At 38.9% G+C, this 262,708-nt stretch overlaps 2 protein-coding genes and 1 long non-coding RNA gene across 6 annotated transcripts; 2 read left to right on the forward strand and 1 right to left on the reverse strand.

Annotated features, from left to right (window-relative positions):
* Nucleotides 1–34,764: 34,764 nt before the first annotated feature.
* Nucleotides 34,765–205,527, reverse strand: HIVEP2 (HIVEP zinc finger 2). Of its 4 annotated transcripts, XM_045572783.1 has the most exons (12): nucleotides 205,159–205,527; nucleotides 111,615–111,725; nucleotides 74,803–74,881; nucleotides 69,755–69,848; nucleotides 63,547–63,638; nucleotides 59,483–59,527; nucleotides 53,206–58,801; nucleotides 51,854–52,008; nucleotides 48,261–48,436; nucleotides 44,427–44,528; nucleotides 42,726–43,621; nucleotides 34,765–37,270 (listed from the first exon to the last, which is right to left on the reverse strand). In XM_045572783.1, exons 7-12 carry the CDS (start codon nucleotides 58,423–58,425, stop codon nucleotides 36,446–36,448), a joined length of 7,374 nt encoding a protein of 2,457 aa, XP_045428739.1. In that variant the 5' UTR covers nucleotides 58,426–58,801; nucleotides 59,483–59,527; nucleotides 63,547–63,638; nucleotides 69,755–69,848; nucleotides 74,803–74,881; nucleotides 111,615–111,725; nucleotides 205,159–205,527; the 3' UTR covers nucleotides 34,765–36,445. The 4 variants fall into 4 exon arrangements, with proteins under 4 accessions (XP_045428739.1, XP_045428740.1, XP_036270922.1 ...); XM_045572784.1 differs by lacking the exon at nucleotides 69,755–69,848; XM_036415029.2 differs by lacking the exons at nucleotides 69,755–69,848; nucleotides 74,803–74,881.
* On the forward strand, nucleotides 186,333–190,454 carry LOC123651342. The gene is made up of 2 exons (XR_006739982.1): nucleotides 186,333–186,927; nucleotides 189,693–190,454. It is a non-coding gene; the product is annotated as an uncharacterized LOC123651342 (long non-coding RNA).
* LOC123651355 (serine/arginine repetitive matrix protein 3-like) lies at nucleotides 205,268–231,380 on the forward strand. The gene is made up of 4 exons (XM_045572884.1): nucleotides 205,268–205,790; nucleotides 207,459–207,607; nucleotides 207,747–207,886; nucleotides 231,200–231,380. Exons 1-3 carry the CDS (start codon nucleotides 205,268–205,270, stop codon nucleotides 207,804–207,806), a joined length of 732 nt encoding a protein of 243 aa, XP_045428840.1. The 3' UTR covers nucleotides 207,807–207,886; nucleotides 231,200–231,380.
* Nucleotides 231,381–262,708: the final 31,328 nt, after the last annotated feature.

Here is a 262,708-nt window from a genome sequence, read left to right on the forward strand (position 1 = left end):
CTTCAGAAAACCCATCACCCTTGCAACTTCCCCTTTGCTCACTCTCAGCTCTCTCTGCCGTTAGCTTCCTCATTGGCAGCACATGAAGGTGTGCCAGGAAATGAACACAAAACAAATCCTGGGTATCACTCAACATTTTATTTTTTTGTGAAGAAAATTGTCATCTCTGAGCTCAGAAGCTCACGGTTGGCCTCTCAGGCTCTGTGGAGAAGGGCCTGTTATGTCAGCCTCCCTGAGACAGATCCCAGCCACCCTGGCTCCACCACACATGGCCACCCTGCCTCCGAGTGTGTTTCTGTCTCTGGAGCTTCTACAGCTTCCCACAATCCTTTAATCCAATTAGAGCTACATTGTCCTGCTTTCTGTTAACATCATGCTCAGATTGCCAGACATAAGATATTTATTTGTATTGGCTGTCTCCATAGAGATCATCTCTCGAGGCTGTCTAACCTTCCTTACCTGCCCAGATTGTCTAATGACTTTCTCAGGTAAAACTCCACTCTCCAGATCTTTTCCAGATCTTTTCTCTCACTTTCTCCAGGATTCTGGGAGCAACTTAGTATCCTTAGCAATGTCTTGAGTGTGAGGGAGAACCCACTTCCTGTCAGGTAAGAGAAGGGCATGGCACAGGAAGGTTGTGCTCTCTGCACACAGCATTCAATGAAGGAACTACTGTCATGTTCTCTTTCACAAGCCACCTGCAAGCTCTACCCTAGTGGAAAACTGATCCACCTGGGTGCGAGCTGCAGACAAGACTTAGAAGTTCCCTATACAGTTTTTGTTAAAGTTATAATTCATTGCTTCTTCTAAGATAGGCAGGGGAATAGAGATGAGACATTGCTGGCTTTGAGGCTAGAGAAAGGGGCCTCTAGATAAGGGATACAGAAAACTTTGTCCCAAAGCCTCGAGACAGAACCCAGCTCTGCAGACACCGATTTTACCCCCAGTGTTGGACTTCTGAGCTTTGGAACTATAACATAACAAATCTGTGTTGTTTTAGGCCACTAAGTTTGTGGTCATTTGTCATAGCATCAATAGAAAATTAATACAGGTGAAAAAGAAAAAAAAAGAGAGAGTTTAAAGCCCTTGTCTTTTCAGAATCCCATTAAAATAGACTTTATCAAATGACTCCCTCTGAATGAGAAACTGTTATAATTATGAAAAAGATCATGTCACTGTGTTGCAAATTAGACAGAAGAAAATTTGAGAAAGATATTAAAAAAAAAAAAAAGTAAAAGGGCAACATTTCCAGTCTACCTGGGAATATATATTGCTATCTATGGGGAAAGACATGGACTGCTATGCATTAACTCCTGAGACGATGTTCAAGGCCAACTGTTAACCTTTAGCATGAATGTTCTTTTTTACTACAAAGCAAGAGTACATTACAGTTCTGCATTTCATCTGCGGAGTCAGAAAGACATAAAGAAGTACTGAAGAAGCTTTGAGGTCATTTGGAGTCAGGGCATCTTAGATAATCTCAACTCACTATTGAGCCTGAAACACTTGCCCAAAGATCTTGGAGCTCTCAAAACATGGCAGTTGGCAACTGTGCAAAATCTAATTACCAGACCCTTCAAGGAAAGAGCGCTTGGCTCAGTGCTAGTCTAGTATGAAATGAAGCTTCACCAAATTTGGTCAAAGCATTCAAATTAAGTGTCAGAGTAACTGATACTTTTTCTTATCATTAGCATTTCATTTCATATCCTTTTCAAATATAAAAAGGTGAATTACCTTTCTTTCTCCCTGCTATACTTGAATATAGTCTTGAAAAATAGTTTTATATTCCCTTTTATTAATTAGTTTTGTTTGAAATTGTAAAAATGAGTTAATAAAAATTCCTACCATTTACTTAAGCAACTTCTATGTACCAGGCACCTCTATTCACTTTCTCGTTGAATCCTTTAATTAAGGATTATTATTTCTGCTTATTAGAGGATAAAACCAAGGCTCAGAAAGTTCAGATAACTTGCCCAAACTCACAAAAGGTGAGGTGTGGCAAAAGCCAGAGCAACTGCCCTCTTTAGTCAGGGGTCGTTTGGTTTTGCTCACTATTGTCTGTGTTTCTTGAGTATATAATGAGTTAAACAAACAACAGCAAGAATCAACTGGACCAGTAACTGGTGGTTCCAGTGTTAGATCCTGAGTACATTTGCCCATCCCAGGTCTCAAATCCCCTAGAACCGTGATCAGCAAACTGGCTCGCGAGCCACATGCAGCTCTTTGGCCCCTTGAGTATGGCTCTTCCACAAAATACCATGACTTGAGCAAGTCTATTTTGAAGAAGTGGCATTAGAAAAAGTTTAAGTTTAAAAAATTTGGCTCTCAAAAAAAAACTTCAATCGTTGTGCTGTTGGTATTTGGCTCTGTTGACTAATGAGTTTGCCAACCACTGAACTAGCAGAATACATAGAGGGCCGCTGGCTTTCCTCTGTGGGACAGACAAATAGGGAACTAATGAACCTCTCCCTCGTGTTTTAAGATGGCTTCCATCCATCATTCATTAAATTCCTTTTCTGATGTGGCCTCTGAGAGCCCAGGAAATGTACCTATTAGTCCTGGAGGCACATGTCACAATAGAACTTTACAATTAACTCACCATTTCTGTCAGGTAAGAAAACAATGTTGTTGGGTAACTAAGTCAGCATCCTCTACTTTTTACTCTGCTGTTTTAAGTTTATTGCTCTCCACCGCCCACCCACCCCCAAAAAAAAAGCTTTTTTTCAAACAAATATTTAGTATCCTGGTGCCATGTGAATTGGTCTATTTGCTCTATCAAGGTAGTTATCCCTCGAGTATTCCCTCTCCTACAATTCACTATTCATTCTCCACTCTTTCCATCCAATCATTTCGTGGATGTTTTCTACAGCAATGATTTCTGGAGAATGATGCCCAAACTGATATCCTTTCTTTGCTTTCCTTTAGCTGCCTTACTTCTGCTCCTTCTTGAGATTTCAAAAACCAATTTCCCCAATGGGTTGTATGGTGGCCAGGATGCTCTAGTATCTTGTGAATCACATTACAATGTCTGGAGCTTCTTTCAGGTGGGTGGAGTACTCAAAGCAAAGAATTAGCAATAGAATGCCCAATAATAAAATGAATTATTTTCCATTCACCAATGAGCCAACTTTAGTTTGTTTGTCTAGTGATAAACACCTAGCACATTTTCCCACTTAACAAGTATATAAATAATATAATACTACTTTTCTTCATATGCTGTGGTAGTAGATAAAAGTAACACAAGAAGTGATGGGGGAAAGGAGGGTGTTTGAAGAGGTCATATTTATAGGCTCAAAAGAATCACAGAGATGGTGGGCAATATACCCATAGATGGGTCAAAATAAGTGTAACCGCTTGTGAGAAAGTAGGTCACTTCTTGTGGAAATAAAAGAGAAAGCAAGCTACTTGGGATCGGGCCTTTCAGTTTTCTGATTTAGAGTTCAGGCCTAAAGTAAGAAAACCTGCATTCTATTCCTGTATTCAGTCTTGACTCTCCCAGCGTTCCTCTGGGATCCAACAAATGAAACAGACAAGGGATTGCAAGCAAGAAGAAACAAACTTCTTTCTAAAATATTGGACAAAGTTGGAATGATCTATAGACTAACACAGAGGGAAGTTCAAGGAAAAAAAATGATACCAGCAAACAAAATAAAGCAAAAAAAGTGTGATGCCAATAAAACATCAGGAATATAGCCACCTATGATTTGCCTTAATAATGACTGGAGTGAAATGTAGGAATTACAATGAGTCATGAAAGGGAAATTACAGAATTTGCAGGTGCTGGTTTAAATGCAATCAGACCTCAAAACATCCAGATTCTTATTAAGTGTCTCAATGCAAAGTATTGCCCCAAGGGAAGCTGAGAAAAGCTTAATATATTAAAATAAGAATAAAAGTAACAAACATTACATATTATAAGGAGAACTGACACTTGCACTAATAACATATATAATCTTACTTGGATTATTATTTCCCCCAAATCTCAATGTTTCTAATGCTTATCTCAAGGTAAAGGTTTTCTTTCATTTCTAAACTTTATCAAACACTTTACAAATTTACTTGAATGGATTATAGCATGGGAAGTTTAAGGCAAGATGCTAATATTTTCTTCAACTAGAGACATGTTGAGAGCTATTTTAAAAATCACATGTTATACTTTTGCTTCTAGTGGAAATGAAATAGCTTGCACCAGAGCAATTATTCTGACAGGAACAAATGAAAAGTCAGCGACAACACAAAGAGAAGAAACAATAACAGCCCTCTGATTGAAGGCATTGGAATACAACGGAGGCAACCAGGATTGAGGGGTGAAAATCCAGGGGTGAAGATAAATGGGAAGGACAGGGAGCTGAGCTGATATTCTGCAAGCATTTTTTTTTTCTTTCCCTTCAGGGCAATTACTAGTTTTGGGCTTGGAACCCAAGGCTAAAACTCCACCTAGAAAGCTTGGCTGGTAAGCAGAGGAACAAATAGAATGTGTAGACATTTCACAAGGTTGCAGATACATATATATGGAGAGAAGGGGAGGGAGGTTGGCCAAAGCATCCAAGATTCGAAGGAGCAGAATCCTGGAGAGAAGGGAAGCACAGAGAAGTAAGTTAGATAACTCATTTTCTTCTACAGGCATATGCCAATTTTTTAAGCCACACAGGGCAAGATGCTAAGCAGGATTTCACCAAAAATCAAATCAGAGTTTTGACCTCCCAAAGCTGAAGAGACAGAAATAGGAGCTCAGAGCCTAACAAGTCACCACTCCAGGCTTTCAGTTGGACTCCTGGGAGCTACACCACCTATGAGGAGCAAATCAGAAGGAGATGTGACTTTTAAAACTTCAACCCAGCCTACAGTCAGCTTAGTGGCTAATTGAATCAAAATGATCTGCCCCCATTCTGACTACATACTATGAATGAGCATGGAATCAATCCAAGTTTGCTGTCTGCCCTGTCGGACACTCCCCTGTATCTTTTTCATCACCCCTCATCCACTCCACCCACCTGACTCACACCAACCCATTCAATACTCCATTGTTTCAGATGGAAGTCTCTTGCTATCAATATCCCAGTAGGAAGTCATTAATTAACCTCCTACCTTTGTAACTACCCAGACAGAGTTTACCAAAATAATGGTGCCCTCCCTGCCACTGCCAGGCAGCAGTGCCACTCAACTGTCAGGATGCAGACATTCTGGGCATAGCACACAAAGAAGTCATTGCTGTGGGAAGGTCAGAACCTTTCAGATTAATATGCCAATGACCACCTAGTTGCTTCCTGGTGGGCTAGCCTTTTCCTGACTTGGACTCAGTCATTCAGGTCCTAATAAGCCTGCAAGACTATTGTTGTTGGCTTAATGCCTGTTGATTTGTTTCATTGTTTGTTTCTATGGGTGTCAGGTACTGTGTTGGACACCAATGACTCATATCTCACTTATTTAAATTATACCAATTATCAGTGGTTTCACTAGGTGAATAGCACAGATCATCTACAGACTATAAAGCATGATTAATATGAAAGTTCTGAAGAAACCAGTCTTGAGGTGGTTACGGAAAATCTTTCTAGGTATGTTTAGTGACTCATGGCCTGCATTTTCACAGCATAAAGGGCACCATGAATCAGAAATAGCCCTTATAAGGTTTTCTATCAGGAACATCATGGTGGAAATGTACCTCATAGACTAGCAGAATTCGGTGTCTCTTTCACATTTGTTATTTTTTTGGAGTGCTCCTACTGTTGTGGAAAGGCTTATCAACAGGAGAACAACTGCCTTTTATCAAGAAAACTGGTGATGAAAGCTGCTGAAAACAATTGGAATGGTCTTTTGGACCAGAATCTCTTATATGTGTATGTACACGTGGCCCTGCAGAATCAGACTGTGTAGGCTTCTCCTGACTTAAATCTGCATTTTGTGCACAATCATGAATGTTATATTAGAATCATCTGAGGAGCCTGAAGCATACTGATGTGCAGGCTCAACTCCAGAAGAATTAACTAAAATGTCTGGGGGAAGTCTTGGACATGTTTCTAATGATTTCACTATGCCACCAAAGTCAAGAACCACTGAGTGAGTCAGAGGGTTCAAAAGAACTCGAAGGTGGAAGAATTGTTAGTGGCAGAACTAGAATATTAGGACAAGCTATTAGTTATAAGAAATATTAATGAGTATTAATCAAGCTCTGTTAATCATGATTGTTTTGTTCTAATTAAAGAAAGTATGTTCTAACCTGGCTGGGAATTGTAAGATCTGAGAGCTCACCTGGAAATGATGCCCATCTTCTTAATCTGGGAGCTGCCTATTATCATGGAAAGATTAACAACCTTGTTGAGGAAAAGAAGCAATGGAGCCCCTTCCCTTTGCAAACTCCCAGCCCACATTGCCCACATTGCCTGTAACCTATAACCATTATATTCATTCTTATTCCTTTTGCCCACTTCCCTATGCAATCTTTGTCCTTGTACCCCATATAAGCAGCTGACTTATGGTGGGGGTGGGTGGGTGCAGAACAGATTTTTGTGGATGATCTTCTGCTCTCTCATACTGCCAGAATTATTGGAATAAACACTCATATATAACTCAACTCTGCTTAATGGCTCAAGTAGTGACAGGTAGCCCAGACTCATTGGTGTCCGGTTTCAGCATGAGAAAGTTCCAACCAGCCAAAGTGCCTCACTGTCTAAGCAAACCTCTTCAGTGCTGAGTGACCTCTATCACATTCAGAACCCCAAGGAGTATATGACTGCCTTGTCACCACCGTGGACGCCTCCCTATCTCAGTGCATCTCTCGCAGGATGAACTTTCCTCTGGAACTCTGCCTAAAGTATAACCACCCAATTCTCAATAATGACTCCTGCTTCCACTTCTAGAAGTGCTACCTTTATCTCCCTTCTATCAGAAGCAATCAAGCTTATCACTGGGTATATGTGTCTATTTCCCCACCATCAGTGAACAAGAGAAAATTTAGAGATATTGCTGTAATTTTTATGAGGCCCTAACTAAATCCTTCCAGCTTCTTCTCACAGCCTCTGTGGACCTACACAGGGAAAGGAGATCCGTCTGGTAATGGATTGTCCTTAACTGAATCCATTTTTAATCCTTGCATTTTTTAAAGCTATGGCTGCTTAGAGCAGCTGCAATAGCCAAAGAATCTCCAACCATCTTTGCTTTCTCTAGTCCATGTTCAGATGCTGCTGCCCTTCTCTGCTAGAGGTCCCTACTCAGATCTGCTCACAACCTCCAAATCGCCCACCCTTTCATCAAGCAGGGAAACAGCCCCCTTGCTGCTTAAACTCTGTGCAGAGCCCAGCACTGTAAAAACAATACTGGAACAGAATATTTTTTGTTCTGGAAGCTTTATTCAGGCTGGGACTGCTTGGGCTTCTGATAGACCTTCCATACCCCACTTCCCAAAAAAGGTGCTCTGACAGCTGATGATTCTATTTCTGAAAGAGATGCTGGAGTTCTGAGAGAGAAGAACAAGAAATGGATCCAACCTCCCATGAATATTATTGCGTCCTCCATACTTAAATTTTCATTTAGTAAGAACTTACTGAAGGCTTACTTTGTGTTCTGTGCTGTGCATGTGTGCATACATGTGTGTCTCTATGCATATGAGGGTATGTGTGTTTGAGTGTGTGAGTGAGGTTGGTGTGTGTGTGTGGGTATGCATGTGAGGGTATGTGTGTTTGAGTGTGTGAATGAGGTTGGGGTGTGTGTGTGTGTGTGTGTGTGTATGCATGTGAGGGTATGTGTGTTTGAGTGTGTGAGTGAGGTTGGTGTGCATGTGTGTGTATGTGTTGTGTGTGTGAGAGTGTGGGGGAAATTGAAGCCCTCCTGAGGCAGATGGGCCAATGAAATGATAATGATTCCAGGAGTCAGGAATTATGAAGTCTGGTCCCAGCTTCATCACTAGCATACATGGGACTAAGCCCAAAGATCTATTTCCATATTCCTAAAGCAAAATGAACCCTAGGAAAAGCACACTTGGGGGGGGCGCACGGAGGGAGATTTGACATGTTTGCAGCTAGAAATCTGAATACAAAAGCAACTGGAGCATGAAGAAAATTATTTGAGAAATGTCCCAGGGCAACATATACAAAATTTAGAAGTACTCTCTTCAATGCTTAATGAATAAAGGAATAAATTATATGGCAGGAGTGGCATATGAAACAAGAATTAAGGGCACTAAAGAAACACATTCTGAATATTTGGATCACTCATTGTACATGTGTCCTCTGTTCTCCCTATGCTGCATCCACGCTCCATGCCACCACCTCTCATCAGAAGTGGTGGCATGGAGAAAAAAGCCTATTCAGAAAGCCTAAATCTTGGAGAACTGGGATGATTTCACATCGTCTAAGAACTTGGTTTGCAATGTGGATTTCCTGGGAAATAAATTTCTAAAGGGAGATTTCATCCAAATGAAGACCCCACAGTAAAAGCTTATAGGATGCCAATACCATCTCTCGCCGTTCAGATCTCCCCTCACCATGCCGAGAATGGCAGGCAACCATTAAGAGGAGAACAAGAGCCAAACGTGTTTCACAGATGCATCCATGCTGTGAATGTGCCAGTGAATGTCTGAAGATGTCCCTGACAGCTCAGGCTGCTCCATTGTGGACCCAAGGAAGCCCCATCACGTGAGAGAACAAAAACTGACCAGAGAGTAGGCTGACACTCACCCCAAGTGCCCCACTCTGTTCTGACAGGGAAACCCAATGTGTCCTCATCCAAAAGGTCGTTTTCTCTCAGGAGACCTGGGAACTGCAGGCTGGGCGCTTCCCAGGATGAACAGAAGGACGGGTCTGTGCATGTTCACACATCTCATCCCATTCATTCACACTTCCAAAGGCTCCAGATTCTGTTAAAATTTTAGCTCGCTCTTATTCTCAAATCAGTTTTTGAAGCTGGCAGCAGTATGCCTGAATTCCAGGTATAATATATATAGCTCCTCACTGCCTCCCACTTCCAAGGCTTGCTACCTCGGATGCCACTACATTTTCCTCCTTTCAACACAAACCTAAGGCTTTCCTTTTTTCCTTTTTTTGTTTTTCTCTTCTTTTTTTTTCTTTTTTTTTTTTTTTTGGCAAATGATGCATGGTAGCTGGGCTAAATAAGGAGACAGAGCTTGCAAACACATTTTGTTCCCATTAAATGTTCTACTTATTGTGTCATTGCCTTCTCTACTTCACATTAACTTCCTTCTTTGTCACTAAAAAGTAGGTGCCTATTATTAGAGCTCTGGAGTCAAGATCTAGATTCCATATTCTGGATCTATCTATCAGTAATTTCCCATTAGAATGGAGTACGTCACCTGCCATTTATGTGGTCTAAGATAAACTGTTCCTTGAAATTTGGGATACCTGTTGTTTTATAGTCAATTGATGAGATGAAGGGTGAATTGTGAAAATGGCACTTCTGGAAAAGCAATGTTTAAATTCTCCTCTAACTTTTAATATGCTAAATGTGGGGTCTTGTGGAAACCCATGAATACTGACAAAAATTTGAGCATCAGGCTTTTGAGATGAAAATAACCAGCAAGTCTCCTGTTCCTGCCTCTCTGGTCCTTGTGACATAGGGTCAGAGGACATATACTTGGAGAGCCTCAGTTTCCCAATCAAGGTTCCCATATTACATTTCAGTGTCATATCTCTTTAATCTCCTTTATTAGAGAACTCCCATATTTATTATGTTCATGCTCTCCTTTACCTCTTGCAATTTTAATGTCTTTGTGTGCCAATTCTAGCATGTCAGTCATTTTGGGGTAAAATTTTGTTGATTGAATTTTTTCATAGACATAGGTTATATTGCGTTACTTATTTGTATAACTAGTCATTTTTATTGGATTCTGGCCATTGTGATTTTAGGTTGTCCTCGTTGCATTTTGTCATATTCTTTTAACTATTATTGGAGCTTGTTCTGGTATGCAGTTGAGATACTTGGAATCAGTTTTATTCATTATGTTATTTGGAATAAGATTTTTTGGGGTGGATCAAGAGCAGCTTTTAGTCTAGGGTAGGGGTGTCGAACTCAATCAGAGAAGGGGCCAAAATCTAAAATCCAGCCTAAATCGCGGGCCGAATGGTTTATTGAACAGTCATAAACTGTCATTGTGATGGAAACGCAGCGGAGTGCAGTGATGACAGCGCGGTGCGGGCCACATTGCAAGGCCTGGTGGGACGGATTTGGCCCGCGGGCCTTGTGTTTGACACATGTGGTCTAGGGCAAACTTATCCCCCCTGCAAAGATGATATCCTTCTGAGAACTCTATCCAATGCGCTATGTGTTATGAGGTCTTTATCCCCAGCTGATGGAAATAAACTATTCTCAGATTTGTGTGAGTTCTAGGAATTCTTCAGCCTCCTGCTTTCCAGTAGTTCTTTCTTTGGCCTTGAATAGTTTCTTCTCAGGCATGCACAAAGCAGCTCTCTGCTAAAGCCTTGTGGTGACCCTCTGCAAATCCCCGGCACTCTCTCTATGCAGCTCCATCCTCTTCAATAGTCTGACATGACAATTCTGGTAGCTTTGAATTCTAATCTTTTTATCCTCAATTCAATGAGCTCTGTTGAGTTTCTCCTTTGTATACTTCAGTCTAGAAATTGCCTCTAAGCAGTGAGCTGGGTCAACTGAAAGGCTATTTGTTTCCTTTTATGATAAATCATAATCCTGTGATAGCTATTATTCATGTCTAAACACTATTATATATATATATATAATCTCCAAGTTTTCTAGTTATTTAAGACAGAAAGGTAAATTAAGTGCCTGTTACTCTATGACTGATGAAAAGAAAAGTCCTCATTGTCTTTTTGTTCAGTTCTTATCAGTATTGAATTATCTTTTTACTAACACAACCAGATATTTTAGGGTCTCTTGGATTTTCCAGTCCCATTCTCAGAATCAGCCATTCCTGCAAAGATATCTAAGTCCTTTAGTGGGCAATAGGATTTAGAAAATAAGATATGGGAGCTAGATTTGCTCATTTCTGCTGTGGTATCATTTGATCTGTAACTTTTTGAATTATTACCTCATACTGATATCATGAACTCAAATTCAACAACTTTCTCTTAGTCTTCCCTTAGGTCATATATCTATCTCTCTTTTACTATTTTGAGGATCCGAGTTTACAAAACATCACTATGTTTACAGATTTGCTCAATATTCACAAACACTAATTTCATAATTATTTCATAAACGTCACTACCATAACAAACCTAATAAGTAAAGTTTAGGATTTCTTGCATTCCTTCTTGTCTTTAAAATATTCCCCACATAAGATGTACAGCCAGAGTATTATTCAAAACTATTTGGATTGAATTTTGCATGTTATTTTATTATACATTTGATAAATAGTTAAGTTTATTTTTTGTTTTATTAAATTTTAGGGTTTCTATTATTTTACCAATTTTAATTTAATTTAATTTTTTTTGATAATGTGTAAAATTCACATGATGAATCAATGTTAACAGAGAGATCTCACTCCTACCTCAATTACCTCTACTTCATTTTCATCAATTCTTAGAGTTAACTATTTTAATTACTGGTTTATTTTTCATATGTTTCTTTTTACATGCATAATTCAAGAGAATGTATATATACACATATATTCTAATTTCACTTACTCTTTCCTTTTTTATATAAAAATTTAAAACCACTATATATGCTCTTTTTTTGTGCACTTAATAGTGGTGATGCTGTTGTAAGTTGTTTCCTAGGCATCCATTTGCAGACTTTAAATAGATAAATTGGACATATAGAGTTCAGATATTAGAACCTTAAAATTTCTTCCTATGTTTCTCTACCACTTATCAAATAATACTTACTCGGCCAATTATCAAGTAATACTCATTCTGGTTTTGTTAAAATCAAGTCCTTTGGAAATTTTCTGTGCACACTTTAAAACAATTACCCATGCCTGTAAAGCATAATTTTAAAAGACAGAAGTCTCTTCATTCTGACAAATTGTAGTGATGTTATTTTTTTACAATTGACCACATTTTTCAAAACACAATTCTAAGTATAACCTTTGAGAACTTTTCAAGTTAACCATAGCTTGCTTAATGTGAGGAAGCCAGTGAATAAAATTGCTTCAATTCATATTCAACTTCCTTGTTTTCTTCTAAACATCTCTAAAAGCCAGGGACATTTTAAATTCTGCATTTGCTCTACAAGCAAATTTCTATAGGAGGCAACCTAAAATTGAGGGCAAGGAAGAGACTCTGTCATTTGATCAATTAAAGTAATCTTAGTGAAAAACAAACAAAAGAACAAAAACTTTATTTGCTGAAGAACTAACATTGAAAATAATATTGTTGGCATGGCAGAGTATGAGTAGCTTAAATAAACATAACAGATTGTCTTAGAGCATTTAGTGCCATGACCTTTTTATTCTGTCAATAGTGGAAGGTCTAGGCTAGGAACTGAGCAGTTGTACAACGAAAATAAATCAGAGCTTTTGCACTCAAAGAGCTTGCTGACAGTTAAGGAATCAAGTCCATTCACAACTATTATTAAAGTAGCATGTTCCTTATCATGAGAAGAGGTAAGAGGTAATGAGGGTTCAGTGATGGGGACATTAATTCTAATGGTAGAATTTGATAACTTCTTAGAGGACATATGAGTGAGTCCCAATCTTTGAAGGCTAATATTTTGACTGCAATGAGTGCCGATTGGTTTTGCCTTCAGCTAAGGAGACCTATTGGAGGCTGTTGTAAGACACAAGACAGAAGACAGCTTTAAATAAGGAAATTTCAATGGGAATGGGGAGTACAGAGATTTCAAAGGTCAAAAGTTCAAAAATCAGGAAGATTTAGCAAAATGTTATTGATGGCTCCACAATGCACATTTAGAAAGAACCTAAAATGAAGGGTTAATACCATGATGATGCTGAGAAAATAGTGAGTTTTATGATAGTTTGTATTTTTACTTTCCACATAGAGTTGTCATGAATATTAACAAAAGTGAATATGGAAAATATTTTGCTTGTCTTGTGCTTTCCTTATTATTTTTATTACCAACAAGAGCAATAATAATATGTCTATTTAATTGTGTGTGTGTGTGTGTGTGTGTGTGTGTGTGTGTGTGTAAGTGAAGAGAAACTAAAGGCTGAAATGGGTTTTGCTATAGAAAGTTATTCTACCACTTAGTTCAAAGTACATTGTTTGTAGCTTTTGGGATTGAACATATTTGGCTTCTAAAATGGCAGAAAAAGGACCTCCAAACTCATGCTTAGCAGGAAGACTAGTTATTTTTTGGTTTTGTTTCTTCTTAACGAGAAGGGAATCTGTTGGAGATCCAAACAGTTCTGTTTTTCTAAGGAGTGCAGGTTGGGCAGTTGTAACCCAGAGTTTTCAGGAGTCGTTTTTTATTCCTAGGGAGACCAATGAAGACTAGTTGTGTCTCAAAGAGTCCAATTCCATGACCACCTCTGACCTCTTCTGTATTGTACAAGGCATGTGGCCTCAGAGGGAGAAACTCTGACTTGAATTTCCAAAACAATGTATTGTCATCACCATCATCATAGACTAAATGTTTGCATCCACCATCATATGTTGAAACCTAATCCTCAACATGATGGTATAAGGAGGCGGGGACTTTGGAAGGTGGCTGGGTCATTAGGGTGGAGCCTCATGAATGGGATTAGTACAATTACAGAGGAAACCCCAGAGAGCTCCCTTGTCCTTTCTGCTATGTTAGCACACAGCATGTAGTGGCCACCTGTGAACCAGCCTCCAAAACTGTGAGAAATAAGTGTTGCTCAAGCCACTCACACTATATGGCATTGTTGTTATAGCATCCTGAACAGACTGAGACAAGCATTTTAATAAATATCTGGTTTCATATGACAATGTGATAAGTGGTACAGATAACCACAGGCATAGATCCTAAAAATATGGGCTCACTGGCTATAGAGCAGTATATTTTTCTTATAAACAGAAAGTAATAATACCTAACATTTATTGAATGCATATGACACACTCAGGCACTTTATAACAGACTCTCATGTTTTGTCTCACTCATTTTGTACCATCAGATCACCCTTTGAGGTAAGTCTTAATCTTAACTTCATTCTACTAATGAGAAAACTGAACCAGAGAGTGATTAAATCACTTTCCAAAATTTCCAAAATTAAACTCAGGAAGGATGGCTTCAGATTTCACATTTTTAACCACTAAAGTTTATTTCCTCCAACAGTGTATATTAAGGATACAGAATAGGAAGGATTTATAACCAACTGGAGTCTAAGAACAGAAACAAGAAGTCCATGTGCAGATATGGGGGAAAGAAATAATGGCAGTTTCCTTGGTGAGAGATGAGAAAAGATTACAAATAAGAGACTGGTCTGGGTTTGAATTAGAGCCCTGCCACTTACTAACATTGTGACTAGGGAACTATTTAGCCTGGCTTTTGAAGTATGAACTCCAGGGCTGAACTTTGAAGTACGAGCTCCAGTTTCTATATGCCTTGAACCACTACAGCAAAGACTTAAAGTTAACTTTAAAGAGCTCATACATGCAAAGAGCCTATAAGTAGTAGTGGAACACATTATAATTATTATTGTCATTAATAACTATCTACACTAATAAAAGAGAAAAATGCAAATTTATTATACCTTCATGATACCCACCAGCTAATCAAGAGTGAGTATGCAAATTAACCCAACAAAAATCGCAGGTTAATTTGCATACATAGGCGCCCAGTGGCCTGGGGCGGGAGGCATTTTGCACCACCCTAGCCACTCCAGGCCTCTGAGCAGCATGAGAAGGCAGAAAGGCAGCTCTGGGCCAGAACAAAGGCTGTGCTGGCAGCCATGGTAAAGAAGGCCCATTCTGCATGAACCTTCGTGCATTGAGTGTCTACTTACAAATAGGAACTCAGCTACTAGGCAGCACCTCTGAAGGATAGATCTTTATATCCTTGTAATAGATTAGTTGTTCAGAGATGCCCTCCAATTTCCTCCTCAGGTAGGGGAAGACTTGAATAGAAGAGGAATGAGAGGAAAAGGTTTGAGGAATCAGACTCAAGCTCTTCACCAGGGGCTCCTCAGGTATGACCTTAAAGTGTACCTCTGAAGTGTGTCCTTCTTTCTTCCAGGACCCAGCCTGGCTTCTTCTCAGTCATCTCTGGTGGCAGCCACAGAGCAGCGCTGCTCTCACAGACTCCCAGGTGCCTCTCACAAGAACCTGCAGACACAGGCCCTGTTCTGAAGAGAAGCTCAACCTCTTAGAAAATGGAAATAAAGTAAGAGTACTAGGCCACAAGTGAGAGAGTTTATAACTTAGAACAGAAACGTTCTTAACTTGATCTAGTTCTGATTTCTCATGTGACAGATAAGGAAATTAAAAACTAGAGAACTGATTTGCTAAAGATCACTAGCCAGGGTTAGCAGACTTGGAAAGGCCAGAGTTTTGGACCCATGGTCAATTTTTTTCAAATTGAGCTTCTCTGATGTTCTTCAGAGACCTCAGGAAGAAGAAAGCAGGGAGGTTCCTAGACATTTCCCCAGTGAGTGTTCCCCAAGACGACATGGTCTATATACGGGGCTTCTGGCTAACACTGGTTTTGAAGTATGGGCTCCAGGGCTGAAGGAATGTTTAGAAACCAATTTCTTAGGCCTTGCTGTTTCCATCACTGAACAGTTTGTAGGAAGCAAACTAAAAAGTTCCCCCAATTAGAAAGTTATTTGTTAAATACCACAGGGCCATTGAGGCCATATAATTATACTACAGATAAATGTTCAAATAGATCTGAAGATCAAAGGTGACAGAAACCTCAATATGTGTTGTATGACTTACAAATATTTATGAACTTTATTGTTTTTCAAATTAATGGTAAAAAAAATTGTCTGAATATGACTGGTATTGATAGAATAATAAAAACAATCTCGTTAGCAAGCATTAAGTGCCTGCTATGTCTCAAGCTTGGCCTATTGACTGAATAAATTTATCACACAAATGTGCTACTATTTTTCAAATGTACATTGATTTTTACCATTGATAAAATCCAAATATACCTTAAAATGTTTGGGAATTTATCTTTCAGTTATTGTAATGTTTTCTCAGTCAACATTTCCCTCATTATAAAATTGATGTTTTTGGTGTTTTTTTTTTAATGTGAGAAATACATTTCCATGTGTGAAAATTTCAGAAACTCCGGTTGGACTGCAAGACTAAAATGAACCTCTGTAAATGCTGTGCCATTTACATTAGACAAAGGAAAGATTTCTGAGCATTTCTGGGTTACTTCAGGTCCTCACATGTTTTTGTGGGACTGGCCATTAAAACTCTTTTATTGTATTTGGCAATGTCTTCCAAACAGAAAGACATAAGCTAGCTTGCTTTATCTAGATATTAGTGAAAATAAAAATACTTTAAAAAGAGATGTAATATAACTTCTCTATTGCTCCCCAATACATGACTATGTAACTGTATAGAAGTGATGCATAAGGTTAAGTCCTATATAGAAAGGTTAGCACTTGCTTAAGATAGAAGTTAATCATCAAAGATGAACAAGCACAACAGAACACAAAACCTATCACTTGTCATAGTATTAGTGTGGAAGAGTGACAAGACTAGATGGCATTGAATGTGCCCACTCAATGTTTATGTGGTAACTGAGGAAAACCAGAGCTGGGCTCAGTTGTAATGAAAATCTAAAGCAACTAAGGTATCACCACACAACCACCTTTAGAATATTGAGTACTGGAGAAGTGGTTACCTTTTTGTGGTAGTTTTTGCTGTTCTTAAACTCCAACCACAGTCTGGGTGGTGACCATGAGGCCAGTCGAGCTTGGAGGGGCATCCTCTCAAGAGCAAAGAGGCAGCTACAGTGGAGTGAGAGGCAACATTATAGCCAGGAAGGCAGAGCCCATCCCTGAGGGTGAGTATCTGAGAGAATCTGAGGACACATAGTCACTAGGTCTAGAGATAGTTGAGCAGAAGTGAGAGCCAGAAGCCTCAGATGACTAAGATAAGACTTTCTTTCTCCTGCTTCTCCTCATCTGAAAATTGGGCCTCCCGAAGGCATCTCCTGGGCTGAGCTGCCCCCAATGTTTGAGTGACAAACACAGCTGGGGCAGCAGAAACTATCTTGTGCCCTTGAGCTTTGAATGACTACCCTGAATATCAGGAAACACCCAACACCTTCTCAGCCAAGAGCAACAACACAGGCTATTGATCTTAAACTTCTTGAAACCATAACTGCTTAGGGTGGTTACTTTCTGAAATGACACATATTCTCTTGTCAAGTTATTTTATCCAACCCTCAACAACCCTTCCAGGATTTACACTGTCTCATTGTACAGTGTACTGGTTGAATGTTTGAGTTTCTTCAAAGTCTATGCATGGAAGCACTAACCCCTCAATATAATAGCATTTATAGGTGGGGCCTTTGGGAGATAAATATTGAAGTCATGGGGGTGAGGCTCTCATGATGGGATTAGTGGCTTTATAAAAAGAGAAAATGGTTTCCTCTCTCTCTATCTCTTTCTCTCTCTCTCCCTCTCCTCCCCCCTCCCCCATGTAAAGACACAGTGGGAAGGCAGCCTTCTGAAAGCATGCAACAGGGCTCTAACCAGGAACAGGCAGAATGAACCAGCAAACTTGATCTTGGACTTCCCAGCCTCCAGAGGTGCAAGAATTTAAACTACCCAGTCTATGATATTTTGTTATTGTAACCCAAGCAGACTCATGCATACAGTTACGGGAGCAGGTCGGGTAACTCTTGTCAATAAGTTCGTATCTAATACATACTTTTTATACTCACAGACCCACTGAAAATTCTTTTTGAGAACAGATAGAACTATGTGAAGAGCTCTCACAAGATTCCTAAAACCCTTGGAAATCAACATTTCTAAGCATGATGGGGATTTGAGTGTGTAAACTCATGCTAGCTCATTTTTCTAGTTCAGAGAGTAGTATATAAAGGATCTTTAAGAACTAAACAGAAAAGATTTGCACCACGCTGGATTAACTAGGGTTCCTCAAGTGAGGGCAAGCCCAGAACACCTGCCAACAGTGAAAGATTGTGACCTACAGTCATTGTAACAAATCACATAAGCCTGGTTTGGCAGGATTCCAGGTAACACCTCTCTGAAAACTGCTACCAGGAAATTGCTAGTGAAATGCCAAGAAAAAGTGGGTATTGCTTCTAAGTGGGAACCCCATTTCTGCAGTGCCAGAATTTTATTTTGATTTCCAAATGTGTGTGAACCTTTGAATTTAGAGGTTCAAATTTTGCTTTGCTTACCAGCATCCCTTTAGACTAAAGGTTAAAACCTCTTGCCTCATAAAGTTTTAAACATATCATCTCCTGGGGAGGGGCAATACTGGGAGTATGCAGGAAGCAAAGCTGTAATGGGAAAGTAAGTATGAAATCACATTCCCAGAGGCTTTGCAGTTTAAACACAATTGGGTTTAAATTCTGTGCAGTTTCCCTTGCCTCAACTTCCTCCTCATTGCAGTAAACCCCTATGAGATTACTCAGTCAATCAAAGGTCAACATACCTACCTCACACCTAAAGAACCTTGCTTTACATTTTCTTGGCGAGCACATCATAGGTCTTAATGCTTCTCCCTAAACAGCCAGGCAGACTGTCTGGGGCTTTGGTGATGTATGAGGTATAGCATGAAACAGCTCATATAAATCATATTTTCTGTGTTTCCTATTCCTGTAATGCAGGAAGTGCTGGTTCCACAGGCCCTTGTGCTTTCAGAGATAAGAAAAGTTCTGCACCATTCAGAATTTTTAGATAGCCCATTGGAATTTTGTAGGAGATAAGGAGTTTGCAGTCCTGTACTCAATAGATAGGAAACTGTTCTTAAGGTGTCATCACCCACTGGAACCATACTAGGTGCTGGGAAATGTGGATAGCTGCAATTCCTGGCTTGGCTTGCTACAGACTATGGTGTATATGTACAGATAAACTTATATCTAAGTGTCTAGCCAGCCATTGCTGTGGAATTTGGTTTCATTCATGGTAACAATGTCCAGAATAAAAGAAGCAGATCAACTGTGTTTGGTAGGTTTGTATAAGAAAGCAGGTTTAGATTTGATAGCCCAGAGTCCGGTTAAAGGATCAAACGAATCAGTCAATTAATTATTAATCATTTTTTTATGGAAATTGAAACACATTCCTGCCCTGAAGCAAAGTAGGATAGAAGCCATGAGGTAAAGCATGATAATGAAATCTCTGATGTCTGCATTCTGGGAGCTTTATTTATTTAGAGGGTTATGGGGGGGATGAGTGGGAATAGGGGTACAATAGTGAATATGTTATGAGGACATGACATGAATAATCTCAAACAGGAGATTGTCAGAAACATTAAAATGCTCCTCTTATAATATTAATGAAATAAGATCAGTAAACAAAAGTGAAATGTCATAACGCATGCAATGGTGACTTTAGTACTTCAGTGCAGCAATTATATCTATTAACATTGCTGATGGAAAACATAAAGAAATGAAAGCATTTATATTCTTGATGGCCAGTGGGTCAGTCTTTTGTTCCCCAACGATTGTCTTACATATGACACACAACTGTTGTAACAGTGGACAATATAATAACTGGTTCTATAATGTTTTTTGCATTTTTTTGGTCTATACGTTGAATGTGTTCAATACCATATTGTACACTTAAATTTGTTGAGAGGATAGACCTCATATTAAGTCTTACCACAATAATATATATATATATTAGAGGTCCGATGCATGAAATTCATGCCCTGGCTTCAACCAGAAGGTCATCTGGAAGGTCATTCTGGTGTTCAGTCTAATTAGCATATTAGCTCTTTATTGTATTCTATACAATAAAGAGCTAGCCGAAACTGGTTTGGCTCAGTGGATAGAGCGGCTGCCTGTGTACTGAAAGGTCCGAGGTTTGATTCCGGTCAAGGGCATGTACCTTGGTTGCGGGCACATCCCTGGTAGGGGGTGCGCAAGAGGCAGCTGATCGATGATTCTCATTGATGTTTCTAGCTCTCTATCCCTCTCTCTTCCTTTCTGTAAAAAATCAATAAAATATATTAAAAAATAAATAAAGAGCTAATATTTTTTTTTATTGATTTCAGAGAGGAAGGGACAGAGAAAAAGAAACACCAATGTTGAGAGAGAATCATTGATCAGCTCCTTCCTGCACACCTCCTGCTGGGGATTGAGCCCACAACTCAGGCATGTGCTCTGAATCGAATTGTGACCTCCTTGTTCATAGGTTGTCGCTCCAACACTGAGTCACACTGGCAGGGCTATCTCTCTATATATTTTTAAAAATTAAAATAAAATTAAGGAATATCTAGGAAGCAGGCTGGTTTTCTTACTTTGCTCCCAGAACTTGTTCATATTAGAAATTATGACATATTTCCCTTGGCCATAGAGCCCCCCCCCCCCCCCGGCTCTAGAATTTCTGTATCCCAAATACTTCCTTAAAGTAAAGGAAATATTTAAATGTTGGACTTTTAAAATATTTTTCTAATGATAGAGTCTGGGTCTGTGGGAACTTCATTGGCTATTTTAAACATGTACTCTCTTCCACATCCTATAGGAATCAACTGCAGAACACCATTTTTCTGGTCATTAATAGTATCTAATCAATTACACTAAAAATGTTGCCAATTGAATCAGACTCGTTGCTAAGATTAAAACCCCAGGAGTAATATATGAGGTTTCTCCTTTTCTCCCACAGCATATCTTGCCCTTACAGTATTATCTACACCTTAAAAAGGAAGTCCTCATGACTTCCACCATTATCCCCCAGTCCCCATAGCCATCATTTCTCCCATCAACTGTTACAATGGTTCCAACTTGATCTCCCTGCTGCCACAGTTGCCCATCTAGAGGACATTTTCTATAGACTAGCAAGAAAGATCGTTCAGTATCCCATCACTATTCTGTTAAAGGAAAGAGAAAACTTTAAGAGAATGGGTGGAATGAGGGGTATTGGTATGGATTTATAATTTCTAAAATGTGTTCTTGAGTATATATAAGTAGCCATATGTACGTATACATAAAAATACATAAACACATACATTCCTTAGGTCTATCTGTTGAGTAAACCTTGGAGCAATTGACACTCCCAGTAATAAAATGATTTGGCATTTAGATCTTGACTTCTACACCATCTCCACTAAAAGGGATTCTCAGAGATATGATTGTTTTCCTGGCTAAGTTACAGTAAATGCAACATGGTAATGAAAATGGTAATGAAAAATTTCTTTAAGTGAAGATTCAGAAACAGACTTATAGATACAGAGAACAAACTGATGGTTGCCAGATGGGAGGGCGGATAGAGAGCATTGGCCTACAGACTCAAGGATCCCAGGTTTGATTCTGGTCAAGGGCATGTATCTTGGTTGTGGGCACATACCCAATAGGGAGTGTGCAGGAGGCAGCTGATCTATGTTTCTCTCTCATCGATGTTTCTAATTCTCTATTCTTCTCCCTTCCTCTCTATAAAAAAAAAAATCAATAAAATATATATATTTTTAAAAAGATGAAGGGATTAAAAAGTACAAATTGGTAGTTACAAAATAGTCATGGGATATAAAGTACAGCATAGGAAATATAATCAGTTATATTGTAATAACTATGTATGGTGCCAGAAGGTATTTGAAATATCAGGGGGATCACTTAATAAATTACATAAATGTCTATCCACTAAGATATCTATCCATCTGAAACTAATATAAAATAATACTTAATGCCAACTGCAATTAATTTTTTAAATTAAAAATAATAAAAGGAAAAAAGATTAAGGATATGTGCCCCAAACATGATTGGGACCTGTCACAAGGACAAAATGAACAGCTTGAAGGAGCTCCCACTGGAACAATTTGTGAAGTAAAGTAATTAAGAGCATTAATTAATCACAAATCATTTTTAAAAAGCCACACATGCATACTACTAATAAGTAATGAAATAAAAAATGGGGTGAACATTGAACTTGGAAAAGCATCATTTTGCCAACATTACAGTAAAGAGGAATTCAGGCAAAGATCAGAAAGAAATGTTACATTTGGGGAGTAAATTTTGGTAAGGATGGGCTCTCTGCCCAAGTGCTTATTATAATAGTACTAAGGAGAAGCTGAATAACACCTTGACTGGGTGATTAAAATTACTGTAATGAACAGATGGACACAGTGTACCTCCTGATGGGCTTTTCTTAGGAAAAACACAACTTCTATGTTGTTCTTGCCAAGAATGTATAACCTGATCATGAAGAAATCTTAGGCACACCCAAAATGGTGATTGAACTATAAAAAAGAGGTGGTAGGAGCAGGGATAGTGAGAGGGAAACAGCATGCTTCGAAACTGACCATAGTCGTAAAAGAAAAAATAAGGCTGAGGAACTGCTCCAGCTTAAAGGAATGAAAGAGACATAAAAACTAAATTCAATATGTCATCCTACACTGAATCTTGTTCTAGAAGAGAGGAAAAAATGCTATAAAGGGCATTATTGATTCAACTGACACAATTGGAATACAGATGGTAGTTTGGATAGAAGAACTATATTAATGATAAATTCCACTTAAGTTGATCAATATTCTGTAAGGAGTATTAGTCATAATCAGTAAGAGTAGATGGGAGATGATAGACAGATAGATAGATAGATAGATAGATAGATAGATAGATAGATAGATAGAATAAGAAATTGGAACACACAGTTGTTGAAGTTGGCAAGTTCCAAGATCTTCAGGATAAGACATCAAGCTAAAACCTAGGAGATCTGATGATGTAGTTGTAGGCTAAAGGCCAGCAAGGTTAATAAGACCCAGGAAGAGCCAGTGTTTCAGTTTGAATTTGAAAGCAGGAAAAAATAAATGTTCCAGTTCTAAGGACATCAAGGAAATAATTTTCTCTTATTCAGGCAAGAGAAATCAGCCTTTTGTTTTATACCTGCCGTCAGCTGATTAGATGAGGCCCACCCACATTACAGAGGGTAATCTGCTTTACTCAGTATATTAATTTAAATGTTAATCTCATCCAAAATACCCTCATGGAAATGCTCAGAGTAATGTTTGACCAAATATCTGGGCACCCCAATGATCCAGTCCAACTAACGCACACAACCTTTATACAAATGACTAACCTTTTAATCAGGAAATACACATTGGAGTGTTTAGAGTTTAAGAACCATGATGTATACAATTTAGTCTCAAATGGCTCAGATACAAAAGTTTTTTAAGAGACAAAGGAGATAGTTAATGATGAAGGAAATTGAACCAAACATTAGCAGTAAGTGAATCTGAGTAAAGGGTATTGAAATATTTTTTGTACTCTTTAATCTAAATTTTCTGTAAATCTGAAATTATTTCCAACGTTTTCTGAAAAGCCTCCAAATGTTCTGCTAAAAGTACTCCCGCATTTTCCCATGCATGAAAAATGAATCCAACTGTCCTCACTTGGCCTTCTGGCTGCAAAAGGCCCAGGGTCTGCTCACTTCTCACCTCAGCTAGTCTACTCACCTCCCTATAAACCCCCCAGTCAGTCTGCATGCTTTCCACTCATGGAATAGGCCAAGTTCATTCTGTAGAACATTGGCACTTGTGTTCTCCCCCCTGAAAGCTCTTTCCCAGGCTTCACATGGCCACTCCTTCTCATTTGTCAGCTGACACTTCCTCAGAGGGGCCTCTGCCTGAAGGAGCCATCTTCAGTTCTATTGCCTTATCTCACTTTATTCTCTGAACTATCATTTTTACTTCCTCCTTCACTTGTCTATTATGCTCACAGTGGTATGTTTTCAGAAGGGCAGTCTCCTCATCCATCCTGTCCGTTCCTATATCTTCGATACCTAAAACATGACTTGACATATGGTAACTTCTAAGGAAATATTTTTGAATCAATAAATAAATATTTAAGTGTCTATAGTGCGGAAAACTTTTGCAATTAAAATACTTAAATCTTTGAGTACTTGTCTTTCATTTATATATAAGCTTTTCTAGTTTATGACAAGAATTTAATTATTAATATTATGATGTTGCAGGTGAGTATCAGATATAAAGTGTTATTATAGAGAGTGTATAGGTAAGTATAAGTGGATGAATAGAAATATTTTAAAAGTAATTCGGATTATCTAAAACATTGAAGTTGGTAGACATAATGTAAAAAATATCACAGACATAGTAGTAATCTTTGTAGAAAATCTTTGGTAGCAGATTTGAATTCCAAATATCTAGCACAATACCCAGGAAATATAGAGTATTCATAAATGTTTAACAAATGCAAGAAACAGCCTATCAATAGTTCATAAGAAGGTTGATCCAAGGAAAGTAAAAGGAGACAGATGACTAGTTTGCACCTTTAACAAACATTAAAACAGATATAGTTTTTAGCTAGAAAAATAGTTCATGAGAATAAGATGTAAGGTTTCCCCAATGAAATAGAAACAGCATTAGAAATAACAGTCACAGCATCTGCCTCAGGGTGGTTAGCACCTTCCTCACATTTTTGTTTTGTTTTGTTATTTTGGCACATCTGGTTCAATTGATGACTCATACTTCCCAAGAAGCCATATGTTTCTACACTAAGTATTCACTCTCTGCATTCAGTAGGGATGAGAGCCAAGCAAATATCATAAATCTCCTTTTTATCCATCACAACTAAGAATGAAATTTCATCTACAGCAAGATTTAAATAGCAGACCATAAGTCATTTTAGTATTGAAAGCATGAACTCTGTAGTGATGGTGTGTTTTACACCTCCACACTCCATCCCAACGTCACCAAGTAAATGTGCTCTCATTGTTTTAAAAAAAAATCTAGGATTTTCCAAATTCTATGCATTTGGGTAAAACTATGGCCTCTCAGAGAGTCCTCTTTAGCTATGCCCTGCACTTCCACCTCCCCTGTTCCCCATTCTCCAACATACCGTACACTGCCTCTGAGGCAAGGCTTTTTACTTAAGAACAACTGAGCTGTTTTGTAATTAGTTTTAAAAGTTGATAGAGTTTTAGATTGTGGTTTTGAAAATTACTCTGACCTCTTCAGTAATGGAAAACCAATGTCATTATTAACATTTCCTAATCTTAAGAGAAAACAGAATTATCGACCCAATATTTTTCCCCCTGAAATTGAAGTGCAATTTGCAGAGGGTAGAAACCATCTTTTTAATGTACTATTATTGGTATGATGTTTTCCTTGTCCCCACCTGTCACTGGTGGAAGTGGGCTTTTTGAAGTGCTGTGGGAACAAGAATTTCCGGGGGCACCCACAGGAGGACGAGGTGTTGTGGAAAGCTTTGTTGATGAGGTCACATTAAGGGAGTTTCCCTCCAAAGTCCCATTTCCCTCAGTCTGGCCATGGAAGAGGTCCCATTTTGTCTTCAGCAGAGCTAGGATTAAAGCCACTGCCCAGACCCTTCCATCCATATTAAAGCACCACCCAGTCCAGCATCTGTCTAGCTCAGCTTGTGTTCCCAGTTGCAGTCCATTGCATGTGGAGTCTAAATGGCCATGAGCCATGCAGCTTATAGGGCCACATAACACGGGTGAGTGTGGTCACACAGAGCCAGGGAGAAACTGAGCTCAAGAGCAAGTGAGCGAGAGAATTCTTTGCCGGGGGATTTTACCCTTTCCAGATGTCACACCCTTGAAGTGGCTCTTCCCTCCCAGCCAATCCATGCCCCCTGGCTGGACTGACAGACAAATACCTTCCCTCTGTCTCCCTGACCTCACTGTGCATGTGCCCATCTTCCCTTTGGTTTGATCCCCTTCCCCCAGTGATTTGCAGGGAATAGACCCCTAGTTCCCTGGGGAATGTAAATTGGCAGCTTCCTAGTGAAGTTGCCCGGATGACCATGTTTACAATGTCTAGTCTCCCTTTTGCTTTCTTTCTATTTTTAATATTAATAACTAGTTATGATATTACCAATACAACTCCATGAGTTTTGACAAATGCATGCAGTTTTGTAACCACCCATACAATCAACATTTAGAACACTTCTATCACTTTCCAAAATTCCCTCATTACTCTTGGTAGTTAAACCTCTCCACTACCAACTCTCAGCAACCATTGATAAATAATACAATCTTTGTATATGAACATGTTCATCGTACCTTACTATTTTACCCTAATAATAGAAAGGCTTTATTAGAAGTTAGGGGTTAAAATGAAATTTCATCTGCAGGGAAAAGGCAATTTAATAATGATACCCTTGTATTTGCTTCTATCATATCTTATTTTTAACAATGTTCTCTTTATTATGTTACCAATATGTAGAATTCTTTGTTAATAAAAAAAGGATGATGTTATATATCATGGTAGGTAAGTAAAATAACCTTTTTTTGGTGAACAGGGTGAGCAAATGTCATTTCCATAGCACAATGTAAATTATTAATTAGCTTACATTGACCTTCTGAAATGACAGATAATTATTAACACACCATTCTTCTAATCAGAGATGTGACAATAGTCTAAGTTTGAATCCTGACTAATTGCTAGTAGCTGCCAAGAGTTCTGGGTGACAAAGAATTTTGAGACTTAATAGGAATAATTATATATAACATTTAAGTCTTAGAAATTATTAAATATTACATGGTCATTTTCCTATTTAAGCATAACAAAATGCCTAGAAGAATATTCCTACTGATATCCCTATCCTATGAGAGGGGAAACTGAATCTTAGGTTTAAAAAAATCTCATTCAAGGTCAAACAGGGGAGAAGTGATGAAGCTGACCCCTGTAGTCTGGTTGCTAAGGCTCAGCTCAATGACAATGCATGATGCTGACTTTGAGAAAGAGGACAAGTTTGATTATTGACATTTGTTGAGAGGTGGGAAGAGGCTGAGGAGGCTCATGCATTTACCATCCTAAAACTTCAGTTAGAAGAAAATGCAAAGAGGCAAGCAGTAGTAATTCTACTTTAAATAAATGAGTCTTGAAAACCCAGTGGATACCCAATTTTGATCAATGGGAATTGATAATTTAATAATTTCAAGAATAATGGCCTTCAAAGAGTAGAAGTAATATTTTGCATTTTATAATTACCCGCAAGTGCCATTTCTTCCAGCTCCAATTCTACCTGGCGCCTTCTCAGAATCTGGAAGCATAATGGCCTTCTTCTGGAGGAGTGGAGTGGAGAAATGTGTAAGGACTGGATCTTTCCATACTTCCCAAAAGTGGGATCATTCCATACTTCCCAAAGTCTACATCCCTTAGAAATGTGTGACACCGTATTTAAAGTGACTAAGTTATCTTAGCACAAACAATGTCCTTGTTTCTGGAACTTTATAGAAAGTACAAATGAAAGAAGGGAAATCTTGATCATGTCCACATCTCAAATACTGGATGATATATAGAGTACCTAAAGAACAAGCAGTTCTTAAATTTGGAAAGAAATAAATTTGCCTTCAAAAAAAAAAAAAAATACCTCTCCTGCTCATTCTTGCCATCTTTCCCCATCAGGCAGGATTTGTTTATACTGGTGTTTTTAGTTACGGGTTGGCCTCAAAATAGATATTTTAATTCTGAGATCTCACTCATGGATAAAGAATGTGAAAAGAAGGTTTCTGTGGTGATGTTTGAATTTTTAAATTAAGGGTGCAGTTAATTAATCTCTATCACCCATCTCAGGAAAAAGAGGATGATTAATATGAAAACAAAGGTTGTTAGAAGAGAAAACAGTTCATAACTACTCATTTTGGAATTTTCCTTAGACTCTGTTCTTGTTTTAGTTCGTGAAGGTAGAAGAGAGCAGTTATTTTTATTTATCCTGAACCCAAGGTTACAAAGACAAACAAATGAGGGTCTATATTTATATACTTTCCCTATTTGTGAATAACCCATTATTAGTTGTGGTGGTTTGGTTCTATCATGCTAAATTCTAGAAGTTCAATACATAGTGTATGTTCTCTTACTCAATGCAACAAGAACTAATAGTTGATTGGTTAATTTTAAGAAGCCAAATATTATAAAAACTTAATACATTCATCTTTAATTACTTTCTTATAACATAAAAGTTTAAAATGCCAATGAAGTTATCATCATTTTGTAAAGTGTAGCACACAATCTTTTTTTAAAAATATATATTTTATTGATTTTTTACAGAGAGGAAGGGAGAGAGATAAAGGGTTAGAAACATCGATGAGAGAGAAACATTGATCAGCTGCCTCCTGCACACCTCCAACTGGAGATGTACCCGAAACCAAGGTACATGCCCTCGACCAGAATCGAACCTGGGACTCCTCAGTCTGCAGGCTCACGCTGAATCCACTGAGCCAAACTGGTTTCGGCCATACCATCTTTTTTTTTTTTTTTTTAAGTATGAGTTTATGATTAGAGATTTAGTCAAATAGCTTAAATAAAACCAACTAAATTCCAATTTAACTTTATTAAAGAGGAGTGAGAATTTAAAGACATTCAAAAATCAATTAGAAGGCAGAGCCATTTATTTTATTTTTGAATTTTCTACAGTTGTATCACCCACACATAGTTCAATGGCCAATTTTAATGACTCATTTATTAAGTCTTTCTAAAGCATTTAACTTAGTAGTCATAAATATAAACTCTCTTTTAGCACTCATACTTCATAGACTTACAGGGTATTTAAATTATGTAGCTTAGACACAAAATTTAGCATTAAAGTCAGCTGCATATAGTTCAACTGGTGGCAGCAAAAATGCACAGATGTATGGAGAGTGGCTTTGAGCATTCAGCTCAGTTTGTAAAGAGAGGAAGAAATGCAGTTACTCTTATGAATCTATTAGTAGAGGTTGATTTGAAGATCTTTGAATGTGTATGTAAAGTGATGTTTGCATGTTCATAGGTTTTACAAATCTCCTGTTATTGTAATTTAATAAAATTGGTAATAATGAGACTAAATGAACTATAACAGTATAATACGAACAGTAATGATGTTGGTGTCTGACTTACTTGGATTTGAACTTGATCATCTTAGTAATAATGGCAACACAGTAGCAAAAAAGCAGTTATTACTATCACCAGTTTTAAATTCACTTAAAATAGCAATAATCTTCTTAACACACTCTGGGTTTACTTATGTTTCGACTACTCTACTCAGAATAAACTTCCAGAAACTGTCAAAGACTTTGAAATATTTTCTAAGACATAAAACCCAAAGTGTTTGATTTTATAATATTAAGGACCAGTGCATGAAATTCGTGCACAGATGTGCGTGTGTCCCTCAGCCCAGCCTGCACCTTCTCCAATCTGGGACCCCTCAAGAGATGTCTGACTGCCCGTTTAGGCCTAATCCCACCGGGCAGTCGGACATCCCTCTCACAATCCAGGACTGCTGGCTCCCAACTGCTCGCCTGCCTGCCTTCCGGATTGCCCCTAACTGTTTCTACCTGCCAGCCTGATCACCCCCTAACCACTCCCCTGACAGCCTGATTGATGCCTAACTGCTCCCCTGCCAGCCTATTTGCCCCCAATTCTCCTCCCCTGTAAGCCTGGTCACCCCTAACTACTCTCCCCTGCAGTCCTGGCCACCACTAACTGCCCTTTCCCTACAGGCCTGATGGCCCCCAACTGCCCTCCCTTGCAGGCCTGGTCCCTCCCAACTGCCCTCTTCTGCTGGCCATCTTGTGGTGGGCATCTTGTGTCCACATGGGGGCAACCATCTTTGACCACATGGGGACAGCCATCTTGTGTGTTGGAGTGTTGGTCAATCTGCATATTACTCTTTAATTAGATAGGATGAGCTTTTTAAGGTAAATACTTTTTTTGTCTGATGAATTTCTATTCATTTTTATCTTCTTCCCCCAGCTTCAAACAGACCAGAGGTTCTCATCTGTGGCAGTATATTTCCAGGGTATTTTAGAAATTTGTAAAGTTTTTGTGATTTATGCTATGATTATAGGAGGCCACTGACATTTATTGGATGGGGTTCTGGGGATGGGGTGCTGATACTGGAATCCCAGAAATGTGTAGGACAGTTTAGTTCAACTTTCTAATGACCCTTCAAACAAAACACCCATGAAAGTGAAAAATCTATTTAGATTTAAATGAACCTAGAACCAAACTCTGTTTTTATTATAAAGATAAATTTTTGATGGGGGTGGGGGGCGATGTAGAATTTTACTAAGTAATTTCTGCTTATAAGAAGACATGTGCTTTCCTAAAAATCTCTGTGCCATCAAAATCATGCAAGCAAAACTAGAGGGCTTATGATACTGAGAAATTGGGACATAATACTGAGAAATTTCATGGTGACACATAAAGATAGTATCCTAGTAACAGAAGTAGCACAGTGTTGAATGGTTAAGAAATACACAAGTACCACAATAAATAGAGCAATCAATGTGAAAAAGACCCAAAGTTTGCTAGTGGAAGTGGGTGACAGAGAGCAGGAATTAATGAGTCATTGGGAAGCAGTGGCAGGAGGGTGCTCTGAAATGGGCCAGAAAGTCAGATATCATGCAGTATGTGTGTGAACGTGGCTCATAACGCAGGTAGAGAAATTAGGTTGCTGGTAGGTGTTGGTGTGTGCACCTGTATATTCCTGCACACGTGTTCAGTTAAGTGTGGTTTTCTCAGTTCAAAAAAATGTTTCTCACTTAAAAAGTCATCCAATAGAAATGTGGTGTGAGCCACATATGCAACAGTCAATTTTCTTTACCGATATTTAGAAAACATGGGGAATCAATTGTAATAACATTGTATGTAACCTATTACCAATATATCCAAAATGTAATCATTTCAACATATTTTCAGTATGAAAATTACTAATGAGATAGTTGGCATTTCCTTGTGCTATGTCTTCAAAATCTGGCATATCCTTTGTATTTATAGCACATATAAACTTGAAGTAGCATTTAAAGTATAATTTGAAAGAATTTTATGCTGACCTGTGATACTAAATGTATAATATCTGGTAAACCAGATGTGACAATGTGGCTGGGCTTGAGTTGAGCGGGGAAGTATACTATGCTGCATCACTTCACCAATAGGATTCCATAATAATATGACTGGTCAGACACATGCCCTAACACAGTGATCGGCAAACTCATTAGCCAACAGAGCCAAATATCAACAGTACAGCGATTGAAATTTCTTTTGAGAGCCAAATTTTTTAAACTAAAACTTCTTCTAACGCCACTTTTCAAAATAGACTCACCCAGACCATGGTATTTTGTATTTTGTGGAAGAGCCACACTCAAGGGGCCAAAGAGCCGCATGTGGCTCGCTAGCCGCAGTTTGCAGACCATGGCCCTAAAACATCCACTGTGAGGATGGTACTAGTTATGGACTCTCCTTAGGAGATATGGGAAAATAGTTGAATCATCTTCTGATGAGCTTACTTCTTTCCAGAAATGGCTGTGATGTCCAATTATTTACCTAAGTTGCAGTTATTTTAGTTCTCTGTCCAGTTTGTTTCAGTTTAATAATACTTGATTTATAATCTCACTGATTTCAAGAGGATATCACAGAATGCGTTTTCACAGAATGTGTTTTAGGAGGAGCAGTGGGTCTGCAGTGACGGTAGGTTTTCTCCAAAAGGTGGAAGGTTGATTCCCAGTATGGTTGTCCTTGAGTGGCTAGTAAACCGATGGAAAATGTTTGAAAGAGAAGCCTTTTCTTCCAGGCTCCTCACTTAAGAGGAAGGAGCACTCTCCATTTCTTCCCAATCCCCACCCCTTTTATTATTGTGGAAGGAGAGCTGTCCTGTGAGTTCAAGACAACCCCCTTTTCCACCCTGCCAGCTAACTCCTTTCTTCTGCTTCCCTGGGGTTTACTAAGTGTGCTATTCAGAAATGCAAGGCAAGACTTCAGGAGCAGAGGGCAGACAGCTCTCTCCCACAGACCTCTGCTTCCTGTGCAGGAGCTGTAGGCTGTGGGCCGTTCCTGGACCCCAGTCCTCCCTCTCTCTTCACAGACCTGCTGGAGCCTCAGCATTTACACCTATGCAGGAAGGGGGAACCCGCATCCATCCTGAGAATGTGATGTAACCTTCACCCTAGCTTATACGAGAGACTTTCAGCAGGGGAGGAGGAGTTGCATCAAGGGCTTGTTTACCTCTTCGTAAAATCATGCTTTTGGTTGTTGTTATTCCTTGGGTGAGTTCCAAAGTCTGAAACTCAACAGGAAGAGGAGCAATTGGTAGGACTGCATTACCAAAATCCTTAACTGGATGTTTAATGATAAGCACTGAACACAAATTTTATCATGGCAGATGTTTTGTTTTTTGTTTTGTTTTTTTGTTCATTCCTTCTAGCAAGTACCCAGGGAGTCTGGCACATGATAGGAGTTCAATATTTGTCAAATGACTGAATGCATATGGAGATACGTGGTACAGCTTGTGTCAAAAGTAAGTGTACAACCTGTCAAGCTGTGCAGTCCAATTTATTATAGAAACCAGTGGCTAGGCTACATATGGCTACTAAATTACGTATGATTAAATAAAACTCAAAAATCCTGTCTCTCAATTATACTTGAACATCTCAGGTGCTCAGTAGCCACAAGTAGTTAGAGAGGATTGCACTGGAAAAGGCAGATACAGGACATTTCTACCATTGCAGGACATTCTATTGGATAGTGTGCTCTAGAACTCAACTGCCTGCTCTCTTCCACTTACTACTAGCTGTGTAAACACAAGCAAATTAATTCTTTCAGTTTTGTGACAATTGAATGGGCAAATAGGCTAAAGCACTGAAAACAGGGCTAGTGTCTAGTTCTTAATTGTTAGCTAAAAATGCTTTCATATTGGAATGCTGTCCCAATTCAAGGAACTGGGTCCCTAGACAAAATACAGTGTGTGTGTGTGTGTGTGTGTGTGTGTGTGTGTGTGTGTGTGTGTGTGTGTAGTTTTTCCTAAAGGGTATACTAATAAGGCGAGACTGACAGGAATAACCATTTTGAGTCTGCAAAGTCTAATGCCACCATTCCCCCTCAGATCATGACAAGGGGTAGTCATACAATTGAGGGTTGTCTTATAATCAGACCTGGCACCTCAAGACAAATTATTGCTAAGGATAGAGATGCTCACGACTAAAGGATTCACATTGTCTTTGCCCTCCTGCGCAGGGAACCTGGCTGTAAAGAGCAATGCCTGTGAGGATTTAGACGTCCAGGGGCTTCGATAGGTAAGCCACGTACTCAGGGTGAAGCGCCCCGCCCCCCTGCTGCCACCACGCTTCCTGTTTGGTCTACTTCAACAGCCACCACAATGACTGAGGTCATCCCACACCTTGCTCTCCTTGGAGAAGTCCTGTTGCACCTTTCTTAATTTTTCTCTTTTCATTATCCACAGAACTGCTTGAACTTTTCACTTTGCTTTGGGGATATGGCTTGATCACTGATATCATAAAAGACTCCTTAGGAATTTTGTAGTAGAAAAGCTATTATTTTATATTTCATCCATTAACATAATGTTCAATGAATTATTAAAATGCATTAAGCATTATTTTTTTTTGGCTAAAAATAAATTTTGTTCACATCAAACCATAATTGTTAAATGTATACTTTAAGAAGATAACAAAACTTGGCATCTCCTTGAAGTATAAAACATACCAGTGATCTGTAGTCGGATTTGAAATACATTTTAGGTATTCAGCAAACAGAGAGAGGACATCTGATGGTTTGGCGCATTTTGATGACCAACATACATTTCTGAATGCGATCTCAGTTGTTGCTAAGCAATGGATATGCACATATCCACAGAGTGATGATCCACAGAGTGTTCTGGAATATTGAAGATCGATACGTACATTGTGTTATTCCTTGGCACTTTTAAATGCCAAATAAAGTATTTTCTGACATTTTCCCTGTTCTTCAGTACATCTACTGCATGGCCAAACGTGGTTTATTACTGAATCTGGAGTATGGGTACACAGAGGTTTCTCTACACTCAAGAATCAAAGGAAACATTTTTAAGCTTTGATGTCAAACAGCTTGGCGGGGACTGGTGGGGGACAGTATATTGTGACAAAGTAGATGCGAACATACTTTGTAACATATTCTGAATGAATAATAACCTTGGTGGGCTTCCTATTAATTTGAGATCATTCAACCCTAGCATTTTTACTGTAAAACTGTCATTATTGTAATATGTAAATGAGAACAGCATACATAATCAGAAACTGTTCTTTAAGGAAATCTGGACGAGGAGATCTTGGTTTAGACTAAGACACACATTGCTCTAAGTAATTGAATGTTCAAGGATTCTTCTCCATGACAAACAGATATTAGGCTGGCTGGCTTTGTTGACCTTTAATTCACCTTTGCAAAACATAGTTTAAAAAGACAGTCTAGCTCATAAAAGAAAACAGTTGAGTTGTAAATCCACCAATTTAAGATTTTTATAATGGCAATACTGATAGATCTTGATCTTAAAAAACTTCTACTTATATTATTTAAAAGGTTCTACTCTTTTGAAATAAAAGAACTGTGATATGTGGATATTTTATGATATACTTATTTCAATTGTTTTTTTGCCTTCAGTCACTGACAAAATTTTGAAAAAGAGGTTTCCCCAGTGAAGTTTCAGACATGTAAGCATACTGAGAGGAGGAATAAGGGGAAATGATAATTTGTTTTACCCATGATTCTTTTCAGATACAATGTATTCTGCTAATGCCCAGGCCTACATTCCAATGAGTCCATTTGTAGAGCCCACACTGTGGTGACCACTATCTGTCTTAAGTGGAAAACGTATGGAAGCCAATGGCTGTCTTCTCACTTGTGAAAAGCATTCACATTAGCATACTGCACAATGGGCTGAGCCTGGCAATTGAAGGCACAAAGGGTATGTTGGTAGCACCAAAATTCCTTTAGAAACCAAAATGGGCAAACTTAAAATGTTAAACAACACATAAGAACTAGACACCTCAAGCATGTAATTGTATATTTATTTCTCTTTTTAAAGAACACTCCTTAATGTAATTCAATATACAAACTTGGTTTCACAGAATTATAATCCACTATATAGCACAAAGATAACCCAGAATGTGTGTGCATGTGTGTGTGTGTGTGTGTGTGTGTGTGTGCATGCACACACAGGGGTGTGTGTGCACATGTGGTACCCTCCCTTTCTGCCATTCCTCTGGACCTACAAAGGCTCTGCCCACCTATGACACTAACCAAAGCCCACTTTGAATGTCATACACAAAAAACATCCTGCTCCCACAAATTCTTTCCCCTGGAAAGCTTCTTCTCCCATTCCCCCTGAGATAGCCAGAAGTGTGACACTCTTCCCCTCTTCCGAAGGGCAAAGTGGCTTCTCCTAAAGCTGATGCCAACCCTGTCACCGTGTGGACTGGCTGACAGGAAGGGCCGTGAGCAGGTAGGTCTCCATGCCTCTTCCCCGCTTCCACACCCACTCCTCAGAGTCCAAGAGCAACCCCTCCGTAGTAGCCTTAGTTCAGTCACCATCACGTGCAGTAAGAACCAAGAAGATTTCTAAGCCCTGGTCTTCTCCATGGGCAGCGCCCAGCACTGCCTGCCAAGCCACCGGGCCGGCCGATAACCAAGCTCTACACAGTCCCATGTGCTTTGTCACTTTTAGTTTTTAAAGACACCCTAGCATAGGTCTGTGGCAACCTAGTGTCCAACTGAGTTACATAAAATTGTACCAGTGATGCACTTGTACATATTTACATGGGGCGGAATGTTTTCCCATATTTTTAGATGAGTATATAGATCAACATGTTCACATAAGACCAAATACTTTTAATATTATTTATAACTGATTTATAAAGCTTTGAAAAAACTCACAATAGCACATTGTTTACTTTAATGCTTTAAGGTACTATCAGTTTAAAATCACAATCAGCACTTAAGTTATAGTCAATCCAGCAAACAAGAGACAAAAAAATTTACAAGAGTTAAGAACTGACTGATACATCCTTTATCTTTTTTTTTTGTCACTAATGCATAAGTGCATAATAAGATACTCTAGTTTAAATATCTTGTTTACAATATACATTTTTGTTCTAGTTATGCAACAGTAAATCCCATGCTTCACATAGAAAAGCAATCCACAACATTTAAGAAAAAATGTACAATTTATGAAACAAGGTAAATAAATATTAGTATTACAGAATCAGAGCTGTACATAAAAGCTGTTCAGTTTTAATCATATAAAAATATGTTTTAGTGCAACCTCACATATATATTGATGCTGTTTTTGCTTTACATCATTTAGATCCAAGTGTCCAAAAAAGGAAAGAAATTACATTTATTACAAAGCAGATACACAAATTCTAAAATATGTACAAATTACTGCTAAAAAATGCTTATAAGAATATAAGCAAAGTAAAGAAAAGGCACAAACATCTGTACAGTTTTAAAAGTACCAGACCCAATAGGTTAATTTCAAATTTTGTTTTGGTCAGGCTCATGATGACTTGTTAATTTACCTATTCTTTTGCTATAACAAAAGTATGTATATATATATAATAGCAACCTACTGTAACTCAGGACAGGCATGCTATAAACTGGATTACCTCTATCTCTAGAAAAACAAAACCAAATAAGAAAATGTGGAAATGAAAGTCTCCATGCATCTGAGATCAATGTAGCTGACTCTTTTCCAACAAAGGTTCTTTGCCTTCCTCTGTGCTTGAAGGTAATTCTTTGCTACCGTGAAAGCCCGACTGTTTGTCATCCATGCAACTCTTGCTGTAAAATGTGGAGCGAGCTAATGCAGTCTGGGATGTACCAAAGTTGTCCTTTTCACCATCATGCAAGTCAGTGTGGGAAGCCGAGGAACAGGGCTGGCCCGACTCAGGCCCACTAAAGTGTCTAATGCTAACATGTGCGCTTTCCAAGGGTTTCTGGTGGGGCTCCTGCACCCGTGCTAGCTGGTCTGCCCCGAGCAGAGCGGCCTCTTCTGTGGCAATCCGGAGAGAGGCAATGGCTTTTGTGCAAGTCTGTATGTTCTCCTCCTGTTCCCTCTCTGTTGCATTTAAGCTGTCTTCCGAAGTGCTCTGTTTCATCAATAGCCGAGGAGAGGAGGGCATGCTGGGTGGACCAGACGACTGCAAAAGGTGAGGAGATGGCTTCTCGTGCTGCTTGGAAATAACATAGGGATCCTTGGCGAAGGATTCCCCGGAAGCTCCTTTCTTCTCCTCAGAGCCCTCCATTGGCAGAGGCAATGTGGGTGGAGGATGTAAACCAGAGAGGGCCGGCTGCAGGGAGTGAACCATTTGGATCCCACCAACGGGCACCATGGGGATAGGAGCTCGTACTTGCTGCTGAGAGTGGAGTGGAAGATGACTGAAGACGTAGTCATTAGGTCCCTCAGGGAAGAGGCTGGAGCCCGGATGTTCATAAGCACCTTCTTGGTCTCCATAGAGACTGAAGTAAGGAACCTGAGGTAATCCCCTTCTTAGATTCTGCATTGGGAACAGAGAGCACAACAGTTAGAACCCACTGTTCTTCATGCTTACATCAAGCTTTTTCATTCATTCATGCTTTCACTGGTTCATTCAAAACACTTTAAAACTACCTGATCCTTCGATTAATTTTTCATTTTCAATACAAAAGAGGTATCTCAGTTGTCTTTTAAAATCCTTGAGTGAAGCTGCCCTTCTTTGAAAAGTTACTTTATAAACAGCAATGTGATAAAATATGCCTGTGTTTTATATGAGGTAAAGAGACATTTTAACTCTGCTTTTTTCATAAAGAAGAATGAAAAGGAAATAATGGAAAATTACTAGAAAAAGTTTTCCAAGCAAAAAGACACTAATATATTTTTAAATTCAAAAGAAATTTAAAACATTACCATCCATTTATACTAAGTAGAATTTTACTATTTTTATGAAGTGTTAATAAGTATAATCAAAGTAACAAGCCTGAAAATTTCTATTAAAAAATGTTTACTGAATAGATGGCAAAATGGTGATACACAAACTGGTTGCTCCAAAGTGCAAGTTATTAGTCTAATAAAATAGATTCCTGCTCAAGAGACACCCCAGGTAGATGACCAGAGTCTTCACCAAATCAAAGGCAGGTTTTATAAGGAAACTATCAATCCATCAGATAAGCTGTTAACACTAAATACTTGGGTGGTAACAGCTCTTACAGGTGGGAACCAAAGACGACTGTGTCTTAAATCATCTGTTTATATTATTACTTCCATTTACATATCTTCTCATAAATTAATGAATTAAAGATACTTAAAATTTTTGGCCAGAATTCCAGATTTCATGATTTCCAGCCCAGAAAATGGAAAACTTACTTTCTATAAATGTTTCTGTAGCAAAACACAATTTAGACTGTGAGATTATTAGGTTTTAATGAGATTATGTGGTTTTAATGACTTAGATTCATTCTTTTAATGGATTATCATCAGTTTGTTGTTATTTTTTGAGAACTTAAAATCAACTCTAGATAAACATGTCAAGTATGGTAGTAATCCAGGAGACAGACAAAAAAAAAAAATGTTCTCATTCATTTCATGAATGTTTCAGTTCTAAAACTCAAGGTATGCTTTATACCATTAATGATTCATTCAGTTCTATTTAGATTGTGAGACTGGCTCAGGAATGATAAATTATGCATCATCTCTGCTACTCTGTGCCATACTTGGCCTTAACCCTGCTCCAGGCTCCAACTTATTCAAGCTAGAAACAAATTATTTGTCCTGGAATTGCAGGAGAAATCATGTAATCATCAACCCTGTAATCACAAGGGCCTAATAAGTTAGATAAGGAGAGAATTTTATGGTATGAGAGAGTCATTATATGCTATCAGGAAAATCCTACTGGTATTTGTTTTGGTTTCAAAAAAGGCACATTTAATTATTGAAAATAATCAAATGAATCTTCAAGTCACAGTTGTTACAGATTCAAAGTTTAAGATGAAATGTGGTTTGCTTATTTTTCCATTTTACTTTGGGTTGCTATTTTGCGATGGCCATTGCATACCCCTAATATGAATGGGGTCTGGGAGGGAGCCTGAGAGACAGAACTCCCATTGCAAGAGGTATCTCACTCAAGGCTCTTGAAGGGAATGAAGAAATTGTAAAACTAAAATTTATTAATTATATTCAAATTCCAACAAAGCTGTATTTGTGTTAAGAATAAAAGTGTCACATTTAGACCTTTACTGGTCAGAAAACCAATGATTACAACCACAGAAGTTAGCACACAAGCAGAATTTCTATCTGGTAACCACACATCCTCTCTCCATCTATTCATCCCTTCTTCATCCTCCTAATTAATTCTCAATAAGATGTATCTACTTCAGTTTTTACTTTATTTGCAACCCTATTGTGTTCTATAATTTATGCTTTATTGTTGTGATATGTGAACAAACTCACAACTTATTTAAATCTCAGTAAGAGAAATCTTGATGTGGAAATGCAAATAATGAATTCATATGTGGGTTGTGTTATATATAACTCCCATGTACCAGATATATTACCCCACTCATCTTTTAACAGTGTCAGTAGGCCCTCTGGAAGCAAAAGAAGGAAGGATTGCAAGAGGTTTTACCAGTTGGTGTGTGGAGGTGGGGGCAGGAGCAGAGGAGCCAATGCCTGGGAAGGTAATGGGGAAAGGAAGCAAGTGCTCAGCTCAGCTGTGACCCATCTGGGCTCAGGTAGTGGCTGAGGGTTGCAGAACAAAGCATGGCCTTGGCTTAAAAACTGAGGTGTACCCTGAACGAGCTAACAGCAGGAAGTTTTCAGCTGACTACATTCCTTACAGCTGAATGGCAAGTTCTTTTCAGGACCAAAATCTGCTTGGATCACCTCTCTGGCTACCACAATTAGGAAACTATGACTGAGAGGTTAAGTGATTTGCCCAAGATCACAGAGATAGCAAAGGAAAGAACTGAATGTGGACTCTTTCACAGGACACAGTGTTCATCTACACCAGTAGTTGGCAAACTGCGGCTCGCGAGCCACATATGGCTCTTTGGCCCCTTGAGTGTGGCTCTTCCACAAAATACCATGGCATGGGTGAGTCTATTTTGAAGAAGTTGTATTAAAAGTTTAATTTTTAAAAATTTGACTCTCAACAGAAATTTCAATCCTTATGTACTGCTGATATTTGGCCCTGCTGACTAATGAGTTTGGCGACCACTGACCTACACTATGTACTGAGGACCAAGACACTCTTTTGTCTCCTTGCTATTGATCTACCAAATCTCTAAGATGAAGACAGAAACCTCAAAAATTTCACCCAAATCCTTGCACTTCATATAGTAGACTTTTAAGAAATATTTACTAACTGGAAAAAAAGACCTTCTTATTCTATATATCTATGTATCTGTCTATCTGTCTATCTATCTGTTTATCTAGTCATCCATTCATCCTAAAATTGAAACTAACCAGGGGGCATTATGTCAGAAACACCAGGGTCCCCGTGATTGCATATCATCTCCTCCAAACCTTCTCCGTGACTCAGACTAATAATGAGTATAACATGCCGGGCTACAAGGTCCTTTCACTCCAGTCACTGTCTTGTGAGCCCTTGGTCAAGGTCAAGTAAGGAAACAAGGTATTGCTAATAGCATTTCCATAAAAACAAACAAACAAACAAAAAAACACCACTATTTCAGGGGTAATCCAATTAAATATTTTCAAACATTATTCAGAAGGATGAAGTACTTATAAAGTACAGCAATCAGGAGAAATACTTCTCACAGCATTGCCAATTTTATTTTGTCTGGCAACAAGAAGCTCATGTATATATCACATAAAGATGCAAATCTTCCTTTGCCCCTCAAAAACTATGTGAGAAAGCATAAAGTGTTTGGGATCAAATGCTTCTGCTTCAGGGAGGATTTCCAGATCTGTTCCATCATATCATGTGACCAAAGAAGCAGGCTATTAATTCTCTCAAGATAATTACACTGGGTAATAGACCGAAGGCTCAGCACTTGGGCTCCATAAATGGCAAAGTTTAATAATTCTATTAAATATCCAAGTGAATTGGGCATATATGCAAAAGTTAGGTGAACTCCCTTAGCTTACTTCTCCAATTCCTTTGCCTGAGTTGATTGTGAGTGTTATTATTTTTTTAATAACAATACTGTGTTGGCACTAATGGTTTATTTTGTTGTTGTTAATCCTCATTTGAGGATATTTTTATATTGACATTTTAGAGAGAGTGGAAGGGAGGGGGAGAGACACACAGAGAGAAAAACATCGATATGAGAGAGACACATCTATTGGTTGTGCCTCAACCAGGGCTGGGGATCAAGCCTACAATTGAGGTACGCGCCCTTGACCAGAATCAAACCTGAGACCCTTCAGTCCGAGGGCTTTACCCACTGAGCTAAACCCACATGAGCAAGGCTTATTTTTTGTGTGACTACAATTGACTGAATATACTTCAACATCTTACTAATACCACAGTCTCGGAACAGGAGAGCCACATCTCACACATACCATCAGCATCACTGGGTCTAAACAAGAGAAAGCATTTTACACCCAGATGCAGTGTCCTGGCACCTTAAGGCTTTATCACTCTTCATTTATGCTGCAATAGCATTAACTTCAGATTTCTCTTTTCTACTTAACATCACCAAGACACAAACACTAGTGCAAATGTACCTCTTTTTTTTTTCTTTTTTTTTCTTACTACCTACTTTATTAGCTTGGCAAATAAATCCCATCCTGTTTGCTATACAATAGTTACTGCTTGAAAATTAAGTTGATGGCAGGCCTGTGAAAACAGGATGCTGGTGGCAGGGGGCTAAAAAGCAACACCAAGGAGCTTTCCTAAAGTTGAAAAATTCAACAACCTAAGCTTATGATTCAGGTTGGTGAAAAGGTAGTAAGAGGGAGGCAGCTGGCCACCAGGGCAGTGAGAAGACAGGACTGGGAGCTAGCAAGGCTTCCTTTGGCTGTGAAGGGTAGGGTTGAGCCACATGACAGAATTCAGAGCAAAGAGAGAACAGCAAAGAATAGAGACCGCAAAACAACAACAACAAAACACATTTAAAGCAAATATATTCAAGAGGTCGCATTCATCTGTTTATGCTAAGTAGCTCCTTCATTCATTTTCAAAATCCTACACAAACTGAAAGCAACATCAAGGTCTTCCCTGCCATGGAATGAGGCAGGGTGAGTGCTTTTCAATTCATTTGCATTAAACCTCCTGCTTAAATTTAATTCATGATTGTACCATTGTTCTCTTAATTTACACCGAGGGCATATCATAGAAATCTCCTCTGATACTTTCTCTTACGCTCTCCCAAATTCCTACTCTCTTCGGGCCCCCATCTCACTAAGCAAGTGCCCTTGGTTAGCAGGAGATGGAAATAATGGTAAAACACACACATATGTGTTGATGCCTTTGACTTATAAAGGGATCATTCTCTTTTCTCCCTCATTAGTGTCACATGTTCACTCATTGTGAACAAGGTCATGCTCAAGGTATTGAGTTTATTTTTCAAAAAGTTACTGAAAGTCAAGACTAATACCCAAATCAGAATCCTCACATAGCAAAGAGTTATATAACTATGACAGCTAAATACCCCTGAGAGTGTCTGTCTAAGCATTCATGACACTCCAAAGACTTTATCTTTTCTATTCATGTCGAAGTTTCGGCTCATGTTTATAATTAGTTAAGCTTAGAAAGCATTCAGGAAGGCCTCACCTGTTACCAGCTGGAATGCACCACTGCTCTGATGCAATACTACTACACTTGGGGTAGTGCCACAGCCATGTAACTGACAATAGCTTGTGATAAAAATGTCTTCCTACTATTTTCAGTAACCGAGTTCACTCCTCCCCAGGAGAGAGACTCATGTGATAAATTCCACACTAGTGCGTTATCAAGAGGTTCTCATGCGCCATGACTTACATATTAAAAAGAGAAAGCTACTCATACTCACAGGAGGCCCCAATACGATTGGATCTGCTTGCAAATACTGCCCCATGGACAATGGTGGGTTGTGGTATAAAGCCCTTCTGGGAGATGGTGCTCTGATGGAGGTCATGTATCTTCTCTCTCTTCTGGGAGAGAGGTCTCTTCTTGCTGTGATATCTTTCCCAGGTGACAATGGCCTCCTTGGGGACAGATGCCTTCTTGGTGAAACATCTCTTTGTGACATCTCTCTTCTCAATGCAGCTTCCTTTCTTGGTGAAAGATGTCTCATGGGTGATAGATCTCTCCTAGGTGATAAGTGTCTTCTGGGTGATAAATCTCCTTTGGGTATCAGATACCTCTTTGGTGAATTATCTCGACAGGGTGAAGAATCATATCCTGGTGAGGAATGGTGGCTTGAGGGAGAGAAGTCCCTTGGAGAGGAGCTGGGCTCTGAAGACAGCATGCATTCTTCATCCATGCAACTGGGTATGTCTAACCTGTCTTTGTCTGGTTCCGAGTCTGTACTTTTGCTCTGGAATAACCTCTGGTATTCTGTCATCTGGGTATCTTCACATGAGTCGCTTGGTGTCACAAGCTGAGTAACCTGAATACTTGGCAAAGTAACCAAATAGCTGATCAATGAAGAATGTCCCAGGGAACTATCAGAGGGAACCCCATGGGGTATGGCGCCAACATTCACAGGCAAAGAGGAGAATCTAGGAGGCTGAGGACTGGTGCTTCTTGATCTGGTTTTTGGTGTCAAATCTCCCTGGTCATCGAAGTCATCATCATCTTCATCATCATCATCATTATCATCTGCATCCTCACCATCCGATTCTTCAGCATCGGAGAACTGATGATCAGTTGAAATGCTGGACATGCTATGCTTTTCAGCCACTTTGTGCAAATCTTCCATAGTTTCTGAAACAATTGAACAGAAGATAGTCGAGTTCCAGATCCAAACATCAAGATTAGGAGCTAACTTAGGCCCCATCTCTTCCCAAAAGCTTTCCTCAACCCTCCAGCCCCTACAGATAGTTTTCATCTCTGAACACCTGCCACTCACTGGATACATCTCTCTGTAAGCCTGCATTGGTCCTTATCTTTTATGTACCAGTCCTATTTCAACCCACCTTACAATAAAAACTCCAGAGTAAAACCTTGTATCTTAGATATCACACCACCCATAGAAAATCATCAACAAATATGTATGTAATGTTGTAAATGATAATGTTAGAAAAAATAAAAAGCAACAACCTGTCTCTATAGGTATAAGCTTGTGTGTAAGGAGAATATCTTAGGAAGTTTGGCTGAGCGTCAGGTTTTCTATTGAGGTTAATAATGTGTGTTGTTGTTTTTTTCTATTGCATTTCCTCTTAATAGGACAAATAAGATATTAAGATGCTTTTCAAATTTCCCAGAAAGTTTTATAAAATGTACATCCCTAACACAACAAAAGTGCAGCTGGATTTCCTTTATGGTTCTAGATAGAAATATTTTCTTGGTAAGACCTCTCTCCCTTCCTACTTATGAACTGAAATGCATTTGCTTCTTCTCAGTAGGTTTCAAGCAATTCAACATGATAGACTTCTTTTCTATATTTAATATTTAATAAAATAAAATGTGATTTTTTTTTTTTTAAAGAAAACATCTAAACTTATTTTACCACCGGCCACAAAGCTGAAGCATATGTAGTGAAACAGTCCACCAGCTAAATGATAGATACCTGTTTCCTCGGTTTCTGTATCATCCACTGAAGTCATCGAGACACCCAACTCCAGGCATTTTTTCATGTGCGCTTTAGATTTCATATGCTTTGTCAGGTTTCCTAGAAATCACAAATGATAAAATAATTAATCTGTTACCAAAATGTGATGATTGCTCCAAAAGTCACTTGAGATGATAGGAATTTGTTTCTACCCATGATCCCTTCCTTCAATCAGAAGAGGGACAATCTGGTTTGTGAAGATAGTAAGCCCTGAGGGCTGTGGCTCAATCTTAGGTTTTCTTCATTCTAGAAGACGTGTTGGCACCTAAAACCACATCTTTTCAAGGGTAGGCTCCAAGCAGGACTTGGAATCCCGCTTTCCTGACTGAGAAGGGATCTTATATCTTTGGCCCAAATGGGTCAGCCTCCTAATTCTATAAAATAAGGAGCTAATATGCAAATGGTCATCACCCCATTATACTATAATGACCAATCAGCAGGGACCTGAGGCTGTGTGGTGCCTGGCCAGGCTGGGGAACCTCAGTACATGCCCTGCACCCGGCAGAGCTTGAGGTGGGACCTCATGCCATGCCCTCTGCTTGGTGGGGCTTGATGGGGCCCCTCAGGCCATGTGCCCCTCCCTCCTGGTGCCAGTCCTTGGGACCTGAGGCTGCACCTCCTGCCCAGTGGGACTTAATGGGGGTGTGGCCAGCCAGGTCTGGGTCTCCTGCAATTTTAAGGTGCACACAGGGGGGCGGGGACTTGACTCTGGGTCATGCAGAGAACCCCAGGCTCTGACAGGAAGGAGGTTTTCATATACATTTTACTAATTTTCTTCAATCTCTGACACTTCTATTACAGAGAAAGGGCAAATAGCAATATTAAAATATTTCTTCTAATTAATTCCCTTTTAATGTGCACAAATTTCATGCACCAGGCCACTAGTACTCCATAAAAAGTCAAACTGTGTCACAATCTCAGAGTTAACTTCGCAATTAAATATTATCAACAAAGCCACTTCCTGGCACTGATCTAATATAGATTAGACTCACAGGATCTTAACTAGTCAGAAGAAAAAACAAATCCAAACTAACATTAGGGGCAAGCCTGTAATGAATTCAAAGAACAGGCATACTTTATGACAGCAGTTTCTTCTGGGGCAGTAATACTGCCTTTTTACTTATCTTGAAACTCCTATTATTCCATGAAAAAAGAAAAAAATTTATGTCACATACAGTATGTATGATGACATAGAGATACATAATTATATATATATATATATATATATATATATATATATATATACACACACACACACACACAAATGTGTATGTAAGTTTCTGTAGATTTATGTAATTTCTATATGTAATGTGAGAAATTATGAAAACACTGATCTAATCAATTTTGACTTAGGATCTATGGGAAAAAAAATATATATATACTGTTCCATGTCATATATAGCTTATCAAAAGAGATCCAGAAGTTAATTGTTGTAAAGGCCATAATATTGTCTAAGCCCTTTGATGCTGCCTTAGCAATGTACCAGTAAGTACCTTAATTTAAAGAATAGGCTCATTGAATCTAGGTAGAAACCTTCAGCCTGCTGAAATAGTTTGTTCCCCTTGTAAAGGGTGTTTAGTTTGCTATTAATGTAATATATGAGTCACAATTCTAAACTAGGACACTGTTGTTTATTATTTTACTTATATTATTACAGTTTCTTTAAAAAGCTCAAACATTTTTGTAGACAAATCATCGAGAACTTTAAAATCTGAAAATTGATTAAATATAAGTACAAATTAATAGAAACCATCTACTCCTGCAAGGGAGCTAGGAATCTTGTATGTGGATGGGTGTGGATGTTAAATGAGTCAAGATAATTTATTTTGATCTTAATATGTGTTTCTTCTTCTGTCTTTTTCTTTCCACTCGTTTCAAGCAGGTGGTGAAGCTTTGAGCTTTCGTTTTTAGGGAAGGTGTGTTGTTAGAAATCTGGCTCTACAACAACCCCACCCTGGCTTTAGTTTATGGGATTCTTGAACTTCTGAAGGGCTTAGAGCAAGAAGAGGGGAACTGAGCAGTAGGGTAGGGGGCAGGCACTGAAGGAGTGGCCCGGGCCTGAAGGAAATACTGGTCCTATGAGTGTGCTCCTGATCTGAGCTCAGGTGTCTGGGGTTTGGGTAACAGGATCTCAGCTGGAGGGGATTCCCAGAATTTTTTGCTCATTTTAAGATTCTGAGAAATTTTCACATTTCCAAAGAGGCATAGTAAAGTGAAATAATGACCAAGAATAAGTTATTTCCTTCTAAACTCCAAGACAATGGTTCAAAGTGAAATTTAAGTTGATTTAAAAAATATCTTTAAAACGTTTCTTCCCCGTATTGCACACAGCTCTACCTGCAGACAAATCATATGTCCAGTAAAGATATATTGGTTGTAATGACTGGCAGATTTGCAGTATATTTTAAAACTAAAGTTTATATTTTCTTATCTCCCAGGAAGTCTCTTAGTGAAATTCTATATGAAAGTCTTGATGGTGCAATGGTGAATGATATTTAAAGGACATTTTGTGTATTTCTTTTGAAAAGCAAATGAACATTCTCTTCCCCCTTCTCTGGCTTGCTAATAAAGAAAAAACAGGTATATTGAGAGGCTTCACATTTATATTTCTGACAAACCATTGAAACAATTCAGGATTTTAACTATAAAAGAAAATAAGTACACATTTCTCTAGCAAAGACTGAATTTTCTCTGATATTTACTTTTCTTGATGTGGACTAAAGTGGATCAACTGGAATAGAAATTTAAAGTTAAAACTTTGGAAAGTGATGTGAGGCTTCTGAAGGGTGAGAGGTGTCTAGAGGATCCATTAGTACTTCTAAAAAAACAGTAGAACACACTTCTACAAAAGTCAATCCACCTCTAGTTCACTATTGTTTGTATTCTGAGAACCCTGGGTTTATGAACACTTTAGAAACATAATCAAAGCAACCTTCTCCTGTAAAATACTTTCATATGAAACTACCTGTTTAAAAAAGATTTAGAGCTGAAGCCGGTTTGGCTCAGTGGATAGAGCATCAGCCTGTGGACTGAAAGATCTTGGGTTCGATTCTGGTCAAGGGAATGTACCTTGATTGCGGGCACATCCTCAGTGGGGGGTGTGCAGGAGGCAGCTGGTCGATGTTTCTCTCTCATCGGTGTTTCTAACTCTCTATCCTTCTCCCTTCCTTTCTGTAAAAAGTCAATAAAATATATATATATATTTAAAACATATTTAGAAAATACACAGAATATCTTTTCAAGGCAAGTCCTAGTTATGACCTAAGAATAGGAAATTGTCTCTGTGATGATAAATACAGATCCCAAGCTATAAAGTGTCTATGCATAATTAATGCTACTGTGGATGGAGGGGCCCACCTGGGAATCTGTGGATTTCTACATTATTTATAATCTTGAAACTGACCATGGGCACATGTTTTTCCCCCCAGCTGCTGCTTTGCTATCCTAATGCTACTGCATGATCTCCCTGTAGTATTTCAATACTGCTGCAAAGATTATTTAGATCACATAACATTCCAACATGAAGTAATAGCTATCCAGGCAATTCTGAGCCACTTCCTTCAGAGATAACTGGCCTGGGCCCAACTCTATATGGCTCTTAAGTCGTAAAAGGAGCCTCATTGTCTCATATACATCCTTTAATCACTTACATGAGGGAGGAAACACATTTCATGGGGTCATATTTTCACAAACAAAATCTATCATTTTGTCGATAAAATGGGATCTGGAATCCAAGGTAACCATAAAATAGTGATTCTCCTCTAAAAAAAAAAAAAAAAATCAGACCCATACCTTTCGTCTTGAAGGCGAAGTTACATAACTTGCACACATAAGGCCGGACATCAGTATGAGTGCGGATATGCTTTTTGAGCATGCTTGGTTTCTTGCAGCGAATCCCACATTCTTCACAGATGTACTTCCCACGTCCACGTCCTCTGACATATACATAATCTTCATTTGACTTATACCTGTTTAAAAAGGGGGAATCCAGCTAAAGTGTTTTCAAATACTTTAGCACGTGATATATATAATCAAACCCAAAGCTAATCATCTGCATGGCAAATTTTTGTGAGAGGCTTTTATAATTACTCAACCTTATTGCCAAGACCTATAAAATTTATGCAGTAAATGCCTGAAAGAGTTAGATAATATATTTGGTATTGTAAACAAAATGGACTTTCTTCTTACATTTAGTTCAACATGGAATTTGCTCTTTTCTATTAAGTATAACATATAGACTTGTTACAGACTATCAACTGGACTTATAAAGCCCCAAAGAGTTGCAGAGCTGTGCCTTACTACTGTTGGATTCTAGTAAAACTTCCAAACAAGAATCATCCAAAAAGTTCTACCAACATATTCAAATAATCATATATCATTTAGTAATATTACATCATCTAAGATGTGCATGCACCACACATATACCCCTCCAAATTTGCTAAAATTAATGTAACTGATAATAGACTTCTTCTTTGCAAGTTTCTACTCTATTTTTATAATCCTGGCACGAGAGTGCGTTGGAAATTTCTAGCTTACACAGGCTGAGCTGAGCTCACCAACTGTTGTCTACAGATTTCATCTGCTCTTCCCAAGGACTGAGAATCTGTATACAAATGGAGTCTAAATTTCAAGTGGCTTCTGGGAGATACTGTTACATAATGAAAACCAAAGATTCAACTTTTCAATCAAATTTGCATTGGTGTCCAGGAGGATTTAGTTGAGAGGTTTGAAAGAATGTCTAGTTAAATTAGTTAGATGAATAAAGTCTTAGGTATTTACTGTGATAATCTACAGAAGAAACCTACCCAGTGCTCAAACATCATACAAAGAAACATAATCTGCCATAGAGGAGAGTGACATTCTATTGAATAAATCAGTGATTATTATCTCCTTATCCTCTCATAAATCACAGTGAGGCTAGAATTATGGGTCTAAATGTCATTCTTGGAAAGATATTCCTTCTGAAGTGTATTATTTATAACTTCAAAAGGTAAATTGACATACAAAATGCCCTATTCATTGGGTATTAAATTAAAGGCGCTAGGTTTCTAATTTCCTACATTCCCAGAGCACTGTAAACTTCTCTATTTGTCCCAGCTAATCCATCATCAGGAATAATGATTCAACCTCATTCATCCAATGCACTGAAGAATTTTTAAGAAAGAAAAATCCACACACGTATTAAATACCAGATCTGCTATAGATACTGTTTAATCTTAACATGATCTACTTTTTGGTTAGTACCAATCCAGGTGAGATTTAAAAATGAATAGTTAATTTTGCATGCTTTCTGCTCCTTTAAATCTGTCCTCTTTTACAAAAAAAAAAAATAAAATAAAAAAAATTAAAAAAAAAAATCCAATATCAGTTTTAGGCTTTATCTTTTATCTAACATTGTATTTTGTCATAAAGTAGAAAAGAACCTAAAGATGCAAAATATCTTTCACCTATTAATTTCACTATTCTCTCCCACTAACTAGATGAAATTATCTAAGGAGTACAGAATAAAAGAATTTCATGGAAAGCTAATTTTCTTTGGAGAAGGATACTTTAAACTTATTGTAGCCCATCATCACAGTTTATTAGAATACATTTTTTATTCAAATAATATAATTTAATTTTTAATGTCTTAACTGATTAAGTTGATTCCAGAATGGAAATATGGTAAAGTTCTGTATAAACATAATTCTATATTAGAAAAATCTATACAAATGAAATATCTACCAACCTATCATTCTGCACACCCATGAATCTACTTGATGTGAGAAGAGATTTTTGAAAAAAATAAAGGATATGTTTAATTTAATTCTAAATCTATAAATTCGATTAAAAAAACCACACATACCCTTAAACAACTGGTCAGTAATATCTCTCTCTCTCTCTCTCTCTCTCTTTTTTTTTTTTTTTTTTTTTTTATGAGTTGGTACTACACTGCTTGGAATGAACCTGGTTACCTCCAGGCAGAAATTGGACCACAGATTAAGGAATGATTAGGACATAGCCTATAACATGGGACAATGAAAGGAGGAAGAAATGAAATACGGGCACAATCCTTTTGGGTCATCAAAACACAGCAATAAAATGTTCACATACGCTTTTTCATTCGTGTCCTTCGTTAGTGGAGATGGGCTCACCAAAGCACACAGTAACTGTGAAGGTCTCTCTAATCTAGAACAAGTGCACTGCTATGAAGACTGCTGAATGTAAGAGGGTTGATTCAGTCACAGGGACCTCTCAGTCTCTGAGGAAAGATAAAACCTATATTTCTCTCGTTTGTATCAAAAGATGAGGGATGTCAAAAAATAGTGAGACAAGCGTCATGACTAAATATGCAACTACGGTTTTAGTGAAAGTACTCGACATCCATCAAAAGAAGGCCAAACCTAAGAGGGAATCAATTTTAATCATCCATCTCCAAATTGGTAATCTATGTGAGAAATCAATATTTCATTTCACTAAACAGTCAACATTGTATAGTCAAACAGATAACATTAATTTGTCCTATAAATATTATTGGAATAAGTTGATGCACATGAAAATATGTAAGGTATAGATCTGTTGTACAGATAAGGTGCTGGTTACATCATAATCTCCTACATGTGGTTAACGTGCTTTTAATATTTTAAAAATTTTGAAAGCAAAAATCTGGGTTTTTTCCCATTGACTGGATCTAAGATACATTTCCATCGAAATCTAAAACTAGACATTACACATATGTGTACTTTTTCTTAACTATACAGATAACAAAGTCATTGGGCCTTATAACTCATGTTTCTGCCACTCAGAATGTAACATTTAAAAACAAATTCCTAAAGCAGAAAACTGTCACAGACCAGAGGAGTTTGGGGAAGCACAGCTCAATGCAGTGCGGTCCCCTGGCTTGGATCCTGGAGCAGAAAGAGGACATTGTGGAACTGGTGAAATCCCATTGAGGTTTAAAGTGTGGGTAATAAAAGCAATAAAACAAACAAGTAAGTTAACCAGTGCCTAGGATTATACGTGAGTGTGCACGACTGCATTTCTGTAAGCATAGAATAAAAATTTGTTCTCTAATAGCACAACAAATGCCCATAAAAAATAATATAGAAGAATACAACTTTGAAGATTCCACCAACTTGGTCGATTTCATACTAAATTAGAGGCATAAAGATTTAAAGCAGAGGTTCAAACCATATACAACAGGGACATGTTCATCAAAAGAAGTCATGAAAGCAAGGACATGAACTCATTATCTACTACCAGCCAGGCTTCAGAAATGTCAATAGAAAAGGAATTTGCTTTTCCCTTCCAACCCGCGTAGATACCACTTTTCCCATGCAGGCACTCAGGACCGTTTCCTCTGACTTAAACCTGAATCTTTTCCTTTTGCACTTATGTTTCCTTACCCTCCTTCAAAGATTTTAATTCGGATTGGCTCAGCTTGTTTGGATCCGATATCTTTATCTCCGTGAATATCTCCTTTCCCTCTTTCCTTTAAGATATTTCCCACTAGTTTCCTTTCTAGTTTGCTGCCAAATAAAAAGGACGCATCAGGCTTCATCTGTAGGACAAGAAGAGAGAATCATTTCATATGCTTTCTCTAAGACAAAGGGGAAGCCCACATTCTCTGCTCTTCTTCGATCTCCAAAAATTAGCCTCAATTCCACACTAAAAAGCCAAGGGCTGGTTACATAAAATAAGGGATAAAATCAGAAAAGAATGATACTGTCTTCTGAATAAATTTAACATTTTGTTTAAAAAGAATATGCCTTGCCTGGCCAGTGTTGCTCAATGGTTGAACATTGACCTATGAACCAGGAGGTCATGGTTCGATTCTTGGTCATGGGTCATGCCTAGGTTGTGGCTCGATCCCTAGTAGGGGGTGTGCAGGAGGCACTGGATCAATGATTCTGTCTCATCATTGATGTTTCTATCTCTCTCTTCTTCCTCTCTGAAATCAATAAAAATATAGTTTAAAAAAAAACTCCTATAGTACTTATACTGTGGAACACTAAGAAAAACTTTAAAAACAATTTTATATTCTGAAGTAGCAATTAAAGCTATCTTTATTAATTAAGGAAATATTTTCAAAACTTAATGAAGGGAAATGGTAACTGAAATAAGTAAAATAATTTAAACCCCTCATGTACTTCTTTAATAATTTAGCATTAAGTTCCCAAATGTCTCCTGCTAACATTTTTAAAAATAATTTCACATGTAATGCATTCATTGTTCATTTTTGGAACAAACCAGCTAGTCACTTGGGAAAATGAGATTTGAGAGACACACATAGAAAAGAAATTTTAGTAAAAAAATACTGTCAATGGGAACTAGCGCTCTGAAATTTGCAAAGTTCAATTCTGACACCCTGTCCATCTGCTGCTTGATCGTCCCTTCCACTCCCTGCTCTATGTCCCCATTTCACAATTTCCTGAATTCCTCGCATGAAAAGAAAAGTCAACCTGCTAGGTCATGAACACAGGTCAGGAGGGAGAAGAACCCAAAGGAATCAGTCTCAAAGGTAGAATTTCCTGGCACTTGGGTGGAGGGGATACTTGCGGTTTGGACTTTTCCGGGGACGCTTATAACAGAGCTCATGCCAATGGCTTCTCTTACCCAGGGGCAAGCCTAATGCTGTGCAGGCCTCCCCCAACTCAAACCTTCATCTTATTCGAAATTTTTAGATTGCCCTTCACTATGCATTCTGCCCAGCAATCAAATCCGCAACACAGAATGCTTTCAGAACAGCATCCATTACCTGAGCGAACTGCTTCCAAGCACTGGATGACGTGAGCTTGCCAGTTCCGGGCCTGTGCATAGCAGCCAGGGTATAAATTTCTGCGGTGATTTTTTGCTTGGACCTCAGAAGAGCCAGCGTGGTCTTGGTGTTCAATCCTGATGGGTTTGGGTTACAGGAACTAATGCACCATGAAGCATAAACCGAGGATTTGAAGGTGGCCTGTTGCACATAATTGGGTTTTGTATAATTCAAGAAGCACCAACTCACAGTCGTTGTTGTCCGCAGACTGGGGAACTGAAGAATCTGCTGGAAATCTGCCACATCGGTGAAGAGAAGTGTTGAGTTTGCTACTTTCCTGCTTGGGCCCGAGGCCATGTGGACTAGCATGCCAACGGGTAGCTTCTGGCCCGTTCCCTGCTCTTCCAGCTGACTGTCTCCCGGCGGCAATGTGGAGCTCTGTGGGCTCAAGCTCATATCGGAGGCTGTCTCATCAATATCTAATTCATCTGAGGACTCTTTGCTTTCGGAAGGCCCACTGGACTTCTGCGAGAGAGAGGGTGCCCTGGAGCTGGGAGGGAACGGCTCCCTCAGGGGCGCGCTGGCCGAGGGATGGTCTTGAGATGAGGAAGGGGACAGGGAGGAGAAAGAAGATGACCTTGACTGCAAGCCGTCCTTTGGCTCGGAAGCACAGCCTTGTCGGACCAGCTGGGGTTTCTGCGGGCGGGAGAGATCCTTTTTGATATCAGAGTTGGTGAGCTCCACAGCACTGAGCTCCTCCACAATCTGTCCGTACATCTTCTCTTCCTTGACCCTTTTCTGCTGCTTTGTTTCCATGAAGAGCTCTAGGCTGCTGGCTGGTGAGAGCATCCGCTTGCTACCTCCCAGGGAGGCGGCACTGTCCGAGGTGGAAGGTAAGCACAAGGGAATGGAGGATTCTAAGCCGAGGGGTAAGGTCTGAGGTACTTTCCAGATGGGGTATTTTTCCAAACCTGCATGCTGCCCCAACACCTGGGCGATGTTAAACCCTATCCCTTGCATGGCCGCATTGGTTACCAGTGTCCTTTGGGTCATGTTCTCGTCGACTTTGCATATGACAATCGCAGGGCTGTTCTGCCCGAGAATCTGAGAGATGCTTGTGTACATGACACTCCCGTAGGACGGAACGTGGGTCTGGATCCTCACTGGAACCACTGTTCCCGGTAAGGACTGCAAAGGCCCAGCAGTGGCCGAGGTGAAATCTTCTGGAAGAACCTGCTCAGAGGGAGTATCCATTGACTTGGCGCTATGGTCGGAAGGAAACTTTGGAAGAAGGCTCTTTGAGTGTAGGCCCGACGTTCCTGAATAACACGGGTAAGCTTGCTCTTTTGTGTGCGCATAATCTGCGGCTTTCTTTCCGGTGTGCTCTGCAGCGTACTCCAGGGGGTAGCTGGGATGGATTTCTGCCGGGAAAGGAGGCTTGCCATAGCCCTTCTGAGGGTGTGGCGCGAGCGGGGGTGGGAAATGGGACTGCCACCAAGGAGGCTGCTGAGCGGGCAAGTGGACCATGCAGACGGTTGGATACTGGAACTGAAACAAGGCGTTCTGGATGGGGGAAAAGTGGACCGTCTCTTGGTGTGGGAACAAGGGCGGCTGCTCGGACAAGTGCTTGCTCGCCAGATACGACGCAGGTTGCAGCAAGGGATTCCTCAGGGCTTCCTGGCTGTCCATGTGGAGGATCTGTGGCGCGGCCAGGTGCAGGGGCCCTGAGCTCAGCTGGGCACAAGGACCCACCAGCTGCTTCCCTGGGTCCTCTGCCTGGAGAGGGGGCAGCAAGGAGGAGGACGGGGCAAGGTGCCACGTGGATCTCAGGCCGGCGGCGGCTTGCAGGTGCTCCAGCTGCTCCTGCTTCACGCCTGGGTCCGAGCAGGCCTCGCCCTGGGCGATCTCGGGAGAGCCGCTGAAGGACGCCTGCCGCACCAGGAAGCACTTCTTCCTCTCCCTGGACGGGGAGGCCGTGGAGGCCGGCGCCCCTGCCCCCGGAGGAGCCGCGTGGGACAGGTTCCCGTAATCGAACGATTTGCTCCGAATTTCCGGGACTTCGGCCGGGTGCGGGCAGGGCATCTGCTCGGAGGAGCAGCGGCGCATCTCCTTCTGGGGGTGGTGGTGGCCGGGCACAGACAGCGAGTAGGAGCCCGTGGGGACCGTCAAAAACTCCGAATGCTTCCCAAACTCGTCCTGCTTGGCCCCTGGTGCGGGTGCGGGTGCGGCTAGCTTCCCGGTGGGGGTGGCTTCTTCCCTGTCGAAGGACATGGAGAAGCTGGAGCTGTGGGACAGGTTGCTCTCCTGGCTGGGGCTGCGGGAGAGGCCGGTGCCCGTGGACTCGAAGCTGGACTCCCCGGAGGAGTGCTCCATGTCGGCCAGGCGCAGCCGCTTCTTCTTGGGCGGCAGCTTCTCGGCGGGCAGCTGGGACAGGGTCTCGCTGCGCTGGGGCCACTGGAACTCCTCCACCACCACCACGGCCGGCTTCTCCGGGGGCTCTTTGCTCGGGGCCTCCTTCTCCTTGTCCGGCTTGTCGGGCTCCTCCGTGACGCGGATTTCGGGCACCTGGATGTTGTGCTGGCGCACCAGCCGGGGCTGCGCGTGGTAGGCGGGCTGCTGAGGGGCCTGCTGCCCGGGGGCCGGCTTCCCCCCGCCGCCCTCCGCGCTGTCCCCCGCGGGAGCCCATTCCGGGCTCACCGGGGCCTCCGACACCTCGCTGTCCCCGGCCTCCGACGGCGAAGAGGAGGCCGCCTTCTCCGGGGCGCTGGGCACCAGCTCGGAGGACTCGGACCTCTCGAAGGAGTTGGGCCGGCTCAGCGAGTTGGTGTGCTGGATCACGGAAATCACGTTCCCTGGAGGCTTCCTGCCCCCGAGGTCTGGCATCTTTTCCGAATCGGAAGGTAACTCCTCGGACCCTGACCCCAGAGAGGGACTTCCCGCGGCAGGCAGGTGGGGCCGAGCCGGGTCGAAGCGCTCCGCGTGGCCGTGGGGCGCGCTGCTCTCCGGCAGCCTGGGGGGCTGCTCGTACTCCGGGGGCATGATGCTGCTGCAGATCATGGGGGTGTCCTCCTCGTCCCCGACGCTCTTCTCCTTCCGGCGCTTCCTGTTCTCGCACGGGGTTCCGAACAGGGTGGCGGGCACCCCCGGCGAGGGCACTGCCGCCGAGGCGGAGGGGTCCACGAAGTACTCCCCGCCGCCGCCGTGCTTGAAGGAGCCCAAGCTGGGCAGGTCCCTGTAGCTCTGCTTCGGCGCATCGGAGTCGTCCCACTTCTTGTAGGGCTTCCTGCAGACCTCGTAGTCGTAGCCACCCCTGTCCCCGGGAACCAGCTTCTTCTCCTTCGAGGAGGAGGAGGAGCCCGAGATGCTCTTGAGCAGCAGCCGGCCGTGGTGGTGCTCGGCCTCCGCGTGCCCCTCCTGCACCGAGGGCAGCTCGAAGGCAGCCTGCCTCCGGAGCATCCTCTGCGGGGGGATGCCCACGGTCCCCGGGTAGAACACGTCGTCGGAGCCCGTCATCCTCTCGTCAAACGAGTGGCTTCCTCGCAGAGAAGGGGGCACGCTGAGATTCGTCGCTGAAGACGTCGGCATGGAGTTGCTTCGGATAAGGGGCGAGGAGTCCACGGGAGCCTCCAGGAGAGCCGGGCTGCTGCCTTGGAAGTTTGCAGGATAAGGTTTTCCCTCGCTCCGGATGGACGGCGGGATGGTCTGCGATGGCCTGGGCTCGCTATTGAATTTAGTGGACTTCAGCATGCTCGTCTGACCCGGATCCAGCTCCCCTTTGCCGGGGATCAGCTGGGAAGCAGGGTCTTCGAACATCTTGACGTCTAGCCTGGTGTTGGCGTGAGGCAGCGGCTCCATCACGCCCTTCCTCCCCATGGTGGCCCGCTCCTGACTGGTGTTGGTAACACTGAGTGTGTTTCTGGGACTGAGCCGGCAGTATTTCCCAAAGATGATTTCCTCATAAGACTTGGCATTTGTGTTTGGGGGGCTGATCTGCTGCTCTGCGCTTTCGGAGCGAGAGAAATAACCGGAGTCAGTGCTCCCCTTACTGTGCGGGCTCAGGAGGTTCAGGGATGGCTCAGAATCTTGTCCTTTCTTCTCGGACAGCCTTAGTGCAAGTTTCTGCTTCACCGTGTGAGAGTCATCGGCCTTCGTATGTAAAGACAGGCTGGGTGGCATCTCAGAGCCAATATACGGGGAGCTTTCATGAGGCAAAGGAAGTCCGCTCTTAGGAATAATCAGAATCGGCACCTTCATGGGACCTCCCAGCGATTCCTCCAAGGACCCTGGGTAGCCCCCTCTGCTGGCAATGTCCAAAGGGAGGGGTGGGCCAGGACTCATTTTGTCCGAAGCCTCCGCGAATAAAGAACTCTCCTCATCTGTGTCTGTGCTCTGCTCGCCGTCTGAATGTATTTCTGCTTCTACATCAATAAAACCGGCCTCGAGGTCCAGTTTAGAGACAGCTGACTCTGTGAAAGGGACCAAGCCCGCCTTAATGGCATGGGCATGCGACTTCCTGTGCTTGTACAGATTGCTCTTGGTCTTGAAGGAGAAGCCGCACGGTATGCAGGGGTACGGCCGCTCCCCGGTGTGGGACCGGATGTGCTTCTTCAGCACGCTGGGCTTGGCACACGCCCTGCTGCAGTACGGGCAGATGTACTTGCCCGGCTTCTTGGGTTTGTGCTCTTTCTTGTGAGCGTCTTCGGACTGTTCGATACTTTTCTGGGAGTATTGGCTAAAAGCAGGGCTCAAACTGGAAATCTTTTTTCTCGGGTAACCACCACCGTGGCCGTGGATCGGAAAAGGAAATAAGTCCTCGGAGGCAACAGATGGCAAAGGGCCGGGGAAAAGCCACGGAGGGCCTTCGAGGCTCTGGTGTGGCTTGTTGCTGTGCATGACCCCCTGTGGCACTGAGTGCTGCGGGAAGGAGAGTGAGTGTTGGCATGAGTAAGGACTCGGACGGTGCAGTGGGTATTGCTTCTCTGCGACGTGCTGGGCCACCTCGCCAGGGGAGGCCAGCTTCCCAGACCCGAAGAGCTGTGCCGATGCCGTGTTTCCGATCTGTTCCGGATCTATCTGCGGTGGCCGCTGTCCGTCTTGACTGCCGAAAGTGCTCATCTTAATAACAGCCGGTTGTCCCTGTCTCCATCTACCTGACGCTTTATCAGTTTCTCCAGGCCTTGAGGTAGCTTTTTGTCCTAGAGCTGTGTCCCCAGTGTCCATTTTTGTCACACAAGATCTTAAGTGCTAATTCTCGTGAAAGCCCTGCAGACTCATGGAGTGTCTCCGAAGTTGTGCGAATCACAGCGTGCTTGCTTCCATGTTCCAGGGTGTCTGCAAACGTGCCAACGGCTTCTTCTCTTCGGAGACTTTCACACTCCGAAGTCTATGGGCAATAAATGGCAACGTCCTTGGACCAGGGCTATAACACAGTTCTCTCCATGGTAGCCAAGTCCATCCAAAAGCTAATGTAAATCTCTAAAAGTTTCTTATGGCATTTGAATATTTTCAACTAGGATGAATGGTAAATAGTCTAGGAAAAATTTTGCCCATCAACTAGAGCAAAGTTCAATTGTCAGTTTCACTGAGATAAAATGATCTGTGGGAATAAGAAATACAAAGAGATTGTCAAAACAGTTATCAAGTAAAAAAAAAACCAAAAAACCAAAACCATTCCTAAATAACCAGGCTGAAATTGGATAAATTGAAAATTACTTTTGCTCTAATAAATTTTTTTATGGCTGCTACATAATTTCCACAATTAAAGGATATTAATAGCAAACTTAGCATTAAGTCATAAGCATAAATCTCTTCAATGCTTCAATTGTGGTCATTCTTTTTGGTTAGAAAAGAATTCATTTTGGTTAGAAAAAAATTTAAAGAAAAATTTTGATAAATATTACTTATGAAATCATAAAAATGTTTAAAGCCATCATTGATATAAATTTTAAGCTATTTCTAACCAAGTTCTATAACTTGTGTGCTGGTGTACATATTTCTCTATGTAGATGTATTTTATAGATAATATAAATGTATATTTATAAAGATTTAATATAATATACATATGTAAATATATAAATATAAATATAATATATACTATAAATATAGTTATAGCTTAAAAAGAGTGAATTAGTAGAGCTAGATGAAGTCTATAAGAATCAAAGATTGTCACAGAACTTTGGAAAAAGCAGGTTAGTCAAGACAAATAAATAACTATAAAATGTTCATAATGTGGGAGACAAAACATATTTTTGAAACTGTTTAAAAAGGTAATGATTACCTGAATGGTTTGGAGTTCTCATGGGCATGATTGTCTTGATGCTTCCTGAGTAGGAAAAAAAAATGCAGTTAGGAAAGACTGTCCCATTAAATCACAACACTGCTGCATACAAATATCAATTTAAAGTTCATTATCTCCAGAACTCACACTGCTATGTGGCTAAAGAATAAAAGCAAGTAACTTTTTAGAATACAGTGCATTCAAGCACTAAACCTTATATTGACATGGTGTCCAAAAATATTTCAAAGAGAAGTTATAAAAACTTCAGAGTAAACTTTTCTAAGATATAAGATTATATGAACAATTATTTCAGGTTTTTTTGACATAATTAGCCTGGTTTCAATCCGGCTTAGATAGTAAAAAGTTGAGAATAGTAGGGGTTTTTATGAACCTAGAGGCTTGAACATTTAAAAGAATACATTTCCTTTTTAGGAAATTTGCATCACAAAGCAAGCAAAGGAGTCCTCCAGATGACTGTGAGAACTGGACAACTTAGAAACCATTAGATTTTAAGTGATATTCAACTTTCATAAGCAAATGGTCAATGTAGTACCCAGAGGTTTCTGAGAACCTCCATGCTCAATTGTACTGGTTATGATGAAAGCTGAAAGATTTTTGGGGTGGGCAATGTGGCAGTGCTTACCAAAGTAAGAAAACATGCTGTTTTTTACTGTGTATCCAATAGAATTTATTATCCAGAATATTTTATTTTTATTTTTATCTTTTAAATATATTTTATTGATTTTTCACAGAGAGGAAGGGAGAGGGATAGAGAGCTAGAAACATCGATGAGAAAGCAACATTGACCAGCTGCCTCCTGCACACCCCACACTGGGGATGTATGTGTCTGCAACCAAGGTACATGCCCTTGACCGGAATCAAATCTGGGACCTTTCAGTCCACAGGCCGATGCTCTAGCCACTGAGCCAAACCGGTTTTGGCCAGAACATTTTTTTTTTTTAATTCAAAACTTTGATTCTAGTAAAAACCACCTTGACTCAATTATGCAAATAGCTTCTATCAGAAAAATCTCTTCCTTTTGAATTTCTAAGATTCCTACCTAATATGTCCTTCCATTTGATGATAAAATCAGATGATCCCCCCCAGCCATACTTCCTTCTCCTGGGCATTTAGGAAAAGCTCTGTGTGTGTCTGAGCTTGAGGTCCCAGCAGCTCTGGGGGTCCCTCTGGTCTACATGCATCTACGCTGCAGTGTCTAAATTTGCACTTCAGTAAAAGGCTTAAGAATATTACTCAGGACATGGAAAGTATTCCTATTTCACAGGAACCTTTTATATTAGATTTTAAACATATTTGAGGATATTCTCTCCCAACACCAACAAACTGTTATCCATAAAATCAGTTTTCTTCTTGGAGTTGCTCAGACATACAGAAAAAGGTTAAGTAGGAGAGAAAACGAGTAATGAATTCTTTGGGGAATTTACTGATCATATTCTTTCACCATAAAAAATGGAGATTTTTCCCCCCATTAATCTCTTGTCTACCATTGCTTTCTCTTGGAAACTGAAAAAGAAAATAATAATAACCCTCCGCCAGGTGTGTTGTGTTCACAGATGTATTACAGGGCATGACATGACTGTCTCTTCACCAAGCAGGAGCTGGGAGTGTTCAAAAGTCTCTTTACTGCTTTCCTCCACTTATGTTTAGGAAAGAAAATTCAACCTCAAAACCATAAGGCTTTCAAAGTTTAATCCAAGATTTGATAATGACATTTATCATTTTTGTGTGTGTGTGTGTGTGTGAGGTGAAACTTTTACTTAGTAATCTACCATTACCAACAATGGTATAAATCCTCAAGCTTGTATTTTATTACTTAAATGTATGAAGATGCTTTTAGACTGAGAAACTATTTCTCTGGACCTTATTTGGACCTTATTATTGTTATTATCACAAATCATCAAATATACCATTGTATAAACCTGCAGTTTTAGCTTAATTTCTCAATATGGAATTCCCTAGTACTGTAAAGACCTACAGTAAGTAAATTGGTTAGCTATAGCTACATAGATTCATTTCACTTTTCATCTCTAATTGCATGTTAAAAGTAAATTTCCAGTTTCCTCACTCATCTAATTAATACGTTTAAAAGAAAAGCATCATGAGAGCAATCCTCACATGAAAACAGCCAGCTATCATTTCGTTCTCTGTGATTTCTTTTTATGGTAACCAAACCCACGCGAAGTCATTTTTGGCACTCATCGCCAACAAAGAAGAGGTATTCCAAACATGGTTTCACATTCCCATTTAAAATTGTCCCTAATGTCTTTGAGTGCTACGGGAGGAGTAAGATGTTTTGCCAGAGGATAAGACTTTTGGGTTTTCTGTGGAAGGTGCTCCAGCCCATAGGAGTCCACCAGTCAGTAAAGACAGGAGGTATCTAGCAGGCTCAGCACATTTTTCAGAGAGGGGTAGTGATAAAAAGATACTACCCTCTGCATGGCTACTTCAGTGGTAATGGAATTAAAGGAACCGAGCAAAAGAAAAGAAAATGAGCCCAGCTGGCATGTTCCAGTGGTTGAGCATTGACCTATGAACCAGGAGGTCATGGTTCAATTCCTGGTCAGAGCACATGCCTGGGTTGCAGGCTTGATCCCCAAAGGGGGTTATGCAGGAGCAGCCAATTACTGATTCTTTCTCATCTTTGATGTTTCTATCTCTCTTTCTCCCTCTCCCTTCTTCTTTGAAATGAATAAAAGTATATTTTTTAAAAAAGAAAAGAAAATGATATACTTCATGGAAAGGTTGCCATTTTCCTAAAAGTGTGCCCTGTCCTTTGGCCCCTCTTCACAGTCCCACTCAAACATATTTGGCAAGCAGTTAAATCACTTCCTCAGACAGGCCTGAAAGGCAAGGCACAGAGCAGCCTCCTGCACAGACCCTGACAGAGGTCTCCTCAGGATAGCGGCTGGGTGGGATTGGCAGGAAGGCAGGCTCGCTCTGCACATGAATAAAGGCCCACAGTGTCCAGGCTTGTCAATCTGGGATCTTTTGCTTAGAAAAACACTATCTTAAAAAAAAAACAAAAAAAAACCCCAACTTCACCTCAGGAAATTAATCATTACTTGAGTGGAGGCAAAAGTCAAGAGAGCATTAAATAATAACATCCTAAATAATAATGGGTTAAAATGACTGGCCACAGACATCACTTCTCTCCTTCCAATATTTTAATACTGAAACATTTAAAAATAAAATAAAATGGTTATTTGGTCTTTTTTTTAATTGAGAATTTAGTGTTACCATTTTACTCGTATAAACAAACATAGGTCTTATGATAATGAGTGAACAAAATTTTAGAGGCCATTGCTGTACATTTGCTTTTCAAATACCAGAGATCAATCCCAAAATATTTTAAGAAATAGATGAGTATCTCAGAGCACCATGACACATATGAGAGGAAAAAGGTTCTACTAAAAACTGTGACCAGTGCCAGAGTCCAGCTGAATACAGACTTATTTCCACAGAAGGATTAAAAAGGGCACCTTCTTGAGAGCCAAAGTCATTACAAATGCTTCTTTTATTAGCAAAAATTCTCATAACAACCCCTGTTCTACCTAAAATGAGCAAGTCACCAATAAGAGGAAGATACTGTATATTTCATAAAAGCCTGCCAAGCAATTCAAATAACTTTTGGAGAAAAGAAAAAATATTATGATTTGACTGTGACTCGCGAATTTTCATATTTTGTCATGCATTTTTTGCAATATTTTTATATCTGCAATTTATTTTTCTAGTGAAATATTTTCCCATTATAAAGCAAAAGTAATTAGGGGTTACCACTAAGTTGAATTTGACATGAAAATAAACTTTGCCAGAAAGGAATTCTCCTACATGAGGCTATCTCATTCAAAAACTATAATTAAACTAGTCTCTCATGAAAAACAAAATTAAGTCAAACCAAATATTCATAACACTTTTCTCTCTAAATAGCATATACTTTGCTCCCCCAGATTTGATGACAAAGTATGTTTATAGATAGGTGCATCATAGCTTTTCAGGTTAAATGTAAAAACAATAGACTAAAAGAATAAATTTTAGTTATTAACCTGTTATTCTCATATCACCAAACTGCACCACAAATGTCTGCCTTCCACGGTGCCAACTCTCCCACAGCAACTCATGCACCACTTCTGGGAATCTAAAAGATGAACAAGAAGGTTTAAACAATGATGACACTGTAGTGAACTTAATAGGCATGCTTATTCTTTACTCACAGAAACTGCCTTCCCTGAAGAAGGGGGCAGGGGAGGGAATTGAACTGGATCTCTCAAGAAGACTCCCCCCCCCCCCCAAAGGAAAGCAAAAAACAAAAAAAACTCCTGTCTTTTAATATAGTTTAAATCTTTGGAATTAGAACTTATATTAAAAGAAAAGTTACAGTAACAGCAAAAGTGGAGGCTGTTAAGAAAATAAGGCTAGAGTTAAAAGTTTAACATAGAAATTATGCCACCGGAGTCCAGAATACAATTCTGCACTATAGCTGAGATTCTCACAAAACTAAACTCCATAGGATGAAGTCTCAGGACCTCGTAGCGAATTCTTTTCTATAGTTTACATCAGCAATGTTATGTTCTGTGCTGAAATTACTTTCTAAAATAGGAAGCCAAAACCAACCAAAGTAAAATCCTGACACTTAACAAACCCTGGTAAGTAGCAAAGAAAGGTACTTTCTTATCCTGAGAATCAATATTTATCCAAGTCTGATCCAAAGAGAGGCATGGAAGGTCACTGATACTATTTAATCCAAACGGATTCATCAGTTAAGCCTCTTAAAATGGTTTAGCACCAAGTATAAAAGGCCCATATAAAATGTTTTAAACTCCCCTAGATGGTTATTGTATATGTGCTCATTAAAAAAAAAAATAATTATATATATATTATTGATTTCAGAGAAGAAGGGAGATGGAGAGAGAGAGAAACATCAATGATGAGAGAGAATCTTTGATGTCTGCCTCTTGCACATCCTCACTGGGGATCAAGCCTACAACCTGGGCATATGCCCCAACCAGGAATGTTTGAATGGTGACCTCCTGGTTCATAGGTCAATGCTCAACCACTGAGCCATGCTGGCTGGGCTTTTCTCATATTTTTAAAAAATTGCTCTTTCTACCAGAAAAGCAATGGTCTCATAGGCAGGACTATAGTATCAATACATGACAACTAAGATAAGCCTTAATCTAGTACCAGTGCCTGAGAACATTCAAAGTGCTTAAAGGAAGAAGCTTGCTTAATTGTCCCCCTCCGCTCTGCTCATCACTGCAGTAGCACTTTGGGACACCCTGTGCACACTGAGACCTGAATCATTATAAGCAAGCAGGCCCACTCAGTTCCTCAAAAGACACAAAAGGTGCGAAAATAGCTTCTGCAATTGAGGCAAGAACCACATCAGCAACCAGATGAATGTGGGTGGTCAGATAAGATTGTGTTGCTGCAAAGGGCAAATTATTAAGCGAATGCTAGATTTATTTTCTTTCTTACACTTTGTTCTTCTTGCCTCAAATCAACCATTTGCTGGCACTTAAAATGACACTTGACAAGCTCTACTATTTGCAAAAGTGAAAGCTTCATCGAACCAAAGAGCACGTTTGATTAAACACCAAGGGAATGGTGGCAGTGTCCTAAAAAAAGAAAGGACATATATGTTCTATAAGATAATAAATAATTAACTATAGGTGCCGAGACCGGTTTGGCTCAATGGATAGAGCGTCGGCTTGGGGACTGAAGGGACCCGGGTTCGATTCCGGTCAAGGGCATTACCTTGGCTGCGGGCATATCCCCAGTAGGGGGTGTGCAAGAGGCAGCTGATCGATGACTCTCTCTCATAGATGTTTCTATCTCTCTATCTCTCTCCCTTCCTCTCTGTACAAAATCAATAAAATATATTTTAAAAAAATAATTAACTATAGGTATATTTTTAACAAACCAAATGGCACCCCTTTTTTGAAGAAAAAGAAATCAAGTTTTAATACTTAAAAAACACACACCACAATTACACCTCGGCAATATGACTCTAAGCTAAAGTAAAGCATGGCATCCTTCAGAAAACAAATAAATCACCAAGCTACTTTACATTCCGAGCAAAATTCACCAAGACAAAAATGGGCCAAGATTCTATAAATATTGCTCTATATTGGGAACCATAACTTGCACTATTGAGTCACTACCTATGATTGGCAATCCTACAGTCACTGAACTAAGAGGTAAGAAGGGAAAAGGAGAACATAATTCACAGGAAGCTAGCCCACAACTGGTAACTGTGGAGCAACTATAGACAGGCTCCCAACCATTCCCTAACCCAGAAATCATCATTCCTACTAACAACCTCCACAGGCAAAGCAGAGTAGGTGAGAGCCCCCAAGACAAGTGGTGACAGCGGGATGTTTCCAGTTCTGACTGCTTTTCGACCCCTACTTTCCAGGGCTCTGGTTATTGGCCACAGAAAACACTTGCCTCAAGACATGCATATGCATCTGGAATTTTATTTTATTTATTTTTTATATTTTTTTTATCCTCACCAGAAGATTTTTTTCCATTGATTTTTGATTTTAGAGAATGTGAAAGGGAGAGGGAGAGGGAGGAGAGAGAGAGAAAAAGAGGGAAGAAGGAGGGAGGGAGGGAGGGAGGGAGGGAGGGAGGGAGGGAGGGAGAGAGAGAGAGAGAGAGAGAGAGAGAGAGAGAGAGAGAGAGAGAGAGAGAGAGAGAGAAATGTAGATGTGAGAGAGACACATCAAGCGGTTGCTTCCAGAAAGCAGCCTGACTGGGGGCCAGAAACAAGTCCACAAACCAAGTACTTGCCCTTAAGGGGAATCAAACCCTCGACCCTTCCAGGTGCTGGCTGATGCTTTAACCACTGAGAAACACTGGCAAAGACTATTTCTGGAATTTTATATTACAAAAAATCCTTTTCACTCAAAAGAGGATCCAGAATCTGTTTCTGTCATATGACTTACAACTCATGACTTTGTCAATATCTAATTTGCCCTTAATGAACTTAAAAATCCGTGATAATGATGCACTTATATTTTACCTCACAGAAACTTCTAGGCAATTAGTGTGATTTTAAAGCAAAGATTTAGACAATATTAACATGAGAGATATGACACCAATTTCTGAGATTTTACACAAATCATTTTGTTGCAAATTGGAATCAGTAATGGCCTCTCCGAGGGGGATAATTATTGGTACTATTATAATAAAGACATGGTGATAACTATCTTAGAAAAGTAATTATGCATCAGTTTTAGATGAGTTTTTGTGCCTTAGTTTGTTCAACAAAATAAAAGAAAAATATTTTCCCCAATAGCTCCTGAGAATGTGGTATGACAACTCATGCTTCTGTTCCATGGAAAACAACAGTTCACACTGTACACTATTAAACAATGGAACAAAAGAAAGAGATTTTCATTACTTTAATTTTACTTCTAGCTTACTAGATTTAAAAAAATCACCATGCAATGAAGATTTAATATTCAATAAAACTAATAAGTTTTCAGAAAATAATGTTAACAAATCTTGTTAAATATCCCCAGTCATTTAAATTCCATTCCTCAGTGTGAGGTGAAAATTACCTTTTAATTTAATAACAATATACAGACTGAGTCTTATGTTACCTGTAGGTTTGTAGAAGAGTTCCTTAAAAATAGTTTCCAATCCTCTATTTTCTATTTATAACAAACACTTAAAAAGTTTGAGTATTATTGTTTCTTTCTCAGTAGCCTCTCAGCCTTTAGAGGCTAAATTCTTGGCATTAGATATTTATTCTTAGATGCTTACAGGTTATTATCACTAAATCACTAAGTTAAGCAAGGGTCAGAGGTCATATTGAGCTATGATTAGAAATAATAGATGGATAGATGATAGGCAGGCAGAGAGGGATTTTTAAACTATCCATTGTTGGCAGGATGCTTTATTATTTTAAGTCTTTATTATTTCAAATTATTTTAAAACAAGTTATGGCTTAATAATTTAATATGACTTTTTGATGAATCTTGCAAGATATTGAAGTCTCATTAGCAAACTTCTCATGCAAATATAAGTATCTTCCATCATTCTTGTTTTTTTCCTGAAGTTAAAAGAATACACATTAGATCGTAATTTTAATAGAAGAGCTGATAAGATAAGCCAGTTATACGTTAGATGAGAGTTGTCACAATTAAAAATAATTATTATTTGCATAACTCTATGAAAAATGGCATAGGATCTCGAAACAAGATGTGACCAACATGTTTCTTGGTTAAAAGGAGTGTTTAAGTATTGTATTACATATAAAGGAATGAATGCTACTCTTCATACATTAGAGAAGAACTATTTTTAGAATATAGTAAAAGAGATTTAAAAGTAGTAGGTAAAGGTAAGTCCTGAAAAATAAATAAATGCACAAGATACACTTTATTAATCCCACCAGAAAAAGAAAAAAGGTTCTAAACTGGCCCATTGATCCACTTTGCAGTGTCTGGAATGGTAAGGTAAGAGACACTTGGTAGGTGGCTCAACCTCTGAGCCACATCCGCCAGGCCTACTTCCTTTTATTTGAAGCTTAGTAACCTGGCCTTATTGTAGGCACTAATTGAGTAAAGAAATGAAAAATGAATAATAAATGATATTGAACTTAAGATAAGCAAGGCATTTATCATCCAATCTTTAAAGCTAATCGAAGAGAATAACAGTAGCTAAAACCTGTGCTCCATTGAACTATTTATCCACTTTTATAGAAAATAAAATGAAAATTTTAACAAAATTAAATTTTTAATTTTTCCAAAATGAATACATGGTAGCAAAATTAGCTGTCAAAGCAATCATTTTCTACAAGCAATAAATTATTTAGTATCCAAAACAAAACTAATTCATTCTCAACCATTTTTTTTAGCATAAGCTATTTTTCATTATCAAGCTTTTTTTTATGTTCAAATAATTAAAAACTTTTTAAAGTACATATTTTAAGTCAAGTCATGAGATCATGTCCAAAGCAAGGGCAGTTCTTTCATTGATAGTCAATACAAGCAAACACTTTGGATCATAATATCCAGAATTCACCATGGAGGTGAGCACCTAGTCACCCCATCTCCACACGCACTAGTTCTGCAGAATGATGTAAGCTGTCTTGTTTTTGCAAAAAGTCAAGGCCAATTAGATGTTTCAAATAATTAAAAATCTTTTTTTCTCTCATTTGTGACATATCTTTATTTTTACATTCCCATTTTTATTTTTCTTACCCTTCCTTTCTCTTCCCTCTGCTTTATCCCTTAATATTATGGCAGGTAAATAACTACTTCTTGCCAAGCTATCCTAAATATTTACTTGCTAACTAAATATTTGAAGAAGACAAAAGGAGCAATATTTGACCACTATTCTAATAAGAAATATGCCATAACTAAGTTCTGACTCCAAAGTATTGCTTTCTCATGTTTTATCTTTTAAGTGCTTATGTTTATATGTTTACTATTTTGGTTGCTCCGGGATATGTAAACAAGGTCATGATTCTTTTTCCAATTTTTTTTTTTTTACTCCTGGATATGCCAAATTAGCATAAAGAAAGGCAAAAGTTAACTTTGGATTATGTAAACAAAGAAAATAGAGAAATCAAATAATCAACTATTATTATATTCATAGGAATACACAAAGCAGGCTGACCTTGTCTGAAGAAAAATCCATCTCTTAGAAAAGAGCAGCCTCCCACATCCATGTAAATAATACAAAAAGCAATAAAAGCACAGCTGAAAACTTGGACTGCATTCCATACTTCATGCTACAAGTGATTCTCAGATGTGATGAAAAAGAACTGTCCTCAGTTTTCCTACAATAGGCCTACACACAATAAATATCCTTCAAAAAGAAATCAATGTGAGGCCAATGACAAATAATCTAACCAGATAGGCATAACCACCTGTAATAATTGAGCTTCTGAAATCATCAATTCTAACTCCTCTCTTAAAATTTTTGACAGTCAGGAAACTGACCAGTATGCCTGCCAGTGAAGAGGCATACAACATCAGTAAACCAAAAAGAAAATCTTGATTCAACACTGGCCCAGGACGGGTTCAGCACAAAGAATAAATGACAGGGTACTATCCCTCCAGACTTTAGAAATGGACCTAAAGTTAGCACACAGCAAATAACATGAACAACAGTTATTGTCAGAGTTCTAGAAAACCTATGACCAAGCAGGGCTTGAACAACCAGGAAAGAACCAATAGGTAGTTCAAATGGAAGCCATGCTTTACCCAAATGAAATAACCAGAAAAGCTGTATAATAACCTGTGCTTCCTGGTTATTCAGGGACTCCCCTGGCATACTGATAAATTCTGAATGACATTCATATTTTTAGACTCATCTTGGAATATATCATGGCCTATGAAGTTTAAGGATAGAAAAATACTCATTTCAAGCAGGTATTTATAAGGTTCCACTGGAAAAATACTCATTTCAAGCAGGTATTTATAAGGTCCCATGCGTCCATATTTGGGGAGACAAAGGGGATAAATGAGAGAGACCCTCTGCATTTGGTACTCATGCTTTGGAAACCAACTCCCCTGAGTCACCATATTAGTACATCTGCATATAAAGGGTTTTTCCTAAATCTTCTGAGTCCCTGATATATGTTTTCTGGTCACCTGATAAATTCTGCAACATAATAAAATATACAAATTTACCTCTGTTGTTTTTAAATAAAACTCTGAAGATAATGAACTATAAACCATTATAAACAGTACATTGAAGACAATTTAAAAAATCTTTATATCCAGTATAAAGGTTATTTGAAAGCACAGCTACAGAGCTTTCCTTTTTACTGTAAATATAAACAGTGAAGTACACTAATTTTAGAAATGTTACTTAGTCTTCAAAGATCAAACTCTTAGTTAATATCTAAAATATAGATTCCTTACCTTATTGAATTAATTACTTATATTCATCACATATGGACTATATTGAAAGTTAAAAAGCCAATTGAATGTCCTATAGGACATAAGACAATGGCTGGCAGAGTAGAAAGTCAACAAATATTTGTCAGCTGAGTGATTGAATGAATAACATAAATGTGAATAAATGAACTAATGAATGAATGTGATTATACCATGTGTATATGTCCAGCACCTGGGAAAACACCTTTTTGGCTTAATGACTGAAAAAGATCATCATATATCTTGGATCATAGTGCTTGGAAAGGATCTAGTCAAGTCCAACACCATATCCAACAGTCAAGGATCCTGAAACTCATAGGGTGTAAGTGACTCATGTAAGTGGACTTTGGGAAACTTGAGCAAACCTAATCAAAAAAGGATTCATTTAAAAATTTCTGGGACATTTTCAGCTACCAAACACAAAAGGAAACTTTTTTATATTTTTTTAATACTATACATTTATGTAGGGAAAAAGCCAGAACTGTGTATTTTTTGTAACCAAATATAGTACGTTTAAACATCCAACCACTTTACCCTTCATTAAGAACCTCAATTCAGCACAGTAATTAAATTAATTGATTAAGAGTTAGGCTTACATATCTTTACCCAAAATGTGAACAATAAGCTATTAATTTAACTTGGACTCTCCAATTTCTCACACTTTCTATCCTGTCTCCTTATTGATTGGAGTGGTCATTTTAATTGCTAAAGACCAGTGACGTGTGATACTGAGTCTCTGTGCTTTACTTATTCCAAACATAGAAATGTGAAGATAATGGAAAACCAGAGGAAATGAAAGATGACTTCTGGATTAGAACTTAAAGCATCAGGGCAATGCTTCAGCCACAAACTTCTGCCTCTGCTCTTAGCAATGGTGAAGACAAGTAGGACAATGGTGACATCAATGGCTCACAAGATATAAAAAGCCATCCCTTGGGTTTGCTCATGAATATTCCTACCTTTTGCAGTCTTAGAGCACATTTACCTCACTATCAAGATCTTGGCCTACTTGCTAACTTGAAGGGCAGAATGGGGTGGTATTTAAAGCACCTACGTTCAAATAAATCAAGAATCAAGCATTTACATGACCATGAACTCTCAGTATAAAGAAAGTAACAAAATCAAATATCATTCAATTGTGAGATTTCAATAAAACACATTAAATTTCAAAGAACCCAAAACACTTAGCCAAAAGTAACTGGTACATGGCAATTGTTCAAGTGTTATTGTGACTGTTATTATTATGAGTTATAACTGCCCTCAAAGACTTAGCCTGGGCCTTGGTCATTACAATTTCAGATAATACCAGGATATAGAGCCAACTTAGAGTCTAGTCTGAGGCAACTGTACAGGATGACAATAGCTCACTCAAGCCTGGCTTAGAACAAACTTAAGCCCTTGTATCTAGGTTGAGAGTCTCATGTATACTCCAGGCACCAGAACGAGGAAGGAGTGCCTGGTTGAATTCCTCTACCTGAAATTTTCTCACAATTGATATGGGTTGAATGTTTTTGTTCTTCCAAAATTCAGATATGATGCCCTAGCCCCCAATATGGCTATATTTGGATGGGGCTTCTAAGGAAGTAACTAAGGTTTAATGAAGTCACAAGGGTAGTGTCCTGATCGCACAGGTTTTTTATAAGTAGAGACCTCAGAGAGCTCTTGCTCATTTTCTCCCTCCACATAAACATGAGGAAGAGGCTGTGTGAGCACACAGTAAGGTGGTGGCTGCAGAAAAGCCAAGTTAGGTTTCAGAATGGGACTAAAAGAAATACTTTTCTGCTAAACCACCAAGTCTGAGGCTCCTTTTTTTTTTTTTATGGTAGGCTGTGAAGACTAATATAATAATTTAACGCAATTTTGCAAAGTACATAAAATTGTTAGAATGAGGGAGAAAAGAGATAAAGAAAAGAATATTGGATTTTGAGTCAGGAAATCCATACTCTTGTATTGGTTCTAATACCTTGTAGCTGTATAATCTTCGACAATTTATTTAATATTTTTTACCCTTTTTTCTTCACTCAGAAATCAAAACAGTAATTTCTCCCAATCATGGTCATCGTAACTAGGATTCCTGTCATAGTAGGTACTCAATAAACTGTTCTTTTTTTTCTTTTTTTCTTTTTAAAGATAATGAGATAAAGGGGGACTCCTGTGGGGAAGAGAATATAATAATTAAAGGTATTTTATCTCATAATTCTATATTACTACATAAAGGAAGACATTGTAATAGTTATGCTGTGCTAAATTCTATCAACACTTAAATATTATTTGATGGCCTGAATATTCATTTTTTATGGTGTCATTAGCGACCAAGGTGATTTTCCCCCCAGTGTTTTAGTGAGTAATTTATCAAAGGAAAATTATTCTATACCATGTTCACTCTACCCCACCCAATTCAATGGTTATTAAAATATGCATTGATTGCTACTATGGACAAAGTGATATATCAATTCTAATTTATTTAACATCAAAAAGGAGCTGTGTGGTATACAATTTTAATTGTCTATTTAAAATTAATTCCCACGGGAGAACTTTATCTGATGTGTCTATACAAGAATAATTTTATTCTAGCCCTAGCTGGTTTGGCTCAGTGGCTATAGAGCGTTGACCTGCAGACTGAAGGGTCCCATGTTCGATTCTGATCAAGAGCACATCCTGAATTGTGGGCTCGATCCCCAGTGTGGAGTGTGCAGGAGATAGCAGAGCAATGATTCTCTCTCATTATTGATGTTTCTATCTTTCTCTACCTCTCTGAAATCAATAAAAATATATTAAAAAGAGGAATAATTTTATTCTTACTGAAAACTGGCTTTACAGATCCTACATTTTAAGCCTATTAAGTGTCCCCATTTAGGTTAGCTGCTGGTAAGCTAAGGTCTTTATTTGGAAACAACTTCTAGGAAGTACCTAAGCCTTCTTGGCACATATTTTGATCACTAACATCATTTCTAGTTTCAAGTACTATTCCTACTTTTGGTTCCCATTTACTAATATGTATACATATATACTTCAAGAATGGGGACTGATACAAAAGAACACAATAAATGTAGCTGGAAACTGTTTAGAAAATTGAACATATATGTACATTTCAATAGTGTTTGGGCAGCACAACTGTAAAAACTAATTGGTTCCGGTATATAAAAGGAATGTGAAAACCCCCCAAATATTCATCTTTTCTTTCAGTCTTCAACTGTTTTGATTCCAAGGAAAGGGAAGATTTCATAAATATAACAGAAAAGGTACATATAATACAACTCAAGAGAAACTATTTTCCTTCTCTAAGGAATTGCATATGAATAATATGGAAATAATATGGTCAGATTATATTATCTTTGAGACACGGTCAAATTTTCAGTTACTGTCAAAGCTCAGCAGCACACATGGTAAATACGTCTGACATATTCTTGGACACAGATAACTTATACTGGCAGATCCTACACACAAACCCAGTACAGTGTACTGAAGGGTTTGGATGAATACTTTTTTATTTGTTGAGCATCCATAGGGTAAAAAATCAGATTTGGACACATGTACTTTAACAAGTTTATAATCCATGTCAAGACTTAAACCAACCTCTACTTTTTAAAAAATATATTTTATTGATTTTTTACAGAGAGGAAAGGAGAGAGAGAGAAAGAGAGAGAGAGAGAGAGAGAGAGAGAGAGAGAGAGAGAGAGAGAGAGAGAGAGAGAGAGTTAGAAACATCAATAAGAGAGAAACATTGATCAGCTGCCTCCTGCACACCCCCCACTGGGGATGTGCCTGCAACCAAGGCACGTGCCCTTGATTAGAATTAAACCCGGAACCCTTCAGTCCTCAGGCCAATGCTCTATCCACTGAGCCAAACAGGTTTCAGCCAAGATAGTTCACTTAATATGGGGGTAGGAGAGTCATTAATGCCCTTAAAAACCCTTAAATATTCACACTTGCTTGGTGATACCCAGTCCATAAAAACGAAAGCACTTTAACCTTAAAGACACATGACAGGTTCACTCTTAATGTTTTTCTACATTTATTTATTTATTTATTTATTTTAAATATATTTTATTGATTTTTTACAGAGAGGAAGGGAGAGAGATAGAGAGTTAGAAACATCGATGAGAGAGAGTCATCGATCAGCTGCCTCTTGCACACCCCCTACTGGGGATATGCCTGCAACCAAGGTACATGCCCTTGACCGGAATCGAACCCGGGACCCTTCAGTCCCCAAGCCAACGCTCTATCCATTGAGCCAAATCAGTTTTGGCTGTTTTTCTACATTTTAACCACAGCCCTTTGGACAATTACAGTCCCTTCTCATCGCAATTAACATTAAAATCCATATTTCAGAAACTGGAGATAAGTGCATAGGGGGAAAGAAACAGTATAATATATGAGCCTGTGGAAACCTTGCTTCCTTACCTGCTACCATGACTTGTTGATAAAACAGATCTTCCTTTCTTTTTTCTTTGTGGAGAAAAAGGAACAGAGGCTGGAGTTCCTTACAAAGGCAAGAGAAAGGAAACAATTTAGATATGGTCCTCAGAACCAAAAAATATAAGCACATCACAAGGAAACTATCAATGAAGGGTTTTCATATTGTCAGCTAATTTTCTCTGGCAGAAACATCTTAAAGAAAATGTTAAGTGACTATATTGCTATTTGGTTTCCTTTCTGTGATATAAAAAGAGTGTAAAATAGTAATACTTAAAAGTTCTGAGTTGTAATTTTTTATGTTTAGGAATTAATTAAATCATCTGCACAAATATACCCAAATTGATTTAAAATATTTAATTCTAAGTTGCTTCACAACCTACTTGAAATAAGGAAAATACTTGTCAATAGTAAGTAAATAAAATATTCTTTTCAAAGAATCAGTTTTTAGGATTTTAAGGTAAAATAGGCATAAATCATTCAGAAAGTAAATGGAGATGATGTCATTCAAAATTATAAACAAAGGTTGTTCTTGAATTACAGGTTTCCCATGTGTACATAAGTGCTTGGGGTGGCCAAACAATATGTACACATATATCTGGAAAATTTTTCCCTTTGCTTCTAATGTAGTGATTTTATGTAAAAAAAGATTATCCTATGTAATAAAAGACTAATATGCAAATCGACTGAATAGCAGAATAACTGGTTGCTATGATATGCACTGACCATCAGGGGGCAGATGCTCAAGACAGGTGCTGCTCCCTAGTAGTCAGTGCACTCCCACAGGGGGAGCACTGTTTATCCAGAAGCTGGGCTCATGGCTGGCAAGTGCAGCACCTGGGGAGCAGGCCTAAGCCATCAGTCAGTCATCCCCCACAGGGTCCCCGACTGTAAGAGGGTGCAGACCAGGCTGAGGGACCCCCTCCCCAGACTGCACAAATTTCATGCACCGGGCCTCTAGTTATCAATAATTGCAATGAGCTTCTTGGTAACAATAGGTAATGTCTGTCAACCATGAAGGAAGAGTGTCTTCCTCTGGAAGAGCCACAAAAGACTCTCTCTTCCTTTGCTTTGTGTGATGAGGAGAGGAAGACAGGAATCTTTTGTCACTACTACTACCATGAAAGGAGCCCGCTTAGTTACAAATCTGATACACAGAAGGGACAGAGCCAAAAGAATCCCCACAAAAACAAACAAACAAAAAACCCAACAGATCCTGAAGGCTTCTCAGTCTCTGGATCAAGCTGAGCCTAAAAGCAACTATCTCTGGACTGCGAGGAGCATGAGCCAATCATGTTTGCTTTTGCTTTAGAGAGCTGAGTTAGGTTCTCTGTTCCCCCTATCAGAGACATCATACAAATGCTATGGTTAAGTGGCATTGGTTGGTGTTTCTCACTTCTAAGATCTACTGACAAGCCCATGAAGAAGCAGGCAGTCAAGAAACAGGAAGGTTGAATAGTCTTTCACCTGGGTGGCAATTTTACACCTAACTCACTCTGTCCAAACAATAAGTAATTCTGCTCCTCAGTGCTCAGGGTCAAGGATGACCCCAGGAAGACAGGGGAAGTGCGTGTACTCTGAACTTAAGCTGGAACTGGATCTCAATTCTCAGAGCCTTGATCCAATTACTGATATTTTTAACATCTGTTTACTGATCACAAAATGTTCAAATTTGTTGTATCAAATGAAATGCCACGTGTAAACAGTTCAGAATAATATCTGGATCAAATAAATACAAAGTATTAGAATTCTTTTTAAAATACTAGCAGAGTTAAATAATTTCCAGCAGCTGTAAATAAAGGAAAACATTATATTTATAAAAGTAGGTAGGTACTTGACTTTTATTATTTGAGTTATAAGAATAACAGACATATCAAATGAAAATGGTTGTTTGATTTTGCACGTATTCCAAGACATGTGAATATGTGTGTGTATGTCTGTAGATTTTGTCTCAGTGCAGGTATCACTTAAAGCACAAAAATATTAAAAAGACAAACTTTTTTCATTGTATTTCATAACATAAAAATTATTAAATGTAATATAAATATCATAATTATTTCACATATTATAGATATTATATATGTAACATGTGCATTGCACACACACACACACACACACACACACACACACACACACACATAAACGCACAATGACAGAATGACACACCATGAAATGTAACTCCTTTCTCAGCTTATCAGCAGGAAAGCCATTCAGGCCTCCAGTGCAGCCCAGTGTCCCTAATAGACAGATGAGAATATGAATTTTGCCAACCTCAGGGAGCCATCCCCCTGTGAGGTGCTATAATACTAAGAAAGGGGGGAGAGGGACCATCAGGCATCATTGTGGGGAAGTTGGATATTCATACTGTAATTTGATCCTTCTGATCCTACAGAAGAATGATTACATATTAGTGAATTTCTGGTCCTTAGCTGGTAGCTTCAAGATCAACAAATTATTTGAAATATTAACATTTTCTAAAAGTGTTCCCCACCCCTAAACATTGTAAAACTTTCAAACATCAGAGTTCTGTCAACTAATTGCTATAATGCATCCTGAAACTGAAATTAAAGTTCAAGGTGGTAAAGTAGCAAATTAGTGACATCAGAAAGCAATGAAGCCTCTGGGCTGAGATCTAATTAGTGGGCGAAATGGCCCTTTGGCAAGCTAGCAAGGAGCTATACATCAATACCAACTCCTTTCCCGGCACCATTGACTAGCTTGAACTTTACCTTACTTCCTGGTTCACGAAAATCCAGACAGCACTTAATGCCAATGAGTAACAGATTCTCTTCAACTGCAGGTCACGTTACTAAAATCTGTCACCACTTGTCTTTATCCCCACCCTGTAGAATGTTAAAAACCTTATTGTTGCCCAAGAAGTTTCCCGGAAATTGGATTAAGTAAGAAGCAAATATTTTCCCATTATTTCAGATGAGTGTCTGGGCTACAGCACAGCTGGGTGGCATTAAAAAACTCTAAGTGGCTTAAGATCTGAGGCATTAAACCCAGGACACAGAGCATCACCACATTCAGCTGAAGTGTGACTCTATTGCTGCAATTTTTAGATACTCATCAACATTCAATTAACATCCATGTCTCTATTACTGCGATTTTTAGATACTCATCAACATTCAATTAGCATCCATGATATAATATTAGTCACTATTGACGCTTATTAACACCTCTGCCTCTGCTGTGCGAAGCGCAGAATTCAGGCTTAACAAGGTGGGACGCAAACTGCCAGGTGGCATCTTCACGTGATTTCTGTTTCCCTATTAGACATTTGACTCCTTTCCAAGTGAATCACCTCAAGTTTTTGAGTGTTTGTCCTTCATTTTTATAAAAGCCCAGTATGCTTAGAGACAAGAAAGAGCATACTAAATAAATGTATGTATGAAAATCGATAAAGGAACGCCTTTTCTACTTACAGGGTATCTATTAGATGAGAAAAGATTTAAAATTTGTTGAGATTAACTGTTTAAGCCAGATGATAGAATCTTATAAATCACTTTCTTTTAATATTCTGAGGGATGATAAGCGAAGCCAATGGAAAAATTTGGGAGATTTAGAAGGAGGAATTCCTCTCAAATGCTGGGAAAGTATTAATGTCTGTGGAAACAATTTAAAGAACAGGCTATCTTTAGTTTGGCTCAGTGGCTAGAGTGTCAGCCTGTGGACTGAAGTGTCCCGAGTTCGATTCCAGTCAAAGGCATGTACCTTGGTTGCGGGCACATCCCCAGTGGGGGGTGTACAAGAGGCAGCTGATGGATGACTCTCTCTCATTGATGTTTCTAACTCTCTTCTCTCTCCCTTCCTCACTGGGAAAAATCAATAAAATATATATTTTTTTTAAAAATAAAGAACAGGCTATCTTTCCCAAAGTTGGGAACAGTGTTCTGATATTGTTTCTTGCTGGACTTACTACAGGCACTTCAAATGGCCCAGGAATTGTGACCTGTATCAGACAACAGCTTAGAGGCATCATAAGTTGATCCTTCACTGCTTCTTGATGTTAAGGGGTATATAATGGCATTTCTTGACTAAACCCGACGCCATAATGGTCACTATGCATGGAGAACATCAAGCACTGAGTCTGTAGGGGGGTGAATGGCCACAGTGGCTCAGCTTCTGATGCTGCCTGCAGATTGGAAGGGAGAGTCTTCCCCAGCCTCACCATATAAGAGATTAAGCCAGTGGTCAATATAAAGAAAAGAAACGCCCTTGGGAACAAGGGCTCCAGAGAGGCACAGCTACAGGTTAGGGGTACTATGGCAACAGGAAAAGACTGCCAGAATCAAGCAAATGCCAGTGCACTTTAAAATACTTTATTTCACTGAATTCTCAAGAAAACAATGAAACATAATATTTTTTACAGTAGAGAAGGTTAGATAAGACCAAAAGTTACAATGATAATAAATGCCATGGACAGGATTCTATGCTAATTCTCTACCTAGAAACTCCAATATTTCCACTGTTTTATGACACTTTTCAATCAGCACAAGAATTTGGCCCTCCTGCTTTTGTATGGGTACACAAAATTACACTTACTAGAGGCCTGGTGCACAAAATTTGTGCATGGGTAGGGTCCCTAAGCCTGGCCAGCAATCAGGGCCTATTAGGACATCAGGCTGCTGTTGGGGGCCTTCCTTCATTCCATCCCGCCCCCTGGTGGTCAGCACACATCATAGGGAGTGATCAAACTTCCAGTCTCCCAGTCGAACTCCCAAGGGGGACACTTTGATATTAACCTTTTATGTATAGAAATATGTGTAATATGGTGTATATATATATATATATATATATATATATATATATTATGATATATTAAAATAAAAATCTCTACATTATTGGAAAATGAATGTTAAACCCAGGGCCCTTCTCAATTAACATTCTGGCTTCACCAAATCCAATGAGGATTCAAGGCCACGATGATTATCTGCCTCTAGCTGGCAAAAGGGGTGAAAATATAGAGCGTCACCCAAGGGAAGGTGTTATTAGTCAGGCACTAATATTGCACTAGCACTCCCACCCACATTACATTCACCAGAACTTAGCCACATGGCTCATCTAACTGCAGAGGCTGGAAATGAGTTCTGTGAGTCCTGGGAGGACAGGACACAGGTTTGGAGAACACCAGCTAGTTTCTGCCACACTCATATTAGAAATTGCAGAGATGCTTGCTGATCTATGGCCGGACAGACCAATTCGCCCAAGTCTTAGCCACACAGTAATAAAGGGGAAATATGCTATATATAAAGCATATATGATTTAGATCTAATTCACTTAAAATTCACTGACTCACTGATTGCCTTCCTTTTTCTAATATACCCCAACTCAGTATTAAGGATGAAAAACTATATTACTAAGACAAAAAAAGATAAGTATCATAAAGCAAAGCCCAAAGTTTCAAAGAAAGAATGACCTCATAATAAGTCAATATTACAGAGAGGAGAATCATAAATATGGACCAAGTTTCCTAGCAATACATAAAGAAAAGGTGAGAGAATAAGACAGAGTCTACTTTTGCAATTTATGTTAGAATTTCACATTTTTCAAATACTAAGAGGTAAAGCCCTGTCGTGTTTGTGCAACTAAACTAGACTTTAAATTATAGAACTCTGATACTGATGCTTTAATATCTAAGTAGCTTTAAAATCAGTTGAGATTAAAAATGTATCAAATAGCCAAAACCGGTTTGGCTCAGTGAATAGAACGTCAGCCTGCGGACTGAAGGGTCCCGGGTTCGATTCCGGTCAAGGGCATGTACCTTGGTTGCGAGCATATCCCCAGTAGGAGGTGCAGGAGGCAGCTGGTTGATGACTCTCATTGATGTTTCTAACTCTCTATCTCTCTCCCTTCCTCTCTGTAAAAAAATCAATAAAATATATTTTTTAAAAGTGTATTTTATTAAAATAAATAAATAAAAATGTATCGAAAGGATGAAAAAGATGCAAAATTTTTGTTTTAAGTAATGTCATTAAAAACACCAAGAATGAATGCATTGTCTTTTAAAGACATCATATAAAACTTTGTAGTATACAAAAGTATTTTGACAAATCTGCATTTGACTAAGTCAATATTGCCAGTATATTTAATCCTTATGAGAAGAAACCTATCAAGTATAAGTTTAAGTTCCGTTAGGAACTATGTTCATATGCCAGTATTTCATCACCACCAGAAATTTTAGGTGATGAAATGCTCCGGGTAATGTCCCAACCCAGAGGATCTCTACTGCAGTGGAAGTTACTTCAACACCCAAGCTCTCAAAATAGGTTTATTTCTGCTATTTTTCTGACTATATTTTAAAAGAGAAATGACATGAGTTCTGCAGATGCTGGTGAAATAATTACAGTTGCATAGGCGAGGCATATAATTAGCTGAAGAAAGGGGTAAAAAAAGACTTCACCTACACTACGTGGGCACAGAGTTAGGATTAGCCATGAAACCACTGCTGTCTGTATCTTGCAGAGCTGTAACCAACACTGAGGGGAAAAACAGAACTACACATACACGTGGACACACACAATACAGAGAGAAGCTACCCTTCCTAAATTCAAGACAGCACAAATGCTTATACTGAAAATAAACTCAGTAGTTAATTTTCCCTTATAGGTGTGTAGTAAATATCGGGACAGAGCAAAAACAGAAGGGGAACCAAGGAATTTTTCCTTGCCTGTCATCAAGGGCCACAGTACCAGTGCACTAGCCCAAGTCACAGAGAAAATGTGTGTGTGAAAATGCTGTTCCGTCATGTACCTAAGTCTTCAGGGATGGGAATTTGAAAGTGCTGGAAAGGAACCAAATTCTGTCATTTTCATGTAAACCTTTCTTGAACTCAAAAAGTTTCAACTGTAAAAAAATATATATTTTGATTGATTTTTAGAGACAGAGAAAGGGAGAAGGATAGAGAGATAGAAACATTGATTGGCTGCCTCCTGCATGCCCCCTCCTAGGATCCCCTAACCCAGGCACATGTCTTGACCAGGAATCAAATCGGTGACTTTTTGGTTCATAGGTCGATGCTCAATCACTGGCCTCACCAGCCAGGCTCAACTTTTAAGCTCTAGGAGCTCTTAAGTATGATAGCAGAAGCTATTTCTACCTGTTTTCACGATTTCCTTTAATTATTTTTATGACACTCACAGATAATTTGAAAGTGCTAACATTCCATAAACAGGGTGCCTATAAAATTTGCAAGTTTCTAATGATACAGTTCAGCAAACTTCAGCTCCAACTTTAATTGCACATGGAAACAAATAGTGGTTTATTTTTAACTAAGATGTATAAATTCTAATTGGAAGAATTTGCTCAAAGCTTAAACAATCACACTTTAGTGATAAAGAGCTCAACGGACTTGGAAATAATTATAACGGAAGACTACACATGGTTGTGGCTTGGCCAGCACCACTCAATTTCAGTAAAAGGACCCAAGAGGAATGTAAGAGAAACTCATGAAATACCAATCTGTAAGGCGCCAAGAACCTCACCATTCATTCAGTTGTTCAGCAAATATTTATTGAGAACATACATGTTTTAGGTGCAGTGCTTGGCTATAGCAGAGAAGCAAATAAACTTGCTCTATGCCCTGGTGTAATCCTGTCTAGTGGACATCCTTCCCATCAAAGGTTAGAATGACTATTCTCCATTTACATACACATCACTTAATATATCTGTACACGAATGCTTTCATTTAAAAAAGCAGCCTTTAAATCATGGTCAATATCAATACATCCTTAGCACCTACTGGTTCACTGCCCTATACATATGCCTGATCTCATTGTATTGTCAGTACTCCCAATACATTCAGTAGATTTTGAGGAAATAAGATATGAAATGGATTATGTTCTCCTATAGCTTACAATCTCCTTTAAGTGACAGCACATCTGCATGAAATGTAAATAACAATATAATTGGAAAAGTATAGCACAGATAATTTGAAAGTGCTAATATTCCATAAACAGGATCCCTATAAAATTTATCATCCAACCCACTGCAAATGGGTTGGATGATAAATTTTCAGAGAAAATGAGAACACTGGCAAAACTTAATATTGGGACTTGGCATGGTAAACCAGAACCTAAGATTACCTTTTCATAAATCCCTTTTTAGGGGTTGAATTTTGGAATTTAAGAATCATATTTAGTTCCTTCCTCAAATAAATATTTATGGAATTTTTGTTTTATTTGCTGAGCTATGATAGGTTTTATAGAGGCTTTGAGAAGAAGGTAAATAAGATATCTTACTTGACTTCACAACTTATTCCCAGAGAAGGAAAGCATAAAAATTGCCAATATGTTCTGAACACATCCCGTGTGACAACCCTTTGCTAAGCTTTCTGTGTACATTATTCTCATTTAATCAACATAATAATCCTATTAGGTGAGTGGTTTTACTTCCATTTTATGTGAGGTTTAGTGTTGTTAATAACTTGTCCAGGGTCACACAGGCTGTAAGTAATCAGCTGGCTTACTTACATCCCACTGCAATGCTTGGGCTCTCAGTATATGACAAGTACTACAAGAATAATCCAGAGAAGATCAAAATGTATGTGTGGTTGAAGTAATCATGGATGGCTGAATGAAGGCAAATGATATTACACTTGGACCTGGAAGAGTTAGAAGGTTTCTGAAGGCAGGCGTTAGAGGGAAAGACAATTCAGGTTGCTGGATCAATGAAGCAGCAGCCTAGAGATGGGAAAGGGTAAGTGAGCAGGGAGGAGTACTCTTGTTTAGGAGTTCCTAGTTTTGCATTGATGAATTGAGAACTGTAAGGCTGAAAGGTCAGCTGAGGCCAAAGATGCCTTCATGTTTAATTTAAGCAAATATGAAACTCAGTTTGCATGCCCTGAGTACACTATATGCTTAATTTGCATGGAAGTCAGATAAGAGATCTTATAAGTACAGTGCCTCATAAAGCTAGAATGAAAGGAAGCGGCTACAAGGAAGACAAGCAGACACGTGTATCATCCAAAGGCAGAAAGGATGCTAACTTGGGGCTGGACAAAGTCCTGGGAAATCCCTGTTGGTTAAAATAATGTAAATCAAATCTGTTTTTCCAAGAAATAATGTTATAATAAGAATGACATTTCAGCTGAAACCGGTTTGGCTCAGTGGATAGAGCGTCGGACTGCGGACTGAAGGGTCCCAGGTTCGATTCTGGTCAAGGGTATGTACATTGGTTCCGGGCACATCCCTGGTGGAAGCTGTGTAGGAGGCAGTTGATCGATGCTTCTCTCTCATCGATGTTTCTAGTTCTCTATCCCTCTCCCTTTCTCTCTGTAAAAAAATCAATAAAATATATTTTTTAAAAGAATGACATTTCAGCTGAAACCGGTTTGGCTCAGTGGTAGATTGTTGGTCTGTGGACTGGACCGAAAGGTCCCAGGTTCGATTCCGGTCAGGGGCATGTATGTTGGTTGCAGGCACATTCTCCGTAGGGGGTGTGCAAGAGGCAGCTGGTCGATGTTTCTCTCTCATAGATGTTTCTAGCTCTCTATCTTTCTCCCTTCCTCTCTGTAAAAAAATCAATAAAATATATTTAAAAAAAGAAGAAAAAAATGACATTTCATATCAATGTTGCAGTAAAAGCACCCCACATATTGTAACTAACAGTCCCATAACTTGTATTTGTTAAAGAATAATACCTTCAGTGTGTACATATGAATTAAGAGTGGTGGTTGCCCAGCAGACCTGGTTCAGTGGTTGAGCTTCAACCTATTGAACCAGGAGATCATGGTTCAATTCTCAGTCAGGGCATATGCCTGGGTTGTGGGCTCAATCCCCAGTGTGGGGCATGCAGGAGGCAGCCGATTAATGACTCACTCTCATCATTGATGTTTCTATCTCTCCCTTCCTCACTGAAATCAATAAAAATATTTTTAAAAAATAAATTAAGAGTGCTGACACAGCCATAATGTAAATGCACTGAAACTATCCCTAGAGGAAAAGTCTTTGAAGGTCTTGAAGAAACTGTGGGACTTGGGTCCAAAGTGACTCCCAAGGAGAGAGATTATGTACAAGGCCACAAAGCCTACCAGCTTGAAGCAAGTTGTCATCAAGAACAGGAGTGACCAGAAATTCAAAACCTGTGGAGTCCAGTCTTGAGCAAACTGACTGGGGTAATCAAGTAAAATTAATATATATAAATTTTTCATGCTTTTAAAAAATTAATGTTAAAAAGGTACTTTGAAAACTCATACAAACATAACCAACATCATTTGGGGCTATAAATTATTTTTCATGCTTCCAATAAAAATCTTGATCCAAAAAATATATATACTGGAACTGTATTGAGTTGACAGAAAAACATGCAAAAAGAAATGAACAAAAGACATGGCACAAGAGGTAAGGTAATAGAGTCTGCCTTCAATCTGATTTCTGCTCTATGGTTTGTCAAGGACAATTAAAAGAAAATTAGTGGAGAGGAGAGAGGATGTTTTCTAAACATTAAATATTTAAAGTAGATCAATAAGAGCACTTCATATCAGAATTCTTCATCAATCTCCATGCCTCCCAAACATTAAATATGTAAGCGGTACATATGTATGCCATATTGAGAAAAACCAATGTGGGAAATGTGTTTCTGACACAGTCTCCAAAGAAAAGAATCTAGTGTCTAGCTTCCTGTGTAAACAAATGTCATCACATTCAAAGAACAGTACATCAGGAAATTCTCTGGACGATGTCTGTGTGTGTGTGTGTGTGTGTGTGTGTGTGTGTGAGAGAGAGAGAGAGAGAGAGAGAGAGAGAGAGAGAGAGAGAGAGAGAGAGAATGAGAATCTGACAACATTCCACTAAAGAATAACCTCAGAAGCACTCTAAGACAAATCATTAAAAATGCAACACATGCAAACTGTCTTCCATTGTAGATGCAGAACGGTTAGTGAAAGCAAAATGATCTGGCTTCTTACAAATAGGAGTAAGTAGGTGGATTTGTCCAAACCACGCTATTTACATCTTCTAAACCCTATCATTTGGTGCAATGGCTAAAATTTCATGCATGTCACAAGTCTTTCCCCTCCTCTGCTGCCACACAATGTGGCTGCTTTTAAGCATGTCAGATTGGAAATAAGGCAAAGAAAGACCCATTATTTTGAAATCTTATAAATTCACAACTAGATTTAAACCACACCTAACTTTTAGTTCAGTATTTTAAAATGGATGGAAGGTTTCGGAAAGAAAGAGCCAACGATACTACTTTGCATTATGCTATGAAAACACTTCCTAACACATTTTCTCAGCACAGATTTCTCAGACCTAACTCCCTATGGTAGGTGTGTACATTAAGTTAAATACCTTTATTTAGCAATTATCTCATAGCATTCTAAATTCTTCAGGCTGAAATATATTATATAAATGAGGTAATGAACATTAAAATAGGCCTTAACTCAGCCTTATGTCAGCATGGAGTAGCAGGAAGCAGACAGATTCTCCTACCTGAAAAGCACTGTAAAGGTAGATAGCAAATGTGAAATAATGGCTCTCACGATAGGCAGCAAATGGCAGTGATCCCCGAGAAAAGGAAAACAAATGAGCTGAGACCTAAAACTGCTCCAGACTGCGACCTGGAGAAAATTTTCCTCCATGGTTGTGAAGGAGAAAGTCAGGAAGAGACAAGTGGTCTCCCAGAGTTGAAGACCAGGATATAGAAACAGAGGGAACCAAGAGTGGCTGGAGGCCACAGAGTATAGTGAGGACAGCACCACACAGAGAACTCTGAAGATCTGCAGAGAAACTATTGACTAGAACATATGAGAAAACTACCCATAGTCAGGAGAAACACCACTGAAACCCGGTGAGAACAATGCCCTGTATTCATCTGGGCCAAGGAGAGTGCCTGTTCCCAACAGCCAGGCTGGATAGTCTCATAATTTATGGGGCACAGGTCAGAATATCAAGAAAGGTGCTGCTTGCATAGTGGGGAAAGTTAACCTGAATGAATGCTACCCTGGTCCTGCCAACAAAGTTTAAAAGCAAGATCTGAAAGGATCAGACTATTTCCAAGTGTATCAACTGTGCCCAATAACAAAACTCAAGCATATTTCTAGGAATACAAAACTCTCTGTTACCCAACAAGGTAGAATTCTAGTTTCCAATAAAATATTACCACACATGTCAAAAAACAGAAAAATCTTGCCCATAAAGAAGAGAAAAATTAATGGAGCAAAACAGATCCAAACGTGACACAGGTGACAGAATTGGTAGAAAAGCCATTAAAAGTTGTTTTTATGTGTATTCGATATGTTCAAAAAACTACAGTATTTTCCGGCGTATAAGATGACCCCCTAATTTTACAGTTAATTTTACAGTTATATTTGCTGTATAAGACTACCCCCCACTTCTGAGGCAACATCAGTTCTTTTTTTTACTGTTTCTTCAGTAATATCATTCCAGGCTTTTATGACAAAGTTACCTAAAACATCCAATTGTGGCACACGCATGTTTCCTCCTTTTGTGAATATCCAGACGATTTTTGGGATCGAGTTGGAAAATTCGTTTTGCAGCATATTGAGACGTTTTTCAGGATATACTCGGCATATAAGACGACCCCCGATTTTCGGTTGACTTTTTTTTGTTTCAAAAGTCATCTTATACGCCGGAAAATACAGTAGAATAAAGAATAAATATGCTGTCCTAGCTGGTTTGACTCAGTGGATAAAGCACTGGCCTGCAGACTGAACAGTCCCAGGTTTGATTCTGGTCAAAGGCACAGGCCTGGGTTATGGACTTGATCCCCAGTAGGGGTCATGCAAGAGTCAGCTAATGGATGATTTTTTTCTCATCATTGATATTCCTTATTATTGATCTCTCTCTCCCTCTCCCTTCCTCTCTGAAATCAATAAAAATATATTTTAGAAAAAGAATAAATGTTGAAGACATAAAAGGCCCATATTGAACTTCCAGAGGGACAACCTGAAATCTAAAAGAAAAAAGACACTAGATGGCAGATTAGACCTTGCAGAAAAAAAGACTGCTGAACTTGAAGACAGCAACAAATTATGCAAAATGAAACAGACAGACAAAAATACTTGGCCATATTCAGTCTACAATTTCAAAAGTGAAATGAGGCCAGTTGCCCTGAGGCTGAGACAAAATTCACAATGTAGTTTAAGATCCATTTAACACAATGAAAAAAAAAATGTTTATTTTTTCTATTAATAAAAGTGGATGACTTTATAGACTTGTCTCACTTTTAAATCTTTCTAATAATAGTTCTACACACTATTTCTAAGACCTGTCACTGCTACAGAGCCTTAAATGAGGACCAACAAAACTTTTAAATAACTTCATAGTTTTAAAAAACTAGTTTGACTTTATCAGCCATATATGTTAATAGGTTAAAAAAATAATAAAAACCCATTAGGCCATTAGTTTTCAATAATTGTAGATAATCCTATGAATGCAATCAAACTTGTTAGAAGAGTTTATTTCACTTGAAGGATTAATGTTCTTTGTTATGGTGATCTAGTTTCTAATTAAACCATCTTTTGATTCATTTACATCTCCCAGTTTCTGTTATTGATCTTCTGGATTCTGAAAATACCATTCATACTCAAGATTGCACGACCCTATATATATATGGATGGACACACATATTTAATAATTTTCTTTAGTGTAGTAAGAAATATAGCATATTGTTAAATCACTTAAATTCCATCATTTATAAACCACAAGACATTTAAATCTAGATGCTTTATCATCAATTCCAATATAATATACATACACATACAAACACATACATACACTACACATACATACATATATACACACACACACACACACACACACACACACACACACACCAGTCAATGAGCTGGTAGATATGACACGCACTGACCACCAGGGGTAGAAGCTCAACACAGGAGCTGCCGAGGGATAGCAACTTTGCAGAGTGCCTTCTCACACTCCGGGACCCCTGGGGGGATATCGAACTGTGAGTGTAGGCCTGATCCCCCCAGGCCAGGATAAGAGATCCCACCTGCTGAGAGACCCTGCTCACTCCGCAGATGCCCTTGGAGCCCTGGCGCCACCCCAGGTGAGACCGGCTAAGGAGGAACCTCAGGAGATTAGCTCCAGGGTGTATCCAGCCCATCTCACCCAGTCCCACTCCACTGACCAACTTCTAATTAATTTCCTTTCAATGTGCATAAATCCATGCACTGGGCCTCTAGTGTTTTATAATAGAACATATATTCAGCTTCTTTTCACAATATGTCCTTTATAATTTTATTGAATGCCTAACAGGTCCATACTAGTCACTGGAAATATACAATAATAATGAATGAGACCCAACCCTTAAAGTGAAGAGAAATTTACACCATGTATGTGGTCAAGTATGGACAAAGGTCTACGGGGACAAAAGTGAAAAGGTGAGTAACTGCTGTGGTGAGGGATGAGGGAAAGGAGGAGTAAGAAAAACTTCACAGTGGAGGTGACCTTTATGTCTTGAAGTATCTGTGGAAATTCATGTAATGGAGAAATTGGAAATTATTTTAGAAACAGAATAAACAGCAACTGCAAATGCACAGAAGCATAAAGAAGCAAGATATATTCTTGGAATAAATAAATTTGGGTATTGCTAAAGATAAATTATGTGAGGAATAATAATAAGATGAGAGAAATGATGCAGGAATTAAAAAGTAGGTTGAGACAATAAAGTACCCAGTGTAATATGGTAAGGATTTTGAACTTTATCTGAAAGCAGAAGGAAGATTTTCTTTTTAGTAATATAGCTTTGGAAGCAATGTGGAGAGATCAACGTGGAGGTGGGTATAGCTTAAGGCAAGGACAGCACTCAGGAGACTATTGCAATAGTTCAAGGACCTACATTGAAAATCTGAAGGGGACAGAGGTAGAAGGCACTGATTAAAGAGACCCTTAGGAAGAAGAATGAACAGAATATGGGGATTGGTTGTGTGTGTCAGTGTGACATGAAAGAGAGGAAGGAATGAGGGGTAACTCCAGGATTCCAGCTTGAAATGACTACAGGGATGGTGGGCTTCTAATGAATAGAGAGAACGAGGATCAAATCTTGAGGAAGAAATAAAATTCTGGGCATGTTGAAATTGAAGTTTGTTTGGGCTACTGAAGAAGAGATATCCAGTATATAGGATGGGGCAAAAATTGGCTTACAGTTGTGAGTTTGCAAACAGAGTTTATTCATGTACTATTATTTATTAACTAGAGGCCCAGTGCACAAAATTCATGCATGGGGGTGGGGTTCCTCAGCCCAGTCTGCACCCTCTTGCAATCCAGGACCACTGGCTCCTAATCACTGGCCTGCCTGTCTGATCACCCCTAACTACCTCTGCCTCAGTCCCTGCTCCAGCAGCTTCATCAGTAAGGTCATTCAGTTGTTCGATCTAATTAGCATATTACACTTTTATTATTATAAACTAGAGGCCCAAGCATGAAATTTATGCAAGGGGCTCTGCCCTCAAAGCCCTGGCTGCCTCAGCCAGCCCTGACAGCTTCAGCCAGCCCTCGCAGCCCCTCACAGCATTGGCCGGCCCTTGCAGCCCCAGCTTCGTCTAGAAGATTGTCTGGACAGCTGAAACTGGTTTGGCTCAGTGGATTGAACATTGGCCTGTGGATTGAAAGGTCTCAGGTTCAATTCTGGACAAGGACATGTACCTTGGTTGTGGGCACATCCTCAGTAGGGAGTGTGCAGGAAGCAACTGATCAATGTTTCTCTCTCATAAATGTTTCTAGCTCTCTATCCCTCTTCCTTCCTCTCTGTAAAAAATCAATAAAATATTTTAAAAAAATGATTGTCCAGACAGTCATTCTGCTGTTTTGTCTAATTAGCATATTAGCTCTTTATTATATAGGATTATTGTATTATTTTCCATATGAACAACTGCAAAGTCACTTTTGCCCCATCCTCTATAGCTGGAAGCACAGAGTTGGAAACTAGAGCTTCTACTACAGATTAATAATTGAAGAAATAAAAAAGATAAAAACATTCAATCCTGTAAGCATGAAGAGTAAAAAGAAAGTGAGAAATCCTGTGACAGAACTCTCCACTGCAACAATTGGGCTGGTGGAGAGACAGAACCAATTATGGAAATATAGAGAAGGAATAATCAGAGAGGCAGTGGAGAACACAGGAGTCAGTAGCGTCAAGAAAACCAATGGAGAAGACTATGTCAAGGAGGAGAGAGTTCAAATGCAAAAGGCAAGTCATATTAAGTAATAAATAAGAAATGTCCACTAGAGCCGCCAATTACAAGATCACTGGAGCCTTTAACATGAATAATTGCAGTCGAGTTGAGGTGTTAAAGCCAGGTTCCTATTAAATAGGAGGTAAAGAACCTGACATTGTTAATAGAGATGAATCTTTAAGAATTTCAGTTATGGAGTAGTCAACAGATTATATTAATATTAATAATGAATATGATTCCAAAAATTATTATGGAATACTGTCAGATACTGGACTAAGTATTTTATATGGATTATCTTATTTAATTCTAGAAAAGTTAGATGACTCAAAAATAGTCTTTCTTTAATGCCAAATGTCCATTCAATTGCTAAACTTCTAAACAAAAGATCCAGCTTGGTCACTTAAACTATAAGAATAAGCACTGTATTATGCTTCCTTTCTTTTGTTCCATCCAGTTTAAGGGATATAGTAAAAACGTAATATTCTTTAAAGTTCTTAGAAAATATATGGAGTGATTGCTACATGCAATACTTTGTATTAGATGGTAGAATTTTTTTTTTTTTTTTTTTTTTACATCTAATTCTACAAAAGTTTGGAAGCTCATTGAAGAGATAAGCCATGCAGGTGAAAATTTAAATTGTAACTTTAAGCATCAATTAAGTGCCACTACATCTATAATAGCACTATATGGGCTCAGTAAAGGAGAGATTGCTATGAACTGGTGTTGTGCAAGAAATATTTATGCAGCTGGTTAAAGTTAAATAAGGGCTTGAAAATTCTGACAGGCATAGACAAGGCTTTCCAGGAGGTGGAAATGCCTGAGCAAAGGAATGGCTGTGCAACTCATGAGAGCCAAGAATTCAACGCCAACAATTTACTGAGCAAAATCATCAACCCTACTGTTCTTTGTCCCCAATTTAGCCCATTTCTGATGTGTATTTTTTTCCATCCCTATATCTCCTAAATGTATCTCTTTAACTATATTTCATAACCACACACTTATGTTCATATTGTGTTTCAACTATAACAACTCCCCACCTCATTAGCACCTCAGTGGGTCCGCGGTTTTGCTGTGGAAGCCCCTCCCATGGATCTGGTTTGCATATCACCTCAGCCAGTATTGTACTCATGATTTCCTTGTGCTCTCTATACTGGGACTAACAGCTTCTCTCTAGGTATCAAAACCTTCCACAGACACCAGACATCATCCTCTATGTCCCACATTTTTATTTTTCCACTCTTCACTCTCTTCGCTTTCTCCTTTCTAACACAATGATGTTTTTCCCACACTAATTTGCTCTAATGCCTCCGGCAGCACAACTATCCATTGCCCTCTTCTAAGCCTCTCTTGGCTCAAAGTCACTCTTTATGCTCAAGTCTCCAAATCATAACTTATGGGTTGGAAATCATTAATCATGTACAGAAAGAACAGAGCTGACTGCCACTGAGTTGTTCAAGTATGAAGACAATCTGGTTTCATGTACATCTTTGATTGAAGTTGCTTATAAAACATTTGTAAGAGCTGCAGGCCATATGTATATATACACAGGGTGGGGCAAAAATAGGTTTACAGTTGTGCATATGGAAAATAACGCAATAATAATGATACAAGAATAAACTGTTTCATGTACTCACAACTGTAAATATCGGTATCTATATCTGTATCTATATCTATATATATATATCTCTTTCTATATAGGCCCGGTGCATGACATTTGTGCACTACGAGAGGGGTCCTCTCAGCCCAGTCTGCGCCCTTTAGAGTCCAGGTGCCCTCAGGGGATGTCTGACTGATGGCTTATGGGGATATCCTTAGTGCTGCTGTGGAGGCAGGAGAGGCTCCTGCCACCACCATGGGGCTCGCCAGCTGTCAGCCCCATGGGATCGCACTGACCACCAGAGAGCAGCTCCTGTGTTGAGTGCCTGCCCCCTGGTGGTCAGTGCAAGTCATAGTGACTGGTCGTTCCACTGTTTGGTCAATCTGCATATAACTTGAGTCTAACATCATCAGCAAAAGAATGTGAGGACTTAATCCAAAGAGAAGAAGGTAAGTATTCCCTTCAATGTATCATTTGACTGAAGGTCCTAAAAAATAAAGAATGAATTAAGACTTTAAGAGTCCAAATTTTCTTCTGACACTCTGATAATATGTAGGTCTATACTTTTTAGGAATTTAATAGTGCCTTTTTAAATCACTTGGTAACTGACCTGACTGCAAACTCTAGCCAAAATTCTATGGCTCTAGTTTAGGATGCCTTCTAGTTGTACTCAAACCTAGGGAAGTCATACTTGCAGTTCCTGGCTCTGTTCCTTCACTAGATCCGACTTTGGCTGTACACTGATCGCTTAACCTCTCTTCTGAGATGAGTAGGAATCACATAAATACAATCCATAGATAATTAGAAGCCCAAATCCAAATCATTCAATTTCTAACAATTATTACAATATTACAAGCAATTTAACATACAGAAAATGCCTATAAGTCTTAAGCACTTTGCTGGACAGAGCATGCATAGAGATACATAAAACATAATTAATAAGATACAAGATTCCCAAAACTCACACTTTGAGATGTAACCAAGGAGACAACACAACCCTAAGAGTAAAGAAATTTACAAAGCAACAGAGGAACACTGGGTAGGGGATCTGCCTTGAGGAGACTCAAAAAGATGTGCAAAAAAAGTGACATTTAAGCTAGCTCTCAAAAGAAGAAGGAAAGAAAGAAGACAAGAGATGATTTTATATATATATATATATATATATATATATATATAGAGAGAGAGAGAGAGAGAGAGAGAGAGAGAGAGAGAGAGAGAGAGATAGAGAGAGAGAGAGAGAGAATGGATTATTTGCCAGATAAAAGTGACACATTACCTTTGTTGCCACCATTTTAAAGATGGTGAAATTGAGGCAGGAACACCTAAAACCACTTGCTAAAATATCACACAGCCAGCTTCAAACCCAAATTTTGTATATTATATTCAACATGCAAGCATTTTTGCAAGCAAAAAAGGGAAATTATTATTGCTAAAATTAAAATTTAGGAAGTGCCTCTTATAAAATCTTTACTCATAATGAGCTAAATTTTTTTGGCTGTAACTAATTTTCTATCTGTCCATGCTTTAAAAACCTAGTTTTATGAAAAATGCCTGGGGTCCAAGGTCACTTAAATGGTTTATGAAACTTTTTTATGTGTTTGCAAAATGTGATATATATGCATTTTTCTGGGAGAAGGGGCCAAGGTCTTTTTAACTGAGTCTTAAACAGGCCTAAGAACCCATCCCCCAAAAGGCTAAAAACCACTGGTCTATAGAGAATTTTGATAAGCTTTTTAATGATTTCAAAAAAGGAGAAAAACATATATGTAAAATTCAGTTTTACATATAAGGAAACACACTTCATATGTAATAGGCAGATTGTTAATATATTCTATTAGTAATGTAAAGACTTGATAATGAGTCACTGAAGTAACCCTTTCCCATATTTCTAATAACTACTCAGGATGTTAGCAGTGAAAGGATCATTTAGAAAGCTAATTTCCTTTTCATCATGCTTGTTAAGTGTTTACTTTAATTCACATCCTGTGTGACCCTATGGGAAAATTTTTAAGTAATACTGGGGAAAATCCCATAGGGTTACACAGGATGTGAACTGGGCCTGTACTTGAGCTACCTTTGGCTTGGAAAATAAAATTAGATAGGTGAGTTTCACTTTCTATTTGTCATACATTCCACTTTCTGGTTCCCGGCGTTTAAATTCATAGTGCAGCTGTGTTTCTGAAATGGCAGCTCAATAAAAATCCCCAAATTCTTCCTCTCTTTTTAAGGAATGATTCCCCAGTGTTGTACAGCAAAATGCTTTCTGCAGAAAACGCAGATCTGTAGTGCCAATCACAGGCAGCCTGGTGGCGCGCTCCTGGGGTGCTCCTCCGTACCTGTGCTCACACAGTTCAGCTGTCGTTTTCCATTTCCTGTGGAGAACACACATCATACCACTTCCCCTATAGAAAAAAGAAAGCAGCCCAGCTTAATTGCTGATGGAAACACTGTCATAGTTTCCACTGGCCAACCTTGAAACCATTACTGATCTAACCTTCATTAATTTTTCCACAACAATTTGCAGAAATGTCAGGAAGCAGCTGCATGAAACTGATTAATTATCGTTATCACCGCTACATCACCAGGCTATTACTAGCATATATATATTTTTTTCAGTTTAAAAATAAAATTTGGGATTTTTCTGTTTTGATTGGTACTGGCGGTGGTCTATCTTATTCTGAAAGAGCCATATCTACTTTTGACAACTTCCAAGGGCCCAAACATTTTCAAATCTGGAGGAGGTCCCACCGAGTTTGGGACAGCATCCATGAAGGAAAAGATTGCTTCCTGCCGATTACTCAGTTATATCTATTTAAAAAGATGTTAATGAATTCAAGTCTTAGAGCAACGCCGCATTTATTAGTCAATCACAGAAACTAAAATTCACTTCCGAAATGAAAATCAAGTGCCCCTTCCTATTTTTTTTTTCACTTTCTTTTCTCCCTCATCATTTTAGTTTGAGCTATACCATCTGTCTCAACCTTTCAAATAATGTACTGTGCATGGCTGGCAAAAACAAGTGGAACAGTACACCTCATAGCCCCAAGTACACAGCCAGTGAGCATCTATAAAAGTGGTACACAACAAAATCTGGCCATCTGTGGATAACTGGCTATAGCCAACTTCCCAGCCAGAATTCAGATTTGCAGACTTTTAACTAGTTGGCAAAATATCAACTAGTGTTCAAGAAGAGAAACACTAACAAACCTTTTTTTTTTTTTTTCAAAAACACAAAAATTCAGACAGAAACGTTCAAAGGTGTACCTGCCAATGTTACTGACGAGAAGGCTTCAAAAGCAGCGATCAAGGCACTGTCAACGTGCTTGAAGTGGAGACAAAGTCAACCCAAATGTACCATTTTGCAGTGCTACTACACTTTTGGGGGTTTGAACATGTTTTTCCTTCTCCATATTGCAATGAATACTTGCAACCAAGGGGTGAAAGCTGAACAGACTGAATCACATGATGAAGTAGCTCTGCGACCCTGGAAAGAGTTCCTCCTAGAGCTCAAAATATCCCAAGGTACTGTTCACCCCAGATATGTAGGTTCCTAGTCAGACTCCAAACCAAAGGAAAAGAGCAAATGGACATTGGTGCTGAAAGTCACTTATGTAATAACTGGGCATGTAGAAAAATGGCCCAGATCATGGACTCTGGAGCCAGAACATCTATTTCAAATCCTATCTCTGACACTTACTAGAAGTAGACATATTCATCAGTCAAGTCACCTAACCTTTCTGTGCCTTAATTTTCCCATCTATAAAGTACAGATAATATTCTTAGAATTGTGGGTTGTTTTTTTTTTAATTATATAGTGCTTAGAAATGGCACTAATAAGTGAAATGTGAATGCTAGTTATTAATTCTATATGTTTCTATTAATTTTTGAGGCAAACATGAGTCCAAAATGAGGAGAGAACAATGGGACAAGAGTTCCTAAATGAATTTAAGAAAGCCCATTGTGTTGGATGAAAGAGTCCCCCTGTACGTATGTACAGGGACCAATACCACCTGAAGTACCATTAACAATGGGTCAAGCTATCAGGGTTAAATTTTCAATTCTTCCTGTTGACCCATTCAGGTGTCTTAGGACAACATGCTTTGTGATGCTGTGGGGCCCAAGGGCAAGCATCACTGGAATTGACCACGCCTCACTAGCAGCAGCAGCAGCAGCAGGCCTGGCAAGGAGAGGAGGGAGGGAGAAAGGCCACCACAGGCCAGGGAAGTGAGAACAAAGAGGGACGCTGCCTGAGTCTTCATCATGGTCACTGGGGTTGCTGAACAAGACAAAGCGCTCATTCCCCTGCCACTGAGATCAGGGCTGAGGCACCGGGAGGCCACACAGGGCAGGAAGGGCACTGCTTTTCATCCCTCTTCCACCATGTGACCTTAAGGAATGCTACACTCTCCAAGGCCTTAAAGGTCTGCAGTAAAAGATGGTTTTTCATCTATATCGGAGCTTCTCAACTTTCTTGCTGCCATGAGCTTTTCTGGCAGTCTGATGAAGCCAGCGGGCCCCTTCTTAAAATATTTTAAACTATGTAAAATAAAATGTGTAGGATTATAAAGGACACCAGTTACAATGAAAAAGTTACCTAAAAAATTTTTTTTGAACAAACTTGTTGACAGTAAATATGTGATTCTTTATTAAAATGAGGAGATTAGCTAGATAAAATTATCTCTTTATTAAAATGAGATATTAGCCACAACAGTAATGTGATATAAAAATATCTGAGATTTCTACTGGTGGCAACGACACAAATAGGACTGAAGCCACTGTCATTATTGCCTACATTAATTATAAAGGAGGTGCTGAAGTTCAGTTACAGGTGAGTGAAAAGAGAGTTGAAATTTAGACCCTCCCTCTGAATTCTATCCCTTTGTGGTTCAGATCCCCAATCTAAGTAAATAAATAATTTCTTTCTAATTCCAGTGTCTAGGGTCAGTGATGACATTGAGTGCCTGGCTCCCTCCATAGAGAACATTCACAAAGGAAAATGGAACTATTCTCTCTTTTGCTAGCGTGGGAGAAAAACAGATTTACAAGCTAGAAGTGTCTTTCCCCATCAATACGCAAGTGAAGAAGGAGCACCTATTGACTTGGAAATGAGTTACCCAGACACACCCAACCTACAGGCATTACAGATGAAGGGCATCAACATCAGTTATCCACCACTCCTGTTCCAGCCCCACCTGCTCACACAGGACCTCCAGTCCACTTGGAAAGTCCCCACCAAGTATTTCTAGGATGCCAGCAAGGGAGATCCAACAACCAGTCACAACACCATCTGTTATTTCTTCCTTCCTGTGCCAGTTCCCCCTAGAGATGGTGCCCCTCCTGAGAATGCTAATGCCCACATGCTCTCACAGCTAGTGGAGCCCATACATAGAAATAAGAGGGGCTCTTGCCTTGGGCCCATGATTTAGAAGGCCCCAGTATTACAGCACACAAAAAAGAATAAATGGGCACCTCAGGGAAATGTTTCTCAATATGTCACTGGCATTCAGATGTCTTGTAGCCCTAATGTCCCAGCTCTTCACTACAGCTGTTTAGGCCTCAGGAAAATGTTTCTCAATATCCCCTGACCAATCACTTTGTTCCAATCAAAAAGTGACTGAGTTCAGATGCCTCAAAGGTTTGTGAGTGTGGTATTGCAGAGCATGGAGTTAGACACCATTTTAAAAGCAGAAAAGCTGTGGGCACCATTCATGCTTATGTTAAAGAGAAGACAGTTACCTAGGTATTTCTCTCACATGGCACCAATGCCACGCACACTATGGCCCAAGGTATAATAGGGCCAGTCATCCCTTTCCTTGCTTTTCTCATGCTCTGATCACTGTTCTAGAATAGTTAATGAATTAGTGTTGAATGTGGAAGAAGCACATGTGGCATGTGAGGAATATTTTGCAATGAAAAAATTCTTATTCTTACATTTGTGAATATGTAAACTGCATGAAGCATGATGCTAATTATTTGCATTAACAATTAAATGAACATTGAACACTAAACCCAGATATGAATTTGCTTTTATTACAATATCTTATAAAATAAAATTTCCAAAAAATACATTTACAAGCTTCAGCTTTGTTTGAATAATTATGGACTTAAAATGCTTTGTACAATCGTTATAATAGAGGTTTGACTTTTAATTTTAACTTGTAATTTTGAATATTTAATTAAAATACTTTTTCAAAAATACTTTTGTATTTTTACTTACTCTAATTTAGATTATTGTTGAAATATATTGATATTTTGTATACTTTGAATACCATTACATTTTATTTTTAACTCCTTCAGGTCACCCAAAATAAATAAAAGTAGAGATCTTGGTATATGTAGCTTCTTTTTTGTAATTCAGAAACTTAAAAAGCCAAGGGCAGGAGGGCAGGAAGGGGGGAGACAATAAAAAATCTAAAGTCAGTCCATCTGCTTAATTTTTAAAGCTAGAAACAATGAAAGTAAGCAGACTTTTGTCAAGCATGACCCATATAAAATTCACTAAGAGGACATTACAAATTCTTTCCTTAATGAAGATTAAATTACCATTCCAAACAACAAAAATGAGCCAGAAAATTATCCTCATCCAGAAATGCCTGCAACTGCATGTTCTTTACAAATAAAAAATTTATAACTGATCAAATTAAGAAGAATGTATGCGGGCCTCCATTTGAACTCTTGCCTTGGAGGCCCCATAAGCTTTGGCAGCAATAGCTAAATCCCCCAGTTGTGTATTCTTAAAGTCCAACCAGGCTTGGCTTCCAACCAATTCTCCTTCAAGACTGTCTTGAAAACAGTTCCACCAAGTTTTGGCCTCCACTCTTCTTAATTTCACCAAGTTTATTGCAAAGACATTGTCACTATGTTACATGATGGCTCAGATCCAGTGTAAGAAGCTTCATTGCCCATCTTGGGAATCCTCTGCCTCACCTCTGTTGCACCACCAGAGCTGGGGTGATATCACATACTAGAAACGAGAGAGGAGTTCTACAGTTTGAACCCAAGAGTTTGCATACATTTATAGACAGAGCCATGTCCTGAGTTTATCCCTCTTTCCTCTTTATTCTTCTTCTCCCTGCCTCCAAGGCTCTTTGGTGTGCCATCTGCTCCACCATCTCCATACTACATGTTCATCTTCCAATCAGACTAATTAAAATTAAGGTCTAGTAGGAGAAAACATGGCAGACAAGGCCAAAGAGAATGAGCAGGCCTCTCAAAGCCCCCTTTCACATTTTTGTTCATTATCTAGATCTTAAACTGGAAAGGTAAAACTTGGAGCAATTTTTTTTTTCAACAATTGACATGAGCACTATGAGTCTTTTTAATAGAGTTGTCCCTTTTCACTTGGAGGTTTAGAAGAATGATATTTCCTATACATCTGGATTAAGGAACTGACTCTTGTAATAATTCATACCAATTTTTATTTAAAGACTAGAGGCCCGTGCAGGAATTAGCATACTAGTGAGGTCCTTTATCCTGACCTGCAGGATTGGGCCGAAACTGGCTCTTCAACATCCCCCAAGGGGTTTCAGATTGTGAGAAGGTGCAGGCCAGGCCGAGGGACCCCACCAGTGCATAATCAGGGCCAGGGAGGGACATGGGAGGTTCGCCAGCTGGAGAAGTTACTGCAGGAGGGCTCCAGGGTGTGTCCAGCCTGTCTTGCTCAGTTGCATTTGGCCAGAGCCCAGCAGCAAGCTAACCTACAGGTTGGAGCATCTGCCCCCTGGTGGTGACTGCAAGTCACACTGAGCGGTTAAGCAGCCATAGCATATCATTAACATATTATGGTTTGATTGGTTGAATGGCTGACTGGACAACTGGATACTTAGAATATTAGGCTTTTATTATATAGTATGTGCATGAAGACTTGATTTTCATGTTTTAAACAGAGAAAGAATTTTAGGAGTTTTGCAGATATATACAGAAGTCTATATATGTATCCTCAAAATCAAGGGTTGAGAGTCTTGCCCAAGGTCTGTATATTCTGTAGCATCCAGGGCAAGGACCTCTGTGGTTCCCTGGCATTTCAACCAATGACCTTTCCAGTTAATCACTGTTCCATCCCCATCAGAATTAACTATCCTCACTAGGGTAGCTAACATTTTTCTCTCTAAAAAAAATTTTTTTAAATCCACATGAACATTTTATCTTTGTCAAATAAAATTTCCCAATTTGGGTTAAGGCATTCTTAAAATCTGCATTACAAACTTCCAAATTAACATACAGTTTAATTTGAATATTTTAACAACTCTACAAAACATGTTAATATGTTCATCAATTCCAAAAACTCACAATTTATATCTTGACATAATAAAATTATTGCCTTTATGCATATATCATACATATATATTTTTTTAATTTGCTTTGGAAACAAAAGAACTCAAGATTAATTCTATGGCAAAGGTCCCATAGGTTTATCAGTTCAATTTGAATTTTTGACTATTTAAAATAGAGGTAAACATAGTGGCATGTTACATCTGACCCTACTATATTCATGAGTGTGTGCTGCAAAGCAAATAAGTAGGAAAAAAGAAAAATGAAGGCCTTGCAGGTTCATAAGCATAACCAAGCTGAAATTAAAATAGACACAAACCTACTGGCCACATTTCCCAGTTGTGAGAAAATTTGAATTATTAAAATGAAGTAAGCAGAGATGATTTTAAAAAGAATAAAAATCGAAAGTATGGTCTATCACGGTGACATATTGCTACATTTTCAGATTTCCTTTGCCTTATCTGTCTCAATGGTCCTTCCCTCTTCTGAGCTTGATTGCTGGTTGAAAAGATCATAACAATGCTTTCCAAAGGTAGAAGATATCCCTACATTTGGGGAATTCCCTGAGAATATTTAACTGTGCACACAAATAAACATACTTGCCCTATTAATCCCTAGGCTTCCGATAAGACAGGGGGAAAGCAGCCTGATGAAACATCGTGTCCATTTGATTCTTAAGAAAAAAGAATACCAATTCTGTAATAGGGGAAATCTGACAAGAATATATGGCAATTTCTTTAGAAGCTCTGAGGAGTCCTACTATCATTAATCTAATATCTGGATTTCTGAATTCTAGCAGGTTGAACATGTTCTAGAGCACATGTGTCAAACACAAGGCCCAAGGGCCAAATCCGTCCCGCCAGGCCTTGCAATGTGGCCCGCACGGTGCTGTCATCACTGCACTCCGCTGCGTTTCCATCACAATGACAGTTTATGACTGTTCAGTAAACCATTCGGCCCACGATTTAGGCTGGATTTTAGATTTTGGCCCCTTCTCTGATTGAGTTCGACACCCCTATTCTAGAGTTAACAATGGTAGGGAGTAGCTTTGAGAGGTAAAAGCAGTAGTAAATGTACTTTCATCAACTCATCTACCTATAAAACAGGCAAACTTATTTATATTGGTCAGTTTCCTATAAGAAGAATGTATTTTATTTAAAATGTCATATATCCTTTTCTACCTAGCTATATTTCCCAGCCCCCAGCCTGGAATACAACAGGAAATCAGTAAATGTTTATTGAATGAGTGATCAAGTGAGTGGATGGATGGATGGATGGATGGATTAATGACAGAATACTCAAATATACCATGTTCAAGCACTATCAGGCATTTGTGGGGTTAAGGAGTAATTGCTTCTTCCTCCGACCCACTACTCTTTTTAATTGCTCTCCCTTTATCCCTTTTAAGTTATAGTGTGGTCTGTTTTAATTTTAAATTGCTCCGTAATAATATGGGTGTCCCGGCAAAAGTTTCTTTATTTGCTCAGTTTGCTGTAATAACCGATTTTTTGAAAAGCACAACAAAAATCAACTAAACATAACCATGATATAAATCTTATCCCTTTACATTCTATAATAATGTTATTCATCTTAACAAAGCAATTTAATTTTTTTTTTCTATTTTTCCCAAATGTTAAATTGTTAATAATATCCCTACGGCTTCCTATTAGATGACTGCATCTATTCTCTGTTTCCTCAGAGTGCATGTGACACGATGTGCTTAAGTATGACTATCTGTCTGGTTATTGGTACATAAATATCTTTGAGGACAGGAAAAGAACTGGTGACTGTGTGTGTGTATGTGTGTGTGTGTGTGTGTGTGTGTGTGTGTGTGTCTATGTGTACGTGCACTTCCTTGGATTGTTCTCCATGGAAATCTCCCTCCACATGGGAAAAGAGCCAAGGAGAGCCCGAGGACTTCCCTGACTCTGAGCCAAGGGTGTGGCAAATGCTAAACAGCTGGGTGCTTTAAAGAAAAGGCCTGGGAAGAAGGAAAGAGGAAGCAGGAAGGAAGAGGGAAGTTGGAATAAGTGTTGAAATTTTTTACTTGCAAGAAAATAATCGAGGAACCTAACAATTTTGAAGTAGATTGCAAAGACTTCTCAGGACTAACAAACGCAGTCCCAAGTGATACCTCTACAGCCAGACAAAGCACTAAGACCCATGGAGATTTATATAAACTTGACCCGTCGAGGAAAATTCCCTGAGGAAAGCTCCACCTTTTCTCTGGCTGATATGATTAATCATATTGTCAAGGTAAGTAATAAGCTTCAGAATGTTTCCACCCCTCACTTGCTGAAACCTCTTCAAAAGCCACCCTATAGTCCTTTCCTTGTGAAATACAGTGGCCCTTTTTTAGGTCCTAACATTGGTGACGACTTTGTAGCACTTGACACTGTTGCAGTTACATTCTTTAACCAAAGGGTGCCCTGCTCTGGACCTGACACCTAGTAGACATTAAGTAAGAGCTCTTCTCTCCATAAAGTTCCTCTCCTCTCAGCACTACTACTTGCCCCTCTTGATTTTTCAGGGACATCTGAAAGCTATCCTACTTTGGAGTTCTCTAAGGGATCTTCAAGGTTGAAGGGTCATCGCATCCATAGGCTACCCTACTTTTCCAGAGTCAGAATGAAAGTCTCTCTCCTTGTGTTCATAACGCTTTGATGTACCCCTGTTATTTCATTGATCATAATCTGCTTTAAATACTAGTTGAGCCCTAACCGGTTTGGCTCAGTGGATAGAGTATCAGCCTTCCAACTCAAGGGCCTCAGGTTCGATTCCAGTCAAGGGTATGTACTTGGCTGTAGGCACATCCCCAGTAGGGAGTGTGCAGGAGGCAGCTGATCTATGTTTCTCTCTCATTGCTGTTTCTAACTCTCTATCCTTCTCCCTTCCTCTCTGTAAAAAATCAATAAAATATACATTTTAAAAAAATGTTAGTTGAGTACATGTTTTATATCCACAACTACATTTTCAATTACTTGGGAACAGGCCATTCTCATTTTTCTCTAGCACCAAGCACAGTGCCTTTCACATGGCTGGATTTCCATAAACGTTGATTGGATTCAAAAGTTTACTAAGATGATTGACTGAGATTTTAAACTCCTCCTGTTTCCCACCTCTCATGTAGCCAATCACATGCCACAACCTGTAGACAATCAAGGACAATGTCTCTCCCATATGTCCCCTCTTTGGTAATCTCATTACAGTCAACCTAGTTCAGAACCTTATTCGCTCTCATGGTGACTATGACTGTCCCAATAGCTTCCTATCTTGTCTGCCTCCAAGTTTTTTCACTTCTTATTGGTGAGGTGAGGTCAGATCTATTTCAAAAATATAATCCAATCATGTTACTCCTGAGCTAAAAAAAAAAAATGGGTTAAATCTCTCAAATATCTTACTGGTGTATTAATCACACATTCAAAGTCCTCTATCCTTTATAGATCTCTTTGCATGTTTCTTCTCTCTTCTGTAATGTCTTATCTTCACTTACCAAAGCTTGTTCCCATCCTGTTACTTTTAATTCCATGATAACACCCCTATTACCCATCCCATCTCTTTGCTTATGTTGTAATTCTCTCCACCTGTCAAAACCTTGCCCATGTGTAAAGGCTTCCTCAGGAAACACTTCCTGATCTCCATGCCCTTTCCCCCACCTTATACCACAAGAAAGTGCATGATGCCTTTCTCCTCTGGATTCGCAACACATTGTACTTGATACATTTCTGAGGGTGCTACTTAGGCTCCTTACATCCAAGTTTGGTGTACAGTAGTATTATCTCTCTTTTAGGTTTATAAGCAGCTTAAAGGCTAAAATGCAGACTTGCTGATCATTGTATTTCTCCAATCACCAGAACACTAAAATTCCTATGTCAGAAATGCCATAAATATTCACTGAATTTAACTGAACGAAAGCTTTTACAAATAGCCAAAAAAAGTTCAGGTTCCATGTAAGAGGGATGAGGGCTCTGGCCAACTGACTGTTGGCATCTGTGATGATTGGTGTTCTCAAAATTTCCACTTAAGGCTGATGACAGAATCAAGCTCTGCTGCAGTCAATGAATAATTTATTTGTGCACCAAACATTCTGTTAATGGAAATCTTTTTATGGTTTAAGAACTGAAATATACTTACTGCCTTATAGCTATTAAATGTTTGCTTTAATCATTAATACGCAAGGTAATGACATAATAATTACAGGACCATTACATGCTCTTAAACTGATTTAATTAACAGTATCTCTTCTACAATTCAAAACTGCTCAGTGGATGGGGAAAGGAGTAGTGGTCCCACTGGGACTAGCGAACTCACTGCTACCCCCAAATTTAAAAGCCTAAGGATCCTGTTGTTAGAAACACCACCAATTGAGAAGATAACTTTAGAGTTTATTGACATACATTTTTTAACACTCAAATAAAAATTCTCCTGCTACCCTGAACTAGACTGCCTCGATCAAAAACATAGCAAAGGAGAAGCGCATGTGTTTGCGAATTCCCTAGATTTTCCAGCTTGCCAAAAACTGTTCCTGTGTTGTACTATATCTGCAAGTCGTGAGATGACAATGACCATGCTCCTTAAGAGGAAAAGAGAGCTGTTCTGCTCATATGTTTTACACTTCTGGCTGCTGAGAATACTCTGACAAGTACACGTGTTCCTGAGGAGGTGAGTTTGTGGGGGATTTTGGCAGAGGAAAAGTTGATATAACCGAAAGCCATTCTCAGCTCTTGAGAAAATGTAAGGAGCTGGAAGAACAGCAAAAAGAGGAAGAGGACTAATGCCTTCCAGTGAATTCCTGTTTCCAAAGATAAACCCGCTTAAAAATAAAAATAAAGTGCATGTTTTATATCTACTTTTATCTCCAACTCAAAACTCACAGTCATCATTCTACTACCCAAACTTGCTACTCTCTTTATCTCTGTTTTCCTATAAAGTTATATTCAAACTTCTAGGCTCAAAACCTGGTGATATCATTGACAGCATTCCCAGAACATGTGCGTGCATGTGCGCTCACACACACCCCCCTCCTGTTTCCAATCAGATAATCCTACATTGGCTTCCTGCAGTCTCCCTCCTATTGTCTGTGTCCTATCAATCGTTACCCCTCCACTCCAGCTCAGGCCCTCAACACCCACTTGATCTCTGAGCACAAAGTCAGGAGAGCAGAAGGTTCTCTGGATCCAAGGGGCAAACTTTCCAAGGACAAGTCTAAGCACTGTACCCTAGGAAATCTAAAGACAATTATCAGGGGAAGCCACCCATGGAAATATCAGGAGAGTCTTAAAAACAACAATTTGAGCTGAAAAAACCCCCACACAAAACAATTTGGGCTCTATGATGCAAAACCTGAGACGTGAGTCACTAAGGAAGAGACTGCAGGAAGGTAAGTCAGAAAGAATTTCCTAAACCTGGGAATCAAATGTTCACTAAAGTTTCCCAAACAGTGTTTTCATCTGTGATGTCAGTGTGGGAGGAGATATGAGGGCATAACATGAGGTGACAGCTCTTGTATGAAATCATGTAAGTGCCTCCTAAGTGGCTTCTGTGCCCACTCACCCCACCATCACCTCTACCCCACACCATCCAACACAATCCAACAGGATCTTTGTTCCTAAAGTGTAGCTCTGATGACATCACTCTGCAGTTCAAACAATTCCAGGGGCTTCCCACCACTACAAGCCAAATTAAGTGTAGCCTTAGTCCTGACGTCAGAGAGCTGTGCACCATACCTGCCTTAAAGTGCCACCTGGATCTCCCAGGAAGCCTTATATCCAGAAAGTCGTACTTTTTCTCTTAAATCTTTTCAGAGGCGAATTGTTTTTGTTCCCGTGGTCAAGACAAAGACAATAAAATATTCTTGTAAGTAGAATGTAGGGATTTTTGCTCTGTTTTATTTAAGGGGGTAGGGATTGTTGTTATTTTACTTTCAGGGGATTTTTTGCATTCGAGATAACATTAAAAAAGCACATAAATGTGTCCTTATGCTCTGCTCTGGATGTTTAATACATATCAGACTTGATGATTCAGCTCACTAATAGGATTAAAATTAAATCTGTGTCCAGGTGTCAATTTTCAGTGCCCAAATAAATTATAAAAGGAAACACACAGCCAAATATTTCTACTAAATTTAACAATTTTTTATTGAATAGCTACATTTTTTCAATCATCGTTTTCAAGATTGATGAGGATACCAATAAAATGAAGACACAGTCTACCTTCGAGAAGCTTACAGTGCAGCATGAGCATGTGAGGTATAGACCTCACAAAAGCCACTTTACCATAAATATATGCATAAGAAATAACATGGGAGAAATGTAAAGTGTCAAAATGATTCTACCGGGGTCTTTCTCCACATCTGCAAGGGTCCAAGGAATTTGGAAAAAGGCTGCATGTAAATGAATAAACTAGACATGAAATATAAATTTGGAAGACATGGGACAAAGCCAGAGGAAGCTTCACTCTAGTGGAGAGCTCCCAGAATCTCTGGCCCAGGGCTTTTTATTCACACATTTTGCCCTTTAGTAAAGCAGATATACATATCAAAGGTCAGGTTGGGGAACTTGCCTTAGGCTTTTCCAGCAGCAGGTAATAACATGCAGATTTTTAGCCCTGCTGAAAGAGTCCATTCAACCTTTTGAGGACTTCTCGCATTTATTATGACCCTCTGGACTTAATTTCCAGCATGATTCAGACAGAAAAAGAAATAAAACTTGAAGATTTCTATGTGAGTGCTTTTGTTCAATATACAATTTAGTAATTTATGATGAAACCTATAATTTGTCAAAGAAATAAGAATTCTGAAGGCCATTCTTAATATATAAAGATGTTGCTTGGAGATTGAGATTCTCAGAGCAGGGGAATGATTGGGTGAACTTAATAGTTAATATCACCAAGGAAGGTAAAGGTGTGCTGCCTCCAAAATTCCTTACAATTATGAGCTGTGATTCTTTCTCCAAATTCCAACATGGCTTCTATTTCCTTATTGATTGGTACTAAATATAATATAGTAGCCACATAAAAAATCTCTAATATTTGAACACTGCCAGTCCATTTGGCCAGTGGTCTGGCAGTGAATGGCATCTGAAATTAGAAAAACAAAATTCTGGTTCTTTGACTCACTAATACTATGACCTTGAGAAATTCATTAAATTATAACCCCATGAGCCTCCACTTCTTCATAAACAAAGCAAAAGTGAGTGATATCGACTTGCTACCTATTGCCTTTAGAGAGACAGTGTCACGCGAAAGCCCTCTGTGAACTGTAAAGCTCTACCCAAATGGTAATTCAGGCCATCACAGAAAGAAGGCCTACAATCACTCAGTTGCACGTGTGTGGCGAGAAAAAGAAAAGAGGTTCCCTCACACAGCCGTCCTACACTGTAAGCTAAAGTAAGGAGACAGGAAGAAGGAGAGGCAGAAGGTAATACTATGAAATGATATGAAAGCAGCCCACAGTCAGTTTTTCAGATGGCTACAAAATGCCCAAGCAACATAATGTGCTTTGCTTGTATCACTGGTTTCATGAATGCCTGCTGGCTGAATGATGAATACATAAACGGGTAAAGTATTGAATGTAGGAACAAATCAAAGTATAGCCAAGTGATATTCTTGAAAAACACAGCAGGAAGAGTCAAGTTTTACAGAAGAGTGTAAGAAAAAAATTTTTTTGAAAGATGAAACCATGTGGCTAACAGTAAGGGCTCCACTCACTCAGGTTGTAACAGAGAAATATGCAAATGTTCTTGTAAGTAGGCCACAAGAGTCCTTATGTTCCACATCAATTTAGTAGTAATCAGAAATACTGAAATACTCTTAAATTACCTTAAAACATAGAAGAACTGAACAGAAGAGTGTATGCATCTGAAAAGCTGTAAAAATGATCCTATATAAAAATGAAATATTTTGAAGGTCACAACTACCTTGAAGCTTACTGGGTTTACTCTGAATTATATGTAATATCAGAAAAAGTTCTATTACACCATAGAAAGCAAACAGCAGATCTTACTTGTAACCTTATCAATGCTTTATGAACGTGCTAAAATGTGTTCAAGTCAAAAGGATTATATTATCTCCCATATTGGTGTAAGTAATTACTCCCCCCACCAAAAAACAAAACCATATAAAGGCATAACAGAAGACAGACAGATGGATGAACAATGAGTCTGGGAAATCACAAAATACAATAATTTTCACAGGAAGTAGAATGACACATTTCAGATATCCTAATTTAAAATAAGATTTCAATAACTCTGACTCCAAAAATTACCTTTATAATTATGTAATTCTCAGCAAAGTAATTATTGCTTTGATACCAATTTCCTCAAATGAATAATTCTTATTTTTATACAATTAAGCAGCTATAGCAAAGAACCTGACTCCGTGGAACATGCCCAGTGAATGTTAACAGTTTTCATCTTCCTTCTAACCTGTCCTCAGCTTAAAGAAAAAATACCACTTACAAAATTCTTAAACAGTCACCTCCAATGCAATGAGAACATATAAATCTGTGCATGTCCTAGGAGTTAAAGGTTCACAGTTCAACTACTATGACCTTAAAGTGAATAAGGTTAAAGGTAGTCCAAAGTACTGGCTACTTGAAGGGAAACAGCAGGATCTGAAGAGACACATTACTTTATAAGTAAAATCATTTGTATTTGCAATCTTTAAATAAGGACCACAAAAGAAAAAGCGTTCTAATGGTGAGGGTTTCTATTTAGTACCAATTGGGAATGGAGAAAGTTGGACACATTTTTAAAATTTATTATTTAAAAAAGTAAATCCTCATTTGGGCTAATGGTCAAGACCAGGTAAACAGATAAAGTCCCTGAGGGATTGCTGTTTGTGCAAGGCATACACATCTTTCTTTACCAAAATAAGTGCTTGGTTTGAGAAAATATACTCATCATATTGGTTATGCTCACGATGATAGGCTAAAGAAATAGTCACATGATTCATAAAACATAAGTATTGTTTTGAGTGTGACCATTAACACTATTAATCACTATCATCATAATCACTAGTTACTGAGTGACTACTAAGTTTAATCCTCACATAGTCTTATGAATTCAGTAGCCTCCTTTTTTAATTCAAAGAAATAATGATTTTAGAACACAGTGACCTCAGGAAAGGTCTTACCAAAGGCTTCCACTCACAGTGCAATAAGCAAAGAGAAGGCCAGCTGGACTCAGTGTCTAGGCCATGTCCATCCTCAGGAGGCGTGAATAACACAGTTTCCTAAACACAGCTTACATTAGGTCCTGCCAACTAAAATTTAACTGTACCACTGTAGGGTACTGGGGAATAATTGTAAAAGCCAACCTTGTGAGTAGTTAGAATATTAGATGTGGCAGACGAAGACTTTTGAGTTAGTGGCTCAGAGTATTAATTTTCATATTTGAACATCTATTATAGCTATTGAAGAAATTAAGCCTTTGCTTTTGAAACTCTCTTTAACATTTCTCTTCTTGATGGGTTTTTCATCTAACTGACTTATATCCCTTTAATTATCCAAAAATGTTTCTGAATGGCACCATTTGCCCATAACAATGGAAATAATTGGTCACAAATGAATCTAGGGTCATGAATCTTAATGGCAAAATGAAAAGTTACCCGGGATTTCCACATTTGATATTTCTACTCTCACTGAATGCTCAGAGGCTACACTAATAAATCAATTTCGGGGCCATAGCTACAGGGGAGATTGTTTTAGACAATGCAAAGGCAGTTGTTGGAATTGTACAAACAATGCATCCCTCTCCCTGAAAAACTACCTGACCTCAAATGTCTTAATATGTCCACAGGTAAAGCAGACACTATTAGCTTGGTGGCAAAGTCTGCTCCCCACATGATTAGGCACTTGCCTCTCTTATTCATTATATTTCATCAGGTTTTAGAATAGCTCTAGTCTATTCAGAGGAAAATTGAGTAACAAGCTGCACAGTTTAGAAATATGAATAAAATTTAGTATTTCAGAAGCTCAAATCTTGTAACTTTGGACTTTCTTAGAAATACAAATTTTCCCCAAATTTTACTTTGTAAAGGGTTAATTAAAACATGAGATTGTCTGGGCTTAAAATTTTTTTTACCAACCTTAAAATCAATATCATTTAGACTTCTGATGCCAAAAATCTGTTTGACAGAGCAGGTTTTACTATACTGACATTTTAACAGTAGCCAAAGTCCTGTTCCCACTGAATTCTGTCTTGGCAACACCAATAATTTGCTAAAAGCCTAAACTCCTCCTGGCTTAGAGTTTCTACCTCATGAATTTTCTGCAGAAACTATGCAACCGAGAAGTTGAATTAAGTTCCCAAGGTATTTATTCTTATCATAGAAACCAAGATTTCTGTAAAATGATAATGACTTAAAAGAAAAAGAGTGACTGATTTATTCATTTTACCTTAGGTTTGACTTTGATACAATACAGTATAATAACACATAAATATCTCACTAAAAGAAAAAAAATCTTACATTCTCACATTACCTCAAGATTACATGCAAACAATCACTGATAAAGTAAATTTAAAAATCTGGTTCCAAACTATAAATAGCAACATTTTCTAATCTTATCATCCTTTGAATCAGGATATTTCCAGAAATACAGAAAAACTTACAAACATGTTTATTTAGATGGCATGGCAGACATCTTTTTCAGGGTTTGAAGGCCTCAAATCATTACTGACACAATTTTACATAAAGCTTAATATTTTGCTTGAGTGAGCTTTCCGATAATTTTTAAATCCAACTGCATAGAAAACACTTAACTCAACTTACCCTGCTGTTGGGTGTTAAAGAATTGGAAAGATTGTTCCAGCCAAGTCAATTCACTTAATTTTTCAAGTAGGTCTGGTTACTATTGTCTTTTTAAAAATGCAAGGATTCCACCTAATGAGAAAAGAACAACAAACAATAGTGTTTAAATCAGGGCAGCATTACATGACCTACACATTAATAACACAGAAATCAAACCAAGATAATTGCTGTAGCTTCTCTTAAGTTACCATGCTACTTAAAGCTATAAAACAACAAAATCATCTGCCAACTAAATTAAATTTTCCAGGTTGGGATATAAAATGAATGCTCAACCATAGAGAAAACAATAAGATAGCACCACAGAGTGTGAGAGCAGAAGAGTTTATTTTCAGGACTGATTGGCACACGGAAATGATGACTATATACTGTCAGTTAGGATATGTAAAATTAGAAAGATGCAGCTGACTGCTTTGGAATTAGACTCATTGAATCTTATTAATTTGCTAATGTAATGAAAACGTGTAGGTTGCAGTTGTTTAAGGTATATAAACCAATACTCAGATAATTTGGAGAGAACTCACTAACATGAATTTCCAAATCATTCTTAAAATGTTACACCTTGTCTATCACAGAGTTTATTAAAGATCCATAAACAGCTTATTTGTGGTTTATAAATAATATCGGTTAATTCTATTCGTTTTACTAGTAAGTACACCTTTTTTCAGAAGCCCAAATATTAAATTATCATCTCAGCTTCATAAGAAAGTCGGGGAGAAAGCAAGCTGTAGTTCAACTGGTGAGAGCCTAAAATAAATGGGATGCTGGAGGGTTGACCAGAAGATTGAAATAGAAACCTGGACAGCTTCCAGCTTCTCCTGAATCAGGTTTCCCCAGGGCAGACTTAGTATGTTTTAAAGTCCGAGGACATCAAATACAACTATATTATAGTGAAAGTTCAAAAACCTACTCCAATGCCATAAATACATGATTATTTTACTATACAATTTGGAATTAGCCATATATTGTCACTCCCCAAATCCCTCTACACATGCTAGAAAAATTGACAGTTATCTCATTTTAAAAAAAGTTAAAATAGATTTCCTATCTACTACTGGAAGGTACATGCTGGGGGAAAAAATACAAAACAAAAATGTTCCTGACAATGAAGACAAATAGCAATAATTATACATACAAAGCCCAAATGCAGAGTACTCACAGGAACTAGTTTTCCACTGCCTAGGCAATCTATGTCTGGACTTCTGTCTTATTGCTATTTAAGAAGTAGTTAACTAATAAACTCATTTGGATATGGTCTAAAAAAATGTATTTATTCCAGAGATAAATTGTCTTAATTATTATTCTAGGATTCTTGCCATAAATATAATATGACAAGACAAATGTCAAATGACTTGGTTATTTTAAACTACACTGTCTCAACAGATGTAGGCACCTAAACAATGAGTTGCAATATAAAACAAAACGATACACTCCTTTTTCACATTTGAACATCTAGAGCTGTGAAAGTAATTTCTTTTTCCAGCCATGTCATGAAAGAATTAGCAAGCCTCCTTCAAATAATAATTGGCATTTATTTTCATAATATCATTGCTGGATTCTTGCCATGATAGTTTTGTGTTAGTACATCTGTTTAACAACTTATCTTGGTCAAAGTCTCTTTACAAGAAAAAGTAATGGTGCTTCCTCTCATGGTATGGAATGAACTTGAAGATTCTTAAGAATCCTTTCTCACTAAAGTAAATACTTGTGCATTGTTGGGAGATATAAATTGGTGTAGCCACTATGGAAAAAAATATGGAGATTCTTCAAAAATTAAAGAGAAAACTACCATATGACCCTGAAATTCCACTTCTGTGTATTTATCTGAAGAAACCTAAAACTTTAATTTGAAAAGGTATATGTATCCCAATGTGCACTACAGTGTAATTTAAAATAGCCAAGACATGAAAGCAAACTAGGTGTCCATTGATAGATAAATGGACAAAGAAGATAAGCTATACACATAATGGAATATCACTCAGCCATAAAGAAGAATGAAATCTTGCCATTTGCAAATGGATAAAACTTGGGGATACTATGCTAAGTGAAATAAGTCAGACAAAAAAAGGCAAATATTGCATAATTTCACTTTTATGTGGAATCTAAAAAGCAAAATAAATGAGCAAACAAAACAGAAATAAATTCATAGATAAAGAGAATGAACTGATGGCTGCCAGATGGGAGGGTAGATAGGAGGATGGGCAAAAAAGGTGAAAGGGATTAAGAAGTACAAACTTCCAGTTATAAAAGTAGTCATAGGATTATCAAGTATAGTACAAGGAACATACTTAATAATCCTATATAATAAAAGGCTAATATGCAAATTGACCCAATGGCGGAACAACTGGTCACTATGACATGCACTGACCACCAGAGGGCAGATGCTCAATGCACGAACTGCCCCCTGGTGGTCAGTGCTCTCCCACAGGGGGAGCGCCACTCAGCTAGAAGTCAGGTTCATAGCTGGTGAGCCTCTCCCGCTTCCAAGTTAGTGCTAAGGATGTCCGATTACTGGCTTAGGCCCGCTCCCCATGGTTTAAGCCAAAAGTTGGACATCCCCAGAGGGCTCCCAGAATGCAAGAGGGCACAGGCTGGGCTGAGAGACACTACCCCCCACCTCCCGCCCAGTGCACAAACTTTAGCATTGTAATAACTATGTACAGTGCCAGATGAGTACTAGACTCTGTAAGGTATACAAATGTATAATCACCATGTTGTACACTTGAAACTAATATAATGCATGACAACTATAATGAAAATAAAGAAATTAAAATAAAATAAAAAGATTCCTTTCTCACTAATTTTTCAATGTATAATATGAAATTGACTTGTACAAGTCTAGATCTACCATTCTGTCCTTTTTAATTTCTTATGTTAAGTACTATTTTCTTAAACAATATAGTTCTTGCCTCAAATGAAGATGCAAGTTACTTGAGCATGGCCAGTCATTAAGCCAGTATTTTAAAAGGCTGTTCACCAATAATACAACAAATATGCTCATTTCAATCTAATTATAGTTATCTGAGTGGTCAGCGATTTCAAATTACCTAGGAATCTGTCAGTGTTGATGTGGCGTCTCATATCCCACTTCAAAAGCAGTAAATACAAATTATATTAGTCACCTGTTCGGAGGATTCCGTTACATGACTGCCTCTAATGAGCACGGAAGATACATATCTGTGGCCTGTTGAACAGGTAAGCCTCATGTGTGCAAACCACAATGCTACATTATTCAGAAATGCCTCTTTCTTCAGGAGCGAACAGGACACCTGAGATATGGTCATGGGTTCTCTTCAATTTCTACACAACACTGCAGTGCAGCATGTAAGATAATTTTATAGCCTGATGAAAGCAGCTGAGACTAAACCTCCTTATCTCTGATTTATTTTTATTGCCTGTCTCACCACACTATGAAAACAAAACAAAACAAGCTCCACCTCAGTCAATGGTATCTGAGTTCCATCAGAAAATCTAAACACGCCGAAGCCGGTTTGGCTCGGGGGTAGAGCGTCGGTCTGCGGACTGAAAGGTCCCAGGTTTGATTCCGGTCAAGGGCATGTACATTGGTTGCCGGCACATCCCCAGTTGGGGGGTGTGCAAGAGGCAGCTGGTCGATGTTTCTCTCTCATCGACGTTTCTAGCTTTCTAGCTCTCTCCCTTCCTCTCTGTAAAATATCAATAAAATACACTAAAAGAAAAAAAAAAAAAAGAAAGAAAATCTAAACACATGTGAACTTTGTATTTCAGTCAGTTACATGGTGTCAACAATGGAGTACTTTATCATTAGGTGATATTTGATTGTGTGGTCACCAATCAATTTATTTCAGTTATTTGTGTATAATAAATTAGGAGTACCTACAGTGAGTGGAGTAACTTTCTCTAGCTGAGCGGGGCCCCCCTCCCCATGCAGTATACAGGGGCCATGCTTCCTGAGTTGACCAGGATGCTCTGGGAGCTCCTCAGCCGTGGGTGATATTGTAAAGTGTGGGGGAATACCCATGAACCCGGAGACAAGTCCTATCTACACTAATAAAAGAGTAAGATACAAATTAACTCTACCTCCACCGTGCCCACCAGCCAATCAGGAGTAAGTATGCAAATTAACCCAATAAAGATGGTGGGTTAATTTGCATACACAGGTGCCAAGCTGCTGGGATGCTTGTATCTTCATGGCAACAACACAGGCGTTCCACACCTCCCCAGCCACTCCAGGCCTCTGGGCAGAGTGGGAAAGCGGAATGGTGGCTCTGGGCCAGAGTGAAAAGGTGGCTCCAACAGGAGCAAAGGCAGCCAAGGGAAGGAAGGCCCATTCTTGCACGAATCTTTGTGTATTGGGCTTCTGGTCTAAAACAAAACATTTTAATTGCCTCAACAAATGTAAGATGAAACTGCATGTAAATGACACAGCCACAAAATAATATTCCATGTAACTGATGTATTTTCTTAGTATTTTTACATGACAAAGCCCTGAGTTCATTTAAAACATAGCTAAATGGCTGACGTTACCTAATATCCTTCCCCTGTCCTTCCATCCCAACCAGTGTCTCTTATTTCTGTTACCTGCGAAATAGGTTTGGATTCAAAGAAACAGAAATACTAACAGAGAAATGTAAATGACTTAAAAAAATGTAAGATAAAATTTGACTGAGAATAGTCTACATATTGTTGCACATACTAATCGCATCCATCACCTCCCTTGATTTAACAAACCTAAATACTCTCAAGGAGTCTTATATTTTACAAAACCTATGCTGACCTGAAGAATTCCAGACACTCGGATGAAAGGGAAGGAAAGGACAAATGGAAGAAATGGTGGGGGGAAAAGCAGGAATATCTGTGTGAAGTTGGGCAAATAAGGACAGGAGCTGTTTTCCACCCACACTTTGAAAGTCACACTGTGTGCCAAGCACAGTGAAAGCATGAGTGATGTGCTTCTCCACCTTCCCGAGGAAAGAAACACAGAGAAAATGTGGCGAGTACTGAATCTAAGCCTCGTTTCCTGAAAAACTGCAAGATGCCCACAAATTTTCTTTCCCAGAGTTCAAAATAGCAAGTTGAGTGGGTGTAAACATTTCAAGTAAAAAAATAAAAAAGTAACTAAGGAAAAGGAAATCATACTTTTTGCTTCTCAGTTTTAGAATTTTAAAAGATGCCATTTAGAGGGGTAATTTTAATGATTTGGATCAGGAGGTTGTTTTGAATCAGAATACAAATACAGTCCTGATGATTTAATGGGACCCTCTGGCCATTTAAACCTTTTCTTTTACCTTTTTAACATTAGGATTAAATTTATAACCTCACTGTCACAGTAGAAGTGGCAGCAGGCTCAGTATGTTACAATCAGATCCTTACATCCCTACAGTACAGCACTGGCACAAAAGGGAAGCTGGAGGTTCATGGGGTCTCCACCCTGCCCAGGAAAAGAGACCTTCCCCAACAGGGATATGAAAACTTTGCATGTGAGTCACCCTAGGAGCTCGTTAGCATGATGATTGTGACTCTACATGTCTGCATGGGGGCCAGGCTGCTAGAACTTCCAGGTGATGCTGAAGCGTGGGCCTGGAGCAACGGTCGACAAACTCATTAGTCAACAGAGCCATATATCAACAGTACAACGATTGAAATTTCTTTTGAGAGCCAGATTTTTTAAACTTGAACTTCTAATGCCACTTCTTCAAAATAGACTCACCCAGGCTGTGGTATTTTTGTGGAAGAGCCACACACAAGGGCCCAAAGAGCCGCGAGTGGCTTGAGAGCCACAGTTTGCTGACCACAGGTCTAGAGTCCACATCTTGAGAAGCACGGCTCTAGTCTGTAACAACAGTTTACTGACAGCCAGACAACAGACACAACAATCAACCAATGACGGCTTTTGCAAGGTACCTAACACAGTGCTAGTTGCTATGGAGATTATAAAATGCATAATAACATAAGCACTGAGCCAACACATAAAAATAACTTTAAAAATGCCAGTGCCAAATGCTAAGCTGTTTGGTAATGATTCTAAGTAAAATGAAAGTTGAGAATAGGAAGAGCTCAGTAGGGGCTAGAATAGTGGCAAATGACTTGATAGGCAGGTCAAACTCCTCAAGCCTCAGGCTGTGGGGGATGTGGACAGAAAACGAGCAGCAGACCAAAAAAGGAATTCTAGAAGGGAGTGCCTAGAGTTCCAATGGGCAAAAACTACAGTGCACTTGCTCTGTGGTTGTAGATATTATCATTCGAAAACTTTTAACTAGGTGAAGGAAATTTCCAACTGAGTTTAAAATGTGAAGGGGTTTGGGAATTATAATGCTGTTGCCTTAGACTTATGCAAATTCTCTCCATTAGCAACAACCACAGCTTTCTTTTTTTAAAATGCATTTTTATTGATTTTAGAGAGGAAGGGAGAGGAAGAGAGAGATAGAAACATCAATGATGAGAGAGAATTATTGATTGGTTGCCTCCTGCATGCCCCACACTGGGGATTGAGCTTGCAATGTTGGCATGTGCCCTGACAGGGAATTGAACCATGACCTCCTGATTCATAGGTCAACGTTCAACCACTGAGCCACACCCACCAGACAACAATAGCCTTCTTAATGACATTTTAGTGTAAGCCTGGTAGCAGAGAATTACCACTTTTGTATATATGTTTATACATATGTATGCCTTTTACTAACATATGTCTTTAACGACTAACAATTTTAGCACTGGACTACAAATTTTCACTAGAATTAATAATCTTCTGTTATTTAGTATTTTATTTTTATAATAAGAACATTTTTCCTTCTATAAGATACTTTTTGGATTGCACTTACCCACACAACACGGTGGGATCCAACATTATTCTTCCCTTTCCTCCCACACTGGCTGACAACGGGAAGAAAACCACACCCAGAAACAGAATGAAATTATTAATGAATGATGCCTTAGATTTTTAAAATATCTTTAATTGTTCCTGTCAATCCACAATATATGGCCCAGTGGATTCAACAGACATGAAACATAAGATTGCAAAGGTTGATATAAATATGAAAATGAAATCTCCAAAATTCTTTTACTGAAGAAAATTACAGGCATGTGAGAGAACCTATGAGCTGCAGGAGGGGAAGGTCACATTTAAAAGAGAAATGGCACATTTTAGCATTCTTAGGTCAGGTGGGCAATCTCCCTGAGTTCCAGTTTCATCATCAGAACTACCAACTTCACCTTCTAGCGTAAGCAGTAAGATATGATGGGTGGAATTCTTGCAAATATTACCTTTCCTGTGAATGCTAAGTGCCAGGACTATCAGCTACTGTCCCTTCCATGCTCCTATCCTATAGAAATCCCCAGGGTTTGCTGGAAGACAGAATTTAAGCAATGGATTATGACAAACCTCTGCTATTCTAAAGCATCTAAACTTGGGTATTATAAGATACCTGCATCACTAAAGCTGCCCTAAATAAGGTCCTCGATTCAGGATGGACCAATGAAGTTATCTACCCTTAATATAATACACACAGCAACCACTCATAAATGACAAGAAAATGATACTAATAGGAGGATGCTAAAGAGTTACCCATGAATAGCTGCAAAGCACTAAACAGAATGCAAATAGGCATGCCCTAAAAAGACTCTCAAGGTTGTCTTCTACAAATCTCTTCCCCTTTCTATTCTGAAGTCTTTCAGGAGTCCTCCCCTAACGATATCACGGGATCCTGCAGGCTGCCCTCTCCAATCTACTGCAAAAAAAGAGCTAATAGTCGTTTTCATACTTGCTGCCAAAGAGTTTAACTCATTAGAAACTCTACTTACAGGATCTAACAAACAAACAAAACAACTTTGGACATTATAAAACTTGATACAAATAAATAAAGAATGGTTGGTGATTGGATTTTGCTATAATAAACTCCTCCTCTGTGGGATATGTTATTATTAAGCCTATCAAGATACAGTGCAAAGCTGTGTTGGTGGTATAGTGGTGAGCATAGCTGCCTTCCAAGGTACAGTGCAATCTACTATGTCTCTAAACAAAACAAGATATGGTCTGCTTTCAGTCTGCCCAGGCAAACTGAATCAAATTGGCCCTTCTGAAGACAGCTCATCACAAGAAACTCTCTCCCGCCCCCACCCCTCTGGCACGGTCTCACTTTTGGTTAGTTATAAAGCAGTCCCATTTCTTTCTTCCCAGTATCTCTCATTACAGTCCCCTGTGTTCATGTCCACCTGCTTTTAGAACTGCCAATAGAAATCACCAGAAGTTGTAGAAGTTAGATTTGCAAAGGCACAGACATCTAACTGCCAGCCCGGAACCATGGTGGAAATAGGTTCAGTTAAGAAAGATTCCCCCAGCCAGAAGAATTATTCTCCTCACTAACCAGACTGCCAGGCTCAGATCAAATGAAGGTCGATGCAATGTCCCCAGAGGAAGCTGTTTAACCCGCTGGGTCGGTTCCCCTGAGCCCTGCCAAGGAGGCCCTTCAGACTGACAGCTGACCTGGCAGGGCTGCTGTCTCCCCCAGGGGGAGAGGACCTCCCCTTGGAGGGCAGGCCCGGAAAGCCAGCAAAGCAGGCTGAGCAGCTGGGGCAGCCACTTGTGGCTGACACCAAGGCAGCCAGGCTGCCTCTGCCACGGAGGAGCGTTAGAAACCTCTGGGGGTGACTGGGGCCCTCCCTTGAAACGTATAGTGCGAGACAGGACATCCCTCCTGGCATTCTGGAGAGTAAAGCCCAGGCCAGGGCAGCAACAGCCTGCCCGAGGACAGCCTGCTCCTCACATCAAAGCCGGAGGCCCCGGGAGGCTGGCCAACTGCCAAAGACGCAAAGAGCAGCAGGGGAGTGTGTTGCCTCAGGACAATAGCAAACTGGGACAAGGAAGAGTCTGTAAATTCCAAGCACTGGGGAGGTCTGCTGGAGATTTTACCCTCTCCTGTCAGGGCTCAGGTTTAATTTCTTTTGAAGGAAAGAAAAAAAAAAAAAAGAATATACATTTCCAAACCTTCCTTCTGCAAAAGCAGACACCACAGTGCACAGGAACGCCCTCTGGTCCTTTCTGCTCACCCCCACTGACTAAGGACAATAGAGCTAAGCCAGACGTGATGCTCTCTGGTTCATCTTAATAGGGCATTAAGTCAAAGGGGTAATTAAGATCATTTAAATGCAAGTATCGCCTTTCCATTGTTAATATCTTCCCAGATATTCCTCATCAATTCTGTTTAATTGGGGAAGCATCGCCCATTCATTATAACCTGACAGTTTTATTTACTTGACAGCACACAGCCCACAGCCACATTTCGAATTTCGCATTTCGGGGATTTAAGAGAGGCATCAAACTCTCACTCACCCTGATGACTCAGCTCTCAGGCCTCCCTAAGAGGTTCTACCCAGAAAAGCTTCCCCACTTGCTCACCAGAAATGGAGGTAGTTCAGGAATCAGCCTCTAGACTCCTCATTTAATTTAACAGCGTTTTGCATAAAAACATACAGAAAACAAAGTCAGGGAAAGAAATCTGTAAGAGAGTAAAAGGAAAACCAATCACTCTCCCTTCCATGGTCTTAAAAGGAGATACCTAAGGCCCAGGATAAATGCTGCCAGTGTCCCCAAGGCCTTTCAGGGAAGCAAGCATCAAAGAGAAATGGGGCCCCTGGGCCCCTGGAGGTCACTGGGTGCCACTGTGAGAACCCAGGCTACGTAAACGCTTGCTCGGCGGAACAGGGAGAGCCTTGTTGAGTTTTCCTTTTAGAGGAAATGAATATGAGTTGAGGTCACTCAACTCTAATCCACCCTGTGCATCAGGGTTATCCTTCGAGCAACACGTGCTCCATTTAGGCACCGGTTTGTCCTAAGCCCAGCGTGTCATCCGTGGTGGCATGCCGGGGGTGGAATGACTTCCAACTCTCAGCTAATCCTGTGTGGGGAAGGCCAAGGTACAGAGCTTTACTTGATTGCATAAATTGGAGAGCTATTTTCAGCCTCTGAATCATCCGTCTGGCTCTTTTATCAGTTCTAAAGCCTTATTACAACCCTTAAAAATCTCCTTTCTATTCAACTTCACTTATTTTAACCTAAGCCAAACGTTAAAAGGATCTTACAGTTTCAAAAAGATGAAACCATGAAATGGAAGCCAAAAAAAAAAAAAAAATACTAAAAAAGATTTATAAATATTTTCAATTTAAAATGGATACCATTTCAATGGTAGAGGGTCAGGCCCTACGCTTTGTTCAGTTACCTTTAAACTCTTTATAAAAACCCTGCACAATTAACACTTAGCAGGACATTAGGCCTGATGATACAAATCAATTTTGTTTTAGTTATAATTCTAAACATTTGAAAAGAAACATTAAATAATGGAAATTAAAAACAAACAAACAAACAAAAAAACAAACCCTGCTTCTATAGGAAGAAACTTAGCTACTTCTCATATAATTGCACTGGGATTTGTGCTGGATATTATGAAAACAGGATGCTTGTATGTGGTTCCTCTACCAAACCAGTATAAGACTACAAAACAGATCAAAACAACAAATCTACGTGAAGTTGGCTAATACTGAAAAAGCAAAACAAAATTTTTATTCACATATTTACAATTTTCTTCCATGTGAACTGATCTCTGGAAACACATTTCCTGTTCTCAGGCATGCCAAAGGGAAACAGTTACATAATATAATCTGCAATAGTCCAGCGTCATAGTGCCGGAAACTTTATCTTTAATACGGAAGGGTCGAAGATGAATCTTCCTTGCTAAGACATCTTATTAAAAAATCAACATGGATTAGCCCATGGTAACTACATACCTGCTAAAAATCCACCTCAACAACATAAGGATCCCAATAACAAATGTTTTCTAATATTCCTCAATGAAATGTGATGAAGCTAATGGCACCCAAAGATGAACTTAATATTAGTGAATTTAGAGATAATGCTAACTGGGTCTGACTAGCACACCAGGCACACAATTTTACCTGGGTGTGGGGAAGGGTAGAGCAGGGTAATCACCTCTAGAAATGAAGTCATTTTTTTTCCCCCACTGCTTTCTGCCTACGTTAATGGAAGCATACACATTATCCTCTTATCCTGACCCTCAAAGCCCCATTTGGGAATGTAGACTCACACAACATTGACTGAGTCCTTGAGTTCCAGCAACATGCTAAGTGATTTATGTGCATTTTCTCATTAAATGTTTTTAGGAGGCAGGTACTATTATTTCCACCCTCATAGAGGACTTGAAGCCCCAAGAGTTAAAGGAACGAACATGACCATGGCATTACAGTTAGGGCTGAAAATGTGTATTGTTGTTGTTGTTGTTTTTTTTAATCCAGTGAGTTTGAATCTAAACCAATGCTCTTGAAAACATATATATAGCAGCAACATAAAAAGATTCTTGGGGCAAAAACTGGTTTGGCTCAGTGGATAGACAGTCAGCCTGTGGACTGAAAGGTCCCAGGTTCCAATCAAGGGCATGTACATTGGTTTCGGGTACATCCCCAGTAGGGGATGTGTAGGAGGCAGCTGGTCAATGTTTCTCTCTCATCGAGGTTTCTAGCTCTCTATCCCTCTCCCTTCTTCTCTGTAAAAAAAATCAATAAAATATATTTTTTAAAAATTCTTGGGTTGAAGAAGTCCAAGAACCTGGTAGTTGCATGCATTCAATTTTCAATTCCACTTATGATTACAATCTGGCAACTGGACCACCAGCCAAACCAAAGGAAGTTTAATATATTGAACCATCCCTGATGACTCACTGTCTATGCTGGTATGGCTGAACCACATGGTGACAGAGGTGCAGGTGGGTCAATGAGGTCTGTATGAAACAGTGATGGAATGCTTTCCCTCTTAGAAATGAGGGGGTCATTGCTCTAATTCTGACAGCCAAATCAAAATCTTTCTCAAACAGCCCAAGAATATGCTTTTACCCAGATCATTGCCCTAATTTACTTTGGCACTGAAAAGTGTTTACTACGATAAAGTAAGACTAAAACTGATGGGTTTGGAGGACTTTATATTTCCATGTTCCACTAGATTACTTTTGGAGGGCATGCCATGCTTTCCTTTTGTAGAAAATACAGTATTTATTTGTCCTTAAATAAAAGTCATACATTTCACACAAAAATTGCAATATGAGACTTATCTAAATTTTGTTTTACCTTCATTATTGGGAAATATCTTTTTTTTTCCCCCCCAAAGAGCATTGTGCTTTTCTTACCCAGTGTTCATGGTGAACTGTTTTTCTCTCTCATTTATTCAATTATTCATTTAGCAAACAACTATTGTGTATTCCCAAAGCCATGGTTCTGGTCCTAATGAACATAGGGGCTAATGAAGGACACATGTTGATAACAGATTATTATTGTATAGACCCCTTAATAAAAGGCATACTATCTAATTAGAAAGCTATGTAACAGTATTTAAGAAAGGCAACATTGTAAAGGTACATGATTTTAAATTTGGAAGATAAGAATTCCTCCTGTCATGATCTGAAGCCTCTCATCTAGAGGTCATTTAAAGAGACACAGGTTAACTCCACCACAATTTCACTTTCTTTCAAAACTGCTGGATGTTCCAGGGCACCCTGAATCCAATTTGAAAATCATCGGTATGAATGTCCGAGAAACTTCCCAGAAGAAGTCACTGGTCATCATTCGCACATTCTAGCTTGCACAGATTTATCTGTCAGTCTCAAATGTCAATATGTGCAACCTGATAAATGTAGAGGGAAAGATGAAAAACCAGATTATCAGAATTGGAAGACCCTTTCACGTCTTGGAGGAGCAATCCTTTCCATTGTATATTTCCAGTCTAAAATGATGAACATTCCTATCTGTGACAAATTTGTTGTAAACATTTATTATCTGATGTAGAAACAAAGAGTACAGTGTTTTTGTTCTTATCTTTTCTTTAACCTAAACTCCCCTTAGTTTAACTGCATCCTCTTACAACATATATCTTTTCTCTTCCTCTTTATAGAACCTGCTAAGATGACAGTTGTTTTCTTATTGATTTCCCTCAGTGGCATCTCAATCTACAGGTGAAGGTATTATTTTCCTTTTTTTGCAGACTTAGTACATTTGGCAAAGAATATACAAAAGAGCCCATCTAAATGGAACCCAATGAGACTGCCAGAGTCCTATTTTTCCCATAGCTGGTCGTGCCTGTCTGCCCTCCAAGTCTGGGACTTAAGGTGGGTGGGAGCAGTTCAATGGAAAGAGGGGTCTAAGCTGCCTACCTGAGGGTCATTTTGTGGTTTTGGTAAAGAACTCACTTGGAACAGGTACAAGCTGGACTATTATAGCTCATCCGCCAGCTGGCCAAAGAGGTTCCCCCTTAAAATTTAAGTTTTGTTGCTAAGTCTACTATTTGAAATTTGGAACATGTCCCTCTAGAACCAGAGTCACAAATAGTGAGTGTCATGCCAGGTTAGTCAAAGGCAAAGTAGTGAGTACTACAGAGCCTAGTCTCTTTATATGACATAGATTCCATTAGAAAAAAATAGTCACACTGAGGACTTGAGTCAGAAGGAAATGAAATGGTCCCTCACCTTTTCCTGCAGGGGCCATAAAAGCTTAGGCAGAACTCTAAGACATTAATAATTAAGAATAGCAAGACACATGATCCTGGGCCAAAGTGCTGGGCACGGATCAGCAAAAAGAATCTCAGTGGCCCTTGGCTTTTGCAAAGGCAGCAGTGGTGGCCCAGTCACTGGTGGCAATAGCAGAAATGTGGGAAAGAAGAGCAGAGAAAATAAGTGAATCAGAAGCTAGGTCAGTCGTGAAGAGGGAGTGTCCTAATGCTGAGGGCAGGAGGAAGAGAAAGGGAATTCCTGCCACAAGCCAACAGGGGAAATCCCCTGGTTTGGGTTGCTGTCCACCCTGTCACTGACCAGAAATGTTCACTATTTCGTAATTGAACCCTCCCAATTCTGCTCTTTTACTCTGGCTTCTTAAAGTCAAGTTTTGTGTTATTAGTGAAAATCTGGCTTCAGGTTCTCAACCAGGGTGATTTCGTTCTTCCAATAGACACTGGGCAACATCTGGTGTTATTTCTAGTTGTCAGGAGTAGGGAGTGGGGGAGGAGATGGCATTTTTCTTCTGCTGGGTAGAGACCATGGATGCCAGTCAATATCCCACAATGCACAGGACAGTGCCCCCTTTACTCCAACAGAGAATTACTCAGCTTCAAATGCCAATATCACCAAGTTGAGAAACACTCCAACACTGTAACTGTGCTGAGGCAACGTTTTGTTCTATCTTACTGTACTCATGATGGGTCTAGGCAAGTGTGTATAACACAGATCCCGCAGACCACTGCATCACTCAAACTCCATGGTGAAGATGACGCTCAACTAGGAGGCTGTCCACAAACAACCAATGCTATTCTTCAGGATGAGAAAGTCTGACATTTATTTTTTAATTAAAGTACCTAAATCTTGAGAGCTAAACTTTGGAAGGCTGGTGCCAAGGATATGGCATGGATGTGGTATCACCTGAATCGCAGTGATTCAGGGGGTTGTGCAAAGCTCTTAATGTGAATGTAAACCCTGCCACCGATGCCACATCCTGCTTCTTAAGTATTTCCACAAACAGCAGCTGTGTTGTTTGAGCCTCCCTTTAATAAGCCTAACAGGGCTGTATACATCCAAAGGAATGCAAGCAGGGCTACTAAACAGTCCGCAAATAGTTCCATGACCCGGGCAGGGAACACAACCTCTTTCTGGCCCTCTCTTTCTCCAACTAAAAAGAGAGAGAATTGGACTGAGTCATCTCCAACCTCCCTTGCAATTCTCACCACCAAGACAGTTTTCTTCACAGATGATAATGAGGAGGAGGGCTGCTCCAAAGGAAGTAGGTATCAGTGACCTTCTGGAACCCTTTACAGTGAGGGCTCTGTGGACACAGGGACAAGCCACCCAAACCCTAAGCAGTCCCACAAAGAGGGACCTGTTTGAACAAAAGTAAAAACGGCCCCTCAGGTGACAGAGCAGGACCCCGTTTAGCCCCAGGCTGCATTAGAAATGATGAAGGTAAGAGATCAAGGAACCCTCTCCAAGCACAACAGGAAAGGCCTAACCAATATACACTGGCCTTTTCAGTCAGCCATAGCCTCCTGAACAGAAAGTCACCACCTCCCAGGCACCATCTTCTCATTGGGAGGGACAGAGGAACAGTACAGTGTGTTTTTAACTGTGCCTTTGTAATCAAAATCACAAATGAAAACAAAATGGGAGGGCAACAACAACACAAATTTGAGGAGCCTATAGCTGTCAAAAGTACGTGACATATTTTTAACCATTTGGTAGAGACCCACGTTAGTTCGAGAGAACCACTCAGCAACACTGCATGGCCTAGTGGGAGAGTTTTCATTCATTGTTCTACCATGAGAATGGGCTTTGCTTTCTCAAGTCTCCCCCTGAGATGTCTGTACTGTGGTTCTGTTTACATTCTTAGTGTGGCCATTTAAAATAACAGTGTCAAAGATATACTCAGGCTCTACTAAGTATGAGAAGTAAAAGATTGTACTTCCTGACCTCAAGATTTTAAAAGTCTGACTAAGGAAATACTAGTAAATTAAAACACACCATGGTCGGGGCATATACAAGAAGTGAAAAAAAATAATAGAAATCCTTTGTTGTTGCTGTTGTTGTTGTTGCCATTTCAACCTTTATCACAACTTTCCAGGACTATGTTTTCCCATCTGAAAGGCCAGGATTTTAATGTGTTTAAATATGAAGCCTTCTGATGAGACACGTTTGCTGTTGTTTTGTTTCTTTTCAAGAAGAGCAGGTTCTTTTTAAAACACCTGTCCTTTGAGGGTATTTGACAGCTTGTCTCCTTACTTTTTGTCACCGCCATAGGTTAAAAACAGGAGACCCTCATGCACCCCCAGTTCCACCTACTGTTCCTCTGTAATCTCCAGGATTCTCCCCAAGCCACCCCCAGAGAAAGGAGTGAAAAGAATCTCCTTTGACTCATGTTACCACCCTCCAGAGACTGGAAGACTCAATATGCAGCCCATTTGTGGAGAAACAAAACAATGCAAGGAGTTGACTTGCCTCCCAATTTGATAACTCTAACAAGACCAACGTGCTAGGAAAATCAGTAGCAGTAATGACCGCCTTTTTTGGATGAGCGTGGGCAGTCAGCTGGACGGGCCACTGCTAAGCCCCAGAGCACTGCAGGATCAAGCACTGCAAACAAGTGTCACAATAGAGAAGCGTGAGTAATTTACTTATTAAAGAGATAACCGTAAGGTCCCAGACAAACAGAGATGTGAAAATCCTTACTCACAGGCCAGATGCTGGGCTTGGCGATCAGAACGTGCAGTAAGCAGTGCAATCTAGGTTATGCTGCTCAATTTCCGAAGTCTAAGGCTCCTTTTTGTCCTTAAATGGGTGACATCTCCAGGTGCACAAAGAAACGGCCTGCAAGGGAGTGCTCTGGGGTTGAGGGGCTCCCCGGATCTGCTGAACCCACACAGGAAGTGGAGGGAAACCTCTGTGACTAGTGTCTTCTAACCTGGTCTTCCGTACACGAATACAGTGTGAAGGGAGTCACTCTATTTCAATCCGGTTCTAGAGCAGTTTACATTATTCAGAAGAAGACAACTCTAAACAGTAATTGTCTAAACAATCCCTTCTGTGATTCTTTTTTCCACATTGGTCACAATGCAGTGATGAAGGTACGTTTCTGAGATTCTGAGAACAAGAGACAACACCTCAGTGACCTCAATTTTACTTTTAAAATCATTTCATTGCCACCAATCATCAAGTAAAAGTAATAAATAAATAAATAAATAAATAAATAAATAAATAAATATTAAAAAAATAGACATAAAATGTTATTAAAAAGTGGAGCTTGAGCTACTAAGAGAAAAAAATATATGATGTCAGTTGTCAGCAAATGTTGCCTTGTCAACTTAAAAAAAAAATCCAAAATAAAAAGAGAATTCAAACAGTCCTGTACAATAAGCTATTGTATGGCTCACAGGTCTGGGTTATTCACAAGCCCTGGAAAGACCTACCTGTTCCCCAAAAACTCTTATTTCGTATGTTCTCATGGGCTTTCAGGACTTGTGCAAATTGTTTCCCAAGCACCATCCGGCCATAATGACCAGGTTCCTAGTGATAATTATGCTTGCCTGTCTATAGGTTTGTCAGCTAAAGAAATCCACAGACGGCTGTCAGAAGGAGCAGAAATCGACTCTGGCACAGCTGCTCTGACCACAAGGCATTAAAAAAAACAATCCTCTTTGCAATAACCAGTTCTGGGCATCACTGGTTAAAAAAGACTAGTTTCCTGTTTTTCTCAAAAACTTCAGAGTGTGGGTATTGCTATTTTTTACTCCACCCACTCCTTTTCTCTTTAATTGTTGAAGATTCGGTGCTGTAAACACCTAATCATGGGTATTTTTTTATATTATAGCTGCGGGTTTAATTTTAGGTCAGATTTGTCTCTTCCAAGTAAGGGCCCCTCTTGCGCCAAGACTTGCATGTAGGAGGAAGAACTGGGAGCTGCCAGGTGAGCTGTTCCCCTGGAAAGGGATCCGAGCCTGGGTGTGGGCAACACCCAGCTGCTCCATACCCTGCCCAGGAGCAGGTCAATGGCACCTCCAGGCTGGCTGAACCCAAGAGGTGGAGTCTGGTGGTCTTAAGGTGGCTAAAGGCATCTAGTTCCCAGCCTGACATATCTCACTTATTCTAAGCTATTTCTCTTCCTTGCTTTGAAATGCTAATTCCAAATGCTAATTTCTTTCAAGGGGAGTTCTAAGTACATGTACGCAACACCCACTATCATAAAGGCAGCTGTTCCTTCTGCCTGACCCATCAGGTCCCTGTCCTAATGTCACCTCCTCCCATTCCCCCCTTCCCCTAATGAATAGAAACACACAGCACATGTCCCGGGAAGAACAATACATGAATTTGTCCTCCAAAGTAGGATAGAAGCTTCTCAGGGGAGGCAGCACTGTTTTGTTCACATCTACAGAGCCCCTGCACCTTAAATAGTGCCTAGAAAATAGCAGCTGACTGTTAGTGACTGTTGAGAATGAATCCCCCTCCCACTCCATTGCTTTCATGACTGCCTTTAGTGCACCTCCTACCCCCTGTGCCTGCCTCTTTGAAAACCCTCATGGACTGTACAGCAATGTGTTTACATGGACCTTTCTTATAAACCCAGAGCTCCTGGAGGTGAGACCTGCTCTTTGCACACCGCTCAGGGCCTAGCACATAACAGGTGCTCAATAAATATCTGCTGAATATTATTAAATGAGTCACTTGTGATGGCCTAAGACTATGTAGACACTGTAGAAATATAACAAGGAGTAAAAAGTAGATTTCTGTCTATGTATTTTTTTTTCTTTTGTCGGTACTCTACGTTTTGGACACTACAAGAAAAGTCTGAGGCATTTCCTAAGCCAACAGCATCCGCTCAAAGGCAAGGCAGTAAGACTTAATTCATATACACTTGTCAAAACAAGGACCAGAAAAAGAATTTTTAAGAGGAAGTTGAAAATAAAATGTTTATTGCTGTTCTGCTAAGCAAGAATTGGGGTAATATCCTTTGAAAGTCACTCAAAAGAAAGGATTCTAACCAAAATTAAAATCTTTGTTTTGTTTAAACTTCACAATAAGGAAAGTGTAAACATTTCTTTTTTTCACCCCCTAACTCCTCCTTTTAAGAGAAAGGCAGAAATTCAACAAAGGCTTCAATCCCCTCACACTTCTAAGGCTTTCCACACTATAAAAGGGACAAGAAAAACTCTAAGGCACAGTAATACTTAAAGGGGTCTGGGACTCCATATGGGTCCCACTAATGTTACAAAGAACCCAGGGTAACACTTAAATGGGCTCCTGATGGGAGGGTTATACACTTACTGTAGTATGTCTCAAGATTTTTATTTTATTTTTATTTTTTTTAATATATTTTATTGATTTTGTACAGAGAGGAAGGGAGAGAGATAGAGAGCTAGAAACATCGATGAGAGAGAGTCATCAATCAGCTGCCTCCTGCACACCCCCCACCGGGGATATGCCCGCAACCGAGGCACATGCCCCTGACCGGAATCGAACCCGGATCCCCTCAGTCCCCAAGCCAACGCTCTATCCACTGAGCCAAACCGGTTTCGGCAAGATTTTTAAAAATTACTTAGGTGTACCCTCATGTTATAAAGTTGTACAAACTGTCAATGGCTATTAATTGTCAGTATGCATTGCTGTCACTTCTAATCCCAGTAGTAGGCCTTCTTCTCTAACAAATTTTGCAACTTGTCTAAAGTAAGAAATAGACTCTTGAAAATTAGGTAAATCTTCTTTCATTCCTACATGCTTCCTTTAAATATGGAAAAAATAAAGAAGACACAGAAGTTAAGTCAACTATCATTTCATAGAAGACTTAAATCAATTATCAAAAAAGTTAAAATTTTACTTAAAGACTATGTGCATGCATCAAATGACTGCAAAACACCACTAGAGAGCCTCATACCAATGAGTGACACATGCAGGCAACAAAATAGCTTATTAAAATGCTGAACTGCTGAAGTGCAGTCATAAAGGAAAACGCTGGTCAGAGTAACAAAGCGCCTTTGCTTCTGTGTGTATGTGGAAGTAAACAGATCCGTTATATTTTATTAGTAAGCAGTGAAGTCTTTCCCTGTTCATTGACAGATCAATTAAAATAGCCTTCCCCAGTGCTAATAATTACATGATGGAGCCTTAAGAAGTAATTCAGTAATAGGACCAGCTCTAACATATGTACTACAGATTTGACATGAGCAAACCACAGTTTTTATATATGAAAAAAAAGAAATGAAATTCCATGTCTCATGTAAACCAAAGATCTATGAATGACATGTCCAGCCCAAAGAAATAATTCTGTTCTTGCAGGTGTCCTTAGGTAAAGTAGAATAACATTATACAAATAACAGGAATTTATAAGGCACAAACGTACACATGTTGCAGTCAGGCTGATGCTAAAAATGTAATATTAAAAAAAAATGGAAGTTCTGTATTGGCTTTCTTTCTAAATCATCAATAAATGCCCTTGAAATTAGCCCTCTTCTTCTAAACAATTTAATGTTGCCTTAGGTCCTAAGTTGTCAGGCCCACACACTCAAATATAAATAGATAAAATTCAGTGTATGGAACTTCTATTTTAGAAAGGATCCCCTTTCAAAGTGGACGCCTAAGAAAGCAGTGGTAAGCAGACCAGACAGCGTGGCCGCCTCCCTGGAGCGGAGCACTTGGTCCACCTGGAGGAGCAGATGCTTGCTCAGGACAGCTGCAGCAAGCTGAGGAGAACAGCTGGAGAGCCACTGATTTCTCTAATGATGGAAAGCAGCAACAATGAAACAGCATTACATTTTTGTGATGTTATTTTTAAAAAATGTTCAGGAAACTTTAGGTCTTTAAATATCAGCCTGGCAAACTCTGTGAGACTCTGCTGTCAATGTTTTATACCTGAATCTTTTTGCCATCATTACATAAATCTCCATAACAGAGAAGAAATATTAACAATTGAAATGACTAACATAATTACAAAAAGAATGAAGTTATTGTACTAGATTCCAGATGTGAAAGACAAGAATTACTTCTTCCTCAAACAATTTTTACTACTTTCCATTATTATTAAAATTTTATTAATTTTTATTTACTAATGTACCATTAAAAATAATTTTTACTACTTTCAACAGTCAAAAACATTGATTAATTGATTTGATACAGTAAAAAATCCTATCTAATAAAAGGTAATATGCAAATTAAACATCACTTCATCACAAAGATGGCAGTGCCCATAGCCACAAGATGGCGGTGCCAAGTTCTCTCAGCCCCGCCAGAGTCCCCCAGTCCCAGGGTGGTTGGCTGCTGAGAGTGGGCAATGTGAGTGGCCTGGCAGAATACTTGCTTAGTCACTGCAGCGACAAGGCAAGCATTCTGCACCAGGCCATGTATGGGCCTCTAGGCCTCAGAGAGCCTCTGGACAGCAGGTGCAGAGTGGTCAGGCCCCAAAGAGAGTTACTGATGCATGGACTCATGCACAGGGCTACTAGTGATTTATATAAAATGGTAAAAATAGATTGGGTGGCATTTCTCTTATAAATTCTCTGTCTTAGCTCCATACATATTACACTACAACACAACATGAGACCTCAGATAGCAGAACTATATATATATATAAACTTTAAAATATAGTAGTTTGGATTTCTTTCATATAAATCCTGAATACAAGCCAAATTCTTCTAAGCCTTATCAATGTTCTGGACATTAACACATAACAGTGTTTTTATTTTATAACCTCATATCCTTTTTGAAAATATGAATTAGCTTCTTTAGATTGTCAATGGCTGTCAATAGTTAGTATGCATAAAATAACTTTCTAAAATATTGCTTTCTGAAGCATCAGAAAGCTTATAAGATACAATGGCAAGATATGTAAAGGCAGTGCATGGCAAATGCCAAGCTATGGATCCTCCTACAGACTCAATTATGTTCTCAGGAGTAAAGAGGAACTACAGTAAGTTTAGAAAGTCTTTCCCAAAAGAAGTCATATTCAATAGTAAATGTCATGCCATATTTAAAGTAAATGAAAAATATCAAATCCAAGTTTTTCATTGTACCTTGCTTCTACCTTCACCTAACCTGGACTTTACATAGTACATATTTTCAGGGCCTACTCTGTATCATAAGGTGCTGGAACCTTATGAGGAATAAGATATATGTTTGTTCTATGGAGAAGCTTAGAGTCAAGGAAGATTCTTGTCCATAGGTCCCTAAAATACATTTATAAGCAAAATCTGTATTTAAATCTCATCTTTATTATTTGATCTGGCTTTCGTCCCAATACGAAGAAATGGTTATACTGCTATAAACAAAGACTGTATTAAAAAGGTGTGTGTGTGTGTGTGTGTGTGTGCGCGCGCTAGCAATTTTCTAATTCACGTGCACAATTTACCTTTTCCTTTTCCACTGAAAAGACTACCCAGTGAGGAAGCAGTCAGACCAGCAAAAGGGTGATGGGGATCCCTTAGCTCCCTCTCTGCTACCTACACTGAGGATCACTCTCTTGTCTCCCTCTTCCCCTGGGTCCTGCAGTCTGTACTGGCACCTACCTTCACCGGCTCTCTTCCCCACTCTCCAGCTCACAGGAGCCCGAGCAGAAACCTCCCCAGATCCTCCAACCAAGAACTCAAGGAGTAGCCTGGGAAGTCTAGAGTGGGAAAAAGCTGTTTCCACAATAGAAGAAACACAACACTCGGCTTATCATTCAGAATGCATTTTTCCAGAGAAACTGACACCAGGTTTATAGCTCCGTAACTATCACTAGGGTTTCCAGTAAACTACAGGTCAACTCAACTTTTGTGACTTAGCAAAGAAACATAAGTATTATCCAAGAAAACTGTTTATAAATTGAGGATATCTTATGTGCACACAAGAGGTAAAGAGACTGGAACCTTCACATGACACTAGTTCACCCAGTATTTTTTTTGTCACCTAGTATCTTCTACCTCAGCTAAATGCCTTATTCAGCTCTCCTTTGCCTTTTTTTTTTTTTTTAAGGATTCCCTCCTTTGGAATTTGCAGCCTTCGGTTCAATCTACATCTCCTCCTTAACCCCCAAATTAAATAAAAGGAAGGGAAATTCAATAACAAAATATGTCATTCACATGGATGACACTTGATCGTGCCCCTCAATATTTTCCTTTCTCTGAATCCCAATAGAACAGATTCAGCCAACTGTGTTACAAACTGCAATTACCTCCCAAAGGGCTGAAACACCTAACCAAGCTATCAGTTCTCATATCACATAATAAAATTACATACACAGGGTGTCCACCAAAATATGTATATACACTTTAACAGCTGATAGCTCAATTTGGAAAAGGAAATGTATTTTAATAAGCACTACATTTATAATTATTCAAAGTGTGTGTATACATTTTGGGGGGCACCCTATAAATGTGCCTGAGTTCAGAATTGAAAAAGAGACTCTTCAAAAATGGTTCCCTCCAGCCAGAGTTTTATTACAGCCTCTGTGGTTTTAGTTTCTGTTGTTGTAGTTTCTTTATTCTCTAATAAGAAAATAAGTGTCTTGACAGACACAATTGCTCCAGGAAACCAGACCTCCTCTGAATGATTCCAGGTATCTAACATGCTATCATTTCTATACTTGAAGATAAAATGCAGATTGCTATCTATAACCCATGGATTCACATTTTGTTTTCTAACATATTTCTAATTGCTTATTTAGTTAGGATGTGGGATGATGTGCACTAATGTTGTCGGGAGCATTGTAAAAAGAATACTGAGTAGAAAATATAAATATTAACCAAAAAATGACATTGGGATTATGTTAGTAACTAGGGCAGGTCTCAAATTATTATACTAAGAAGAAAAGAAATGGAAAAACTTTTAAAGGCTAGTGTTACCATTATTTTTCTCTTTTATTTGCTTCAAAATCCTTGCACAATTAATACATGGATACTTAATAAATGCAAATAAACGTACCACCTCTCTCCTCTTTCAATTTAATTAGGTGATTGACTTCAGGCATGCTATAAATTATAATGACAATTTAATTACTTCTTTAATGTGCACACTTAAAAGATTTATCAACAGGAATGGAACAGCTCGGCATGTTGAAAAGAGGCACACGTTGAAAAGAGCACGGCCTAGAACAAGGGCACGGAGGGCAATTTCTACAACATAGCGCCGCGGCAGACAGCGTTTCCATGCTTCAGTACACCACCGCTTTACTGCATCACAGGGAACTGCCAACAACCTGTATGTGCTTCTTTAGAACCTTAACTTTCTTTATAAGGAAGGAGCTGGACCTCCCATGTCTTTCTATGTCAGCTGTGCCTCTGTGCCTTCCCAAGAAAGTCTATTGAGAGAGTTAGACCCTCAGTTCAGATCCTCCCTCTACCATTGGCCACCTGGGACCTTGACAAAGTTAACCTCTCTGGCCTTTAATTTCTTCATTTGTAAAGTAAAGAAAATGCCTACCTTGCAGAACTGTGATGTAAATTAAATTAGATAGACAGTCTGGCACATATTTCTGCCTCTTACTTTCTCTGGAACCTCAGCCAAGTTGTTCATTCTCCTGGTGCCTTTGTTTCCTCATATAGAAAGTGAAGATAATCACAGCAATTGCTTCAGGAGCTTTGATGGAGAACTGAGTAAGTTGACACATTAAGTGGTCCTGCTTGCCACACAAGTGCTCAGTAAGTGTTGGCTATGGATGAATCGCTGAGCATAATCATGGGCACACACTTTCTTTCCCCCAACCTCCATCCACACAGACATTTCCAACAATAAGCAGTGCCTGAAATTCCATCTCTGCTGTGAAATTTTATGTTAAGAGCAAATGTCACCGTTATCTCCCTGTCCTCTGTATGTAAATCCAGATTGAAGTACCTATCTTTAATTTCCAACAACACAGGTATTTAGTCGGGGAGGTTCTCTTCATAAGGCACCTGCAGCCTGATGAGCTTGTATGTGCCCTCAGTCAGAAAATCTGTGGACAATCTCAAACGCCATATGTATCTTGAAGTTAATGATAAGGAGAATTATTGGAAGGACTAGTATGTAAAGCTGTGTAGAGGGCTTTCTTTTTAAGATAAGTCTTAAGATAAGTCTCTTAAAATAGGTCTCTGCCTCAGTTTATTTGACCAAATCAGGATTTCATTTTACCCCAATAGGGTTTAAGTGTAAGGAGACTTGGCCCAATATAACTAATTAGCCCTATATAACTGCTAAACAACAACTGCCCTTTCTCTTGAACTATTTTATAAAACAGTGGAAAAAAGGTAAAAATTGAGCTATAATTTTTTGGTGGAGATTTCTGTTTCTCTTCTCTGTCCCCATGATCCATGGTAAACTGGACAATCAGAAAGGGGGAAGACAGTGAATGGTGAGATCTGTGTATTAGGAGAAATCTTAGTCACGGGTATACTGACTCCAGTCTTAACTAACCAACAGTGGTGAGTGTGGTGTTAGTATTCGTCTAATCAGCAACTAGATATGTACCTTGGTATCAATATTTGTTTTAATCAAAATACATACACTTAATTAGAAAGCATCACTGCCTACTTTTTACCCTTTTTTACAAACATTTTACTCTCTTACTAAGCATCACTTGCCTTTTTTAAAACCTTGCAATCCTACCAAGCATCAAGATTTATGTTAATGACTTTACAGAATGGCTGCAGCCGAATCTAAAAAACACAGCTCACAAATAAATACTTCTTTACTGTACAATTCAGGCAATCCTATACCCTCCACAAAGTTTTATTCACTGTCAGCGGTATCTATGACTATGGCAGTCAAGCTGCTAAATATCTGTCAAAGATAAAACAAATATCTGGCTTGCCCTGCCTTCTACAAACCAGTTGTTATCACCACAGATTGATTGCAACAGGTATGCTTTTGATACACAGAATCTGAACACACCATCTTTGATTCTTCTTCCACCCACTCCTGTGACAGCTTTGGTCAGTAACAGCTGCAGCTGATATATTACTCTACTTGTTTAAGAGCATGGCATAAATAGAGAGATTGGGTGACATAAAGCTGTGAATGCTGGACATAGCTCTTATAAAGTGTTCCTGAGCTAGTCAGAAAAAATAAATAAGATATGTGAGGAAAGAACTTGCATGCACCATCAGCTACTTAGAAAACACATGGACAAGGATGTGCTTTTGATAATTAATACATTAATAGTGGGGGCTCAGCATGCTCCCTGGAAGGCGCCCTGGGAATCTGAAGACAGTAAGAATTCCAACAGGATCCCATGTGAAATTCTTGAAATTGTGTGCCAGCATAAGTTTATTTTTGTATATGTTCTTCCTTTTAAAAATAAAAATTTCCAACAGTCTCAGGGTCACTCATCTGAATAACTGAACTTCAAGTCTCACATATTATCATTTCATACCTCTAATCTCGCAGAGATTAGCAACAGAAAGGAAACATATGTCTATAATCTTAAAAATAGAAAGACATCACATTGCAAGACTGCTGTGTCAGTTATTTCCGTTTTCAAGAGTAACACAATGGCCAAACAATAGTTCCCTTACCAAGCTACAGTTCACGGAACCTCACAGTCCCGCAGTCCAGCTGATGATTGATGAAGGGTCAAGAGGATAGCAGACTTTGGTGCACGACACTTCAATCACTTTGGTGATCGACAATGGCAAGAAGCCATGTGCTATAATAACGGAACAAATACTTCCTTTTACTGTACAGTATATTCCTTCCTCTGATTGGCTAAAGCTTCACCCATGATTCACAAGAATAAAAATTTGTTCTATGGCTAGCAAAACAGTTTTTAAAAGCTGTCACTCAATTTCCGGGCCAAGTGAAATGTCTGCAGCCTATGGTTGTTAATAACCAGGTATAGCTCTCTGCCTCTTTATGCTAAAACATCCACTAAAAAGTCCATAAAAGGACTTCTGAAAACCAACTTCAGCATTTACACAACTCTTTCATGAGCCACACACCATCTGTGAAGGAATTAAGACATTTCAGTATATACATGAGGAACATGAATGTTCTAATCAGAGAGCATTTAATATGTGGCAAATCATATAATTATTTCCACTTAGTTAAAGTTTAAAAAAAAACACTATCAACTCAATGTGATAAATTAATAAAGAATCAAGGGGACATATCTAGTTTGAATGAAAATGAGATACAATATTCACCCATATGTTGGGAATTCTGGTTAACTGGCTTTGTAATGGTAACTGTTAATCAGAAAACATTTGAAACCATATTGTTGCAAAATCTTATTTCTTCATTATTTATGTGTATAATTTATTGCCTCTATAATATTTTCTCCTTCTTGTTGCGAGTCTGATCATCTACTCAAAATTGCAGAGAAATATAGACTTAGGCAGGGTAGAAGATTTGACTATACCATATACTGGAAATCCTAAATCAATGGTTCAAAACACAGAATATTTTGCTTCCTCAGAGACACACTGGGGATGTCTGGTGACATTTTTATTGTCAAGAGTGAGAACAGGGAATTCTACTGATATCTACTGGGCAGAAGCCAGAGATGCTGCTCAACATACTACAATGCACAAAATGGCAAAGAATTGTCCAGACCCAAATGTCAACAGTACCAAAACTGAGAAAGCCTGGCTTAAAATAAGTCACCGTTACCTCCATCTTCTTTGAAAAAGAATGTTCATATACACAACAATAAAACTTTTTTGTATTATGGCTAATCAAAAATTTAATAAATTTATTTATTTGACAAAAATATATTGTACCAACTATATACAAATGTTTTATTCAGAGTAAAAACTGCTTTCATAAAAATCATGCACTCCAATGTAATATAAAGAGCGATTCACTCTTTAATCATTAACAGGTATGGAATAATTCTACCAATTTCAAAATTGGTTCTCAGTATTTTTAAAATTCTGAAGCAGGACACTGAATTTTATTTGATTATTTGATCTTTAATATGCCAAACAGGACCACCATGATAAGGAGAAAGTCAAACTTTCAAGCTGTGTTTAATCTGAGAACAAAACCAACAAACAAACAAAACCATCTTACATAACAACCAGCATTTTAAAATGTACAATTGAGCCACAATCTGAAGACTTACTTAAACTAAGGTTTAGGTTATATTGCTTAGTAATTTCGCTTAATAATTTCAACACAGTGACCCAAAAATGGCGCGGGATAAAAGTGTATTCGTGCTATTAATTTGTATCGCCTGCATGCAACCACTGAATGGGTGTTCATTACCGTCCTTCCTGGCACGAAGGAAAGACTGAAATTTTCTCCCACAGAATTCTGATCCCCAATGGCCCTTCAGAGAGATGAAAGACAATCTTCACTCAGAGGTCAGGGGAGACAGATGGGTAAAACCTTCCCACAGCAGTGTCAAGGGCAGCCCTGAACAGCTGCGGGTTAGCACACACACTCGGTGTCAGAGAAGGAGGTCCCCGGGATCCCCACTAGCACCACCCCTCCGGGTTTGTGACACCGCATGACTCTGCTCCTCTAGAATTCGGTGCCAGGGTTAATATATAGGTAAACATGTTTAGATAGCAGAGGAGAACCAAAAAGGAAATAACCACTCAAGTCCAGATACCCTCTTCTCTGACCTCACTGTGCCACTCATGGGACACTGTCTGTGAGATAGGTACTGAGTGCCTTGGAGATACAATTCCCAAGTCTAAACCATATGTAAAAGAACTCTGTAACCTGCCAAGCACCGCAAAGCAGGTGATGGGCCACCACAGCACTGCACCTTCTCTCTCTTTCCCACACATCCTTCTGCTCTCTCTAAAACCCCCGCCCTTTTCTCTTTCTCTCAAGAGACATATCATGAAACTCCACCAAATTCCATCAAACAGAACCTATTTACAACAGCACAGTGAGTGGTGCATTCTGTCACTTCTGCATAAAAGTTCATTTCTTCTTTTCATCTACATTGAGTATGAACTGCTTTAGATACATTATTACCTTTGAGCTTCACAATAACCCTATCACATAATGAAATTGCCCCTATTTTATAGTTTAGAAAACTGAGGTACAATGAGATTAAACATGTGTCCAATTCCCACCCAATCAGAAGTGAAGGAATTAGGACAAGAAAGAAGTATGATGAGTTAAGTCCAGATTCTACATTCTTAACCACTTCCAAGAACAGCCTCTCACTTTAAAAGTAATGGTGTTTGTAAAACCAAATATCAGTTTTTGTAAAGTGAGCCTTATACCAGGCAGATAGACAAACAATGCACAATTACACCCAATATATAAATATACTGAGTGTTTCTCATTTATAAATCTCCCTATCATCCTCTTAAATCTCTATGGGGACATTGGTAGCAGGACTGGTGAAATCAACATTTTGCTTAAGATGGAGTTTCATCATGAGCCAAATTTTCATACTCTTAAAAGGAAAGTAGCTTCTCCATTGAAAGAGCCACAGTCATCTCTGACACCTCAGAAGTAATGACCGGTATCTTTGATGGAATAATGCAAAGCAGTGAATACATGAAAACAATAACAATGATAACAATAATGCATGCTCTTTAAGACCCTCCTGCTTATAGAATGTTTCCATATACATATTACATTAGGTTTGGATCCCAGCCAAGATGAGAGACTTGTAAACAGTATCAGAAGGAAAAGGCAAGCCAAGTGTCAGAATCAGCAGGAAAAGAACTAGTGTCCTAAATTCCCAAGGTTCTTGTTTATGGCCAAAAATGCAACCTTTATAAAGATAATCCCATCTGCATTTTTATATTGTAAGTGAAATCCTAAAAATACAAAATTTACCTTTTGAACATGCTATGCAAATAGATTCAAAAACTATTTTTGCATTAGCACCCTGTTTGCCTCCCATCCATTTTTACCTCTCAGTTCTGCACTTACTACTACCCTTCAAAGGCATCTACAAGCGATTTACCTTTGCCTATCTTCCCAAGCCCACCCCACCCCCCAGCCTGCCAAAGGACAGTGTACACTGTGGGTGCATGAATTAGCTAATTGTTGGAAATTGGGTTATTAGTCCACCACTATAAAATCAATGGTCTTAAATATATATAAATTCACTTCTGCATATAGTTGCATTTCAGCTGAGTTCAGGGTTTGAACTATATATATATATAGCACACAGACAAGCAACCCTGAACTCAGCTGAAATACAACTATAAGCAAAAGGGAATTGCAGGTTCCATGGCACTGCAACAGAACGACTCCTTTTTAGTTTGACAGCTCCCAGTCATTCAGGCCCAGAGTAACAACACACAGGGTGTGTTCCTCCAGCCCGGTGGTATCTTCTGAATCGCTGCCATTACCCGAGAAAACCCCAGGAAGTGGTTTGAGTAGTTGGACCAGTGCGCAGGTGTCAGCTGATGCCTCTCACACATACACACAAGCCCGTAACAATGGGAACACTGTGAAACCAGGCGTAGCCTTCCCTAATCTTCAGAAGTTTGGGAAATCATTTCTAACCCAGTGAGTATATAACTTGGGAACAAGTCAAATGGTTAATGATTCACTGAGAGTTTAGTAATTAATCTGTGTTAGACCAACTACTGTAGGACTTGAATAACATAAGGATGTCCGATGTCGGGAACAATGAGTCTTTGGAACCGCTTCCGAAAGGCAGCAATCTTTCCTAAACAGTTATGACCAAGCAAGAACAAAGCTAAAGTGCAGGCAGTTGCCAGCAAAAACTCATCAAAATGAACAATGATTTCATAAAACTTTTCAGACTCATTTTATTTTAAAATATAAATCAATGCCATCTTTTTCTGCTCAAGCAAATGGCTGGTGAAAATCACAGCACTACTCGGTGAAATACCAGCTGCCCATGAGTCTGGGGGCTGGCAAGCCAGTGAGCTCACCAGGAAGAAAAACTATAGACTATCACAGAGACGGTCCTCATTTCAACAGCATTCACATCCTTACCTGAAAACAAAAGGAAAAACTCTGTCATCCTACCAAACCAAACCTAAGTAAATACGAAAATTTGAATTAAACATTTACCCTTCTCCTACAATTGAAGCTAGTGCTTGCATGGCCATTTTTGAGGGCTGAAGTAAGGTTTCATGCAGTGTTGGGTTTCTAAGAGTTCATAAATTTCCCATTTAACATGGTTATTGTATTATCCCAATGGTCCCTACCCTTTTTAATAGAAACACCCTGAATCCACTGCTTTTCTACATTCTCAGTCCCCACAATCTGTATAAGTATTAATTCTCCAAGGGTTCTAACAAGGTCCCCAGCAGCCACAGGACACAACTTCTCGACTACCCATATTGGCAGTGTTCCCCAAAGATAAAGAATTTGCCATGTTAATCCTAATGCATTACATAGCAAACCTTTTTCATGGGCATCACACAGCTTAGACCGAGGTGAGAGGCTTCTGCACAGGAACACAGAACAAGATTCATCTGCCTTCAACACCCAGCAGTACAACCAACAAGTACTCTCCAAGCTCTCCCATGCAAAACTGTAGCAACCTTTTGGAAAAGCCTTTGAGTCTATTCACTAGTGAAAATAAATGGCTATTTACCCTAAACAGGATATTTATAGAAGCAAACTTTTTTCTCATCTCTACTTTTCCAAAAGAAACGATGCCTTGAGAATAAGCTATTTAATCAAAACAGCAAATTCTGAGATAGAGAGAGAATTAATCCAATCACTAGCATTATTTAGAATGACAATACTATTTGCAAGCAATTGATGTACACAATGGCTACCACAAGTAAGAGCCTTTACTATAATTAAACATAAAAAAAAACACTACAAGTGTATTTGACTGAACCCTTTGAAAGCAGTTAATCCATGAATGAAATATATGCTTACTCTTCATTTTGAGCACACATTTCCCAGCCACACTGGAATAAGGGAAATTTAGCATTCATGTATACTGAATTAAGCATGATTATACACAGCACTGATTCACAAACTAAGTTAAAAAAAAAAATAAGCCCATGATTATTTATAACATGATTATTAAATAAATAGGTGAGGTGTTCCCCAGCTTTTTTTTTTAAGTTGACAAGTAATTCCTCTACTTGTATAGGAAATGAATAACATCCTCCTGAGTTATCAAGGATCTGACCAACAGCAAAAAGAAAAAAAAGAAAAGAAGAGGAAGAATACAAATTTGCACCAATCCCTGAGCAGTTAGCATGACTTCTGCTTGGAATGGAAGGACATACTGTACTTAAATTTACACACTACAAATGGTTCTCCTCCACTCAACCATTTGCTATTAAAAGAACCAAGCTGTTCTGGAGATAAGCAGGAAGAGGATATTGAAAATGTGTAGGTGGGATATTTTCATCGAGCTCTCTAAATTCCAAATACCCGAACAGACTGATCCAAATTAAAAACTCAACTCAATCTTTAACCTGAGTTATTAATAAAAAGCAATGTCCACTTATTTATCTTTTCAACTATCTATGAGTATATTTTTATAGAAAACTTTTTGGTCAGATTGCTTACAACTGTTTGCAAAATACCATGTTATCCTAAGTCTAAATTTCCATTTTTTCATATTTCCTCCCTCTATTACACCCTTAATGACAGTACACTTAGTTAGTTGCTTTTTACAAATCTATTTTGTCCCATGTAAATTAGTAGAAAAGTCCAAATATTCTTATTGCTCTGAAATCAGTGTTTTTAGAAGACACGGTGTCCTTTTTTTGCATTACAAGGCATGTAGTGGGTGTGTCCTATATGCTAGCACCATAATAGTTGCCAGGAGAAATCAAAAGTCTTAGAACTATAATTCAATTATAGCCCCACGTTTAGGAACTAATCATATAGTAGGACAGGCAAGACACAGTTACATAAAACAATTACGTTCCTCTCTGAAAAAGAAAAATCCTGAAACAGAAGAGAGGAAGGACACTCAGAAAGGGAGCGAGCAGAGGCCTGAAGACCTGTACAAACATGGCCCATTTATGGGGTATTAAGGAGGTCAACTGGACTCCATGCAGAAGGCTGGATACATGATAAGAATTAAAGCTATGTGGGTAGGGCAGCTTCAGAGGTCACCTGTCCTACAAACTTTGTTTTATAGAAAGGAAACCAGGCTCAAGGTAATGAATGAGTCAACAAATACTTCCACATGTCCACTATATACTATTTATTCTTCTAAACACTGAGATGAAGAAGTGAGATGCAAAATGCCATTGACCTCAGGGAGTCCATAGTAGAAGAGAGGGGGGAAAAACATAAACAATTACATTATTCATTTCAGGTTCTAGTAATTTCTATGAAGATAATAAGGTAACATAAAGCAAACTGGAAATAGAGAGAAGAAACTGCTCAAACTTGGGTCCAGATGACCTGTTCAAAGAAGTGACATTTGTTTTAAGACTTGAATAAGGAAAAGAAGCCGTACCTCAGATATGGGTTAAGAGCATTCCAAACAGGAAAAGCATGAATGCAAAGACGGAGAGAGGAATAGCTTAGCAAGTTTAAGGAATAGAATGAAGGCCTGTATGGTTGAGTCTAACAGGGAGTGGGGAGTGTGGGGGAGATGTGCTCAAAGAGGCAGAGCCCTGCAAGCCATGTTGAATGGCTTAGATTTTTTTTTTATACTTAAAATGCTATTCTAGGGACTGTGCAGTCAGGAAGGCTAGTTGAGAGCTTTTGCAACAGACTAGACCAGATGCTGGTGCCCTATACTGGAGCTATGGCAGAGGAGACAGCAAGAAGACCTTATATTCCCCGTTTGTTTTGGAGAGTGCTCCAAAGGACTTTCTGGACTGAATGTGAAGCCAGAGGGAAGGAGATGAAGTCTGGAATTTTGGCCTGAGCAATGAAGAGTATGATGGTTCTTTTTACTAAAATGGGGGTGGGGGGGGCAAAGTTGTAGCCAGAGAACATCAATAGTTTGTTCCCCTTTGACAGTCTTAATTTTGATAATATCCCTCAACAGCCAAGGGTACACATTGAGGAGGTATTTAGGTTGGGAACGTAGGAGAAGATCCACCCATGCATATAAAACTGAAAATTATCAGCATATAGATGATATTTGAAACCATGAGATTATTCTATCTGCTAGAAAGATATTTTAGATTTCTTTATAAAGGGACTTAGCCAACAAAGAAGACTAAGAAAGCAATATGGCAGAAAAAGCCTTACAAGTGTAGTGTTAAGGAAGCTGGAAAAATCAAGCCTTTCACTAAGCAAGTCTTGATGGTCACTGTTCTCAATTCTGTTAAGAGTTGAAAATACAAAGGCAAAGAGCAAACATTGGCTTTGACATAATTTATTGGAAGTGAGGAGCTTGAGACTCTTAGTAGGGATATGTAAATCTGAGTAAAGTTAATCTGGTCATGGTATACAAGAGCAATTCCAGGTGGAAGATGCCCTGGCCCTGGTCTACAGTGTCTGGGTGATGGGAGCCTGCATTTGTGGGGGCAGAAATGGAGGTGACTGGGCTATGGGGAAAGCTCTGGGGAACACAGAGCACCAGAACAAGTTAGAATGACTTTAAACTGAGTGCCACTAACACTGAAAGTCATTCAACAAGGTTGGAGAAAAGAATGTTGTGAAATACAAAAAGGCTAAGCACTTTAGAAAATTTTTATTACAGAATATGTCAAATGACATCTATATTTTTAAAGATAGCATAAAGATGGCTACAAAAATATCAACTTTCCATATTTTTGTTCTCTTTATTGTCATATACTACATGCAGGCTTTATTCATTATTGCTAATCCTTTGAATAAAATATAAGCAAACTACTTACTGTACTAACAAACTCATGAATTACATATATGTCTAATTATTTTCAATAAAGAATATCCTCTTTAATTATTCAATTTTTTATTAGCTGGCCAACTAATTGTTACTAAGACCCAATGAAGACTATAAGATCACAATACAATTCAACATTTCTAATGAGTACCCCAATAAGTATTTTTAATTACCTAGGAGATAAATAATAAAATACTGACAGTCTGGAAGTGCAATCCCATTTCAGAAACATTTCCATTTAATGTTATTTAGAAATTACATATCATGTCTCCCTATATTAGTATTAAAGTCCAAATCATATCTCATTCCAATATATTCTATATCATTATATTTCAATATTATATATTATCACATTTTTATAAAATTAGAGAAATTAATGGAGAAAATCAGAGTTTAATACTTGAGTCCTTCATACTCCTATCCCAAACATTTACTGGCCTGTTAATTCCAACACATGAAAAGCACTAGAAAAATTACAAATTATGTATCCCAGCTTCCTGAGAAACAATACTATTGTCCCCAAGAGGAATGCACCATTGCAAAGGCACTGAAATAAATCAGGATTATAAAACACTGTTTTGTTTTGTTTTTTCTTTTTACAAAAACGTATTGCAACTATGCTTTCTTAGTTTTGCTCCTTAGAAAGATGCACCAGATAATCATGGAAACCCAACTTTAAGGATGAGGATTCGCAACTTCCAAACAGATGCTGGGGTTGTGCAGATGCTGGGGTTGTGTGTGTGTGTGTGTGTGTGTGTGTGTGTGTGTGTGTGTGTTGGGGGAGGGTGTAGAGAGGGGTAGAGGTTTCTTAAGGTGGAGCCCACAAGGCGATGCAGCACTCTTGCAATACATTATTGAACTAACTTTCATACACACATTTCCTTCATCCATTTTTATAGGAGTAGAGGCAGTTCTTGATATTTAGACACTTGTCAAGCATGCTTTTTATATCACTTAAACTTCTGATACAGTAAATTGTAGCCAAAAACTCTGTCAAAATTGAAATCATACTGGCTTCAGTACAATGAGAAAATGATGGAAACAGAGTGTACTCTAAAATCATGTCAACACAAACTCATTAATCATTGCATTGCTAACAAATGTTCCTGATTTTAACATGTAGTTCAAAGCATAGCTCTATAGCCTTCTGTATAAAATATTTTCTTGAACTCTTCATGTCTAAATGGCAGTAAATCTATGCATTCATTAAGGTAACGAATGAGAATAGACATTTAAACAACTTTTCAGACCATTAATTCCTCTAGGTCAGGGGTAGGGAATGTAGCGCCCATGGGCCATATAAGGCCCTGGAAATCATTTGGTCTGGTCCTGCCAAGGCATTAGGGGCTAGTTAATTAAATGTTTGACAAAATATAGTAGGCTAATTTTTAAATTTATAACTTTGTATGGCCTGAGAATGATGTTACAAATGTCCAAATGACCCTTAGCAGGAAAAATGTTCCCCACCCCTGCTCTAGGTGAATATTCAAAGCATGTTTCAGCGATACACTTTATTAGAGAGAGCATTTGCAGGAGGAAGAGATGGTCCTGTCAGCCATCAAAAGCCATCCCATAAATCAATGCAAAGTCAGGGACAACCCTCTCTAAGTTCCATATGAGACAAGCAGGCATTGAGGATGACATCAGGGAAGTACAGAGTGTTTTCTGTGCCTCCCCAGATGTCCTGGCAGGAGACAGACTTTCCCTATCTAAGGAAAAATATGCCAGGAAATGTGTCTTGGTTGACAGCTCTAGATCACAACTTCTGAATAGTAATAATACAGTGAGTGCAGGGATGCTGTACGGCCCCTCTGCAATCCTGCTGGAACTGAAGGCACATCCCCTCAAAGTCCTAATTACAGGAATTGTAGGGTTAGAATGGAGATGGGGTTCCACAGGCAAGGTGAGCCATGGTGCAGAACAAAGCACCTTGATCTTAAACTCAGAAGACCTTATTTTTATTACTGGCTTAGTGATTTAACCTGTCTGGTCCTTGGTGTCACTCATAAACTTGGGAAGAGAGCAACATCTGTCCTGTCCACCATACAGGTTTTGCAAGAACTCATTGACACTATGTACATAGAAGGCCTTGGTAAACTATGAAGTCTTATGAAAATGAAGGGGTTTTTTTTTTCTTCATTTTAGGGAGGAGCACATCCTTTAAACTGTAACAATAGGTAGCCAGTGAAGGTTTTAGATCATAGTAACCTGTTAAAAATGGTATTTTAAGAAGATGCACCTTGCAGTCGGCTGAGGAATTGATCACAGGTAGAGTAACTTGAGTCAGAAACACCATCTAAAAGGCTATTGTAGACCAGGTGTATATAGCAAAATCTTTCTAGGGTATTGGTAATTGAAATAAGGGTGTTTTCCTTTTGGAAGAATGTGAATGTTGAGCATAATATATAATAATGTCAGAGATTAGCATTACATGAGCTAGCATTAAAATCAACTCAATCACTCCATCTTTTCAAGCCCTCCACTAACATCCCAAATTTAATCCTATTATCCTCGTGGACCTTTAATTTTATTACCCTCTTGGACCTTTCCTTTCTCTTCCATCTCAAACTCAGATCTCCCTTGCTAACATCAAATTCCTTTCTCCATAGGTTTTTCACTTCCTCATAGCTGCTGAGGGGGCTCTTCGTCTTCATGTTGACTTCTGATCCCTTACTTCCTCCCTTCTCAAGCCATTGGACTTCTGTTTTAGCAAACATGGATCACACAGACACTTCAGTATCACCCTCACCAGTTTTCTACTGTCTCTCCTTAAAGCCTTCCATATGTCCCTCCCATACTCCTCTCCAAACAGGCTGTTGTTTCCCTGGGTTATACTACAACACCAGCAAAAAACAATCAATAATGCCACCTGGGCCTGATCTCTGCCTTCTGATGAAAGAATAAGGACAGTGCCCGACTCACTACTGTATCCACAGAAGCTAACGCAGGGCCTGTCTTATAGAAAGAACACTCTCAATGTATACATTGAATGAGTAAAATTAGTAGCATTTGGAAGTTCTATAAACCATCTCTCCTATTGCTGCACTTTTTTTGGCTTCCACCTACTCCCTCACTGCTCCTCTTTATTAGTTCTATTTTTCTTTCTGTCCATAAAATAAGAATATTTCCCATTGTTCTAAACTGAGCTCTTTTATATTCCTCTTTTATTCTCTCTCCAATAGAGCTCGGTTCCCACCCACAAGCACAGTAGAATGTTGATATATTTCAGACAATTATTCTCACTAGATCACAAATTTAACACTTCTGCCAAAATTCCCACAATTTTAACGCTGCTCCAGGAGGTAAAGCCTCACCAAAAAGAAAAAGAAAAAGAAAACACCTCAATGAGAAGGAACGAAGGTCACAGAGGAATTAAACCCTCCCAGTGGGGACAACTGAGCCTCAAGTGGGACTAACAGGCAAGCCTTTGCCACTAGACACAGTCACCAACAGTGTCCTACATTAATGACAAAGAAGCCTCTTTTCTCAGGGATCGTTACTTGCCTTTAAGGTCCAGGTTCCTAAGGCCTGAGTGCTTTATACCTTTAGAGGTATTTGGTGGCCTTCCTTTAAGACAATCTTCCACATAAAAGAGAAAGGTTGGCTTCAGTGCTTCCTTACAAATGGGGAAAACTGACCCTCTTCACTGAGACCCTCTCTCAAAAGTGCCCCTTCAGCCTACACCTAGCCTCTGTCTTGATTCCTGCAACCCATCAATGCTCAAGCACAAATCAGAGCCACAATCATAATCACAGGGTCTTCAAACCCCTATTTGGATAAAGCAGTTACATAAAATCACATTTGTCTTCTCCCCAGTGGTTTTGCCTTTCCTTTGTCTGCTCTTGGGTCAGCCATTCCTTGGACTACTGGGGCTCAAACCTCAGTCATCCTTAGTACTTCCAGTGCTCAGCTGGGATCAAGCATGGTGCACACACCATTTTTCTCCCCAACTAGCCTCAAGTTTCTTTAGGGCAGAGGTTTTTGTCTTATGCTTTATAGCTTAAAAGGCATAGGCCCTTCTTCATGATTGGTAATATATATATATGTTCCGGGTCTTTTGTAAATGTATTCCCTCAGTAGGAAGATAAATTCTTTACTGGGCTATGCAATGTGGTGTTATAAATAGCTCTCCACTCATATAAAACTAACCCAAATAACAGAAGGAAACCACTTTCAATATGGCCTTAACTAGTTCGCACAGAAGTCCGGCTGCAATTTTATAGAAAACGAGGCACTTGTGGGCAATTAGTTATTTAAGTATCCATAAATCTTCATGTTGAGAATTTTAAATGTCCAGTAAAATATCTAAAGGTTTGAAAAGAGGGATGTTTTTGAAATGAAACTCTACAGCAAGTGTATGTTGAGAAGGTAAGTGCAGATAATTATAGCAACCTGTTAGAAACATAGCAAGAGTTCCTCTACACATGTTCTTAGGCTTAGAGTATATTCATCTATCCTTTAGTTTAGGTAATCAGATAGCATCATCCAACTTTAGCCAATGAAACAATGCCTTGAATGAAAATTATTTGACCTGAATGCCGGTTTGTATTAAAAACATGGTATCTGAGATTCCTTCTTTTATAGAGAATAGATCTTCTTCCACACTAAGTGAAAAGAGTAGGGCAAAATGTTTTCACTAGAAATCCATTTATCTCCAGTCCCACTGTCGTCTATACAGTGATGTGTGTCTATCTCTGAGCTCCCAGGCTCCTGCTTCATGAAAGCCCTCCCCTTTGCCACCATGCAACAGGAACTCTCCCCTGCTGACTCAAATGATGACATCATGTTGTAGAAATCTGAGTATCTCACAGTGGATCCACGCATCAGTCACTCAGGGACGCCTGCCAACCTCTGTCACAAGAAGATTAAGAGAACACATTGAAAGCTGCAAGTATTGCCCTAACTAATGAGAGGTTTGTTACTATGACGGGGGCTGCAGGAGGACTGGGTCAGAGTCACCACGCTCTCTCCTGATGATGCATACATGAGGTCCAAGGCTTCCAGTTCCTAAGTCCCAAGCAAACACTCTCCAATGGTGCTTATCCCTTAGCTGCTCTCAATCCAAGGTGTAAGTCAGAGTCTAAAGCCCATCATATTCCTCATCTGCAAAATGAGGACCATGAAATATAAAGCTTCTTAAAACTTGAACAACCACTGAGAAGAATTATAAAACTAAGGAGTTCCTTCAACACAGTTAACATACTAATTACATAATAAGAAGTGGAAAAAATCATTTACCAAGTGATATATTTTTACCTCCTCCAAGAATGTGTTTTGTAAGTGTGTCATTCTATTTGTTCTGATACTATCATTTAGGTATCATCTTAATCGTAGGTAGTATTTTTTTTCCCTTATGCAATACTGGAGCAATGTACATACAAGATGGTAAAATTAAGAATCACATCCCCTCAATGTTTTAGGTGGTTTGGCATTTGCATCACCCTCCTAACCCCTACAACATAACAGGAACCTGAGTTAAAGAATCACATACTAAACAGGAAACTTCATCAACTGCATTGACCAAAGCCAATACCCCAATCACTCCTACTACATTTGAACAACCTGGACACCCAGAAGTAATAAAAGTGTCTCCATAGAAACCAAATATACAGTGGAATCTGCTCACCGTGAAGGATCTGCTTTAACAAAGAGATCTCACTTCAAGCCAAGATTTTGCTTTAACTAGGATTACACATCACCCTACACTGAGATCATTAGATATTACACCTTTGGAATTTCAGTCTTAAAGATTACAAAAAGCTCTGCACTGGCAGAGAAGGGGGGGAAATAAGGTTTGGAAGAAAAGATGTACATATGCAGTTACAAAAATACCAAAGCAGATTCCATGCAAAGCTCTGCCAGAAAGAGAATAATTACTGTTGCCCATCAGCAGGCAGCCTCAAAATTATATTCTCTTCTCTAAGCAGAAGCAGTCATCAGATTATCAAAATGAGGTTATCCTGCCTAAACTCAAATAGTGCTTATATGGAATAAGTACAATGCAATCAACAGACAAGCAGCTATTTCCTTCCCACACAAACTATAATCTTTTGTGAAATATATTTTTAATGAAGAATACATAACCCTCCTACATGGTTTGGTTCTGCTCTCACACTCCTCCACATAAAAGCATACATTCATTTTAAAGAGAGGGAGAATTTTATAGCTTCTAATAACTTCCTGTGCCATGTAGGGGGGAAAACAATGCCAGCATCTGAACTAACCCCCAAATGTATCTTTTCCACCTAATGTTACTCTTATGAAAGTAAATCTAGCTAGCAATGGCTGGGGGGAGGAGGGGTGTACAATGAAATAAATATAAACCATAGGTCTCAACAATATTTTAATTGTTTTTTTCCTAACTAGATGCATTCTGAAGGCTTAATTCATTCAACTACTTATCACTCAAAACTCATGGAGCTCTGAATTTTAATCTTTCACAAATTTCAAATTATAAAATGCTTGTCATAAGTCAGATTGCTTATTCAAGAAGCAATTATTTTACAGGAAAGTTTTTAGCTTTAGAGTGGCACTTGTTTTTCTTTCTCCTTTAATCATCTGGTTTTAAATGTCTAAAATTAAAACAATATGACTGGACAGTTGGATAGTTTTTTAGCATATGGATAGCTAACTGGAAACAAGGCTATAAAAATAATTGGACTATTGTTGCCCACTTAGTGGAATTATAAGAGGTAAATACAGATTAAAAATATTTCTCTACTAAGGCTTTTCTCCCCCACATAGCACCTGTTTGAAGGGTCTAGGCTCTGATATTTACCTCAGAATTTGGTTTCTAGGAGACAAGCCATTAAGAACTTAGTTACAGTGAAAAGTACCCGTAGGAATATGTTATATTAAAGAGATATAGCTTTGTAATACATATTTTTTAAAAAACAAATCAACAAATATTATGTTTCCATAATGAAAATAGTCTTAAAAAATTAGAAAACCAATTTTGCCTATATGCTTAAAAGATGGAATTGCATTACACTAAAAGGAGCGTTTTAATTGTCATTTAAAAAAATAATCTCTGAAAAGATAGCCAGCAAACATGGACAAACCAGAATCTGTATACAACCTGGGCTTCTTCAGCACAGCAGAAAGTCAAGAACTACCTTTGCAAACAAAGTAACATCAGGGAAAGATAGAGACAGGAGGTTAAAAAAGAGAATGAGGAATGTGAGAAGAAAGACAGGAAAAAAAGTTGAGTAGATGGACATGCTTCTATGAAAGCAGCTGTAATGTGCTAACATACTGGTGACTAAATCTCCATACAGTTCAAGAACTGTATTCACAATTCATGTGAGTTACCAATCATTTCCACATGCATACATCCATGCAGAGCTTTAGTCCCCAACGCATGTCCAAAGGAGGCCAGGCTAACTTTCAGAATCACCACCAAACACATCCAGGTTACAGACAATAGTAGATTCCAATGTATCTCTAGGAATGCCTGCACACCTTTCCATTCAAAGCTCATATTTCTATACAAGATCATAACAGTCCCATCGCTCGTGGATAAATCCAGCTGATTTCAGAAACAAAACCTTAGCTAATTAAAGAGAACTCTGTGCCTTCGCCGCGGCCCCACAGAGTGCCTGGGTGCCTCCAGGGTAAGGTTCTGACTGTCGGAGTTCTCAGGTCCAGGAAATAAACCCTTCCCCACACACAGCCTCCAAGGGCTAAGGAACCAGCGCAGCCAGAACTGCCCTGCTCACAAAAGGAATTCCCTCTCCCTTCCCCTCCTTCTCCCTCCCCTTTCTTCTCTTGTCCCTCCTCCCATCATCTGCTGGTGAATAATATCACTCAGCTACCTGCCTGGGTCAACACCGGGAGTCCCCCGGGGAGTCCCGGTCTTCAAGCATTCAGGGAATTTAACAGCCTGGAAATTCCTGTTGTCAGGTTCGGGTTCGCTGAGGTCACAGATAAAGCTAAACAACAGCCATGGTCCCCATCAATCATGCCACTCACTGATAGAATGTATGGTAGGAGACCTGATGTAAGCAAGTCACCAGAGAAAATACCCACTGATGACGCATATCCAGGCATAAAAATAGTCTCAGGGCCCTCAAAGGGATTATTCAACAGCCTACATTTAGACTTTCTTACAAGAGACCTGAAGACAGCCTGCTGCAGTTCAATGGCTGGAGAGAGTTGACGTTTAAGCTTCCACAACAGACATAACCACAAATAACTGGTTCCAATAAGCTCCTGCAATAATGAGCTGTTTAGTAAATTTTAACACAATTTTATAAGCATTAAACAGTACCACCAACTATCTTATAAAATACCACATAATCTTTTCTTTTATTCATGCTCTCCCATAGAATAATTCCTCTGTTTTTAAAGCATGCTCCCCAAACATTATTACTTAGTCTGAAAAAAAAAAAAAGGCATTGGTTGCCTTAAAAAGAAATGTTTGGAAAAGAGCAAAAATTGAAGTTCTGTATCTATTAAGCAGAGCCAGGCTTAATTATAAGTTTGACTAAAGAAATGGGACATTTTGCTCAACTGTATTTGCAATTATATTTTTCCTGAGCTCGTTTGATCATTTATAGAAAGAATTATCACATGAATTATATATACCTACTATGGTATCTTACACATAGAAGGCTTTGTTATTTTATTTTATACCCCAAAATTAATGTACCAATCAATTAATCAATGAAATATTATGTGCACATATTTTAATTAAGTGACAAGCTGGTATTAAGACTGAACTCCTGGTTAATTTATTTTATGAGAAGGAAAATAATTTTTTACATGTGTAACAATTTTATTAGTTTTCAAGTCATCTGCTCTCTTTTTCCTCCCACTCAAACATATGCAGCACCTACCCTACAGAGGAAGGTTTTTCACAAAGTTTTGATGTTAGAAAATGCTAGAGTTTTGCACATTTTAATATTTGAATATCTAAAAAATGTTCCCTTCCCAGTTTCCTTTAAGCAGCTGTACACAAAGAAAGGCTATGACAGAACCCAAAATTCTGCAGAAGAACTTGAATGCTTCCTACTTGCATTCCCTATATGTTAATCTTAATTACCAATCCTAATAGTGGATAGATTTCATTGTTGCCTGGTTAATTATTATCCACAGGACATTTCTCGGTGATGGAATTTATCTCAGTGCTTAATGATATTAACTATGCTGCCCACACAATTGGCAAAGACCTATTAGCAACCTTGCCAAAACTTTGAACAAACCGAAGAGCTTTAGAGGGTAATTCTCCAGCAGCAGAAAAAAGACATTTTTCTTCCTATACTTGTCGACTCTATCTCACTTTCCTCAAGTATGAGAACACTGCTATAAATATAGGTGGCATTTATTTTTAGTACTAAGATTTGCAAAGCACTCACGTTTCTCTCCTATGCATGTGTCAACAGTATGTGGCCTACTTTAAAGAATCAAAATGGAAATGTTCACTGGTGCCCTCTAGTTGATCACTGCCACGTAACTTTGAAGAAACACTAGTGCAGTGGTCGGCAAACTCATTAATCAACAGAGCCAAATATCAACAGTACAACAATTGAAATTTCTCTTGAGAGCCAAATTTTTTAAACTTAAACTTCTTCTAACACCACTTCTTCAAAATAGACTCGCCCAGGCCTTGGTATTTTGTGGAAGAGCCACACTCAAGGGGCCATAGAGCTGCCTGTGGCTTGCGAGCCGCAGTTTGCCGACCACTGCACTAGTGTACTGACATCACTTCACTCATCAATATTGCAAAGCTCCCAATCATCAACATTAAGCAGTTAATTCCTGCCATCAAACGTGAGATAATAAAGCAAATTCAAGTCTGTCTTATTTCATAAGGTTGCATTATTCCTTTTTGAAAATGAATAAGGGAAAAATTTAAGAAACAAGAAAAAAAGAGAAATATGAGATAATGAGACATATTTACATTTGCTAATGAAGAAAGAATGTATTTAAAGTTAACTGGTTCAGAAACCAAAAATGTTTCACAAATTTTACAGAAGCTCATGTTTTTAAATAGCTCAAAACTAGGCAAGGCACCCAGAAATAATCACACTTCACCCTGAATCAGACACCTAACAGCCTCTACCATGGTGGTCTGTGCTGGTCAGGTCTGAATTGAGAATCCTCAGGTAATTGTAAAACAGTGTCAGTCTCCAAAGCAGGCACTGTTTCAGAATGCACAGACATGACTCTCAATGCAGAGATTACAGATTGATTTCCATAAGAAATTATTTCCATGAGTGCTCCTGGTTTTAGTCATTCCATGCCTGTTAACTTCAACTGATTTTTTAAAAATAAATAAATAAAACTTCCTTACCCTAGATTAGAACCTTCAATATCATTGTAATTATTTAAACTTGTGAGACAATTTTCTGCTCTAATGCAATTAAACAAACCACTGCTTAAAATTAGAAAATGCCAAAAATAATGTTAGAAAACACTTTATAACTTTTTTTTAATTTTATACAAATTATCTGGTCACTAAATTAAGACTAGATTATTTAATTATCTGGACAGAATGGGGGAGGAGGGAGGAAAGCACATACCAAAGAAAATGAAGCAAAAACTCTGCTTTATCCACATTAGGATTTCTAGAAGCCATCTTTAAATTCATCCTCTATGTCATTAATAGAATACCATGATAATAAACCTTCTTACTAGTTGTGACTATGTAAAAATGAGGAAATACCTTCTCAGTTCACTATTCTATTCTATGTCCAGCCTAGGGCAGATTCCTCATATTTAGACTTTAAGTCTAGTTCTCCCTTATAGTCTTAGTATTATGTCAGGATTCTGTTTTATTTTTTGCCTCTTTAAGAATTCATTTTTATTATTGAAAGTATTACAGATGTCTTCCTTTTTTCCCAATGACCTGCACTGATCCCCCAGACCTTCACCAATTACTTCCCTAAAATGCCTCATTGTTTAATATGGCCTTTTTTACTAGCAAATAAGATTGCTTTCTGGACAATTAATAGCTTTTGATCAATGAGGTCATTATCTTCACTCTTTCACACCATGCAATTCACTTTCATGAGCACACACAGGTGCATCTGTATGCAAACACAAGCACACACAAACACACACACACACACACACACACACACACTTGCACAACCTTTTCTTCATACCCAGTCATGAGGCCAAGCATTCACAAAATAACTCAAGGTAATTACATGGGAGTCATCTTTAACTGCTCCTTCCTCTGAGGTCTAATCCTCAAAGCTTGACAATCTTACCAAGTTAACTGTCTCTCTTATCTATCTTCTCTCTAACTCCATCACCATGACCTCAGTTTCAGCCTTCAACATTTCCTCATTTAACTAACTAAATAATTACCCTTCATTCCCTTTCTCCTCCCAACAATGCTCTTCATTACCCAAAAGGAGTTTTATAAAACATAAATGTGACTATGACATTCACTAGATTCAACAGTTCCATGGATCCTGAATGTATCATACAAAGTCTTGGGTCAGAGATAAGGCTACACTACCACAATTATTTATTATATGTCTTAACTCCCTCTTTGAATTAGAGCTCCTTGAGGTCAGAGATTGTGCTGTGTTGACTGCTGCATTTCCAGCTCTCAGCAGAGTCACTTCCTGGCTCATGTGTTGAACAAAAGTGGACTGAATGCTACAACAATGCACTGATGATTTTAACTCCCAATATTGTCCAACCAGACTAGAAAGACAGCATGATAAAGCAAAAAAGCATTTTCTTTTAAGTCAGAGAAAACTGTTCAATGCATAGCCCTATCATGCCTTATGCAGTTACATAACTTCTCTGAACCTCAGGTTCCCAATCTATAAAATGGTATTAGGATAAAATGGAGTAACGCATTATGTGCCTACTCCAATAGCTGGCACTTAGGGAGAAGGTGCTCAATAAACTGGATTTATTATTATGTCTTAGGTGGAAATGTCTAACAGAATTAATTTCATCTTCAATATGCAATTATATATCCTATATAATAAAAGCCTAATATGCAAATCTACCCAAGGATGGAACAACCAGTGGAACAACTGGTCTCTATGACATGCACTAACCACCTAGGGGACGGAATCTCAATGCAGAAGCTTCCCCCAGCCTGCAGGCCCCAGCCAGCCAAGGCAGGTGCCAATGGAGGCCCCCCCCCAATCACCCTGCCAGTTGCCCCACAGACTGGCCTTGATCGCCGGCCAGGCCTAGGGACCCTACCCTTGCATGAATTTTGTGCACTGGGCCTCTAGTACATATAAGACAGCAAAATTATCTATTTCAGCCCTGTTGGGACTAGATACATATCTATACAGGGTGGGGCAAGAGTAGGTTTATAGTCCTGAGTACATAAAATGTAGAGTTTATTCTTATATTATTATTTATTAATTATTATAGTATTTTCACACAAACAACTGTAAACCTGCTTTTACCCCACTCAGTATATCTGTATTGCCCAATACAGTAGCCACTGAAGCCATATGTGGCTAGTATGAGTGAGGATCTGATTTTTCAATTTTAATTAATTTAAATGTAAATAGGGCGAGGGACACTATCTTACGGGACAGTGAAGATTTATTTCAACTTTGATATCAGTGGTTCCCCCTTAAGCACCTGTCTCCTTCCTTTCCCCCCAATTTGCAAGGTTCAAGTATGAGTGTCAATACTTCATCTCTTAAAGAAACCAGACATAAAACAACCCATTTTATCCAAAGAGATTTAGTCTTGGGAGTCTGAGAATATCATATGACAGAGTTCCACATACACTATTCAGACTGAATGAATGACTATAACAATTAAATAAACTAATAAAGAAATACAGTCTATAGGATGGAACCCCCAACACAACATGGAGAGGTATATTACAGTAGCCAGTGCACAGGATTTGGGGCCAGTAGAGCCCTGCCATTCACATTCTGTGAGGTCTTGCGAAAATCTTTTGACCTCTCATTTTTCAAATAATGTTAATATTCATTATAACTTTTGTTATATTTTGTAATAACCAAATTTTATTGCACAGATTAAATATTAGTGCAAATGACATAACTGAAAAGTTGTAAAAATAACATTTCAATCTCTACCTTCTATATTATTATAGTAAATTAAGTCCTATAAATAAGAGGTACCCTATGCACATGTCTTGACAATTTGGGTAAAGGGAGAGATTAATAATTATAGGGAAAGATTAATAATTACAAGGATAATTACACCTCCATTTGTAAACTATAATAAAAAGATTCATTAATTCATTCAAATCACCATCTGCAGTATACAGTCTTTACCTGACACCCAGGTTAGATAATGTTGAATTTGTTTTTGAATGTATTACCTTAATTATACATTTGAATTTGTGCTGTATGCACAGGGCCTGTGGCCCTCAGCAATATTTGGCAATAATAGTTCACTTCTATGTTTCACATTTCAAAAAGTACTTTCCCATATATTCTTAAGGTAATCATCAGGACAACTCAAGACAGACTAAGAATTTTATTTTTCCTAGTTTTCAGAAAGGTAAAGTAATAAGAGTTAGTAGATATAATAATCAGGTTAATAACTCTAAGTCTAGAGTTCTTGCCATTACACTCCTGGGAATTTCATGGTGTTTCATATTTCCAAAAGAGAATCCAAATTTTTGCTAATGAGTTCCCACAAGAACAATTCTAATAAAATATCAGGTGTCACACTGTACATATATCTCATCATATACATATGTATATGTAATTTATTATTTATCAATATTAACATATAATTGAATAGCTTTTAAGTGTTTTTATCCACAGTCATTTAGCAGATTCTTACAATGCCTTACCAAGAAGGTATGCCAGATAGTACAACTCCCATTTATAGATAAGGAAATAGGGGCTTGGAAAGACCCTGACTCTGGACCCTGTCTTTGCAGTATGATGGACTACAATGATGTGCATACTTGGGCTGTGAGTGCAGATCTACTACCAACCAGCTGAGTAACTTTAAGTAAGTCACTCAACCTCTCTGGGCCCACCTTCCTCCCACAGAAAGTGAGTGAATGTGAGTCACTCACAGATACCGCCACACTGTTAAAACGCTGTTATTCTGCAACTCGGCTAATTCAGTAACATCGCTACGAGAAGGCCCAGATGGTCTGTTTTGCTGGTTCTCTCACACATTGTACTGCTTCTTAAGCTATCTCACTGGTTTTCTGTAATTGAACAAACTGGACCTAATTAAAGGATTCATGCCGTTTGTATATTGTATGTTTATCTTTATAGAGCATTAGGCCCTGATTTTGATTTGTTCCCTTGGCTTAGGTACAATCAGTGAAAACATTCCTCTCCAAGAAAGGCCAACAAGACAGACATGTGCAGGCACAAGGGGTCTGGAGAAAAGGGTGTGTCCTCCCATGACCTTCCCTCGCGCACCACACTTTCATTTTTGGGATGAGAGGTACAAGCTTGTTTTGATGGCTATTGATATCCTTTTCATTTTTATTTTTCAGAGAAACAGTGCAAAACCCAAGGATGATAGGAAAGACAGACTCCAGCATCCAGGCCCAGGGATGGGGTCACAGCTACTTGAAAGTAATTTAAGTGGCCCCAACCTAAAGCCTTTCCACCCTGAAGAAGCGGGCAAGTCCAGAAGAAGTCAGAGCTGCGGGTGCCTTGCTAAGGGTGGACTCTGGTGCACACATCCACAGGGACCCCCTCTGCTGGCAGAGGTAAAGCTCTTCCTCCATCTCTGCTGAGGTAGCTGCCAAGGAAATAAGTAACCTGACCCCCTGAAGAGTCTTTGGAGCCTGGCAGTAACCTGAGCTGCTCTAGGTTATTTTTGCTGAGGGCTAGTGGTTCTTAAAGGGACTGTGAGCTAAGTGCACATAGCCAGACTCAGAAGGCAAATCGATGAAAAGACCGATGTGATGTACCTATCTTCATTGAACGCAGTCTATCCAGCGTATAAAAGTGATCAATGAACAGATATGGGAGCAATACTTTAACACAATCGATGGTCATATCCTACGAAACAACATCACTGCTTTTCAAAATGGGATTGCTGCATAACACAGAACCCCATCAGTTTAAATGTAAAAGGAAAGCAGGCGTCCCCAAGGCTCTGTCCTCAGTGCTAGTCTGCTACTTAAAAAGGAAGATGGAGGAGAGATTTGAGAAGGCAATAGCTACCAGATCTGTGCTCTACAGCTATTATCCCATCGAAATACTCGTTACAAGCCTTACAGATATAATAACTGCACTCCAAAAGGGAAGTGGAGCTCTGTGAGGCTTCGAGACACACTCAGAGGTTGCCTGATGGGTGACTGCAGGCCCCTTCCAATATTGTCTACCCGAAAGGGGAAGGTTCTGAAAGCAAACACTCACCCCATTCACAAATCAACTCTCCTGAAACAACTAGTCCTTTCATTCTTTGCCCCACATCCCTAAACTGGCCAGGGAGGAACAGGAATAATCCAGTAACTAGGGAAGTGGGATCTGGAGTCACAAGTGGCCAGGTTCGGAAACCTGCTCCACCACACTCTCTGGGTGACCTTAGGCAAGTTGGTTACATTCCCAGAGCTGTGGTGGCAACTACAGTAATACCTACCTCATCAGGATGTTTTGGAAATGAAAACAAGATAATCATACATGGGCTATATCAAGAACAGGGCCTGGCATACAGAACCCTTCAGTTCAACAATGGCCATTATTAGTTGTATTCCTATTCCTATTCAGCAAGCGTGTAATCAAAGTCTTGCAATTGGACAATGTATAGTCACAAGAGAAAGAATGCACCAGCTAGCTGCTGGGCAGGTACTTTATAGACATGATCTCCTGTGTTCACAAGTTTGCCAGGCAAGTCATTCTACTCCCTTCTCAGATGAGGGAGGAGGCTCACAGAGGTTTGGTAATTGGTCCGAGTTACAAGTAGTAAGTGATAGAGCAGAGATTTTAACTCAGGTCTGACTTTAAAGCCTATACTCCATCCACTCAATTGAGAAATAGGCAGGGTGTGGCATGGAAAGCAGTGGGAAGATCCTAGGTCCAGTTCCTATATTTCCCTAGATCATCACATAACTTCCCTGCCCTCTGTGACCTTCCAGCTATGATTCTTTTCTTTTTGATCCTACTTCTGCAGCAAGTTGCCCATCTATTATTGATCTACAGGTAATTCAACAGAGAATAATACAGTTTTGTGTAACCTTATTAAAACTATACATTATTCTAAGTGTTTGTTTTGGAGTCATAGATCTTCAGAAATCCACAAGCCCTATCTATACTAATAATAGAGGAATATGCAAGTTGGCCAGGACACCATCATGTAAGAGTGTGATTGGCCAATCAGGATGGGGGCGGGGCATAGTTCTGTTCCATGACCAAAACTTATCACAAGTAGTACAACCCATCACATTACAATTTAAAAGGTTGTTGAAAAAAACCTATAGTTATATTTTAATATTAATGCTTAAGAGTTTGAATACATAGCCAGAGGTCTTAATGGAACTCTTCATGGATTTTTCATGTTTTTTCTATGCAATGTTGTACAATCCATATTGTTTTTCATTTGTAATGCTAAAATTATTGTGATTCTATCTAGCATCCTTAAGTTTTGCCTTTTAAAATACAGGAATTTGGGGGGATTTCTTAAGGACTTAAATTTTTGTCTGTTTTCTTGCCTTCATCCATCTTATTTTCAACTCGCTTTTTCTTTTCTATTTTCCATTCCTTGTTTCTTTGTCACAGTGACTTAGGTTGGTGCCCAGTACTGTAGCTAGAAGCTCTACTGTAAGTTTCTCAAATTTGAGTCTATAGTCAACCTACATCATCACCTTCAGGGATGAATCCCAAAATCTACATATTCAGTAAGCTACCCAGGTGAATTCTATACATACTGGAATAAACCATAGCATTTTCAATTTACCAATTCCTATAAACACTTGTCTATGAAGCCTTTATTTAGCAATATATATATGACAATCTTATGAAAGCATAAGCTTCACTCTTTAGAATTCCTATTTAAACCAGGTTTAAACCAAAATATTTTAGAACGCTCTATTATCTATTTCAGTGTGTAGAAATGAGAAAACACAACAAATGTGCTTTGTATCCAATGAGGACTCCAAATAGATCAAATGAAGATACCAGATGTAATCACCCATAAAGAGACATGTCCAACCAGCTTCACCTAAGGGTGCTGGTGCAACCAATTGTTATTTTCATCATTTTAGTTTTGTTTCAAGCCTGACCCTTTGGGTCTCTATGTTTACCATCATTATCTTAAATCAAACTTATTGGATCAACTAAGAACCAATGGCTGATATTATATAAAAATGCTGGAATGAAACTTATTCAGAAGTCTTCATTTAATGAAAAAAAATAGTTATTGACTAATAATGTAGGAGATAAGCTAAAACTCAAAATGAAATCTCTTTTAAAAGGTTATTTTCTAAATTATTTGATTATTTCCCATTAAACCTTATAGGGAAATCAGATCTATTTGGTCAGTATGGCTAGTCAGCTACTTTAAATCAATCTTGTCACATCACCTAACCTCTCACATTCACACTCTATTGTTATCAGCCTCAAAGAGACACCCAATTCCTCAACCTCTCCCTTCCAACAGTTACTCTCATCCTTCTCCTCCTGGTTTATTTCATTATCCAGTCTAGATCCCACTATGAATCACTTCACCCTTCCCCTTATCAGCATCCCAAATCATTTGTCAGTTGTCCTTCAGTTTATCAATCCTAAAAACCACTATCTGTTCCTCTATCACCTACTCAAAGTGTCTGAGGAAGATCAACTACAAAGATAGAGCTATTTCTGCTGAGCCATCTGAAGGTTATCATTATTACTCCCCAAGGCTATGGTCAGTTTATTCTTCTTCTCTGTTTCTTGCACAGAATTTTGCACACACTGACTTTCAACCAATGATTCTGGACAAATGAGTGCAAGAGAGTGTGCATGCCACCTCAGCCTAACTGTTGCATTCTGTACTTTTCTATGCTCTTGACTCTAGAGTATGCATTTTCAGCCTCTCTGCTGGGCTCCAAGGCCTGGACATCTGCCCACAGGACATTGCAATGATAGCAATCTGCCCTTTATTTGATAACAGGCTGAATCTGGAGCTTTGCACAGATTATCTCGTTTACCCCTCATCAGTGGCCTGCAAGCTAATAATTATTACCCCCATTTTACAGACCAAGAAACTAAGGATCCCAGAGGTTAAAACACACAGGTTGTAAGTTGGAGAAGTAATATTGAAACTCATGTTTTTCTTTTTTTTCTTATTCGAAACAAGTGACCTTTCCACAGACCACATATGACCGCAGATACAACAAATCTAAAACATAAGTCATTCCTTTTCTTTAAAGCCTGCTCATCTTCCTGTGTTTCTCATCCTGGACAGTGTCTTCCCTATTCACCTGGTCATCCAACTGAAGTCCTGAGAATTGCCTTCTTTCCCTCTGCCCTCTATGGACTCAGTCAGTAGTACTGTTTCCTAAGCTTAACCATCCATCCTGGGCTCACTATTCTGAATATCACAGGATTAGCTCAGGCCTCTGTGTTTTTCTTTTGAAGATTGCTATAACTGCCTTCAAACCATGTCTCCCATGGCAGGTTTGGGTACTTCTAATTCATTCTCATTATGCTTTCTGAGAATCCCTTGTAAAATACAAACCTCAACATGCCTCTCCTCATTGCCTACAAAACAAAGGTCCAACATACCAGACTGGCATGCCCTCCTTGACCCAGTTCCTGCCAAGTATTCCAGATCCTTCCCTTGTAGCCTTCACTCCTCTTCTCCGTAAACCCTGTAATCCAGCCACACAAAGACGTACCGCTCACAAGAGCACGTGCTGTTTTCCTTTGGGCCTTTGTATTTCAGGGATCTATGCCATAGAAAGCCGTTCCTAGGGCTGTGTTCCAGGCAAACTCCTACTCAGAGCCCCTCAGCAGAGCTAACTACACATCCCTTTTGTGTCACAGCCAGGCTTTGTGGGGCCTTCTCTCAAGCCCATCTCACAATCTATTGCCATGTTTTGCTGTCTGCACTTAGTTTCCAGAACATTAGCTCTTCAGAGGTAGACACACACCCATGTGTTTTTCCCCCCATGTGTAGACCAGCACACAAAAGTAAGTCAAAAACAGTTGAACAAGTTAATTAATCAATGAAACGGATGATGTGTGGGTATATGTAAATCTTAGCCACGGATCATTTAATTCTAAGAGTAAATCCAAAGAGTGTTCAAGCACAAAAGGGAGAAATGTATCATTTCTTTGTGTGAAGAAATGATGAATGTAGTCCAAAGTATAAGCACAAACAACCCTTAGCTGTTGTGTACATGGTGTTCTCAGAAACATAAAATCCTTGGGCCTCCCATCAATAATTTTCTCCTACCCCCACTGAAGCCATCTATGATGCTGTGCAGGTATTATGTTCAGGGTTAAAAGCAAAGGGTAAAGACTGTGTCAAAGAGGACACTTCTTAGATCCCTAATCTCTGAACCTAGTGTACCACAGTAGCTAACCATTCTTATTCAAGCTCAAATTTTAGATAGTACAAAAATGGTCTCAGACTTATTAAAGATTCTTCTTAGAAGTAACCAGGATAAAAAAAATTTTTTTGATTTATCCACTGGATCAACCTAATTGGAGCACAGCAAAAATAAACATTTTCCCCCCGATTGTTCTATCATTCCTAAAATGCAGAACAGAAACATAGACATATAATAAATAGTCAAACCATGAGGTTATCTCTTCAAAGACGTAAAACTAAGCAAAGGACAGGTAGGACTGATGGAGATGGGCATGGATGTGAAGCATAAGGGAGACAACGAACTTTAACTGTCAGAGTTGAGCCAGAGGCCAAGTAATTGCGGGCAGAAATACTTAATTCTCCAATCACTCCACACCACCTGCCACCTCTGGGTCCTTAAGTAGAAGGCAGGATATACCAGATGACCTACAGAAGGCACTCCTTCCCCCAGAGGAGGAAGCTGATTACAGCTTTCAGGAGCCCCCACACTACATGCAGGCTACAATTAAAAGGCCTTCCCTAGAAAAAGACTGTAAAGAAGAAGCTAAATCCCCCTAGAGACACACAGAAGAGCAAGAACTGTGTTGACATTTCAAAAAAAAAAAGGGGGGGGGGGGAAAACAGCATTTTCCTAATACCAGCATTCTTTAATTGCCTTTTCTTGTTTCCTTTCTGGAGAGAGAAGGGAGGTGGGTGATGCAGCTAGATCATGTACAAGACCAGAGGGCAGCTGACATGAACTTCTATCTGGCCTCCGTGCACAAAGGCCTTATTATAATCCACAAATAAAAATGTGTGGGCAAGACTTGGAGAGTTGGTCCACGCCCCTCCACCCCACCCGGTCCAACTCACTTCCACCCCCGTGCTTTGAATGCATTTGTGTATGCACATCCTCTGACAGAATAGGTTCTCCATGTTGCCATGGAACTGTAGCCTCTGTAGGTTAGATGGAGGGATCACACTGCTTCCACACTTCCAACAGCAGAGGTAAGAATCACTGCATACTATTAACTCCACTATATTTCAGATTTTCAGTTGCTTGTCTCTGTATTTACATAACCTCTTTTTCTTTTCTTTTTTTTTACTCTTTGTAGGATTACCATAGTGGAGGGTGCTGGCTAACTGATTCTTGTTTTTGTAAAATCAGAATGCAGAAACTTGATGACATGTGTGCTCTGTGAGCTTCCTCTCCAGAGCCCCTCCCTGCTTACAGAGAATCAGTGACCTTATCACATCTTAGAGGAATTCATGAGAAATGAAAAATATAAATCAATCCATACTTAGTAAATATTTTGTGAAACAAATAAAACACCCTATGACCAGTAACTGTCTTCTCTGGCATGATAAATCTTAATGGTATTTATAATCTGATGAATACTTTTTTCAAAGAGGCCTCAACAATCAAAATCATATCTATAATACTTCTGGGAATATATATATATCCTTCTGCAAGTTCCTCTGAGGTTTTATTTCAAAGCTTATTTATTATCTTATTGTTTAAAATCAAGTAAAGAATCTAAAAAGGAACACAAAGTGATTTCCTAATGCAACCTCAATCTTGTTGCCAACCCTCCTTTTTGAATTTTTCACTCCTAAGAAAATGGTGATTGTATTTCTACAAAATCAAGTGCAAAGCAGTTAAAGAAAAAGATTTTGATTTCCTACCTGGAAATCTGTTTTTGTTCCTACTCACACATTCTCATAAACTTTAGTCTCAATTTTTCAGGTCAATTTACCAATCTGCTAATTAGAAGTTTTGTATTATGACTTCTCCTTGCACAGTGCATACATTAAAACTTGACTATAAAAATGACCTTACATGCTCTTTGTAACAGCAAAAGTGAATCTAATAATTTGAAGAATGATAATGCAAACACACGGAGGAGGAGGAGGCCAAAAAGATGAGTAATGCACACTGCACCAAACTCCACGTAATATGAGAAAGAAAAAGAAGATGAAATTTAAAAAATTAAAAATTACTTTGAGTGATAAAATAAATAGTGATGACACTGGAGGATAACCCAAAGAATAAAATATATGTCCATGTGTCCATATAAAAAAATAATTACTTAGGTAAATACTCTCTCCCTCAAGGGGTAAAGCTTCATTATTCTCCCTTTAAATGTGAGCTGACTTCCGAAGTACAGAATATGGGAAGAGAAAAGTAGTAACTTCACAGTAGGAAAAGCAGACTCTACCTTAATAACCAAGTGTTTCAAGTTAATGTCTCCAGTGATTAATTATATTGACAGATCATATCCCACAATACAAGGCAATGAGAAGGGCATCTCATCTTTGTGGTCTTCTTTCCTAAAGCCCATAACTCTAGTCTATAAAAATCCTGGCCAATACTCTTCAAAAATGCCCATCCCTTCTAAAAGTAAGTGAAGTATGCCACAGCAACCTATATTACAATATTATATACCATGCTGTATTTTGTGTTATATTACATTAAATATTTTTCAAGTGAGCAGCCAATTAATAAAAACTGAACATCTCAGTACAACTAGACAATCCTTTAAAACCATTAATTAAGCAAACGGACCAGACTTTGTAGGTAACAATTTTGTTTATATAGTCATGTTTCTTTTCCTTTGATTTTGAAGCTTCCAAAACCCATCAGAATGACATTTCCCAATGCTATAGACTTCTCTTTTTTTCTTACCACAAATAGTATGTACATTTTCACTATGACTAGCCACAACTTTCCTGTCATTGATAATCCTGGCAATTATTTAAATAGACTTATTCTGTATTTCATGGCACAACAATGTGGACAGCTCAGTGTTAGCTGGTTACAGTACCGCGTGAGCATCCTGGGCAGATGCCCCATGCCGCTGTGGATAGGCATTCCCCAGCCTCTTGGCTGGGTGACAGCAACCACAACAGCCCACAGGCGGGTAGAGAATGATGAGTAAAATGATAAATATTTGTGATGAAACAGGATGTTAGAGAGGGGGGAGAAGGAGTGGAATATCTAAACTACTGAACCACTGAAGCTACTTTGGAACTTTGAACAGTATCCCCTTGTTGTAACACTGGGAGCAGGAGACAGCTCTTTTCTCCAGTGTTTCCCTCTTGATTGTAAGTAATTTGCATAATTTTTCTACTGCACAACACAACATCACCCAGGCACAGAATTTAAGACATTGGGCTATCGAACCATAAGCACTATACCCCCAACAGATGCTGTAATCATCCATTGGAGACGGTTCAAGCAATGATGTGAAAATACACCTATTTTTTTTTAGTCCAGAGAAGGTACTTTCAACAGATCTGCCCTTGCTGTTGACTGACAATGCAATTTAAACAATTATTTAATTGTTTCATAATCTAAATGAAATGTTTCCTTTTGACCCCCTCCCCAGCCATTCCCATCCTGAGCAAGCCCCCACCACCCCAGTGTCTGTGTCCATTGGTTATGCTAATATACATTCATACAAATCCTTTGGTTGCTCTCTAACCCCCTCTCCCCTACCATTTGTCTCTAGATCAGTCTATTCTTGTTCATCAAATTATGTTGATCATTATATCCCACATATGAATGAGATGATGTAATATTTATCTTTCTTCAACTAGCTTATTTCACTGAGCATAAGAGTAAGCTGCTAAGTCATAAGCACACACTGGCTTGACTCCTCCTCCTCCTCTATGATTTATTAAAACCAACTTAATTCTCTTTTCTTAATAACTGTTTTTATTATTTTGCTTGCCCATTTATTTTTATAATATTTTGATATAACAATTTATCTTCTAAAATTACTTAACAAAAACAATCTTTCATTAGCTTTTAAATTTTTTCCTCCCACATATGAAATATTAGAAGATATACTGAATTCCTGTCTCAAATACAGTTGAGAAATATACTGCTCAACTATCTACTAATAAACTAAATATTAACAGCTAACTTAGATTATTTTTAATGGTTATAAGATCAATTAAACCACTAAAAAGAGAACGTTGGAATGCTTTAAAATTCCAAAATTATATACCCAGTTACATAACAGAATATGAGCATCAGAAGAAGAAAATCAACAACAAGGCAAAATTTAGAGAATCATTAAGAGTCTGCTAAAATAATTTTTTCAAATGGATAATTTAAAAACAGTTCTGAAATTACATTTAAATTTTAAAATTTAGACACTGGAAGATAGTGTCATAAGGATTCAAAAACACATGAAAATTTTTGTTTCCAAGCATAGAGTGTTTTTAAAGTGCTTTATAAGTATAAGATATAACAATTTTTATATTAAAACTGAAAGTTAAATACATTTACGAACCAGTTTCAATGTATTCAGAAGGTCTTGAATGTAGTTTTCATTTGCATTCTAAACTCCTAATCTATAAATGTACATTTACCTGTAAATATTATTTACTAAATCTTCTAAATATTCAAAGTAAAACTGATAATTCCCCTCTAGATTGATCATTCCATGATTCTAGAATATTCATGTTTATACACACACAGACCACTTGATAATAACTAAGAAGATAAACCTGATCAGAAATTGTTAAACCAGATGAGACTAAGCTAAAATAGTTAAAAATGAAATAACAAAACAAAAATGAAATCACATTGAGAAATATTAGAATAGTAATTATAAATAACAATATTTATAATATATAAAAAGCTCACAGAAACTTTAAAAAATACTAGGAGATAGAAAAAATATGACAAGTAAATTCAGGAAAAGAAACATAATTAATAATAATTTAAAAAAAAAAACACTAATTGTTAAAGAAAAGAAACTAAAACAACAATGCAGGCCTGTCTGGCATGGCTCAGTGGTTGAGCATCCACCTGTAAACCAGGAGGTCACAGTTCGATTCCTGATCAGGGCACATGTCAGGGTTGCGGGCTCAATCCCGTGTGCAGGGGGCAACCCATCAATGATTCTCTCATCATTGATGTTTCTATCTCTCTCTCTTTCCTTTCCTCTCTGAAATCAATAAAAAATAAAATTAAAAAACAATGCAGTGAAGCTTTAGTTTCACACTATTTTTTTTTTTTTTACTTTGGCACAATTGTAATGAAAATAGAAACTGATCTGAAAATAGAGACCACGCATAAAAAAAAAATCATATCCTTTTGACAAACACTACATTGGGAAAAAAACTGAATATGTAGACATAATGAAAGTTTAGGAAAATTGTGACCATTTAGATCCAAATTACATGGCCACTAAAATTAGAATATCGAAATCCTTTTAACTGTGCCACAACCATTACTTCTACGGGAGTTCATGACATACTACAAGTCATGTTGTTTGAATACAGTCACTTCTCAACTTACAAACACCTGACTGTTGGAAACCAAAAATAAAACCAGCTGCCGCTGTCCCCGAGTTGTCGCCTTCTAACACTATCAGAAGTCTTGCTGATACTCCCAGAGAGACTCAGCTGTTGTGAACAAATTCTTAAAATTTTAGAGAATTTGAAAGGAGAAAGGCTCAAAGCAACGAAAGCGGGACCAGCCAGGGAAACCACACAAAGTTGGTGCTTAACCTGGAGCGCACTCAATAAACATTTAATGAATGAATGAATGTTCACTCCTGTAGTTTGAGCCTGATTACTCTGCCCCTATCCTGTTCCAACAGACTGATAACAGGCCTCCTTCTTGGGCTCCTGGTTCCTAGAGCTGGACCTAAGAAGGGAGTCAAAACCCCAAAACAAGCAGCTGTGATCAACAGGCAATTCACAGGACCCATCCAAAAAGGTCCATTTCCCAAAGTGCAGGCAGACAGTATGTGATATAGAGAGAGAAAGGACAAGACTAGAATGGTGAAATAAGTCAGAAGTTGAAAGACGATCAAAGCTTATTAATAAGGATGTCCCATGAGAGATCAAAGAAATGAAGTGTTAGTTTGATGTAGGAAATGTGAAGTTGGTATCAAGGTGAGAGTGGGCTGGGCCTGGTTTGAGCCAACCCTGTGAGCCCCTCAAAGCACCCGTTCAAGATATTACTCAACTCCATTTGGATGGCCTTTAAGAAGCAGAATCATGCTTATACACATCAGAAGTCTATTAACTTCCCAATTCATTTCACCCTATGAATGATCATCTTCTGAAATTTTGTGCCACTCCACTGCTCAAAGATCTTCCTTCTTTTCTCTTACCAACTGAATCAGAGAAAATAGAATCTCGGCATTTGTGTGCATGCTTATGGGCCTCACCAGTGGCCATGAACAACAGGGGGCTGGGGGCATATTTGGGGAAGGGTTTGGGATGGGAATGGGGGGGATGTGGACAATTATGTGATACCATAATCAATAAAATTTTTAAAATAGTAATAAAATAAAAGCCTTTTAATTCAACAACCCAATGAAAGGGGTAAAACAATCTCACTCTCTCATTCAAGATCCATCACAATATGATCCAGGCTATACTCCTTAAGATTCTCTGACCATATCTCTTCAGGTTTCTTGCCTCCTGGCTTTCACTCATGGTCACTATGCTACACAACTACAGGGGGTACCATTTATGTCATAGTCTATGTGGATGGTGCCTCAAAAGTTTAGTAATATTCAATGCTAAGGCAGCCTTATAGGATGCTCCTACATTCATCTGTAACATTTTCTTCAGTGGAATACCAACTCCCAACCCCCTCTCTGCTTCTAAAGATGCTAACCATTCTTCAAGGACCATGTCTTCAAATAAAACCTTCCCTGGTCCCTATAATTGGTTGTACTCTTTTTTTCTGAACTTTCATCTCATTTGGTTTATGCCTCTTTTCATGCATATTCTCACTTTTAGTATAATGAGTTAGCTAGGCATGTCTTCCTACCAAAACTGGATTGTATGTATACTCCATGAAAATGTGAATGGAATAGGTATCACTTTTCTTTATACATAATTCCATGTCCATTGTAAAAATCAGAGAAGGTATTGTTGGCTGGGACTTTTGATGATTGGGGAATTAGAAAAGTTTGAGAGAATAGTTTTTAGAATAGAATGAAATATAGTGATAGGAGACATAAGATTAGTAAATTTTGATGCCTGGCCCACAGAATTTGAGAGAGTGCTAAGTGATAAGATGTCACTGTCAAAGACACACTTGTCCTTATTTCACAATTTTGCCTAAAACCAAACATGTACTCATGAACAAAGAAAACTTCCTCTTCACCCCATCCTCCCTCCAGGAAAAGGACTCAACCCTCTGAGAAAATGAATTCCAACTTCTACACAGCCTATTAAAAGTACATTTTTGAAACAAAGTACAAAGTAACCACACACTATTTAACCTTTTTTATATAATGTCAAAAAATAGTTTTCATTTTTCAGTTAATAAATGTCTACTAAAGGGCAAGTTTAAAGGACACAAATGTGAGACACTTGGAGAGGAGGTACACTATTCTAAATATGGTTTTCTCTACTAAATGGAGCCCACGTGTTTTCTTGGTATTTCTTAATATGCATTTTCTTAATTAATATGCATGCTAAATTACTTATTTTAATAAGGAAACCATTATGATCTATGAAATGCTAGGGTTATTATCATGAACATAGATTACCATACCAAATATATATATATTTGAGAGAGTGCTAAGTGATAAGATGTCACACACACACACACACACACACACACACACATACACACACACACACACACACACACACACTATGGAGTCTCTCCTATAAGACAAGCAGTCCATTAAGCCCTGGAAATACTGTAAACTGAGTAATTCAGTGATGTTGTCTATAGCTACTGAGATGAATGCATTTACTTACCCCTTCAATCTTCAGCTTCCCCATTTGGCTCACATTTTGTTGCACCATTTAAAGGTCTTATTTCTGACTTTTATGGTTTGTCTATTTTCTTCTTTCCCTTCAGACTGTCAGCTATTACTTTTGCAATCAATATGCCACCCTTTACCAATGACACTACCCTCTTTCCATCTAATATACAGCTCCTGACCTTCTTTAGAAGATTGGATCATCAGGCCTGTTAAAACTGAGCCTAAAATAGGGACAAACAAGCTCTGAGTAAAGGCTTCATACGCCCTTTATATCATTGTGGTTTGGTGAAATTATCCAGTTCTTTCTGATATGATATTCCAATCATTTTACTGACTGAAACATACATTGGAGAAGGCAATTTGAACGAATGTTTTACCCATAAAATATCTCATCCCTTCTCCCATCCTCTTCTTTAAAAAAAATCATAAAAATGCAACAGTGCTGCTCAGAAGAAATGTCCTTGCTGCCAGAAAAGTTTCTTTAAGCAGAGTGCTGAGAGGTGGTATCATAATGTATAGCCCACAGTTCTCAAGAGTTGTCCTCCAATCACCTGCATAAGAATGACCAGATGTGATAACTCAGCTTTTCCTATGCCCACTTCAGACCTAGTGAGTAATATTTATAAAACCTAAACACTTTGAATTTTATTAAAGAACCTTGGGAGCCTGTTGAGCATTATATATAGCTTGAAACCACTGACCTAAATAACCAGAATGCTGATTAAAGATGCCAGTCTGAGACCTAAAGATCCAAGTCCTCTGTTTTACTATCAGTCTGCAACATTTACTAAGTGCCACCATCTACAAAGCACTGGGTAAACTTGTTTAAAAAATAAAGTCTAAAGGTCCCTTCAGAACACAGGAAGTTTCCTTTCTAATCAGGAAGATAGAACACAGACATATGAAATATGTCTTCAAAACATACACACATCACTTAGGGGAACAGATGGTTGATCAGTGGCAGTCCTGTGTATGGGAAGTCTGGAAGGGACAAATAAATTCTAAGAGGGACAGAGGCAGGGACTGAGCAGAGTCTTGTTGGAACTCATAAAGGAAGAACTTCCAAAACAAGTGTGGGGCAAAATTTCAAAGAAGAGATTTTCAAGTGTGGATATCAGAAGAGATCAGAGATTGCCAGCGGATATTTCAGATAAAGGGGGAAATATGTGTAATCGTATCTCTTGGTATAACAGTCAACACAGAGAAAAAGAGAAATGTCCTAATGCAGGATAATAAAGACACTGAGGAATTGGTTTGAACAAATCACCTAAAAAGAAGCTTTTACAAACATATGTCATCTTAATAGACAGAGGAGTCATTGTTATGCCCAGTTTGTAGATGAGGAAAGTCAGAATCATCTCAGACCCTTTGCCAGAGTTCTTATTGCAGGGCCAAACTGGCCCCTTTCATCCATCAGGGACTCTTACTTGCTCAACTTGACACTACTTCCCATATAGAAAGATAGGTAATCCATTATCTGTCCTTCATAACAGCTGGCCATTCAAAAACATATTTCTCCCTGTTCCCTTTCCAGAAGACAGGGGGGGGTGGGGGAAGAAAAACTGTGTGTGTTGTGTGGATGTGTGTGCATGCGAGTACACGTCCACATGAGCATATATGTATTAACAACAGTGTGTATGGAGGGAGTGTCAATGACTAATTTAACTAGCTGCTCATTCTAATTTTTTCTTTATAAAGAGTTACTGCATTTCTGTATGATCGTGGAAGTTCCAGTGCTAGCATTTATGGCAAATTATGTTGAAAAGTAAAAATCAATTAAAGCCTTTTGCATGTGTATTCAAAATAATCCTCTGAAATCACCATACTGGGTTAGTGATATGTTTTCTCTGACTCTTCTGTCCAATAGCATAGCCACACATGGCTGCTTAAATTTAAATTTAAAATCAGCATTAAATAAAATTTAAAATGTAGTAACTCAGGTGCACCAGCCACATTGAAAGTGTTCCAAAACCACATGTGGTTAGTGGCTACAGGGGCAGATAGAGGGCACTCCCATCGCTGCCGAGTTCAACTGGACAGTACTGCTCTGGAGCATCACTCTCTCTGAAAATACAACTACAGATCCCAGGATGCACAACTGTCACTTACAATTGGGTATTTTGGTGTGTTTTTTTAATAGATTTTTATTGATTTCACAGAGGAAGGGAGAGGGAAAGAGATAGAAACTTCAATGATGAGAGAGAATCATTGACTGGCTGCCTCCTGCATATCCCCTACTGGGGATAAAGCCTGCAACCCAGGCAGGTAGCCTTGGCTGGAAATGAACCTGGGACCCTTCAGTCTGTAGGTTGACGCTCTATCCACTGAGCAACACCAGCTAGAGCTACAAACTGGTCTTAAACATAAGCTAACAATAGTGATCAAACTGTTGCCCCTTCCACCAAGCCTTTCCAATCCCTCCAGTAGAAATTCATATCTTCCACTTCAGAAATCCCTTGGCTCCTTCCATTCACCACTCTTTCCATGGCTGCCTACATCCTGGGTTGAGAAGAATGTGTGTACTCATTTCCCCCACAGTTAGCTCCTCAAGACCAGTGGAGTCATATTCATTTGCGCAACACTCTAACAAGGTAATACAGTAAGAGTTCCACTAATATAGAATATACTCTTAACTAAAAGGTTACTAGGTAGAATATTTTTCTAATGGGACCATCCAAAGGATAAAAATGTACATATGAAAGAGAATAAGAAAGAAGAAGAGTCTGAAACATGGTAAAGTTTCATAAATAATTCCTAAGAGGCTACTGCTTCAATGGAAATATTGCCTGTACTGCATTTTTAGAAGGAGAAAAATCAAATTATTTAAAAAGTGGGTCCAAAGAATAATTAGCTGCATAAATCGTAAGAGTTCTGGCTATGTATCCAATGACACTGGCACCAGGCAGCCCACAGAGATGGGCCCCTACCACTGTGCAGGGTGACAATCCAGTGCTCACAGAGACCTATGGGAAGTGGACTGCATAGCTTAAAAGGAGCCTTCATAAAATGTGTATTAATTCAATTCTTACTCATGCAATTACAACCTCTTCCAAAACTTAAGCCTTGGATTCCAAATGAGCACTTCTACTTTCAATCTCAGAGCTTCTTCTAGGCCACTTAAAAAAATTTAAAAAAAAAGGTAAATTTCCTTCGTGTTATCATTTGGATAGTTTCAAATCATCTAAAAGATAAATAAAATCTGATTTTTTTAAAAAGAAACATTTGGGGGAAAACCCCATATATCATCAGTACACATTGAATGTGTCTAAGAAAATGGGGGTGGGGGGGAGTAAACTGTAAAGAAGTGATCACATTTGTACTTCACTGCTTAGTGTTTTATTAGCCAACTTTAACGCAGTTTTCCATCCTTCACTAAGCTTGTGGACACTTTCCCACAAGCTGTGGAAGCTGGAGATACCTACTGGGCCACCTTAGATCAGAGGAAAAGGTAACTTCACAGGAAATGAAACCAAGTAAAACAGTGAGAGAGCACAACTGATGACAATCAGAGAGATCATGATAAGAAATGGAAGGGGTGCTGGTGTGGCCTGCAGAGGAAGTGAAACCTAAAAGAGAGCTGAAGACACATCATTTTCCACAAGAAAAGTCACCCACTCTTGCCCCATCCTCACCTTCACCCCCATCTCCTTCACCATGATGGCCTTTCTTCACGTTGTGACACTTTAGATTGAGAAGAAGTGGCCAACCTAAAGACCTACCCTAAAAAGTTCAGGATCAGTCAAATGCTGACCAGTAAATTGCACCCTGCACACACCCTTTCCCCCAACAAATCCTTTTCAAACTTGGGGCACTGCGGATGTGCTTACAGATTCTTCAGTCCTGGTACAGACACTGGAGCAGGATGACTAAGTGCTCAGGCTCTGGCACCAACCCCCTGGATGAGAATCTTGGCTTCACTGAACGTCTGTCTGTAACCCCAGACAAGCTATTTACCTTCTCGTTGCCTCCATTGCCTCATCTGTCAATACAGGTAAAGTACACATCAAATTTTAAGTTGTTCATCAATACTAAGATATGTATATTTTCCAATTTTCAACATTTCTGAAAGCAGACTATGTCTTACTATCAATGGCTTCTTTCAATTATTTGAAAGGTTTATTGCTCTTTCTTAAAGATACATCAAATAAGGTCAAACACTGCTTGATGGCAATTTACCATCCATAAAATATAGTAGAACCTACTCCATAGGATTTTGATAAAGATTAAACTCATTAATGTAGTTTAAGTGTTTAGAACAGTGCTTGGTCTTGAGTAAGATGCTTAATTTTTATTAGTTACTATTATTAAATTCAAGACTCTGAAGATGCACATAGTCATAAGACAAAATCCTCTTATTATTACCCATGAACTCTTGTTAAAATGATGGTTAATGCAGACGAGTTGGGAGAAATGGTTAAATATGTAACCAAAATTTGATTTATCTCCAGTCCTTGGCATTGTGCCCAACACATAGTAAGTTCTAATAAATAACTGTTGACCAAAGCAATTAAATGTGAGACCCAGCCAAATTTGTGCCAAACGGCTCCCCATAACACACAAAGTATTTACTATTCTTTTATCTAACGGGAAACCAGTAAATACATGGCTCTTTAAACCTCAATTATTATAACAGCTTCCTACTTTTTAAAAATATTTTTTTTTTTTATTTCAGACAGAAAGAGAAAAGGAAAGAGAATCACTGATTGGCTGCTTCCTGCACACTCCCCACTAGGGACTGAGCCCGAAACCTGGGCATGGGCTCTGACATCCTAGTTCATAGGTCAACGTCCAACTACTGAGCCACACTGCCCAGGCAACAGATGCCAACTTATTAAAAGCTAGGAACATTTGTCCAGATTGAGACTTTATGCAGATTCTCTCCTCTTATGCTCCCTCTACCTCAACTGCTCACAACCTCAACTGCCCACAAATTTAAATCCTGAACCCCATCTGTTAAGGCTCAATTCAAATTTAATTTCCTCTAAGAAGTTTTGTTCCTATCTTATCCTGCCCCTTTTGGGCTTTTTTCTATCCCCACCCTCATATTCATCTCAGTTACCATACACAATTTATTTTTACCTCATTGGACAGAATATTACTACCTTGTGTTGAAATATAAGTATGAGATCAGTCTTGGTTGTCACTGACTCCTAGGAAGGCCTTTCAAGAGGCAATCAGCCTGTATCCTGTTTTTTTTGTTGTTGTTGTTTTGTTTTTAATATACTTTATTGATTTTTTTACAGAGAGGAAGAGAGAGGGATAGAGAGTTAGAAACATCGATGAGAGAGAATCATCGATCAGCTGCCTCTTGTACACCCCCTACTGGGGATGTGCCCACAACCAAGGTACATGCCCTAGACCGGAATCGAACCCGGGACCTTTCAGTCCACAGGCCGAAGCTCTGTCCACTGAGCCAAACCGGTTCCGGCAGCCTGTATCCTCTTGTTATACATTGAATTGTGTCTGTCACTAGCTCACCCCACCTCCAAAAGATATGTTGAAATCCTAACCCCAGTACCTCAAAATGTAACCTTATTTGGAAATAGAGTCATCCTCCCAAGATAGAATTAGTTAAGATGAGGTTATACTTATGATGAGTGCAACATGACCTGTATTGTTACGAGAAGCCTGTCCTATGAAGGCACAGAGACACATACAGAACACCAAGTGAAGGTGGAGGCCAATATCGGAGTGATGCATCTACAAGTCACAGAATGCCAAGGATGGCAGACCATCCCCAGAAGCCAGGAGAGAGGCATGGAGGGAATTCTTCCTCAACTCCCTCAGAAAGAACCAACCCTGCTGATACTTTGATTTCAGACTTCTGACATCCAGAACCATGAGAAAATCAATCTCTGCTGTTTTCAGCCACCTAATTTCTGGCACTTAGTCACAGGAGCCCTAGGAAATGAACATCACCCCACACTTTATGCTAAGGCTCTTTATTGCTGTCTGTCTCCAGTTAGCCTTTCCTATCTTCGTGGTGGGCTCATGCACTTGTTTCAGGCCTTTAAGAGTCAGTTTCTCCAGGGTCAGCCCCAAGCCATCTCTTTTTTTCACACTATGTAATCTCCTTTCACCCTCTCATTTACCCCAATTACGAGCCTATATGCTGATGGCTCCAAAATTTCTGTCTCCAGTCTCTCCTCTCTCTAGTCTAGAACCACATGTTCAACTATTTGACATCTCCACTCAGATTCAAAACCACTTTAATCTCAATGAGTCAAAAAACAAAAGTCACCACTCCCTTAAGCCAAGCTCTTCTATAGTGAATTGCATTCCTATGAGTGACATTTCTGCCCATTCAGGTGCACAGGCCACACATAGGATTCATTCTGGGCTATTTCCTCTTCTTCATTCTCTATACCAAATCCCCATAAAATCCTATATATTTCTCCTCCAAGAAACCTCTCAAATCTCCCCACTTTTCTCCATTCCCATCTGCACCATCCCACAGTAGAGGATTAATCCAGTGTAGCGATCTAATCCCTGGATGGCCACAATAATCGCTTGACAAGTTCTCATTCCACTCTTGGCACTCTCCAGTTTGTTCCCCAGCAGACCGAGGGATATTCAAAATGCAAATCTGACCCTTTCACCCCATGTTTAAACAATTTATATGGCTTCTATTGCACTCATTTTAAGATAAAGACCCAAATCCTAAACCAGATTTAAAAGACTGCATGCAATGACCCAGCCAACTCTGTGAAGTTCCCTCCCTTGCACTTAGAGCTCAGCCACAGTAGTGCTCCTTTATGCCTTTGATGGGAGCATGATTCTATCCATCACAGGGTCTAGAGCAAGCTGCTCCCTCAAGATGTGCAACATCTTTTCTAAATGATGGGAAAACATTAGTATTTCTGAATTTATTTTACTAAATAAGAATCTTATAAACAACTTCCAATGATATGTGAACCCAACAGCTGCCACAAACCTTGGGCATGATTGTACAAAGGACAGTAATGTTAACCAGTGTACCATAAATAATCATATCTGTATGAATCCTATTTCTCTAGTAGCTTCCCACACATGCTCAAAACCATACTATTTTTCTCTAGTTTTACCAAGAATAGTCTTATAATGAAACAGAGTACCATACATTCTCTACTACCCTTTTCAATACCTTCTTCCTTCAACACGCTCCTCTTTACTTCCTATTTATATTTTCTATTAAACAAACTCAGTGTTAAAAATGTGACAGTACCCAGAGAGTGTTCATGAATGCAAATGCTGCTTCCTACTAACTACATCCTCCAGGGCCTCATACCCTACCCAGCCCTCTTATCTTAGGAGTCAGTTCTGAATTTAGATGCTACTAAGAAAAATGTCCTAAAGCATTAATAGACTAGACACCTCCTGTATACAGCATTTGGAGGTTCTGCCGTGGCTTTCAACTCTGCAGGCCGGTGGCAGTTTCAGAATTGTCTCCCCAAGATTCATGCCCATGAGGTCATGCCCACCTGACCTCTTTGGAACATGATACCCTGAAGCACAGCTGTAAAAATAGAGCACTCTATACCGACTTCTTGTTCACCAATGAACATACTGTCCTTTCAATCTTAGAGAACTAACAGTCATATAACTATATAAATACCAGGTGAAATAAATGAGTGAAAGAGCCTTAACTTATATAAATGTATTTTCCCATGACCAAGCAGTGTGAAAATAAGCTCTGACACCAGGTACCAATAATTTAGGAAATGATGCTGGCATAGAAACAATCTAACTGAGAGAGCTTGGTGTCTCAGATTAAATCATTCCACCATGATTTTTTTAAATATATTAATATCTGTAGTTAACACAGTCATATGTTTCTTCATAGCACCTAATTCCCTACATATTACTTTAGTTCTAAGTAACACAATTTAGATTGTTTTATTTTTAAAGCATAGTTTTCTGCTCAATTTAAATGTCTTTGTTAGTTCCTAGTCACTCACCTATACCATAACTCTAACTAGTATAATGACATTTTCATTCGCTCTTACTGGCTTTTTTAATCCCAGGATGTTGTCAATGTGTTTCCACTTTAGGCCTATAAAAACACAAGCAAAAACAACCCTCAAAAATTACAAAGATCTTTGAGGTAATTCTTTTTTCTTTTTCTTTTTTTTTCTTTTTTTTTTTTGAGACAAGATCTTAATGAAGTAAGTAAAAGGAAAATTAGAAAACAATACTACATGCCTTTTGTATAAAACACCCTTTGCCCTCTTTCTGATAACAGTGGTTTGTTTGCTTTTTAGTGGTGTCAGAGCTTTATATTTTTATATGGATTCATAATTGTGCATTGAAAAAAAAAAATGAATCCTACTAGATTCTCATTGTTCAGGTCAGGACTGTGCTTGACCAGCTGCAGCTCAAATCAGGAACATTCTACAGATTCCAAGGTCCACAGCAATCTTCTTCTCACATAGAGGCCTTCTGTCCAGAATTGCATTGCTCTTAAGGAAACACATATCATACCAGAGTAGAGAAGTTTATCGTTATTTACTCAAAGACCTCCTTGTATGAATATTTTCTTATTTGCCTTCTACAAATAAATTCCATGTTCAAACCTACTAAGCTTTAGGAAATAAAATGCAGTATTCCTTATCTATGCAAGAATGATAAATGGCATTTTTAAATGCTGATAATTATAAGTACATTTAGTTTTTTATAAAAAGGATACCCTGACATGGCTCTCACTCTGTTCCTTTCACAATAGTGTGACGTGTGACTATTCTCAAGTAATATTAGTAAACTGTAAATAAATATATGCCAACTCCACATCCATCACTAATGTTAAATAGCAAAAGAATCCTGGTCCTCAACAGAGGCAAGAATATCTCAAAGAAATAGCTGTTCACCAGATGTAACTATAGAAGTCAGACACTCTGCATAGTCTTTACTGTAGGTAAAAAGACAGAGCTTAAGTACATTTTATGTCCTTAGACATAAAGTTTTGAAAAGTATTTCTATGGTAGAACATGAGTTTCATCATGAAAAGTAATTCTGTTCATTGCAAAGACACAGTAGTTCAATCTTTCTGTAAGCCCAGCAAAGATTTTCTTTCATATTCATTTCCTCTCCCAAGATAAGACGATAGTCCCATTTTGCATAACTGCTACAGAAAGTCAAAGAGTTACAGCTAAAAAGAAAGTCACAAACATAGGAATAATGTCCCTATTGACATATTCTTCTACTTATTTGTCATTTGGTTATCTTGGTATCTCCTAAGTGCTGGCTCCCAAAGGTCAGGGCACTCAGAGCTGGCCTTGGTCCACTGGTCAGGCTTTCCCAGGGACATCCCAGCGGCAGGCCATTCCTGCACCATTCTGACACCCCCGTGAATTGACGCCAGGACCCACACCTGAAGGTGAGCCCATGTAACTACCAGGAAACAAATCCCCAAATATACCTTAAAGCTTCAAGAATTTAGAAGCTGGATTGTTGCTTAAAATAATAAGGCAATAAACTTCCTTTAGAAAAATAAAAGGAACCTACCCACCCAGAGGAAGAACATTTTTTAAAAAAATCAGATTTATGAATGGAGATAACGTAATTATTAACACACTGGGAAGTGAGTGGCGGAGGGGGTGAGGGATTGGGGAGAGACAACATTCAAACTCAGAACTCAGGCTGCCCAGCTCTGAAACCCAATTCCTTGTCATGCCCTGAACTCTACATTTCCCATTATATTAGCTTCAGTCTTCCACATTCTAATAGCACCTCCATTAAACCCAAACCAACTATATTTCATTTTGTCATACCTAAGAGAAACAAAGAAACTAAGGCCCATGATCAAACCAATATTTTCAGAAATAAAATCTAAGTTTCTAAGTTCTATAGTTGTCACTAATTTTGCCACAAATATTTACTGAGCAACAAGATCAGCTACAAAATTTGCAGAGCCCAGTACAAAACAAAAATACAGATTCCCCTTGTCCAAAATTAAGAACTTCAAGACAGCAGGACATTAAACAAAGTTTGAGGTGCTTCTGAACAGATCACATGACTGCCCACCCAGGAAGCTGGCCCTATTGAGCCTCTAAATTCCTGAGGACACCATCCTAGGCACTGAAAGTACAGAGGTGTCTTTTAATCCACAATCCCAATATCCAGAAAGGCACAAATGTAGCATCAAAGATCCTGTAAGGCAATCAATGATAAAATATAAATTGTGTTTAAGAATTCAAAGAACCTTTGGATCTCAAATTGCTATGTAGAATCTTAAGGTTAAGTGCTAGAAAAGAAAAGGTTCAAATTCAACGGCATTTTTATCTTCTTTTATAAATCAATAAGCTTTTTTTTTAAATGACTCTCCTTAGATGAAAAAAAAAAGGTTGCAAATTATTATAATAGTAAATAAAGCACCCAGGATGGCAATATTGCTACTATCATGATTCTTTGACTATTTTTCAATGTACTAAGTGCCTATTGTGCACCTACTACATTGAGTGGCCAGATTATTATGATCTCTGAACGTATAATAATCTGGCCACTCAATGTACATCCTATATAACAGAAGGCTAATATGCAAATTGTCCCCTCTACCAAGAGTTCAGCCAGCAGGCAGGCCAGCCAACCACCCATGTCCCCTCCTCCTGGCCAGGCTGGCCAGACCCCACCCATGCATGAATTCATGCACTTTGCTTCTAATATATATATATATATATATATATACACATACACACACACACACACACACACACACACACACACACACACACACTGAGTGGCCAGATTATTATGCATTCAGAGATCATAACAATCTGGCCACTCAGTGTATATGTCTATATCTCATTTTTAAAAAATCAAATAATGTCTTATATTTGCTGAATTCAAGCCATTCAGAGGATTCTGAAGCAATAGTCGAGGCAAAAGAAATATCATCTGAAATATAAGAGACAGTGGCGTCGCCTTTTAATTTCTCCATCCGCACCAGCATCTGCACCTCTGCTCCACGTGGAGCACTGTTCTAGGCACTGGGGACTCAGTGAGGACAAGACATAATCTCCCCCAGCTTGTGAGATTCACTGGAAAAGACAGACAGTACACAATCAATTCCTTTAAAATACTTACTTAAGTATTTACAATTATGATTGCAAGATATAACAGAGAATTGTATTTATTCTAGGATTTTCCTTCAAGAAGCACAAACATCTTAGCTGAGTAGAAGCTATTTTTCTATTCATCCTAATCAGAACTCTAGTTTTGGTCACTACAAAGGCACAAGATGCTTCTGTAATACACACACACACACACACACACACACAATAGAATATATCCCCAAAAGTAGATACATCTGTAACTCACATATTAATCAAATTACATGTTTGGACCATAATTGCAAATGAGGTGTTGGGTCTGGGTTGATGTTATAAACTTTTAAATTCTAAGTATAGTCCATAAAAACTCGCCACATAGTGGTTTTCATAGAACAGCATGCTACCTGGTTGTTATGAGATTTAATTAATGTTTCTAAAGATCCTACTTAGCCACCTCCAACAAGATGCTGCACAAAAACTAAGGATTACTGCTAATACTGATCTGGAGTAATTGATCCTTATATTAATACTGCTAAATAAATACTCTCATAATACCAGGGCTATACATGGCCAAGCTGGGTTGAAAAGTGGTTAAGTCTTATTATACAGCAAATAAACATGGGGCAGGGGACCCAACTATAATGTGGCCACAAAGAATGAAACTAACATCCACTTTAAGAGTTTTCCTTGTTGCTTCAGATATGCATTCTGTCTAATTTTACTGTAGGAGGAGAGAAGGATCAAGAGAATCATACCGAAAACTTGTCTGCATTAGCATAGTGCTTTCCAATTTTACAAAACATTTTCACTTGCACCACCCCGTGTGCCCCTTGAATCCATGAACCTGCGGAGGCTGCTCTAATGGAGTCTGCTCTCTGTGGCATAGCACCAAAGAGCTACAGCTTCCTCTCTGTCCTCAAGGTCTAACTTTAATTCCTTTAGTGGTCCACTGATAATACAGGTACAAATATTTCTGTGCCCTTCATAACCAAGTAAGAGTGCTACCAAAGCAACCTGAGTGAGGCCCGGATGGTGGAAAGAGAGGATCTTTGTTTCAAATTCTGTCAAAGGTAAAAGCAATCTAAAAGAGACATAAGTTTAAATCCATAGCTCTTCTTCTCAATGCAACTCAAGTAATCTTCAATTTCTTTATTGCCTAAATCAGCTGAAAGTGTCCCTGGGGAAATGGCATTGTACTACATACACATCTAATGATCCTGGGGGAATGATTTTAAAGGAAAACATTTAGGCCACGATTACAAAAGCATCGGTCAGTGATCAGCTTGATGGCTCAGTTGAACTTAAACATGTAAACAGTGTATGTTCCAACTTAGAATAGTTTCTAGGTTTATTATGAGCCACTGGACAATATTTTAATCTATGAAATCCTCTCTCTGTCAAGCCTTTGATATAAGAAACCTTAGCAGACCTCCCAGTGAACTTTGGCATTTCAGCTGTGTGACCAAAAGAACAATGGACCATTACAAAGCCTATTCATAAGCCAACCAGAGACCTTTTCACAAGGGATGACTGCCCAGCTGATGCTACCCTTCTGCATCATCCTCACGAGTATATAAAACACCCAAGATCCAGGTTACTAAATTATAGGCCACTAGTTCTAAACATTTCAAAATGTAACTTGAAAGATCACGAATGCAAATGCAAACACCTATCTATTCAAAAGACTGGATTTACTTGTTTGGCTTCAATTTCCTAAGCTTCTCTCTAGCTAAAACCTAAAAATGTAAAAAACAAAACAAAACAAAAAATAGTAAAAATCCATCTATAATTTGAGGATACCGGTAGTACATCCAAAGGCAAGGACCACAGCACTGTTCTAAAATTTACAAGACCATTAGCATTTCTAAAAACTAGATTCACTACCCAAATCATAACGATTCGATCACAAATACTACAACACTGTCCATGCCATGACTGTCCCCAAGTGTCTCCCAGCGCGATGCCTGTGCTTCGCGCTCAACAGGCACATCTTTGTTTCCACAGCAAAGTAGAAGGTGACAGTTGGAAGGAGAGTGAAACAAGAGGTTTCCCGGCAGGGCTTTGTGGAGAGAGAGACTGTACATTCTATCAAGGTGACTAAAAGCCTGCTCAGGCCTCTGCAGTCAGCATTATTCAGCACTTATTCGCTCGATTTCGGGGAGCCTGCCAATGCTTTTGGCCCACCTGACCGGGTGTTCTCTCTATTATGCAAGCGCTGTGGTCTCCCCAAGGCCAGTGATCGCCTGGCATTCCTGTCTGTCTGTTAAGCACAGAGGCGTCCCCTGGCACGCCGGGGAGAGCCAGCCATTGCAAAGACAGCGCATCCTCCTCGGCGTCCCCGCCCAGGGCTCCGGGCCCCGCCGACCCGACCCCGAGGGAGCAGCCCAGGCTTCGGCCCTGAAACTAGGTCTAGGCCAGCGCCAAGGCAGCCGCCAGAGAAGCAGCCCCACTTTCTCCGAGCAGGAGGGGGAGGCGGGAGCATTTCCTGTTGTGCAGCTGAACCAGGCGGAGACGTCATTGCATTCAAACTCCCTAGGGTGTCAGCGGACAAGGGCCAAAGTTCAGGCCCTTCCAGGGCGGGCCCAGCGCAGAGGGGCGAGGGCAGGGCGGTCGGGGCTCCGGCTCCTGGCACCGGTCCCCGAGCCTGGTGCCCGCACAGCCCGGCCCGGCGCTGGGCGCAGCGGAGCCCCTGAGCAGCCGCTCTTTCTCCCAATGAACCAGCCGGGCCACTGCTGTGGGCTGGCCTCTCCTTCTGTGTTTTTCCCAGGGTGAAGGCCAAGGCGTGTGTGTGTTTCAAGGTGTTTGAAGGCAGCACTTTCCTTGTGTAAGATTCTTTGCTTCATTTTTAACGTAGGTGCCTTTCCCCCCCCACCACCACCAGGTTTTTTTTTTTTGTTTGTTTTTGTTTTGTTTTTTTAATAATCAAAAGTGAAATCTTGTCAGTGTTGTTGCAATTGTGTGTCTCTGATTTCTGTCTCCCATTGTGGATTCCTCTTAGAACTGTCAGAGGAAGAGGAAAAAGGTATCTGTGCTGCATAGCTTCCCGGAGGTCAAAGGCAAGAAGACACCTTACACATCTCTAAAGCATGTTTTCATTATTCAAACACCCATTACACAACATGGAATGTCCTTTTACTTAGGAAGGCCTTAGTAGATCATATCTCAAATGTCTAATATAAAAGAAAAGTCTCTTAAAAATCTTTCAATCTTGTACTTACTCATTTTAAACAGCACACAAAACTTTTGGCCAGGATGTTTTAAAATGGAAATTACCCACTCTTATAAAAATAATGGGGATTGTTAAAAATTTCCTTTATCCTAAATTCCCAGCCTTCCCTTTAGTTTCAAACCATAAACCAGATTATAACCATATGTAACTCTAGAGAAGCAGTGGTTTTAAGGTTTAGAAGGGTTAAAAATAAGACCATAAGGTATTGTATAACCATTTTTAGATTAAAAACATAATGTGAAAATGACCTTGTCAATTAAAAAACAAATTATAGATCCTGTTTTTCTCAAGGTGAATCAATGTTACAGATGTTATATTGTGCCAACATCTCTAACATGTGCACTAAACAATGTTTCACATCATTACATGGAATTAAAATATTTAGAGTTTCACAAAATGGAAACCACAGACTCTGGGTGGTAAGGGTATGTCAATGTAGGCTCATCAGTTGTAACAGATGTATCACTTTGGTACAAAATTTTGAAATTGGGGGATAATGAGGGGGGAGGACATGGGAAATCTCTGTTTCACTTAGTTTTGCTGTGAACCTAAAACTGCCCTAAAAAAATAAATTCTATTTTAAAAATAAATGTTTAGGGAGTTTTAAGTATCATGGTATTTACAATATGTACTGCATGATAACCTACAGATTTACAAATAAATGATGAATCCTAAGAATTGACAAAGAAATAGTCATCTTGATGCTTTCATGAAGTTCATCATCTGGGTCTATCCCTCCCTGATAAAGAAGTTACTTTTTTAAAAATTATTGAAAAATATATATTTTAATGTACATAAAAGATATTACAATTTAATATATGTTAGTTGTCCTATATAATCATTTACTATGTAAGGACTTCCACTTAAGTGATCCAAAGCCCCTGAGTACTTTTTTCTGTAGTCTTATTTTCTAAACATCTGAATAAAACAGTTGAGTATTTTATCACACAATATCTTAAACCTGCATAGTTTTATTATTGTTTACCATTTGTTTTACATATTTTCCTATCCCCATTTTATCAAGAAATTGGCTCAGAACACACGGCTAGCATAGATGCATGGATCTTAGAAGGGCTCCTTTAAATCTTGCTGTAAAGGAATGCCACACCCTTCCCTTTCCATACTCCACAAACTCCAAACTAAAACCAAGCCCTCTGTACTTCCTAGGATGCTCTGGGCTGGCTTAGGAGCCAGTGTCTCTGCCTGTGAGTGCTGGGAGGGGCCTACAAAAAAATCACACCCAACTGCTTTACTTATCTACTTTGAATACAACAATTGTTAAACAACTTCCGTGAGCTTCTCAAACTGCTATCAAAGGATTCTTGAATGTAAAAGTGATACCTATGTGTCCAAATCCTGGGAAACACTGCAGAGGTTGTGTCTTCAGCACGATCTCATACCAACATTTTTCAGTGTCTTTTTTCCCCCTCAGATCAGTCATCAATGTATCCATTAAATCTTTGCAGTGATTCCTGAGTTTTTTATTAGAACATACTTAGACCTACTCCTTTACATCATCAGTCACTGCAAGTGACTGCCCAAATTCTGTCTAAACTCACTGTAGGTTTTATTCCAAGTTCATGTTCTCTGGTTTATACTTAATTGCTAGTGATGGCACTTGGAAAGGACAAAAGAGGGATGACTATTATCCTATTTTGTAATCATAATTTCAAACTAAATGAAATCAGTATTACCATAAATTTAGTACAGACTGAGATATAAACACCAGTACAATAGCAATGAAATAAATCAACTTGTGAATAAATACATAATTGAAAATATAAACCATAATAATAAACTATGAACTCCTCATGTTCCTGGTGCTATTTTCAAATGCATCTCTTTTATTTCACAAAAGAGAACAAATAAACTGTGAGGATAAAAGGATGCTTTGTAAGGTAATGCATATTTTACACTTTCTCTTTAGAAACTGCCAGGAAATTTTTTTTTAAATATTCTAATTTTATGCTTTCAAGAATATTATGAGAGTACACAATTACAACCCAGGAAAATATACTCATTTCATTCAATGGAAAAGGATTGAGACTTGACATTTCCCAGGTTAATTCTTTAAAAACTTATTATTTAATTCAGGATTGGTTTCATTTACATGTGTAGTTATGACATGAGAGTAGCGGATTGCGGCAGTAATGATTTGGGTCTCCATGTTTCTGAGATCCAGGCTCTCTACCACCGAGCCTCCACATGTTCTTGGATGCTGAACAGTCTTTGATATCACTTGTCTGTGAGAGGCTGACTGCTCTTATAAGCTGCAATCGCTAAACATATTCAGAAGGGCATACTAAGTTCTTATTCTTCTCTCAAATATCCAATATTGAGTATTCTTCTCAAATGAGCATTCATCAATCATTTGCTGTTTTTCCAGAAAACTGGCTCCCAAGAAATGCAATGACCAAACCATCGGGATGCTCTTCTTGCCTCGGTTCTATTTCCATTACACACTGCAGGACCACAGTGTTTCTGTGAAGCCAGTTCTCTCCGAAAGCAGAGCCCAGCTCGAAGTTAACTGTAGGCAGCAGATGAAGATTATGGCTCACTGAGTGAACAGGAACATGCAGGAACTAAGACAGAAGTGCATTATACAGACACACAAGCACACAGATGAATGAAGAAACCTTTTATGAAAAACCCACCTACCTACATGCTTCACAACCTCAGGATTCAGTAAGACCCTTCAGCATTTTCAAATCCCATGATTTTTTTTTCTTACAAACTGCCCTCAAAAAAGACAGCCTTCTCTTTATTAAAGGGCCCTTAGCACAAATTACTACTGCCTTGATCCCTTCAAAACTGGATAACTATACAAAGTACAGCACCTGTCCCTAAGACAGTCCTCAGACCTACAGGACATTCAAACACTGTCCATTCCCTCCTCTAGATGATAACAAGAAGAGGTATCATTACCTCATACCTTTCAGGCTCTTGGTAAAAGCCAGTATGTTCTTCAAATGGAAATATATAAATAGTACTCAAGTGTTTCAGAACACACTCCCTCCATCTATATTTAATATTTCAGAATAGACCTTCAATAAAGTCTAAATAATAGTAAAATGCTCAGATGGCCTATAATCAACTGTTATTGAAACATCAGTGTTCCCACATGCATTAAATTATAATTAAAAATTAATGAACTCTATGTTGTTTTATTACAACAAACTCTTTTCTATTGTCTCCTAGTCCCTCACAAAGTTCTGTGTACTTCTCCAGAAACTAAAAGAATGACTAAATCTAAAATAAGTTACTTTTCACAGTGATTAAAGGTTCCAAAATCAAAGTACTCACTTTTGTTTTGGCAACATACAATAATTAACACTGCTATTGTCTAATGTAGGGGTGTCAAACTCAATCAGAGAAGGGGCCAAAATCTAAAATCCAGCCTAAATCGCTGGCCGAATGAACAGTCATAAACTGTCATTGTGATGGAAACGCAGCGGAGTGCAGTGATGACAGCACGGTGCGGGCCACATTGCAAGGCCTGGCGGGACGGATTTGGCCCGCGGGCCTTGTGTTTGACACATGTGGTCTAATGTATTGACTGCTTCTCCACATAAATCCACTTGTACTATGAAATAGTTGTCCATTTAGGTATTCACCATCTCTACTATTCATTATGTGGATTAATAAGCAATCTATGTAGATAAATTAGAAGAAGAGAGTTTTTTCATAGTTAATAAAGATAGTCAACCCAAAGTAAGACTATTTTTCAAAATTATTATTAACATGCAATAAAACTCATTGTATATGTAAGGTACTTTATAGGTGACAATATTATAAGTAACACACCTACTTAGAAGTATTTCCCAACATTCTATATCTCCATTTTTTTAAAATATGTTTTTATTGATTTGAGGAAGAGAGAGAGAGAGACAGAGAGAGAGAGAAGAAATATTGATATGAGAGAGAAACATCAATTGGTTACCTTCCACACATGCTCCACTTGGGATCAAACCCACAAGCGAATATGTGCCCTGACCAGGAATTGAATCTGCGATCTTTCAGTGCACAGGATGATGCTCAACTAGCTAAGCCAAAGAGTCCAGGGCTGTGTCTCCCTTTTTAATTACTATAAATTGAAGAAAAGGTCAATTTATTTTATACTAAAATGGCAACCATTTGAGATAACCTAGGTGTCAGTATGGCATGTCATTTATATGGCCAAAGAGTAGTAAATAGAAAAGGTATTAATAACTTACACAGGTGTGAATATAATATAACAACATGTCTATCAGCAAAGTATTTACTTGACAGTTATGATTAGTAAATGTCCTTGAAACACTTGTTGGGTTTCTGGGACAAAGAAAGTAATAATGATATCTAATTCAAAGACAATATGTCTTAAATGCAAAACACATAATTCATACTCTTTATAAATGAAATAGAATTTCTGCATGGATATTTTCACATATATTTTATTTCATTTAACTATGTTTGTAAAGTTATGGAACTACCAAAATCAGGAACCAAATTTTCAACGTGTTACAGTACATGTGCCCACCATTCATTCTTATTTTAGGTACAAACTCTTTAAACTGCAATACAGGCTTTACCCAACATATTCCAAACATTCTAACTTTTTACCAGTATTCACTTGATATGCATCTTATGCTGCCCTTAAGTCAGATGCTCCTCTGAAAACACTCTTGATACTTGCCCACATTGGTGCCCGTCAAAATTAAGGCCTATCTGAAGCATCCCTTTCTCCCATGAAACCTCTTGGGATCTCATGGACCAGGGGTGATTTTATACCTTAACATTTCATATATGCCTCTCGTGTAGTAGTTAAACTGCTTCTTTTAATTATAGCTCCCTTAGCAAAGTTATTTCCCGTAACATAATAGATTATAAAGTTTTGATGATGAAAACAGTGAAGCACTCTTCTTTGCATCTTACATTCTATTTCTATCTCTACTGTGTTTTATATTCCCATGTACCTTACACATGCCAGAACCTCAATAATTACATTTATGAAAATAGATTTTTATTACGGGAGTATACATTCCAACTCTGTTTCAGTTGTAAAAGTCTTAGAAAGCATGTCTAGTAAGTCTTTTCCATAAAATGTTTCTAAACCAGTTGGCAAGAGGCTACATTCTGAAGAGTAACTGGAGACAAGCAATTTATTTTTTCGGGACTCATAACAAACATAGCCTGGAGTACATTTTCAGACATGAACAGCCTGATCCCTGAAGAAATTAATAAAATGAAAATGAAAACTACATTATAAAAGATCTTTTTGAAGGAACCAGTAATATTTAGTCTGGATAAAAGAATACTTTGGGTGAACACAATCGCAAGCTTGTCATGCAAGTCAATGAGTAAACTAGTTCTGGATAGCTGCAGAGGGTCAACTGCTGATAAACTGAAGCATCTAAGAGAGCAACAGGGCCGAAACCGGTTTGGCTCAATGGATAGAGCGTCCGTTTGGGGACTGAAGGGTCCCGGGTTCGATTCCAGTCAAGGTCATCTACCTTGGTTGCGGGCATATCCCCAGTAGGGTGTATGCAAGAGGCAGCTGATCGGTAACTCTCTCTCATCGGTGTTTCTCTCTATCTCTCTCCCTTCCTCTCTGTACAAAATCAATAAAATATATTTTTTTTTTTAAAGAGAGAGAGAGCAACAGGCCTCCCTAAGAAAGGAAGAGGTATTTTAGCAGAGATTGAATGCCAGCAGTCCTTGGTGATTTGTTCTGAGTGATTCATTTCTCCTTGCTCGGTTAGGGATTAAATGATGCCTCCAATGGTTTTATCTAACCCTGAAATTCTATGAAAGACATCACAGTGAAAGTGTCCTGTCACCATTTGACATATCAATACGTTAGATTCTATACCTAAGCAAGTTAATCAGCATAATTTAAATTAGACCCTTTAAGAGATGCCCTAAATAAGTCACCATCCTAAATATATCACAGTGACAGGAACAACTAAAACTTCTCCCAAATGCTAAACAGATAGTGCAGATGCAAACTGCCCAAAACCAAGGTCTGACCCACCTGGAAAAAAAACACTTGGGAAAGATTACATTGACTAAGGAAGCAGGCCATTTGCATATTCCTCATTTTCTCCTAAAAGTTGTATTTCTTCCAACATAGAACTCAGAATCCCACTTCTATATCCTTCCCTTCTCCCTACTTCATTTTTTAAGAAATACTTACACATTAGACATAAAAACAGTAGTTTGATTTACACTGTCTATTGTAAAAATTTCTCATGAAATTTAAACCAAAACCAATTGCCTTCCAGTAGATCACAAATGTTGGGCATACTATTAGGCATCGTTTGCTTTTACAGCCATAAAAAGGGTTAATATAATTATAACAGACATCAAAATTAGGGCCAATTTGTTATTAATTTCAAAATGTCTTCTGTTTGATTCTCATTTCTGCCCCCATAAGAATATACCCCATAAGAATATAAAAAAAGAAAGACTAATTATCAGGATACTTTTCTTCCACTATAAATTGTTGAAATTATTAGGTAAAAATGTTAAATTTTTCAGATCAGCTAGTATTATCCATGATAACTATTTTCAGACATCATTAGGTTTAACATTAGCACACTGGTACCAAACATGGCCAATAATCAACCGATGACTGAACAAATTTGGAGTTTGCCCATTAGAAAATCTAATCTCCACACTTAGCATCCAATTATCTGCTATATTCCATACTGCCAGGTGATTTGTTTTAAAAGGTCATTTTGAATACTCTCAGCCACTTAGCCCTTTTAAAAAGCTACATTTGATTAAATCTGGGCATCAAGTCCTTCACAAATATTCTGAGGTCATTGTACAAGTAAACATGACAAATTCAAAAACAAATGTTTCTGGATTCCTTTTCTTTTGTTTGAATATGGGTATAAATATCTGGAAATGCTGTTACACATGTGCATCAGTGACCTACACAAAATGTAAATGCATCAGAGGATATTACAAGCCATGGAGCCGCTGACCATAATCTTTCTGAAAACAATTACATATGCCTGTAATAAGTTGCATCAATAGCAGTCAATTATCACAAGAACAGTCTACTCACCCTTGTCACAAATGTATTGCCGTGTATCACATTTATTTTCACCTGAATTCTTCTCAAAACCTAGTGTTGCTTCATATCCTAAAAATAGCCACCCCAATTCCCTTGTGTGTTACCCTGCTCTGTTCCCAGGAGGTAGGACAGTGCTATAAACAAATGCTGCATTTTTACAGATGAAGAAATAATGAAATATAACAGAGGTACAGCCACTTTGCCTGAATCTTTTGAAAATCAATAATGAGGCGAGCAATAAACTACCAGGGTCAAGGTTTGCTGTCAGCTGTCTGGTGCCCTCTGCGGCCCTGCTGTGGGCCCTAATGAGCACATCCTCACAACCAGGACAGAAAAGACATTTGAAATCCTCCTTTTCTCCCGAAAGTCTGTATTTCTCCCAACACAAACTTTGACACATACCAAACAAACCGAATGACCACAAAGTACATTGAGTGTTTATAACCCTGGATTCTTCCCTTGCTTAGAGAAATAGAGATTATTCAAAATGTAAGCACCAGGAGAAGAAGAAATGGGTAATTAGAAGCTGAACTTTCCATGACCTGTCCACAAAGTATTGGGTCAGCCATCAGCATTGTCCCACAGGGCACTGCTGAGTTGCAAAGACAGATTTCCTCACTGAGAGAAAAAGACTCACACCCTAGCCTTCACTCCTTCAATGTTCTTTGCCTTCACAGACAAGCATATGTAATGGGAGAGAGGAATGCACTCTCTTTTTCCGCCGAATTTATCCAAGCAGGACCAACAAGAAACAGCTCCTCCTCAACCCCAGTGACCCCTTCCCACACCTTTCCTTCTCAGAGCACCCTGAACAAAATACAGCCAGAGAAGACTGTCCCCCATGGAAGAATCCCAGTTCAACTACAGACTTCCCTGCCCAATTGCAAGGGAAAATTACCTCAGGATGGCCCCATCTGTTCACATGTTAGAAAATTCAAGGGGAAGTGCAGAGCCCAGGGTGACCTTGACTATGGCTGTCAAGAGTGTTTCTGACTGCTGGGTGGGTGAGTATGGCAGTTGTTTCTTGGACAACTTCTTAAAAAGCTAAAGAAACTCATAGTGAGCAGACTGGTGGACTATAGCTATAGGAGGGAAGATGAGACTTCTTCCCTCACCAGGTTCTGATGACCACCCCTCCCATCTTACAGTGAGTCAAATTTTTCTTGCCACACTATTAGGCTGCTTGAGAATTATGACTTTAAACATTCACCAAATGTCTCTCACATGCCTACTGCGTACCATCACATTGCCTGCATGTGTGTGAATCCAGTAGAAATTTTAGAACAAAAATTATCAGTAAAAAAAAAAAGAAAGAAAAATTCATTCAATAAGATTAAAAATATACACTCCAATATAAGTGGTGGCAAGCACCTCACATTAACAAGCTTATAAATTTGTTTTACAATAGAATGCATCCTTTGTAAAGCATTTTTTCTCCCCTATACAACAATAATCAGGACCTGATTCTACAGGTTGTGAAAATCCATAATCCTGAACCATAAGGGAGTTTAAAAAAATAATAATAATAATAATAACAAAACTATGCTATGATATTGAAATCTGTAAAAACAGTACCTCTTGGAAAACTACCTTACTAGGAAAATACACAGATCTAACAAGCGAAGCGAAATATTTTCATCAGTGATTTAATAAGTCTTGCAGTGCTTCTTCAACTGCTATCTGGCTTGAGAGACCCAAAATAAAAGTAGATTCTTAAAAACACTGGAAAGTAGTACAAAGACAGAATTTGTCCTAAAAAGTTAGTCCAACAGAATGTATTATAAATGCCATGAGGGACCAGTTTGTGTGTGTGTGTGTGTGTGTGTGTGTGTGTGTGTGTGTGTGTTTGTTTTTGCTATTTTGTTCACTGATAAGCCTCTAGTGTCTAGAATAGCACCTTTCTAGAACAGGTGCTTAATAAATCTTGGTTTAGTTAGTAAAAAAAAAAAAAAAAAAAAAAAAAAAAAAAATTTAATCAGCAGTCCCATGAATGCCCCAGTTGTGTCTCCTAAGCACACCCAAGGTCCCACAAGGAGACACTGGTTATCCTGCTCTTGCGATTGACATCGTTCAAGTTGGGTAATTCAGGCCCCAAAGACTATTTTTTAGACCAAAATCTCCAGAAGAATGAATCCCAGAGAATCAGAGAATATAGTTCACTTCACTATTATAGCACTGGTTGAGCTCAATAAGTAATACCCCAAACTTTAACAGATATTTCCATTTGTTAAATGTTGAAAAAATGTGCATTCTGACATCATTTAAATCAATAGATTAAAAGGCCATTTGAAAATGTGTATGACAATTTGCATTCTTTTGGGTTTTTCTTTTGGCCTAATCCCTTCTTAATAATAATCACATCTATCAGGTAGTATACCTATACCATGTGCTCATTAAGATTTGCACACACATTTGCAAATCCTCACTGTGTAATCTCCAGCAGCTAAGTGACTTTTCTAAATTCCCCCAGCTGATGGTAGAGTTGGAATTCACCCTGTTCTGTCTGATTTCAAATCTAGGCTCTTAGCCCGAGGTTGCCTGTATATGTCACTAGCAGATGTGCATCAACTAGTGAGGGAAAATACTGTGCAAAGTGATGGAAATGGTTAACAATACAATCTTGATGCCTAGCAATTGCTTAAGCTGCATGGCATGGTGGACAGACCAAATGATTTGGGTGCCAAATAGTCCTGAGTTCTAGTTCTGATTCATTATGGACTATCAGAGTATCCCCGCAAAAAATCATGAAAATAATAATGCCAAATATTTTGGGGGGTTGTTATTGAGAGTTCCTGCTATGACACCTGGCACAGAGTAAGTGTTCCTTAAGCCTACATTCCCTTCCCTCTAACGGGTTTGCTAAATTGGCACTGTGCTGATTTTTTTAAAGTGTTTAGTTCATCCTTGTAATACCATAATTACTGAATATAATGACACTGCATTCTCCAGAACTACAAAGTAGAATTTATAAACTGATAGAATATGAGTTGGGAGAGGCTTTCGAGGCCATCTGTTCCAATCTTTTCCATTTCCAAATGAAGTCCAGAGTGTTTAAAAGACATGCTTCCAAGTTTTTACAGAAAGCTCAATGCAAAGACACACTAGTCCTTATGTCTCTCCACCCCAACTCCCACTCTATCCCCAGTTTTTGCCTCACATTGCACAGGCGTGGCAATGCATGTAATTTTCAGACAATTAAGCAGTATAAAATAACCTCAGTTTAATTGCATCCAATTAACAAGCTAAATTAGTGTTTCATATGTACACTATTAAATGAGTTGTCTGGTTTCCAAAAGAAATAAAACACTGTTTCAAATGAATCTAGCATTTCAGTGAGCAAAGCTACTTACAATTTAAACTACCTTTCCTATAATCTTCTTTATATGGAGTTAGACCTAATTTTGAAATAAATACGTTCTGCACTATCAGGATGCGAATGCAGGCTATATTTCAAGTATCAAAATGTTCTTTCTCACAGAACACATACGATTTTCTAAGATTAGTATATGTGGGTATGCGGTTGTGCATGCCTACCCACATATGCATGCTACAGATCACTAACAAAATACAAATGAGGGTCTGTCTATATTTACCTACTGCCTGGTTTCAAAAGTCCCACCTTTTTATTGGGCTTTTGAAATCAAATGAATCTGCCACAGTGCAAATAAGAAGAGCTTCCCTGATATACAGTTTTCTTTTTCAGAGAAAATCAATCAAATAAATCTTAGTTTAAAAAAAAAAAAGTATTTCTTTTCATTACATTGCACTACACTCTCTCTCCAGTATTGTCATGATTTAGGTAAAAATGGACACAAGTCAAAAAGTGGTATTTTAATGAAGGATGCAATGAATCATCTATGGGTTTCTTAAAATATTTACACCTAAAAATACAAATAGCTTATAATCTTAAAAATAACCATCTTTATAAGCTGGTGTTTGATGGTCAATTTGCTATTAATATTTATAAATATTGTCTGGAGTAAGAAGTTTTATAGTAGGTTAAAATAATAATTCAGTACTATACTTAAAATGTATTGCAAATGGACAATCTGTTATACTTACTTGACCATGCTTAGCAAAACATTTTTTTACCACTTTTGTTATTTATTTTTAAGATGTCTGCTTATAGGATAGAAGAACTCAAATCGTCATGCAATAATGTCAACCTTTATTATTTCTCTTTAGGGCATTATAGCAATGTAACTGTCTCCTTGATGCCAGTATACCCATCTCATATCGCTTGTAATCTTCCTAAACACACACCACTGCACCACTCCTCTGCTCAAAAACTTTAAGTGGCGCCAACTTTCTCACACGATGGGGAACCAATGTACCTTTGCAGCTGCTCCTTCTCTCTCCTGGTACTTTATGTCCTACCCTTCCCTCTTAGTAGAATTTGTTGGAATTCAAGGCCCTCAATCAAAAATCACTTCCTCCCACAAAGACCCTCTAGTCTTTCTGGTTGGAAGAAAACATGCTCTCATTCATACTATACTCTCACTTGTAAGTTTTAATGTAGCCACGTGTCTTCTCTAGATTGTGAACTTGTTAGAGTCAGAGATCACCATCCTTATACCTCTCAGTTATTCATTCTGAGCCCTGAGTTTGACTCCAGAGCTCAAGGTTGGAATTCCTACCTAAGCTGATTCCTTTTGCCATCTAAAGTGAGTTTTATACATTATATAAATTTTAAAACAGGGAACAAATTAATTAAATGACATAGTTGACAAAATGGAACATGAGTCCAAAAATACATAAATGAATGTTATTTTCACTAACTTCTTTTTCTTTTCTTTTTCTTCATATTCTTTTGTTACTCCTCTAATCATATGGAGAATTAAAAAATAAGATCTAAACTTTTCCAAAGGTCCTGTAGATAAATTATCTGAGGAATTGAATGATTCGCTAGCTGTTTAGAAACATATAGATCCAGCTCATGCAGGGCTATAAAGATTAATCGGTTACTTCCCACAAGGACTTGTAAGGATTCTCAATTGTTAATTATTCAGTAATTAAATCAATGGTGCTGGCCAATTAACTGGAGCCCCAAATAAGTGGGGGTTTTTTTAATGTAAATTATTTATTCTTTAAAAACTTATCTGCAAATAATAATAGCTAGCCAACCCCTCCAACTGAAGTCAGTGATTGAATCAAAATAAATTTCTACTGGGCCGAGGACCACTGATGAGAAAGAAATATGATGAGACACATGTTATATACATCAGCCTACTCAAACTACTAGTCCCTGCCTCCCAAATTCACTCTCCAATGATCAGTCTCTCACCTAACATGACCAATAGTAGAGTCATCAGACATCCTGATATGCCAAGGATAGCCCCCATCCCCATTTATGCCAGCATAGGTAATCATTCTAGTGCTCAACCTGCCCACATGGTCTGGCCTCACCTTGCATCACCTCTCTTCCTATCTGTGCTCCAGCATCACTGGCTTGCTATCAACTCCTCAAAACACTGTACATCCCCAACCTGAGGGCATTTGTATTATTCCCTCGATATAATACTCTTCCCCTCTTCGTACCTACCATTTTCTACCTGACTCTTACCTTTCAGTCTCACCTCAAATATCACCTCCTCAGAGAGGTGGCTTATTAAGCCATAAGATAGGGGGGATATACCCCTTGTTATACACTCCTTTATATTTCTTCCATAACCCTCATAATAAATGGGCATTACATATATTTGTCCACCATATTATTAATATTTGTCAGCTTGAAAAGATTAGAAGTTACTTTTCTAGTCTAGATCATTATATCCTTGGTATCTAGCATAAAGCCTGAGCCATAGTGGAATAAATAGTTGAAAAATTGTATTGACCAATAATGGCTGTCATAATACTCTGAAGACTGGATTAAGATTATACATGAGTTAAAAGTCAAAAATGTTGGCTGGCCCTGAGTACTTCTTTCTTTCTTTCTTTCTTTTTTTTTTTAAATATATTTTATTGATTTTTCACAGAGAGGAAGAGAGGGGGATAGAGTTAGAAACATCGATGAGAGAGAATCATAGATCAGCTGCCTCTTGCACACCCTCCACCGGGGATGTGCCCGCAACCAAGGTACATGCTCTTGCCCGGAATCGAACCCGGGACCTTTCAGTCCGCAGGCCGATGCTCTATCCACTGAGCCAAACTGGTCCCGGCCCTGAGTACTTCTTGATCTTACATCCAACCACCCGGTGACTCAGAAGTGGTAGGACAAACCCCACCTGCTTCTTACCTAGATTCCTCTTTAGGCACACAAACATCATTTTCATCTCTCCAAAGCACTTTCTTCAAATAGGCCTAAATATGACTAACTAGTTAATTTTCAAATTTTAAACTGATAGGAAACCTAAAGTTATGAACACTTGTAGAATAGATCACATAACAGTAACTCAAATAATTTGTGACACCGTTTATCAAGCAGTTCAGAATCTATTCCAAATGCAGTCATGAAGACAGGATAGTCCTATGTCTATCTTTATGTTAGTTCCATGGTCCACCTCAGAGAAGCCGAAGACTCCACAGGCCAAGTAAGCTATGTTATCCCCTTGGGTGTAACTTGGGAGTTGTGTCACAAAAATAGATAAAGTGCTAAAACATTTTTCCAAATTGCTTAGAGCCATCTCATACCTACAAAATCTGATTTATAACTTCCTTTTTTTTATAGCATTACCTTAAATAGCACATAGTAAGCAATATTTTTTATTGTGATGAAGTATCAGGAACCAACAGAAAATTATATCACTTATACAATTTCCTTTAAATACATTCTCATTTCAATAAAGCTTTCCTATTTTCTCTCAATCCTCTGTATTTACCCATAGCTTCAAACACTGAGGAGCCTCATTGGAACATTCACTAAAGTTTTATTCAAGATTAATTAAGGCTCTGCCTGCATGGTTACAGCAAACCCATACACGCTGGATGGTTGGACATTTCTTAAAACCTGAAGTCCACTGGGCTGGGTTAGCAAAATTCCTCTAGTCCTTCTTAAATATCACTTAAAAACTTGCAATACTTACATACCAGTATTAGCCAAAAGATGGATTCACAAAGAATTCATTAAAGAATGTAAATCCACTAACTGGAAGCACATCATTTAAATTGTGAACTATTTCTCCACCTACAGGACTACCGCATATACCAACAGTGTTCTGCTGATGCTGACTATGAATCAAAATGTGAAAACAATGTTTGTTTTTAACAGATTTAGGTGATTAGCGGCCTGTCTGATTGACAATCATCCATCCAGTAGATTTCAGACACCTTTCCCTTATTATAATAGTTGCCACATCAGGTATTAAATTATTCCACATCCTAATGGATAACACTTTCAGTCATGCCAAATAACATTTTCAATAAGTCTTTAAAACTACTTTTCCTATGCTGAAGCTTTCCAGTTAACCTCAACTAATAATTGATAACTCAAAAATCTAAAACCGACACAATTAGAGTACTTGTTATTTATTAATGCTGCTATTAAAATAAGGCCTACTTTAAAAAAAAATAGGCAACTTCTTAAATAAAGATTTTTTTCATTTTAAATTGAAGAAGCATAAAATTTTCAACCTGGTATTCTGAATCATGATAAAGTGCCAAAGGCTCAAGCAGACACATGTACCATTATTCCACAAGGAACGCCTGCATACATGTTATCTCTGTTTTGTTGTCGTAGTAACAAGAACATTTGTAAACCCATCCCAGGTAAAAGGAACCTGATCAATCAAAACATTCTACTGGCTAATCTTTCAATGTAGTCAAACAACATAATTTTATTATGTAATAATATACACATAGTAAATCCCTTTAAGATCTATTTTTTATAGAAATATTTTATCTACTTTAATGGTATTTTTCCAAAGGCCTCCATAAGGATCTAATCATTTAAGAATCAGTTACATTTTAAATTTTTAATATCATTAATACACTTACATCCCTAAAATTGTCCCCAAATCAATTTTATCATAAGTACATGAATATATGTAGTCTTTAATAAAGCCAACCACATAAAATAAAATCACCATAACAGGAATATTTATGCCAATAAGTAATTTTTGTTTTATACCTGACCTATTTTCAAAGTAAGAAACATGAATCATTTTCAAAAGGTTCACCATTGTAATATATAACATTTTTCTATACATAAGAAACAGAATGAATATTTCAAATCTAGTAGTGAAAAAGGATTATGACAATCTTCATTGCCAGTATTAAGTGGATGCTAGCACACTGCCAGTATTAAGTGGATGCTAGCAAATCCTTTTCACCTCAAAATAAAAATGGACCATTCTCATCATGACTCCTTAATGTCCCACAGAAATTCTGTCTTAATAATGGAAATGATTTCTTAAGGGGAAAGCATTTCTGTCTTGATAAATTATTCGGCCTATATCCTAAAAATCGAACCAAATCTACTCATTACACAATCTACTTAGTTAAAATTTTGCTTTGGCAGTCTTACAAAGTGAAAAAGTGCAAGGCATTTAAATTATAATCTGTATGTATTATATGTAAAGTATATATTGTTTTTATCTATGTAATATAATATATTGCAAATATTTAAAATAATTTGCTTTGCTCAAGGACAAACATCACCAAACATTACTAGATCACTGGAGGAAACGTGTCTAATAAAGTTAAATCGTCCTTTTCTATGAGGCTAGATCATTGTAAATTTAATTAAAATCGATCTTATTAATATTTCAAGTAATTTCTGGCCTTGATTATGCACTACAAAGAAAAATTGTACTGAAGAGGAAAGTCAATAGCCTTTGACTAGAGCTCAGAGTATGCTAAAATAATAATAATAATAATAATAATAATAAGACACACACACACAAAAAAAAATCATACAATTCTCTTGCGAATTACCAAAGTCTAGCCTTTGGCGGTAGGGAAGAGTACGGGATTTATTTGGAGGTAAACTGAGTTATTTTTAAAATGGCAAAAAAAAAAAAAAAAAAGGAAGGAAGGAGAAAAATCAGTTCAGATTTTCCATTCTAAATGAAAGTACCGGAAACAAGCCTTTTTATGTTCATTTTCGGCCTAAGTAACTGTGCAGAGAATAAGGCTTTCATAATGTCAGTTGCACACACTGCTTCCTGTGCGAATTCTAAGCCATTACAGGTGTCCTAAGGCCTCCGGAGAAACCTATTACCAGGGGATTCCTCTGGTCCCCCGAAAGCTATCCTTATACTGCCCTTCTTCACCCCGCACACATTATTGCCCATCTCCTCCAACTGTCTCGATTAAGGACCCTTTCATTTCTCTGCACCGCCTGGGTTAAAGCACCCAGCTGCCCTCAGCATAGCAGGTAAAAGCTTTCTCGTGAGAAAGGACTAGTTCCTGCGGTCCTTTTCAGTTGGATGCTTTCAAGTCAGAGAGAGAAGCCACTCCAAGAAAACCCTCCTTCCCTGCTTTGCCCCCACTGGGAGCCACGTCCCGGAAGGACAACACCAAGGGGCACGTCCTGACCTTCTATCCCCTCATCCCGTGTGGGCTTGGAGGGTTGGGGTCTCATTTCCTACTGTCCTCTGCAGCACTGGCTGTGTTATGTAAGAGGCACAGGACGCGGAGGCACATGCGTATAAGGCGCACCGATCTGTGATAGCAGCTGGGGTGGCAGATCTGGAGTCTCCCCCCACCACCACCATCAAATACCACAAGCACCCTGCACACCCATCACCCCTTCCCACCCGCCCACCCAGCTGCCCCCACGGCACTGTTTTCCTGTCTCACCCCTGCCAGTCCCAGACGCACAGAATGGAAAGGCGGGAGGAGGGGTGACGGGAGGTGAAGGAGGAGGAGAGGCAGCGGCGGCAGCACATCTGCTTTGATAGCAGCCGGCGGAGCCGCCGCGGCAGAGCCCCCTCGTTAACCCCCTTCCTGCGGCTGCACCACGTCATGGAACATTCCCGGAACGGGCCAACGTTCCACCCACTTCAGGGAACAGACATAAAGGCGCAGACCCGGCTCCCCACGGCGCACACAGCCCAGACACACATGTCCCTTCCCGGTCCCCGGGCGGGCGCACACACCAACACGCATGCAAACCGCCCCCACCGGTCTCCGCGCGCCCCGGTCCGCCCGCGCCACCGCCGGGAGCCGCTCCGCGGCCGGTGCACCCTCAGGGCGAGGGGGGCGCCTCCGCCTGAACCTTCCATCGAGACAGTCCCCTCCTTCTCGCTTCCTTCCTTCGCTGTTTCCTTCCTTCCTTCTTTCCTTCCTTCCTTCCTTCCTTCCTTCCCTCCGCGCCGGGCAGGAGAAAGGAGTAGCTGAAATGCCAACAGCCTGTGCCCTCCGCCGCGCTCCCTCGGCCGCAGGCCGGCGGCCGGCCCAGGCTCCGCCGCCCCCTCCCTCCCCGCGCCGCCCGGCCGGCCCCCTCCTCCCCCGCTACCTGGCGGCGCGGCCGGAGCGCAAGCCGCAGCGGTGGCCGCGGTGCGCGGTGCACGTCCCTCATTAGCAACCGGGCGCATTCCTGCCTCCAGCGCTCGCTCGCGTGCGGCCCTCTCCCTCCCCCCTCCCCGCCCCCCAGGACATTACGCAAAGCAGCCTCCCCTCATCTGCATAGGTCCGCGGCCAGGGTATTCCCCGCGTTTGCCAACGCGCCCGACCCCCCGCTCCGGGTCTCCCCCATCCCTGCCCCTGCCGACCCTCTCACCCCGGGAAGCCGGGAGGGGCGATGGAGCCCGGCGGCGGCGGAGGCTATTTCGGTTATAAAGTGAAACAAGCTCCCCGAGCTCTCCCGGAGGCAGGAAAAACACAGCAGCGCCCGCCCGCCCGGGCCACTTACCGAGCCGAGGAACCTACATGTCTGCCGCTCGCTTCTTCCCCAAGGGTCCGGTCCGCCCTCCGCGCGCGCCCCCAGTGCACCCTGCACCCCAAAGTCCAGATGCGCAGGGATGTTGTCCACGCTCCAGGAGCCCCTGCCAGTTGCTCCCGGGGCCCGGGGAGCCTTCTCTGCGTCCAAGACGCAACTTGGCCAGAGACTCGTGTGGCCACGATCGGCGGCGGCGGCGGCGATGTTTTGGTGGAGACCCTCCTCTGTGCGGCGGGAGAGACGGCGGCGCTCCGCGGCTCCCGCTCGCCGGTTCTCCACCCCCTCAGGTCCAGCCCGCCCCCCGCCGGCCGCCCGCCCCGGGCCGGAGCCCCTCGCGGCTGTCAAAGCGCGGCCGCCGCCGGTGACAGCGGCGGGAGGAGGGCGCGACGCGGCGGGCGAGGGGGATCCTCGCAGCAGCAGCAGAAGCAGCAGCGGCGGCGGCCGCTCACCTGGAAAGTCACCACCGCTGAGTCGGAGCCGGAGGAGGAGGAGGTCGGAGAGGAGGAGGAAGAGGAGGGAGAGGAGGAGCGGGAGGAAACCCCCCTGGTGCCCTTGTTCTCGCTGCCGCAGCGGCGGCCGCTCCTCGCCGAGGCTGAGCGAGTCTGGTAGGGGGTGTCTGGTAGCATTTCCTTAAGGACAGAGGGAGGGCGGGCGCGGAGGTGGGGGGGGGGGGGAAGAGATCCCCACCGCCTGCCCAGGCTCCGCTCGCCTTTATTTATTTTTCTGACACTGGACGGAGCTGGGCCCGGGGGCCGGGGGCCGCTGGGGGCCGCCGGGCTCCGGAGGGGGAGCCGCGGGGACGGGCCGCAGCGGTGTCTGCCCGTGGGAGCCGCAGCGGCCGCCTTCCCTCCCCTCCCGGCCGCGGACGCACCGGGTTATTCCTGGCAGCGCCTCCCCGAACAGAAGTTACTCGGAGGAGGGCGGGGAGGGGGGGGAGAAGCGGACGCGGGGAGGAGGGAGGAAGAGGGAGAGACTCAGCCAGCGACGTCATCGGATCCCCCTGCGCGTCCCAGGGAGGGAGGCCGAACCAGAAAAACCAGTCTGGAGCGAGCCAGCCGGGGAGAGGGATGTGCCGTGCGCCGGGCGGGCGGGCGGCGGGGGAGGGAGGCGGCCCAAAGCGCTGGGCCCGGCCCCGCCGCGGCTGCGGCCGCCGGGGCGGGAGAATCGCGGCTGCGCTCCCGCTCGCCGCCGGGATCCGGGAACTCCCTGGAGAGCGGGTTTCTACTTGTCCTGCCAAAACACTTGGGTGTCTCTTCCAGGAGCCTGAGAGTTTCCTGTAGGGCTTATGGAAACCTCCACATCCCCCATCCCCCCCCCCCATCTCCCCCCGTTTCCCTTACAATCATTCCCAGTCTCGATAACAAACGGGATGACATAATCATTAGGATTGCCATATTATTTTGTCCCTGTGCCTCTGATCCTTGGCCTCTCGCTAGAGCCCCGACCTCTACTCACGATCACAGTTATCAGTCAAGATAAACGAAATCAGACTGGACGTAGCTCCCGGCTGCGTTTCCAGAGCTTTTTTTTTTTTTTTTTTTTTTTTTTTTCAAAGTGTTTGGCACTTTCCGTGCCCCTGCGGAAGCGTGAACTTTTCAGGTGCTCAGAATGCCCCCAATAGCCTTCCCGGGCTCACTCACCAGGGCGCCCCGGGCGCACCCAGCTCGGGAACCGCCGCTCGGCCTCGCCCGGGCGTTCACATCCCTGGGGGCGGGGGCGGCCGGGGCCGGGGGCCGGGGGCCGGGGAGCCGCCTTGGTCTCCGGCCCGCGCGCTGCCCTGCTCCCCGCTCCGGAGGGAAGCGAATGAGATCACACCCAGCGCCCGGAGGCCGGCGCCCGGGCCGGGGAGCGGGGGAATCCCGGGCGAGTGGAGGCCGGAGCTCCGCCCGGGCTTCCTCCCCGGCCGGGCGACACCCGGGGACACTGGGGCTCCCTCGAGCCGTTTCACCCGGCTTGTGTGGACTCGTGTGAACCCTCGTGGGGGAGGTTCCCCGGAGGCCGCGGCGGCCGATCAGCGGCGAGTGGCAGCCCGGCGGCGGCTGCGCTGGCGCCCGGAGCGCCTCCCCCGGGTGGTCTCCCCGCCGCCCTCCCCGGGAGCCCGAGCGGCGTCCCAAGGCGAGCGGAACCCGGTGCCCCCGGGGGCGCCGCGGCCCGAGCGGCCCTGCCCACCCGCCCCAGGCCTCGCCGCCGCCCTGCCAGGGACGGAGTAAACAGGAGACGCAAGATTTGACCTGGCGCGACCCGGATTTCTGGCCGGGGTTCCCCCGGAGCAGGTGACTCTGCGGGAGGGGTGGAGATTCGTCTCTGGAATTCCGGGCCAGAGACACCGACTTGTGTGGTTCTGCTCCGAGGGCAGGTATTTCACCAACCCCTGCATTTTTCGCGTCTCGAGTTTCAAGATTTCGCGGAAAGGAACCAAATGGCAAGTCAGATCAAATAGTCCCTTCCTTGTTCATTAAAAAAAAAAAAAAAAAAAAAACACGAATGCATTAAAAAGGGAAGGCAGCCTCTTTCATGACTGCAAAACTAGCACTAAGTTTAGTTTTTGTTTTTTCATTTAGACCTATAATCGGTGTATTTCGGAGGACCCTATCCGAAGGCGACATTGCCTTGAAGGATGACTCTGCAAAAATAAAGCAGTTGGTACCTTTTTTATAGATTTTTTTTTTCCCCCAAAGGAGAAACGTCTGAATGATTAGAAGTTTCACTGTGTCCTTTCAGGTTGCTCTCATTTAAATTCAAAGACTATTTCCACTTAGCCAGCCTTTTCTTCCATTAAGTTCTTTACTATTCAGCCCTTCTTAACTTGATCTCTTAATAAAAACTCTCCCAATCATCATATTCTCTTAAATGTATGCCTTTGCATTTTTAAACACCCATTTAAATGCAAAATGTAATTTTCAACATGTTTCTTTTTTCCCTTCCAAACCCACCTGCTATGTACGCCCAGAGTCCATTTTATTTAATTGGTTACTAGAGAAGATTAAGCAGGTTCTTTAAGAACCCAATATCCCTTCAGCACTCGCAACAGCAGTTGCCCAAGCTCCCAGAAACTAAGAAAAGAAAGTAGCAAGCAGCGTTTTGCTTCACTAAAATGAATGGTAGCTGGATGCCTCTTTAAAATACTAGGTAAAGTGGCACAATGTGAATATTAGAATACTCATTTAATTGAACAGCTAAAGTATGTTTTTTTAAAAAGCAAATATACATCAATTTTGCTTTTTAAAAATATATATTTTATTGATTTTTTACAGAGAGGAAGGGAGAGGGATAGAGAATTAGAAACATAGATGTGAGATAAACATATTATAGATCAGCTGCCTCCTGCACTCCCCTACTAGGGATGTGCCTGCAACCAATGTACATGCCCTTGACCTGAACCCGGGACCCTTCAGTCATCAGGCTGAAGCTCTATCCACTGAGTCAAACTGATTTTGACTAAATATACATCAATTTTTATTTCCTGATCCTACCCCGAAAGACATTCTTTAGTGAAAGTTCCAAAATCATCAAGCTCTAAAGAAGATAACTGAAGTGCGCTAAACAGAAGTAAAAATATTTGTAAGTATGTATAAGCTAGGTGGCATTTCCTCTGCTGGGAAGGGTTACTATCATTAAGTAAATGCATTCCTCTCACCTGCTAGACTCACCTAATGTTGCAACATATCTGTCCAACCGCTTACTTGTCAGTGTAATAGATTAACAGAAGAACGCCTCTCCCCAGAAATCCCCAGAAGACAACATCAGCGGTAAACCCTGCACTGAGCCAAGGAAGCTCTAAGGAGAGCAAGGCGGGGTGGAGGGAGCTGGTTCCTCCTGGGCAACAGTAGGTACATCAACAACAATGTAGCAACTTCTTTGTATTACTCATCTTTCTTATCACTTCTCATTCCAGAGAAAAGAAACATCCAATAATCTTGATTATGCCGAATTAAGAGAGTCACATAATTAATTTCCACATGGCATTCTCACAGAAAGCACTTCAAACTGAAAGCACCTTCATTCACAAAATACGTATTGAGTTCCTGCTATGTGACAGCTAAAGGTTACATCAGTGAACAGATCCTTGATTCCTGGAGCTTGCTTGCGAGGGAGGGAGTATGGTGGTAGAGTAGGAACAGGGTAGAAAATAAACATAAGACATAAACAGTATAGAACTGTGGAAGGTAAGAAGACTTATGGGAGGAAGACATAAAAGAAGGTAAAGGATGTCTGTAGGGTGGGGTGTTGTGTTGCTGTATTAAACACAGAGGTCAGAATAGGACCTGTTGGGAAGTGACCTTTTTTTCAAGGCTTGAAGGGAATGCTTTAGCAGTGGAGATAATCCAAGTAAAGAGCTTTGCAGGTGGAGGGAGCAGCCAAGATAAAGCTCTAAGACCAGAGCGGGCCTGGCATGTTTGTGGGCCTCCAGGGAACAGTACAGCTAGAACAGAATGTGTCAGCCAGTGAGCAGAACCACCCAGGCCACCCTGAGGACTTTTCTCACTCAGGAAAAAAATCTTGATAAAGGGCAGGTTTATGACCTTTGCCACCCAGTTCCATTGGATCCAAATCTTTGTGGGCCCAGGAATCTGCATTTTAACAGATATTGCAGTTGATTTTTAAGCAATCTAAAGCTCAAAATCCACTGCCACTGAGCATGCATGAGACTCCTGGCAGGAGCACTGGGTGGCAGGAGACCTGGTACATAAAGCTGCTAGCATCGGGCACATCTGTGTTCCCAATAGCACCCTTTCCGTCGCAAATTTAAACCCTCAACACTAACTGTAAAGGGACTTCATTGACTCACACAACAAGAAGTCAAGGGCTAAAGATCAACTCAGCTGGATCCTGGGCTCTGATGATGTAACCCTGATTCAGTCTTCCTCCTTCTCTCAGCTCTTCTTATCTTTCTGTTTCATTTGCTCTTCAGACACCTTTCTTCTTTAGGATGGTGGCAGAAGTCCTAGATTATCTTTTTTCTTTTTTTAATTTAGCAACTCCAATGGGAAATGGTCATTTTCCCAGATAGCTCAAGCAGCCTTTGTGCTGTCCTTGCATGTGAACCAATCATGGCACTTGGGTGATGGGGTGATCTGATTGGTCAGACATAGACCTGGAGTGAAGGATGGGCCTGGTGGGTTCCCCTCCAAAAAAGAAGAAGAGCTGTCAGAGGTAGAAGGGGGTGTACACTCTATCCCTTGAGTTTTGACCTTGGTTTCTCAATTTTTAAAATTGAGGAGTTGGTCAAGACGATGTGCCTGATTCATCATGGCTGTAAATTCTTTATAAATCTCTAATAAATCCATTCACAAAACTGTGCTGAATAAATTAACTGGCATGCCATACCCACAAATAAATTTAAAGGACTATATATAAAATATTAAAGGGGTTACCTGCTGGGGGATTCTGATGAATAAATAGAATACATAGCCTTGGGTCTTAATAAAGAGGGTTAATTTAGAACTGCCCTTCTGATGGAGCTCCCACTTCCTATTCATCTGCTTTAATTGGAAAATTAAACAGTGTTGTCATTTTGTGGTGTGAAGAATACTTAGGTCTCCAAAAAGTAGTTTAGGAAAAGAACTTGAAAGAAAATCTGCCTATCTATTAAACAGTTAGTAGGATACAAGCCAAACATTATAATGTAGACAGGTTCTTCAACCCACTGTAACCTCCTTTGATTGAGGAGTCGAGGAAGGGGTGGTAATTAAGGACCAATCAGTCAGTCAAGATGACATCGGTTAGAACTGAAGAATGAAGCACTCATCCTCCTGGCTTCCACAGGGTGGGGTGGAGCTCAAAGACATCCAATTAACTACATACTACCTCTTACTCCAGAGCTTCTGTAGGTATATTCTAACGATTGCCTCTAGCAATGTCGCCTGAAATGCTTATTTAAAAATCAGCCCAGCTGGTGTTATTCAGTGGTTGAACATCAACCTATGAACCAGGAGTGGGGACAAAGGCATCCTGGAATTAGGAATGCACAGGGGACAGACGGGTGAGGGAGAGGTTAGTGGATGGGGATGAATAGGATGCAAACAAACTTTGATGATTTTCTGATTTCGCTTTTTAGATTTCTTGGACTAGCTATGTCCATAATTTATGGAAAGAAACTGTACATTTCAGCAATCCAAGCTGCTAGTGAAACTAGCTTCTTACATTCTAGACAGCACTCAAGAAATGCCCACTGCAGGTCTTATCCTAAGGAAAACTAATTCATTGGTGTCTCATGGGAAACCTTCTTAGAGTAATGAGCAAAAATCAGGTTAGAAAACATTCAGCAGTAGGAATAAGACTGTTCAAGATTACTGAAGCCTGAACTGCCCCCTTAGGTATAGGGGAACATGGTCTTACAATAGCATCATTACAACATAAGTGTTGTAATAAATATTAGTCCTCCATCATCCTATTCTCTTCCATCATCATCCCCTAACTCCAAAATGGGTACTAGCAGAAATTCGTCCACTTAGTAGTAACAGTCACTGTTTGCGGTTAAGCCTTTGATTTATATTTCAATAGATCTTCTATTGCAATCCAAATACAAGTAGTGAGCTCTTAATATCCTAAACTCTTAATGAGTCATTAGCTTCTTATGAGAGATTAATTTATTAGATTTCTTTTCAGAGTGACAACTAGTTTAGGACTCAAACTGATTTATCTTGACAAAGTACAGGATGAGGATGATAGGGAGCTTTGGAGGGAGGGAGGCATAGAGGTCCAAAGCTTGTGTTACACTAGAGACCTAAGAATTGGACACAATTGAAGGGGAAAGGGTGTGGAAATATTAAGTGAGAGACAAAGCAGAAGCAAGGTTTTTCACCAACTGAGGATGCCTCTGCTTGGGGCCTGTGGAGAGGGCTTATAATGATCTAGACTTCTTAGATATTATACAAGATGGGTGGCTCTGTGAGAGAATATAGGTCCCAGCTCTGACCTTGAACTAATAAGAGACATAACTTCATTTGGGGCATCGACTCCCTCATCCAAACTATAGTGGGGTTTCCTGATAGCCAAAGACTCTGAAAACTAAGCTCCTTACAATCTAGCAGAGTCAGCGGGGAGCGGGGGAGGGGGGGAGGGGGGGGGAAGGAAGTCAGAAAAGAGGTGAGTAGAAGGGAGAAAAATGGGGTAGAAAGTTTATCAGGGCCATCACTTTCTTCTCAAGCTTTTGTAGTGCTTTCTTAGAGCAAAGCATCAATTTCCAGTTTTAAAGAAATTGATGTATGTGGGAAGGTAGATAAATAATAAGAATGAGGCGATAGAGTGCCTTAAAAATTTGACGTTATATGCTCAGAAACACAGAGTTATCATTATCAGCTTTAAAACATTCTTGGGGAAAATGTAGTTTAATTTAGCCAATGAATTCTTTTATAGCTACTGTGAACTTTTAGGATTTCTGAAAACAGTGACTTGACCCACTCATAATCTATCTGTTGGTCAGCCCTCTGGTAGATTTGACTCTTTTATATAGCTTCAAAACTTGAATTAAAAGGAGGGGGAAAAAAAGTCAAATAGTTGTCACAAAACTTCTACAGTGACTCAGGCCCTTAGGTAGAAATTTTATGTAAAATAAGGTAGCAAGTTAAAAGCACTACATCAAAGAGAAGATGTGCTGGTAGAGGATATTATCTCAGACCCTAAGGAGAATGCTCAGCAGGGAAAGAAATACTAAAAATGCATAGATGTGCAGCCTAGTAGGTTCACTCACTGTTACTGTGATCACAACACAGTAACTAACTGCCAAGGTGGTTTTATGTAACCATCAACATACATGATGAACCTAAATCACAAAGAGAGGAGTGTGTCATAGCCATACATTTTTTATAAGAGAAAAAGAAATCTACAATTGTTTAGAAAGATTTTCCCAAAGAGAAAATTAACATAATTTTAAAAATGTTTTGTACTCAGAAGGGTTAAGTATTCAGTTACTTGAATTGTCTCCTTATAGAGATGAGACTATTCTTATTGATTTTTCAGTGATATTTGTTATATAGAGTAAAATTAATTGTTTTATTTGTTTTTTAAAAAGATGTTCATAAAGAAACCAAATCTTTAATATATAATTTCCTAATGACATTCTTGTATATATATAGATGGATATGTACAAACCTTCTGCTCTGGCAAACTGATACATCTTATGCTCTCAATTTTATCTATTATTATTTTATGATCATTTCTCCTGGCTGTGGAATCCTCAATGTGCACAGACTGTGTCAACTATGTATTGTGCTGAATAAATACTCTGAGTTTCAAAGTTAGTATTTTACTCGTGCCTTCTTATTGTGGTGAATAAATACTCTGAGTTTCAAAGTTAGTATTTTACTGGTGCCTTCTTATCTTTTCCTGGGCTCTGTGTACAGACATGACACAAACACTAAAAAGTAGGAGACTCCCTTAGCTCAACCAAGTCTTACATAATGATATTGGTGGGGTCATAGTTAAAACAGATCCAAGTTAAAGGAACAATAAGTGGCTTTGAGGAAGCAACCTGTTCCATTGTTGAACTTAGATCTGTCCTTTAAGACAAATATTATTTTCCCACAATAAAGATTCTGTCTGGGCATTTAGGGATGCCTGATCTAAGCACCAGTGGTACCAAGCTTATGAAATGCCATGCATATTGATGGACTGACATGATTTTTTATTTATTTTTTTATTTAGTAACACAAAATAAACAAATTGTAAATATACAGCTAGATTAATTTTTACAATCTACATGTGTTTGTATAACCATTACTCTGATCCAGATGGAGAATATTTATAACAGCCTGGAATGATCCCTTGTGTCCCTTCCCAGTGAATATACCCCTGAGATAGTCCATATTCTAACTTCTCTCTCCATAGATTAGTTGTTGGGTGAAGACATCTAGCTACTTATCTATCTACCCATCTATCTATTATCTACCTGTAGAGGGCCAAATGGGAAGACACCTGGACATTCTTTAAATTGTTGCTGACTGGGCCAGGGATATTGGCGGAAACACGTCAGTTGCACTCCAGCCCTGGGAGTGCGGGAGATGTTCTTTGTTCCTGGCTTGTGTTTGTCCAGGAGGAAGGAGTGGGTGGGACCTGGGCTCTCCCAGGCTCCTTGTTTTCCTGTGAAACCCCTTGTTGGATTAGAGTATAAATAGATGTGCTGTGTGGCTCAGGAGGTAGTCAGTTAGTCTCTCCAGCAGAGGAGTTTGGTGGCCCTCCCAGCTCCCAGCTTGAAATCTATTTCTGTGTCTTCTCTCTTTATTTCTAATATTTCTCAATCCCCAGGAACCGCCACTTAGAACCGGTTCGTTCATCTCTCTTTCCATGTGGGACAAGGGAGATCTCGCCAGATCAGCCCCCCCCCCCCCCATCTACCTATCGATATCTGCCCACCTATGTATCTATTCCAAAAAATAATGTACGGAGTACACCACATCCTTGGCACTGTTTGGTAGCTAGAGATATAGAGGTAAACAAAGCAGATGTGGCCTCTGGGCTCTGTGATGCTCTGTTGGGGACCTGATAGTAATCAAATTAACAAGTAAGACAATTTTAAGTCATGAAAAATAAAATAAGATTGATACACAGTAAATAGGTAAAGTAGAGCAATATTTAAGGGATTGAGAGTATCTGCAGAGTTGACCTTTGGCCTGAGAACTGGCTGATAAAGACCAGGGAAAAGAGTGGCCCCAGGAAGAGAGAACTGAAAGTGTAAAATCCCTGACAAGAAGCTCAGAGCCATGAGGAACTGAAAAGCCAGTGTGGTTGGACATGGAAGGTGGAGCGTGGGCAAGAAAGTCATAAGAAACCATGTAAGAGAAGCCACCAGAAGCCAGAGGGAAATTTCCTTACGGGGAATGGATTTGCAAAAAGGCGGTAGACATTGGAGATTTTTTTAAAAATGTTTGGCATACTTTATTAATTAATTTCTAAAACTCTTCCCAGAGAGAACCTTCCGTAAATTAGTAGTGGTTTCTAGATACACCTGACAACAGGGTGGCAGGTCAGCAAAGAAAGAATTTCAAAGCTTTCTGAAAGCATAATTATACATATTGAAAATAACAAAAGGAAAATAGTTTTTAAGGTAGCAAATTCTAAAGAGAATTTGGAAATGCCGGTGCTATTCTTCACCTTTTTTATGGCTAATTAGAACTGGGAAACACACAATGAATGCTGCCCACAGCCCTACCTACCCATTATGGGCACTTCTAATTTCAGATAAATGAAGCCTTGGTTACCACCCCCAGCTTGTCTTGGAACACGCTTTGTATTATCAGAGTGGATAAGTAAAAATAATAGCCTCTGAATAGCTATAAAAAGTACCTTTCTCTTATTTGCAGATACTTAAGTTCAGTCATGTCTCCACGTTAAAGAAGCAAGTCCTAAATTTATTTTGCTCTTGAAAACCTAAGTTTTCAGTTTTTCCCTTTTAAAAGAAAATGTGATATTTAGGCAGCTCAGAGCACCAATAGTTTTATGACCATGTAACTAGAAATAATTTGTATTTATGTAAAAATCTCATATCTATAATAATAAAAGCATAATATGCCAATTAGACCAAACAGCTGAACAACCTTCCTGATGTCCTTCTGGACGACCTTCTGGATGACAATACTGTAACACTTTTGGTGCCAGGCTAGCCAAAGCCATCCCCCATGACCACCCTCAGTGGGGCCATTGATCAATCCGGGGGCTCCAGATCACCCCAAAGAGGAGACCCAGGCTGGTGGTGGCAGTGCTGGGTGGGTGGGCAGGGATTCCTTCTACAGGGGTGATCCATCATGGAGCCCCAGCTAGGTGGGCAGGAGCTACCTTTTTGTTGTGATCAATCATGGGGCTCCCAGACTGTGAGAGGGCACAGGCTGGGCTGAAGGCCCCCACCACCAGTGCACAAATCTAGTGAGAGATCCGATGCATAAAATTTGTGTAAGAATAAGCCTTCTTTCTTCCCTATCCTCCATCCTCCTCCCTGCCCTGCTGTCAGCACCTACTTCCTTTTGGCACCATGAACCCGAGCTTTCCTCGCAGCCCTGCTTCATTCGAAAGGACATGCAGTCTAATTAGCATATTATGCTATTATTATAGATAAATCGCATGCATGTTGTCAAAACTGGTGAATTTCTGAATTCAAATTATTTTAAATAATATAGAATTTCTTTAAATAATTAAGCATGCTAATGTTTAATTGGCACATGAAGGAAAGTTTTGATTTACCCAGAACTGTGATTTGCATAGGTCATTTCCTAGCTCTCACTAAGCTTTTTGTGAAACACTACACACAATTAAATCAGCCAGTCAAGCCAAGTGAACTGGAGAGTGTGTTATAAATAGCATCCAAAATTATACTTCAGATGTTAACTGGTTTGTCCTGATTTAATAATGATTTACATCTTTTGACACAAAATAAGATCTTCACCTTTAGTTTTCTGATCCAAACTTCTAATAGTTGACATGTATTATTACCATCTGGTATCTGGCCTCTGAAATGTTCTGGTGATGTCTGCCTCATTTCAAGTAGTCAGGGTTGGTCTGCCAAAAAAGAGCTCTCCTAAGTGTCTTGATTGGCAGGCCCAGTGAGAAGGCTAAGAACCTAGTGAACCATGAAGATACAGCTTGAGCTCTGTAGAAGTTTTTCCTATTTCAAGGCTGATTCATTTTCTTAGTTTATGCTTCAAAAAAATTGTGACTAAATCAAAGTTGTTTTTATTTTGGATCTCAATCTCGAAGGATGCAATTCCTATACTTTTAAGAAAGTTTGGAGATCTTTTAAGGTCTTAATCACACTTTACAGAAAGGTGAAAATGTTAGCGCCTTTTATTCTCAGGTAAAATAATTTGAGAATGCTCTATTGCTTGGAATTTTAACTCAGAGAAACACATCAATCTGACAGATCTTTATTGTTGTCCATGGTATTCTAGGTTCTGAGAAAGTAAAAATGAGTCTTATTGTGGGGGCTGGAGAGCTGGGTAAAAATGAGAGGGGATTAAAAAGTATAAATTAGTAGTTATAAAGTCCAAGGGATGTAAAGTATAGCATAGGCAATATAGTCAATAGTATTATAATAGTTGTGTATGATGCCAGGTTGATACTGGAATTATCAGGGTGATCACTTCATAAATTACATGATTGTTTAACCACTATACTGTATACCTGAAACTAATATAAAATAATATTGAATGTGAACTTTAATTGCAAAGTAAAAAAATAAAATTCATGTTTCTTTGGTATACAAAAATGATATCATTCCTTTCAAGAAACTTGTAATATAATAGAAAGGACAGAGTTAATACACACAGAAGCATAGACAATAACACACACACACACACACACACACACACACACACACACAAAATATATATATATGTATATTTCAGAGAGGAAGGGAGAGGGAGAGAGAGAATCATTGATTGGCTGCCTTCTGCATGCCCCACCCTGGGGATCCAGCCTGCAACCTAGGCATGTGTTCTGACCTGACCGGTAATCAAATCGTGACCTCCTGGTTCATAGGTTGATGCTCAACTATTGAGTCATGCCAGCTGGGCAGTATAATCAATTTTTTTATTTTTTATTTTTTTGGTGTATAAAAGAAAATGTTAAAGGATAAAATTTAGGAAAATAATTAGAAATGAAATGCAAATAGCAAGGAGAGTGACTGGAGAGTAGAAAAGTATCTGTATGTTAGTAGATTTTAGTAGTTTAGAAGTCTGGGCAAAACAGAAATCTATAATATAATAAAAGTGTAATATGCTAATTAGACCAGACAGCCAAACGACTTTCCAAACATTATTCTGGATGACCTTCTAGACCTAGCCTCAGCGGGGGGGGGGGGGGGGGGGGGGGGGGGGGGGGGGGGGGGGAGGGGGAGGGGGGGGGAGGGGGAGGGGGGGGGGACAAGGTAGAGGTGCCTAGGGGTGATCAGGAAGGCAAGTGAGCAGTTGCACGTGTCAAACACAAGGCCCTCGGGCCAAATCCGTCCCGCCAGGCCTTGCAATGTGGCCCGCACCACGCTGTCATCACTGCACTCTGCTGCGTTTCCATCACAATGACAGTTTATGACTGTTCAGTAAACCATTCGGCCCGCGATTTAGGCTGGATTTTAGATTTTGGCCCCTTCTCTGAGTTCGACACCCTAACTGTTAGAGGCTATGAGGCAGGCAGGCAGAGTGGTTAGGGGCAATAAGGCAGGAGCCAGCAGTTCTGGATTGCGAGAGGGATGTCAGACTGCCAGTTTAGGCCTGATCCAGTTGGGCATCCCCCCGAGGGGTCCTGGGTGGCGAGAGGGTGTAGCCTGGGCTGAGGGACCAAGCCCCTATGCACAAATTTTGTGTACTGGGCCTCTAGTTTTTAATAATAATGATTGCATCATTATTAGATGTAGCCAAAAGATAGGTAATATCAAGTCCGTGTTTATTTATGAGGAAGCTGAGAGTTCAAGAAATTAAATAATCCACCCATTATTACCTGCCAGCAAGTGAAAGAGCAAAGAGATTCAAGTCCAGATTTATGGGCCCTAAAGCTAAGCCCCAGACTCTTCCAACTGCACTTAGTAACCATTTCCTCTTTGGTTGATTCTACTAAGGTGACTGTACATTTTGGAGTGAAAGGAGAAGCTATCTATAATAATAAAAGCATAATATGCTAATTAGGCCAGATGTCCTTCCGGATAAAGCCGGGGCTGCAAAAGAAACCTGGGTCCCGGGTGCCTGCTGGCAGCTGGAGGGAAGGAAGGCCTACTCTTGTACAAATTTCCTGCATCAGGCCTCTACTAATAAATAAGCCTGGGCAATTGGTATGAACCAAGAAAGTCCAGGGCCAACCCACTGTATGCCCAGCCCTCTATCCACCAGATACCTAGTGCTTCCAACCACTTGCTGATTTCTTGGCAAAAATTGATTAAAGTCTTATGATTTTAGAAAGTTCTTCCATTTTGATATGAAATGAGTCACTAACAGTGGAATTTCGAGTAGTGAGATACCTGATAAGAACTATTTCAAAACACCACCATTTTCCTGGCACCTGTCAAATCAGACTTCTCATATGAGACTTGGCCATCTAGGCATTTGATGGCCAAGTCTCATATGAGAAGTCTATTGAACAATAAGTCTATTGTTCAGCTACACAGATGAATTGATAGATTCATAGGCAAACACTATAAACTTATGAAAGATGTCCTGCCAAACATGCTCAGTGCCACTCAGACCACTGTTAGATTTTCATATCCAGTTCAGAATTCATCAACTTAAGGAAAAAAATAGGAAAATTTGGAGATCATTTAGAATAAACTAAAGTAAAACAAAATATATAAATATTTTAAATGGTTAAAGCTACCAAAATGTAATGCATCTCAATAAAATGATATATAGCCTCAACTCACCCAAGGTTACAAATGTCTTCTAGATGCAGATAGGGATAGGTATCAAATGTACTACTGGTATAAAATTTAAGCTATATTGCATTTCCATCCCACTATACATAACAAATAGACTGATATTCTACTCATTGTGCTTATATTTTATTTTTTTAATTTGAAATTTTATTTTTACTTGAAAAAATGATGTATATTAGCAAAATTAATGGGGGTTGGGGAGTCAATGAGTGAGGGGATAAAATAAATACTAAATGAGGAAATGGGAACAAGACAAAACACCAGCACATAGAAACATATAAATATACTCTAGCCAGGCTCAGAGAATCAGCATCCCTGGCAGCAAGTGTTGTTAAACATTGGAATGGGTTGCTAAGGGAGGGTAGGGAATCTCCCTTTCCCAGAAGTGTTTAAAAATAGGATCACATCTGTTGGGATGGGTTAATAGTAGTACTGCCTGAGTAGACAGCTTCTAAAGCAAACCAATAGTCTGGCAATACTACCATTGCTATTTCTGATTGTGCAAAGTGACAAATAACTTCAGTCCCCTTGGCAAACTGGGACTTACAATGTCCATCATTTTATTATTTTTTCAAAAATATTTTTATTTATTTCAGAGAGAGAAGGGGAAAGGGAGAGACAGAAATATCAATGTTAAGAGAGAATCATTGATTGGCTCCCTCCTGCACCACCCGCCCCCTCCTTACTGGGGATTGAGCCTGAAACCCAGCATGTGCCCTGACTGATAATGGAACTATGACCTACTGGTTCACGGGTCAATGCTCAGCCACTGAGTAATACTGGTTGGGCACAATGCCCATCATTTTAATTGTTATAAAACTACTAGAAGTCTGGTACATGAAATTCATGCATGGGGAAAGGTGGGGGGGGTTGTCTCTCAGCTCAGCCTGTACCCTTTCCAATCTGGGACCCCTCGAGGAATGTCTGACTGCCTGTTTAGGCCGGATCCTGATAGGATTGGGCTTAAACGTGCACTCGGGCATCCCTCTCACAATCCAAAACTGCTGACTCCCAACTGCTCTCCTGCCTGCCTTCCTGATTGCCCCCAACCGTTTCTGCCTGCCAGCCTGATCATCCCCTAACCACTCCTCTGCCAACCTGATTGATGCCTAACTGTTTCCCTGCCAACCTGTTCCCCTAACTCTCCTTTCCTACAAGCCTGGTCCCCCTAAATGCATCCCCTGCAGGCCTGATCACTCCTAACTGCCCTCCCTTGCAGGCTTGATTACCCCAAATTGCCCTCCCTTGCATGCCTGGTCCCTCCCAACTGCCCTCCCCTGCTGGCCATCTTGTGGCAGCCATCTTGTGTCCACATGGGGGCAGCCATCTTTGACCACATGGGGGCAGCCATCTTGTGTATTAGAATGATGGTCAATCTGCATATTACTCTTTTATTAGATAGGACTTTCATTGGTTTTTGCAATGCAGTGATAGGTAGATTATTCAGGATCTAGTTGAATGTACAGCAAAAGTTCAAACCTAACTTACTCATTTGTAATATTTCATCCAAATATTATGAAACCAGAAAGATACTGAGTTTATGTTCTTATAAGAAAGTTAGAAATGAGGCAATAAACAGAATCCTACATTCAATGTTTAATTTTAACTGAGTAATACTTATATCCTAGGGGGTTGAGGTTACAGGAGAGCTAGATTGGATAAACTTTATTCGGGTCTGCCAGACCAATATATCCCAAGAAGTAAAAGGATATTTGTGCCCAGAGAGAACTGAGGCTGTGGTTTGGTGTAACTGTACTGCTCCCTCCATCACTGACATTTTGCTTTATACTAAACTGTTAGACTATTTGCCCAGCTCCATTTCTTTGTACATATATTTGCTAGGCTCCTATTTTTCATTAGGCACCATCCATGAATACAAAGAAAAAAAGGAACTTGAGAAAGACATAATCTAAAACAAAGCAGAAGAATCTAATGTAGTGGGGTTTTACATTAATGTAATTTTGGAGCTTCATTTTAAGAAGAATTCAAAATTACAAATACAAAGTGGAGAATTAAAGTGAATATTTATTGCAGAGAGAAAAGAAATCATAACCAATTACAAGTTGTAAAATTCTGACAAATTCCAGAAGCATCACAAAATCTAGAAGAAAAAACTATATTTTGTTATTAATTAACTACTTTTTCATAATTATAATTCTATTTGCCCTACATTTTGGTTGCATATTGTGGGCCATATGATAAGAATTTTGTTTTATTAATTCTTATAAAAAGTATAGAATGATAATATAGTCATTCCTCAAAATTTGTATTCTTATGATTCATAACTTATTCATAATTATGAGTAAATTTTCAGTATTGTTGTCAAATACAGAAAAACCTTAATTAAGTTTCTTTCACATATGAGCTGTAAGAGCTGTCACATGTCAGGGAATCTCAAATTTTCTTGTATGTGAATAATTTCAAATATTCTTTCAATTGACAATATTCATGAATCAGCTTGACATTTGTATCCTTGTTGTAATGGTATATTTTAAATTTTACTTCATCTTTTTTAATGTCAGTATTTTATATCCATTTGAAAGAAATTTAAATATTTTTCAATGTAATTCACTCCTCTTCATTAATTTATCAAAGGTTACCAAGAATAAAGAACCTATTCCATAATTTAACTTAAAACTTCTCTCTTCCTCTTATTGAATTACTAGAAGCCCATTGCACAAAGGTACATGCAATAGGCCTTCTTTCCCCTGGCTGCCGGCACAGGTTTTCTTCCAGCACCCAAGCCCAGGCCTTCACTCCAGTGGCAGCAGAGAAGACAAGCCTCTTCAGTCTTCAGTCTTCAGTCTGCAGTCATCTTCATTTTCAGTCTTCACTCCGTGCCTGCATATGCAAATTAACCCATCATCTTTGTTGAGTTAATTTGCATACCCACTCCTGATCGGCCGGTGGGTGTCATGGAGTTATGGTCAATTTGCATATCTCGCTTTTATTAGTGTACATTGTTCTTAGCATTTCCAGATACTGTTGTGGTCAATTTACTTCTTGATGTCAAAATAATTTCTATTGATTTTATCACTCAATTCTTTCATATTCCATTAATTTTTATCTGAATTTCTTCTACAGAGAAGAAATTAATAAATTATTTCATAGGTTAATAAAAGAAATGCCCTTTATACATGTCCAAACACATATTATTAATTTATCAGGGTTTGTTTTTTTTTTTTATTGCAAAGTTCCAAAGCATCTATCCAAATTGCAGTTGGCATGAAGTATCCATGCTTTATCATTTTTTAAAATAACCTTTCATATCTTATTTATGTTTGTGTTTCTCACCCACACCTTTGAAAATGTATTTTAGAGTCATTATATTACAAATATATCAGGTTATAGTATTTGAGCAGCTTTAGTATGAGCAAATCATGTTGCTACCCTTAGATTCTTGAAAGAAATAACCTTGTTGGCATTTTTAAAAACTGAAGTATAATTACCCTTCAATAGAATGCACAGATATAGTGTTTGACTCAATGTGTTTTGAATAAACCCATGTAACCACCATCTAAAACAACAGAGAACATTTTCATCACCTAGGAAGTGCCCTTTGTTCTTTTCTATACTCCCTTCCCCATCCATCCTGACACCCAGAGCAACCATTTTTCTGATTTCTGCCACCACAATACATTTTGCAAGTTCTTGGACTTCATATGAATGAATTCAAACAGTATTTGTGATCTGTGTTTGTCTTATTTTACTCAACATAATGATTTTGAGGTGTCTTGGTAGCATGCTTTATTTTATTACTGAGTGTCATTCCATTGTACAATATATTGCAATTTGTTTATTCATGCTCCCATAGATGGGCATTTGGGTTCTTTCCAGTTCAGGGCTATTATGAATAAGGTTACTTTGAACATTCTTGAACAAGTCCTTGTGTGTACATAATATGTTTTCCTTTATCTTGGGTAAACATCTGAGAATAAAACTTTTGGATTACAAGGTAGAAACATGTTTAACTTTATTAGGAGCATAGCATATGTATTTGAAATATTCCATCTCCAAGGAAAACATAAAAACAAAACATAAGTGTTGCACAATCTCAAAGTGGTCATTGAATTTAGGCTCTATAAAGGCAGCTCTTTCTCCACCTGCTCTACTCACCTGTGGCTTCTTGTCCACCATCATTCACTGATCAATCCTATGCAGAATGACTTGCTGTTCTGTGAGTATGTGATTCAGTCTCTTCGTATGAGTCTCCTACAAAGCAATTCCTTTGGCCGACTGCTTTACTCTTCCCCTTAATCTTTCTTAACTGTTCTTAAAAACTTGACTTAGTTATTTTTACCTCTGGGGTCCTTTAGACCACCCACTTCCACCTCTACCATAACCACTATCAAGGATAAATGAAGGTTTTTCCCCTTGGTGCTCCTATTGGAACTCATGCTTTCCCCTGTATGTGTTTGGTTATTTATCTGTCTCTATCACTGAATCATAAACTGTCAAGGATGGAGTCTTGATCATTGTTAGAATATACTGCTTAGCAAACTTCTTGACCCAATGTAGGTGCTCAATCAATGAGTAAATACTTGATCAGTTTTGATATTGTTATTGGACAAATTCAGGTAGAAATAAGCAGTTGGCAACATAAGTCTGGAATGTGAGTATTGGACTCTTGGTATGTGCAGGAATCAGGCTGGAGTATAAATATAAAAACACTCCTTACTCTTAGTCACATTGTACATAGGTAAGCATTGAAAGTTTGGATTTGGATAAGAACTATTGAGAAAAGATGCCATTTTTTTAAAGTAACTGAAGGTGAGAGAAGGGGTCAAATGGCAGTAGATTGGGAGAAAATGGGAAGAGAGAGGAGAAATGCCAACTGTATGGGCAAGTAATTCAATGTGTTTGGTACTGAATGTCAAGTAGGTCAATTAAGACAATATCTTAAGTAAATGAGATTGGGTGGCAATATGTTGTTTTCAGTTTTATTTTTATTAGCTTAAGAAAGAAAAACCTATATACCTATATTCAAATTGAGGGACCAGAGTCACTGAAGAGATAATATTATTTTGAAATATAACAAATGAGACAAATTTTGTTTGTATAAAGATTTTGCTGAGTTCTCACCCCATTAAATCAGATATGCCTCCTCCCCATTATTAATGACATTACTTTCATTTAAATCATCCGTTAGTATTAGAGATGAAAAGTATTTAGATGTCTCAAAGCAGAAGCCTTTATACATAATGAGTAGAAACGTATGAGAGGTTTGGATATCCCCCAGGAACTCCATGTACCTGCTCTACTTCATGTATTAGGTAGCTAAGGGAGGCCATTCCATAACTGATTCTATATAATTACATTTTGTAACTGGAAATAAGCTTGGAGACAATCTTGTCCAGAATCTCCTGAACTTTATTTCTCAGTCAGGTAGAGCTTAGACATCATATTTTCTGGGAATCCTTCCTTGGATTATGGATATGTATACCTTAAAAAAGTCACAGGCAAACTTTATATTTCTCCCTTGAAGTTTCATAATGTTGATTATTATAACATGTTAAAACCTCTGAAAAGTTCTGCATTAAATAAACCCATTTACTTTTAATTCAAAAAAATTGTTTCCAATCTTATTTGAATATGAAACTCTTATGCTCTTATTTTGTGGACAGCTATATGCATCTCATAGAACCTACTTTAAGAATTACTAATCTATTCTAATCCTTTAATTCATACAGAGGTCTCATCCAATGTTGTTATCTCCTTGGTTTAGCTATCTAAACTTAGTAGCCTAATACAATTTTATTATTTGGTTGACTGGAGTAACTTGGTCAATTCTTCTGTTCCACATAGTGTTTGCTGAGTCTGCAGTTATCTGAGGCATTGACTTGGCTGGAACATTCAAGGTGGCTCATTGTGATGCTAAGGATAAGGATGGTTAAGAGGCTGAACTTAGTTTTAGATGCTGGCATGGCTAGGCTTCTCTCTCCATCTAGCTCCTCACATGGGTTAACTATTATTATGTTATATCACCTTGTAGTATCTTCATAGGTTAGTTATGGCAAGCTGCTATAACAAAAATAGTAGCTCAGAGCTCCCAAAGTACAAAATCAGAAGCTTCTAAGGCACATGTGTCAAACACAAGGCCCGCGGGCCAAATCCGTCCCGCCAGGCCTTGCAATGTGGCCCGCACCGCGCTGTCATCACTGCACTCCGCTGCGTTTCCATCACAATGACAGTTTATGACTGTTCAGTAAACCATTCGTCCCGCGATTTAGGCTGGATTTTAGATTTTGGCCCCTTCTCTGATTGAGTTCGACACCCCTATTCTAAGGTTTAGGTGCAGAACATGTATACCATCACTTTCATCACATTTATTGGACTGACAGGGCCAGCCCAGATTAAAGGGGAACAGAAGTAACCTCCACTTCTCCATGACAGTAACAAAGAATTTGCAGCCATATTTACTCCACCACCCTTCTCATAGACTTTTGGCATCTTTTGAGTTAAAGAACCTGCTCACTGACCCTGAAAAGGTCCCCAGATAACTCTAAAGGTCCAGGCTGAGATCCCTGATCCAGGATCAGTGGGTTAGTACATGACCAATAGGATCCAGGTCCAACATATCAGATAGGAGGAAAGTTGAAAGACACATACCAGATCTAATAGTCTAAACCAGAGGTCGACAAACTATATCTTGTAGATCAAATCCACCTACTGTTTGATTGTGTAAAGAAATTTTGTTTGTTTTTTAAATATATTGTATTGATTTTACACAGAGAGGAATTGAGAGGGATAGAGAGCTAGAAATGTCAATGAGAAACATTGACCAGCTGCCTCCTGCACCCTCAACTGGGGATGTGCCTGCAACCAAAGCAAGTGCCCTTGACCGGAATCGAACTCAGGACCCTTCAATCCGCAGGCCGATGCTCTATCCACTGAGCCAAACCGGTTTCAGCAAGTTTTTTGGAACACTGTCTCACACACACACACACACACACACACACACACACACACACACACACCTGCTTCTGTATTGTCTATGGCTATAAGGTCAGGTTTGGTTGTAACAGAGGTCATCTGGCCTGCTGAACTTAAAATATTTACTATCTAGTTTTTTACATAAAAAAAATTGCCAACACCTTGTCTAGACTTTATAAATACTTACTATAAAATGGCAGTCATGATATGGTGTGATGATTCTATCCATATACCTTAGTCAGTTCAGGATGCTATAACAAAAACAGAGAAACAAGGGCTTGATCATAAATAGTCATGTAAGCCATAATTTGAGGTATGGACTCTCCTTAGAGTAATATGGAGATACTGAAGGATTTTAATAATGAGGCTGACACATTCAGAGCTGCCTTTAAAAAACAAAACAAAAACAAACAAAAAATTATTACTCTAGCTTCAAAGTGAATTTATTTAGAATAAGGGACAAATCAGGATAAGAAGTAATTTTAGTAATTACTAGAACAGTGATGATGATGATGAAGAGAAATATATAAAGAATTATGTAAGAGCAATATAGGGCCTACTTTGAGAGAAATAGGAATTAAGGAAAATTCTCAAGTTTTTAGCCTGGGCAGTTGGGTAAATGACAATGTCATTCAATGGGGTATGGAATTGAGGTGGAGGTTTGAGAGCCATCTAGGGAGAGATAATGGATGCAATTTGGATATGTTGTGCTTGTGAGCCTATAGGCAAATAGTAAGCTTTTTTACACAACCTTGGAATATAGTAATTGTATAATAAATAAATATTCAAACTACTTAGTTATTTCTTCAACTGTTTTTATCCTGAAATGGAAAAGACAGAAACAACTTCCTTTAAGGTCTAGGGAAGCCTGAAATAATTGCTGCTCTCATTAATTTATAGACTTCTATGTAGATTTGTCTAGAAATGAAGGAATGCTAATATTAGTAAAATTTTATTTTGTTCTATACTTGCTTTTTGCATGCAGCAAGTCATAATAAACAATTCAAAACCAGAGACTTAGCATAATAAAAATTTATTCATTTTTATAACATTTCAAAATGGGTTTTGTAACATTTCAAATTTCCCTTTGGAAATTTTTTTGCTAGCTCAGGGATTCAGGTTCCTGTAATATTATACATCCTTCTAAATCTTAGAAATGTGATTTCTGAGGGTGTCATATTATAGGACTAAAGAATTACTTAAAATATTTTAAGGGCTAGGCCTCAAAATAGCTTAAATCACCTCTGCCCACATTCCATTAACCAGGCAGAGTCACAAGGTCTCAACCCAATGCAGTGAAACTGGTAAATACACACCACACATGTGCCCAGAAATAGGAACTAAAATTGTTGCCCTGTCTGTACAACAGCTGAAAATCAAAGAGCTAGTTTTCAGTTAAATGCTCAAATAGCAAATATACAATACCAGTAGTCAAAATTTGTGTTCCAATGCAGATGAGATGTACTGGTCAAAGAATGATCATTAATTTTGAAATTGTAAAATAGGACCATACTATTCTCTTCTTCTCATTTTAAGCATTTCTTTATTTGGATGCCAAAGGCTTGCTTAGTTCTTTTAGAGGAATTCAAACCCTTATGTTGAAGATAATACTTAGTGGTTTTTTTCTCCTGCAGTCAGCACTGTGAGAATTTGCCATCATAACTACAAAGAAGAATTTGGTAACCTGAAAGAGACCTCCAAGAGATATATAACTCAGAAGCTTCAAGTTAAAAAAAAAGTCTAATGTCATTAATGAAAAAAATAGTCTTAGGAAATACTCTAGTTAAAAACATTTGGCATAATAAATAAAAAAATCTCTTATGTTTGCTTAATGTCTTATGTTCATGTATTCTGTCCCTTGATTATTATGACTACCCTAGAGTATTCTCTTTATTTGTCATATAACAGCACCCAGATTTTCTATGGGGAACTACTACTCCTAATATACTCTCAAATTCATACTGTTTGGATGGAACTAAATCTATTTCCAGTTATGGGGTGGGCATATGGCCTAGACCAGGCCAATCAAACTTCACATCTGCCTGATCACACAGAGTGATTCAGAGATAAATACAACATCTAAGTCATGATAATTGGAGTCATTGCCAGTCAATGTCAATTGTTGTAACAGTTGACAAGTAGATCTTCTCTCTAAAACTAGTTGGATATGAGCTGGAGTTATTGGAGGTCTTCTTGCCCTTTGAGGAGAGCCTGTTTGAAAGTTGGGTAAAAAAAAAAAAAAAAGAAAGAAAGAAAGAACCCAGCCTGAATAATTCCATTCATAAAGTCTCCATCTTCATGACCAAATCACCTCTCAAAGGCCCAATCTCCAAATATCATCACATTGGAGATTATGTTTTAGTATCGATATATGAATTTAGAGCGAAGCAAACATTCAGTTTACTGCTGTGACTGGGTTCTTGTGACGGTGAACGAGGATCCAGCAGCACTAATGTAGAGTTACCTTTGGACTTCTCATACATTATTTTTCTTTCCTTTCCCCATTTTGAGTTGAATATTTCTTATTTGCAACCAAAAAAGTCCTATGCTTTTGATTTGGCTGTTAACATTTACCCAATTTTATAGAAAAATAAAATGAGGTTTAGAGAAGTTAAGCAACTTGCTATAGCTTGGTACACACTTAATAGGGCAAAACAGAAAAGAAAACTTACTTAAAAGGCAAGGTTTTAATTATGTTTTCTTTAATTGAAATTCTTTTTAGGTTTTAAAGCACTTTTCTCTTTCATTTTTCTCAAGATTTAAGAAAACTTTGTCAGAATAGAGTAATTACTGCACTTTATCTAGAAAGTTCAGCATGTTAATATTATAAATATGAATGTGGAGCCATTCTCAAGAAGTAAATAGTAAATTTAAACATTTTCATGAGCCATATGATGGATGCCTCTGTTTCTGTTCTGTTCTGTACTTCAAATGAATTTTTTTTCTGCAATTGACCTCCAAGTCTGATCTAAAATCAACAGAGGTTTGAAATACTCAAATGTGTACCTCTTGTGAAATCTAGTGGTTTTAGAAAAAAGCATGTATGTACTGTATACTTCAAAATAACTAAATAACAGTATCTTAATGGTGGAAAAGTCCCATTTTTTTTCCTGGAACCGTGAATGGAAAACTCAACTGCATACCATTCCAATACAAGGATCTGTAATCTTAGACCATTGAAGAGTTCCTCTTTCCAAGGAATGCTTTTCTGTGTGGTTTCTAAACCTCCTGACTTTTTGCAAAAATTTAGCATACACTGGGAAACTTTAGAGAAATAACAATGTAGGAATATTATAGGTTCTTTTCTTTTAATATTTTTATTGATTTCAGAGAAGAAGGGAGAGGGAGAGAGAAACAGAAACATCAATGATGAGAGAGAATCATTGATTGTCTGCCTCCTGCATGTCTCCTATTGGGGATCAAGCCTGAAATCCAACCCAGTGACCTGACTGGGAATTGAATTTCAACTTCCTGGGTTTTATAGGTTGATGATCAATCACTGAGCCACTCTACTTCTTTTTGAGTTTTCATTCTGACACATAATTCTTCCACTTTTATTTATACTATTTAGACACACTTTACTACATTTAATTTTACTTCATCTTGAGAACAAAACAGAGACCTATAAGGTACTGATAAAGATTGCTCCTTTCACAGCAAAGGAAAGACAAGACTTGGTAGGTAGGACTAAGTCCTAGGTATGTTTTTGTCAGGAATCTGAGGTTCTACTTTACTCTTTTAAAAGTCAATAGTCACGCCAAAACCAGTTTGGCTCAGTGGATAGAGTGTCGGCTTGTGGACTGAAAGATCGCAGGTTTGATTCAGTTCAAGGGCATGTACCTTGATTGCAGGCACACCACCAGTAGGGAGTGTGCAAGAAGCAGCTGATCGATGTTTCTCTCTCATTGATGTTTCTAGTTTTCTATCCCTCTCTCTTCCTCTCTGTAAAAACTCAATAAAATATATTTAGGAAAAAAACAAAAGTCAATAGTCAAAATGTTAATCAAACTTTATGGCATTCTGTATGGTGTTCACCTTAATGAGATTACCTACTAATTGTATGCCAACTCCTGATGCCCTCTGAACAAAGCTTCATGTGAATAAATAGCTGAGACAGAGTCACAAACAGGGGAGAGAAGGAAGTTGTTCTCCCTTTCCTGCAGTTTTGAGAAGGTCCTGAAGCACAACAGAAGAGTGTCCTGACAGCAGTGCCCAGATCTTTGGCTCAGAGGTTGTTAGGCAGCCACATTACTTAACCTCTCTGAGCCTCAGTTTCCTTAGCTATTAATAGGAATACTAATGCCTTCCTTAGAGGATGTGTGATGACTGAAAGGTAAAATGTTTCTCTAAACTTTATTGCTTAGTTTTTTTTAAAGCACTGTACATCTCTATGAAAATATAAGATATTGAAGATACTTGAGCACTAGGTGTTTTTTTTAACTCCTCCCCTGACATCTGAATTATGGAAAATATATTCAAAACCCAGGAACGAACACAACTACAATCACACACACATAACCAGTAACAAAGTTAAGGGACTGACACAGTTTTAATTTAAGTTTAGCCAAATGAAGAAATTAGATTTGAAAAAAAAAAAAAAAAATCTCTGTCCAGTAGATGAAGATGTTCAAAGTGATTTCTAAGGTTGTGCTCTGATTATTCATCTCTCAGCTACCATGGTTTCTTAATTAATTAGAGCTATTTTAATTAGATTTTTCCTCATTTTTATTTCAGCCCAGCATCTCAGCATCTTTGGGTAAAATCAACCCTCCCCTTTCCCCTCTCTCAGCATCCCTCTCCAGCCCCAGCCTCAGAAGCTGCCAGCTAAATTGCCACCAGGAAAAGCACTTCATCAGCTAACAACAGGGAGACTCAACAGTGGCAATAGAATGTAAATAAAATGTGTCTTTGATACCCACCATTTTATCTCAATTTCTTGGTTCTCATTATCCTCTTCTTCCTCTCTCATTATTCAGAGACCGTCCTACCCTGCTCCCCAGGAGTTTGATGTCTTCATGCTGGCAGATCAAGTGACCACTCTTCCCTGAAGGCTCTCTAGTTCCAAAATGACCACCACCTTATTTTATTTCCAGTTTATTTTCCCACCAAGTTCACTTTGTCTCAAACCTGCTGATCTTGAAGATGTATAAACAAAAAAAGCCAACTAATAAAGTCTTAAATGTGAATGACTGCATTTCCTTTGTAAAATTTTGCATCGTAATCCTGTTGACCCATATTCATCTATAATTAAAATTAGAAACACCAATTAGAAGGACGTATGCACCTCTATATTCATAGCAGCACAATTTACAATAGCTAAGATTTGGAAACAACCTAAGTGCCCATCAGTAGATGAGTGGATTAAAAAATTGTGGTACATCTACACAATAGAATACTACTCTGTGGTAAAAAAAAAAAAAAAAAAAAAAAAAAAAAAAAAAAAAAAAAAAAAGTTTTTACCATTTGCAACAGCATGGATGGAACTGGAAAGCATTATGCTAAGAGAAATAAGCCAGTCAGAGAAAGATAAATATCACATGATCTCACTTATTTGTGGAATATAATGAACAACATAAACTGATGAACAAAAATAGATCCAGAGACAGAGAAACATCGATCAGACCATTAAACCTCAGAGGGAAGGTGGGGGAGGTAAGGGGAAGAGATCAACTAAAGGACTTGTATGCATACATATAAGCCTAACCAATGGACACAGACAACAGTGGGGTGAGGGCATGAAGTGGAGAGTGGGGCAGTAATGGGGGAATAAAGACACATATGTAACACTGTAATCAATAAAGAAATTTAAAAAAATCTTAAAGTAGATTGAAGTTAGAGGATGGGGATATCTATGGGAACAGACTTCCCTTCGTTCCTCTAACTTTCAATTCATATTTGAAGCTTCCTTCACCCTTAGTTAAGGCCAGTCTTTAAAGATTCCACATGTATTTCCTGAGAGGAGTTCCTGCTTAGGGATTAGCAATCACTTCTGGCTGCTATCTCACATTTGACACCAAGAATGCAGCTCTGTTCCTGGATCCTGAAAGCAGCTTCCAGAGTCCTGCTGACTGGCATAAACCCATGAGGAAATAAAGTGTTTCATTCATGTACACACACACACACACACACACACACACACACACACACACACCACATGAAGCATACTTCTTCCTAATTCATGAATAAACACAATTTCTATTACATTGGACACTTTTTCATGGTTCAGGTCTCAGAACATAGAAAAAGATACAGGTTTGATTGGGGCCTATTAAATCCTGAATTATCAGTAGGTAAGTGTAGATGCTGAAGACTTCAAGTGCCTTGACCTTTGATTAACTTACTCTCTGGAAGCAGTTTAAGAGATTCTTGGGAAGACTGAGTTCTTTGTATAAATCTTATTATTTTTGCTGAATATGTGAAGTTATAGTGACTCTTTTTAGGGCAGTGTTCACAAATTTTTGCAAGGTTTTATTTTTGGTAATTGCTTTCTATAAATTTAGACATAACTTATGTATAGAAATAAGCTGCACTCGTGGTTTATTCGCTATATTTTGTTTGTACTCTTTAAGACCCAGGAAACAGGAAGATCAAAGTGTTCTGGTAACATAGAACCATATATTCCCCCAACCCAAGCACAGAACCATGAAGTGAGCGAGAAATGTACAATGTGTCCTCCAGAGTTAAAACTAAGTTAATAAATTACTTATATTAAAAATATATATATTTATGAGACAAGTCTTGAAAGAATAGACTCGATTTTCTTCAATATGCATAATCCACCTTTTGCCTCTACCATACTACTAAAAAAAAGCACAGACTGATTCATCAATCAACTTCTAATGGTCATATTTCAAGACCTCATTTTAGTTCTTATTTTAATCAGTTTACATAGTCTTTTATTAACCCAGAAATGTCAGGGTTCCCAGAGTTCCATCCATTGTCTTTTATTCTCTCTTTTCTTCAAAGTTCTTAAAGTGGGTGGGTATAGAGCAGATAGAGTTCCCAGATATGTACAATTTAACTAAACAGTATTTCAGGTTAATTTAAGAAACAGTATTTAAAACTTGAACTTTTCATTTATGGAAAGATCTGACAACACTAGACCAATATTTATAATTCCAATAATTAGTTAGGATTAAATTGATGTTGTGTTATAGAGATTGGACACCTGCTCTCCAGTTGCTACAGTCCTTACCACTCCCTATTTCCTTAAATATCTGACCTAACTCTTTAATTAATTTACATGAAAGAGCATTTGCAAATACTCACTCTGCATAATCTAATCCTATTTGTGATTTGAACTAACTCACTCTAAAGTTCTAATTCAGAATACATTCTTCAACACTGAACAGTATTTCAGTTCTCCATAGATGTACCATAGGTTCCTCACTCTCAACATGTCCCAAACCAAACATATTCTTTTTTTCTCATTGTTTCTTCTGTAGGACCCACACAGTTGATAGTGTTACTATCTGCTATGGTTAGTTTGATGTGTCAACTTACCTGAGAATATAACACTCAGCTATTTAAATAAACACTAATCTAGATTTTGCTGAGAAGATAATTTGTACATGTGATTAATATTTATAATCAGTTGACTTTTAGTAAAGAACATTATCTTTGATAATCTGTGTGGGCCTCATCAAATCAATTGTAAAGCCTCAAGAGCAAAACTGAGGTTTTCCTGAAGAGGAAGAAATTCGAGCTCAAGACTACAGCATCAGCTCCTCCCAAGAGTTTTCAGCCTGCTGGCCTGTCCCCATCCTTCAGACTTGTCAGTATTCACAATACTACTGGTTCTGTTGCACTGGAGAACTCCATACTAAGAATCATATAGAATTCTATACTAAGCATCTAAGAGACTTCCCAAACACTTTCTCCTCCTTATAGCTTTCATCCAGTCATTACCACTTTCAAATTACACTTCAAAGTAATTGTCAGATATGATTTGTAATTCTATAATTCAGATCTAGTCTGCATTATTAATGACCAAAGTCCAAACTCCTAAGCAGGATACACAAGCTATTAATTTTCCTATACCTGCCTACTTCTCCCCATTTATTTCTTATCACTGTACTCACTTCTCTTGTGCCTACAAGCTAGATGGAACTGCTTTTATATTTTTGAAGGCACCCTCATATTTTATTCCTTAATGCCTGAGTTGCTCCTGCAACCTCAAATATCCTTCCTTATAGAGAACCTGGCAAAACTACTCAACCTCAAAAACTTAGTTGGAGCCTATAAAACCTCCACATCCTCTCCTTATCAAATAGCATTGATAAACTTTTTCCTTTAACCCAGATTCCTTTTGTATACTTCAACCAGATATAACCATAAGATAAGAATAATGCCATTTATTTATTCATACATCTGTCTTCCTCTGTATGACTCCTCAATATCAATTCTCCCTTTCTTCTAAATCAGTGTTTCCCAAACTTTTGACATATGTGTACACCTTCTATAATTTTCGTAACGCTGAGTACTTCTCGTACTCATGAGAATGCAGAATTAGGCGCAGCTAAGCACAGTGCAGTGCATATCCCCACCAAACTCCGGTGCAACGGCGTACCCCCACCAAACTCTTCCAGTACCTTTGGGGGTACGCGTACCACACTTTGGGAAACACTGTAGGAAGATGGCCACTCAGAACAAAGACTACATTTTCAGCCTCCCTTACAACTTGGTGTGATTATGTGACTGAGTTTTGACCAATGGAATCTAAGTGAAAGTCTCACACCAGCATCCAAGACCTTTCATCAGAGGTAGCTGCTACAGGCTCTTTGACCCTTCTTTCTCCCTTCTTCCAACCTATCCCTTGGAACATCAATGTGATAGAAGTTCCATTGGGTGTTTGAGGAAGGGGTTATTCTTGGCATGGTCAAGTGGAAGTCTACAAGGAGTCAGGGTCCCTGAGAACTTCATAGAGCAAAGTCACTATACCAGCCCTAGTTTACTTACTTGTTCACTTTTACTCAGGAAAGACATAAATTTTCACCACACTGAAGCAACTGTTTCAAGAAAGCAATCCTATTACTCACAATCAAATGTAATCCTAACCAATATATGGATAGTTATGTTAATGTCTTTGCTTGGGACCTTTTAAAATGCGAGCTTTGAAATCAGCTATGATGCATAAAGATTTGTTTCTGGGTCCAAGTCAGAGAAGGGGTGATAATCTCACAAGTGAGCTGGCTGTGTTTGAGTTTTTTAAAGCTTAAATCCAGTGTTTGCATATAGTCTCTGATGTTTGTACGGGGTATCTTCTGCTTTTCAACCTATGGACTTTGACTCAGTTCCAGCTCCAGTCCCTGGGGAACCCACTCTTTGATGTATTTTGCTCCACTTGATCAGTGTCTAACTGAGCAGGCTGGCTCCATCTTGTGCAAGTAGGGGTGAGTTAATAAATCATACAAGGGGGAGGAATGGGTAAGTTAGAGCCAAGATCAAGGTGAGATAGGAGACTGTGAGCTGAATGGAGTAAGTGCCAGTAGCAGAGCAAAGAATTTGAGTTCACAGTTAGGGCACTGGGAAAGCAAGACCTAGAGAGAAATATGACAAACTATTGTGAGGGCGATCTGACTTACTCTCTCAAAGACCATGTTTGTGCTCAGATGAAGTATGATACATTATGTCCCTTTTCCACATTGGCATAAGAAATAGACAGTCTTAGATGTTCTCAAGGGAGTATTAATTGGGAAAAAATTTAGGTTGGCAACTGGAAAAGTCCCTTAAGTTTTTTATTTTATTTTATTTTATTTATTTATTTATTTATTTATTTATTTATTTATTTATTTATTTATTTATTTATTTATTTATTTATTTATTTATTTATTTTTAAAAATATATTTTATTGATTTTGTACAGAGAGGAAGGGAGAGAGATAGAGAGTTAGAAACATCGATGAGAGAAAAACATTGATCGGCTGCCTCTTGCACCCCCCCCACTGGGGATGTGCCCGCAACCAAGGTACATGCCCTTGACTAGAATCAAACCCGGGACCCTTCAGTCTATAGGCCAACGCTCTATCCACTGAGCCAAACCGGTTTCGGCAAAAGTCCCTTAAGTTTTTTAAATGGACATTTAATAGAAGACAAATATTTTTTAAAGTGGGGAAGGGGCCCAGCAGAAACACCAGAAACCCATGTTTTATTATTTAATATTGTTCCAAATGTCCTACTTATGCGATAAGAAAAAGAAACCCACACTCATATATCAACACTACTCCCAACAATAACAAGAACTAAATTTAACAAGAAATATATAAAACCCATATGAAGAAAACTGTACAACTTCATTGAAGTTTATATGATGGATAAACCTATCTCTCTTTCATGGAGCTATTAATATTAAAGTTCAGTGAGATGGCTAGAAATAATGGAAATACATAGAATTAATTATGTGAATCAGCAAAACTAATTAGAGAATTTAACTGGGGGAAATAAATAATTTCAAATTAGTGACTGACAGATTAATGAATAAAGAGTTTTGTGAAATTTTTATGGCCAAAATGAAAAAAAGAATTATATTCTTTCTTCGTACTATCCACATACAATCCAGGTGCTTAAATTTGCAAATGAAGAATATCAACAGTAAAGTATGGTAACACTAAAACAAAATATAAGACATTATTTCGTGGTCTGGAAAAAATCTATTGTGACCCCCAGTAACAAATCCAAAATCTACATAGGGAAATATTGACAATTGATTTCATAAAACTAGAAACCACAGGAAATTTGACCAGCAAATGACAGACTAAGAGAAAACACTTGTAATATATTTGCAGAGCTGGATATCTTTGTTATAAACAGTGTGTACACATCAATAAGAAAAAGCAAACACTCATTAGGAAATGGACAAAGAAAACAGAGGCAATTTGCAGAATAAAATTATAAATGAGCAGAAACATTGGTAAAATTGACCAATATCACTGAATAAAATACATAGGGAATAAAACAAGGTGACTTATAATCTACTACCAATTAGATTCACAAAAATTAAAAAGATTTCCTATCAATATGAATAGTTATCTAAAAGATATTGATAGAAAAATGAGCAAAGAAAAAATAAATTTTGTGTGTTAGATTAACAGAAATAAAAATGATGAACATATATAATGAAGCAAAATAATTAGAGCAACTAATATGCATTTATTCTTCCTGTAAGCAAGCTCTATCCACACTCAAGCCTTTCTGATTTTTTTTTTTCATGAATTTTTCCAGAATTGGCAGGCAAAATCCTGGCTCTCCTGTCACTTGTCTACAACTGAACTTACCAATGCGACTGTGTCTAGCTTCATAGAAAGATGAGAAGAAGTGGAAAGAGAGATAGAAACAGAGACAGAGGGGACTGATTTACAGGGAAGAGGAAGAAAGCAGAGGGTCAAAGCATCCTGAGGGCAGCAGGACATGAGCCCTACTAGGGTTGGCACCCTGGGGAGTCTGGACACCAGAGACAGGTTTACAACTTTATAAAGGTCCCCAAGTATGATGCAGAAACTGCAGAATCATGAACCAAGGGACTGAAGTCTTTGAAGAGCAAGCATCTTTGTGGTACCCCTGTGGATGGAGGCTAGAGGGAGCTCTCAGCTGCACTGGAACAGTTTAAGAATCCCCAGGGACTTTATATGATCTTGAAGGTTGGATGGAAGGATAGGTTTGGGGGAGATCCTCAATTAGGGCTGTAATTGAATCCCTTCTCCCATATCATCAGGATAGACCTCCGAGTCTAATTTAAGTTTAAGTAATTATGGAAATATCTTTTGTACCTAGGTTCACCACCCTCCTCCGCATGCAATTTCTTCTCTTTTCCATTACTGGCTTGGTTATGATATTGTTAACCATGGTGGGGGAAAACAAACACCACCAGAAATGTGTGTTAAAATATAAAATGAGTGAGTCTTTCACTAACAATCTTAATCCTGGTACTTTACACTAAAAAACTATATTTGTTAGGCAAAGTAGATAGATATTTTGCAAAATTGCTTATAATTGCAAAGATTTTGAGAAAATGTGCATGCCTATCAGTAGGAAATTACTTAAGTAAATTTTGAAATAAATCCTGGTACATACATACAATGGAATATTCACAAACATTAATAGTGATTATAGGTTCAAAATCAGTTGTGAAGAAAATACAGAACCTCAATGAGATACCACTTCATACCCACTAGGCTGACTAAATAATGGAAAAAGAAAGAACATAAAGTATGAGGATGTGGAGAAATTAGAATCCTCATACATTGCTGGGGAGAAAGTAAAATGGTGCACTCACTGTGAAAAACAGTAGCAGTTCCTCAAAAATTAAAAATTAAATTATCACATGATCCAGCCATTCCACTTCAGTTATATACTCAAAAGAATTGAAAACACATGTTTATACAAAAATGTATACACATATTTACAGCAGCATTATTTGCAATAACCAAAAAGTTGAAACAACCTGAATATCCACCTATTGATAAACAGATAAACAAATCTGGTGTATTCATACAATGAGCAATTATTCAGCTATAAAAGGGAATAAAGTAAAGAAAGAACCATAGAAAGGAACCACGTACTGCGATGGTTAATTTATGTGTCAACTGGACTGGACTAAGGATGCCCAGAGAGCTGGTAAAGCATTTCTGATTGTGTCTGTGAGGTGTCTCTGGAAGACTAAGTCTTTTACATTAAAAGACTAAGCAGAAGAGGTCACCCTCACCAACTGCTCTGCTGGCTCTCAGGATTTCAGTTTTGTTTCTGTGGGAAACCTTGAATAGTAAGTGTACTGACACGAATACATTTCTTAAATAGGTCACATTCACAGGTTTGTACTGGGACATATTTCTTTTATATATTTACTAGAGGCCTGGTGCACATAATTCATGCATAGGGGTGGGGTGCTCAGCCCAACCTGCACCCTCTTCAATCTAGTAGCCCTTGGGATGTCCAACTGCCAGTTTAGGCCCGAACCCACTCATAATCTGGGACCTCTGGCTCCTAACCATTCACCTGCTTGCCTGCCCTAACACTCTGCCCGCCTGATTGATTCCCCTAACTGTCCTCCTCTGCTGGCCTGGTCATAGACAGCCATCTTGTGAGGGTGTGAGGATCAATTTGCATATTACCTCTTTATTATATAGGATGAGTGTATTTTAAAAATACAAAATGAGCATTATTTTGTTGTCAGGTGGATAATGAAAATATCAGGGGGATCACTTTGTAAAGTATACAATTGTCTAACCACTGTACTATATGCCTGAAACTAATGTAAAATAACATTAAATGTAAATTCTAATTGAAAAATAAAATTTAAAAAATTTGAGATAGAAATAAAATAAAAAATAAGTAAAAAAAAATAAGTTGAAAAATTTGTTAACAACTAGAGTTTGTTGGGTGTAGAAAATTGAGGTTTTCATGGGCCATTGGTATAATTGTAAATTGGTGAAACCTTTTATTTTTTTTATTAAATTATTATCTGTGAACATATTTTAACATTGCCCCCCCCTCCCATACATCCCCTCCCTCCCCAGAGTTTTGTGTCCATTGGTTGTACTTATATGCATGTATACAAGTCCTTCGGTTGATCTCTTATCTCCCCCAGATCTCCCTACCTTCCCCGCTGTAATTTGACAGTCTGCTTGTTGCTTTACTGTCTCTATATCTATCTTTTGGTTCATCAGTTTATAATGTTCTTTATTATCCATAAATGAGTGAGGTCATGTGGTATTTCTCTTTCGTTGATTGGCTTATTTCACTCAGCATGATATTCTCCAATTCTGTCTAGGTTGCTGCAACTGATGAGAATTCCTTCTTTTTTATGGCAGCATAGTATTCCATTGTGCGGATGTACCATAGTTTTTTGATCCAATCATCTGCTGATGGGCACCTAGGCTGTTTCCAAATTCTAGCTATTGTAGATTGTGCTGCTATGAACATAGGGGTGCATATGTCCTTTCTGATTGGTGTTTCTAGTTTCTTGGGATATATTCCTAGGAGTGGGATTACTGGATCAAATGGGAGTTCCATTTTCAGTTCTCCACAGTGGTTGCACCAGTCTGCATTCCCACCAGCAGTGCACGAGGGTTCCTTTTCTTCCCAACCTCGCCAACACTTGTCGTTTGTTGATTTGTTGATGTTGGCCATTCTGACAGGTATAAGATGGTACCTAACTGTTGTTTTGATTTGCATGTCTCAGATAATTAGTGTGGTGAAACCTTTTAGAGGGCAATTTAACAAATCAATTTCTAGTAATTTATCCTATGAAGAATTTATACCATTGACAAAGATATATGCCTAGTGATGCTCATTATAGCATTATAATAACAGAGGTATAAAAAAAATTACCTTTTGTGGTCTATTTCCTTTAGGCAAAGTTTTCTTATAAGCCTAGTGCAAGAGTAGTGAAACAATTCTATACTATGCTACCATTAAAAATAAAAAAGAAATCATTTTCTGTATATAGACAAGGTTATAAAGTCACAAAAAATCCTATTTAATAAAAGAGTAATATGCAAATTGACGATCACTCCGATACACAAGATGGGTGCCCCCATATGGACACAAGATGGCCAACAGGGGAGGACAGTTGGGAGGGACCAGGCCTGCAAGGGAGGGCAGTTGGGGCCAATCAAACCTGCAGGGGAGGGAAATTGGGAGGGACTAGATCTGCAGAGGAGGGAAGCTGGGGGCGAGAAAAGCAGTTGGAGGGAACCCAGGCCTGCAGGTGACCTCTAGTATTAAATAAGAATAATAAGTTAAAAACAATCTATATAGTATAATATATACATTTAAAATAACTAGTTTTATATGCTTAGGAGAAAAATCCCAATGAATATATACCAATTGGTTAGCAATAATGATCTTTGAGGGATGGGATTTAAAATTTTTCACTTCCTGTTTTAAACATTTCTACATGGTAGGGAACATTATATAATGGGCATCCATTATTTCTATTATAAAGGAGAAAACAATGAGTTGGTTTTTTAAGAGAAAAAGAAAAATCCCACAGAGAACAGCATTGTTCCAGGGCTGGGTCTTGGCCAAGATTTAGACTCTGCTGCACAGCGGTGGACAGGACCTCACTCAGCTAGAGCTTGTGAATAACTTGATTGACATTCCCTGCCTTGCTTGGGCTTTCATGCATCTGCTGCAGTTCAACTGGGAACGCCCCTGAAATTTCCATGAAGGGGCCTCTCCTGGCTTTGTGTGTGATACAGACCATTTCTTAGTTTTCTGTACAGCCAGAAAGCTAAGAATGCTGCCAGCTATGGAATCAGCTCTACCCAGATCTTTACTTCCCAGCTGTGTGACCTTGCATCATTATTTAACCATGTTAGGTTGCCTAACTTGTAAGTTAAAAACCTGTTTATATTACCTGAGCCTAGAATTAACTGAATTTTACATAGCAACACTACATTTCCCAGAGGAAAGATAATACTGTTTTATTTGGATTTGTCCACTTTTTAAAAAAATCATATACTGACAATAGCACCATTTATGTTTTCTACTGAGTCTCCAACTAAAACACCTCTAACCACCTGTCTTTGTAGTTGTCACAAGTTGGTTTGGTGCACAAGTGCACCCATCTGACTATACTATTCTGTTTTCTAGATGGCCCATTCCTAGCCATTTACATAATAAGATGCCTACTAATCTATCATAAATTATTTTCCTGTTATATCTCTTTTATATTCATTTATACCTTATATTGATTTTTTTAAAAAATCATGTGCAGGTTAATAACTTTTACTTTAATGAGTTTTATTTTGGAATAATAAGATGGGATTACAAAACAGTTATTACAAAAAGAAGACAGAACAGAGGTGACTGGCCTAGAAGATCATACAGTTTTTAAGTTGCAACAAAAACCACAGAGGAGAACATCTCTCCTGTGAAGTAAGGTGGGCTCAGTAATTGCATACTTTCAATTGTAGAATAATGACATGGACAAAAGTTCAAGTATCTCACTATTTTTTGTTCCCATAGGGGTATAAGCATTCAAGATAATAGCCAACACTGGTCCTTCTGGAATCAGAATCAGGGAGGCATCAGGGCCCAGAATAACTCTTACACAATGGAATACTATGCTGTGATTTAAAAAAAGAAAGAATTCTTACCATTTGCAACAGCATGGATGTAACTAGGGAGCATTATGCTAAGTGAAATAAGCCAGTCAGAGAAAGGTAAATATCACATGATCTCATTCATTTGTGGAATATAATGAACAACAAAAACTGATGAACAAAAAAAGATCCAGAGACAGAGAAGCATCAATCAGACCATCAGACCTCAGAGGGAAGATAGGGGAGGGTGGGGGTAAGGGAGAGAGAGCAACCAAAGAACTTGCATGCATTCATATAAGCCTAAACCAATGGACACAGACAATAGTGGAGTGAGGGCATGAGGGGAGGGGGAAGGCAATGAGGGCATAAGGACATATATGTAATACCTTAACTAATAAAGAAAAAAAGGTCCTTAATATAGTAAAATAAATAAAATATTTTTGCTATCCTTTCCAGTTTATCAAACCAGAAGGCAAGAGATATGTCATGAGCCTGTAGGTACAGTAAAAGATAAAAAGCCAGAGATGCTAGTACATTTAGAGTGTAGGGGTGGAGACAGTTGTTGGGCAGGAAGTGGGGCAAAGATTGTGGAACTCTATTTTAGCCACAGCATCTCATATATATATATATATATATATATATATATATATATATATATGTGTGTGTGTGTGTGTGTGTGTGTGTGTGTGTGTGTGTGTGTATGTATGTATATATATGTATATATGTATAGTCTGGGCTGCAGCTGGACTCAGATTTGAGTGCTTTCACTGAACATTGAGTACTTGTTCCATGGATTCTTGAAAGTGTCATCCAGTATTTGAAAGATAAGGAATGAAGATACCTGACTTTTTTAAGTGTCTATACTAACAAGCCAGAAGATGGAAGACAAGCATCAAAAATAATAAATAACTTGTTGTTGCCAATGAATAAATCATTATATTCCAGAATACCTTGTTACTTTTAGTTTGTATCTGCTGGTGATAGAAAATCTTCCTTCACAGACTCACTGAGAACATCAACATAGGATGAGCCGTGCTAGCCCTGGTTTAGTTTCCACACTTTTCCTCTTCTGACCGGGACTGAATTATACCACCAGCTTTCCTGTTCTCCAGTATGCAGATAGCAGATTAGGGGAATTCTTAGTCTCCATACCTGCATGACACAATTCTTATAATAAACCTACAATATGTATAAATATCATATTGATTCTGTTTTTCTGGAGAACCCTTACTAATGCAATGTCATAGCAAATTAAATGGAAAATAGGTGGAATTTGGGATTTTTTTTAGTGCCTGGAAAATGAAAGAAAACCCACACACACACACGTGGTTACAAAAGACGTTTTAGATAAAGAGGAACCATAATGTGAAACTGACATATGTGAATATGAGGATTGGGTTGAGAGATGTGTGGAAATAGTGCTGAAAACAGATTGGAGTAAATAGCAAGGCCAGTAATCAGTGTTAAGGCCAGTACAGAGCAACTAAATTAGGAAATGCTAGGCCTACTGGATTTAAATAAAATCTCTCCTTAATCTCAAATGAATATCCAATTAGAGGATAGCTAAAAGGGAGTAAGAAGTGTTAATAGCGAAGTAACAATGACATTCAAAAACAGACACAAAGGAATGAAGCAACAAAATGTGTCTGGACCTCAGAAGACAATGAAGGATGTAGATGAAAAGATGAATTAAACTTAAGAAGCTTGAGTAAAGGCGGGAATCACTCCGGTAGTTTGAGAACTCCTGCTACTTCTTATGCTCTGTGAAGTATAAATTGCAGAGTCTTAAAATTGTTTTTGAACATAGCATAATAGATGGGGGCATACAGGCTCTCAGCACACAGTGCCTCTGCCTTGTCATCCATCCATGAGAAGGACAAAGGCAGTGTCATGAACGCAGGGGAGTCAGAGAAGTGGATGAATGAGAGATATCACAGGAAAGAGGAGTACAGTAATGGAATAATGATTAAAGTAACAGAGAAAATAAGTATAGGGAGCGAAAACCATTTATTTCCTAATATGAAGCAGATGCTCTAAATACATTATCCCATTCAACCTTCACTGCCCTGAAGAGTGCACATCACCATTGCCCTTTTACAATTGAAGAAACAGGAGGTTAAGTAACTTGTTCAAGAACATATAGCTACATTGAAAGTAAGACTAGATTTAGAGCCAAAACATCTGTCTCCTTGATATGGAAAAATGGCATTTGTAGGACAAAAGAAACAAAGGGAGTGGGGGAGAAAGGTGAAAATTATTGAATAGAAGAAATCCTAGAGATGTGATGCTAAAAACTTTTTCACAAGTCATCAATGGTTAAAATCAGAGGTGTCACTGGACTGTGTTGGAAAATGATGCTGGACTATTAAGGAAATTATTTAAGAAAACTTAATTTTCATATATGGGATGGTGAGAAGAAACTTGATAATCAACTGAGACAGAATATGAAAATTATAAATAATGAAAAGAATGTCATGTTTCCTCTGCATAAAAATATGGCTAGATTATGGCAAAAGTTCAAACGCTTTATGAAGGGGACCCCCTTGAGAAGAGTCATCTTTCCTCTCTCTTTCCCCAGTTCCTTCTATCAGCAACTCAGATTTTGGGAAATAAAAACGGCAGGAAATTCAATGTCTGCTCTTGGCAGCACTTCCTTTCTTTTCAGAGCACCCCCCACATTCCCCATTTGATGCGTCTATTATAATATGTATCCACAGCTCATGTCCTCCATAAATACTTTCAAATAAAAAAAAATTACTAGCTATTGGTATAAAAATATCTCCTTCATATGCAATTTTTAAAAACATCATTACATGAAATAGAGTGAATAAATCAATAAAATGTAAAATGCCTCTTTCCTGGACAAAACATTTCTGAAAATTGTTTATTTCATGAGAAATGCATGACAGATGGCATGAGTAGTGGTGAGGCATTCAAAACAGTACAAAGTTTCCTACTGTTCAGTCAGATGTTTCCACTCTCTGTGCCATCCATTAAATGCTGGCTTATTTTTCCTCCACAAACTTCAGTTTGGCTTTTGAAAAATAAATAATGCTTTTGGTATTCACTTCAGCTTTTCTTAAACTATTACCGGAAACCTCCACGTGAAATGTTACTTTCACATGACATGGAATAAGTTATTAGAAGCATCTACAATAATGTAAATATCACCACACACAGAATATGATGCTCATTGCTTAAGGAGCATGACTTGAATTACTTAAACATTTAATAATTTAAATCATAGTATTTATTAAATTCATTGTGTAGATTGGTATATAAGTAATACTTAAATGTGTTTAGTAACTATTATTGTTAAAATTCTAAACATCTAATCAGTCAGTAACAGATCTGTGAAAACAATACTGAGGGGGAAAAAGTTTATTACCTCAAGGATAGTTTTATTAGGTTATGTTTGGGTAAACAATGAATGGTATTTTCACTGAGACCCACTTAGTTGTCTGACTGTGAATTGATAAAAACATAAAATTGAAGTATTTGCGTGCCTAAACACACGTACAACTTTCAACAAGATTTTGTTTAAATATGGTCCTACATGAACCCCATGTTACAAGTCTACATACTTCTCTCTCGTATGTTTATTGTGTTAATTTCCCCTTTTAGAATATATCTTTTAAAGAACAATTTTGGATTGTTTTCTGGGAGAAAGTTTTTAGAGATGTGGAAAGTGTTTTTTCAATGGGCATGCAGATGACAAATCTGTAGTATACTTTTCATTTGCTGAGTCAGATCCTTTATAGAAATAAGTAACTCAATGACTCTATATATGCTCATCTATGGTAGAAATTGAGATTTGTATCACTATCAAAAAGACTGTAATCTGGACTATTATAAATAATGCTGCAATGGACCCCAATGTTCATTGAAGCATTATTTACAACTAGAGGCCTGGTGCATGACAAACTCAATTGATGTTACCAGAGGAAAGGGAGATGGGGAAGTGAGCAGAAAAGGAGAAGGGGATTATGAAGTATAAACTGCCAGTTATAAAATAAAGAAGTCATGGGGAAGTGTACAGTACAATGAATATAGTAAAAAATATCAGAATAACTTTGAACCGTGACCAATGATTATTAGACTTTTCATGGTTATCATGTCGTAAGGTAAATAAATGTTGAATCACTATGTTGTATACCTAAAGCTAATATAATATTATATGTCAACTATGAGTTAATTTAAAACAGATTATAATCTCAAAAAAAACCCCAAGAAATTGGAAATATATTTAAATGAAAGACCCCAATCAAAGGCCAAAAACTTTCCAGCAAAGCCATATCTGCTGAAAATTAGATTGTTTTTAAGGTTATTCTGAAAATAAATTGACTCTATTTGGCAACCTTCACAAAATGGAAAGTACTGCATTTTCTCCCGCCAGTTTTCTTGTGTGCAACTGACCAATTCTAAATGAGAACCAAACCCCAAACTCCTTTGCTTTAATTTTTTGTCTGACCAGCAAACCAACTTAACGAATTATTTTATTTTTATAGGAGAGATTTGCAGAGTAGATTGCCATCTGTAATTGTTCTTTTTTAAACACAGCACTTAGTAGCATAATTGGCTACACTTTTGTTGTTGGTAGAAACCTAATGGTAATTACAAACTGAAGACAAAACTAGGAGATTGAAATCTGAGTAATCTGAAACAGCATTTTTAAAGGAGCAGCAGAATAATTGTGCTATGCAGACTTGCCACTTAGTTTCTTTTGCCCCAGAATTCAAATTTGAGATGGGCATATGTTGCTATTCAGCTTTATAGATTTAACTTTCTTTTCTTTTTCTTTTTTAAAAAATATATTTCATTGATTTTTTTACAGAAAGGAAGGGAGAGGGATAGAGAGCTAGAAACATCGATGAGAGAGAACCATCAACCAACTGCCTCCTGCACCACCACCCCCAGGGGTGTGCCTGCAACCAATGTACCTGCCCTTGACTGGAATCGAAACCAGGACCCTTCAGTCTGCAGACTGATGCTCTCTCTACTGAGCCAAACTGGTTTGGGCACAGATTTAACTTTCATTTGGAGATTAGTGAGGAGGGATATTGGCAGGGGTCAGGGAGAAGCTAACTGGCAACTTAAGCATCCAATTCAGAGTAGACATCTCAGTCACATTGTCCCAATTTCCATGGTATATTCTAAACCCCTTAGTAGAAGGGGGAAAAAATCTAGTCATTCCTTCTTCTGAAGCTACCTAGCTACTCTCATGCATCTATTTAAGAAATATGTATTGAGCATTTCTTTTCAAATATTGGCAAAGTGAATATTAGCCTGAAACAACAATCTCATTACCAGTGGTGAAAACCATCACTAAAACATGGCATTCTTAGTTCTGATCCTTTTTCTGATACAAAGATTAAGATGAGATTCTGCTGAGACTAAATGCTCCCTTAAAGCAAAGAAGATCCGACTATCAGTGATTATATTTTATTCTTTTTGGTCAGATATGCTAGTTAGGATTGAGATTTAGCTCAGCCACTCCATTCCCTATTTCAACCAGATGTTCAGCTCAAATTGCAAAATATCACTAAATCCTTACATGCTTTGCATTTGATCATGATTCTTATTGCCTTTAAAATAAAACACAAATGCCTTTCTGGGACAGAGGAAGCCTTCTGCAATCTGATTCCTGCCTATCTGACTGACTTCATCTCATACAAAGTTCCTCTCTTATTCTCTAGACACCAAACTAAAGAAGAGGAGCATTCTAAACAGAGGCAAGAACATTTCCAAAAGTAGAGAGGTACAGTTCTCACTAACTGGAAGATAGCAGCTTCTCCACTAACTGGTTTTAAGTGTGGATTAGAATCATTTCCCTGTTAGACCCAAAATTGAGTGTTTAATCACTACATCTAGAATTGTGCATCATGTTTCCAAACTTCTTGTGCATTAGACACTCAACTCAGTTCCCCAGGGACTACCTGTCCCCATCTAATGGATCTTGTTTTCTTCCTTGACACATGATGGCAGGCGCAGAACATATTTGACCCATGTTTTGGCATGGGACTATTTTGACATCACCATCCACATGTTACAATTTTAATGCAAATGCTGCTGAAAAAAGTCTTCCTTTTCTCATGGGCTCCTGAGCATCTTGCTGGAGGAGCCCCTTAGTACTGATCACTTTCCTCCTTGAAGTAATCCGGTGCCTGTAAAAAGACACAGTGCTGCACTCAGACTCTGGAGTTGGATCTATTATCTGCTGGTTGTTTAAGGTATGGCTACAATATCTTTGACTTTCCGAATTGTCTCCTCCTCGTGATGCTAGTAGCGTAGGCATTGGGATGCTGTAAGCATTTAATGAAGTAAAGTGGTCCAGCACCTGAAATAAAAGGAGTACTTAATAAAGGTTTTATGTTATTCTCAAGAAGAAGTTCCTTCCTAAGAGGAAAAGCTGCCTTATTTATCTTGGAATCTCCCAAAATGCAGTGCCTGATGCCCATCAGACTGAATTCTCTTATGAAAAGATGAACAACCTTTTATTCACACTTGAGAATTACACTGCATTGCTAATCTTTAGTATATAAAAATTGCAATGCTTTGTACTGTAGATATCTCAGCATTAAAAGGCTCTCATTGTATACATTTTACATAAAGACAGTAAAGAGCAAAGAGTATACAAGTGGGCTAATGGCCATATTATTCCTATGAGTTATTTCTTATTTCACAAAAGTAAACTAACATATATTAACTATCTACTCTCTGTCCATCACTATCATGGGGTACTTTCAAATAAAGATTTTTACGTCGATGCAAAGAGAGAACTTTAAAATCTGATCTTGATATTTAGGTGTTACTTCCTGCATCCTGCCAGTTTCTACTCTGACTACTGAATTGTGTTTTGATTATGAGCAGTTATACTTGGACACCCCTACTTAAGAGTGGATTGAGGCCCATTTTAGTTCACTGCCTAATCTAATTAAATTCCCATGTCACATGACAAGTTTAAATTACTAATTGAGTCTCCTTTCCTTACCATAGCTTTTTCCTTTACCCATACCTGATTTCTCTGCTAATCTATGATCACCAACAAACTCAGCATAAGATAACCCTGTCATATTTGGTGAATGATATAATTCAGATAAAAAATAAATAAAAACACCTGTTTCTTCAATCTAGGTGAAAATTTTTTTAATTCAGACAAGATACGATGTCATGATATATGTTAAATATGATTAACATATAATAAAGGAACAGAAAATTTCCCTAATGCTGCTAATGCAAAATTATGTGACTCTGGCTTCATTTTTATAATTAGAAGCATAAGTTTGTCATATATATTGAGAGAGAACTTACATTATATATATATATATATATATATATATATATATATATATGCTTATCATATCCTATATAATGAAAGTCTAATATGCAAATCGACAAAGTGGCAGAACGACTGGTCACTATGATGCACACTGAACATCAGGAGGCAGATGCTCAATGCAGGAGCTGCCCCCAGCCCTCAGGCCCCAGGCCAGCAAAGGCAGGTGCAAACAGGGGTCCCTCCCAATAACCCTGCAGAGGGGGCAAACAGTGGTGGCTGTGGGGGAAGAGGCCAGTTAGTGGACAAAGCCAGGCCGGCCAAGGCAGGTGCCGGAATGGGCCCCCTGATTGCCCCGCTGGTCTCCCCATAGATCAGCCCTGATTGCTGGCCAGGCTTAGGTACACTACCCATGCACAAATTTTGTGCACCGTCCTCTAGTATATAATATACATAAGCTTACTATAACTGAGCTATATCTTATTTGTAAACATTAAAAATATAAATAAAACTTGATGTGTTAGTCATAATATTAAAATCATTGAAATAAGTGTCTATTTTTTATCATATTGTAAATTAACAATATTTTATAACACTTATATTTCTATTTAAATAATATAAAATAGTAATTGGAGTTGAGATAGAGTAGATTTGTATTTGGTGGAAAGCTATATTAAGATATTTTTAAAAACTGTTTCTGACTGTTTTATAGAATTTAGGGTTTGTCCTATGTTTTCATAAGTTAACTATTAATACCTAGTAATTTAATAATTATGGACTTCCCTTTTTATATTTTAGAATTATATAAGTTGTTTGGTGTAAAAGATGTATAGCAAAAATCTCTTTTTTCTGTGTAAGCCCAATGCTGTTACCTGCTCAAGATCTTCCTTTTGATCAAGGTAAAAATTGTAATGGAACCTCCTTTTTCCTACTGAAGAATTATGGTGTTGTTTCTTCCCAATGAATTTATTACAAATATTTATTTTACAATTGATAATTTTCTATTTGACAATTGATAATTTTCTATTTTACAATTGATAATTGTCTAGTACTGTTTTTTGTTTGGCCTATTGGGTTCTCCTATAGATTTCAGGTGGATGGGTAGATAGAGATATTTCTTGAATTTTGTGCCTATTTACATTTCCTGAGAATGCTGTTTATTAGTCTTCTTCATAACAGTTTTATCTTTTGAATTGTGGGCAGTTTACTGAACAAAAAACTAGGAATAGAAAGTAAGAAAACACTATTTCTTAAAACCAATATTCTTAAATGTATGAATGTCTTCTATTGAATCATGCATGCCATGCATAATTGGTATCCCAAAATATTCTAATATAATTTCAAAACAATTATTTTGATACATGCAATTGTCTAACTAATCTTTTGTTCCTGCAATAATAACAAAGTTCTGTAAATTCCATGTTTTTCACAAAGATCCCTTTGACAGAATTGACTCTTGATAAAAGAAAATACCTCCTTCCATAAGTCATCCAATTAAAGTCTCCATTAAGTCAAGACATTGGCTCCTGCATCCTTTTGGCACCTTTTTTTTTTTTTTTTTGCACTTTCTTATTTTCTGGTATCACAAAATTTATCTTGCACTTTTTCATTTTGTCTCAGCCCTGCAATCAGCCATTTTTCTATAGAGCTCTGGTATTTTGTTTTGTTTTTTTCTTTTTTATTAGGGAATAAATATGTTATTAATGAAAATTACAGCTCATATTCCAGTACTTTGAGTCAACCCAAAAGTATTAGTCTATGAAACAGTGTATTAGGTGGTAGTGAAAAGATAAGAAAGGATATGTGGAAGTTTGGGTGCTCATCAAGAGATTGGCTTTGCAGTAAAAATTGTTCTTAGTTTCCAGTTTTACACACCTTGGTTTCTGATATTGGATTCAGAAAGTAATGATGGGGAGCAGGATGTTAAGCTGCCACGTGAGATCTTGCTGGTGCTGCACAGAATGCTTCAGACAGGGGTCATAAGCAGGACCACTTGACTAATATCTGAGTCATACAGAAATTCTGGGCTAGGAGCATGGTAAAGAGGAACTCAATTTCAAGTCAATAAATGTGCCACATGACACCAGAGATGACTAGCTAGTTAGGAAATAGCTTACAAAAAGACCTGGCTGAGCCCTGGATGAAGCTCAGCCACCTCTGTGAGGAAATCCAAAAGAGAACTTCAGGCTCTTCTTCACTGAGAAGTGGGATTGAAACACTCAAAGACATTTTCCACTGGAATTTCTGTGAATAGTGAGGATTCTGTCAGTTTTATGGAAATTACTATCATATGGGCCATCTCCAGTATGAAACTGGAATTGTAATACTTGAAGAGTGCCTACATCATGAAGGTAAAATTCCAGGCTCATATGAAAATGAAGAAAACCTTCAGAAAGTGTGCACTGACACTTTTCCCACCCAGTTTGGCATAAATAGAGAGAACTCATGAAAGAGAGAGAAAGAGCAAGAGAGAGAGAGAGAGAGAGAGAGAGAGAGAGAGAGAGAGAGAGAGAGAGAGAGAGAGTCAGTCCTGGCATTTATTTTAGGTGTACAATATGTCATTTCTACATGCCCATGTTTTTTCTCTAGTCTAAATGTTTTTCTTGAATTACTTTAATTTCTTTTTAAGAGATGGAAGAAACCTTCTCTATGCCCATCCCAGTCAGGTTGAATGAACTTAGACTTGTCAGGGATAAAGAACTCCCCAGACCCTTGCACTGTGTTGATGCTAATTCCTTCTTAAGTGGGAAGCCTACAAAATCTCTAAAGGGAATGAGAAGGTGCTACTATGGGTCTCTTCTGGGTTTTTATCCAAGTGACATGTTACTTCTACCTCATAAAGTAGACATGGGGTCCGCAGTCTCTCATTCCACTTTAGACGTTAGCCTTGAATAGCCTCCAGAAGTCAGGAGGAGTTCCCTCTCTGTAATATTCAACACGTACATTTTTACCTGATACTGCAACCCTAGATTCATCCTCAGCTCTGAAAGTTTCTCTTCATACATGGTCTGCAAATCAACTTATCCACATTCCTCTAGGAACGTTTATTCCACTACTTCATCCGATGACTGTTTGTAACAGTAACATCTGTTGCTTATCTGCCTTTGAGGAAATCATGGAGATGAGTGAGGTAATATGTGTTAAAATGAAAGGAAAACACTCAGTTGCACCCTTTGCCAGGTCATGGTATCATAGAACACATCAGTTCCCCAGAATGTCTCATGATTTCATAATAAAAGGTATCCTTTTACATCCAGGAAAATTCCCAAAGAGTGAAGAGGCTTAAATACACAACTGAAGAGGCAAAGAATCCAAATTTATGTTTTAAATTTCTAGATTCCAAGGGCTATGTATAAAACACTAGGTCTCTCTAGTCCACCCGATACGTGCAAGGCTCGGCCTCATAATAATGTAAAAATTGTGAAATGCAAAAAAGTAAAGATCACTGCTAAAAACAATCACTAGTATCATTTTAGTTAGTAAAATTCTCACACATTTTTTCTTTTTTTATTGAAGTATAATTGACATATAACTGAGTAAATTCAAAATAGACATGTTGATCTACTACTTTTCTTCAGGGAGCCTTTTTATTGGAGAATAGTATTAGAAACTAAGATCTAGACACTGGGTTTATTACTTTACATTCTATAATCATGGCCATATTTTCTCCAGTTTTAATCTAGTTCTCATTATCTGTTTCTCATTACAATTGAATATACATATAATTATACATTATGTAAATATGCCTTCAATCTAAGCACATTCTCTGTGTCCTATTCTCGGTAGAAAGTTCCCAAGCATATGCTAGATCTCTTTTAATATTAATAATATGAATAAGTGGTGCATGGATATTTGTCTGATTGGGCAGAAGGCCTTCACACACTTCCTGAGGCTGTGCTGAAATTCTCAGCCTCAGTTAGTCACCTTCACATGCTCTGTGAACTTTCACCGGAGGAAGAAGCTCCACTCTGTCATTTTGTTCACCTCGGTAAACCCAGCCACAAAAAGCAAAAACAAAAAAAACTTCTAACCTAGTTTCTCTTCCCTCATACCTCTCACTAAACAGCCCCAAGATTCTGCCTCTGAAAAATCAACTTTATATAGCAAAGTGGTAACAGAGCAAAAAAGATTCTGAGTTGAAGCCCCATTGTAACATCATTTTGTGTGTGTGTGTGTGTGTGTGTGTGTGTGTGAAATGACAAACCCAAAAGTACAAATTTAAGAAACATGAGGAGCCCCATTAATTGGTATGCAGGTATGCAGGCATTGGACAATGGCAGGGATCATTTGCATCAGAGCTAAAATAAGAACAGAGAAGTATCAAGCACATTACCAGCAAACAGCACACTAATCATGTATCTATTATTTACCATACAAATAAGAGTATCCTGTCTAGACTGCAAAAGCACTTAAATACAAAGGTGCCAATATTTACAAAGAGTTAGAGGACTTCATTAAATAATAATACACATTAATTATAAATTAAAATGAATGGAATGTTAGGATAAATACCTTCTAGATTGTGTTTATCAGCATACCCTGTTTTTGAAAATTGTTACAGAAATTATCGTTTATGTTAGCTGCTACATCTGATTTTGGGAATTGGAAAAAAAAATACTTGTTCACATTTTTAAAATAAAAGAACATTTTTTTTTTTACTAGAAAAATGGTCTCAAATTGAATAGAATTTAAAATCTACATAACTAGTGGTTTGGGGATTTCCAAATAATTTTATTTGATTTCCACATTTTTATTATGTCAATTTCATGCCCAATAAAATGAGCTAAAGCAAATGGTTTACCTGGAGCAAATTTACTAGCCATGACTTCTATAGCCGTAATCAAGGAAAGATGACAGTTCAAGACAATCCCTATTATTATTTTGTTAGTAAAATCACAAAATGTGTTGTAGAATTTAATACATACTTGGATAAAGTCAGGAAATAGCCCCTAAATCTTCGTAACTTTTTTTTCAAGGACTGAGTTTCCCCTTTTGCTGAGTTGTTCAGTTAAAATAATATTTCATTTGGAGAGTGTGGCCAGTGACTCACAGTGAGCCAGGCAGGGATTGGGGAGCCAGGCCTGATAGGAGAAGGACACACTCTGTCCCCTGGGGAAGCTGACCCAGGTTCTAAAACTTACAGCCTGGACTTATTTAATAACTATAAACATTTGCTCCAAGAACATCTTTTCATTAAAAAAAGAAGTGGGGGAGCTTCATGGGCATTTATTCAGAGAAAATAAATTGATTGAGAACATCGTCTGTGCCAGGAACCATGTGGGGGGAGGGGGGGAGCATGTAATCATTACAACCAGGGAGTCCATGGCACATGTGCTAGAGGACTGGACTGAGAAAACTGATCCATGGTACATTACCAGTTTCTCAATGAGGGTGCAGGTCCTTTGCTGCTGGAGATCCAAGTGTCCTGGAGATGGGGGGCAGGTGGGTGAAGAAGGATAAGCCTTAGCTGGTGGACTGGATTTCAAGGACTCCAATAGGGTTTGCCAGGGACTTGTTTCATCCTGTCAAATTCTAAAGGGAACCCCAGTGCACAGTTGGTGGGAATGCAGATTGGTGCAGCCACTGTGGAAAGCAGTATGGAGTTTCCTCAAAAAAATTAAAAATGGAACTGCCTTATGACCCAGTGATTCCACTTCTGGAAATTTATCTGAAGGAACTGGAAACGTTAATTCGAAAGAATATATGCACCCCTATGTTCAGAGCAGCATTATTTACAACAGCCAAATTGTGGAAGCAGCCCAAGTGCCCATCTGTAGATGAATGGTTTAAAAAGATGTGGTACATTTACACGTGGTCCTAAAAAAGAAGGAAATCATACCCTTTACAATAACATGGATGGACCTAGGTGTAGGGTCTTATGTTAAGTGAAATAAACCAGTTAGAGAAAGATAAGTACCACATGATTTCACTCATATGTGGAATCTAATAAACAAAATAAACTAACAAGCAAAATAATGACAGACTCAGAGAGAGCAGGCTAGCCGCTGTTGAGGCCAAGGAGGCTGGATGGTGGCGGGGGGGAGGGAAGAGAATTGAGAAAATAAAAAGAAAAAGAAGAGAGAGAGAAATTAAGGACATGGACACATGGACAAGTATGGAGATTGTCAGGGGAGGGGGAGGTGGAAGGAGGTGGAGGAGAATTTAAGGAATAAATGGTGATGGAAAAGGCTTGACTTGGGGGTCAGGGGGTGAACACACAATGCAGTGAACAGTGTATTAATGAATAGCAGGACTGGGCCTAAATCCAGGAGTTTACCTCCCTGTCAATGCAGTGTTGCCTTCACTTTATAAAAATTACTTATTTGCAGAGTTATTCTTGCAATTTCCCTTCCTTAAAAGAGAAAGACAAGTTTGTGCCAATAACTATTTTCCTGGACTTTATCATCTATTGTCCCAGAAGGGTGTTGTGTCTTCTTTTACAGCCTGGCTTTATTATCTCTCTGAAAGGCAATGCTGAGAAAAATTCATGATTCTCTTATTTACATGAAACTCAGCTTATTAATAACTTATGAAATAATTATACTGCCATATGGATTTTTCTCCCATCTAATCCCATTGTATAAGTACATGTATGCACTAAAATTTTAACAATGTAAACAGAGGTGTTGTTTTAAATCTTTGCTCCAAAGAGTTATAAAGCTGTACAGGAAATGAGATCTGTTAGCCTTGAAGGCGATGCTCTAAAGATACACAATTATTTGGAGGAAGAGACATGTTCATTTGCATAATCTGGGCTGGTCTTTATTTTGTGGCTGCAATGTTCTCCTTGTAGCATCATTTGGCTTCATGTGACACAACACTTGACTACATTGCTTTAACCAAATAGAGAGGTGTTTTTCTCACATCACAAGAAATCTGGAAGGAGGCCACAGCAGGTATTGGATCAGCTGGTGTATTGATGTTTCCTAGATTCTCTGGTTATTCTCATCATGCTTACAAGATGGGGGGAGAATGCTCTCTGACAAGTGTGTCCCCTATGGATTGGCTAGTTCCAGAGAAAGGGTATCTCAGAGCAATCTCCTATAAGAAGATGATGGTGGTTGTGCCAGGGACGTTCACCAGCTGCCCTATTAGGAAAAGATGCCACAATCATCTCTTACTATAATGTGAAAGTGCTTCCTACAATAGTTGGCAAAGAATTTGCAAGTGTAGGTATTATTAGAGAATTTCTGCCTGCACTGGGCCTTCAGAGATAAGTAGAATTTTGACAGATGGAGAAGATGATATAAATTATTAGCACCCAAGAGGCATGAAATAGAAAAAGTAAATGTTGAGTTTGGGAGGTTGGGAATAAGTATTACTATAATAATTCATAATTCTTTCAAAAGGTGCAATAATGGAAGTTGAAGCACTGGGTAAAGGTCAGATAGACCATGGAAGATATTGAGTACCATGCTAAGGAAGTGAGAGTCACTGACTATTTCTTAAGGGAGGAGTGATCAATCTGACCTAAAAGGTCTTAGGAAGATCATTCTAGGGGCAGTGCTAAGGGTGATATGGAGACACAGTTATAGAGCTTATACAATAAGTCAACAACAGGAGAAATAAAAATGAAGGCTCAGATTTGAGAAATGTTACAGAGAACAAGCTACTGGAATTTGACTATGGATTGGATAGTGATCTCTCCAGATATCAGTTTTCTCGCCTGAGTCAGTTTCATAGAAATGCCATTAACAAAGTGTCACAGGCTTCAAACATTTATTATCTCATAGTTCTGGAGGCTAGAAATCAAGGCGTCAGCAGGGCTGATCCCCTTTGAGGCCCATGAAGGAAAATCTATAACTGGCTTTTCTCCTAGCTTCTGGTAATCATCTGCAATCCTTAGCATTCCTTGGCTTGTCATTACTCCAGTCTCTGCCCCCACCTTCACATGGTATTCTCCATTTGTGTCTCCGCTTTCTTATAAGGACCTCAGTGATCTTGGATTAGGGGCCTACTCTATGCCTATATGACATCATCTCTTAACTAATTATATCTGCAGTAACCCTATTTCCAAATAAGGCCACTTTCTGAGGAATTAGAACTTCAGCATATCTTTCTGAGGAACACAATTCAACCCATAACATCCCTCTTCCCTAAAAATAGAGGCCTGATTTGGGGCTGAACAGCCCCAGGATGTTTTCCTAGCTTTGGCCACATGGAAGGATACTGTCCAATGAGGTGAAGGTAGAATAGTTGTATGGTAATTTCTTCTGCAAACTTTCCTTAAGAGACAGTGTACATGTACCCTTTTACCTGTCTTCATGATTTCCTCTATCCTGCTTCCAGAACAGAGTTGTCAGACACAACCAAAGCAATCTTCAGTCTTACAGATTTACAGGTGATGATGACAAGTGAGTGACTGAGCCTTTTGGACACCTGGATAAGGTGTTCATGTAGCACTCTTTCCAAAGGATAACACAGAAACTCCTACCTGCAGCAGTCTCTAACACACAGGTGTGCTTTTTTTTTTTTTATGACACAATTTTTTAAAATTTGAATTAAAATGCATTTCGGTAAAGCATTTACACCAGTTTGTTAGAGACCCAACCATGCCCATTACATCACATCCAGTTTTACTTAGCTATGATACATGCCTGTTCTCTGAAAGAACTGAGTTTAAGACCTCTGAAATATCTTTTCACTATGGTGAACATTTATTGAGACTAGAGGCTGAAGGCCCTTGGGAAGAAAGGCCCCCTGGTGGTGGTGGCCCACCTTTTCTCTACTACCCAGAGCAAGGGAGCTCTAGAACCAAGTTCTTTACATGGACTCCACTCAGCAAAACAGAAACTCTGCAATTACCCTGACACCCACTGGGGAGAAGAACTTTAGCAACAATTTATTATATGTTATTCTCAAATGCCTTGAAGACCTCTCACCACCAGTAACCCCCATCCACCAAAGTAGTTGATGAACATGTTTCTTCTAAAAGCACAATCTCTTTCCTGAGAAGAATTCTGGTCAGTGGGTTACCTTCAACGGGCCACACTTGCAGGGATATTTTAGGACCTTTAAGAGACTGACGCTCCCAGGCCATCGAGCTCTGTCCAATGTTTCTAATGTAGCAGGTGGTGCAGTTTCCAGAGATTGGGGATACTGAGGAGTGGACAGTTTTTAGGAGGAAATAATGAGTACAGTGAGGACATGTAGAATATGAATCACCAGTAAGCCATCCACATGGATTGTTCAGAACAGGCAAACGGCATCCTATGCCCTAGACCCGTGTTCAGCAAACTGTGATGCGGCTCTTTGGCCCCTTGAGTGTGGCTCTTCCACAAAATACCACAGCCTGGGCGAGTCTATTTTGAAGAAGTGGTGTTAGAAGAAGTTTAAGTTTAAAAAATTTGGCTCACAAAAGAAATTTCAATCTTTCTATTGATATTTGGCTCTGCAGTCTCATGAGTTTGCCCACCACTGCCCTAGAGAGACTGTCAAAGTGGACTCTCACCATGTCCTGCCGGATGTGTTGGGCCTGGATATACGCCCAAGAAGAGAGAGCATTCAAGCAGGATGAGGAGCATTGGCAATGACGGAAAGATTTGGGAGAGTGAGGGCATGTTTCAGATCTGTGTGAGATCTAAACAGTGACTCACACCTCATCTCCACACTACTTTTCTAAGGCTTTTCAATGATTCTCCATAGAATCCTTGGTATTTAGAAATCACCTTATTTAGTATACTTTCCTGTAGCAAATACAATCCATTTGTAAATCAGGGAAAAATATACACACTAGGTTATAAAAAGGTGGTTTCTTAACTGGTGTTAAGCTACAAATGATCTTTTAAAAAGTGGCTTTCTCAGCTCAAAATGCAGACAGTACAGTGTATTTATAGTAATAAAAAGCTGGAAACAACCAAATATCTAAAACAATAGAAAATTTTAAGCAAAATGTGATAATATGATATGTTCATATTATGTCGTTATATAATAATTGAACATAATTTTACAAAGAATTTTAAATAATAAGTGAAAATTCTTATTTAGTCTACAGCAAAAGAAATCTGTTTGATGCAAATAGTTACACAGTATGTCACAACAAACTAGGTATACAGGGGTGGGCAAAAGTAGGTTAATAATAATAATTACAATAAGCAATTAATAATAATAATATAAGAATAAAGTGTGTTTCACATACCCATAACTGTAAACCTACTTTTGTCCAATCTGTATTTTGTAAAAACACTTGCAGGTATATGATGAAATGTTTCCAGTGTTTTCTCTGGTTTATGAGAGAATTCCTATTTTAATACCATAAATGTGCTTTTATAATGAAGAAAAAATAAGCAAATTAGATCTGTGATTTTTATGATTCCAAAGGGGTTTCTCTCATGCCCTAACTTCTAAAAGGAACACATCCCAACTTCTATCCTTGTGGTGCAGATAAATGTGAAGAGGGAAAAATTATTTACTCATTTTCTAAAAATGATAGTTAGAAAATGCTTATCTAATATAAACACAGAATTGAAGAAAATGCATAAACATTGATTATTATGAGGATATGCATAAACAATTCTTTCTCCTGCATTTTTAAGTAGAGACTCAAGGCTATATGAAGTTGGCTTCTTGGAATACAACATAAGGGAGACACAGGGGTCCCTGTCATTTCCAAAATTAGCAAGGATTATCATCACTAACATGTCAGTCACCCTTCTTGGAAAAAAAAAAAAAAAGAATATCAGCTTTTAGAAGTACTCAAGGAAGTGTACCTTCTTCTGATATACAAAGAGTTAGAGCTATCACAATAATACGCAGATATCAAGAACTTCCCAAAATTGTGGGCTGACATTCTCCATAAAATAATTGAGTCAAGGTTTATGCAAATGTTTTATTAAAAATTGCCACAGAGCTCACTATGTTAGCATGATTATACAGTCACCAAGTAACAAAGGAAAATCCTTTGTTTAGGAAAGATTCAAAACACTTTTTGGAGTGCTACAGTTATTTATTTAAAAGGGAACTGAGTACAGAATACAATTTTAAATGGCTTTATGAAAATATTCTTATATTTTGCAATGATGGGGACAGGGAGTCTTCTTAATGATTTTTCTAAACTGTAAAGTAGGAGGCATTTCAAACCAAATGATATCACATGAACTCATAAAATTTTTAGATCTTCAGTAATTCAAATTTATAAAAAAAAATATTTCAAAATGATTTTGGAGAGAGAGAGAGAGAGAGAGAGAGAGAGAGAGAGAGAGAGAGAGAGAGACAGAGGGAGGGAGGGAGAGAGAGAGAGAGAGAGAGAGAGAGAGAGAGAGAAAGGGAGAGAGAGAGAGAGAAAGAGAGAGAGAGAGAGAGAGAGAGAGAGAGAGAGAGAGAGAGAGAGAGAAAGAGAGGGAGGGAGAGAAAAAGAGAGAGAAAGGGAGAGAGAGAGAGAGAGAGAGAGAGAGAAGAGATAGAGAGAGAGAGCGTACCGAGACAATCGCGCGCGTAGCTCCGAGATCGGAGAGAGCGATCCGACTCTCGCCTCTCGGAGGCCATAGCTCGCTATCGCGCTGGCTCACTTGACGCTCTATCGCAGCGTTCCTTCGGTAGGTGCCCTGACAGGGAATCACAGCTGAAACCTCTTGGTGTATGGGACAATGTTCCAACTCACTGAGCCACAGTGGCCGGGACAGTAGTCTACTTTTAAGTTTTCCAATCTTATGAACATATGGCATGGACAAACAAAAAAATAAATTCAACTTTTACTTGAAGATAAAGCTATATAAATCATCAATAATAAAATTCTCTTTATGTGTTATGACATCATTTCTGTGAGCAAAAGTATAAGGCCAATTTAAAAAATCTACTGGCTTTGTTAATTTTGATTTAGAGCTTGATTGGAAAACTTCCAGCTAATGTTTGTGAGTTGCAACTTTCTATTTCTCTCTCACACGGGCTTTCCCTACTCCCTGGGTCCACAGTCTCTGACTCAGAGACTATTTGGAGAGGGCACCTGTTTTAAATGGATCCACAGGAAATACCTACGCTGTCTTTTCATCGTTTGCCCCTGCATCTGGTTGGCTGAAATGTGACCATGCTGCCCACAGACTGATGAAACTCCAATGTAACAACATTTACTGGAAGGCAAGGAGAACCCGGTTTATATTTATTTTCCTTCCATTAAGGCCTGGATGCGTAGCGTAGGAAAAAATAAATAAGCAAAAGGGCAAAGCCAGTTTAACCCTGAGAAGATTAGTATTAAATTACACATACGGGTTTTACATCCTAATTCAGAATTTGTTTTTAAGCAGAATGCAATCTTGCAGCATAAACAGTTATCTGACACTTTTTAAAAAATAACTTTTTATTTTTTATTTTTTTATCCATAAACATCTTTGTCCAAAGTTCACAGCCTGCCTTCTGATGCATTAACAGGGTATTTATAAACCTCCTGTGGATAGGGCAGGGAAGTCTACCTCCAGGGATAAAATTTATAAGGGAGTTCTACAGTGATGAACAGTAACCCTGAAAATCCAGGCTGGGTCCCAAATAAAGCAAGCCACTCCATCCGTGCTCAGGTGGACACCCCATGTTCACGCTTCCACCAAGGCCCCCCCTCCCCCAGTTGCAGTGTTTCCCAAACTTTTGACATATGTGTACCCCTTCTATAATTTTCGTAACGCTGAGTACCGCTCCTACTCATGAGAACGTAGAATTAGGCGCAGCTAAGCACGGTGCAGTGCATATCCCCACCGAACTCCTGTGCAACTCGAACCCCCACCAAACTCTTCCCGTACCCCTGGGGGAACGCCTACCACACTTTGGGAAACACTGATCTACAGGAGCAACCACAAGGACCTGCACAGAGACTCCCCCAGCTGGGACCCTGGTGGACCCCGGGCTCCTCTCTCCCAGGCCGGGCTTCTGACCTCCCGCCCGCCCTGTTGTCATCACCGACCACGGTCCCCACAGCTGGGCGTGCTCTGGGGTCACCCGC

Source organism: Pipistrellus kuhlii, unplaced genomic scaffold (genome assembly GCF_014108245.1).
Source record: "Pipistrellus kuhlii isolate mPipKuh1 unplaced genomic scaffold, mPipKuh1.p scaffold_m20_p_5, whole genome shotgun sequence".
Classification (NCBI taxonomy): Eukaryota; Metazoa; Chordata; class Mammalia; order Chiroptera; family Vespertilionidae; genus Pipistrellus; species Pipistrellus kuhlii.

What these genes read in the sequence shown, in the direction of transcription:
- HIVEP2 (XM_036415029.2), bottom strand. Translation starts at nt 58,425, where the DNA reads ATGGACACTGGGGACACAGCTCTAGGACAAAAAGCTACCTCAAGGCCT. An exon ending in CTTGGAAGCAGTTCGCTCAG is followed by an intron (nt 52,009 to 53,205) that starts GTAATGGATGCT and finishes CTTGTCCTACAG; the next exon opens with ATGAAGCCTGATGCGTCCTT. An exon ending in ATTAAAATCTTTGAAGGAGG is followed by an intron (nt 48,437 to 51,853) that starts GTAAGGAAACAT and finishes CTTTTTAAACAG; the next exon opens with GTATAAGTCAAATGAAGATT.
- LOC123651355 (XM_045572884.1), top strand. Translation starts at nt 205,268, where the DNA reads ATGTTGTCCACGCTCCAGGAGCCCCTGCCAGTTGCTCCCGGGGCCCGG. An exon ending in GCCGAGGCTGAGCGAGTCTG is followed by an intron (nt 205,791 to 207,458) that starts GTAGGGGGTGTC and finishes CCCCCGGAGCAG; the next exon opens with GTGACTCTGCGGGAGGGGTG. An exon ending in TCGCGGAAAGGAACCAAATG is followed by an intron (nt 207,608 to 207,746) that starts GCAAGTCAGATC and finishes TTTTTCATTTAG; the next exon opens with ACCTATAATCGGTGTATTTC.